The sequence below is a fragment of the Pogoniulus pusillus genome, chromosome 1 (assembly GCF_015220805.1).
Source record: "Pogoniulus pusillus isolate bPogPus1 chromosome 1, bPogPus1.pri, whole genome shotgun sequence".
In the NCBI taxonomy this organism is placed as follows: domain Eukaryota; kingdom Metazoa; phylum Chordata; class Aves; order Piciformes; family Lybiidae; genus Pogoniulus; species Pogoniulus pusillus.
The window spans coordinates 1,793,717-2,072,692 of NC_087264.1; the positions used below are offsets into that span (position 1 = coordinate 1,793,717).

Consider the following 278,976-nt stretch of genomic DNA (forward strand, 5'->3'; position numbering starts at 1 on the left):
TGCAAGGGAGTAAAGTGCTGTGAAGTGAGCAGTGACCAAACCCTCCCAGCCCCAGGGTGAGGGTGGAGGTGCTGGGGGACACTGGCCCCATCCAGGTTGCAGTAGTCAAGGGAGTCTTGGCTGTTTCTCTTCAAACTTAAACCAGCTCTTAGGGGTAGGCCAAAAGAATGGTAGGACTGAGGCTGTCTTCATCTGCCAGCCTGCATGCTGTTAGGATGGAGTTAAGGGTCTTTGGTTTACAACAAAGAAACTACTGACAACAGATGTTCAACCCCAAGGCCAGAAAAGGGATGGGGGGCGCTGGCAGACAGGATGCTCAGCTGCTAGCCCTGGGGTTGAGCTCACAAAGGTACACAGGCACCAGTACCAAAACTGCTCTTCCACCCCCTCCTTGCTGGAGAGATGAGGCAGCAGGAGCTGGTCTGGAGAGGAACAGAGCAAAGCCACCACCAGACACTCCCCTGGGGGGGCTGGGTAAGCCAGCCCTGGGGCTGGGACTTCAGACACAAAAGGGGACACTGCTCCATGGCAGGGATGTGGCTTCTGTGTTGCCTCCTACGGCTTCACCACGCTGCCGCTACAAGCTGTCACCACAGGGCAAAGGAGCAGACACACTCCCTGGGGGAGGCCACATAAAAACATGAGTTCAGCCCGCGGAGGGGTACAGTGTCCCAGCCCCGGGAAATGTGAACCACACGGGGGAAGCCTCACTGAGCAAAGGCATCTCTAAGTGCTCCACAGCAGGGGGATGCGGAGCAGCACTTGTCAGACCACCCCTCTGCTGGCACCGCAGCGCAGCACACGCCCTTCTGCAAGCCTGCCAGCCAGCCCTGCTGTCAGCCCTCCTGCAGCCGAGGGAAATCAGCTCCTTGGCATTCAGCAAACCAGGAGGAAAAAAATAAACCCACCAGAAACAGAAACTAGAGGATGGGGTTCAGGGAGTCACAGCAGCTGGGGTTGGAATGGACCTTCAGACCATCATCCAGCTCCAACCCCCCTGCCACGGGGAGGGACACCTTCCGCTAGAGCAGGCTGCACAAGCCCTCATCCAACCTGGCCTTGAGCACCTCCAGGGCAGGAGGCTGAAAACAGGTGTAGTGTAGACAGGGTGGGACTAGGTTAAAAGTAGCCTGAAATGAGGTTTCTGCTAATGCTCAGAAGTGGCAAGGTGGTGTGGGAACCGATGGACATTATTGCGGCAACGCGATCCTGTTACAGCACTGGAGGTGCGCCTGGCTAAGAGGACGTTCCAGTGTTTCTTTGGTGTGTGTGTGTGAGACAACCCAGAGCCCAAGAGCCTGTGTGCTTTGGGCAGCACAACAGGGAACCTGGAGACTACCTACCAGCGGAAGCAGCATGGCACAAGCCAGTTTCCCCACAGCAAAACCGGGTCAAGATTCACAACCAAACCCTAAACCAAGAGCGAATCTGCTGCGTGACTTCCCGTCCGCGCCGACTCTTTGTATTAAAAAGATGGCAACAGAGATTAGAAAACACGTTAAAAACGCAGAATTCTCAGGTCCTGGGGTGAAAAACAAAAGTAGAAATAGGCATTTTTGCATTATGCAGGACAAGGTTTAAAACACACACAAAAGAAGAAACCCTGTTAAGGAGTTAAGAAAACGTGGGCTGCATTTGCGCCAGCGTCCGGGCCGCGCGCTCGGCAGCCTTCCCTCTGCGCTCGTCCGGATCCAAACACTCCAAAAGCTCTTTCCTTCTTCAGGAAGCAGAGCTGGAGGCTGCTGGAGGCTGCTGGAGGCTGCTGGAGGCTGCTGGAGGCTGCTGGAGGCTGCTGGGTCCTTGCTCTCTGCAGCCAGAAGCAGGGCACCGAGTGCCAGGGCGGGATCCTCCGGGAGAAGGGAGCTAGCTAATGTACAAACCGGCACTGCCGCAGTCACCTCGGGCAAAGGAGAAGGGTTCTCTGGTTCACAAAACACAAGTCTGACCTTTGCTTTGTTCCAGGCACTACTCACTGAATATGTGAAGGTTTACTACAGCGTTGTCGGGGAGGGACTCCTTGCAGAGGTGCTGCGAGCCTTCTCCCGCGCCGCTCAGCGGTGTCCGGTGTATGCCTTCAGCCAGGAGGTGACGGAGGCAGCGGCAGAGGAGATCATTCCGCCGGCGCTGCTGCTGCTGGCGATGGGCTGGGACGCCTGCGTGCTCTGGCTCTGCAGCATCTCCGCCTGCTGGGAGGGGATGTCGCAGAACCTGGGGCTCGGCAGGTTCTCCCAGTCCGTGCCCAGGTCTGTCTCTTCGTCGCTGACGTGCTCGTCTCCGCTCTCGTCTGTCTCCCCAGCAGCACTGGGATCCACGAACTCCATGGAGTCCTCAAGGTCAGCACTGATCTCAAAAGGCCCAGACCTGTAAATCACAGAACGGTTTTGGCTGGACAGGACCTTCAAGATCACCTAGCTCCAACCCTTCTGCCACAGGCAGGAACACCTTCGACCAGACCGAGTTGCTTGAGGCCTCATCCAACTCAGCCCTGAACAACCTCCGGGGAGGGGGCACAGTCTCAAGTTGTGCCAGGGTAGGTCTAGGCTGGATGTTAGGAGGAAGTTCTTCACAGAGAGATTGGCATTGGAATGGGCTGCCCAGGGAGGTGGTGGAGGCACCGTCCCTGGGGGTGTTGAAGCCAAGGCTGGCTGGGGCACTTAGTACCATGGTCTGGTTGATTGGCCAGGGCTGGGTGCTAGGTTGGACTGGATGAGCTTGGAGCTCTCTTCCAACCTGGCTGATTCTGTGATTCTATGGAATAGGTTGCCCGGGGAAGTTGTGGCTGCCTCCTGCCTGGGGATGTTGAAGGCCAGGCTGGATGAGGCCTTGAGCAGCTGAGTCTAGCTGAGACTTGTCCCTGCCCATGTGGGGAGGTTGGAGAAGATGATCTTTTTGATTGAAGCCTTGAGCAACCTGTTTTAGTGGGAGGTGTCCCATGGCAGGGGGTTGGAACTGGATGGTCCTGGAGGTCCCTTCTAACCTAAGCCATCCTATGAACATCCAGAGGGCAGAGAACGTGGACCCAAAGCTGTCAGCCCACCAGCGACAACTGCCCCTGTGCTGGTATGAGCCCTGAGCATGCTGCAGCACCCTGCTCCCTCATGCCGACAGCAGCGGAGTTCAGAGCCCTCCCTGGTTATCAGCCGGCAGGGAGCAGCTCGCTGGGAGCACTGCGCCGTGAGAGGGCGAGGCGAGAGCAGGCAGCCAGGGAAGCCACCGCTGCCCTCCGGCCCGGCAGCAGCAGCGCCAGAGCGGTCCTGCTCTGCCCGCGGGACCAGCACACACACAGCAAGCCTGCGACAACAGCTGCCAGCCCGGGGGAACCGCAGCTGGATGTGCAGCAGCTTTTGCTTTCAAAGGCGAGCCCTAACCAGGTCCGGACATCTGCAGCTCTGCCAGCCAAGGGAAGGTGAAGGCTGCAGAGCTGGGCTGGCACAGCTCACCGGTGGAGACATCCCATGGCAGCATTCCACCCTGACCATCGTCTCAAGGCTCTTCAGTACTGTGAGGCTGGTCACACACACACACCCTGGGGCAGGGTGCCCAGTGAGGCTGGTCACACACACACACCCTGGGGCAGGGTGCCCAGTGAGGCTGGTCACACACACACACACACACACCCAGGGGCAGGGTGCCCAGTGAGGCTGGTCACACACACACACACATACAGCCCCTGGGGCAGGGCGCCCAGTGAGGCTGGTCACACACATATACACCCCCAGGGGCAGGGTGCCCAGTGAGGCTGGTCACACACACATACAGCCCCAGGGGCAGGGTGCCCAGTGAGGCTGGTCACACACACATACAGCCCCAGGGGCAGGGTGCCCAGTGAGGCTGGTCACACACACACACACAGGGGCAGGGTGCCCAGTGAGGCTGGTCACACACACACACCCAGGGGCAGAGTGCCCAGTGAGGCTGGTCACACACACACACAGAGCCCCTGGGGCAGGGTGCCCAGTGAGGCTGGTCACACACACACACAGAGCCCCTGGGGCAGGGTGCCCTGTGAGGCTGGTCACACACACACACACACACACAGCCCCTGGGGCAGGGTGCCCAGTGAGGCTGGTCACACACACACACACCCAGGGGCAGGGTGCCCAGTGAGGCTGTGGAGCCTGTGCTGCAGGCAGATGGCTGCATCCACTGGTCCCCAGTAACAAGTCCTAGTTGGCTTTGCTCAGAGTGGGGTGAAGGGATGGACCTCCAGAGGTCCTGGCTGAACATCAGGGCCGGCTGTGACACAGCAAGGGTGATGCTTTCCAACCACCAAGAGGGGAGGGTTAGAGCAGGGAATGAACAAAGAATTTCTTCATGCTGAGGGTGGTGAAAGCGTGGCCCAGGCTGCCCAGAGAGGTGGCAGCTGCCGCATGCCTGGAAACATTCCAGGTCAGGCTGGATGAGGCTCCGAGCAGCCTGCTCTAGCTGCAGAGGTCCCGCTGCAAAGGGGTTGGGCTCCATGACCTCTAAACGTCCCTTCCGACCTAAGGCGTTTTGCAGGCGCCTGACAGGCAGCTGCGCCTGTTCCCCGCGGCCACCGCCAGGCGGCAGCAGCGCTCGCAGCCGCCCCCGGGCAGGGGCAGGCAGCTGCAGGGCGCCGAGAGCCGCGGCCAGAGCCGGCGCCAGGGCAGAGCCCCGCAGCCAGCACGGAGGGACCTCGAGGGACCACCCAACCCCCTGCCAAAGCAGGGTCACTCACAGCAGGGTGCCCAGAGTCACAGCGTCCAGGTGCGTCTGGAATCTCCCCAGAGCAGGACTTGTAGAATCAGCCAGGATGGAAGAGACCCCCGAGATCATCTGGTCCGACCCAGCACCCAGCCCTGGCCAGCCCAAAATCCAGCCCAAAAGCCTGGCTGGGGCACTCAGTGCATGGTCTGGCTGATTGGCCACAGCTGGGTGCTAGGCTGGGCTGGATGAGCTTGGAGCTCTCTTCCAGCCTGGCTGATTCTGTGAATCACCCAGACCATGGCACTAAGTGCCCCAGCCAGGCTTGGCTTCAACACCTCCAGCCACAGAGACTCCACCACCTCCCTGGGCAGCCCATTCCAATGCCAATCACTCTCTCTGCCAGGAACTTCCTAACAACATCCAGCCTAGACCTGCCCTGGCACAGCTTGAGGCTGTGTCCCCTTCTCCTCTTGCTGCTTGCCTGGCAGCAGAGCCCAACCCCACCTGGCTACAGCCTCCCTGCAGGCAGCTGCAGACAGCAATGAGCTCTGCCCTGAGCCTCCTCTGCTGCAGGCTGCACACCCCCAGCTCCCTCAGCCTCTCCTCACAGGGCTGTGCTCCAGGCCCCTCCTCAGCCTTGCTGCCCTTCTCTCAACACATCCCAGCACCTCAGCATCTCTCTTGAATTGAGGAGCCCAGAACTGGACACAGTTTTGGGTTCCTCACATCATCCAACCCCCTGCTAAAGCAGGGTCCCTCACAGCAGGTTGCCCAGGATTTACGATGTCCAGGTGGGTCTGGAATCTCTCCAGAGGAGGAGACTACAACTTCTCCAGGCAAAGCCCCTGCTCAAGGTTTCCAGCACACTTACAGCAGAGAAGTTTTCCCTCCTGTTCAGATGGAACCTCCTAGGTTCCAGTTTGTGCCCACTGCCCCTTGGCCTGTCCCTGGGCACCACTGAAAAGCAATGTCACTGCCAAAGTTCATTCCATAGCACAAAGTCACTCAGTGAACAGGAACAAAACCTGAACAGTGGTCAAGAGAGCTTCTTCAGCCCTCGAGGGAGAAGCAGCCTGGAGCAGTGATTTAGCATGGAAAACTGTAATCCAGACAATTAATGCTTGGCACAACGACCTCAATCTGGCAATAGCAGCTGACAGAGGAGACTGGGGCAGCTCTGGGTATCTAAAGGAAAAGAAAGATTGGTAGTTGCTGCAAAGTCCAGACAGCTGAGACATCAAAGGCTCCTCTTTCCTAATCCACAAAGGAATGGGAGCGTTGCCTTCTGGCAAAGCATTCTGCTTAACAAGGCAACGTAAGAAGAGAGTCATCAGGTTTAAGGCCAGAAGGGACCATGAGATCATCTCACTGACCTCCTCCATAACAAAGGCCATTACATTCCACCTGCTCACCCTGTCCTGGGCCCAGTAACTTCTGCCTGATGAAAACATCCATTACAGCCTTGACAGGGTGAGGTGAGGGAAGAGAGAACCCCCACCCTCCTTCTCAGGGGTAATTAGGTAAATTCAACTCAGGTCAGCCCAGCTCAGGCTCTCCTTCCACTGGTGTCTGTAAGGCCAGTCAGTAGCCTGTGTTTTGTCTCTAGCAAGCTGCTGGAACGGAGTCACCTCTCAGGCTCACCTCTAGTGACAATTTCACAGAGAATCCCAGCATGGTGTGGGTTGGAAGGTGCCTCTAGAGATCAGCCACTCTAGGGTCAGCCACAGCAGCTTGCCCAGGATCAGTGTCCAGGCAGGATTGCAATCTAGAGAGGCAGACTCCACAACCTCTCGGGCAACCTTACAGCAAGGAAACCTGGATTCAGCTTTGTGCCTGTTCCCTCCTGTCCTATCCCTGGGCACCACTGGAAAGAGTCTGGCCCCATATCCTCTTACCCTCTACGATACTGATTGGCATTGAGAAGATCCCCTCTCAGTCTCCTCTTCCGCAAGCTAAACAGCAGAAGAGCTGCCCCTTCCTCCTCACAGAGATGCTCCAGGCCCCTCAGCATCTTTGCAGCCTCTACTGGAAGGAGTCCAGTAGTTCCCTGTCTCTCTTGAGTTGTGCATCCTAGAACCAGACCCAGAACTCCAGATGTGGCCTCACTAGGGCCACTAAAGGGGTAGGAGAACCTCCCAAACTAAACTGTGCCTGTCACTGGAACGTGTGAAGGAATCTGGGGGTACTGGAGGACAGTGAGCTGAAGCTGAGGCAGCAGTGCCCAGGTGGGCAGCAGAGCCAATGGCATCCTGGGCTGTCTCAGGAGCAGTGTGGGCAGCACTCTTCTGCCCCTGTGCTCAGCACTGCTCAGGCCACACCTGGAGTGCTGTGTCCAGTTCTGGGCTCTTCCATTCAAGAGAGATGTTGAGGTGCTGGAAGGTGTTGAGAGAAGGGCAGCAAGGCTGGGGAGGGGCCTGGAGCAGAGCCCTGTGAGGAGAGGCTGAGGGAGCTGGGGGTGTGCAGCCTGCAGCAGAGGAGGCTCAGGGCAGAGCTCATTGCTGTCTACAACTACCTGCAGGGAGGCTGTAGCCAGGTGGGGTTGGGCTCTGCTGCCAGGCAAGCAGCAGCAGAACAAGGGGACACAGCCTCAATTTTTGCCAGGGGAGGTCTAGGCTGGATGTGAGGAGGAAGTTCCTAGCAGAGAGAGTGATTGGCATTGGAATGGGCTGCCCAGGGAGGTGGTGGAGTCTGTGTGGCTGGAGGTGTTGAAGCCAAGCCTGGCTGGGGCACTTAGTGCCATGGTCTGGTTGCTTGGCCAGGGCTGGGTGCTAGGTTGGACTGGATGAGCTTGGAGCTCTCTTCTGCTGCCTCATCTTCAGCTACTCTCTACCAGCACCCCCAGCTCCCTTTCTCTCTGGCTTCCAGGGAAGGGACATCCACAACTCCTCTGGGCAACCTATTCCAGAGTCTCAAAACCCTTGTACTGTATTACTTCCTAAGATCAGGTCTAAACCTACTCTCCCTCAGCTTAAAACCATATGTGCTGCTGTTTGCTGGAGGGAAGGTGTTCCTGCTTCTGAGTGTAGGAGAAACATGCCCATCACCAGCTACAAAGCCCCTGGCTGAGCATACAGACATCTCTGGAGTCCCATTTCCTACTCAGGGCAACCTTTCTCTATTCTCTTAGGTTTTGTTCTTTTAACTACTTCGATTTCTGATGTGCTGAGGACTTATCTGTAGGCACAGCAAAAGAGAAGAACTTCTCCCATAAGTAGCAAGAAAACTGCACAGCTTCAAAAAGGGATTCAGTCAGTGAGAGGTGAGTTGAGATGCTGCTTTTCTTACCTGCCCAAGTTCTCAGTGTCTGGGCTGACCAGGTACATAAGGTTCCTGAGGGTATGCAGTGGGTGCAACAGGTCTAAATTCACATGCTGCCACAGGGAAGGGAAGGAAACAAAGCCAAGATCAGTCACTGGAGGAAACTGGTATCTTAAAAGCTACTTCATGAACCCAAACATGCATCCCCCCTACCTGAGAGAAGCAAAGATGAAGGATATTAGCATTCAGCTTCTTCACTGCCCGTGTGAACCTGTGTCTGCTGAGGTTCTCTCCACAGAACTCACTGTGGAAACATCAAACACAAACAGATGTAGTGAGGGAAAAAGCAAAATGCTGTGAAAATAAACCAGCATTCCCTGCCCTGGCTTCCTAACCCATCCCAGAGTCAATACCTTGTGCAGCAAACACTTGTGTGAACTCCACAGCCAGTTTTAGAGGGCTCAGAAGATTAATTTTTCACCCAGCAAGACTGTGAGCATTTCATCAGTGAGCAATGCTGGAGAGAAGTCTGTCCTCTGCTACAAGTGGGGCTGTGCAGGCTGGAGCAGAGGAGGCTCCCAGGGGACCTTCCTGTGGCCTTCCAGGATCTGAAGGGGGCTACAAAACAGCTGGGGAGGGACTTTTGAGGCTGTGAGGGAGTGCCAGGAGTGGGGGGAATGGAGCAAAGCTGGAGGTGGGGAGATTCAGAGATGTGAGGAGGAAGTTGTTGAGCATGAGAGTGGTGAGAGGCTGGACTGGGTTGCCCAGGGAGGGGGTTGAGGCCCCATGGCTGGAGGTGTTTGAGGCCAGGCTGGCTGAGGCTGTGTGCAGCCTGCTCTAGGGTAGGGTGTCCCTGGGCATGGCAGGGGGGTTGGAACTGGCTGCTCCTTGTGCTCCCTTCCAGCCCTGACTGATTTTGTGATTCCCTGCTTGCCTTGGCCTCGCTGGTTTTAACAGGACTGATGATATAAACTGCACGACACTCCAAGATTCTCTGTCCAAACTGCTTCAGCTCTCATTTTAAACCTTGCATCACTTTCTGCTCCCAAGTTATCCCTTCTCAGAAGGCTGAGCACCACAAATAACGGCATAAAAAAACCCTGCAGAGTCTCTACACAACTTCTGTGCCCTCCCTTTGGCAAACACTGTTTTAACCACATTGAATCATAGACTCAGCCAGGTTGGAAGAGACCTCCAAGCTCATCCAATCCAACCTAGCACCCAGCCCTGGCCAACCAACCAGACCATGGCACTAAGTGCCTCATCCAGGCTTGGCTTCAACACCTCCAGGTACAGAGACTCCACCACCTCCCTGGGCAGCCCATTCCAATGCCAATCACTCTCTCTGCCAACAACTTCCTCCTCACATCCAGCCTAGACCTCCCCTGATACAACTTTTGAGGCTGTGTCCCCTTAGTTCTGTTGCTGCTTGCCTGGCAGCAGAGCCCAACCCCACCTGGCTACAGCCTCCCTGCAGGCAGCAATGAGCTCTGCCCTGAGCCTCCTCTGCTGCAGGCTGCACACCCCCAGCTCCCTCAGCCTCTCCTCACAGGGCTCTGCTCCAGGCCCCTCCCCAGCCTTGCTGCCCTTCTCCAAACACCTTCCAGCACCTCAACATCTCTCTTGAATTGAGGAGCCCAGAACTGGACCCAGCACTCAAGGTGTGTCCTGAGCAGTGCTGAGCACAGGGGCAGAAGAACCTCCCTTGTCCTGCTGCCCACACTGCTCCTGAGCCAGCCCAGGATGCCATTGGCTCTGCTGCCCACCTGGGCACTGCTGCCTCAGCTTCAGCTCCTCTCTCCCAGCACCCCCAGCTCCCTCTCTGCCTGCCTGCTCTCAGCCACTCTGTCCCCAGCCTGTAGTGCTGCTTGGGGCTGTTGTGGCCAAAGTGCAGACCCCTGCACTTCATCTCAGCAGCATGCTTGCATTCCCTGGAATACTGCTCAGGTCTACAGCTCCAGCTCCCTCAGTACTTCTGTACAGATCCCATCTGTTCCATGTAGACATTAAAACCCATTCCCCCCCCATCACAAGAGGGGTTTTACACAGCACACTCCCAGATGTCTGGCAGCCAGGTATGTTCCCCAGTTGTCTTTTATCCCAAGGAGAATTACACTGCTGGCATGCCAAATTATAAAAGGCCTTGTTCTCCAGCACTTAACATAGTGGAGTTATTCAAGATGACTAAGACCTGCCAAATTGGGCTGGGATTTTGTGAAGCACAGCAGAGTCTCATAAACTCAAAGTGCTTTTCAATGAACTGTCATATTTAATTTCCAATTTGAGGGTGTTGAATGTGCCAATTAACAAAGCTCTTGCACTCGACTCTGCTGGTTGGGCTACACTCTCAGGAGGGAAAAAAAAAGAGGAGGGAGAGACTGTTAACTGTGGTCTAAAATCCTTCCATCCCTCCACAAGTTAACAGCCCAAAGCTTCCCAAGCCATCAGCCACCACCATAAAAGCCCTTCCAACTCATGACTTTGCCCTGCAAACCAAACTGCACTAAAACCAGTCAAAACTGGTCACTGATTCAGCCCCTCAGAGGCTCGCATCCACTTGCCTGTTGCAGAGCTTCTTGGGAAGGTTGACATCAAGTATGAGAGACAAAGTGTTAACAAGCTGAGTTGCATAGCACAAGGCAGCACTGATGGTATAAGCAGGGTTGTTATGTTCTGTGTCTGAAAGAAATGGAAACATCCTATGAGAGTCTTCCTTCAGATGAAGCCTCAGTGGGAGTGATAATGTGCTCCTCAAGTCTGCTCTGGAAAATGGCATTTGGAAGTACTGAGAACAGCCTGAATCCAGCAATCATTTACAGTGAGACCTGTCAGAAGCTGGTAGAAAATAGTAATTCTTGGAATTCCTCTTAAAATGGCACCGTGTGAACCATGTCAAAACTGTGACTAATTAACTTGATCTCCCTGCTACCACCAGGCTGTGTCCCAGGGAGCATTCCCTGCAAAGGAGGATTTAATTGGACTAATCTCCATACTGCTACTTATTTCTGACTGCAGTTTGTCTGGGTGACAACCAATGGACTGGACTACTGCTCCCCAGTAGTCCAGTCCCCTTCTGCTGGCATGCAAGCTCTATGGCTTCCAGAGTATTCCAGGTGCCTACCCACATACTGCTCCTTACCTGGTCCTTGTGTAGTCTTCTTCTCTTCCACCCAGTTGTAATATGCTGAGTAGTCTCCATTATTAGGAAGGGTTATCCAAGGACCTGTGATACTGATGCTGGTGTCCCCATTATGATCATCACACACCCATCTCCCAGAGAGGTAAGTGGTTCTCCTGGCTTCTGCAAGCTTGCTCACAGTGCTAGAGGTCATGGCATTGTCACTCTCAGAAGACACATCTGCAGGATCTCTGGAGCAGCCAAAGAGGAACAGAGTGGTTTCAGAGAAGCTTTAAAACCACAGTCAGAGGTGCACTTGGAAGGCACACAGCCAGATTCCAGAGAGAGAAAAATGCCCATAGAAACACTCCTGGCAGAACTCCTTACTCCCAAAACTTCTTCCCTTTGTTCTGGGGCTTGTGATTACCTCTCTCCAGAAAATGCACCATGGGGCACATAGCTCAGATGTCTTGGGCTGGAGGAGGTTAGCACCTCCAGACTCCTCTCTCTGGGACTTCTGCTTTTCAGTCATATGCTGTGCCTTTGAGAAACACCTCCTCCTTCCCAAGGAAGCTAAGGCAGCCAGAGTGGCTAGCTTAGACTTCCATGACTCACTGCTGGGGAAGGTGTGGGAGCAGAGGGCTGCTGTGAGTGACCCTGCCTCAGCAGGCGTTTGGACTAATTCATTCAAGTTTGGGGAGGGCTTTTTGGGCTGTCAGGGAGTGCCAGCACTAGAGGCAATAGAGCAAAGCTGGAGATGGGGAGGTTCAGATTGGATGCAAGAAGGAAGTTGTTGAGCATGAGAGTGGTGAGAGGCTGGAATGGGTTGCCCAGGGAGGTGGTTGAGGTCCCATGGCTGGAGGTGTTTAAGGGCAGGCTGATCTGGGGTAGGGTGTCCCTGGGCATGGCAGGGGGGTTGGAACTGGCTGCCTCTTGTGGTCTCTTCCAGCCCTGACTAATTATATGAATCATAGAAGCAGGCAGGTTGGAAGAGACCTCCAAGCTCAGCCAGCCCAACCTAGCACCCAGCCCTGGCCAACCAACCAGACCATGGCACTAAGTGCCCCAGCCAGGCTTGGCTTCAACACCTCCAGCCACACAGACTCCACCACCTCCCTGGGCAGCCCATTCCAATGCCAATCACTCTCTCTGCGAACAACTTCCTCCTAACATCCAGCTTAGACCTCCCCTGGCACAAGTTGAGACTGTATCCCCAGAGAAGCCTCCCAACCCCCACCCCCGTGGTTCTGTGTTTACAGTTGAGCACAAGGAGTCCAAAAGGACAAGCCCTCTGTACCATGAACATCTCCACTGCTGCAGACACCCAAGGGCAAACCTGACAGGGTTCCTGAGCAACCTGATCTCCCTGGGGATACCCCAGAGAGGGGGTGGACGAGATGACTTTTGTGGGGCCCTTCCAAAGTGCCACACCCCACAATCCTATGATGCTACCTTGTGCTTGTCTTCACTTCTTCAATGGGAAATATGACTGAGGTGAGCTCCAGGATGTGCATCCGCCGCAGGCTGGCCAGGTGCTCATATTGGCCTCTCAGCTCAGAGGCTTTCTTCTCCACCAAGTCCCCCAGCTTGCGGTTGTGCCTCTGGATCTTCTCCTTCTTCTCCTGGTGCCGCTGAGCCCGGCGGTAGTGCTTCTGGTTCTCCTCTTTGACCCTCAGGAGCCCTTCGGCGTCTGTGGAAACAGCAGCAGCTGTTAGCCCTGGGAGACGGAGCGGGGAGCTGCTCAGAGTGAGCATCAGAACAGCACTGACAATGTTTCCAAGAGCCACAAGTAATAATGACAAAATCATCATTGGGAATTACTATAATTTAAAATATAATAAGTATTACATAAGAAAATATTATAGATAATAAAAATATTATATTTTATATAAATACTAAATATTACAGAACCATAGAATCAAGCAGGCTGGAAGAGAGCTCCAAGCTCAGCCAGTCCAACCTAGCACCCAGCCCTGGCCAAGCAACCAGACCATGGCACTAAGTGCCCCAGCCAGGCTTGGCTGCAACACCTCCAGCCACAGAGACTCCACCACCTCCCTGGGCAGCCCATTCCAATGCCAATCACTCTCTCTGACAACAACTTCCTAACAACATCCAGCCTAGACCTCCCCCAGCACAACTTTCAACTCTGTCCTCTTGTTCTGTTGCTGCTTATACATATATTTATAATAGATTTATATAATAATAATATGTTATATTATAATAGCTATAACATAATTATTATTGTAATATTATAATCAATAATAACAATAATGATGATGACAATATGAGTCCAGCATCAGTAAGTTTGCAGATGACACCAAGCTAGGAGCAGCTGTGGAGCTGTTGGAGGACAGCAGAGCCCTGCAGAGGGACCTGGCCAGGCTGCATGGGTGGGCAGAGGCCAAGGGGATGAGACTGAACAAGGCCAAGGGCAGGGTTCTGCACTTGGGCCATAACAACCCCAAGCAGCACTACAGGCTGGGGCCAGAGTGGCTGAGAGCAGGAAGGCAGAGAAGGAGCTGGGGGTGCTGGGAGAGAGGAGCTGAAGCTGAGGCAGCAGTGCCCAGGTGGGCAGCAGAGCCAATGGCATCCTGGGCTGGCTCAGGAGTAGTGTGGGCAGCAGGACAAGGGAGGTTCTTGTGCCCCTGTGCTCAGCACTGCTCAGGCCACACCTTGAGTGCTGCACTTGAGTGCAATTCTGAGTTCCTGAATTCAAGAGAGATGTTGAGGTGCTGGAAGGTGTTTGGAGAAGGGCAGCAAGGCTGGGGAGGGGCCTGGAGCACAGCCCTGTGAGGAGAGGCTGAGGGAGCTGGGGGTGTGCAGCCTGCAGCAGAGGAGGCTCAGGGCAGAGCTCATTGCTGTCTACAGCTGCCTGCAGGGAGGCTGTAGCCAGGTGGGGTTGGGCTCTGCTGACAGCCAAGCAGCAACAGAACAAGGGGACACAGCCTCAAAGCTGTGCCAGGGCAGGTCTAGGCTGGATGTGAGGAGGAAGTTCCTGGCAGAGAGAATGATTGGCATTGGAATAGGCTGCCCAGGGAGGTGGTGGAGTCTCTGTGGCTGGAGGTGTTGAAGCCAAGCCTGGCTGGGGCACTTAGTGCCATGGTCTGGTTGCTTGGCCAGGGCTGGGTGCTAGGTTGGGCTGGATGAGCTTGGAGCTCTCTTCCAACCTGCTTGATTGTAAGATTTATAGAGAACAGGACCTACAGCAGCTTGAAACACAACCCCTGCTAAACCTTTAGCCTTTTCATCTGCTCAGTGGTAGCCCTTTCTTAATCTTCCCTGAAGGACCTCCAAAGAGACTGCAATTGGCATTAATATTCCCCTGTCCCTTCCTCAGCTACTTTTGGGCTTGGAGCAGAAAAGCCAAGACTTCACAGTTTTAATTAAACTGTGATGAGGTAATCCCTATGACAGAAATAGCTCTGACTGCACAGGTTTGCATGGGGTTGGCCAGAAAGGCATGCATTGCTTGCAGCCAAAAATCAAGTGCAGATAGCATCTCCACTCAGCGCTTCTGGCACCACTGGTGCTATTAACAGAAGCTGTTTGGGCTTTGCACTCATGGATGTGCTCTTCAAGCACTCGGATCACAACAGTGCAGACTTCTTGTCACCACAGGGGACACTGACTATCTGCCTTCCCAGTCACAAAGTGAGATGAGATTGTGTGCTGCATCTGCCTGAGTTTTACTTTACGCGTCAGGCGTGCTGGGGCTTGGAAAAGATCTTTCCAGAGCATCTGCTGAGTCTCCTACAAAGTAATTGACTGCAGTAATGCTTCCACAAACAGATGCTCTACAGCCAGTGAGTTAACCACCTCTATCTTTCACATTCTGCCCCTGTGCTCAGCACTGCTCAGGCCACACCTGGAGTGCTGTGTCCAGCTCTGGGCTCCTCCATTGCAGAGAGATGTTGAGGTGCTGGAAGGTGTCCGGAGAAGGGCAGCAAGGCTGGGGAGAGGCCTGGAACACAAACCCTATGAGGAGGGGCTGAGGGAGCTGGGGGTGTGCAGCCTGCAGCAGAGGAGTTTCAGGGCAGAGCTCATTGCTGTCTGCAGCTCCCTGCAGGGAGGCTGTAGCCAGGTGGGGTTGGGCTCTGCTGCCAGGCAAGCAGCACCAGAAGAAGGGGACACAGCCTCAAGCTGTGCCAGAGGCAGTGATTTTATGAGACCTGCTGTCATAGTTGATCTGAAGTTTTATTTCTTTGCCTGACAGAAAGGCTGCAGATAGATCATAGAATCAGTCAGGGTTGGAAGGGACCACAAGGATCAGCCAGTTCCAGCTCCCCTGCCATGCCCAGGGACACCCTACCCTAGAGCAGGATATGTATATATAGATATATTCTTATATAAGACTGGATGAGGCACTTAGTGCCATGGTCTGGTTGACTGGCCAGGGCTGGGTGCTAGGTTGGGCTGGATGAGCTTGGAGGTCTCTTCCAACCTGGTTGATTCTATGATAAAAATACCTTCCTGATTCAATCAATATGCTCCTGAAGAGGCTTCCTATTTCTCCTTTGCATGTAGGTTGTAAAGAGTACTGCATATTCTCTCCTGAAAATGACCCTGCAAATCCCTCACGTGTAAAAACTGTGATGGCTTTCAAAACTCATGCCAGGGAATGGTAGCAACTCACCAGGCTGTGCCATATTTGAAGTGGCACTACAGGAGAGCTGGAGAGGGACTCTGTAGAAAGGCATATAGTGACAGCATAAGGGCAATGGTTTCAAACTGGAGCAAGCTGCCTGATCTAGGGTAGGGTCTCCCTGCCCATGGCAGAGGGGTTGGAACTAAATGATCCTTGTGGCCCCTTCCAATCCTTACTGATTCTGTGATTCTAAACTCGATTTAGTTGAATGATTAGGAAGAAATTCTTCCCTGTGAGGCACTGGAACAGTTTGCCCAGAGAACATATGGAGGCTCCAAGCCTGGAAGCATTCAAAGCCAGGTTGGGTGGGGCCTTGAGCAACCTGGTTGAGTAGGAAGTGTTCCTACCCATGGCAGGGGTTTGCAACTAGCAGATCTTAAAGATCCCTTCCAACCCATTCTATGACTCTGTATTTCAGTGACAATTGCTCAAACAGCATTTTAGGGTTTCTGGACAGGTGTGGGTTAAAATTCATCAGTGACATAAAACTCTTAACAGCTGCAGAGCTGTTTGCTCCTCTTTATCAAGAGGAAGTGATCAGAAACACTACACTGAATAAAGCTCTCTCTAGGGACAAAGCCAGAGTCACAGGCTGCTAAGCATTTACTCTGAAAGCTGTTGCAAAATGATCTCCATCCAGCTGAATAATGTCTCTTGTTTGCTAATTAAAACCCCAGCAGAAGGAGGCTGAGACCCACTCACGGATTTGCCTTCAAGTGGATTTAAGAAGTGATGGTTTGGCAATTCACCACTTATACAAACTTAACAGTCACATCCAAGAAGCAGCAATTGATTTTTCACTCTGAGGCAGGGAGGTTTCCACATCACAGAAGCACAAAGCATTACTCACATCTTGTCATTTCATCATTTTCTTTGCAAATGGTTTGCTTCAGCTGCTCGATCCTCATCTTGCAGGACATGATTTTCCATCTCTGGAAAAAAAAAGAGCATTCAGGCAACTCCAGGGCACAAACTGCTTCAAAACCCACACTGGTGATTAACAACAAAGCCAGCAGCTTCAGTGCAAAAGTAGAAGGATGTTCTTAACTGGATCAGGCCAGCAAATAAATATTTCATGCACCTTTTTGTGCACAGAAGGATGCCACAAACAAACCCAGTGCTTACTGTGAAGTCAATCAAAAGGAGTTATTGAACAACTCTCCAGGAGGAAATGAAAAGTAGATGGTTTGGAGCACTCTGCTTGCAGAGCCGATTTCAGTTCTGCTTAGCAGGGGCTTTTTGGAAACGCAATACAATGCCCTCCAGGTAAACTGTAACCTTAAACTCTGAGATCTAGGAATTCAGAGAGTGTGAAAACTGGGGGACACTTGGAACAACTCACCAGCTGATCAGTTATCTCCTTCCCCTCCATAGCCTTCAAAACACTAGAGGGAAAGAAGACAGGATTGAAAGTTTTATGACCATCCAGGCCAGGTTTGTCTCCAGCCACAGGCTGCTAGAGAGACTGATTTGAGATTTCCTGGGAGTTTTTGGGATTTGTTATCATTAAATAAATACAACTTACTGGTTCTGGAACTCTCTCTGTTTGTTTTTAAGATGCATCAGCCTTTCTTTCTTCTCTGAAAACCTGCAAGAGATGACATGGTTTTAATTGGCATAGCGCACAACACGATGCCATAAAGTTGTCAGCAATGAGAAAAGCATTTGAAGCCTGTGGGAGCCTCTAAACCTCAACTATCTGTCTTCTTCTTGAGAAAGAGGGGCTACATGGATAAAATCCTTGTAGAATTCCAGAGCATGAGTCTTGCAGGAATTGCAACAGAGCCTCTAAGCTGAGGGAACTCAGCTTGTGGCACCGGCAAACTCGTAAGCACATTGCTGGCTTTTTGTAGAACCAGAGAATCAGCCAGGTTGGAAGAGAGCTCCCAGCTCAGCCAGCCCAACCTAGCACCCAGCCCTGGCCAAGCAACCAGACCATGGCACTAAGTGCCCCAGCCAGGCTTGGCTGCAACACCTCCAGCCACAGAGACTCCACCACCTCCCTGAGCAGCCCATTCCAATGCCAATCACTCTCTCTGACAACAGCTTCCTAAGAACATCCAGCCTAGACCTCCCCTGGCACACCTCCAGACTGTGTCCCTTTCTTCTCTTGCTGCTTGCCTGGCAGCAGAGCCCAACCTCACCTCCAGCACCTCCACATCTCTCTTGAATGGAGGAGCCCAGAACTGGACACAGCACTCAAGGTGTGGCCTGAGCAGTGCTAAGCACAGGGACAGAAGAACCTCCCTTGTCCTGCTGCCCACACTGCTCCTGAGCCAGCCCAGGATGCCATTGGCTCTGCTGCCCACCTGGGCACTGCTGCCTCATCTTCAGCTACTATCTACCAGTACCCTCAGATCCTAGTTCAAATCCCCCTGCCATGCCCAGGGACACCCTACCCTAGAGCAGGCTGCACACAGCCTCAGCCAGCCTGGCCTCAAACACCTCCAGCCATGGGGCCTCAACCACCTCCCTGGGCAACCCACTCCAGCCTCTCACCACTCTCCTGCTCAACAACTTCCTCCTCACCTCCAGTCTCAATCTCCCCACCTCCAGCTTTGCTCCATTCCCCCCACTCCTGGCACTCCTTCACACCCTCAAAAGTCCCTCCCCAGCTTTTTTGGAGGTCCCTTCAGATGCTGGAAGGCCACAATAGGGTCACCTGGGAGCCTCCTCTGCTCCAGCCTGCACAGCCCCAACTCTTTCAGTCTGTACTCACAGCAGAGCTGCTGCAGCCTCTGAGCATCCTCCTGGCCCTGCTCTGGACACACTCCAGCATCTCCACATTCCTCTTGTCCTAGGAGCTCCAGAACTAGATGCAGTAATTGATTGATTTCCCTCTCGATGAAGATGAATTTACAGTTTCATCTTAAGAGAGGTCTCCCATTTGATGCAAACCCCACCAAGTCCTCTGTTTCAGGGCCATCTAAGCTTTATTTAGAAAGAATTCTGCAGTAAGCCTGTAGGATGGCATCTTCTGCCTCCCTCTGCTCAGCTCTGTGGGTTTGATTTCAAGTAGAACTTCAAAATGCTTCACTTCTTTCGTCACAGTGCAGAAATCAGAAAGCTCAGTGACTAACCTGGGGTTCAGAAAGTGAGTAATCACCCTTCCAGATGAGATTAGCATTGAAACAACACCAAAACTACTCGTTGCCACCTTTGTAGTCCTCTATAAATACCTGCCTTCCCACCCAAAACAAACCCAAAGCAGCCGTGGGTGCTTGGCAGGACAAGCCAGGCGTGAGGCAGAGGAATGTGGTACAACTGGAGCCTGCCTGCTCAGCCCAGCCTGTTCATTGTTTCTGTGTCTCCTCACCCCAGCAGGCAGCATGGAAATGACCAAAGTGCACTGCACCAGGCTGCTGTTTACCAAGGCAGTGTGCACCTACTGCACCCCTGACCTTTGGCTGCAGCCAAAAATAGCCCTGCCCAGAGACACCCCACTCGGCTGGCGCAGCGGGACGCAGACGTGGCACTTGGGCAAGCCCTGTTTGCAGAGCTGGATTAATGGGCACAGGGTCTGACTAAACACAATTACCCAAATGATGTCCATCCCATCAGCAAAAAAAAACAAACAGCTGAATGATCTGTCAAGCATCTGGGGCTAAATTAAGTTTCCCACTGGGGAGGGATGAGAGACATATTGGTGAAAGGCTGCAAGAGCTACAGCTCCCCAGGCGCTTCAGCAGCCATGGCAAACTGCTCCTGCAAGCTCCCTGGGCAGGTTTCTGCCAAGCAAACACTTCCATTTCTTTATATAGCTCTGAGTTTAATTGCATTGCATCATCTAACTCTTTTTTTCCCCTATATGTATATACATATGTCACAGAAGCAACCAGGTTGGAAGAGACCTCCAAGCTCATCATAGAATCAACCAGGTTGGAAGAGACCACCAAGATCATCCAGTCCAACCTATCACACAGCCCTAGCCAGTCAACCAGACCATGGCACTAAGTGCCTCATCCAGTCTTTTCTTGAAGACCCCCAGGGATGGTGGGGGTCTTTATATAGCTCTGAGTTTAATTGCATTGCATCATCTAACTCTTTTTTTCCCCTATATATATATATATATATATATATATATATATATATATATATATACATATGTCACAGAAGCAACCAGGTTGGAAGAGACCTCCAAGCTCATCATAGAATCAACCAGGTTGGAAGAGACCTCCAAGATCATCCAGTCCAACCTAGCACCCAGCCCCATCCAGTCAACCAGACCATGGCACTAAGTGCCCCAGCCAGATACATACCTATATATACATATCCTGCTCTAGGGTAGGGTGTCCCTGCCCATGGCAGGGGGGTTGGAACTAGATGATGCTTGTGGTCTCTTCCAACCCTGACTGATTCTATGATTTATCTGCAGCCTTTCTATCAGGCAAAGAAATAAAGCTTCAGATCAACTATGACAGCAACCCTCAGAAAATGCAAACTGGCTGCCAATGGCTCCATGGCCAAGCTCAGGTCAGTGACAAGCAGAGTCCCTCAGGGATCAGTCCTGGGACCAGTCTTGTTCAACATCTTTGTGGGTGCCATGGACAGAGGCACTGAGTGCAGCCTCAGCAGGTTTGCTGCCCACACCAAGCTGTGTGGTGCAGCAGCCAGGCTGGAGGGCAGGGATCCATCCAGAGGCACTGCACAGGCTGCAGAGGTGGGCACAAGCCAAGATCAGGAGGGTCAACAACACCAAGTACAAGGTCCTGCAGCTGGGCCAAGGTAATCTCAAGCACCAATGCAGGCTGGGCAGTGAGTGGCTGCAGAGAAGCCCTGAGGAGAGGGACTTGAGGGTACTGGTGGAGGAGAAGCTCAGCAGGAGCCAGCAGTGTGCACTTGCAGCCCAGAAAGCCAAGCAGAGCCTGGGCTGCAGCAGCAGCAGTGTGGGCAGCAGGGCCAGGGAGGGGATTCTCCCCTCTGCTCTGCTCTGCTGAGACCCCAGCTGGAGTACTATGACAGGCTGGAGTATACTCCTAGGAGCAAGAAATGCTCCAAGATGAAACCAGCACCAAGATGGCAGTTCAGCCTTTGAATGCACAACACATTAGTGATGAAAAGAAGAATGCCAGGGATTACTTTAGTGGAGGACTTCCGGACAACTCATCCTTAATTGTAGCCACACTTCAATGAGTAAGATGAACAGCTCCTCAGGCTCTCCCCCTCAGATATACAGGGTGTGATTTCTTCCCCCCCACCCCAGACATATGAACAACTTCCATGTTACTGTAGCTTTTATTTCAAACCAGCACAACAGCCTGGTGGGGAGAACACTGAGATAATTCTCCCTGCTACAACCTGAAATCATCTCTCTTCCTACCAGGGGAGCTCACAGAAAACTCTAAAGAGGAACCAGCACAGGACACAAGGCATAATGCTGTCTTTCCTTCTCACAAAGAGAGACCAACAATCCTTCCCCCAGTCTGCACAACTTCCAAGAGACAAACGGGAGGCCTGAGTGACCCCAGGCATTCCCACGTTCTGCACTTCTCACGCCACACCTAGGAGTGAGTCACGCAGAGAAGCCCTTGGCATGACCCAGGCAGCCTCATCCAGCATGAACCCTGGCAGCCTCATCCAGCCCCAGCCATAAGGCTGGGCTAAAATTAACCCAGGTACTACTAGAAGGCATAAACCAAACCAATAAATAAGGAGAGCAGTAAACAGGGCTTGAAACCCAGCCCCTGTCCCTGCGTGACTGTGCCACGGTGTGCGGTCAGCGCTGATCCACCCCCTCTACGCTGGCACTGCAAGAAACTGAAACACTGGGACAGGCTGCCAGGGAGGGGGAGCAAGCCTCATCCCTGGAAGTGTTTATGGCCAGGCTAGATGGGGCTCTGAGCAACTGGATCTAATGTGAGGTGTCCCTGCCCTTGGCAGAAGGGTTGGAACTAGATGATTTTTGAGGCCACAGAACCATAGAATCAAGCAGGCTGGGAGAGAGCTCCAAGCTCAGCCAGCCCAACCTAGCACCCAGCCCTGGCCAACCAACCAGACCATGGCACTAAGTGCCCCAGCCAGGCTTGGCTGCAACACCTCCAGCCACAGAGACTCCACCACCTCCCTGGGCAGCCCATTCCAATGCCAATCACTCTCTCTGACAACAACTTCCTAACAACATCCAGCCTAGACCTCCCCCAACACAACTTGAGACTGTGTCCCCTTGTTCTATTGCTGGTTGCCTGGGAGAAGAGGCCACCCCCCACCTGGCTACAGCCTCCCTTCAGGTAGTTGTAGACAGCAGACTGAATGCCAATGGATGTCATGCTCATGTGTTTCAGCAAAGTGGCTTAGGTTGCTCTTCTGGTAGCCATCACCAGATCACTGTTGATGGAAGGATGTTTCCTTAGAGCAGTAGGCACAAACTTCACAGGGAGAATGATTTGCCATTGGAATGGGCTGCCCAGGGAGGTGGTGGAGTCTGTGTGCCTGGAGGTGTTGAAGCCAAGCCTGGCTGGGGCACTTAGTGCCATGGTCTGGTTGACTGGCCAGGGCTGGGTGCTAGGTTGGGCTGGCTGAGCTTGGAGCTCTCTTCCAACCTGCTTGATTCTATGATACTGCTTGAATCTTTCTAGGCAACAGTGGAGTTTAAATGGGAAGGTCCAACAGCCTGCCAAGGTGACCAATGGTAGGGGCCACTACTTCCCTTGGCAGATGACTCCAATGTCTCACTGTTCTCATGGTGAAAAGTATCTTCTGGATGCCATTTGGAATCTCACCAGGAGGAAGTTGCACCCACTACCCTTCGTCTCTTCAATGTGCCTCCTTGTACAAAGGGATCCTCCATCGTCCTTCTAGCCACCCTTAATGTACTAGGACACAGTGATAAGTTCTCCTCTGAGCCTTCTCTTCTCAAGGCTGAGCAAAGCCAGTTCTCTCAGCCTCTCCTCCTATGGCAGGTGGCTGAAATTCCATCCCTGAAGGTATTCAGAAGATGAAGAGAAGTGGTTGAGGGACGTTTTTTAGCACCAGATTCGGCAGTAAGATAATGGTTGGACTTGACGACCTAAAAAGGTCTTTTCCAGTATGATTCCAAGAGCCTGTGAAACTTGTTAAGCCTCGGTTAATAGAGAATGACAGTTGCTCCACTGCAACAAAGGCTGCAGCTGAATGCCTGTAATTAAGCCTGATCTTCGGCTGAAATCCTAAGGCTATGAAAGGGGCAAGAGAAAAAACAGCTTTCCTTAAAAAACACCCCAAAGAACCTCTATTTTCCCCCATGAAAGCTGCAGATGAGTCTGAGCAGCCTCCCACAGAGAAGATTCCTGTCTATTGTAGAAAGACTAAACACAGTTTGTGGTTCCATGACACAGCTTTTCATGTCAAACAAAAACAGAAGAAGAGGAAGAGAACTCACCCAGAAACAGGCTAAGGTCTCAATTGTGCTGGTTTCATAGAACTAAGCAGGTTGGAAGAGAGCTCCAAGCTCAGCCAGCCCAACCTAGCACCCAGCCCTGGCCAAGCAACCAGACCATGGCACTAAGTGCCCCAGCCAGGCTTGGCTGCAACACCTCCAGCCACAGAGACTCCACCACCTCCCTGGGCAGCCCATTCCAATGCCAATCACTCTCTCTGCCAACAACTTCTTAACAACATCCAGCTTAGACCTGCCCTGGCACAGCTTCAGACTCTGTCCCCTTCTTCTGTTGCTGCTTGCCTGGCAGCAGAGACTAATAATTGATGATGATTAGGGCTATCACATTGGGTGCTTCTGTGCTCCACAACCTCCCTGGGCAACCTGTGCCAGCGTCTCTTCACCCTCAACCAGTGCCAAAGCAGAGAGAAATTGGAACTAGCTAATATTTACCATAGAATGGCTTAGGTTGGAAGGGACCTCAGAGCTCAGCCAGTTCCAACCCCACACCACAGGCAGGGACACCTTCCACTAGAACAGGTCACTCAAGGCCTCATCCAACTTGGCTTTGAACATCTCCAGGGAGGTTGTGGAGCACAGAAGCACCCAACGTGATCAAAGATCACGTTGGGTGCTTCTGTGCTCCACAACCTCCCTGGGCAACCTGTGCCAGTGTCTCAGCACCCTCAACCTGTGCCAGTGTCTCACCACCCTCACTGCAAAGAACCCTTCCCTAACATCCCATTTCAATCTCCCCTCTGCCACTCCAAACCCATTCCTCCTCATCCTGTCATTACAAGACCTTGTCCATAGTCCCTCCCCAGCCCTCCTGCAGGTCCCTTCCAGCCCAAACCAGTCAACGACCCAGAGAACACCACGTAACAAAAGGACATGTAACACACTGAGTGTGCAGTGCTTACACCATGGACTGTCCAGAGCTCCTGCCAACCACAGCTACACTTAAGTGAAAGATGGGATGTTGTATTTAATATTATTAATGATCACAGAACCATAGAATCAGTCAGGGCTGGAAGGGACCACAAGGAGCAGCCAGTTCCAACCCCCCTGCCATGCCCAGGGACACCCTACCCTAGAGCAGGCTGCACACAGCCTCAGCCAGCCTGGCCTCAAACACCTCCAGCCATGGGGCCTCAACCACCTCCCTGGGCAACCCAGTCCAGCCTCTCATCACCTTCCTGCTGAAGAGCTTCTTACTAACATCCAGTCTGAATCTATCCATTTCCAGCTTTGTTCCATTCCTTCCAGCCCTACCCCTACCTGACAGCCCAGCAAGTCCCTCCCCAGCTCTCTGGAAGGCCCCTTTAAAATACTGAGAGGCCACAACGGTCACCACTAACATCCCAGGCTCACAGATGTCAGGGGTGGGAAGGGACCCAAGGAGATCATCCACTCCAACCCCTCTGCCACAGCAGGACAATCCAATCTAGCTCAGGGCACACAGAACACATCCAGACAGGCCTGGAAAGGCTCCACAGAAGGAGACTCCACAACCTCTCTGGGCAGCCTGTGCCAGGGCTCTGGGACCCTTCCAGTCAAGAAGTTCCCCTTGTGTTGAGCTGGAACCTCCTGTGCTGCAGCTTACACCCATTGCTGCTTGTCCTATCCCAGGGAGCAGTGAGCAGAGCCTGTCCCCCACTCCTGACCCCCAGCCCCCTTATGAACATTGATCAAATCCCCTCTCAGTCTTCTCTCCTCCAGACTCTCAGCCCCAGGGCCCTCAGCCTCTCCTCACCAGGCAGTGCTCCTGTCCCCTCAGCACCCTCGCAGCCCCCCGCTGGAGCCCCTCTTAGCCATCACCACCAACCGGTACGGGACAGAGCTGCGCAAGGAGCGGCCCCGCGGTGGGGCCAGCAGCGACGGCACCGTCCCGGACAGGGCACCGCCGAGCCGCACGCCCGGGGGCAGCGGCGGGAGAGCGGAGGAGAGCGAACCGCACAGCACCGGCACCGCCGCCACCACCACCACCGCCGCACACCGCCGGTACCGGCACCGCCACCGCCACCACCGCCGGCATCGCCACCACCACCACCGCCGCACACCGCCGGTACCGGCACCGCCACCGCCACCACCGGCATCGCCACCACCACCGGTACCGGCATCGCCACCACCACCACCGCCGCACACCGCCGGCACCGGCATCGCCACCACCACCACCGCCGCACACCGCCGGTACCGGCATCGCCACCACCACCACCGCCGCACACCGCCGCCGGCACCGCACACCGGGGCCGCCGCCGCCGCCCCCCCCAGCACTCCCGGCCCATGAGCAGCGGGGGAGGGGCTGCCCAGCGCCCGCGGGCCGGGGCGGCTGTCCCAGCGACTACAGCAGGGGACGCAGAGCGTGTCCCGCTCCCACCCCCCGGGCCGCCGGTACCTCTCGGCATCGCGGCCGTCGAAGAAAACGAAGTCGCCGCTCTGCACGCACTTGGCGCAGGTAAGGCGGCGGCGGGTGGTGTTACAGAGCGGGCAGCGCTCCACCGCCACGTATAACCCCTCGGCGTCCTCCTCGGCGCCCCGCAGAGCCGCTCCGGGCCCGGGCCCGGCCCCGCCGCCAGCGCCGCCCTGCCCGCCGGGCTGCGGCCGCCTGCCGCTGGGAGACGCCATGATGGGCCCCGCGCCGCCGGTCACGTGGGGCTGCTTCCGGCCGGGGGCATTGTGGGAAGCGGCGGCGCGTGCGGGGCGCGGGAACGGGCACAGGGCACAGCGCACAGGGGACAGGGCACAGCGCACAGGGGACAGGGCACAGCGCACAGGAGACAGGGCACAGGGCACAGCGCCCGCCCGGCCGCCAGGGCTGCGGCCTCCACCCCCGCTCTGCCCGCAGAACTGACCGCGATGGAAGGGACTTCTCGCATCGTCGAGCCCAGCCTGGCCCCCAGCCCTTCTGATTAGCGACCCCATGGCACCCAGTGCCTCATGCAGCCTGTTCAACGCCTCCGGGCACAGAGACTCCACCACCTCCCTGGGCAGCCCATTCCAATGCCAATCACTCTCTCTGACAACAACTTCCTAACAACATCCAGCCTAGACCTGCCCTGGCACAGCTCCAGACTCTGTCCCCTTCTCCTCTTGCTGCTTGCCTGGCAGCAGAGCCCAACCCCACCTGGCTGCAGCCTCCCTGCAGGCAGCTGCAGGCAGCAATGAGCTCTGCCCTGAGCCTCCTCTGCTGCAGGCTGCACACCCCCAGCTCCCTCAGCCTCTCCTCACAGGGCTCTGCTCCAGGCCCCTCCCCAGCCTTGCTGCCCTTCTCCAAACACCTTCCAGCATCTCAGCAGCTCTCTGGAATCCAGGAGCCCAGAACTGGACACAGCACTGCAGATGTGTCCTGAGCAGCGCTGAGCACAGGGGCAGGATGACTTCCCTGGCTCCTCCACAGGGTGGATGTTTCAGGCACACCCATCGCAGCTTTAAACCTAAACACATCTCATCTCCTTTCTCCTCGCCTGCAGCACCTGCTGAGAGAAGAGGAGCAATCCCTTCCCGGCCCCCAGGGGGAAGGGCAATGTGTGGGTGGTAGTACAGAGATGCACAGACCACATCGGGTTGGAGCACGCTCCCGAATGTCATCTTGTCCAACCCAACCCTCCGTGCAGTCAGCAGGGACACCTCCAGTGGGATCAGGCTGCCCAGGGCAAGATGAACTCTGGTCCTGAAGGTCTCTGGGGATGGAGCCTCCAGCACAGCTCTGGGTAAGCTGTTGCAGTGTTTTACTCTGCCTCTCGTTAAGAGCTTCCTCCTTGTGTCTATCCTAACTCTGCCCTGCTCCAGTTTAAAACCACTGCCTCCCTCCTATCACTACACTTCCAAACAGTCCTTCCCCAGCCTTCCTGTAGGTGCCCTTCAGATGCTGCACTGCAGCTGTAACAGCCTCACTTCTTTCATCCTGTCTTTGTAGGGTGCTCTAGGCTCCTGGTCGTCTTTGTGGCTCTCCTCTGGGCTCATTCCAGCAGGTCTGTGTCTTCATATTGGAGTCCCAGAGCTGTACGTAGTACTCCAGGTGAGATCTCACCAGAGCAGAGTGGCAGAATCACCTCACTTGACCTGCTGACCACCCTCCTTTTGATGGAGACCATGAGGCAATTTGCCTTCTGGGCTGCACACTCCTAGGCCCTGCAGGCACACAGGTCCTGACTCCTAGCAGGCAGGTCAGCCAGCCCAGCATCACACAGCATGGCAAGGAAATGGTGTCCTTTTCTCTCTAAGAGCTGCAGTGTAGGCAGCATTCAGTGCTGCTGGGCCACTGTGCTCACTCAGTCCTGCAGAGAGCAGTGTGGTTGTGTTCTGCTTCCTGGGGTGTTGGGTTCCCATGGTCCTCATGCCCAAACACTGCTGGTCTGTAACCTTTGAGACTACCCTGACCAGTAGCAGAGCAGTGATGGGGCTACCACTGCTGCAGTCCCAAGGGAACCATCCACCCCAGCACCAGTAAAACTGGCTACATGGACTATACATATCAGTGCCAGTCCCTGCATTTACAGTGGAAGAGAAACACATTGATACACATCCTTCAGAGTGACAGACCACTAGGTTTCCTCACCCCAGTGTCAAGGTCAGAGCCAGAATCAGGAGTCAGATGGAATCATCCAGTGTGTAGAAGCAGAGAGCCAGTCCTCTGTGTCAGAATACAGTGGGAAACACCAAGCAATTAGAAGAGGCAATCCACACAAGCTAAAGTATCTTAAAGCAATATCCCCCTTCTGAAATAAAAGCACCATCCAAAATGTCCCAATTTAAAGAGAGGTTCCCTACCTAACTAGCCTATATTGTTTCCCCTTCCTAGTGTGCTCAAGTGCTACAGCACTAGCTTGAGCAGAACTATGCAGAGCCAAGGCTGTTCACAGAATCAACCAGGTTGGAAGAGACCTCCAAGCTCAGCCAGTCCAACCTAGCACCCAGCCCTGGCCAACCAACCAGACCATGGCACTAAGTGCCCCAGCCAGGCTTGGCTTCAACACCTCCAGCCACAGAGACTCCACCACCTCCCTGGGCAGCCCATTCCAATGCCAATCACTCTCTGACAACTTCCTCCTCACATCCAGCCTGAACCTGCCCTGGCACAACTTGAGACTGTGTCCCCTTCTTCTGTTGCTGCTTGCCTGGCAGCAGAGCCCAACCCCACCTGGCTACAGCCTCCCTGCAGGCAGCTGCAGACAGCAATGAGCTCTGCCCTGAGCCTCCTCTGCTGCAGGCTGCACACCCCCAGCTCCCTCAGCCTCTCCTCACAGGGCTGTGCTCCAGGCCCCTCCCCAGCCTTGCTGCCCTTCTCCAAACACCTTCCAGCACCTCAACAGCTCTCCTGAATTCAGGAGCCCAGAACTGGACACAGCACTCAAGGGGTGTCCTGAGCAATGCTGAGCACGGGGCAGAAGAACCTCCCTTGTCCTGCTGCCCACACTGCTCCTGAGCCAGCCCAGGATGCCATTGGCTCTGCTGCCCACCTGGGCACTGCTGCCTCAGCTTCAGCTCCTCTCTCCCAGCACCCCCACGTCCCTCTCTGCCTGGCTGCTCTCAGCCACTCTGGCCCCAGCCCCAAGTGCTGCTTGGGGTTGTTGTGGCCAAAGTGCAGAACCCTGCCCTTGGCCTTGCTTAATCTCCTCCCCTTGGCCTCTGCCCACCCATCCAGCCTGGCCAGGTCCCTCTGCAGGGCTCTGCTACCCTCCAACAGCTCCACAGCTGCTCCTAGCTTGTTGCCATCTGCAAACTTGTTGCCTACGACAAGAGTAACCATGGGAAACGTGAATTTAATCAGCAGTTCAGGGGAAAGGCAGAGCCCATTTCTTATCTGTAAGACTTTATCCATACCTTTAAAGAAAACATTAACTTCGCTATCAAATTTTTGTGGTAAGCTCTTGATCAAAAGGCAGTTTCTTGAAGGGAGCTCATCTTAAACTCTTTCCCCCACCAGCATCTCAACTAAAACGTTGGTTTTCACTTAAAAATGATGACTGTAGCTAAAACTTATCAGCTGTTGCAGCTACAGTGCAAGTACAAGTCCAGCCCATAGCAGTGGAAAGTCTCCAGCACTACAAACAGAAAAGTAAGCCTCTGTTTAGAATAGATCTGAGTGTGGAAATCCATGATTTGACTGCAACAAAGAAACTGATAAGAGAGTTAAGAGCAGTTTATCGTGAGGAAGTGCCTGAGGTGTTGCAGACTTTCCCCAGAGGGGCAGAACCACAGCTATAAAAAGACTGGCGAGGCACACCGCAGGCAAGTTGTAAATCACATCTTCTCCAACTCAAAAGTAAACTTGGGGCAGCAAAATGAAGCCCGTTGGACTAGGGCACCCTGCTCTATGTGTGGTCATCGACCGCGTTTCCAAGGACGCAGGCAGCTTTTGGCCTGGGTTAGTTACTCTTAAGTCATCTAACAGCAACCTCTAGTGGCACATGGAGCTTCCTGACAGGTCTGTCCAATCTTCAGCAGCAAAGAAGGGGAGGAGAATCACAGAATCAACCAGGTTGGAGGAGACCTCCAAGATCATCCAGTCCAACCTAGCACCCAGCCCTATCCAATCAAATCAACAGCAGCGAAGTCCTGTTCTGGGGAAGGGAAAAAAAACAAGACCCACAAACCAAATAACCCCACACAACCAACAGCCACCATGCAGAGAATCACAGGAGGTACCAGCACAAGAAAGGGTCATCTTTGCACTGCTCTCAGGCACTTCACCACTCCGAGCAGGGCTCCTTGCAAAGGAAGCTTTGAGTTCACTGAGATAAAATACAAGAGTCTCATTGTTTCAGCTGCAAAATGACCACGTTTGACATAGTGCCATTGGCTGAGCTCTGCTAAAATAACCCAAATAACTCCTGACTAACCAAAACTTTCTGTTTTCAAGGCCATTTTAAAGGCAGCTCCTAACCAACAGTTCTTTGGTCCAAATAACAAACTTGCATCACCTGAGGGAACTTCATGGATCAAAGCTGGAGATGGAGAGGTTCAGACTGAATGCAAGGAGGAAGTTGTTGAGCATGAGAGTGGTGAGAGGCTGGACTGGGTTGCCCAGGGAGGTGGTTGAGGCCCTATGGCTGAAGGTGTTTGAGGCCAGACTGGCTGAGGCTGTGTGCAGCCTGCTCTAGGGTAGGGTGTCCCTGGGCATGGCAGGGGGGTTGGAACTGGCTGCTCCTTGTGGTCCCTTCCAGCCCTGACTGATTCTATGATTCTAACTTCAGTAATCATAAAATGGTTTAGTTTGGAAGGGACCTCAAAGCTCAGCCAGTTCCAACCCCACACCACAGGCAGGGACACCTTCCACTAGAACAGGTCACTCAAGGCCTCATCCAACCTGGCCTTCAACACCTCCAGGGAGGTTGTGGAGCACAGAAGCACCCAACGTGATCAAAGATCACGTTGGGTGCTTCTGTGCTCCACAGCCTCCCTGGGCAACCTGTGCCAGTGTCTCACCACCCTCACTGCAAAGAATCCTTTCCTAACATCCAGTTTCAATCTCCCCTCTGCCAGTTCAAACCCATTCCTCCTCATCCTGTCATTACAAAACCTTGTCCATAGTCCCTCCCCAGCCCTCCTCTAGGTCCTCCTTCAGATGCAGTAATACCACCAGGTATCATTTTGCTCAAATCTAATGTGTGCCACAGCAGATTACCTAATTTGCTTCTCTACCCCCAGACTTTCTAGGCGTGCTCCAGCACTGCCAGGAACCTCTCATGTCTCCTCTGTAAAGACAGGACTAACACACTACACACAAGTTTATCCCACCAGTAGGATCAGAGTGATTTGACAGATGTCTTGTGCAATCTGCCTTCCATACTCCAACTGACATCAACTCATGCTGGATTTTATAAGCTATAGAATCAAGCAGGTTGGAAGAGACCTCGAAGCTCATCCAGTCCAACCTAGCACCCAGCCCTGGCCAACCAACCAGACCATGGCACTAAGTGCCTCATCCAGGCTTGGCTTCAACACCTCCAGGCACAGAGACTCCACCACCTCCCTGGGCAGCCCATTCCAGTGCCAATCACTCTCTCTGACAACAACTCCCTCCTAACATCAAGCCTAGACCTCCCCTGACACAGCTTGAGGCTGTGTCCCCTTCTTCTCTTGCTGCTTGCCTGGCAGCAGAGCCCAACCCCACCTGGCGACAGCCTCCCTGCAGGCAGCTGCAGACAGCAATGAGCTCTGCCCTGAGCCTCCTCTGCTGCAGGCTGCACACCCCCAGCTCCCTCAGCCTCTCCTCACAGGGCTCTGCTCCAGGCCCCTCCCCAGCCTTGCTGCCTTTCTCTGGACACCTTCCAGCACCTCAACATCTCTCTTGAATTCAGGAGCCCAGAACTGGGCACAGCACTCAAAGTGTGGCCTGAGCAGTGCTGAGCACAGGGGCAGAAGAACCTCCCTTGTCCTGCTGCCCACACTGCTCCTGAGCCAGCCCAGGATGCCATTGGCTCTGCTGCCCACCTGGGCACTGCTGCCTCACCTTCAGCTCCTCTCTCCCAGCACCCCCAGCTCCCTCTCTGCCTGCCTGCTCTCAGCCACTCTGGCCCCAGCCCCAAGTGCGGCTTGGGGTTGTTGTGGCCAAAGTGCAGAACCCTGCCCTTGGCCTTGTTCAGTCTCATCCCATTGGCCTCTGCCCACCCATCCAGCCTGGCCAGGTTCCTCTGCAGGGCTCTGCTACCCTCCAACAGCTCCACAGCTGCTCCTAGCTTGGTGTCATCTGCAAATTTACTGATGCTGGACTCAATCCCCTGCTCCAGATCATCAATAAAGATATTGATCAGGACCGTGCCAAGCACTGATCCCTGGGGCACGCCACTGGTGCCAGCTGCCAACTGGATGTGGCACCATTCACCATCACTCTCTGTCTATAGTGTAGACAAAAAACCCCTTTTGAATTCAGGCATGAAAGCAGAACATGCAGGAGCTCAGCTTCAGTACACTGGAAGCTGAGGCATTTGAGGAAGCTAGTTTGAGGTGCAGTGTTGATTCACCTGTTCAGCAGGAGAGAGAACACAGGGTTTTCTGTTATAGAACACTTTTAAGTGCCACCTTAATATTCCTTCCACTAAAAGAACATTCACTTGGCAAATCTCTCAGCTTGACAGCAGTTGTCAGAACTCAAGTGGAATACAGACAGCTAATCTGAAAGCAAAAACAACCAAACCCTTTTAATAAACTATATTGCAGTTTGCCCTAACCCTGGCACTCAGAGCATTTAGAGCTGCTTAATAACCCACAGCTATACAACTGGGTGCAGGAATTCCCTCACTTCTGTTCCAAACACAGCAGTACAAACCCAGGGGTTACTGTTAATTGCTTTATGGACCATCTTAGGATGATTTCTTGAAGCCTTTTAGAATGGGGTAGATGTTCTCAAATGCTTCATAGATTTCAGAACGCTCCTTTGCTCCTGAAAAGACATTTAGGAAAGAAGAGCTTAAGAATCCAGCTGGAAATAACTGAATGCAGCTCAAGGCTACTAAGATTACAAACCATGGAGAAATGCAGGTGTTTAAAAGCAACCTAGTGGTTTAAGGCAGAATTTTTATCATACTTGTGCCACCTTAAAGAACAGTTTCTAGCTTGCTTTGAGACTGGAGTAGTTGTGTTTAATCCATGGAACCGAAACAACAGCAGTTGATTGCTCTTGACAGGTGCAACACACTGACACTGGAAAGAAAAGAAGTCAACCAAGACCCAAACTGCACAGAGTTACCTACTTAACAGTAACAGCCCTGCCTGTTGATAAGGTAAGTGGAAAGACTAACACTTGAAGGGCATTTCTTGCAGTTCTGGAAGTTGATCCACACCGAGACATCTCCTACTCCAGTTCTGAGAAGCACTGTTGGTTTAAAGCTTTGTTAGCTCACCTGTGATTTCAAACACAGCCTCTTCCCAGGGATCAGTGCTGGGCCCAGACCTGGTCAATATCTCTACTGATGATCTGGACCAGGGAATTGAGTCCAGCATCAGTAAATTTACAGATGACACCAAGCCAGGAGCAGCTGTGGAGCTGTTGGAGGGTAGCAGAGCTCTGCAAAGGGACCTGGCCAGGCTGGATGGGTGGGCAGAGGCCAAGGGGATGAGACTGAACAAGGCCAAGGGCAGGGTTCTGCACTTTGGCCACAACAACCCCAAGCAGCACTGCAGGCTGGGGCCAGAGTGGCTGAGAGCAGGCAGGCAGAGAGGGAGCTGGGGGTGGTGGGAGAGAGGAGCTGAAGCTGAGGCAGCAGTGCCCAGGTGGGCAGCAGAGCCAATGGCATCCTGGGCTGGCTCAGGAGCAGTGTAGGCAGCAGGACAAGGGAGGTTCCAGCTGGAACAAATGGTGGGGAGAGCTTCTTGTGTCTACTTACACATCAAAACCTGCTGGTAGCACTTCCAGGCACAGGGACTCAGAGCTGGCCAAGCAGCAGGACCCCATTACCGCTCTTTTGCCCACCAAATTCACTCCACTCTCCCAAAGCCCCACAACTCTATCCCCTGGCTAACCCCAGAAATAGCAACTACTTAACTGAAAGGTGAAGATTCCCTCCTCAATTTGAACCTGGCCACCTGTGTCAGCAGGGAGCACATAGACTTTGCAGGGTATCAGGGAGTGCCAGGAGTGGGGGGAATGGAGCAAAGCTGGAGATGGGGAGAGTGAGGCTGGAGGTGAGGAGGAAGTTCCTGAGCATGAGAGTGGTGAGAGGCTGGACTGGGTTGCCCAGGGAGGTGGTTGAGCCTCCATCCCTGGAGGTGTTTGAGGCCAGGCTGGCTGAGGCTGTGTGCAGCCTGCTCTAGGGTAGGGTGCCCCTGGGCATGGCAGGGGGGCTGGAACTGGCTGCTCCTCGTGGTCCCTTCCAACTCCCACTGATTCTTTGATCCTATGACTTTCACATACCTCAAAGCTGTGGTGTGAGTGCCTGTACAACACTCAGCTCTCAGGGAACAGATACCATTTACCTTTCAGTACTTCTGGGTAAAAGTGTTTTCAAGAGCTTTAGAAACAAATGTGTCAGGAGTCTGCACTCCAGGAATCCAACTTCTGTTTGGCACAGGCCTGCTGAGCACACTTAGCAAGGCTTTTGCCTTATGAGTGCTCCACCAAGAAGTCTGGAACAAGTTCTCAGATCTCCACCCTTTCCTCTAATAATCTCTACTAAATGTAGTCTGTGAAGTGTTTTAAGAAGTTTGCTTCCTGTCCAAGCAATTTTAAATTGCTTATTGTGATGTTTCCATGTAAGTGCCTGAGTAGTTACTAACATGTCAGCATCCTGCTGGGATTGGAACACAGAATCAGAGAATCAGTCAGGGTTGGAAGGGACCACAAGGAGCAGCCAGTTCCAAGCCCTCCGCCATGGGCACAGACACCCTACCCTAGATCAGGCTGGCCACAGCCTCATCCAGCCTGGCCTCAAACACCTCCCTGGGCAACCCATTCCAGCCTCTCACCACTGTTATGCTCAACAACTTCCTCCTCACCTCCAGCCTCAGTCTCCCCACCTCCAGCTTTATTCCATTCCCCCAGTCCTGTTACTCCCTCACAGCCTCAAAAGTCCCTCCCCAGCTTTTTTGTAGCCCACTTCAGATCCTGGAAGGCCACAAGAAGGTCCCCTGGGAGCCTCCACTTGTTCAGACTGAACAATCCCAATTCTTTCAGTCTGTGCTCACAGCAGAGCTACTGCAGCCTCTGAGCATCCTCCTGGCCCTTCTCTGGACACTCTCCATCATCTCCACATAGTTCTTCTAATGGAGGCTCCAGAACTGTTCAATATCTTTATTGATGATCTGGATCAGGGGATTGAGTCCAGCATCAGTAAATTTGCAGATGGCAGCAAGCTAGGAGCAGCTGTGGAGCTGTTGGAAGGTAGGAGAGCCCTGCAGAGGGAGCTGGCCAGGCTGGATGGGTGGGCAGAGGCCAGTGTGATGAGATTGAACAGGACTGGTACATTGACACACAACATTAAGCTTTGCATAAAAAAAGAAGAGACACTCAAGCTCAACAACATGGAAATCTGAGACATTATGTGAAGCAGTTTGAGACTTTAGTGTAACAATACTGATATTGTTATCTGCAAGAGACAGATAAGCAGCAGTAGGCATTAAAGAGATTGCTGAATGGCTTCACTGTGGCAAGATATTAGTTTAGTTCATGTTAAATGCTTTATCAGCAGCTGTGGTAGCACTCAGTTACAGATGTACAGAGGAGAGCACTTACCAGTCAGTACAACTTTCCCAGACACAAAGATAAGCAGCACTATCCTTGGTTTCACCATCCTATAAATAAGGCCAGGAAACAGTTCGGGCTCATAGCTGTTCCAAAACAAGAATCATAGAATCAGCCAGGTTGGAAGAGAGCTCCAAGCTCATACAGTCCAACCTAGCACCCAGCCCTGGCCAACCAGCCAGACCATGGCACTAAGTGCCCCAGCCAGGCTTGGCTGCAACACCTCCAGCCACAGAGACTCCACCACCTCCCTGGGCAGCCCATTCCAATGCCAGTCACTCTCTCTGACAACAACTTCCTCCTAGCATCCAGCCTAGACCTTCCCCAGCACAACTCCAGACTTTGCCCCCTTCTTCTGTTGCTGCATGCCTGGGAGAGACACCTGCCTGTACTCCACTCCAGTTACTGCTAGTATAAACCTCTCTCTCTTTACTGTAACATGTCTGCAGCCACTTCATGCCTGCTGAAGCAGTGAGCATGTCTTTTCCCAAGCAGAAGGCACACACATGCTAGTCAGTACCCAGTTAATGATGACTCTTGCCAGGCTTGTGCAGCCTCAGAACTTGAGTCTGCAGCTTACACAGACACTGCTCCAAGTCACATGTGATTGTGACTGACTTTTACTTACCTGCTGAACTGCTGATGAGTGAGAACCAAGCCTTCCAGACGGATAGGGAACCTCACATCACAGCTTCCAACCATATTCTGGATCTTGAAGTCCAGGAACTTGGCAGGGAACCCAAGCTTCTGCACCACACGTGCATACTTCCTGGCTGCCAGCCGTGACTGCTCTTCACTAAGAGAAGAGAAAAGGCAGCTTTGATTACTGCTTTCTTCTGCTCTCAAGCTGGGAGTCTCTTAAGAGCCACCACCATGCTGATGCATCCTCCAGAAAGAGATGTGCCACTGCTTAAAATACCATCTATCCCCAGAACCACTGCAGTGAGCTGAAAGGGGAAAAGCCCTTCTGTCATTTTGCTTTCCTCTGGTCTGTTTGAGCACACTGGAGCGTGTGGCATCTCCTCTCAAGAAGCTTCTTTCTGAGTTCCTTACAGCAGCTTCTCAGGGCTGGTGCAAGACCACAGGATATTAGGGGTTGGAAGGGACACGAGGAGATTGAGTCCAACCCTCCTGCCAGAGCAGTGCCACACAATCTAGCACAGCTCACAGAGGAACACATCCAGACAGGCCTTGAAAGCCTCCATGGAAAGAGACTCCACAACCTCTCTGAGGAGCCTGTTCCAGTGCTCTGGGACCCTCACAGGAAAGAAGTTCCCCCTTGTGTTGCAGCTTCCATCCATTGCTCCTTGTCCCATCACAGGGAGCAGTGAGCAGAGCCTGTCCCCCCACCCACTGATTAAATCCCCTCTCAGTCTTCTTTCTCTTCCCCAGCCTAAGCAGCCCCAAGTCCCTCAGCCTCTCCTCAGAAGGCAGCCCTCCAACCCTGCTGGACCCTCTCCAGCAGATCCTTGTCTCTCCTTAACTGGGGAGCCCCAAACTGAAGGCAGTGTTCAAGAGGAGGTCTCAGCAGGGCAGAGTAGAAGCGGGCTACAGACACCAGTACAATCTGGAGCAGTAGGAGGGGCTGGAGGTCAAAGTCATAGGTGAACACATCCTCCTTGAGAGCTTAGGGACATAAACCCCAAGCTGCTGTACTCAAGGAAGAGAACTTCCAAGTACAGAAATAGCCTTGGCTTTTCTCTAGAGGTAGAGATAGTGACTCATGAACACAGACACTAAAGAGTGACTTGACAGGCACCAGTTATGTCCTAATTCACTTGCAAGTCAGTGAGACGTGCCAATAATCCCTTCCTTGGTGGGCACTGTAGCAGCTTTTCTGCTCATGCTCCCTTGCAATGAGAGCAGTCCTTTGCTAAGCAGCTTGGGCAAGGTTTTCTGGAGTTGTTCATCACAAGATGGGAGAAAGCTGCAAGCCCCAGGCTTTAGAAAAGGAGGACAGGCTATCAAAGTTGGGGCTCTTCAGCCTGGAGAAGAGAAGGCTTTGAGGAGACCTTGTGGTGGCCTTCCAGTATCTGAAGGGGGGCTACAGGAAGGCTGGAGAGAGACTATTGACAAGGTCTGATAATGACAGGGTGAGGAGGAATGGGTTTGAACTGGCAGAGGGGAGACTGAAACTGGATATTAGAATCATAGAATCAACCAGGTTGGAAGAGACCTCCAAGATCATCCAGTCCAACCTAGCACCCAGCCCTATCCAACAGCTTCTCAGACCTCTGCAGGGATTCATAGGAAGCACAATCCTGACACTCAGAACAAACATCTGGGTGTTTACCAGCACAGGAGCTTGAGACTAAGTGTTCAAGGCTACACTGGATGAGGCTTTGAGCAAGCTGGGCTAGTGAAAGGTGTCCCTGCCCATTACAGGGAGGTTGGACCTGGAAGATCTTTAAGGTCCTTTCCAACTCAAGCCATTCTCTGATTCTACAGTGAGGGTGGTGAGACACTGGCACAGGTTGAGGGTGGTGAGACACTGGCACAGGTTGCCCAGGGAGATTGTGGAGCACAGAATCACCCAATGTGATCTTTGATCACATTGGGTGATTCTGTGCTCCACAACCTCCCTGGAGGTGTTGAAGGCCAGGTTGAGGCCTTGAGTGATCTGTTCTAGTGGGAGGTGTCCCTGCCTATGTCAGGTGGTTGGAACTGGCTGAACTTTGAGGTCCCTCCCAACCTAACCCATTCTGAGAGTCTATAAAATAAGCAAACCAAACTTACCTTTTTGCTCCTGTGCAGACCATTTTTCCTGAGCTGAAGATGAGGGCTGTTGTTCGTGGCTCCCTGATTCTCATGATCACAGCTGCAAATCTCTGGCAAGTTCAAAAGGAAGACCTCAGCTGAGGCATTTAGCTGGTGCCATATTGCTGTGGATTCTTTCCAGACTTGTCACTTTAAGCTCCATGTGGCATGCATTTCCTTGGTAAAATTATTTACCACCCTGAGATTAATTTCCTCTCCCCTAGGACTAGGTGGACTTAAGAATCATAGAATCAACCAGCTTGGAAGAGACCTCCAAGATCATCCAGGCCAACCTATCCCCCAGCCCTATCCAGTCAACCAGACCATGGCACTAAGTGCCTCAGCCAGGCTTTTCTTGAACACCTCCAGGCATGGTGACTCCACCACCTCCCTGGGCAGCCCATTCCAATGCCAATCACTCTCTCTGTAAGAACTTCCTCCTAACATCCAGAATATTCAGCCACAGCACCACTGCCTTGTCCCTTGCTCTTCCAGAAAGCCCATTATTCCCAGCAAGGTTCCACCTCTAGACCACATTCTAGAGGTATCATGGAATGCAATTTTTCCTTCACTACTTCTTTCCTTCAGTCAACAGTTTCAGGGTAGATATTTCTTCCTCTCAGTGAGGGCTGCTTGAGCCTTTTCACCTGGAGGTAGCTAGCCACAGGTGAGGGAATTAATCTCCTTTAAGTGGCTTAGTAACATCTCATTGCTGGGGCTTTATTTAAAGAAAAAAACCCTCCCCCTGGTCCCCTTTATTGCTTTTAAACAATCCTAAAGAGAGAGTGATTGGCATTGGAATGGGCTGCCCAGGGAGGTGGTGGAGTCTCTGTGGCTGGAGGTGTTGAAGCCAAGCCTGGCTGGGGCACTTAGTGCCATGGTCTGGTTGCTTGGGCATGGCTGGGTGCTAGGTTGGGCTGGCTGAGCTTGGAGCTCTCTTCCAACCTTGTTGATTCTATGATTGGCCAGGGCTGGGTGCTAGGTTGGACTGAATGAGCTTTGAGGTCTCTTCCAACCTGCCTGATTCTATGATTGGCCAGGGCTGGGTGCTAGGTTGGACTGAATGAGCTTGGAGGTCTCTTCCAACCTGCCTGATTCTATGATTGGCCAGGGCTGGGTGCTAGGTTGGACTGAATGAGTTTGGAGGTCTCTTCCAACCTGGTTGATTCTGTCATTTTTAGGACTTGCCCTTGCAGATCAAGACAGTGCTATTAGAATAAGTACAAAGCTCATAAGGAAACTGTATGGGCACCAAGAAAGGGCAGTGAGGGTAAAGCTTTGAGTCCTTAAGATTTACCTTGGGGTTGTACTCTGCATTCCTGGCATGCAGAGCTATGCTCTTCAGATCTAGCTTACAAGCCAGGTTTACAGTTGACACTATGTTCCTGCGGGATGAGAGAGGAATGCTCTTATTGCACAAGCAAGCCACAGCAGAGCCAACCCCCAATGGCATTAGCTTCATAGGAAGTCACACCCCAATTAGTAATTGCCATCAGCTGATTTCCTGCCTGCCTCTTTCCCACTGTAGCAATGAGCTACTTTTGGCAAAACCTAAGTAATTCAGTGACAGAATTTACAGTTTCTGAGGTCTAACAAGGTATAAAATGATTAGTCCCTGAATACCAACTTTGCCTGTCTTCCAATGACTGCATCACTGGAGGCTTTCACAGCTTGAAACTGAGCCTTTGCTGAGCACTTAGAGTTACTCCAGCACTCTTAAGCTAGGTAAGGGGATGTTATTTTGGCCAGCTATCAAATATTCCATAGTTGCCCTAACCTAGACAGGATCTATTGATGAGGCCAGAATTTCTCACACATGAAAGTGCCCCTTTCCTGCTCTCAGAAAAGCAGACTGACATCTTCAGCAGCCTGGATTCATCCCTCTTGCTGGAAGAAATCCTCCTAGGTGCTAGGTTGGGCTGGATGATCTTGGAGGTCTCTTCCAACCTGGTTGATTCTGTGATTCTATGATTTTTTTCAAGTATTTTTGCATTTTCATCGGGGGCTGCTGGAGGAGAAGCTCAGCAGGAGCCAGCAGTGTGCACTTGCAGCCCAGAAAGCCAAGCAGAGCCTGGGCTGCAGCAGCAGAAGTGTGGCCAGGGCCAGGGAGGGGATTCTCCCCCTCTGCTCTGCTGAGACCCCACCTGGAGTCCTGCATCCAGTTCTGGAGCTCTCATTACAAGAAGGATGCTGGAGAGTGTCCAGAGCAGGGCCAGGAGGATGCTGAGAGGCTGCAGCAGCTCTGCTGTGAGCACAGACTGAAAGAGTTGGGGCTGTGCAGGCTGGAGCAGAGGAGGCTCCCAGGGGACCTTCTTGTGGCCTTACAGGATCTGAAGGAGGCCTCCAAAGAAGCTGGGGAGGGACTTTTGAGGCTGTGAGGGAGTGGCAGGAGTGGGGGGAATGGAGCAAACCTGGAGGTGGGGAGAGTGAGGCTGGAGGTGAGGAGGAAGTTCCTGAGCATGAGAGTGGTGAGAGGCTGGACTGGGTTGCCCAGGGAGGTGGTTGAGGCCCCATGGCTGGAGGTGTTTGAGGCCAGGCTGGCTGAGGCTGTGTGCAGCCTGCTCTAGGGTAGGGTGTCCCTGGGCATGGCAGGGGGGCTGGAACTGGCTGCTCCTTTTGGTCCCTTCCAGCCCTGACTGATTCTGAGTCATCTTGCCGTCTGAAGTGACTAACAGTGCATTCTGTACGTAACTTCTACCATGCACTTGCCCCTCCCAGAGGCTCTTTCTCCCAGGAGAGACTCTTCCCCCTTACCAAGCCAGAGACATTTTGGATACTCACACAGCACATTTATCAAGTCTGTTCTCCCCTGGTTTACTAAGCTGCATATCCTTCTGTGCCACTTCCATATCTGTGTTGCACTGATGAGCACAGTACTCAATTGCCCTCTAATATTGGCAGTTCATTTGCTCCATTACCACCTTACGGAGGAATGACTGCCCTCAGCCCCTCCCCCCCCCTCCTATTTCCCAGTGGGCTTCTTGAAGACCAAACCTTGCTTGCTGCATTCTCTGTGGGAAACGTCAGAGCAGTGCCTTGCAGTTTCAGCAAAGCCATGACTCTTTTTATGCTGCATTGAATCATAGAATCAGCCAGGCTGGAAGAGACCTCCAAGCTCATCCAGTCCAACCTCGCTGACAACTTCCTCCTAACACCCAGCCTAGACCTCCCCTGGCACAGCTTGAGGCTGTGTCCCCTTGTTCTGTTGCTGCTTGCCTGGCAGCAGAGCCCAACCCCACCTGGCTACAGCCTCCCTGCAGGCAGCTGCAGACAGCAATGAGCTCTGCCCTGAGCCTCCTCTGCTGCAGGCTGCACACCCCCAGCTCCCTCAGCCTCTCCTCACAGGGGCTGTGCTCCAGGCCCCTCCCCAGCCTTGCCCTTCTCTGGACACCTTCCAGCACCTCAACATCTCTCTTGAACTGAGGAGCCCAGAACTGGACACAGCACTCCAGGGGTGGCCTGAGCAGTGCTGAGCACAGGGGCAGAAGAACCTCCCTTGTCCTGCTGCCCACACTGCTCCTGAGCCAGCCCAGAATGCCATTGGCTCTGCTGCCCACCTGGGCACTGCTGCCTCCTCTTCAGCTCCTCTCTCCCACCACCCCCAGCTCCCTCTCTCCCTGGCTGCTCTCAGCCACTCAGTCCCCAGCCTATAGTGCTGCTTGGGGTTATTGTGGCCAAAGTGCAGAACCCTGCACTTGGCCTTGTTAAATCTCATCCCATTGGCCTCTGCCCACCCATCCAGCCTGGCCAGGTCCCTCTGCAGGGCTCTGCTACCCTCCAACAGCTCCACAGCTGCTCCTAGCTTGGTGTCATCTGCAAACTTACTGATGCTGGACTCAATCCCCTGGTCCAGATCATCAATAAAGATATTGAACAGGACTGTGCCCAGCACTGATCCCTGGGGCACGCCACTGGTGCCAGCTGCCAACTGGATGTGGCACCATTCACCAGCACTCTCTGGGCTCTGCCATCCAGCCAGTTCTTGAGCCAGCACAACTTACTGCAGCTGAGGAACTATGCCAGTGCTTTCTGAGGCAGATGTCACCGGGGTCATGGGGGTCAGAGGACGGCATGCGTCGGGTGCTTCAGGAGGTGGTTGAGCTGCACCTGGGTCATACAAGCTGTTCTCATCCACATAGCCTCTGCCATCCTCATTTCTTGACATTGACCCATCAAGCTCTTTTTGGTTTTCATGACCATCTTCAGACTGAGTTTGTTCTTTATCTTGGGTAACATCTGGAAGAAAGCTGAGGTCCACAGAGGAAAAGTCCACAGGAAGCTCTTTGGACTGATTAAACTGAGAACTGAACAGTGCATCTTCGGTTGATTGGATTGGAAGGTCTACATCATAAAGGTTCATGGGCAGAAAGAGATGAGGAGGACTTGCTGAGAGGTCATCCTTCAATACAGAAGAAGGATCATTAAGGAAACTGCATTAAAACATTTAGTCTTGAGTCATAGAATCAGTCAGGGCTGGAAGGGACCACAAGGAGCAGCCAGTTCCAACCCCCCTGCCATGCCCAGGGACACCCTACCCTAGAGCAGGCTGCACACAGCCTCAGCCAGCCTGGCCTCAAACACCTCCAGCCATGGGGCCTCAACCACCTCCCTGGGCAACCCCTGCCAGCCTCTCACCACTCTCCTGCTCAGCAACTTCCTCCTCACCTCCAGCCTCACTCTCCCCACCTCCAGGTTTGCTCCATTCCCCCCACTCCTGACACTCCCTCACAGCCTCAAAAGTCCCTCCCCAGCTGTTTTGTAGCCCCCTTCAGACGCTGGAAGGCCACAAGAAGGTCCCCTGGGAGCCTCCTCTGCTCCAGCCTGCACAGCCCCAACTCTTTCAGTCTGTGCTCACAGCAGAGCTGCTGCAGCCTCTGAGCATCCTCCTGGCCCTGCTCTGGACACTCTCCAGCATCTCCACAGCCCTCTTGTCCCAGAGGCTCCAGAGCTGGATGCAGGACTCCAGATGGGCTCTCAGCAGAGCACAGCAGAGGGGGAGAATCCCCTCCCTGGCCCTGCTGGCCACACTTCTGCTGCTGCAGCCCAGGCTCTGCTTGGCTTTTTGGGCTGCAAGTGCACACTGCTGGCTCCTGCTGAGCTTCTCCTCCACCAGCACCCCCAAGTGCCTCTCCTCAGGGCTGCTCTCCAGCCACTCACTGCCCAGCCTGGAGTTGTGCTTGGCATTGCCCTGACCCAGCTGCAGGACCCTGCACTTGGTTCCCCAGTTCATCTTCCATTTAATGAAGAAGTTTCAATCATTGCAGCAAGTAAAACATGTCCCTTGCTTGCCTACCAGCATGTAAATATCCAGGCCACTTCTATAGGGGAGAGCTGCATTTTCCCACCACACTTCAAAGGCAGTCTAGAAAGCTCCTGTAATACCTCAAACAGGTAAGCACTTCACTCAGCAGTGACTGGAGGTACAGTGTGGGCACTTTGCCCTTCAAAGCCGTTGTCATTCACATAAACAATGCAATTACTCCTCAGTTTTTAAAGGAAGGCAGCTGGCACTTTTTGGCTGGCTGTAACCCCCATGTGGTACAGCACTATTTCATAGCACCATAGAACCAACCAGGTTGGAAGAGGCCTCCAAGCTCATCCAGTCCAACCTAGCACCCAGCCCTGGCCCATCAACCAGACCATGGCACTAAGTGCCCCAGCCAGGCTTGGCTGCAACACCTCCAGCCACAGAGACTCCACCACCTCCCTGGGCAGCCCATTCCAATGCCAATCACTCTCTCTGACAACAACTTCCTAACAACATCCAGCCTGGACCTGCCCTGCCACAACTCCAGACTCTGTCCCCTTCTTCTGGTGCTGCTTGCCTGGCAGCAGAGCCCAACCCCACCTGGCTACAGCCTCCCTGCAGGCAGCTGCAGACAGCAATGAGCTCTGCCCTGAGCCTCCTCTGCTGCAGGCTGCACACCCCCAGCTCCCTCAGCCTCTCCTCACAGGGCTGTGCTCCAGGCCCCTCCCCAGCCTTGCTGCCCTTCTCCAAACACCTTCCAGCACCTCAACATCTCTCTTGAACTGAGGAGCCCAGAACTGGACACAGCACTCAAGGGGTGGCCTGAGCAGTGCTGAGCACAGTGGCAGAAGAACCTCCCTTGACCTCCTGGCCACACTGCTCCTGATGCAGGCCTAGGATGGTGTCAGTGTGGTGTTGGGTTTGTGCAACAGCGGGCAGCAGCTCACAGAACCACGACCACATTCTCCTTTCAGCTGCTGGAAGTGACTAGACAGAGCATGCCAGCAGACGCAGCATCCTTTCCCGGCTGAAGCATGCTCCATACCTGCCAGCAAGGTTCTTACATAGTAGTGTCCTTCTTTATCTGCTATTGGTTACTAAAAGCTATTAAAAAGGCATCATAATATTGATGAGGCAGGAGCTTAAGGGAGGATTTATTCCCTTCTCAATTAGGGCATCAGCCTTCTAGTTAGTGGGGAGCTTGTTCAGGGGCAGCACCCAGAGGAGGGGGCAGCACCCAGAGGAGGGGGCAGCACCCAGAGGAGGGGGCAGCACCCAGAGGAGGGGGCAGCACCCAGAGGAGGGGGCAGCACCCAGAGGAGGGGGCAGCACGGACTAGAAGATGCATACAAGAGGTGTGTGTTCATTCAGGCATGAGATTCAAAAGAGTGTGAGAAGTCCAAGCACAGATCAGAGCAGTGCACAAGACTGAGGCCCTTGAGCTGGCAGGAAGTGCCTAAGCTCCATCGGGAGCAGGGTTTCCAGATCAGTGCTTTTCAGCCTTGAGCTGGTGCTGCTCTGTGTTCTGTGCTAGTCAGCTCACTTAGCAAAGCAGCCATGCACACAGGGAGATCTCCACTTCTACTCTGCAGTATATTTGGCTGTAGACATTAGGAAAACTCTAAGTGACAAATCCTCCCAGTGAACTTTACCATCTCATACAGCTGGGATTGACTCTAGCTCTGAAAGCATCACAAACATCTAAACCTGTTTCTACAACAGACTTCTAGATGCAGAGTCCAACGAGATGGGACTGGAGGTGAGGAGGAAGTTCCTGAGCATGAGAGTGGTGAGAGGCTGGACTGGGTTGCCCAGGGAGGTGGTTGAGGCCCCATGGCTGGAGGTGTTTGAGGCCAGGCTGGCTGAGGCTGTGTGCAGCCTGCTCTAGGGTAGGGTGTCCCTGGGCATGGCAGGGGGGTTGGAAGTGGCTGCTCCTTGTGGTCCCTTCCAACCCTGCCTGATTCTATGATTGTAGATCAGTTGAGGCTGCTCCCCTTAACCCTCAGCTCTTTGGAAAACAGGATTCAAGAGCACTATCTGAGAATTAAGAGGTCACTTACAAATGTATTAACAGTTAAAACAATATTTCATAGGGCAGCTAAAGTGCATCTACTCCAAGTCTTGTTTTCCATTAGCAAGAGAAGGAAGGCAGAGTCTCTGCAACACCTCCAGTGGACTACAGCTTAGTGATCCAGGAGCCAATTAGGAAAGCTTTGTATGAATCATGATGTGACCTAAGTGATACAGAAAAGAACCACAGAATTGTTTAGGCTGGAAAAGACCTTCAGTATCACCAAGCCCAGCCATTAATCTGGCACTACCAGGCCTGGTGCTAAACCATGACTCCCAGCACCACACCTACACATCTTTTACTTTGCTCCATAGGAGGAGACTGCATCACTTCCTCAAACAGCCTCCTCAACAAGTCCTTCTATGGAGAAATTTTTCCTGATATCCAAATTAAACCTCCTTTGGCACAACTTGTGACCATTTCATCTCATCCTGTCACAACCTGGGAGAAGAGAGGAGTGCCTACTTGGCTCTAACCTCTTTTTGGGTGGCAGTAGACAGCAATAAGGTCTCCCCTCAGCCTCCTTTTCTCCAGGCTAAACAGCCCCAGTTCTCCAGGCCACTCCTCCCATGAGACTGGTGTTTTAAGACCCTTCATGAGCTCTGTTATCCTTCTCAACTCAATGTATTGGGTTGCCCAGGGAGGTGGTTGAGGCCCCATGGCTGGAGGTGGTTAAGACCAGGCTGGATGAGGCTGCGGCCACGCTCACCTAGGGTAGGGTGTCCCTGGGCATGGCAGAGGGTTGGACCTGGCTGATACTTGTGGTGCCTGCCAACCTTGACTCATCTATGATTCTATGCCTTTCTTGCAGTGAGGGGCTCAAGACTGAACCCCGTACCCAAGGTGTGGCCTCACCAGTTCCAAGTACAGGGAGGCTGTCACCTCATCACTGCAAGCCTGTGCATCAGATATTATGCTAGCAAAGGGCAGCAGAGATTATGAGAGCATCCTCAGTTTGCAGCATAGCTTAAAGAACAAAGCTAAGGGGAAAATGGGTGGCATATGAGTCTGGAAATATTAAACTGCTGTAAATTAACAACAAAGACCACAAAGTAAAAAGCATAGTGCAGGTATGAACAGAACCCAAATCTTCCATTCTGATCAGATTTCAATACAACTGGTCTGGGAAAAAGCCCTCACAGGGTTAAGCACTGAGGAAGATTGGCTTCTTGTTAGCCAGATGCTCAGAGGCTGTGAAAGGGGGCACAAGACCATGTTTGTGTTGGGCCAGCTGCCAAGGGTTATTGCTGCAGACTCTAGGTTAATTAACTTCACTGAAGGCCCCCATCAACTGCATAGCTTTGGACATCTCCCAGCAGCAGTAGGAAAGAGATTTCACACATAGATCCTATCTGAGGTCACTAAGCTTGGGGCAGCATGAGGAGAGACAGCCATTTTCACTTCAGCTGCAGGAATCCCTGCAAGCCAGGTACACCTAAATCACCTCCAGCTGCTTCAAGCACACTTGAAAGTCATTTATTTTTTACTTCTGCAACAACATTTGGCACATCTGCTGCTGTCAGGCATCCCACACAGTGAATCTGACACCCCAAAACCTTGGCAGCATTTGTGGTCATAGAATCGACCAGGTTGGAAGAGAGCTCCAAGCTCAGCCAGCCCAACCTAGCACCCAGCCCTGGCCAAGCAACCAGACCATGGCACTAAGTGCCCCAGCCAGGCTTGGCTGCAACACCTCCAGGCACAGTGACTCCACCACCTCCCTGGGCAGCCCATTCCAGTGCCAATCACTCTCTCTGACAACAACTTCCTAACAACATCCAGCTTGGACCTGCCCTGGCACAGCTTGAGACTGTGTCCCCTTCCTCTGTTGCTGGGCACTTAGCAGCAGAGCCTAACTGCACCTGGCTACAGCCTCCCTTCAGACAGCAATGAGCTCTGCCCTGAGCCTGCTCTGCTGCAGCCTCTCCCCCCACAGGGCTGTGCTCCAGGCCCCTCACCACCTTCATCACCCTTCTCTGGGCACGTTCCAGTGCCTCAACGTCTCTCCTGAATTGATGAGCCCAGAACTGGAAGCCTGCTTATACTCAGCACACACTTTATAGGGCAGATCTGAAAAGCAGTTTCAGATCAACAAGATGCATCTGTGGAAGCTGTATTCCTTGGGTGAAGTCCATGCTGTGGGCTCCCACCTTCTCCTGGTCCATCACTCTGCTGCCTCTACAACCACCTCAGACCAGGAGGGCTGTTTCAGAAAAAAGGAATCTTTCCAAACGTTTACCAACCCACCTGAAGAGATCCAAGCCTCTTTCCCCCTCGGTGCCAACACTCCCCAGTAGCCAGGCTGATCCCTGCCAACAGCAGGAGTTTAAATGCAATATCATCCCTTTAGCAGCAGGAAGACCTCCTTCAGCACAGAGCCCCTCCAGGGCTCCTCCAGACAGCTCCAGACCATTATCACAGAATCATTTGGAGCAGATGTCCAAATGATTCTGGTCCAACCACCAACCTAAGACTTCTATGACCATTAAACTGTGTCCAGAAGCATCATGTCCACTTGTTGCCTTTACGCCTCCAGGGACAGTGAGTCTACACTTCCCTGTGCAACCTGTTCCAATGCCCAACCACTCTTTCTGTATTGACATTTTTCCTGATGACCAACCTAAACCTCCCCAGCACATCTTGAGGACCTTTCATCTCATCCTGTCACTTGCTCCCTGGGAGAAGAGACAAACCCCTGTCTGGCTCCAGCCTTCTTTCAAGGAGTTGTGGAGGTCTCCTTTCATTCTCCTTTTCTCCAGGCTAAACCCCAGTACCCTCAGCTGCTCCTCACCAGCCCTGTCCTCCAGACCCTTCACCAGACTTACTCTAGCCCCTCGACATCTTTGTTGTAGTGAGAGTCCCAAAGCTGCACGTGGTTAACATAAGGCTGGACTGGAGGTAGCATCCTGGTGGGCAGGGGCAGAGAGCAGATTTGCATGGTGGCACCATGCCCTCGGCAGCCCAAGACAGACTGGTCGGGGCAGATAGAAGCTTCGCGGCGTGACAGAGCGCCCCAGTAGTCTAAGCCAGGCTGGGACGGAGACAGAGAAGCTTCTCAAAGCAAGACACCCACGAACAAACGAGGTTCGAATCGGTTTGAGCCAGGGAGACACTACACTTGTAAGCCGGGCTGGGAGCATTGCGTGCAGCCGCGTTGGTGGTATAGTGGTGAGCATAGCTGCCTTCCAAGCAGTTGACCCGGGTTCGATTCCCGGCCAACGCAGGACCTTCCTTTTCTTTTTCTCCCCAGCCCCGCACTTACCTGCCCGTCGCAGTGCTCCAGGTACCCCTCCAGCGGCGATCCGCCCTCCATGGGCGCCGCCAGCCGCCCCCGTCACCCCCGAACAACCTTCCCGTCCACCCCAGCTCGGGCTTCAGCGCCGCGGAGCAGCGGCCGCGGCAGCTGCGGCTGGTTTTGTGAGCACCCCAATCAAAGAGCCTTTGAGGCTTTCACCTGTCTCTCGGCGGGTTTGGCTGCGGGCGCGGTCGGAGGAGCAGGGCTGGAGACATCGGAGTCTCCTCCTGTGCTTCCCGGGAATTTTCAACCAACCTGCTTCTGAGCCCCTCCGAGCCTGCTCCCTTCTGCGGGGCTTGAAGGTGAACGAGTTGGAGCTGCGACCCAGAGTTCGCAGAGATAATGCTTTGCCTCTTGCTGCTGCTTTTTAGCCAGCAAGAGTAAAGAGCCCTGAATTGCTCCCACCTGCCTCATCGGCGGCAACGAGGCACATCTGCCGCTCTCAGAGAGGCCCCAGGCCGAAAGGATAAACCTCCGACTCCAGCTGTTGCAATGAAATGGTCCAGTTTGGGCTGAGCCAGCATTGCTAAGGCTGCTTAGGGGGAGGCAGCCATTACTGTCTTCCCCTTGCAGACATCTCCCCTGCTTGTGTTTCTGGTTCTGCCCTCTCTGAGTGATGATTTAGGGCTGTTCTCTTCCCAAAAGACTCACGTGGAGAGTCCGGGTCTGAGGCAGTGTGTTCCTAGGAGTGACTTAGAATCATAGAACCAAGCAGGTTGGAAGAGAGCTCCAAGCTCATCCAGTCCAACCTAGCACCCAGCCCTGCCCAACCAACCAGACCATGGCACTAAGTGCCCCAGCCAGGCTTGGCTTCAACACCTCCAGGGATGGTGACTCCACCACCTCCCTGGGCAGCCCATTCCAATGCCAATCACTCTCTCTGACAACAACTTCCTAACAACATCCAGCCTAGACCTCCCCTGGCACAACTCCAGACTGTGTCCCCTTGGTCTGGTGTGTGTCCCCTTCTTCCGTTGCTGCTTGCCTGGCAGCAGAGCCCAACCCCACCTGGCTACAGCCTCCCTGCAGGCAGCTGCAGACAGCAATGAGCTCTGCCCTGAGCCTCCTCTGCTGCAGGCTGCACACCCCCAGCTCCCTCAGCCTCTCCTCACAGGGCTCTGCTCCAGGCCCCTCCCCAGCCTTGCTGCCCTTCTCCAAACACTTTCCAGCACCTCAACATCTCTCTGGAATTGAGGAGCCCAGAACTGGACACAGCACTCAAGGGGTGGCCTGAGCAGTGCTGAGCACAGGGGCAGAAGAACCTCCCTTGTCCTGCTGCCCACACTGCTCCTGATACAGACTCTTTGTGTTGTGCCTCACCAATTGATATTGTAGGAGTCTCATATAGCTCAGCCTGGTTGCTTCTTGATTTGTTCTTTCTCTCCTGTCCTGTCTCTGCGTAGTGATGCATGGATAGATGGTCTCTTCTGCCAGACAAGCAGCAAGAGAACAAGGGGACACAGTCTGAAGCTGTGCCAGGGGATGTCTAGGCTGGATGTTAGGAGGAAGTTGTTGGCAGAGAGAGTGATTGGCATTGGAATGGGATGCCCAGGGAGATGGTGAGGTTGCCATCCCTGGAGGTGTTCAAGCCTGGCTGGGGCACTTAGTGCCATGGTCTGTTTGATTGGCCAGGGCTGGGTGCTAGTTTGGGCTGGATGAGCTTGGAGCTCTCTTCCAACCTGCTTGATTCTGTGATTCTATTCTATGAAAGCAGAAAGATCATCAGAAGAGTCAGGAATCACACTGTGAGGGTGATTCAAGCTCTCAGGGTTGCTTTGGCGAAGGGGAAGGTCTTCTGGATGCTGCCAAAGTGAAGTGAGGCACTGCTGTGCCGTGGGAGAGCTCTGTGCTCAGAGCCTCCTCCTCAAGGCTGAGCATCCCCTGTGGTGTCTCACTGGGTGGCTGCACAGTGATGGGGAGCCCTGATGAGTGGAGACCCAGACATTGGGAGACTACTAAGTGGCCATCCAGCAAGCAGAAGGCACTGAATCTCTGGGCTTCCCCTTATGAATTTCCCAGTTTCTGTGTCTCCTCTTCTTGGTCATCAGAGGCATCATCCTCTGTCTGCTGCCAGGGTGTACTCTTCCTTCCTTCTTCTGTAGAAGACTGACCCCTGTCACCAGTGTAAGTTAAAATGCATCCCTGGGAGCTCATGAGTCTTGCCTGCTTTCTTTCTGATCATCCAGGTCCAAACCCATCAGAAATGGTATCTATTTTCCCCCTCCCTTCTTCAAAAAGTGTACTTGTGTCTCAAGCTGTCTTCTTTTTGTTGCTTTGTGGTTATTTTTTTTTCATTGCCTCTGGAAAGCAGCAACTGCCCAGAGCCAGGCTGAGGTGATTCATGAGCAGGACTGCTCAGAGCGGGGAAGGAGCCACTACACACGTCCTGAGTTGTGGGAGCCACTTATGGCATGATGAATCATCTGGAGCACACAGTTACTGTAATGATGAATTGTCATGAGTCTTAATTAGCAAACTGCTTAATTTTGCTTCGAAAGTTGATGATTAGTGTGACAATAAGTGCTTTGTGCATTCTTTGTGAGAGCCATTCAGTATCACTCTTCCTTGAACGACTAATTGGAGAGGACTGCTCTGCAGAGCTTCTGCTGGTCTTCCTCTTTCTGTCTCTTGAGCATTTCTGTAGCAGGTATTCCTGCAGGAGCTGGATGTGGTAGTGTGGTTATGGGACAGGACTGACTACAGGAGACTCCCAAAAACCTGGAAGGGACCTGGAAGCAAGCCAGTAAGGAAACTCTACTTGTTTTATTCATTAGTGCTCTCAACAACTGCTTCTATTCTAGCATGCTGCTGCCTTTCTGCTTGCTTTGGAGTAGTTCATCTGGTTTGGTTCCCTCCCTCCCTCCCTCCCTCCCTCCCTCCCTCCCTCCCTCCCTCCCTCCCTCCCTCCCTCCCTCCCTCCCTCCCTCCCTCCCTCCCTCCCTCCCTCCCTCCCTCTCCCTTCCTTTCCCTTCCCTCTCCCTTCCTTTCCCTTCCCTCTCCCTTCCTTTCCCTTCCCTCTCCCTTCCCTTCCCTTCCCTTCCCTTCCCTTCCCTTCCCTTCCCTTCCCTTCCCTTCCCTTCCCTTCCCTTCCCTTCCCTTCCCTTCCCTTCCCTTCCCTTCCCTTCCCTTCCCTTCCCTTCCCTTCCCTTCCCTTCCCTTCCCTTCCCTTCCCTTCCCTTCCCTTCCCTTCCCTTCCCTTCCCTTCCCTTCCCTTCCCTTCCCTTCCCTTCCCTTCCCTTCCCTTCCCTTCCCTTCCCTTCCCTTCCCTTCCCTTCCCTTCCCTTCCCTTCCCTTCCCTTCCCTTCCCTTCCCTTCCCTTCCTTCCCTCCCTCCTTCCCTTCCCTCCCTCCCTCCCTCCTTCCTTCTTTCTGTCTTTCTGTCTTTCTGTCTTTCTTCCTCCCTCCCTTCCTCCCTCCCTTCCTCCCTCCCTCCCTTTCTCTCTCTCTTTCTCTCTTTCTCTCTCTCTCATTGCTGTCTGCAGCTCCCTGAAGGGAGGCTGTAGCCAGGTGGGGTTGGGCTCTGCTGCCAGGCAGCCAGCAGCAGAAGAAGGGGACACAGTCTCAAGCTGTGGCAGGGGAGGTCTAGGCTGGATGCTAGGAGGAAGTTGCTGTCAGAGAGAGTGATTGGCATTGGAATGGGCTGCCCAGGGCGCACAGCTCGGCAATTAGTCAGTTCCCATTATTTCTTCCCCCAATTAACAGGAAGCAAATCAGCATTCCTGACTCAGCCAGGACTTCAGGAGAAGCTAGACTCCACCACTTGGTGGAATCTCTGTGCCTGGAGGTGTTGAAGCCAAGCCTGGCTGGGGCACCTAGTGTCATGGTCTGGTTGATTGGGCAGGGCTGGGTGCTAGGTTGGACTGGATGATCTCGGAGGTCTCTTCCAACCTGGTTGATTCTCTGATTCTATGAATGAGCTAGAGTCTTCTGGAGCCCCATTTGGGCCAGCAACACATATGGAACGAGATGGCTAATCTCTTATGGTACAGTGCCAGCCACAGAGCTCTCTGGTTACCTTCACTGCTGCCCTCAGGAGAGCCAGCACCAGCCCTGACATCTTGTCAAGATATGGTACCACTTTTAAAACCACCTATCAGAGCTGGTATAACAGGTCACACAGTTCATACTTGCTCTCTGAGCGACTTTGGTTATGAGTGCAGAGAATATGGAATCACAGAATCACAGACATCCAGCGTGGCAAAGCCCCTCAGGATCACCAAGTCCCACCTAGAAGCCTGCTCTACAAGATTCACCTTAAACCATAGCCTTTAGCACCACAGCCACCCTTAAACACAGCCAGGGTGGGGGACTCCACCATCTCCCTGGGCAGCTCATTCCAGTCCCTGACCACTTCTTCCTAATGCCCAATGTAAACCTCCCCAGCTGCAGCTTGAGGCCATTCCCCCTTGTTCTGTCTCCAATGAGCTGTGAGCAGAGCCCAGCAGCAGCCTCTCCACTGTGTCCCTTCAGGTAGCTGCAGACAGCAGTGAGCTCTGCCCTCAGCCTCCTCTGTTTCAAATTAACCAAATGCAGCTCCCTCAGTCACTCCTCATAAGATTTATTCTCCAGGACCCTTTCCCAGCTTCATTGCCCTCTCCTGGACCTGCTCCAGCACCTCCACATCTCTCTTGTATTGAGGTGCACAAAACTGAACACAGGATCACACAGGATCACAGGCTCACAGGATGTTAGGGCTTGGAAGGGACCCAAGGAGATCATCCAGTCCAATCCCCTGCCAGAGCAGGGCAATCCTATCTAACACAGAGCACACAGGAACACATCCAGACAGGCCTGGAAAGGCTCCAGAGAAGGAGACTCCAGAAGCTCTCTGGGCAGCCTGTGCAGTGCTCTGGGACCCTTACAGTAAGGAAGTTCCCCCTTGTGCTGAGGCAGAACCTTTTTGCTTCCCTTGGGCACTCACACACAATACTTCAGATGCGACCTCACTGAAGCTGAGTACAAATGGGCAACAACTTCCCTACTCCTGCTGGCCACAGCAGTTTTAATACAGGCCAGGAGGACAAGTAAACCCTGTGCACACAGACTGAGCCAAGGAGGGGTGCTTGATCCTCGGGGAGCTTGGTTTTGTCTGAGTGATCAGCGAGATGCAGCGAGTGACACCGGAATGAGTCTGCAGGGCGCACAGCTTGGCGATTAGTCAGTTCCCATTACTTCTTCCCCCAATTAACAGCAAGCAAATCAGCATTCCTGACTCAGCCAGGACTTCAGGAGAAGCTAGACTGCCCCAAAATGCTGCCAGACATCAGCAGAAGCTCTGATCCCCCTGCTTTGACCTTTTAGTATGTAATTAGCTGTTAACACAGTGTTTCTACCACTCAAGCCCCTTCGCTCATGGTCTGCCAATAAACACCATTAGCTTAGCTGTGAGGAAGGAATCCTTGCCCAGCTCTGCCACTGTGTGCTCCTGCACTTCATCTCCTTTCCATGGTTGTCCCAGCCAAGCAGGAATCCAGCCTGAGATCCTTTTTGGTGTAGACTCATTTCTCACCTTGGCTCTTCCTCACTCCTCCTTGCTGCCTTTGCCATTTCTGCTGTTAATAAGTTTTCCCCTGAACAGATCATGGCATTTTAGGCTATGAAATCATAGAATGTCAGGGGCTGGAAGGAACCTGGGAAGCTCATCTGATCCAGGCCCCCTTCCAGAGCAGGATCACCCAGAGCAGATCACACTGGAATGCATCCAGATGGTTCTTGAATATCTCCAGAGATGGAGACTCCACAACCTCCCTGGGCAGCCTGTGCCAGTGCCCATCCCTCATAGGGAAACAAATCTTCCTCAGGTTCACCTGGAATTTACTGTGCCTCAACTTCCACCCATTGCCCCTCGCCCTGTCACTGGGCATCACTGAGAAGGGGCTGGCATCATGCTGTCTGTACCTTAGCTTTTGTGGCCAGAGTATAGAATTGGAATGCAAGCTAAGTTTCCCCATATAGAGTCAGAGACTCAACCACGCTGGAAGAGAGCTCCAAGCTCATCCAGCCCAGCCTAGCACCCAGCTCTGGCCAACCAACCAGACCATAGCACTAAGTGCCCCAGCCAGGCTTGGCTTCAACACCTCCAGCCACACAGACTCCACCACCTCCCTGGGCAGCCCATTCCAATGCCAATCACTCTCTCTGACAACAACTTCCTAACAACATCCAGCCTAGACCTCCCCTGGCACAACTTGAGAATTTGTCCCCTTGTTCTGATGCTGCTTGCCTGGCAGCAGAGCCCAACCCCACCTGGCTACAGCCTCCCTGCAGGCAGCTGCAGACAGCAATGAGCTCTGCCCTGAGCCTCCTCTGCTGCAGGCTGCACACCCCCTGCTCCCTCAGCCTCTCCTCACAGGGCTCTGCTCCAGGCCCCTCCCCAGCCTTGCTGCCCTTCTCCAAACACCTTCCAGCACCTCAGCATCTCTCTTGAACGGAGGAGCCCAGAACTGGACACAGCACTCAAGGTGTGGCCTGAGCAGTGCTGAGCACAGGGGCAGAAGAACCTCCCTTGTCCTGCTGCCCACACTGCTCCTGAGCCAGCCCAGGATGCCATTGGCTCTGCTGCCCACCTGGGCACTGCTGCCTCACCTTCAGCTCCTCTCTCCCAGCACCCCCAGCTCCCTCTCTGCCTGCCTGCTCTCAGCCACTCTGCACTCTTACAGTATGTATTGCTGTGTTTCTGTGGTCTGCAGGCTGTGGAAGAAGCTGACTTGTCACAGTGCCCTTCCTTATGAAGGTGTCTTTTTTTTTTTTACTCTGCTCTTTTTTCCCTTTCTTTCTTCTTTTATTTTTCAGTTCACTTACCTGCAACTTGTCAGAAATAATTAGATGCTGTGATCCCTTTGGCCTCCTTTCAATGGGCAGTTACCCAGCTCATAAACACAGCAGTAGTTTCACTGAGCTCTATTTCCACACTGACCGTTTGACAGGTCTCAATTAGAGTTCATAGAATCACAGAATCAGTCAGGGTTGGAAGGGACCACAAGGAGCAGCCAGTTCCAGCCCCCCTGCCATGCCCAGGGACACCCTACCCTAGAGCAGGCTGCACACAGCCTCAGCCAGCCTGGCCTGAAACACCTCCAGCCATGGGGCCTCAACCACCTCCCTGGGCAACCCACTCCAGCCTCTCACCACTCTCATGCTCAACAACTTCCTCCTCACCTCCAGCCTCACTCTCCCCACCTCCAGCTTTGCTCCATTCCCCCCACTCCTGGCACTCCCTCACAGCCTCAAAAGTCTCTCCCCAGCTTTTTTGGAGCCCACTTCAGATCCTGGAAGGCCACAAGAAGGTCCCCTGGGAGCATCCTCTGCTCCAGCCTGAACTCTTTCAGGCTGTCTGAGCTGCTAAGGTACACTCAGTGATGATGTGAGGAAAATGCAGACAAGCATCAGCTTGAGAGGGTCCTCAACTGATTTTAAATCCCAAATCTTGCTCCTCAGATGCAGTAGCTTTTACCTGTTAACATTAAAAGTGCATTTATCCCCAGATATTTTCACAGTCACCTTTTCTCCCAAATTGGCACGAGCAGTGCTGCTGCCTGGAATAAATGAAGTGTGTGAGGACAGCCAACTGAAAGGCACTGAGCACTGCAGCTCAGACCTCTCACATCTCACTTGGCTCTCACCTGATTTGTTAATGGGTATGTTTTCCCCTTCAGGATACTAATGTTTTTCTCTGTGGTGTTTTATAAAGGACTCTGTAAATCTCCTTTTATCCCTCTGGGTAAAATCAGTTGAATTGGCTTCTTTGCTGGTGCATTTTTGTTCTCACTGGAGAATCTGAGCTGGTTCTTAACCCCTTCTGTCCTCCAGGCTTTAGGAAGGGCATGATGCTTTATGAGTCTACCCACAACGTGGGCAGATGGTAGGTTCACTGGGGTGAGGGTTGTGACTACCTAAAAGGATTGGCTGAACAGATGAAGAAAAGAGCATTTGCTCATTTGAACTGTGAGGACCTAAACCAGCAAAAGGGACATAGAGTGAGTTTGTGACACCTCTGGGGCTGCAGTGACCCTTACATTCTTTGCAGGATGGTTCCTCAAACAAAGGGCTTGCAGCATTTCCAGGTCTCAGCCACCTCTGAGATGCAGGTGTGTGTCACCACCAGTGGTGGCAAACAGGGGAGCAGAGAACAAAGATGCCTTCTGGTGTGACACTCATTAGAGCAGGCAGGTGCCCACATGCCTTGTGCAGCCACAGACAAAGTGCTTTAATAGCAGTGGCATCAACAGCTGGGCTTGTTCTCTGCTCTCTGATTTACCCAGGCAGGCTCCCAGCCTGCCTGCTGCACGGCTCCTCAGGGGTCTGTCCCAGCCTGACACACACACTTCCCGCGATGCCTCGCAGAGCTCATCAGTGTCCTTCCCTGGCTGTGGGAGGGAGACTTGCTGAGCCAGCCTTGCAGGCTGCCTCACTGCTCAGGTACCCTCTCCTCATGCTGAAAGGCTCCTTGGAGCAGAAGGTCTGTCTGACTTCCTCTTTCATTGTTTCCCTTTATGCCTCACTGCACATTTGTCTCTTTGCTGCCCATCCTGCTCTGGTTTGGGTGGGTAACAGGTCTGTGCTGAGGAGGGGCACTGCCTTGGTTTGCAAGTGTGGGGTTTATTGCAATGAAAAACATCTTCATTACATAGCTATTGATCAAGAGGAGTATTCATTCTGAAGCTGAATGGAGAACAGCATAAATAAGAACTGGGCACTATGGATGATGAATGAGGTAAGAGAGCCCTGCAGAGGGACCTGGCCAGGCTGGATGGGTGGGCAGAGGCCAATGGGATGAGACTGAACAAGGCCAAGGGCAGGGTTCTGCACTTTGGCCACAACAACCCCAAGCAGCACTTGGGGCTGGGGCCAGAGTGTCTGAGAGCAGCCAGGCAGAGAGGGAGCTGGGGGTGGTGGGAGAGAGGAGCTGAAGAGGAGGCAGCAGTGCCCAGGTGGGCAGCAGAGCCAATGGCATCCTGGGCTGGCTCAGGAGCAGTGTGGGCAGCAGGACAAGGGAGGTTCTTCTGCCCCTGTGCTCAGCACTGCTCAGGACACACCTTGAGTGCTGTGTCCAGTTAAGGGCTCCTGAATTGAAGAGAGATGCTGAGGTGCTGGAAGGTGTTTGGAGAAGGGCAGCAAGGCTGGGGAGGGGCCTGGAGCAGAGCCCTGTGAGGAGAGGCTGAGGGAGCTGAGGGGGTGCAGCCTGCAGCAGAGGAGGCTCAGGGCAGAGCTCATTGCTGTCTGCAGCTGCCTGCAGGGAGGCTGTAGCCAGGTGGGGTTGGGCTCTGCTGCCAGGCAAGCAGCAACAGAAGAAGGGGACACAGTCTCAAGCTGTGCCAGGGGAGGTCTAGGCTGGATGTTGTTAGAAAGTTGTTGTCAGAGAGAGTGATTGGCATTGGAATGGGCTGCCCAGGGAGGTGGTGGAGTCTCTGTGCCTGGAGGTGTTGAAGCCAAGCCTGGCTGGGGCACTTAGTGCCATGGTCTGGTTGCTTGGCCAGGGCTGGGTGCTAGGTTGGACTGGATGAGCTTGGAGCTCTCTTCCAACCTGGTTGATTCTATGATTCTCAGAACAGTGACTGGAAAATGAGCAGGCATTATTCAGACTGGTGGTGAGCCCTGATCCTGAAAGGATTTAGGTGCTTGTTTTCTTCTGTTGGCATATATGGCACATAGGACAGTTGGAAGGACCCCATTGTGGGCTGACAGTCTTAAGTTGTGCTAGGGTTGGGGGTATAGGCTGGATATTAGGAGGAAATTGTTGTCAGAGAGAGTGATTGGCATTGGAATGGGCTGCCCAGGGAGGTGGTGGAGTTGCCATCCCCAGAGGTGTTCAAGCCAAGCCTGGCTGGGGCACTTAGTGCCATGGTCTGGTTGATTGGATAGATCCGGACTGGATGAGCTTGGAGATCTCTTCCAACCTGCTTGATTCTATGATTCTATGACATGGAGCACTTAAGGCATCAAATGGCAATTGCTGCTGCCATGTAGGCTGTTATAAACCACAGCATTTTGGGAGCAGGCATGTGTGACTTAGGTGTCTGGTACAGAGAGAAGGGAAAGGTTTTCCTACTGGGATTTCCTATGGGATTTCCATTTTACTTTGCAAACATGCAAGCTGAGAGCAGCTAGTCCCAGGCCTCTGCTAGGAGGAGAGAAGTGAAGAGCCTGAAGGGAAACTGTCACAAGTCATGATCTAAGTCTGATCACCCTGGAAACGTCAGTCACTGTGATGGGCACTGAGTTGTCTGGGTGTATTTAATTGTGCTGCTCGTAGCTGCTCCTCCTTTGAACGTGGCAGAATTGAACAGCACAGCCTTAAACCCCATTTTGGGCTTTTCACTGCTCTAAGAGTCAAATCCAGAAATGGAAGGTGATTTTTTTTTTTTTTTACTGATTCTTCTCCCCCCTGGCCCTCACAGTGAGCTCTGAAACAGCTGCTGACAATTTATGGGCTGGATTGTCAGCAGTACAAAATGTGACTGTGCTCATCTCTGCTTAATTAAAAAGTTATAAATGATCATAGAATCATTCAATCAAGCAGGCTGGAAGAGACCTCCATGCTCAGCCAGCCCAACCTAGCACCCAGCCCTGGCCAAGCAACCAGACCATGGCACTAAGTGCCCCAGCCAGGCTTGGCCTCAACACCTCCAGCCACAGAGACTCCACCACCTCCCTGGGCAGCCCATTCCAATGCCAATCACTCTCTCTGACAGGAACTTCCTAACAACATTCAGCCTAGACCTGCCCTGGCACAGCTTGAGACTGTGTCCCCTTGTTCTGTTGCTGCTTGCCTGGCAGCAGAGCCCAACCCCACCTGGCTGCAGCCTCCCTGCAGGGAGCTGCAGACAGCAATGAGCTCTGCCCTGAGCTTTTACTCTTCTTGCATGATCTTCCAGCATCATTTCTGCTGACAGATGCTGCTTAGGACAGATGTATTTTTACTCCCTTCCAGTTGGCCTGGCTCAAATGTCTTTTTCCATATCGTTCAAGTTTCCACAGTGGAGTTACTCCTATTTTACTACTCTGAGAACAAAACTGTAGCCATTTCTGTGACCTTCTTTGGCAGCAGTTGAAACTGTGTGTGTGTGAGCTATTAACTTCCACTTCCCCCAGCTGCAGGAACTCATGCTTGTAAATAGTAGAAACGCTTTAACGCAGAGAGAAAGTCCAGCACTTGGTCATCTGGTTGGGTTTGTTGTTCCCCCTAGCTGGAATCAGTGAGGCATTGCAACTTGCAGGGTGTTTGTTCCTGCCCTTGATAAGGATCTTTCACATTCTTATATGAAATGCCAAATTAGCAATCATCAGCTCCTGTGACTTACAGCCCTGTTAAGTGCGGAGCTCGCTGCTCTCTCGAGCCCTCCCTGAACTCACACATCTGAAAGCTTTTTATTTCCCTGTGATCTAAGAAAGCAAAGTTCCTGGCAAAAATAATGACTAAGGGCTCCTGCAGCATTTTAAAAGCTTTTCTTTCTTTCCCCATGAGTGGCTGCCTAATGTGACTGGGATTTTAGTGGCTGTTTGCATTATTTCCTCCCTGCAGTTGGGGATATTCAGCGTCATTAGCCTGGCTGTCTGATCTGCACAGCAGTAGCTCTCTAGCAGCGCTTTTGCCACTGGGTTTCTCAGTCCACATCATCTACTTTGCTGCCTTATGTACTAGGCAATGGCACACAACGTATGGTTAGGCTAAACATGAGGCAGCAGTGTGCCCAGTGGGCAGCAGAGCCAATGGCATCCTGGGCTGGCTCAGGAGCAGTGTGGGCAGCAGGACAAGGGAGGTTCTTGTGCCCCTGTGCTCAGCACTGCTCAGGCCACACCTGGAGTGCTGTGTCCAGTTCTGGGCTCCTCAATTCCAGAGAGATGTTGAGGTGCTGGAAGGTGTTTGGAGAAGGGCAGCAAGGCTGGGGAGGGGCCTGGAGCACAGCCCTGTGAGGAGAGGCTGAGGGAGCTGGGGGGGTGCAGCCTGCAGCAGAGGAGGCTCAGGGCAGAGCTCATTGCTGTCTGCAGCTGCCTGCAGGGAGGCTGTAGCCAGGTGGGGTTGGGCTCTGCTGCCAGGCAAGCAGCACCAGAACAAGGGGACAGAGTCTGGAGCTGTGCCAGGGCAGGTCTAGGCTGGATGTTGTTAGGAAGTAGTTGTCAGAGAGAGTGATTGGCATTGGAATGGGCTGCCCAGGGAGGTGGTGGAGTCTGTGTGGCTGGAGGTGTTGAAGCCAAGCCTGGCTGGGGCACTTAGTGCCATGGTCTGGTTGACTGGATAGGGCTGGGTGCTAGGTTGGACTGGCTGAGCTTGGAGCTCTCTTCCAACCTGGATGACTCTATGATTAAAAAGCTTTTCCAGGCCCTTACAGCATGCCCTATGCTGTGGTGCTGCGGGGAGTGTATAAGCATGTGAAGAAGCAGGGGTTTCTGAGCTGGTAGTTAGTGGTATGTTCTTGGTCGAGGTTCCATCAGAGCAAGCAGTGACCAGACAGCAGGGCAATTGCCCCTGAGTACTGCAAAGTGGAAGAAAAAGATCTCTATGTGTAGCAGCTGGATGTGCACTCAGATCTTCCTATTCCTGCTCAGTTTCTGGCAGGAGGGGCAGCCTTGTCCCTCCTATGCCCTCTCCTGCCTCTTGGCCCCAGCTTTTCTCTCCCTGCTGGCAGGACCCTCCCCTTCCCTGTCTGTGGGGTGCCAAATCTGTTCCTGCTCCTGGGAAATGGTGATCTGGTTGTGATGCCAGCTGGACAAGTCTGCTGTGGACAAAAGCAATCAAACATCCAGCTCTGGAGTCCTCAGCACAGGAGAGACATGGGCCCATTGGAATGAGTCCAGAGGAGGCCACAGAAGTAATCCAAAGGCAGGAATGTTTCTGCTATGAGGACAGGCTGGGAGAGTTGGGGTTGTTCAGCCTGGAGAAGAAAAGGCTGTGGCAAGACCTTCTTGTGGCCTTTCAGTACTTAAAGGGGCCAAGAGCAAAGGTAGGAAGAGACATTTTTAGCAATGCCTGTTGTGACAGGACAAGGGCTGATGGTTTTGAACTAAAAGAGGGGAGATTCAGACTAGAGAGAAGGAGGACATTTTTGATGCTGAAGCTTGTGACACACTGGTTCAGGTTGCCCAGAGAGCTGATAGATGTCCCCTTCCTGGAACCATTCCAGATCAGGTTGTTTTGGGGCTCTGAGCAACCTGATCTAGTGGAAGATAACCCTGCTCATGGTAGAGGGGTTGGACTAGATGGCTGTTAAAGGTCCCTTCCATGCTGTGACTGTGATTCTCTGAAAACCTGCTGCTGCTGAGCCCTGCCACCATTACTGCAGCTACCTCAAACGGTTAACACAAGCGAGATTCAGCTTTAACTTTGCACCTTGCAAGCACAAGATGCAGCTGCTGCCTTTGGCTGGCTCATGTACTCCACTCAGCAGCAGTCCTGCAAGAGCAGTGTAACTGCCTGGGACGCTCTGAGCCAGGGGAGCTTTGAGATGGAGCAGCCAAATGCTGCCTCATCACCTGGCAGCTGGTTGCATGTTCAAAGCAGCCACCTCCTGCACGTCTCTGTGTACAGTGCCACCAGTGTGGCCTTGCCACCAAGCCCTCTTGACTTTGCATGCAGGGGCACAGCTTCCCCCAGCATCTTCCTTGTGCTTTTGCCTTTGTTTGCTCTGGATGGTTTGGATGGAAATGCTGTGGTAGCCTGCAGCTGGGTGACACCCATGGCTGGTAACGATGAGCTCTTAGCACAGCTTGATGCAAATCCTTCTTGGATACCAAATGCTGTGGAGTGTTTGATTTCTCAAAGACACTTTGGGACAAATAAACTGCTCTGAGTGATGGGGCCTGGAATTTACAGCAGAGGTCTGTAGAAATGATGAGGGGGTGTGGGCAAAGCCTCGGCGTGATGGGCAGCTGCCTCACTTCGCTGGGAGTTCTCATAAGCATTTTCTTGTGAACAGGAGTTTGCTTTTCCCCACTGATGTTTGGGGCTGTGGGAAACTGAGAACTGATGTCAGTCCCCCAGCAATGAAGCTGGATGGGTGCCCTTGGTGGCTTCTTGCACTGCTTCATTGTCCCCAAATAACCATATGACAGAGCATCAGTTCTCATCCCTGCGGGTACCCACAGATCCGTGGTCAGCTTGTGCATGAGATCAGCAGAGAATCGTAGAATAGACCAGATTGGCAGAGAGCTCCAAGCTCAGCCAGCCCAACCTAGCACCCAGCCCTGGCCAAGCAACCAGACCATGGCACTAAGTGCCCCAGCCAGGCTTGGCTTTGAACACCTCCAGGGAGGGCAACTCCACCACCTCCCTGGGCAGCCCATTCCAATGCCAATCACTCTCTCTGCCAGCAACTTCCTAACAACATCCAGCCTAGACCTGCCCTGACACAGCTTGAGGCTGTGTCCCCTTGTTCTATTGCTGCTTGCCTGGCAGCAGAGCCCAACCCCACCTGGCTACAGCCTCCCTGCAGGGAGCTGCAGACAGCAATGAGCTCTGCCCTGAGCCCCACTTCTCTGGGAGTGGAGTCTGGATGGGTGGGGGTATTCTTATGGACCTCTGCACGGGGAGAGGTTCCCACAGCTGGGTGGGGGTTTGGGTGGGTCTCCCTGCCCGTGTGGGGAACCCGGGTGGGAATATCCATGTGTGCTGCCAGTCTGGGTGGGTGATTCCTGCCCATGGGCGAGGGCTCAGTGGGGCAATCCCTGGGGATCTCTGCATAGAAGAGGTCCGAGCGAGCGACCCCTGGGGACACACCCACGCGGGTGGCTGATCCCTGCCCATGCACTGAAGGCTGTCGGAGATGCTCCCTGGGGACACTCGCGTCGGGGCGATCCGGGTGGGTGATCTCTTCTCCCGGGGGTATGGCAGCGCGGGGGGCACCCCACGCCCGGGTGGGCTTTGGCAGAGGTGACCCCCATGAAGGCTGCCCCGCGGGGGTGCGCCGAGGCTCCCCGGCGGGCAGGGGACGGCGCAGCGCCGCCGCCGCCGTGCCTTTAACGGGCGGGGGGGCGGCAGACGCGGCGGACGTGCGGTGCCGCCTCCTCCGCTCCCCCTCCCTTCCTGCCCGCCAGCGCCGCGCAGGCACCGGCTCGCCGCCGCTCCGGCCCCGCCAGCCCCGCTCCGCACGCCCCGGCCCCGGCGCGGCCCGCAGCGGCACACGGTAAGTCCCGTCCCGGGCAGCTCCCGGCCTCTGCGGCTCCGAGGGCCGGGGCCTGACCGCGGCCTGCCCGGCCAGGGGCGCGGGCCTAGGCCTCAGCGTGGCCGAGCCGCCGGCGGACGGCACCGGCAGGTGGGCGGCGGAGCGGGCCCCGGGGCTGCGGCCCGGCGGGCGGGTTCCGGCGGCACGGCCCCTGCCGCTCTCCCCGGGCTGGGCCGCGGTGGGGAGCCGAGGGCGGAGGTTCCGCCGCGGGGAGGGGAGAAGCCGCTCCTGGCTGGGGCGGCTGCGGCCGGGGGCAGCGCGGAAGCGGGCTGGGGGGAGGGAGGGAGAGCCACTCCGCAGTGCATCTCCCGGGAAGCCTCCTGAAGCCGAGTTAACCGGGAGCCCCCCGGTAGCGGTTTTCTCTGGGTCTGCGTCGTTCCCTGCCCCGGCTGGAAGCGCAGAGCCGCGAAGGGGGTGGTGCTGAGCTCAGTTTCCCCCCCGGCTGGGATGTGCGGAGGCTCCCGCGGCTCTGGGCCCCTGGCCGGGGCTGGGCGTGCACCCAGTGCTGCAGCGCCCGGCTGGCCTGCGAACTTGAGCGAGGCGCTGCGCTCCGCCGGCGCGCACAGCCCGGCCCGGTCTGCGTTCCCGTGGCGATGTGAGCTGCCCTCCGTAAGCCGTGCCCTGCTTTTTCCCACGCCTGTCCCGGGTGCTCGGGTTTGCGTTGGTGTTGCCTGTGCCCTTTCCTACAGCACCGGTGTGCGGGCTGCATGCCGTGGTGTGAACCCCGGAGGTGCTCATAGCCATCTCCTCAGCCCTTCCTCCTCTGCGCGGGGCTTAGTGCCTTGCTGGAAGCCTTCCTGCGCTGTGAAGGTTATTGAGGAGGGGGAAACAGGAGGTGAAGAAGGAAAGGTGGTGAAGCTACCCGTTTTGTACTGTTTCCAGCTGATGAAATATTTTAGTTCAGTAGGTGTTTTTTTGGGACTCGGTGCCATGCTCTGGTTGATTGGCTAGGGCTGGGTGCTAGGCTGGACTGGATGATCCTGAAGGTCTCTTCCAACCTGGTTGATTCTGTGATTCTGCTCATAGCATCTTTTGTGCACTGAGCAGTGCCACATGTTACTTTCTAGTGGTGCACGCACGCTTGTCTGCTTTAGGACTGTCGGTTTATAACCTTTTCTTTTTCCCCAGAGACTCTGCTGTGTGTTTTGAGTTCACTGTTAGGAAAGGAGATGTGGAAGAGTAGCTGAGCTGATTCTCTGCTGTAGTTCTGTTTAAATGTCTCCTTCTCTTCCCCTTTGCTGCTTCCATTGCAGCCTCTGTCCAACAGCACATGGTATTTAGGAGACATAACTGACAACTTCTATTTAACATCTCTTTATGTATGACAAGGCAGAAATCCCTCGCTGGAAAGTCCGAATTGATTGCTGCAGAAGTTAAAAGGGGATTCAATTCCCACGTTCCAACTCCTTTCAGCTATTTTTCTTGCCTGTTCTCTCGGTGGATTGCTGAGATCCTCCTGTTTGCTTTGGGCTGGAAGCTTTCTCTGCCTCATGGACCTCTTCCCTATAACTGCACTGTAATTTCTGTCTGTGAGCAGGCTATGCAACTCGCTTTACCACATATTTTTTCTCTTGCCTCATATGCTGATGCTGCTTTCTGCATACTGTGATTAAAATAACTTTTGTGTGTAACTGCAGCAGGGAAAGGTTGGGGTTTGGAGAGATAGAAGCACTAATTCTCTCTTAGGGTTATTACCAAATACCTCTTTTTGGTTAGCTTTATTCTTTTTAATTGCCTCTCCTTATCTAGCCTACCTCAAGAAGATGCATTCTGTGCTCTCAGAAGTAGACTCATAGAATCACCAAGGCTGTAGCCAGGTGGGGGTTGGTCTCTTCTCCCAGAGAACCAGCACCAGACCGAGGGGACACAGTCTCAAGTTGTGCTGGGGGAAGTATAGGAGGAAGTTCTTCACAGGGAGAGTGACTGGCATTGGAATGGGCTGCCCAGGGAGGTGGTGGAGTCACCATCCCTGGAGGTCTTCAAGAGAAGACTGGCTGGGGCACTTAGTGCCATGGTCTAGTTGACTGGGTGCTGGGTTGGACTGGCTGATCTTGGAGGTCTCTTCCAACCTGGTTGATTCTATGAACCAGGTTGGGAGAGACCTCCAAGATCATCCAGCCCAACCTAGAATCGTAGAAGCAGCAGTAGGATGCTCAGAACACAATTAGCTGTTATGCCTCACTGTTATAAGCCCTCTATTAGCTACAATTTAGCCTGTTAGCTACTTGGCTTCTGAAATCCTCGAAGGAAAGAGAAAGGCTCGAGCAAGCCTATCTGCAACTCTGGTCTTACTTGGTTAGCCATGTAACAGCTTTCCTTTGCATCATTGCTCTTGGCTGCTGGAGAGGAGGTGGTTATGGCTCAAAAGTGTCTAATCATTGCCTGACTCTCAGTACTGTCAAAACAGGGTTGTGAAACCCCTTCAGAAACTAACTTCTGTGAGTTTCAGAGGCGGTGAGTACAGATTAAATACATCTTTGGCCAAGACCCTGCAGCATAAGAACACGGAGCGGGGGGAAGAGGACATGGTTTATTTTAGGCATCAAACTTCGTTGCTCCTAATCCCTTCCCCCCGCTGCTGCCAAGACAGCCACCTCTCGCCATTCACTCTGTGAGAGCTTCAGCTGCCAAGTTTAGTTCCTTGGTCATACCCTAATTGCGTGCCTGTGTAAATAGCGTGAATGCTCCTGTGCTGGCCGGCAGGGATGGGGAGGAAGCAGCAGACGAGAGCAGTTCTTCGTTCCCTCTGTCTGCTCCAAAAGCTGCGGCAGGAAGCAGGCCGGTAAGGACTCGAGAGGGGAGGAGAGTCCCTGCTCGAGTTCAGTTTCCCCATTCATAGCATATGTCTGTGCTGTGGGTTCCTTTCAGGACATAACTGCTTTGGAGGAGACACTCTACCCGTTTATTGTGTGCCCCCATCTCCATGGCAGAGTTGTTGGAGAGGCCTCTCTACGTCTCGGAGCAATCCCTGTATTTCCATCCTCGTGGTGTCATTTATATCATAGAATCATATCATATCATAGACTCAAGCAGGTTGGAAGAGACCTCCAAGATCATCCAGTCCAACCTATCACCCAGCCCTGTCCAGTCAACCAGACCATGGCACTAAGTGCCTCATCCACTCTTCTCTTGAACACCTCCAGGGACGGTGCCTCCACCACCTCCCTGGGCAGCCCATTCCAGTGCCACTCACTCTCTCTGCCAACATCTTCCTAACAACATCCAGCCTAGACCTCCCCTGCCACACCTTGAAACTATGCCCCCTTGTTCTGTTGCTGCTTGCCTGGGAGAAGAGACCAACCCCACCTGGCTACAATGTCCCTTCAGGTAGTTGTAGACAGCAATGAGGTCACCCCTGAGCCTCCTCTTCTCAGGCTTTGCCATCTGGTTTATATGGTTGTTTTCCCTCCCTGATGTAATTAGAGGGGGCAGTTGGCTCCCTGCTTGTTTTGAGAGGTTGAACAAGTCAAAGTCTTTAAGTCTCCTCCTGTTAGTCTCTTATCAATATTCCTTGTCAGTGAAAACCTTTCACCTTTACCCTGCAAAGCCCTTTAAATGCAGAGGGAATTGTGTGCTCCTGTCTTTAGCTCTTCCTGCTCTGTGTTAGCAGAGCAGCAGCATTGGGTGCTTTTTTTTCCCCTCTTCTAAACGAATATTTTGGGGGGGGGAGGGGGGGCTTACATGCTGCATCGTTGAAACTCTCAAACTTTTTGCCATTCCTTGGGTGATTGTTTGAGGGCCAAGGAGACAGGGAGTTGCTGGGCTAAATCATTCCCAGACAAATCACTTCTCGTTAATGACTGTGCATAAAGCGTGGAGATGATAGATTGGAGAGTTACCAGCTCATGCCTCTTAGGAGTCTGTTTCTCCTCATGGTTATACAAGATGTCCAAGCAAATAAAACACATGATGCCTTCTCAGTTTCTTGTTTCTAAAGTATTTATTTGTGTTTTCAGAAATGTAAAAGCTGCTTCCTGTTCGCATGCCTGACCTGCAGCTGCTTCGCAAGGAGCCAGGGTACTTCTGAGCTTGGAAAACTTCCTATTCCTTGCCAGAATGGAACCTTTAATGTCATTTCTTATGGTGTGGATTTCTTGGCACTTTTGCCAGGCTGGTGCCCGTGTTTGGGAACACTTCTGTGCCCAGTGGTGCTGGGCACTGCCCAAAGGACTCAGATTCCTGATATCTTTGTCCTCATAACACTTTATTTCCAGTGGGTTTGAAGTGGGAGTGGCAGTCCTTGCAGAGCCCTGTGAAGAGAGGCTGAGGGAGCTGGGGGTGTGCAGCCTGCAAGAGAGAAGGCTCAGGGCAGAGCTCATTGCTGTCTGCAGCTGCCTGCAGGGAGGCTGTAGCCAGGTGGGGTTGGGCTCTGCTGCCAGGCAAGCAGCAACAGAAGAAGGGGACACACACCAGACCAAGGGGACACAGTCTCAAGTTGTGCCAGGGGAGGTCTAGGCTGGATGTTGTTAGGAAGTTGTTGTCAGAGAGAGTGATTGGCATTGGAATGGGCTGCCCAGGGAGGTGGTGGAGTGGCTGTGGCTGGAGGTGTTGAAGCCAAGCCTGGCTGAGGCACTTAGTGCCATGGTCTGGTTGCTAGGTTGGACTGGCTGAGCCTGGAGCTCTCTTCCAGCCTGGTTGATTCTATGATAAGCAGTGTATATTGATCTGAACTCTGCTGCTGCTGCTTCTTCCAGTTGAAGAATTGGTCTCTAGCAGATGGGAAGGAGAAACAAAAGTGGATCCAGGTGCTGCTCTGAGCAGGGAGGCAGTGTGCCAGCATCTGTAATTTCTGATCTTCCTCTGCAGAGACCTTTTTTCCTCTCCCAAGTGACAATGCAAGTAGCACCAGGGCCAGGTTCCCTGCATTTGAACCTGTCCCCTCCCGGTCACTGCTGTGTCTGTATGCAGGAGTGCTACACTCTAATTAGATTACATTAGAATGAATAAGTGAGCGTTTATAAATGGGCTTATGGGGGCACTGCTGGGTCAGTTCAGTCCCTAAATATAGGTACTGGGCAGGGTGCAGGCTTGGTGCAGTGTCTATCCTTACCACAGAATTAAACTGAGCTCTCCTGGGAGCACATAAATTCTGCTGCCTTGCCATCTTGTCAGCTTGGATGCTCCTGTGTGTTGGTAAGAGAAATGCCAAAACCCACTGGAACCCTGAGTTTCTTTAATGGAAGCTTGAGGAGTTGCAGGGGGAAAACATGGCTATGGAAGCTGTAGTCTGAGGTGCTAAAGCATGCAAATCTCATGATACTTTTTAATGCTTCCCATTTAAATAATGGTGGTTTTTTATTATTATTTTTAAGGTGATTTATTATTATTTTATCTTAGAAACTCTCAAGAGCTTCCTCTGACTCTTGACAAGCCAAGCCTGGCTGGGGCACTTAGTGCCATGGTCTGATTGACTGGATAGGGCTGGGTGCTAGGTTGGGCTGGATGAGCTTGGAGGTCTCTTCCAACCTGGTTGATTCTGTGACACAGAGGTAAAAGGATGTTGTCTCTTCCATATGATACAAAGAAATAGGAGCTTCAAGCCTTGGGTTTTGCTGTGCAGTGTGCAGGGAGAGGGACAGGAAGTGTGAAGTTTGTGGGTTAATCGGAAGTGAGATGTTAACTTTTGTGCCACTCTGTTTGCCTTTGGCAGTGTTCTTTGGGCTGTGTGGCTCTCCTGCTTACCACAATTCACAGCTCTGAGTTCCTGGTAGAGTAGGTGATGATGTTTCTTCCCCTTTTCTTCCCAAGAAGCCTTGTTCAGAGGAATGCCATTATTTTATGTTCTTTTTTTTTTTCTGTTTCAAATGAAAGCTCAGCTTTGCTTGTAGCTCCCTAAGGCTGCATCATAACTTGGAGAAAGTTTCTGTAAATTAGTAGTGTGGGCAAGGTACTCATTTCTTGCACTAATAATCCCTGTTAGCATCATAGAATCAACCAGGCTGGAAGAGACCTCCGAGATTATCCAGGCCAACCTAGCCCCTAGCCCTGGCCAATCAACCAGACCATGGCACTAAGTGCCTCAGCCAGGCTTGGCTTCAACACCTCCTGGCACAGAGACTCCACCACCTCCCTGGGCAGCCCATTCCAATGCCAATCACTCTCTCTGACAACAACTTCCTAACAACATCCAGCTTAGACCTCCCCTGGCACAGCTTGAGACTGTGTCCCCTTCTTCTGTTGCTGCTTGCCTGGCAGCAGAGCCCAACCCCACCTGGCTACAGCCTCCCTGCAGGCAGCTGCAGACAGCAATGAGCTCTGCCCTGAGCCTCCTCTGCTTCAGGCTGCACACCCCCAGCTCCCTCAGCCTCTCCTCACAGGGCTGTGTTCCAGGCCCCTCCCCAGCCTTGCTGCCCTTCTCTGGACACCTTCCAGCACCTCAACATCTCTCTTGAATTGAGGAGCCCAGAACTGGACACAGCACTCAAGGGGTGTCCTGAGCAGTGCTGAGCACAGGGGCAGAAGAACCTCCCTTGTCCTGCTGCCCACACTGCTCCTGAGCCAGCCCAGGATGCCATTGGCTCTGCTGCCCACCTGGGCACACTGCTGCCTCAGCTTCAGCCTACTATTACAAATAACCCTGTCCTCTGCTACTGTTAACAGCTCCCTGCTGCTGTCACTGTTAGGTATGCAGCATTTTTAGAGTGGTTGAGTATGAGAAGCAGCATTTCTTGCAGGTTTTTGCTCTTCCTCGTTGGATATCCTCCCTCCTGGCAGATCCTTCACTGCCCTGGCTGCATCTGCTCAGAGCCAGGCAATCCTGCAGATCACTGCTCCACTTGAGGACATCTGTTAACATTGCTAACAGCTCCTCTGCTGCACGAAGCACCTTTAAACCTTTTTGTGCCAGATAGTTGAGGAAATAGAGCAAAGCTCCTGGTTTCCTTCAAGCTGTAGTTGAGTGACTAACTGAGCATCATGGAGAGCATTTTCCATCTCTGAGGAGGAGGTGTGTTGATGTTGTCCATTTTTTGACTGCATATATAGCTAACCTCCTCAGCCTGCCTCCCTGGTGTCCAGCTCATGGAGCATGTGGTGAATGTCCCAGTGAAAATAAAGCTTGAGCTCAGAGTTATGTGGGTGTTGAAGGCTGCTAAATCCTGGTATATTTATGCCTGTGATTCATGGTGCTTCCAAAAACAATCCAGCTCTCATCCTCCAGAGGGGAAGTACCTCAGTCCAGTGTTGTTATCATTCCACTCTTGCCAGAACCTTAACTTCTTTGTGTTCCTTATTCTTTTTGGTCCCAAATCCCACCCTGCAAGGTTTTTTTTTTGTGTGTGGCTTGTCTCTTCTTTATGCTCTGCTGCATGTACTGAGCATGGTAAGCAGTCTATGTTATTTCAGGGATGTGCTAAACTTTAGCACATCTCTTTCCTGTCTGTGATGTGAAAAAAGTGTCTCTTGTCTGCCTGCAACTGCAGAGGAAGAAAGAGACAGAAGTGTGGTCCTCTGCCCTGCAAGGGGGTAAACTGCCTGAGCCTCAGCTTAGCTACTCCCTGTTCCTGTCCTGCCTGTAGTAGGTTGGAGGGGAAATCTTCCAGGGGAAAAAGCAAGTGGACTTGTAATCTGTTTGCAGGTGTGTAGCTGTCAAGGAAGATGATGACTAAGCTATTGCACAAGGTGCAGCCCTTCGGGGAGTGCACCAGGGTTGGATCAGATTGTGAGTGACTGATAAGAGAGCCTATAATATCAGCTGCTAAGTTTATTGTTACTGCTTTAATCTAATCACTGCCTGTGACTGCACTTTTATTTTCCTCAGCCTGTTTGCTGTGGGATTTTAGGCCCATACTGAGTGAGTACAAAGAAAGTCTGATGTAATGGAGGATTTGAGTGCTTCCATCTGGTGGGAGGAGTACTTAAAGCCAATGACTTCTGTTCAGCTCTCAAGTGCACCACGTTGGCTACCTGTTCTGGTGCAGAGATCCTTTGGAAGGTGCTTATTCTCCCATTTCACAGAAGGGAAGACTGAGGCTAAGCCCCTGCAGCTGTAGATGCTGAGAGGTCACCAGCACACCAGCTGGGGATGCCATTCTCTTGATCCCATCCATGACCTGGTCACCAGGGCCTGTTGCTCTGACTTTGCTGTGCTGGGGGTGAAAGGGAGGCCAGTCTTCTCAGGCAACTGAGGCTGTTCTTCCATGAGTCCTCTTCCTTTTGGGGTCTCTGATGTGATATAGGTAGTTTAAACCTGCTTCTAGTAGATGTGTTTCTTCCTGCCCTCTGAACTGGTCTGGAAGGCTGCTGTATGTGTGTGCCTTGCTCATAAAGTCATTGCTTATCTTGTGTGTGGACATTCCACTTGGACTTTCTTAGAATCCTAGAATCAGCCAGGTTGGAAGAGACCTTCAAGCTCATCCAGTCCATCCTGTCCCCCAGCCCTGTCCAGTCAACTAGACCATGGCACTAAGTGCCTCATCCAGGCTTTGCTTGTGGGCAGTGCCCCTTTTTTAACGTTAGCCATGTGTGGACCTAAAACCAGGCACATGAAACTCCTTGCAACACTTTTTTGCCCTTCTCCATTTCAGTAATACCTGGGGCAGCACCATGGCTACAGCAGGTAGTACCTGCTGGATCTTTCTCAGGACATTGTGAGATGAAGGAAGTGGTCTGAGTTCAGTGATGCAGTGCTGGGAATGTCCCTTTTCCCTGGGGCTAGCAGGAACTCTTCTGTGTCCTTTAACTTGCTGTCCTCTGTGGACACATCCTTCTCTTGGACCAGGCAGTGCCTGCATGTCTCAGTGGGGTGTGGTGCTGGGAAGCTGACAGAAAATGGGGTTTATGGGTGAACACTGTATCCCATGTCACAGCTTCTGACCTTTGCTTGTGTAAACACCTGTGGCAGCATGTGTGGCTTCAGCTGTGATGGACTGATAAAGAGCTAGAATGCTTTCTCTCTTTAAGCTACCTTGTCTTGCCTTCACAGCAGTGGTGGTGGAGATCCATCAAAGCTTCCCTTCTGAGTTCAAGCTGACTGAGGAGGAGCTCTCTGTGTTAATGTTTGGTGAGAAGGTGTTCTTGATAAGGCTGCCCTAGCATGGCCAGCAAGAGGAATTGTCCAGCAGAAAGGCAGAGGTAGCATCTGAAGACCTTGGTAACCACTGAGCTGCAGGGAGGGTTTATGGATCACAGGATGTTTGGGGTTGGGAGGGATCCAAGGTGATCATTCAGTTCAACCCCCCTACCAGGCCAGCACCATACAGCCTAGCTCAGGTCACACAGGAACACATCCAGACAGGCCTGGAAAGGCTCCAGAGAAGCAGACTCCACAGCCTCTCTGGGCAGCCTGTGCCAGGGCTCTGGGACTCTTATAGGAGAGAAGTTCCCCCTTGTGTTGAGCTGGAACCTGCTGTGCTGCAGCTTACACCCATTGCTGCTTGTCCTATCCCAGGCAGCAGTGAGCAGAGCCTGTCCCCCTCTCCTGACCCCCAGCCCCCAGATATTGATAAACATTGATCAAATCTCCTCTAAGTCTTCTCCAGACTAAGCAGCCCCAGGTCCCTCAGCCTCTCCTCATCAGGCAGTGCTCCAGTCCCCTCATCATCCTTGTAGTCCTCCACTGGACCCTCCAGCAGCTCCCTGTCCCTCTCTACCTGGGAGGTTGTGCTAGGATTTTATTGGGTTTTCTGGTCTTCCCCATGACAGCTTAATGGGGGATCTGAGAGTTCTCTCTTGTTACCTTCACCTAAGGTCACTTCCACGTCTGCAGCCTCTGCTGCACTGCTGTTGGGATTGGGTTGCATTCTAAATTTAGTAAACCCCTTTGCAGCTTAGTGTGTACTTATGTCAGAACAGATACTGTTCTGTTTTGAAGTAGCTTTTAATGAGTTAAAGCATAGTTCAAGCTGCACAGCAAGTCCAGTCTTTCTCTGCACAGGTGGCAGTGCACCACACCAGTTGACAAGCACAGGTATACTTCACCTGTCTGTTCTTCAACACATGGATCCATCAAGGTGCAGATTGGGTTATGGAGGCACAATTACACCTTGTGTAACTTGGTCTGTAGTCTGAGGCATGTGAAAAGTGCTAGTGAAGGGCTCAGGTTTCAGAAGTTTTAAAGGCTTGAGAAAATTCTTGCTCAAATGTTTCCATTGCAAGCCTGCCTCTTTGGCCCTTCCCCCAGTCTCACAGTTTCTGCCTCTTTTACCCTGTCATTTGTGTGCCAAAAGAAGATTTTTTGGGCTTCTGGTATACCTATTTCTAAGCAGATTTCTTAATCCCCATTACAGACTCCTGGTGTAGTAGCTCAAGCTGGAACTGGATTGAGGGCAAGTTTAGATCTGTGTGGTCACAGTGAAGTGTTTGTTCACTCCTCACATGCCAGAAGAGGAGCAGATTGTGGGACAGCAAAGAAAGGAAGTGAGAACCCAGACAATGAGACATGAGAGAAATGACCTCAATTACTCTTCATTTCTCTTGCTGAGTGTTTTTAGGCCTTTTTAACAGCTTGCCATGTTCTGAAGTCCTGTGCTGATGAGTGTGCTGGGTGGGTGTGCTTTCATGTGCTGTGGGGCCATTTTGGGGGAGAACTTTGAGATTTGGGGTTATTTGACTTGGAATTATGAAAACCATGGAATGTGTATTTGAAGTCCCTCTAGGAAACTCTTAAAGGCTTAGTCTTTATGCTCACCAGTGAAGAAAATCAGGACTTCAAACACATCTCTAAGTGTTCCTATGTATTGTCACCCAACATTATGCTCTATCTGCCAGGGGAGGTCTAGGCTGGATGTGAGGAGGAAGTTGTTGTCAGAGAGAGTGATTGGCATTGGAATGGGCTGCCCAGGGAGGTGGTGGAGTCTCTGTGCCTGGAGGTGTTCAAGAAGAGACTGGCTGGGGCACTTAGTGCCATAGTCTAGTTGACTGGCTAGGACTGGGTGCTAGGTTAGACTGGATGATGTTGAAGGTCACTTCCAACCTGCTTGATTCTATGATTCTAAAAGCCTGGATAAGGCACTTAGTGCCATGGTCTGGTTGACTGGATAGGGCTGGGTATTAGGTTGGACTGGATGATCTTGGAAGTCTCTTCCAACCTGATTGATTCTATGATTTGGGGTTATGCAGTGGACTGGATTGTGGAACTTGATCAGTATGGTTGAGGAGTGTTGCAGTGTCTACTAAGCTGCTGCTTGGAGAAACTACTGCAAGCCTCAGCACTGCTCACCTGGGGAATCAACAGCCACATCAGGAAGGTGCTCTAAGAGAGCTCCTTTACCACGTGGCCCATATATAATGCAAATGTATTAAGCAAGTCTGTGAAGGAGCTGGGAATTTTTCTCTGATGCTGGAGGGGAGCTTAGTCTCCTGGTTCTAAAGACAAGATGCCAGTATTGCCTTGGAGTCTGCTGAAATACTGCACTGGTTGCTGAGTGCATATGACCTTGAGCTGCCTGCTTGGATCAGAGAGAGTGATTGGCATTGGAATGGGCTGCCCAGGGAGGTGGTGGAGTCTCTGTCCCTGGAGGTGTTGAAGCCAAGCCTGGATGAGACACTTAGTGCCATGTTCTGGTTGTTTGGCCAGGGCTGGGTGCTAGGTTGGACTGGCTGAGCTTGGAGCTCTCTTCCAGCCTGGTTGATTCTTTGTGTGAGTAGGTCGAGGATGCTGTTAAGTGCTGTGCAGAGAGGGTGACAAGGTGAAGAGAAACCTCCTGTTGAGGCATGTGTGGTGTCATATCTAGGAACATGTATCTACAGTGTGCAAGTTGAAAGGATGGTGTTTTTGTTGGGCAGTAAGCACTGATTGCAGAGGTGTTTTGGGTAGGTGAAGTGAGCTTTTAGTGCTGCTAATAAATGAGCTTCATGTAGTATTTTGCTGAAGAGGGACTTTGAACACTTGCTGTCTCACTGGGGAAATGACCACAGTTGAATATCAGTTCCTCAAACTTCATGTTGTACTTTTAAACTGAGCTAGAAGCTGTGGCTCATAATGCAGCTTACACTTGGAAATGCACTGGGGTGACTTGTGCAGTGCAGCAGGAATTGCTTTGAAGGCCTCTTTTGTTTTTTGAATCATTTTTGGACTTTTATTTGTAAAAGTACCAGCATCATGGTGCTTTATAGCATAAGGGATCTGGCTAGGTTGTGGAAGTGCTGGCATGAGGGCTGCAGCATCTCTGCTGTGGGGTTGGCACCTGGGTTGGCATAGTCCCAAGCACAAATCCAGGCTGGGTGGGGAATGGCTGAGAGCAGCCCTGAGGAACAGGCCCTGGGGGTCTGGGCTGAGGAAAAGCTTAACAGGAGCCTACAGGCTGAGTGCAGCCCAGACACAACCTTGTGCTGGGCTGCAGCAAGAGCATTGTGGGCACAGGGCAAGGGAGGGGATTCTGCCCCTTGGCTCTGCTCTCCTCAGACCCCACCTGCAGTCCTGGGGGCAGTTCTGGAGCCCTCAGCACAAGCAGGACATGGAAGTGTTGGAGCCAGTCCAGAGGAGGCCACCAAGATGCTGGGAGGGCTGCAGCAGCTCTGCTGTGAGGACAGGCTCAGAGAGTTGGGGCTCTGCAGCCTGGAGAAGAGAAGGCTTCCAGGAGACCTTGGAGTGGCCTTCCAGGATCTGAAGGGGGCTACAGGAAGGATGGGGAAGGACTATTGACAAGGTCTGGTAATGACAGGATGAGGAGGAATGGGTTTGAAGAGGCAGAGGGGAGATTTAGGCTAGCTGTTGGGAAGTTGTTTGCAGTGAGACACTGGCACAGGTTGCCCAGGGAGGTTGTGGATCACAGGATCGCCGAGCTTTGATCACATTGGGTGCTTCTGTGCTCCACAACCTCCCTGGAGGTGTTCAAAGCCAGGTTGGATGAGGCCTTGAGCCACCTGTTCTAGTGGGAGGTGTCCCTGCCTATGGCAGGGGGTTGGAACTGGATGATCTTGGAGGTCCCTTCCACCCTAAAGCATTCTACTAGCGGATGAGGGGTAGCTGCCTCCTGTGTCAGTGCAGAGGTGTTCCCTGCAGTCCTAGGGCTCTGCTTCACCTCTAGCTAAGTTACAGAGGGGATGAGTAGGACTCTGCTGTATGGCCAAGTGAAGTAAAACACTACACCTGTGCCCTAGATTGAAGCTGCACTTTCACCATTCCAGCATGGAGCACCTCATTGGGCTGCTGTGATTGAAAGCTCCTTTTTTCACCTTGCAGTCAAAATGTGGCCTATTATTGCCCACTTCTTCTTGTGCCAGCATTGTCCTTTGACTTGAACCCCACCCTGCCAGGTTGGGTATGGCCCCTGTTAGCTTGGGAGCAGCTGAGGGAGGCAAGGGGAGCAAGTAATTCCCGGCTGTTTGGATTTTCCAGTGTTTCTGTGTAGGCTGAAAAGGAGGCAGGTTCCTGCCTGGGGAGGCTCAAGCTGCTCTGATTTCCTGAGTTCTAGTTTAGTAGTTGTGCATGGCACTGGTTTCTGTTCATCATGCCCCAGTCAGCTTACAGAAACTTTGACTTCTCTAAGCTGAGTCTGCATTCCTCCTGTTGTCTAGTCTAGGCTGAAGTGGCTCTTCTAGAAATCTTCATGTTGGATACTTCTGAACTCCTGGCATGTATGAAAACTTATTACCCTTCTGTAAACTTCAACTGATGGATTTTTTTCCATCTCCCCTATATGTATGTGGTGAGAAGGGAGAGAAATCCTGCCTGTTGATTTCATCTCCCTTTTCCAGCTGTAGAATTAAGACTTAGCCTGATAATGGGGGCACAGCAATCGTGTTTCAAATGCTGCTTTCTGATGCTCTCATTTAGCTGGGTCTGTGCCACACTTAGAGTAATTTTATGCAGTAATCACCACTTTCCTTCTCTGTAGAGAAAACTGAAATCTCTCAACTACTTAGAATCATAGAATCAACCAGGTTGGAAGAGACCTCCAAGCTCAGCCAGTCCAACCTAGCACCCAGCCCCATCCTGTCAACCAGACCATGGCACCAAGTGCCTCATCCAGGCTTTTCTTGAACACCTCCAGGGATGATTCCTCCACCACCTCCCTGGGCAGCCCATTCCAATGCCACTCACTCTCTCTGCCAACAACTTCCTCCTAACATCCAGCCTAGACCTCCCCTGGCACAACTTGAGACTGTGTCCCCCTGTTCTAGTGCTGGTTGCCTGGCAGAAGAGGCCAAGCCCCATGCACAATATGGGCGGTAAATACTATCTTAAATGTTCAGGTAGTTAGAAGAAACCACATGAAAGCATCTAGATCTGAGATGATTCACAGTCACTTTCAAGAGTTTTGATTTCCCTTCAAATTAACCACCCCCCCTTTAACTTGCAGCTTATTTCCAGTGCAGGTCAATTGCATTCTCCTCTAGGAATTCCAGCAGATGAGAGCATCTGTCTGCTGTCGACTTCTCCTTTTGTCCACCGCTGTTTAACAATGGGATCATTGAGTCACTGAGAGGTTAACGAAGCACTTGGCTGTTTTTCCCTGCCAGTGGTCCTGTCTCTTTGTGTTAGTTGTGTGGAACAGCACAGTGAACAGAAATAATGGGAGAATCTTGGTGATGGAATGACCAGGGTTGTCATTTTGCAATTCCAGAGTAAAGACCTGCTTCAGCTTCAGGCTGCCACTTGTGTGCAGGGTGGCTGATTGCAGAGCCCTCAGCAAGAAGGCTAAATGTTAGTTTTTCTGCATTCAAGTGTTGGAGCCAGAGGGACTGCAGTTAGATCAGGGTGGTTACAGTTGGTTCAGCAGGAGCTTCCCAGTCAATCTTTAGAAGATATTTGGTTACAATGAGTCTTCTGGGGTTTGGCATTGGAAAAAGGGTGAATTGTAGCCCTTAATTATGAAGAGCAGGAACAATTGTGGCTGGACAGACAGGCAGTGGTCCAGCTCCTCTCTTACTGAGTGAGCAATGCTTTTGTGCTGTGCCATCCCACTGCACAAATAACTCTCATGGGCTGTTCCTGGATTGATTGGTTTTGATCTCTCTTAGGAAGGGGTCTGGAAGCTCTAAGTTTTGGGTTTGCCATAGCAGTCCTTCAAGCTTCTGCCCTGTTGCTATGTTACTGTGGCTGCCCCGAAGAGCTCCCCATGGATGCAGCTGGCAGGAGAAGCATGGATTTAAGAACCAGCTATGAAATCCATTTGTACTGGGACATCAGTGGCTTGGCCTGGGTGGGTGCCAAGTATCTGCAAGGAAAGATGTGAAGGTGTAGTGTTCTGTCAGCATATGCAGGTGATGGAGAGGAATTAAGCTTGGGGAGCTGCAGGATGGGGTTGTGCTTTGTGGCAAGTGGGCGAGCTGTGACTTAGTGGGTGTCACCTGGAGTGGAGAGAGACTTCTCTTCCTCTTTCTCACCAGCCTTTGGGTGAGGGCATCCCTTGCTCTAGCAGACTTGGGTGGCCATGAGACTTGTAGGAGCACTTGCTGGTGGCAGCGCTCCAAGAAACACTCTCACCTTTTCCCTCCAGAGCACATCTCCAGGCTGAGTTTCTCCTGCAGTTCAAGTCAAAGTGCACCTGTTATCACTGAGACATTGCTGTTTGCCCCAGCTGTGCCTCCTTCCCAGGCCTCTTAGGCAAAGACCCTGTCAGCCCTTGTGTGCTGGGCTGCCAGCAGAGCTCCTGCTGGGGAAGGGAGAATGCAGCACTCCTCTTCTGGACACAACTGCACTTCTCTTGTTTTCCCTTCCTGGGAGCTGCTGAGCCTCTGTGGCTGCTGGCACACGTACAGCAGTGCCTTCTCCTGTTGGGAATGTTAAAAATACCCACCACAATTTTCCCTTTCCACATACCAAAAGATATTAATGTGCTGCTGCTTTGGTTAGTCATTTCCTCTTTCTTTGTTCCTTTTGCAACAGAGTAAAGGACTCTGGGCCTGTGCTCCCCTAAAATCTTGTCTGGTTCAAGAGTCTGAAGCTAAATAGGTTCTTCTGGGTTAACACCTGTCTTTGGCAGAAGATTTCTGTTCTCATTCATTACATACACGTTTAAAATCAAGTCACTTCTGTGGTGTTCATGCTGAGAATCTCTTTGCTGCCTGGTTAATGTCTTTGCCTTACAAAAATATTAGTGTGAACCAGATTGAGACTTCTGCTGTGCATTTAATCTCTTCTTGCAGGAAAACTTGAGTGATATGTTGGTGTGGGAAAATGCCTAAATGGCCATGCTTATTTTGACATTTGAGGTAGTGTCATGACTGAGGGGAATGGAGCAAAGCTGGAGGTGGGGAGATTGAGCCTGGAGGTGAGGAGGAAGTTGTTGAGCTCATGGAATGAGGCTGGAATGGGTTGCCCAGGGAGGTGGTTGAGGCCAGACTGGATGAGGCTATGGCTAACCTTATCTAGGGTAGGGTGTCCTTGCCCATGGCAGGGTGGATGGAACTGGCTGATCCTTGTGGTCCCTTCCAACCCTGACTGATTCTATGATTATTTTCTTCCTCTTGTGCCATCACCTCTGTGCCCATGTGAGTTATTGCAAGACCTCATTCAGTGTGGGTGGAAAGTTGGTGGAAGCAGCAGTGGGACTCTTAGAAGTTGTTACTTGACTCATTTGTAGGGTGGTTTTGGCAGTCTCTGCGCTGTTGGGGTGTGGAGGTACAAAGGTTAGCAAGTTCAGATACATGTCCCTGCTTAAACACTGCTCTAAGTGACTTGCTAACACTTCAAGGCTGAATGAGTTTTGCATCTGCATGGCTGCTGCTTTGGCAAGAAATGTGGAGGCAAGCATTACCAGTTGGCAGGCTGGAGATCCACAGGAGGGGTAGGTTGAAAACCTTTTTGTGTGCCTGGAGAAATTCAAGTGAGTAGAGTAAGATGCCTGACCCTGGGGGAGGTCTAGGCTGGATGTTGTTAGGAAGTTGTTGTCAGAGAGAGTGATTGGCACTGGAATGGGCTGCCCAGGGAGGTGGTGGAGTCTGTGTGGCTGGAGGTGTTGAAGCCAAGCCTGGCTGGGGCACTTAGTGCCATGGTCTGGTTGACTGGGCAGGGCTGGGTGCTAGGTTGGCCTGGATGAGCTTGGAGCTCTCTTCCAACTTTGTTGATTCTATGATTGTGTGACTAATAAATGAGCTGAGATGGGCAGGGATGCTGTCACCAGTGTGTTTCATGGCATCTTGCAGAAGGTGAATGACCACGGGTGGGAGGTGGAGGAGGGATGGGGAGAGAGATACTGTCAGAGTAGCTGTGTTTGTGTTCTGCTGTGATTTCTGCCCTCTCTTCAGTAGACTGTGCTTGCTTTGCATGGACAAAACATCTGTCAGAGCTTGGACTGGATGACCTTGGAGGTCTCTTCCAACCTGGTTGATTGTGTGAACATGCTTATGGACAAAGTTGAGTAGAAGTTAGGAGAATCAAGCAATAAACTAAGACAGACCTCTCTGTGGGTGTGTGCCAAGCTCAGAAATCCCTCCCCTGACCAAAATGCCATCCTTCTTAGCAATCTCTTGTGGTTTTCCTGTTGCTCTGCCACTGAGGACATCTGCTTTGCTCCACTATCGAAGCGGAGGACAGCTTGTGGCAGATGATGCACTTGGGTCTTTCCCTTGCCTATATGCAGCTCCTCTATGTAACAACCTGTGGCTCTCTGTGTGTGTTGTGTTAATGAGCATCAGGCTCCCGGTGCTCAGATGCCATTCATGCTTTCACAGCGATTTGCTAGGGCAGAAAAAAATAGCAAGCTGCATTGAAGGCTTTCCCTTTTGTTCCACTCTCCTCTTATTTTACACTTGCTATAAAAAAATAAGCAAGAATGCATAATACAGGAGTGTATATTTAGGTTGTTATATTTATCATACACACTGAGAAAAGACTCTCAAAATCAGGCAGGGTTGGAAGGGACCACAAGGATCAGCCACTTCCAGCCCCCCTGCCATGCCCAGGGACACCCTACCCTAGAGCAGGCTGCACACAGCCTCAGCCAGCCTGGCCTCAAACACCTCCAGCCATGGGGCCTCAACCACCTCCCTGGGCAACCCAGTCCAGCCTCTCACCACTCTCATGCTCAGGAACTTCCTCCTCACCTCCAGCCTCACTCTCCCCACCTCCAGCTTTGCTCCATTCCCTCCAGTCCTGGCACTCCCTCACAGCCTCAAAAGTCCCTCCCCAGCTTTTTTGTAGCCCCCTTCAGCTCCTGGAAGGCCACAAGAAGGTCCCCTGGGAGCCTCCTCTGCTCCAGCCTGCACATCCCCAATTCTTTCAGTCTGTGCTCACAGCAGAGCTGCTGCAGCCTCTGAGCATCCTCCTGGCCCTGCTCTGGACACTCTCCAGCATCTCCACAGCCCTCTTGTCCCAGGGGCTCCAGAACTGGATGCAGGACTCCAGGTGGTGTCTCAGCAGAGCAGAGCAGAGGGGGAGAATCCCCTCCCTGGCCCTGGTGCCCACACTTCTCCTGCTGCAGCCCAGGCTCTGCTTGGCCCTCCAGACTGCAAGTGCAGAAAGGTTTCATTCCAGCTGTTATTTCTTTGCAGATTCTTGTATGGGAGGAATTTGAGTGCTGAGAAGCTGCAGGTTATACCTGTTGTCCTCTATTCTTTCATGCTTGCCGAGACTGAATTGGATTTACAGACATGAAAAGGCTGTAACAGCCCCAAATCGAGTCTCAAGAGGTTGCTGGTTGGGTGGTTTGTGGTTTTGTTCCTCCTTCCTCCCTCCCCCCAACTTGGCACTCGAGGCTGTGTCTCATTTGTGACCAGAGGGGATTCAAGTGTGTAATTGCTGTGGGTGCTGAGGAGCCTGTTTTCATCAAGCTAAAAGTAGTAGAGCATGGCAAGAGTAGGTGCAGAAGTCTCAGAATAAATTTTCTTGTGTTAGTGCAGCCTATTCCTGTGTCACAAAAGGATTATGCTGTGGTGGAGCAAGGTAGCTTAGCACCCTCACAGCTGAGACACTTCACCTGACCTTGTGTTGGCAGGGCCAGCTTTGGGAATGACACTGCATGTGGTTATGTCAGCAGGGGCCAAGGTGGGTGGCAGGATGATGCTTTGTGACCCCAGGTGAAGGATTTGCAGAGTTGTACTGGTACTGAGAAAGCCTCATGCCCTAGCAAAGGCTGCTGTGCTAGCTGACAGCCATGGCAAAACCCTAAGCAAGGAGCTGTTGAGACAGGACAAGCAGTGGTGCCTTTAGTCTGAAGCTTCCTTTCTTAGTTTAGAGAGAGGGGGAGGTTTTTATATGCTGAGAGGGGTGAGACAATGGCCCAAGTTGCCCAGAGAGGCAATAGATTCCTGGAAACATTCCAGGTGAGGTGGTTTGGGGCTCTGAGCAACCTGTTGTAGTTGAAGATGTCCCTGCTAACTGCAGGTGGGTTTGACTACATGACATTTAAAGGTCCCTTTCAACCCAAACCATTCTATGATGATTCTGAGACCCAGCTGGGCTGTGCAGTACTCAGCATCAGGGCCAGTGCCTGGCTTCAGAGGGCAGCAGCTGAGCTGTGAGCCTTTCTGTGCATCTGAGGTGAAGATTACACTGTGAATATGTATTTATGCAGTAGACCACAACAGATGTTGGAAGGCCTTTGCTGAGGTTTCTGCTGCCTTTGAACTTGTGTGAATGGCTTTTGTGGGTGGTGAAGCTGAGCTGCTGTGGACTGTCACATCAACTCTGTCTGCACCTCTGTTAACTTTTGAGACAGCTAATTGGAATAACAAACCAGGTATGGGCTGACTCCTTCCTCCCATCCAGGTACTGGGCACATACAGATTTCAGGTGTGGCTGTGTGTGTTTCATAGAATCAGCCAGGTTGGAAGAGACCTCCAAGCTCAGCCAGTCCAACCTAGCACCCAGCCCCATCCAGTTAACCAGACCATGGCACTAAGTGCCCCAGCCAGGCTTTTCTTGAATACCTCCAGGCACAGAGACTCCCTGGGCAGCCCATTCCAATGCCAATCACTCTCTCTGTGAAGAACTTCCTAACAACATCCAGCCTAGACCTGCCCTGGCACAGCTTCAGGCTGTGTCCCCTTGTTCTGTTGCTGCTTGCCTGGCAGCAGAGCCCAACTCCACCTGGCTACAGCCTCCCTGCAGGGAGTTGTAGACACCAATGAGCTCTGCCCTGAGCCTGCTCTTCTCCAGGCTAAAGAACCCCAGCTTCTACTTGGCAGGCCCAAGGGTCCTGCCTCTTAGATCCATACCTGACTCCTGCTGCTGGGTGGGTTTACATTGCAGGAGCCCCCTTGATGCTCCAAAGCTGTTATGTGTGGAACTGCTGCTCAGACTGGGATCTGAGCTGAGCTTTGGCCATTCATCTGCTAGCTTTGTGTCTCTAGTATGTACCCCATGTTCTAGTACTACCTGCAGAGGCAGAACTAACAAATGAATTGATGTTGAGTTTATTGCAGTGTATTGTTACACCTCTAGCACACCTGTGAAGCCTCTGTCGCAACGCAGCTGGCGAATGTGGTACTAAGAAATAGGAGAGGTTGTCTTTAGTTAGAGCATTCTTTGGGCTGGAAGGGACCTTTCAAGATCATCTGGTTCCACCCTCACTGCTGTGGGCAGGGACACCTGCTACACCAGAGTTCTCAGAGCCCCATCCAACCTGGCTCTGAGCACATGAAGGTTTGGAGCCTCTGTGCCTTCTCTGGGCAACCTGTTCCAGTGCCTCACTACCCTCATTGACAGGAGTTTCTTCCTGATGTCTCCTCTAAATCAAGTTTCTTGCAGTTTGAAGCCATCACCTTTCATCCTGGCACTCTGTGCCTTTGTAAGAAGTCCATTTCCAGCTCTCCTGTAGGCTCCTTTCAGATATTGGAAGGGTGTTAGTACTGCAAGGCTGATTGGTTGCTGGGACACTAAGACTATTAGAGATGGAAACTGAATTCATTTCTAGAGGTACAGCTGCCTTCCTGCCTGTGTTTGCTGGTTTTGACTGGCAACTTCAGAGAAGAAAATAGACTTGATTGCTGCCCAGCTTGCTGGGGCAGTGCATTTCTGAGCATCTGTGCTGACATCTTTCCTCACCTTAACAGAGTTCAACTTTTAGTTTTGGTTTTACTGCTCCTTGAGAAAACAGTGAACTTTTCTTTTGCCTTCCTATTTGGAAGCTTCCCAGTTCCCACGCATAGAAGTGAGTGGTGATTGAGGGGCAAATCTCAGATCTGTTCTGCATCTTCATTGGTGATCTGGAGCAGGGGATTGAGTACAGCATCAGTAAGTTTGCAGATGGCACCAAGCTAGGAGAAGCTGTGGAGCTGTGGGAGGGTAGCAGAGCCCTGCAGAGGGACCTGGCCAGGCTGGATGGGTGGGCAGAGGCCAATGGGATGAGACTGAACAAGGCCAAGTGCAGGGTTCTGCACTTTGGCCACAACAACTCCAAGCAGCTCTACAGGCTGGGGCCAGAGTGGCTGAGAGCAGCCAGGCAGAGAGGGACGTGGGGGTGCTGGGAGAGAGGAGCTGAAGCTGAGGCAGCAGTGCCCAGGTGGGCAGCAGAGCCAATGGCATCCTGGGCTGGCTCAGGAGCAGTGTGGGCAGCAGGACAAGGGAGGTTCTTGTGCCCCTGTGCTCAGCACTGCTCAGGCCACCCCTTGAGTGCTGTGTCCAGTTCTGGGCTGCTCAGTTCAAGAGAGATGTTGAGGTGCTGGAAGGTGTTTGGAGAAGGGCAGCAAGGCTGGGGAGGGGCCTGGAGCAGAGCCCTGTGAGGAGAGGCTGAGGGAGCTGGGGGTGTGCAGCCTGCAGCAGAGGAGGCTCAGGGCAGAGCTCATTGCTGCCTGCAGCTGCCTGCAGGGAGGCTGTAGCCAGGTGGGGTTGGGCTCTGCTGCCAGGCAAGCAGCACCAGAAGAAGGGGACACAGTCTGGAGTTGTGCCAGGGCAGGTCTAGGCTGGATGTTGTTAGGAAGTTGTTGTCAGAGAGAGTGATTGGCATTGGAATGGGCTGCCCAGGGAGGTGGTGGAGTCTGTGTGGCTGGAGGTGTTGAAGCCAAGCCTGGCTGGGGCACTTAGTGCCATGGTCTGGTTGGTTGGCCAGGGCTGGGTGCTAGGTTGGGCTGGCTGAGCTTGGAGCTCTCTTCCAGCCTGGTTGATTCTATGATCCTTGTTTCTCTTGAATGAAGAGAAACTTTAGTTTCCTAAGTTTTTTAATTCCTAACAAATACAGAATCCTGGCATTGTTTATGTTGGAAAGGACCTTGAGGGTCATCTAGTCCAACCATAAACCCAGCACTGGCAATTCCACCATTAAAACATGTCCCTTGGCATTGCATCTACATGTCTTGTAAGTTGCTCCAAGATGGGGGTCACTTACCTGGGCAGCCTGTTCCAGGGCTTGACAACTCCTTCTATGAAGAAAGCTTTCCTAATGTCCAACCTAAACCTCCCCTGGTACAACTTGAGGCCATTTCATCTTGTCCTGTTGTTTGTGAGAAGAGGCTGACACTCATCTGGCTACAGGTTGTGAAGAGCAAGAAGGTTTTTCCCTCAAAGTCCTTTTTCTGCAGGCTGGACAGCCACACTTCTCACAAGACCTGTTCTCTAGAGCTTTCACCAGCTTCTCTTGTCCTTCTCTGGATGTGCTTCAGCACCTCAATGTCCTTCTTGTAGGGAAGGGCCCAAACCTGAACACTCTTTAAAGGGCAGGCTCACCAGTGCTGAGCAGAGGGAGATGATCACTTCCTTAGTCCTGCTGGCCGTGTGATTTCTGGTGTCAGTGTCTCTGTGCTCATGCTTTGCATGCTCTGGGTTCACAGGCTCATAGGATGTTAGGGGTTGGGAGGGACCCAAGGAGATGATGGAGTCCAACCACTCTGCCAGAGCAGGAGCACACAGTCCAGCTCAGGTCACACAGGAACACATCCAGACAGGCCTGGAAAGCCCTCAGTGAAGGAGACTCCACAGCTTCTCTGGGGAGCCTGTGCCAGTGCTCTGTGAGCCTTGGGATGCTGGTTTGAGCAGATCCATGCAGTTTTGGGGTAGCTGGGGATGCTGCTGGGCAGGAAGGCACTGTGATTTTCCCAGCCTGTTCTTCGCGCTGTGCCCTGCATACATCTGAAGTTCCTCGTTCAGCTTTCAGTGATGCTAATTCCAGCTCCAGGCTTTATCCTGCAGCCCAGGTGGTTTCAGGCAGTCAGCCCTGCCCTGCTTTATCTTGTCTGAACCTGCCTGGATGGTGGACGGAGGTGGAGATCTCCTGCATACTGCTGGCACAGGGGAGCTACCCAACTGCCCACCGCTGCTGGCATTCGGACAGTAGCAAGATCATCTGCCAGAGAGTGGTGGAAACATCCTGTAGCCAGGTTGTGCTGCTGTCTTTTGTCAGCTCTTGGCTCTCCAGCCGTATGAAACCCCCCCTGGAAGTCAAGGCTTTTGTTGAAGCAAAGCTACTTTGCTCTGAAGTGTAAGGAGTGTGTCTGTGTTAACTAACGTGAAGCAGCCGGGAGCAGGCAGAGCCCAACAGATGGTACAGACAGCGGCATGTTTGGAATGGAAAATATTTACCTAGAGGGCATTTGGAGCCCTGAGATTGTGCTCTGCAAATGACTTAATTGTATCAGGGTAATCAAGTGAAGAAGTGCAAGATTTATTGAGGAGTCTCATTCTCCTCTTGCTGTTAGCAGTTTGTAGGGGGTGTCAGGCGCTGCTGAGCATCACTCCGACAGGTCTCCTTCCCCAGGAGGAGCAACTTGAATAGGTGAATGGCTCAGCCTGGAATTTTGAGTGTCTGCACACATCATGCTTTCAGGGCAAGTATTTAAATGACAGGAACTTGGAGCTTGAACTGCTTTCTGCTGCCTGCCCATCTTCATTTTGAGAGAGAGGATTTCTGTAAACAGAACATGGAAAATAGGGATCTGAAAGTAGAGTTGAAAGAGAATGAAAAAGTAGGTTAAATTTTTGCCATCTAGGCTGGAACTGGCTGGGCCATTTAGACCTTCAGCTGTTCCAGATGGTAGGTGCTTGGTATCTGTTTCCAAGTGACCTGTGAGAAGATTGTGTGATCCTACTGGGAGCTGTGCATTCTCCCCTACGTAAGTGGCAGGTGAGATTGGTACATGAGATCTTTGTTTCCTGTCTTAGAAACAGTGTTCAGGTGTAGTCAGCTCTTCACTGCTGTTCTCTGGGCAGTATGGGTTTTGGGAATGACTACCACTTGAGTGGGATGACCAAGGAGGATGCTGAGTTATTGTCAGGACCTCCTTCACCCTGTTATTGCTCACCTGCTGAAGTTAGCAAGGTGTTAACCAACTCGGAGCCAGTTTGATGGACTGAAATCCCTGCCTGCTTGACAGCTCTGCTTTCACTCTTAGCCTCCAACTGTTACAGCACAGAAGCTCTGCTGTCTTTGGTGTCTCATCCTTGGGTGTGAAGGCCAAGTCTTGTTTTCTCAGTGAGATATAGGGCTGCTTAAAAAACTTAAACCAAATCAACCTAACTTCTAACTGCAATTTTTCTTCTCCTGTAGCAGTGCTCATGTTAAATGAGCAGCCTGGAGGTGATCAGAAGACTGGAGCATCTCACCTATGGGGATGGGTTGTGAAAGCTGGGGCAGTTCAGCCTGGAGAACAGAAGGTTCTGGGGAGAACTTAGAGTAGCCTTTTGAGTACCTGAAGAAGGCTTACCATAAATATGGGGCAGGACTTCTTACAAGGGCTTGCAGTGATAGGACGAGGAGGAATGGATTGAAGCTGGAAGAAGGGAGATGTGGAATGGAGGTCAGGAAGAAATTCTTTACAGCAAGGTGGTGAGACTGTGGAACAGGTTGCCCAGGATGGTTGTGGGTGCCCACTCCCTAGAAGTGTTCAAGTCCAGGTTGGATGAGGCCCTGAGCAACTTGGTCTAGTGTAAGGTGTCCTTGCCCGTGGCAGGTGGGTTGGAACTAGAGGATCTTCACAGCATTTCCAGCCTAAACCATCCCATGAATCCCTGCAACCCTCCTTTCTACAGTTGAGCTCTGCAGTGCTATAGTTAATATTCATGAACAGAGTCACAGAGAGCTGGTGGCTTGCACTGTGTGGGTGAGGAATACTTGTGGGGTGGCCAAACATCTCGTTTAATTTGACAGTTTACCTGTGGCCCATCTGGATTTAGTTGCTGCCTTAAGGTGCTAGGCATCCCCTCTTGAAAGAGCTCTAGGAGAGGGTGAGCTTGGGAATGAAGCTGTCTGCAAAAGGATCCCCTTTGCAGCTGACTGATAGTGTGTTGCCAATGATGTGTGGATAAAGAGGGGGGAAAATCTATTTCAGGAATTTACTGAACCCAGATTCTCCTCTGAGACTTCTTCCTGTGTTCCTGGTGACTGCTGGATAGGAGGCTTTGCTTTCAGCCTGCTTGCCAGCTTGAGAAAATCCCAGGGCAAATACCCCAGTTAAAGAAGCTGTTGCCTTAGCTAAACTGTGTATGGTATGTCTTAAACTGCTTAGTATTAAACAAAAAGGCACCAAGGTAGTTTTATTTCCCTCTCTTTAATGCCAGTTTTTCAAAGAGGCAGAAATCCCTGGAGGTTATGTGCATCTCAGGACTCAAGAATTTCCAGAAGCTGTGCTTCTAACGTGCTGGGGCTGAGCTGTGAGTGACTCATTAGCCAGATGGAGCTGTAATTTAGTTCTGTTTTCTCCAGTAAGTTAATCCCCTGCACCTAAACTGAATGAATATCCTGTGAAATGAGGTTAAACGTCTCACGTTGTGCTGAGGGAGGTCTAGGCTGGATGTTGGGAAGAAGTTCTTCATAGAGAGAGTGATTGGCACTGGAATGGGCTGCCCAGGGAGGTGGTGGAGTCTGTGTGGCTGGAGGTGTTGAAGCCAAGCCTGGCTGGGGCACTTAATGCCATGGTCTGGTTGGTTGGGCAGGGCTGGGTGCTGGGTTGGGCTGGCTGAGCTTGGAGGTCTCCTCCAACCTGGTTGATTAAATGCCTTGTTAGGGTGGAATGATCACAGAATCAATGATTGATAGGAGTTAGAAGGGAGGTTCTTCTGCCCCTGTGCTCAGCACTGCTCAGGACACACCTTGAGTGCTGTGTCCAGTTCTGGGCTCCTCCACTGCAGAGAGATGTTGAGATGCTGGAAGGTGTTTGGAGAAGGGCAGCAAGGCTGGGGAGAGGCCTGGAGCAGAGCCCTGTGAGGAGAGGCTGAGGGAGCTGGGGGTGTGCAGCCTGCAGCAGAGGAGGCTCAGGGCAGAGCTCATTGCTGCCTGCAGCTGCCTGCAGGGAGGCTGTAGCCAGGTGGGGTTGGGCTCTGCTGCCATGCAAGCAGCAACAGAAGAAGGGGACACAGCCTCAAGTTATGCCGGGGGAAGTATGGGCTGGATGTTGTTAGGAAGTTGTTGTCAGAGAGAGTGATTGGCATTGGAATGGGCTGCCCAGGGAGGTGGTGGAGTGGCTGTGGCTGGAGGTGTTGAAGCCAAGCCTGGCTGGGGCACTTAGTGCCATGGTCTGGTTGACTGGATAGGGCTGGGTGCTAAGTTGGACTGTCTAATCTTGGAGGTCCCTTCCAACCTGGCTGATTCTATGTTTCTATGTGAGGTTGAAGTGCAGAAAGCAAAGGGTGTGTTACCAAACCCAGGGCAGCCTTCACTGGCTGAGACAGTCAGGTGCAAGCAGCCACACTGCTCTGGAGTTCAGAAACAGGGATTTTTTCTTTCCTGTGGCACAGGCGCTGGGGAAGGGAACAAAAGTGCAATTCTTTTGTTAAAGGCAGGGTGGGAACAGTAAGGGAGTCTGTGTGCGGGCTGGGACAGATGTGGCTTGTTGCCCTTTCTCAGAGTGACTGAAGGGATGCTGTGAGCTCTTGAATTGATGGAGCACTGCTGCAAGTGGGGAGCCTGGCACGGGCGCTGGGCTCTGAGGAATGGGATGGATAAAGAGCAGGATAAATATCAGACAGGGAGGAAAGGGGAGTATTTAACCAGATACCTTGTTTTAAGTGTCCTGGAGTAGCCCGAGGGTAGCAATACAACAAGGGGGCACAGGCTCAAGTTGTGCCAGGAAAGGTCTAGGCTGGATGTTAGGAGGAAGTTCTTCACAAAGAGAGTGATTGGCACTGGAATGGGCTGCCCCGGGAGGTGGTGGAGTCTGTGTCCCTGGAGGTGTTGAAGCCAAGCCTGGTTGAGGCACTTAGTGCCATGGTCTGGTTGGTTGGGCAGGGCTGGGTGCTAGGTTGGGCTGGCTGAGCTTGGAGCTCTCTTCCAGCCTGGCTGATTCTGTGATTCTATTTGCTCTGTCAGACACAACCTTCACAAACACAGGAGGTTTGAGTCCCTGTTTAGATGTTAAAAACCCCAGCCAGCAGAATTGCTTGGCATTGGACTGTGCTTATCACTGGCTTGCTCTCTCCTGCCACGTTTCAGCTGGAGCTAATCTGGCTGTCAGTACTGTACCTGTAGATGCTGTGCTAGGAGCAAAGCTGGAGGTGGGGAGGTTCAGGCTGGATGTGAGGAGGGAGTTGTTGAGCATCAGAGTGATGACAACCTGGACTGGGTTGCCCAGGGAGGTGGTTGAGGCCCCATGGCTGGAGGTGTTTGAGGCCAGGCTGGCTGAGGCTGTGTGCAGCCTGCTCTAGGGTAGGGTGTCCCTGGGCATGGCAGGGGGGTTGGAACTGACTGCTCCTTGTGGTCCCTTCCAATTGTGCCTGATTCTCTGATTCTAAGTGTAGCTGTAGTTGCTGTGCCTGCTGTTGGCAGTAGCAAGGGGGTGTGTATGTGTGATTTCTGCTGGGTGTGCCTTGCCTAGGGAGTGCAGCTTTGAGTGGGCAGAGCTGGTGTACCCGCCCTGGAAAGTTGTCCTAGGGAGAGCTGTGAGTGATAAGTCTCCTTGGCAGCACTTCTCTGGGCAAGAGGTAGCAGTTCTGTCAGAGGAGCTTATGCTTCCATAGCTAACAGCAATGGGAGGAATGGTCAAAGTAAATCCCGAGGAGCAAGTAAGCTGGAATGTGGTAGCATTTTAAAGTTAATGTAGTGTTTCTTTTTCCTGGTTTAATAAAAGGACCTTCTTTATATGACAGGAGTTTGGTTTTTTTCCATATAGGTGACTTCTGCCCTTCAATGTAACCCAGAAGTGTAAGTGGGAATGAAGTAACTTCTGTAGTAACTGCAGATTGTCAGAGGGCAACTGGAAACCACATAGAATCAACCAGGTTGGAAGAGACCTCCAAGCTCAGCCAGCCCAACCTAGCACCCAGCCCTAGCCAGTTAACCAGACCATGGCACTAAGTGCCTCACCCAGGCTTGGCTTCAACACCTCCAGCCACACAGACTCCACCACCTCCCTGGGCAGCCCATTCCAATGCCAATCACTCTCTCTGACAACAATTTCCTAACAACATCCAGCCTAGACCTGCCCTGGCACAGCTTGAGACTGTGTCCCCATGTTCTATTGCTGGTTGTCTGGCAGCAGAGCCCAACCCCACCTAGCTACAGCTTCCCTGCAGGCAGCTGCAGACAGCAATGAGCTCTGCCCTGAGCCTCCTCTGCTGCAGGCTGCACACCCCCAGCTCCCTCAGCCTCTCCTCACAGGGCTGTGTTCCAGGCCCCTCCCCAGCCTTGCTGCCCTTCTCCAAACACCTTCCAGCACCTCAACATCTCTTTGCAATTCAGGAGCCCAGAACTGGACACAGCACTCAAAGTGTGGCCTGAGCAGTGCTGAGCACAGGGGCAGAAGAACCTCCCTTGTCCTGCTGCCCACACTGCTCCTGAGACAGCCCAGGATGCCATTGGCTCTGCTGCCCACCTGGGCACTGCTGCCTCATCTTCAGCTACTATGTACCAGCACTTCCAGGTCCCTTTCCTCCTGGCTGCTTTCCAGCCACTCTGTCCCCAGCCTGTAGTGCTGCTTGGGGTTGTTGCCAGTTTACCCCATGGCAAGGATGTCACTTAGTAAAGATGTCTTGGCAAGGGGTGGCTGATGAAGGATGTCATCTTGTCATTCTGCATATGGTGTCCTTAGAGAAGTGATTTTTTGACTGCTCTTGTGCATGCTGGGCTGGGCAGTTTGTGCATTGCCATAAGAGCAGAGCTTGTGTTTGCTGTTCCTGGGGGAGCTTAATGAACTGGAGTTACATCCTGAGGCTTTTACTGGTGTGGGGCTTGGGGTTCTTCCTTTTGTTTTTTAATGGATTTCTATTTTACCAGCCCTGCTGCCATGTGAAATTCCCCACTGGACTTGAGGTGGCAGTGTCCACTTGGCTCGCACTCTGCTGTGCTCTGATAAGTGAGTGAGCAGTGATTGAGTGATGATCGTCACAAGGTTGCCCTCTGGGTCCAGGACAGGATGCAGCTGATCCTGTTGCACAAGGGAAGGAAGTGCAGGGAGAAGGGAGAGCAGGGTGATGGATGGATGCTTGGCACAGCTGGCATTGCTTGGTCATCTCTGAGAGCAGACCTCAGCTAGTCCAGTGCATATTTCTCACTCAGACTAGCTGCTGTAATTATGTATTTATGGCTCCTCTTGGAGCAGCTGAAGCTTTTAAACGAGTCTAGCCTCTCTGCTCTTAAAGCAACAATCATTTTCTTCTTCTGCTTAGCCCTGCCTTAATGACCATAATGACTCCTTACTCTTAATGTCTCGAACCTTTGCAACCTTTGTTCTGTGGAGCGTGTGAGTTGAGCTGAGCACCTGATGCCAGGTGCTGGGAAATGTGTAAGGGCAGCTGCAGGGTATGGTTGTCGTGGCTTGGCTGGAGCAGTTGGGTAAAGTTAGAATCACAGAATCAGGCAGAGTTGGAAGGGACCATAAGGATCAGCCAGTTCCAACCCCTCTGCCACGGGCAGGGAAAAAGTTGTGGCCAGCTGTGTGCTTGCATAGCAGTGATCTTTGATGGTTGGGTATTGTAACTGGTGCAGCACTGTGTTGTAGTGGTTGACTTAATTGTGTGAAGTCTGCTTAATTACATATTTACTTGGGGGATTAGCCTCTCCTGTAAGCTTTCAGTACTGACTTTGGCTAAGGCAAACTTTCATGATCTGCTTCCTCTAAGAGATGACTAATATTAGATCCTTAGTGCAGGGAGCTGGTTTTATCAGCAGCTGTAACTAACTTTGAAAGCTCCTGCTTAGTTTCAGGCATCTCTGCTTTTTACCTCCCACCCACAAACTTTATGGCCAATGGGATGAGATTGAAGAAGGCCAAGTGCAGGGTTCTGCACTTTGGCCACAACAACCCCAAGCAGCACTACAGGCTGGGGCCAGAGTGGCTGGAAAGCAGCCAGGCAGAAAGGGAGCTGGGGGTGCTGGGAGAGAGGAGCTGAAGCTGAGGCAGCAGTGCCCAGGTGGGCAGCAGAGCCAATGGCATCCTGGGCTGTCTCAGGAGCAGTGTGGGCAGCAGGACAAGGGAGGTTCTTCTGCCCCTGTGCTCAGCACTGCTCAGGCCACTCCTTGAGTGCTGTGTCCAGTTCTGGGCTCCTGAATTGCAGAGAGCTGTTGAGGTGCTGGAAGGTGTTTGGAGAAGGGCAGCAAGGCTGGGGAGGGGCCTGGAGCAGAGCCCTGTGAGGAGAGGCTGAGGGAGCTGGGGGTGTGCAGCCTGCAGCAGAGGAGGCTCAGGGCAGAGCTCATTGCTGCCTGCAGCTGCCTGCAGGGAGGCTGTAGCCAGGTGGGGTTGGGCTCTGCTGCCAGGCAAGCAGCAACAGAACAAGGGGACACAGCCTGAAGCTGTGCCAGGGCAGGTCTAGGCTGGATGTTGTTAGGAAGTTCTTCACAGAGAGAGTGATTGGCATTGGAATGGGCTGCCCAGGGAGGTGGTGGAGTCTGTGTGGCTGGAGGTGTTGAAGCCAAGCCTGGCTGGGGCACTTAGTGCTATGGTCTGGTTGCTTGGCCAGGGCTGGCTGAGCTTGGAGCTCTCTTCCAGCCTGCTTAATTCTGTGATGATTCCACTCTCCTCAGCCCTTCTGAAACTTTCTGTGCTGGTTGTCATTTCAAGCCCAAGCCTATTTGGTGAGCTGAGTGCACACAGAAAACAAATACAAACTTGGAGAAGACTTAATATTAAGACAACTGGTGACTAATTAGTGTGTTGCAAGTGTTAGTCTTTTATTTGGATATCTTAATGGCCAAATTAGAGTTCCCACTCTGTACTTCCTGTGCTGCTCAAGCCACTGTGCAAATAGACAATCACACTAACTCCTTTCAGTGCAGAAATCGTTACTGCTAACAGCTCTGTCCTTTTGAACCAGAGCCAGGCTGCTCTTGCCCATCTGGGAGAATGGCAGGGCAGTTTACAACAGAGCTTCCAGCACAGCCTGGGGCTGAGGTAAAACAACCTTAATGTAGTACTAGCAGGTGTTTAAAGAGTAATTCCATCTGCCCAGAAGCAAGGGCTGCCTGGCCTGGCCTCTCCCTGCACCATGCAGCCTGCACATAGGGCTTTATTCCTTGTGCCCTCAGCAGGCACTCCTGTTTTCTTTTCCCAGGTCTAGGCTGGATGTTGTTAGGAAGTTGGTGTCAGAGTGATTGGCATTGGAATGGGCTGCCCAGGGAGGTGGTGGAGTCACCATCCTGGAGGTGTTCAAGAAAAGACTGGATGAGGCACCTGGTGCCATGGTCTGGTTGCTTGGGCAGGGCTGGGTGCTAGGTTGGACTGGCTGAGCTTGGAGCTCTCTTCCAGCCTGGTTGATTCTATGAGAAAAATGTAGGGCTCTCACCCTTCTTCCCCTCATTCAATTTCTGAAGCTGTCATAATTCTGGGAATAAAAGGAAGTGGAAATTCAGCTTAATTCATTATAGGTTATTTATGAACACCCCCCCCCCCCCCCCCCCAGTAATGTTGCTTTGCATGTACTGGTCCTTAATGCATAGCCCCTGAAAGTACTGTCCCATGTATTTCTGAAATAAAAAGCTTTCACTTGATGGAATTTCCCTTGGGAGGGAAAATGATGATGATGAAAGGTTAGGAAAGAGAAGAGTTTTCTTTCAGGATCATCAGTCCTGTCCCTTCCTATGCAGGCAAACAACTTTGAGGCACTTGGTTGAGTAATGCCTTGAGTGATTTAGTTTAGTAATGTTATTAAAAGCTTGTGGCAGAGAAACTGCCTGAAAGTCCCATAGTAACCAGCCTGCCCCAGTTGAACAAAGTTCAGCTTCCCAGCAGGTTTGGGCTCCCCAGTTGAAGAGGGACAGGGATCTGCTGGAGAGGATCCAGCAGAGGGCTACAAGGATGATGAGGGGGCTGGAGGGCACTGCCTGGTGAGGAGAAGCTGAGGGATCTGAGGCTGCTTAGTCTGGAGAAGAGAAGACTCAGAGGGGATTTAATCAATGTTCATAACTCACTGAGGGCTGGGGGTCAGGAGGGGGGGACAGGCTCTGCTCACTGCTGCCTGGGATAGGACAAGCAGCAATGGATGTAAGCTGCAGCACAGCAGGTTCCAGCTCAATACAAGGGGGAACTTCTTTCCTGTAAGGGTCCCAGAGCCCTGGCACAGGCTGCCCAGAGAGGTTGTAGAGTCTCCTTCTGTGGAGCCTTTCCAGGCCTGTCTGGATGTGTTCCTGTGTGCCCTGAGCCCTGGCACAGGTTGCCCAGAGAGGCTGTGGGGTCTCCTCCTGTGAAGCCTTTCCAGGCCTGTCTGGATGTGTTCCTCTGTGCCCTGAGCTGGGTTATATGGCCCTGCTCTGGCAGGGGAGTTGGGCTGGATGATCTCCTCGAGTCCCTTCCAGCCCTGTGAGCCTGTGATTTAGGGTTCCTCTAAAACAATGGCAAAGCTTCTTCTCTGCTTGGTGACAGGAATAATATCAAGGGAAAAGCTGTTCCAAACCTGATTCTTTTTTTGTTTTCTTTTCTTTTCCCCTTGTAGGTTTTTTAAAGCTCAGCTGAGAGAAGCACAATGGAGTTCTATGAGTCTACCTACTTCATCGTCCTGATTCCTTCTGTGGTGATCACAGTCATCTTCCTCTTCTTCTGGCTCTTCATGAAAGAGACTCTGTATGATGACGTCCTTGCCAAACAGAAACGGGACCTAAAGTTTCCGCCTACCAAGGCTGATAAAAAGAAAACAGAGAAGAAGAAGAAGAAGAAAGAAGCTCAGAATGGGAACATCCACGAGTCTGACTCTGAGAGCACCCCTCGGGACTTTAAGCTCTCTGATGCCCTGAGCACCGACGAGGAGCCTGTCACTCCTGCTCCCTCGAGCGGCACAGAAGCAGCCAGCGGCGTTAGAGAGAGGAAGAAGAAGGAGAAGAAGCATAAGGCTGTTCAGGATGATCATGTAACTAAGGATTCAGAAGGCTCCAAGTCTTCAGGCAAGAAAGTAGAACCAGTCCCTGTTACAAAACAGCCCACTCCACCATCTGAATCAGCACCATCTAAGAAGAAGCCTGGGCAGAAGAAGCAGAAAAATGGAATGGGTATCTGACGTTGTGTATGCTTCTTGCACAGAACGCCACAGCCGTGTTCTGCTTCCTGCAAGGCCACAGAGTCTCTCTCACAACTGTTCTGCCTGGGCTCTGGAGCCAAGCTCCCCTTCTAACCTTTTCCTTTTTATGAGCTAATGCTTTTTCCCCCGCCCTGTTTTTGGTCTCGCAGCAATGCTCTGGTTTTCCTCCTCCCATCCCTGCATTCTTCTGCTAAAGATTGTTGAGGGCAACAGAGTAGCTCACATCTCTGCTTGGCTCTGTGGTTTGGCTACTCTGCTCTCAACCTGTCAGGGTTTTCATTACCTTAAAGAAGTCACTAGATGTTTGCTGTCTGCATTCTGATGTCAGGTTACAAAAATGTGAGTCCTAGAAGTGCTTGCTCTGATAAGAAAAGGGCATCTAGAATCAGAGAGTCAGTCAGGGTTGGAAGGGACCACAAGGATCAGCCACTTCCAGCCCCCCTGCCATGCCCAGGGACACCCTACCCTAGAGCAGGCTGCACACAGCCTCAGCCAGCCTGGCCTCAAACACCTCCAGCCATGGGGCCTCAACCACCTCCCTGGGCAACCCACTCCAGCCTCTCACCACTCTCCTGCTCAACAACTTCCTCCTCACCTCCAGCCTCACTCTCCCCACCTCCAGCTTTGCTCCATTCCCCCCACTCCTGGCACTCCCTCACAGCCTCAAAAGTCCCTCCCCAGCTTTCTTGTAGCCCTCTTCAGATCCTGGAAGGCCACAAGAAGGTCACCTGGGAGCCTCCTCTGCTCCAGCCTGCACAGCCCCAACTCTTTCAGTCTGTGCTCACAGCAGAGCTGCTGCAGCCTCTGAGCATCCTCCTGGCCCTGCTCTGGACACTCTCCAGCATCTCCACAGCCCTCTTGTCCCAGGGGCTCCAGAGCTGGATGCAGGACTCCAGGTGGGGTCTCAGCAGAGCACAGCAGAGGGGGAGAATCCCCTCCCTGGCCCTGCTGGCCACACTTCTGCTGCTGCAGCCCAAGCTCTGCTTGGCTCTCTGGGCTGCAAGTGCACACTGCTGGCTCCTGCTGAGCTTCTCCTCCAGCAGCATCCCCAGGTCCCTCTCCTCAGGGCTGTTCTCCAGCCACTCACTGCCCAGCCTGGAGTTGTGCTTGGGGATTACCTTGACCCAGCTGCAGGACTAATTGACCCTCCTGAGCTTGGCTTGTGCTCTGCACCTGTCCAGGTGCCTCTGGATGGATCCCTGCCCTCCAGCCTGGCTGCTGCACCACACAGCTTGGTGTGGGCAGCAAACCTGCTGAGAAACCTCATAGCAGACTGTGCAGAATAAAGCTCTGTTGAAGCACAGGCTTCATGTACAAAGGGGTGTTTGGTGGCTGATTCATGGAAGGAAGCACTTAGAGCTGCTTCCTACCTGCTACACCTCTCTAATGGAATGGAACTGATGCTGTTGGACAGGGCTGGGTGCTAGTTTGGATTGGATGATCTTGGTGGTCTCTTCCAAGCTGGTTGATGCTATGATTCTAAAGGGAAGCCCATCCAGCTTTTGTAGCTGAAACATCCATCTAGAAGAGACTGAGAACTGTAGTCCAGTTGTGACTGTTCTGGCTACACCCTCAGCAGCTGCTGACATGTCTCAGTGTGGTTGTCTGCTTAGGAATAGAAACTTTAAAGGAATACCAATGCTCAGTTTCAGAAATTCAGTGAGAACAGAGGTATTGGCAGATCACCCTTTGGAGCTGCAGCCAGAACAGGTTTGCTGGAGGGAGCGAGGAAAGTGCATGACATTGCTGCTTGGTCTGGTGGATTTCTCTTCTTCTCTGAAAAAAGGGAGACAAAAGACCCACTCACTACCAACCCCTCAAAAAATGTGTCAAATCTTGTTTGGGGCTGTTCCCCAAAAATCTCTGTGGCATGGTTCAATGTGGTCTGTATCACTGCTCTGAGGGCAGCCACAGCTAACTCTTATCATCGATTGCAGGAGCTAACACTCTGCCCCTGTGCTGTGTGTGTCAGCTCTTGACAAGGATCTTACCTAGTGCAGGCTGTCCAAAACAGTAATAAAAAGTCTCACTAGAAACACAGTTAAAAAAGAAGAGCTCCCTAATGTGAAACACTTATTTTCTGCTTCTCACAGTCCCAGTAGCTGTTGGGGGTGTGTGTGTGTGTGTGTGGAACTCAAAGTGGTTTCGTGGAGTGGGGACTGAAATAGTTGCTGCCAACGAGAAACTCCTGTGGGTACCATGTGCTGTCTGCTCTGTCCCAGGGAAACCTGGATTGGAGTTGTTCAACTGTTACTTGCATTGCCATATGTTCTGCTTGCAAATAAGAGTTCTGTCTGTCAAAACACTGGGTGCTGTGGCTCTTGATTCTGCTAAACCTTCCTATTGCTTTGGGGTTTCACCTGACGTGGGAGGTGTAGGTGTTGCTGAGTGTGTGTATGGGTAGCTTACATGCTCTGGTTTAAAATACTTGGGTTTCTCTGTTCTGTGAGTGGACTTCAGTTATTGCAGGCTTACTGCTTCAAAAGTGATGGTGAGAATGTACAGAAGAGCATATTGTCTTAATTGTCTGTTACAGATGATCAAGATAGTAAGCCTGATTCTGTTGTATCTCCTGCCAAAAAGCAAGTCCCAGTGGTGCTCCACCAGGAGATAAAGCAAGAAAATGTATCAGGAAAGAAGAAAGTCTCTGCAAAGAGGCAGAAGGTTGATAATGGTGAGAAAACAGACTGTTAATAACCTGACTGTTCAGCCTTTTTGCCCTCTGTAGTTTCTCTTCCTTTACAAAAGAAGCATGTGGAAAAATATCTTCTAATTGGAGAAGTGAAAAATTCCAGGTAGGAAAGGTTGTTAGCCTGAGATACTGTTGAGTTTCAGGAGCACCTGGTACCACTCAACATGGATGGGATGATACTGTGAATGTTTCTGAGCTCTTGGCTCCAAACAATCACTCTTGAGGAGTAATGTGCTGACTCGGAGTAAGCTGAGCAAGGCTTACTGTTCTCACAACTGTTCTGCCTGATCTCTGGAGCCAAGCTCCCCTTCTAACCTTTTCCTTTTTATGAGCTAATGATTTCCCCCCCCCAGCCCTGTTTTTCTTCTGGCAGCAATGCTCTGGTTTTCCTCCTCCCATCCCTGCATTCCTCTGCTAAAGATTGCTGAGGGCAACAGAGTAGCTCACATATAGAATCATAGAATCAAACAGGTTGGAGGAGACCTCCAAGCTCAGCCAGTCCAACCTAGCACCCAGCCCTGGCCAATCAACCAGACCATGGCACTAAGTGCCCCAGCCAGGCTTGGCTTCAACACCTCCAGCCACAGCAACTCCACCACCTCCCTGGGCAGCCCATTCCAATGCCAATCACTCTCTCTGACAACAACTCCCTCCTAACATCCAGCCTGGACCTCCCCTGGCACAGCTTGAGACTGTTCTGTTGCTGGGTGCCTGGCAGCAGAGCCCAACCCCACCTGGCTACAGCCTCCCTGCAGGCAGCTGCAGACAGCAATGAGCTCTGCCCTGAGCCTCCTCTGCTGCAGGCTGCACACCCCCAGCTCCCTCAGCCTCTCCTCACAGGGCTCTGCTCCAGGCCCCTCCCCAGCTTTCTTGGCCTTCTCTGGTCACGTTCCAGCACCTCAACATCTCTCTTGAATTGAGGGGCCCAGAACTGGACTGCTTTGCTCTCAACCTGTCAGAACTTTCACTGCCTTAAAGAAGTCATTAGATGTTTGCTGTGTGCGTTCTGATGTCAGGTTACAAAAATGTGGAGTCCTAGAAGTGCTTGCTCTGATAAGAAAAGGGCATCTAGAGAAACCTCATAGCAGACTGTGCAAAAGAAATCACTGTAAAGCACAGGCTTAATGTACAGAGGGGTGTTTGGTGGCTGATACGTGGAAAGAAGCACTTAGAGCTGCTTCCCACCTGCTGCACCTCTCATGGAATGGAACTGCTGCTATTGCAGGTCCTGTCTGGAACTGCTGCAGTCATCTACCCCAAGCAAGGCTGCAGTTTTCTCAGCTGGTAGCTTTGACCACGTTCCTCTCTTGTTGTCCTTTTGTTAGTTGGCTGTTGCTCCAACACAAACTGCTCCTCTCTGCTGTCAAGGCATTTACTGTTCATCATCCCCCATGCTCTGCCAAGATGCTGTTTCTTGGCTCAGTGTGCTTCTACTTTGCCTATTCATTGATTTTAACAATAAGTGCCATTGTGTCTCTGGGCAGAGCATGACTCTAAAGCCACCTTGTTAGCCTCTCAGAACTACTGCAGTAGCCATCAAGAAGTTGTTGGCTGGTGGATTGCTCCTGGATGGCTGGTGGATTGCTCCTGGAGTAGCCAGTGTTGGTCTCTGTTTCCTTTGTACTTTGGTCAGGTCATCAGGGTCCAAATGAGTTTGTGGGCCCTGGTCAGACTGGGATTTGAGTCCAAGTTGTGCAGGGATTCTGTGGGTTACAAAGGTTGGAGGAAACATACTGATGGGGCACCTAGGATGTCTTCTATGGGTGTTCCCCAAGGATCAGTGCTGGGCCCTGTCCTGTTCAATATCTTTATTGATAACCTGGACCAGGGGATTGAGTCCAGCATCAGTGAGTTTGCAGATGACAGCAAGCTAGGAGCAGCTGTGGAGCTGTTGGAGGGTAGGAGAGCCCTGCAGAGGGACCTGGCCAGGCTGGATGGGTGGGCAGAGGCCAAGGGGATGAGATGGAACAAGGCCAAGTGCAGGGTTCTACACTTTGGCCACAGCAACCCCAAGCAGTGCTACAGGCTGGGGACAGAGTGGCTGAGAGCAGCCAGGAGGAAAGGGACCAGGGGATGCTGGTAGATAGTAGCTGAAGCTGAGGCAGCAGTGTGCCCAGGTGGGCAGCAGAGGCAATGGCATCCTGGGCTGGCTCAGGAGCAGTGTGGGCAGCAGGACAAGGGAGGTTCTTCTGCCCCTGTGCTCAGCACTGCTCAGGCCAGCTCTTGAGTGCTGTGTCCAGTTCTGGGCCTCTCCATTCAAGAGAGATGTTGAGGTGCTGGAAGGTGTTTGGAGAAGGGCAGCAAGGCTGAGGAGGGTCCTGGAGCAGAGCCCTGTGAGGAGAGGCTGAGGGAGCTGGGGGTGTGCAGCCTGCAGCAGAGGAGGCTCAGGGCAGAGCTCATTGCTGCCTGCAGTTGCCTGCAGGGAGGCTGTAGCCAGGTGGGGTTGGGCTCTGCTGCCAGGCAAGCAGCAGCAGAAGAATGGGACACAGCCTCAAGCTGTGCCAGGGCAGGTCTAGGCTGGATGTTGTTAGGAAGTTGTTGCAAGAGAGAGTGATTGGCATTGGAATGGGCTGCCCAGGGAGGTGGTGGAGTCTCTGTGGCTGGAGGTGTTGAAGCCAAGGCTGGCTGGGGCACTTAGTGCCATGGTCTGGTTGCTTGGCCAGGGCTGGGTGCTAGGTTGGGCTGGATGAGTTTGGAGCTCTCTTCCAACCTGCTTGATTCTGTGATATGATTCTTGTGCTTTTCCTGATGGCTTCATTGCCCTTCTTGAGGGGCCATTTTATGGGCCACAGACTTTTCTATGTGTGTCAGGACCAGCTCAGCCAGCATTAAAACTGAGCTGGCAGTAATACACTGGAGTAGCTCATCTGAATGAAAACTGTGGTTTTTAAGGCAAGCTTTTCAAAATGACAGAGCACAGATCAGCTGCAGTGGATATCCAGATGAGTCCAGGCAGTACTGAGGAGATTTCAGATGTTACTGGCACTCTGCAGTGTCTCACTGGTATTAAACAGATTCTGAGAGAAGGGGAATAAAATGAGTGTGGGAAAAGGTGAGAGTGGTACCTGGATTAGGTGGGGAATATTTCTGCTAGTGAAGAGCCCTCATGAGCTTGCAGTGTACCTGCAGCTGTTTGCTGGCTGCCTACGTGGAAAGACTCTAGCAGGTGGCATAAAAGCTCCATCTGTCCTGTTCTGCTCTGTAACAGCAGCTACCATACAAAACCATTTCATAACTGTGTCCCTGGCAGCCAGCAGTGTGTATTTGTCTTGTACTGATGCCTGAAACCTTGCATCCCACTCAATTTCTCCTCTACATGGTCTACTGCATGACACCTGTGTTCCTTAGCCCCTCAGTCTGGGCTGGCAGGGTCAGTGAGCTGTTCTGCTGTGGCACAATATCTTGCATACTTCAGGCAGTGTGGGCCAGCAGCTCAGGAGCTGGGCAATGAGCAAATCCAGCTCTGCTGGTCATGTCTGCTGTGCCTGGTCTGTTGTAACTCTCCCTTCCTTTGTTTTTTTGTCTTGGTGGCACAGACTGAAGAGTTCTTTGGGGAGAGGCTGTTGCTTACCACAGAATCAGAGTTGGAAAGGACCATAAGGATCATCTACTTCCAACCTCCCTGCCATGCCCAGGGACACCCTACCCTAGAGCAGGCTGCCCACAGCCTCAGCCAGCCTGGCCTGAAACACCTCCAGCCATGGGGCCTCAACCACCTCCCTGGGCAACCCAGTCCAGCCTCTCACCACTCTCCTGCTCAACAACTTCCTCCTCACCTCCAGCCTCACTCTCCCCACCTCCAGCTTTGCTCCATGCCCCCCACTCCTGGCACTCCCTCACAGCCTCAAAAGTCCCTCCCCAGCTTTTTTGTAGCCCCCTTCAGATGTTGGAAGGCCACAAGAAGGTCCCCTGGGAGCCTCCTCTGCTCCAGCCTGCACAGCCCCAACTCTTTCAGGGTGTGCTCACAGCAGAGCTGCTGCAGCCTCTGAGCATCCTCCTGGCCCTGCTCTGGACACTCTCCAGCATCTCCACATCCCTCTTGTCCCAGGGGCTCCAGAGCTGGATGCAGGACTCCAGGTGGGGTCTCAGCAGAGCAGAGTAGAGGGTCAGAAAGCAGCTGATACAGTGCTGTGTGAATGGAGACCCAAAGCCAGTCAGTACCTCTGGGCACCTCTCTGAACATTTATGGTACCTCAAGCCTGCTCTGACAGCTGAAAAGTCTTCATTACATGCAGTTGAGTCTGCATGTGAAATAAGCTTGATGGTTTTGGTTTGCCCCTCCTGCATGTTCTCCCTAAATTGCTTGGTTCACAGAATGGTGGAGTGTGGAAGGGACCACTGAAGATTGAATCCAGCCCCCCCAGATGGTGTAATCTGGGTTAAAATGCTGGCAGTAAGGCACTAGCTTTTGAGAGAATAGAGACAAAAGAGTTTACTGCACACCAAGGGTAAGTGATGGCATAGGGCAACCACAAGGCAGCCAGTCTCATTGCTGCTACCTGCAGCTTGCTTGTTAAAGTGAAATGAAAGTCAAAATGCAAAGGAAGTTCTTTGCTACTTGGTAAAATGCTAAAAGACAGCTTTGGAAATAGGTATTTAATTGAAGCTATTAAATGGTTGTGCATTAGAGACCTTTGTTTAATGAGCTAGCTTGAAGAGCTTTAATGAGTTAAGTGGTGAAGGATAACAGAAATGGAGTGTAACTTCTGGAGCTGTGCAGGCTGGAGCAGAGGAGGCTCCCAGGGGACCTTCTTGTGGCCTTCCAGCATCTGAAGGGGGCCTACAGAAAAGCTGGGGAGGGACTTTTTAGGCTGTCAGGGAGTGCCAGGACTGGTGGGAATGGAGCAAAGCTGGAGGTGGGGAGATGGAGCCTGGACATGAGGAGGAAGTTCCTGGGCATGAGAGTGGTGAGAGGCTGGACTGGGTTGCCCAGGGAGGTGGTTGAGGCCCCATGGCTGGAGGTGTTTGAGGCCAGGCTGGCTGAGGCTGTGTGCAGCCTGCTCTAGGGTAGGGTGTCCCTGGGCATGGCAGGGAGGTTGGCACTGGCTGCTCCTTGTGCTCCCTTCCAACCCTGCCTGATTCTGTGATTCTACTATTGAGACTGGAGATGCCTGAATCCAACTCTAATGTGCTACACACCTTTTCTAAAGCTGTATGAATTCTTGCAGAGCTTTAACCCATCCTGTGGACTTTTGATTGCAGTTTTGGTGGATGAACCTCTTATTCAAGCAACTACTTACATTCCTTTAATGGATAATTCTGACCCTGGCCCTTTGGAAAAGCGAGATGTGGTTGAAGTGGCAAAACAAAACGCAAATGAGGGGATCCAGAAGAGCAGCAGCAAGAAACTGAAGAATGAAACTGATAAAGGTAAGGAATGGATAATGTAGTCTGTCCCTGGCAGAGCCTGCATGCAAACCTCATGAGGGAAAACATGCAGGAAGCATGCTGTGCACTTGGGGAGGAGGAATCCTCTCCTCTTTGCTAGGAAGAAGTGACTGGAGGAAGACGTTTGTGGCTGCAGGACACTGTTCTCAGCTGTGCTCATTTCTCCCCTATCTTTGGCACTGTTGAGAGGGTTTTGTGCCATCTGAATCCTTTTAATGCTGACTGTAGGCTTTTGTGTCCTCACAGTGAGCAAAGGGGTGATGGCAGACCACACAGAAGCATGCGAGCATCACTAACAGTGATGGACTCGAGCTTTCAGCATGGGCTGCTGGAGTCTGCTTGAGGCTGAGAGTGCAGGTCTGGGGCTGTTAGTGGAGCTAGCTTGGATTAATCAAGCAGTGTGTTATCTCTTGAGTGCAGCACAGTCACTTGAAGCAAATTGCTGACAGAGATTGAGTCTGGCAGTTTCTAGCAAGACTCTGTGTTCTCCTTTCAATGCAGCTGAACTGAGTTGGGACAGGGGAGCTTCTTCATAGCCTCCCCTGGTGACTTGGAGTCATTTGTGAGCATTGTGCCCCACCCTCAAACTTTAGGTCACTGAACAGCTCCAAGCATGAGCTGTCATGAGCTAAGACCCTCAAATTGGTGGGTGGGCAGACAGAAGAAGCCAAATGATTCCTTGCTTGGGATTGTGCAGAAGGTTGGCTCTCCAACGCTGTCTGCCTGGTCACTCACCCCACCCGAGGTCACTCTCGTGGTGAGACCCCACCTGGAGTGCTGCATTCAGCTCTGGAGCCCCTGGGACAAGAGGGCTGTGGAGATGCTGGAGAGTGTCCAGAGCAGGGCCAGGAGGATGCTGAGAGGCTGCAGCAGCTCTGCTGTGAGCACAGCCTGAAAGAGTTGGGGCTGTGCAGGCTGGAGCAGAGGAGGCTCCCAGGTGACCTTCTTGTGGCCTTCCAGGATCTGAAGAGGGCTACAAGAAAGCTGGGGAGGGATATTTTAGGCTTTGAGGGAGTGGCAGGAGTGGGGGGAATGGAGCAAAGCTGGAGGTGGGGAGAGTGAGGCTGGAGGTGAGGAGGAAGTTCCTGAGCAGGAGAGTGGTGAGAGGCTGGAGTGGGTTGCCCAGGGAGGTGGTTGAGGCCCCATGGCTGGAGGGGTTTGAGGCCAGGCTGGCTGAGGCTGTGTGCAGTGTGCAGCCTGCTCTAGGGTAGGGTGTCCCTGGGCATGGCAGGGGGCTTGGAACTGGCTGCTCCTTGTGGTCCCTTCTATCCCTGACCAATGCTATGATTTACTGCACTCCTTGGAGCTCAGCTTTCTGCACTTGCCTTCCAGAATGCTCACTTGCAAGCTTCCTGGCAGCATTGTAGTGTCTGTACTGGAGTCTCACTTCCCTGTGGCTTCTCTCCTGTTTCTGGCTCGATGGCTGCACGTTACTGCCCTGCAGCTTCAAAGCTTCTCACATGCACACATCCCTCTTCATTTCCTTTGCAAGCTGTGACCTTCTGCGTGAGCTCCTAATTCTCCTGTGTCAGCTGGGATTTGCCCTCCCAATATAGAAACCTTCCCCTATTCTAATTGTAAGCTTCTTGGATGCAAGGACAAGGTCCTTCTGTCTTCAGGGAGCACAAGCCAGGCTGTGACTCCTGGCTGGCTGGTCTCAGGACATTTCCTGGTAACAGCAGCAGTGCTGATATCAGTGTAGCTGTTCTGTGATCTGAAGCCTCTGGCCAAGGCTAGGTTGAATTTAGGACTGGCTTAGAGGGCACTGGAATTTTTCAGCACTTCCCCCCCAGACTCCTTGCACTCTGTTCTGTGGTGACTTGTATTCCTGCTCAGTCCTTTCTCCTCTTCATTTAGCACCCCACTCTTCAGTTCTTGCCTCTGGAAATGCTGGGGTTTGTGCAGCTGGGTTTCAGTGGCATGTCTGTCTCCAAAGCTCATGGAGAAGGCTCTAGCTTTCTTCTCACAGGAGCAACTTTCTGACCCAAGCATCACTGCAGAGCTTTTCTTTCTGTGATTCATGTTGGTGGTTTGTGTGTGTTTGTTTTTTCTCTTTCAATCCTTTCACAAACTTCTTAGCACTAGTGAATATTTGAGAGGGATACTTGGGTGCCTTAGTCTTACCCTTCCACACAAGCTGTGTGTCTGCAGCCTTTATTTCTTAATGAATGCTGTGGTTTGATCTTGTTAGTGCATAATTCCATCCAATTGCTTCCCTGACTGGGTCTCTTTAAACATTTAGAAACTTAGGCAGGGTTGGAAGGGAGCACAAGGAGCAGCCAGTTCCAACCCCCTGCCATGCCCAGGGACACCCTACCCTAGAGCAGGCTGCACACAGCCTCAGCCAGCCTGGCCTGAAACACCTCCAGCCATGGGGCCTCAACCACCTCCCTGGGCAACCCATTCCAGCCTCTCACCACTCTCATGCTCAGGAACTTCCTCCTCACCTCTAGTCTCACTCTCCCCACCTCCAGTTTTGCTTCATTCCCCCCACTCCTGTCACTCCCTGGCAGCCTCAAGAGTCCCTCCCCAGCTTTTTTGTAGCCCCCTTCAGCTCCTGGAAGGCCACAAGAAGGTCTCCTGGGAGCCTCCTCTGCTCCAGCCTGCACAGCCCCAACTCTTTCAGTCTGTGCTCACAGCAGAGCTGCTGCAGCCCTCTGAGCATCCTACTCTGGACACTCTCCAGCATCTCCACATCCCTCTTGTCCCAGGGGCTCCAGAGCTGGATGCAGGACTCCAGGTTGAGAGCTGCTTGGAGAGATGTTTTTGCTGAGTGCTCCTGACCTCCTGCTCTTTGGCAGTTGAGACTGCAGTGGATGCTATGCATAACGATAACCTGTCACAGGCTGTTTGGAGGCCAAGTGAATAATTCTGTATGCAGTCCAAAATAAATCCCCCTTCCCCTTTGTGTTGCAGAGAATGCTGAAGTCAAGTTTAAAGACTTTGTAATGAGCTTGAAGAATATGATCTTCACTGAGGATGAGGCTCGCTGCGTCGTGGAGGTGTTGAAGGAGAAATCCAGTGCGATTCATGACGTCTTGCAGAAGGTGAATGGCCACGGGTGGGAGGTGGAGAGGACCAGCAACAGAACAAGGGGACACAGTCTGGAGTTGTGTCAGGGGAGGTCTAGGCTGGATGTTGTTAGGAAGTTGTTGGCAGAGAGAGTGATTGGCATTGGAATGGGCTGCCCAGGGAGGTGGTGGAGTCTGTGTGGCTGGAGGTGTTGAAGCCAAGCCTGGCTGGGGCACTTAGTGCCATGGTCTGGTTGGTTGGGCAGGGCTGGGTGCTAGGTTGGGCTGGCTGAGCTTGGAGCTCTCTTCCAACCTGCTTGATTCTATGACTAACAAATAAGCAGAGATGGGCAGAGATGCTGTGAATGACCATGGGTGGGAGGTGGAGGAGAGATGGGGAGAGAGATAGTCAGAGTAGCTGTGTTTGTGTTCTGCTGTGATTTCTGCCCTCTCTTCAGAAGACTTTTCCAGCTGGTCTGTCCTTGGTTTGCATGGACAAAACAGTTGTCAGATGTCTGTGTGCTGCCATCTGCCATCCCATGGGCAGGACAGACAGGCTGGTGGCTTTTGGCCCTTCATAAAGAGCAGACATAACTGGGGATAAGAAGGTATATGGCATAGGGCAGCTGCTGTGTCTGTTGGCAGGGAGAAGGCTGGCTGCTGGTTTTCAGGAGCTGTCTTTCACAAATGGGTGGAAAGGTTAAACTGTAGTGAAATTAAGAAAAGTTGTTGTGGCTGTGCACTTGGTCAGCTCTCCTGTCAAGTGCCCAGACCATAGAATCATAGAATCAACCAGGTTGGAAGAGACCTCCAACATTATCCAGCCCAACCTAGCACCCAGCCCTGGCCAACCAACCAGACCATGGCACTAAGTGCCTCAGCCAAGCTCCTCTTGAACACTTGCAGGCATACAGACTCCACCACCTCCCTGGGCAGCCCATTCCAATGCCAATCACTCTCTCTGCCAACAACTTCCTCCTAACATCCAGCCTAGACCTCCCGCAGCACAGCTTGAAACTGTGTCCTCTTTTTCTGTCACTGGGTGCCTGACAGAAGAGCCCAACCCCACCTGCCTACAACCTCCCTTCAGGTAGTTGTAGAGAGCAATGAGGTCACCCCTGAGCCTCCTCTTCTGCAGGCTGCACACCCCCAGATCAGCACTCCATTTTCCCCCTTGTGACAAGCTATGTAGAGAGTTTAAGTTTGGATTGCTTGGAGTGTGGACTGGACCAGGTGATCTTGGAAATCCTTTCCAATCTCAGCTACTGAACTGTTCAGCATCTCTGTGTTCTTTGATTTCTCCTAACGGCTGCTCTTTGTTTCCCTCGGTACCACCAGAGTGGCACTCTGCCAACACAGAAGCACCTTAAGAGCCCATTTATTCTCTTAATTGGTTTCTGTGGTTTGAAAATGCCTTTCTCTCCCTAATGAAACAGGAGCTGCAGGATCCATTAGCAGGAGAATTGGGCAGTGGTGGTGCCCCGAACCCCATGCAGATGGATGATTTGAGGGCAGGGGGTGGGGTGGTTCTTCCTCTCAAGTTTGCTCTGCTGCCTGCTGGTGTTCTCTGCAAGTCCTTCTGGCATGTGTGGTCATTTTTATCCTCTGCTTTTGCTGCAGGCTAGCAAGGCTGAGACGGCTGCAGCTGTACATCAGCTACAAGACAAAGAGAAGATGCTCGCTGCAATGAAGGAGGAGGCAGCTGTGGCGAAGGAGCAGTGCAAGCAACTTACCCAGGTAGATATAAAGAGGTTCAGGCTTAGAGAGTTGTGGGAAGAGGAGCAGGGGCTTGTAGGGCTTGCAGCCAGCAAGTGCTGGTTTACTGAACTGAGTGTAAGATGAAAGGTGGAACTCTTGATACTGGGCAAGATTACCAAGACACTATGTTTGCTTTTATGATGCTGTTAATGCATTTGTGTGCAATCATTTTCCAGTGGGTTTTTGAAAGGCTTCATTTACTGAGGCTTTTAAAGCTTCTCTTTTCAAAAGGTGACTTTAAAAATACTCCCTTGGTGAGTGGAAGATGGATTTGGGGATGCAAAATGTTAAACTCCATTTTTGCATCACACTTTTACCTCAGTATATGTTCTAGGATTCACATGCTTCAGTACCTCCAGGCACAACAATCTCCAGTTTTCTCTCAACAAGAAGGAAGATTCAGCAAGGATAGACTGCCTGCTTAGCCCCTTGTGTGCCAGGGGAAGGGGCTGGAGCACAAACCCTGTGAGGAGAGGCTGAGAGAGCTGGGGGTGTGCAGCCTGCAGCAGAGGAGGCTCAGGGCAGAGCTCATTGCTGTCTGCAGCTGCCTGCAGGGAGGCTGTAGCCAGGTGGGGTTGGGCTCTGCTGCCAGGCAAGCAGCAAGGGAACAAGGGGACACAGTGTGGAGTTGTGTCAGGGCAGGTCTAGGGTGGATGTTGTTAGGAAGTTGTTGTCAGAGAGAGTGATTGGCATTGGAATGGGCTGCCCAGGGAGGTGGTGGAGTGTCTGTGCCTGGAGGTGTTGCAGCCAAGCCTGGCTGGGGCACTTAGTGCCATAGTCTGGTTGGTTGGCCAGGGCTGGGTGCTAGGTTGGACTGGCTGAGCTTGGAGCTCTCTGCCAACCTGCTTGACTCTCTGTTTCAGTACAGCTCCTGCTTCTCTGGAGTCTCAGGGTTGCTGGTGCACCACTGTCAGGACTGCTTTATGCTTTGGAGCTGTATTAGGAAGTTTTCAAGGCAAAGCACTCGTGGCTGAATGAATAAGTGGGCATATACAGAGACTTGTGAGGGGGGACTCTTCTGTTTTGGCTGATTTGGAAGCACACAGGGTTCAGATTTGGAAAGATCATGGTGTTAGTCATCCAGCTTTCTGTGCCCAAAGGTGGGAGCTGAGTGGCCAGAAGGTGTGGGAGCTGGGAGCCTTGGCAGATGAGAAGGGAAGAAAAGGAGTGGGTACTGTGTGAGCTCCTGACAAGGCACAGATAGATGTGTATTTGCCAGTGGGATTGAGAGGTTTGAGATAGTCAATATGTAACTTACCATATGTTTGGGAGGTAGGACAAAAACCTGGCCCAGGAGTGCAGGATGAAAGCTGCTGGAGAAACAGAGAAGGTGCCTGGGTGTGGGGGAAGCTGATGGGGTTGGGGAAAAAGTAATCTGCAAAGTGGTGCTTGCAAAGGCAAGGCACAGGAGCTGGGGAGAACTAGGGGTCAGTGAGGGCTTCTGCCCCCTGGAGTGGGGGAGGGAAAGGGGAAATGGCTGAGAGCAGCCCTGAGGAAAAGGACCTTGGAGTCTGGGTTGGCAAAAAGCTCAACAGGAGCCTGCAGTGTGAGTGCAGCCCAGACACAACCCTGTGCTGGGCTGCAGCCAGAGCAGTGTGGGCAGCAGGGCAAGGGAGGGGATTCTGCCCCTTGGCTCTGCTCTCCTCACACCCCACCTGCAGTCCTGGGGGCAGTTCTGGAGCCCCCAGCACAAGCAGGACATGGAAGTGTTGGAGGCAGGGCAGAGGAGGCCACCAAGATGCTGAGAGGGCTGCAGCAGCTCTGCTCTGAGGACAGGCTGAGAGAGTTGGGGCTGTGCAGCCTGGAGAAGAGAAGGCTTCCAGGAGACCTGGGAGTGGCCTTCCAGGATATGAAGGGGGCTACAGGAAGGCTGAGGAGGGACTATTGACAAGGTCTGGGAATGCCAGGATGAGGAGGAATGGGTTTGAAGTGGCAGAGGGGAGATTGAAAGTGGATATTAGAAAGAAGTTTGCAGTGAGGGTGGTGAGACACTGGCACAGGTTGCCCAGAGGGGTTGTGGAGCACAGAATCACCCAATGTGATCTTTGATCATATTGGGTGATTCTGTGCTCCACAACCTCCCTGGAGACATTCAAGGCCAGGTTGGATGAGTCCTTGAGTGACCTATACTAGTGGGAGATGTCCCTGCTTATGGCAGGGAGGTGGAACTGGCTGAGCTTTGAGCTCTCTTCCAACCTAAACCATTCTCTGATTCTAAATGAGAAATAGAAATGGACATTCCTGAAAGCTGGGAGAAAATGGGTAAGAGCAGAGTTGCTGTGGTGCTGAGGTGTCAGGATAAGAATCATAGAATCAGGCAGGCTGGAAGAGAGCTCCAAGCTCAGCCAGTCCAACCTAGCAACCAGACCATGGCACTAAGTGCCCCAGCCAGGCTTGGCTTCAACACCTCCAGCCACACAGACTCCACCACCTCCCTGGGCAGCCCATTCCAATGCCAATCACTCTCTCTGACAACAACTTCCTAACAACATCCAGCCTAGACCTGCCCTGGCACAACTTGAGGCTGTGTCCCCTTGTTCTGTTGCTGCTTGCCTGGCAGCAGAGCCCAACCCCACCTGGCTACAGCCTCCCTGCAGGGAGCTGCAGACAGCAATGAGCTCTGCCCTGAGCCTCCTCTGCTGCAGGCTGCACACCCCCAGCTCCCTCAGCCTCTCCTCCCAGGGCAGGGGAAGAAGCTCAGCCTGACTGATAAGAAGCTCTTCTAATTAACGTTTTTCTGCACACGATGCTAAAGTCCATGGAGGGATTTGAAGGTGCAGAGAGATCCCTGCAGGAGTGTTGATAAAGAGAACTGTAGAGAGCAAGAGGTGTGTGACCTCAGAGCTATTTGGCAAAACACAAGCTGGGTTGCACTTAATCTTTCCAGCCTCTCTGACATGGCTGTGACAGGGTAGCTGGCTCAGTGTGGACTGTAGATGGGTGGTGGCAGTGCTGCAGTGGTAAAAAGAAGCTGCATCGTGTCCTAGCGTCCTCCTTTTTGTTTCATCTTAGCTGATGCAAATACAGCACAGAGAAAGCTTTGTGGTGTGATTTTTACCTTGTTATTTCTTGATGTGACTTAGTACTGTTGGTGTGAGACAAGTTCCTGAGTGCCTCCATGGGGGAGCTGGGGCTGTTTAGTTTGAATAGGAGGGGAGCAAGGGGACAGCAGCAGCCTTCAGCCAGTTGTTAGGCATTGCCTCCCCTCCCAGAGGAAAAGCAGAGCTCCTTTGGGAATGCCTGGGTCTGTGCCCTTGGTCCATGGTGTGATAAAGCCAGGGAGAGCAGGGCTTGGACTCCTGAGCAGTCAGTGGTCTTCTGCAGGATGTTTGTCCTAAAGCTCCAACTGCGACTGAGGGAGCTGGGGAGGGTTAGTTAGAAGCAGAGGAGGCTGAGGGCAGAGCTCAGTGCTGCCTACAGCTACCTGAAGGGACCCAGTGGAGAGGCTGCTGCTGGGCTCTGCTCACAGCTCATTGGAGACAGAACAAGGGGGAATGGCCTCAGGCTGAGGAGGTTTAGATTGGACATGAGGAAAAAGTTTGTCACAGAGAGAGTGGTCAGGGACTGGAATGAGCTGCCCAGGGAGGTGCTGGAGTCACCCAGCCTGGCTGTGTTTAAGAGTCCTTCGGATGTGGTGCTTAGGGATGTGGTTTAAGGTGAATCTTGTAGAGCAGGGTTCTAGGTGTGACTTGGTGCTGCTGAGGGGCTTTGCCAGCCTGCATGGTGCTGGGATTCTGTCTGAAGGTGTGCTTGGGAACTTGAGCCACTTCATGCAGGGGGAGCAGCTCCTGAAGGTACTAAGTTTGATGTAAAAGAAAGAAGAGCTGTTATTTAAATTAACAGGTGGCAGAAGTTATAATTAACCTGCAGAGAGAGAGAGTATTCAGGCCAAGGATTTAGAGCACTTGCAGGAGCTGTGTAGCTGGAGACACCTGAAGCTCAGGCAGTACAGAGAGCTGGCTCTGCCATGAGAGCTTGCTGAAAGCTCTACTTGATGTCCACAAATGCCAGTGCAGCTGTGTTGCAGAGGAGCAGATGTGTGGATTTCTCAGGTGCCTGGCTTGAATAAACGGTTCAATGGCAAGGTGTATTTGCATTTGAAAGCTCTAGTACTCCTCAGGCCGGCGGGATTCAGGACTTCTCTGCTTGCTGATCAGTACTAATAGCCCATCTCCTCTGTCAAAAGAGCTGGCTTTGTAAGCTGCTACAAAGCAATTGCTTGCTCTGAAATGCTCTGTTGTTTCGCTGAGCTTCTTTACCTGGTTTATTCCATCCTGCTGAACTTGGGATGAAAAGTTAAACTCTGCCTTGTCTGATATCTGATTTATCATGTTAGGGCTTTGTGTAGTTTGGCCAGACTCGATAGAAATGAGATTGCAGCTCTTGTGAGACAACAGAAGATCAGTATTTACACTGACAAAACTCTTCTTATCAGATATCAAATTGTGCCGAGGTCTGACCAGGTCTAACCGTAACAGAATCATAGAATCAGTCAGGGCTGGAAGGGACCACAAGGATCAGCCAGTTCCAACCTCTCTGCCGTGCCCAGGGACACCCTACCCTAGAGCAGGCTGCACACAACCTCAGCCAGCCTGGCCTCAAACACCTCCAGCCATGGGGCCTCAACCACCTCTCTGGGCAACCCATTCCAGCCTCTCACCACTCTCATGCTCAGGAACTTCCTCCTCACCTCCAGTCTCAATCTCTCCAGCTTTGCTCCATTCCCCCCACTCCTGGCACTCCCTCACAGCCTCAAAAGTCCCTCCCCAGCTTTTTTGTAGCCCCCTTCAGATGCTGGAAGGCCACAAGAAGGTCCCCTGGGAGCCTCCTCTGCTCCAGCCTGCACAGCCCCAACTCTTTCAGGCTGTGCTCACAGCAGAGCTGCTGCAGCCTCTGAGCATCCTCCTGGCCCTGCTCTGGACACTCTCCAGCATCTCCACATCCCTCTTGTCCCAGGGGCTCCAGAACTGGATGCAGGACTCCAGGTGGGGTCTCAGCAGAGCACAGCAGAGGGGGAGAATCCCCTCCGTGTCCCTGCTGGCCACACTTCTGCTGCTGCAGCCCAGGCTCTGCTTGGCTTTCTGGGCTGCAGGTGTACTATGAAATGTCTCTGAGTAAAGATTGATGTAGACATGAATTTGCTACAGACTTGCTATGTTTTTAATCACCTTTAAAACACTGACTTGTAGACTTCAGAAAGGAGCAGCTGATGACTTTTTTTTTCCCCTTTGCCCAGGAGCTGGTTGCAGAAAAGGAGAGGAACAGTTTGCTTACAGCAAAAATGCGCGAGCGCATCAACACGCTGGAAAAGGAGCATGGCACTTTCCAGAGCAAGATCCATGTGAGCTACCAGGAATCCCAGCAGATGAAGATAAAGGTAAATTCCTCACCAAACATGCTGGATTGATCTTTGTGCAGAAGCAGATCAGTGCTGAGAATTTGTTGCTTTTGCCAGGGTGCAGCATTTGTTTGCTCACATGGGAACTAGCCTCATAGAATCAGCCAGGTTGGAAGAGAGCTCCAAGCTCATCCAGTCCAACCTAGCACCCAGACCATGGCACTAAGTGCCCCAGACAGGCTTGGCTTCAACACCTCCAGCCACAGAGACTCCACCACCTCCCTGGGCAGCCCATTCCAATGCCAATCACTCTCTCTGACAACAACTTCCTAACAACATCCAGCCTAGACCTCCCCTGCCACAGCTCCAGACTGTGTCCCCTTCTTCTGTTGCTACTTGCCTGGCAGCAGAGCACAACCCCACCTGGCTACAGCCTCCCTTCAGGTAGTTGGCCAGGATGCATTGGCTCTCCTGGGCACACTGCTGGCTCGTCTTTAGCCTACTATCCACCAGTACCCCACAGTCCCTTTCTGCCTGGCTGCTCTCCAGCAACTCTGGACCCAGCCTGTAGTACTGCTTGGGGTTGGGGGTTGTTGTGGCCAAAGTGCAGAACCCTGCACTTGGCCTTGTTCAGTCTCATCCCATTGGCCTTTGCCCACCCATCCAGTCTGGCCAGGTCCCTCTGCAGGGCTCTCCTACCCTCCAACAGCTCCACAGCTGCTCCTAGATTGGTGTCATCTGCAAACTTACTGATGCTGGACTCAATCCCCTGCTCCACATCATCAGTAAAGGTATTGACCAGGACTGTGCCCAGCACTGATCCCTGGGGCACACCACTGGTGCCAGCTGCCAGCTGGATGTGGCACCATTCACCAGCACTCTCTGGGCTCTGCCATCCAGCCAGTTCTTGACCCAGCACAGAGTGAATCTGTCCAAGCCAGGAGCTGCCAGCTTGGCTAGGAGCTTCTTGTGGCAGTTGGTGTCAAAGGCTTTGCTGCAGTCTGGGTAGACTACAGCCACAGTCACTTACTACTGTGAGCCTTGAATGTAGTGCCTTGTAGCTGGTGCAGTAACCATGTATATGAGGATGGGAAACTGTGGTAGTTTGCTGACATGAAAGGCAGGGTGCTGTCACAGGTGACTTCTGTAGTCTGTAACTGGCCACTCTTAGCTAGACAGCCTGTGTCTGATCTGGTTACCTTTATTTTGGGATATTCTGCCCAAGTTTGATTCTCTTCAAGAGTAAAGTGTAATTAAAAGCCAGTACCATTTAGACTGATGATCATTTCCTAGCAGATAAATCTAGTTTTAAAAATCATTGTGAAGTGACAACGTAGCAGAACACACAAGAAAGGTCATTGCCTGGGAGAGGGCTTTGCTCAAAGTCTTGGGAGAGCCTTCACTTGCAGGGTTCTGCACCTTGGTCACAACAACCCCAAGCAGCACTACAGGCTGGGGCCAGAGTGGCTGAGAGCAGCCAGGCAGAGAGGGAGCTGGGGGTGCTGGGAGAGAGGAGCTGAAGCTGAGGCAGCAGTGCCCAGGTGGGCAGCAGAGCCAATGGCATCCTGGGCTGGCTCAGGAGCAGTGTGGGCAGCAGGACAAGGGAGGTTCTTGTGCCCCTGTGCTCAGCACTGCTCAGGCCACCCCTTGAGTGCTGTGTCCAGTTCTGGGGCCCTCCATTCAAGAGAGCTGTTGAGGTGCTGGAAGGTGTTTGGAGAAGGGCAGCAAGGCTGGGGAGGGGCCTGGAGCAGAGCCCTGTGAGGAGAGGCTGAGGGAGCTGGGGGTGTGCAGCCTGCAGCAGAGGAGGCTCAGGGCAGAGCTCATTGCTGTCTGCAGCTGCCTGCAGGGAGGCTGTAGCCAGGTGGGGTTGGGCTCTGCTGCCAGGCAAGCAGCAGCAGAAGAAGGGGACAGAGTCTGGAGTTGTGCCAGGGCAGGTCTAGGGTGGATGTTGTTAGGAAGTTCCTGTCAGAGAGAGTGATTGGCATTGGAATGGGCTGCCCAGGGAGGTGGTGGAGTCTGTGTGCCTGGAGGTGTTGAAGCCAAGCCTGGCTGGGGCACTTAGTGCCATGGTCTGGTTGATTGGCCAGGGCTGGGTGCTAGGTTGGACTGGCTGAGCTTGAAGCTCTCTTCCAACCTGGTTGATTCTATGATAGAGTGATATAAAAGCAAAGTGGTGCTTCTGTGTTAACACGGAGGTCAGATGTGCACAGCTCAATCCAAGTGAGAGTGTCAGGAAGGATGTAAAACTGCTCCTCTCCCAAAAATCCATTTGGTTTTGTTGTTTAAAACTCTTCTGATTATTTTACCTGCTGTTGTTGGGGGAGTGGTTTAGTTTTTCTTACTGCTTCTTAGTTTAATTTCTTTTGGAATTGATTATTCTTCTCTATCAGTTCCAGCAGCTTCGTGAGCAGATGGAGGCAGAAATAAGCCACCTGAAGCAGGAAAATGGTATCCTGAGAGATGCTGTCAGTACTTCTACCAATCAAATGGAGAGCAAGTATGTTAGCAGCTCCTTCCAGCTGTGTGTGTTTAAGCCTTCCCTCAAGAGTTGTTCTGGCTTCTGTTCCTTTTGTTTCCATTTCTTTGGCTGTCTCTGGGTCTGTGGTTAAACTAAGAACAGTGATAGGAGGCAGTCCTCTGTGTTTGCATCAAGCCAAGATTTTCCAAACAGGTAACTGTGGCTCATGGAATGAAGCAGGAGCTTTTGGGGAGTGGCTGTGACTGATGGTGCAGAATTCATGATCTGTATTGATTTGGCTATCCAGGTGATGGTTGTTAATAACCATGATAACAGTTTGTTAGCATGAAAACTTGCCAGGAAACTTATTCACTGATTCAGAAATGCACAGGTTGGAATTTTATACATGCAGGGCACAGACAGAACCTCAGCACTTAGTTCTGAAAGTGGCAAATGCAAATATTATACTGGAAGAGGCTTTAAAGTCTTCACTCACAAAGTATTAATCAGGCAGTACCCAAAGCATGTGGAGCTGTGTCCTGTTGGCTGCTGAGGCTTGGCTGCTGTCTCACACCACATCCTGCTCTCCAAGCTGGTGACACAGGGGTTTGAGGGGTGCAGCACTGGATGGATACAGAACTGGCTTGATGGCTGCACCCAGAGAGTGGCTGCCAATGGCTCCATGGCCAAGTACAGGCAGTGACAAGCAGAGTCCCTCAGGGGTCAGTCCTGGCACCAGTCTTGTTCAACATCTTTGTGGCTGCCATGGACAGAGGCACTGAGTGCAGCCTCAGCAAGTTTGCTGCCCACACCAAGCTGTGTGGTGCAGCAGCCAGGCTGGAGGGCAGGGATCCAGCCAGAGGCACTGCACAGGCTGCAGAGGTGGGCACAAGCCAAGCTCAGGAGGGTCAACAAGAGCAAGGGCAAGGTCCTGCAGCTGGGTGCAGGCAATGCCAAGCAGAAATGCAGGCTGGGCAGTGAGTGGCTGGAGAGCAGCCCTGAGGAGAGGGACTTGGGGGTGCTGCTGGAGGAGAAGCTCAAGAGGAGCCAGCAGTGTGCACTTGCAGCCCAGAAAGCCAAGCAGAGCCTGGGCTGCAGCAGCAGCAGTGTGGCCAGCAGGGCCAGGGAGGGGATTCTGCCCCTCTGCTGTGCTCTGCTGAGACCCCACCTGGAGTCCTGCATCCAGCTCTGGAGCCCCTGGGACAAGAGGGCTGTGGAGATGCTGGAGAGTGTCCAGAGCAGGGCCAGGAGGATGCTGAGAGGCTGCAGCAGCTCTGCATTTAGAGCCTGTTCCTGCTAAGCTCTCCAGGCAAATTTGGGATGCAAAAAGAGGTGGCAGCAGCCTTGTGGTACCTGCTTATCCCTTTTATCATTATCCAGCCCTAGATCAATGGGATATTGAACATAGATTAACCAATCAGAATGGCACCTCACCAGGCTTCTGCGTATTAGGTGAGGTCTGGGCTTTTGCTCTCCTCCCACACTTGCTTCCCTCAGCATAGGGGGTGGGGGGCAGGGCTAGAGGCAGGGGACAGAGTGGCTGAGAGCAGCCAGGAAGGAAGGGACCTGGGGGTACTGATAGATAGTAGCTGAAGCTGAGGCAGCAGTGTGCCCAGGTGGGCAGCAGAGGCAATGGCATCCTGGGCTGGCTCAGGAGCAGTGTGGGCAGCAGGACAAGGGAGGTTCTTCTGCCCCTGTGCTCAGCACTGCTCAGGCCACACCTTGAATGCTGCACTTGAGTGCAGTTCTGGGCCCCTCAATTCAAGAGAGATATTGAGGTGCTGGAAGGTGTTTGGAGAAGGGCAGCAAGGCTGAGGAGGGGCCTGGAGCAGAGCCCTGTGAGGAGAGGCTGAGGGAGCTGGGGGTGTGCAGCCTGCAGCAGAGGAGGCTCAGGGCAGAGCTCATTGCTGTCTGCAGCTGCCTGCAGGGAGGCTGTAGCCAGGTGGGGTTGGGCTCTGCTGCCAGGCAGGCAGCAACAGAATGAGGGGACAGAGTCTGGAGTTGTGCCAGGGGAGGTCTGGGCTGGATGTTGTTAGGAAGTTGTTGTCAGAGAGAGTGATTGGCATTGGAATGGGCTGCCCAGGGAGGTGGTGGAGTCTCTGTGGCTGGAGGTGTTGAAGCCAAGCCTGGCTGGGGCACTGAGTGCCATGGTCTGGTTGGTTGGCCAGGGCTGGGTGCTAGGTTGGGCTGGCTGAGCTTGGAGCTCTCCTCCAGCCTGCTTGGTTCTGTGTCTGGGCATGCTTTTGCCCATGTTTGCCCCATCATGCCTACCACCACAGGGGGTGCTGAGACTTCAGCAGGAAAATGCACAACTGCTCTACCACATTGGTGTTTCTGTCAGGGTCTGGCTCCTGTCCCCATGTGCTTTAGGAGAGGTGCTGGTGCTGAGCTCTTGGGAGAACAGCCACTCTAAACTTGTCATCAGCCTTGTGTAAGCACAACATGGCAGTACTTGCAGCTAATGATGCTGCTGTGGCAGCACTTGGGTTTGTTTGCTGGTGTTACAGATGTTTGGAGTAACAAATGCATCTGGAGGTTTTGTCTTCTGTCAGTTATGACCAAGGCTGCCCCTAAGCTGGATGGGAGGATTGTATGTGTCATGGTGAAGGGGTGAAAGCTGAGTGCCCTGGTAAGGTGTGTAGTCAGTTGAATTGCTGCCAGTGAGCTTCTGCCCATAAAAGCAACCCCACCACTTCAGATGCTGTGATGGTCTGGGTGTTACCTGCCCTCCCCACACACTTAAAATCACCCAGACTGGACTCAGTGGCTGGAAGTTGAGGAGTGAAGCTTTGTATTTACAGCTTAGCACAAGATACTATCAGGTAGTTACAGTAGCTACAGACAGCAATAGACAAGGTAAAAAGCTAATACAGACACACAGCAGCCCTTCCAGAAACCAGAGTCCCCAGGAGGGGCTCCCCACCACCCTAACACCTCCTTTCCACCCCTCTACCTCATCCCAGACTTTGCCTTGCATTCAAGGTGAGCTTGGAGAATCTTCCAGGGGGTTAGGAAGCAGAGGGATTAGTCACACAGACAGCAGGTTAGAGAGAGAAGGGAGGCAGCCAAAGCCAGAGAGCAACTCTGTTATCTATGCTTGTGTTCTTGTTTTTATCCACCTCAGCAAGCCTGTGAGTGCAGCAGGCATCACCACTGTTTCCTTTTCACAGCCTAGCATCTGATTCTCCTCACTAAAATACCCCAGCTAGGCTCAAACTAGCACACATGATGCTCTCAGGTGTTGTCACTGTTGGAGACTAGGATGTCAAAACCACCATCAGGGCTGAGAAAGGGCTTCTGTGTCATCATTCTTGCCTGTGCTGTTCTGGCAGAGATGCTGTTTCTATGTGGCTCTTTGTGTTGTCAGCTTCTCCACTGCCAAGCACAGCTCAGCATGTGTATTTTCTGCTCCCTGTGTGTGTCCTTCCAGGACAGGTTGATTGCTCAGAGAAGGGTACTGATGTCCTGCTTGTAGAAATGAGGCACAGTTGTCCATCATTCAGGCAGACTTAAGAACAAAATGCTTTTCATTTGCTTAGACACAAAGGGGAGGCTCTTAAATTCCTCCCAAGTGCATCTTCTCTCCCTAAGAGAGCATCAAATGCCTTAGTAAATGAACAGATAACTCAGGAGCAAGAGGCAGTGTACAGTCCAAAGAGATGCATGAGGTTACTCTAGGAGGGGAATAGCCTCGAGTAAGTCTGAGCTCAAGAATCCTTTACAGGAAAAGAAAATGAATGTGAATTTCAACCTTATGCTGAGCTCCTTCAGTTTATTTAAGCTTGCCCTAACTCTGCCCATCAGTTTGCCAGCATTTTAAAGGAGATGATGCTTATGGCTTATTGCTGAACTTCTGTTACTGACTCAGGGGGTTGTAGCTCTTGTGCTGATGGTTGAGAGCACCAGACCCACCCTCATGCCTTTCCTAGGATGAAGCTGCGTGAACCTCCCTCTCCAGTACAGCCCTGGAGCTGCAAGTGTAGGACTTGGTGTTGATGTTTGAGCAGTTGTTTTTAAGGCCTGTGCTGCTACTTTGTTTTTTGTTGCTTTAAAGAAGCAAAGCCCAAACCTGCAACCCTTTGTTTTCAGGCAGTCAGCAGAGCTGAACAAACTGCGCCAGGATTACGCTCGACTGATGAACGAGCTGGGAGAGAAAAGCAGTAAGCTGCAGCAAGAGGAGCTCCAGAAGAAGAATGCAGAGCAGGCAGTTGCTCAGTTAAAGGTGAGATGGGTTTTTCTCTGCTTCTTGAGCCAAGTTCTGAGCTATGTGGGATGTGTGGGAATTGCTTAAGCTGTTTCCCTGGCCACTCAATCTCGGTCTTCTTTATATTGGCAAGAGTCAATTTTCAGCTGGGCTGAGCCAGCCTATGGCTTGCTTTGATTTTGCTGTACAGTACTTTGGGTTTAGAGTGATTACAAATCTCCCTGTAAAACCAAGCATAACCTTCCAGGTAAATATCCTTAAAAAGCCTAACTAATGATGCTCACAGGCTCACAGGATGTTAGGGGTTGGAAGGGACTCAAGGAGATCGAGTCCAACCCCCCTGCCAGAGCAGGAGCACACAATCTAGCACAGATCACAGAGCAACACATCCAGACAGGCCTTGAAAGGCTCCAGGGAAGGAGACTCCACATCCTCTCTGGGCAGCCTGTGCCAGGGCTCTGGGACCCTTACAGGAAAGAAGTTCCCCCTTGTGTTGAGCTGGAACCTGCTGTGCTGCAGCTCCCATCCATTGCTCCTTGTCCTATCCCAGGGAGCAATGAGCAGAGCCTGTCCCCCCCGTCCTTGTCCCCCCGCTTCTGACCCCCAGCCCCCAGGTGTTTATTAAATCTCCTCTCAGTCTTCTTTTCTTCAGACTAAGCAGTCCCAGGTCCCTCAGCCTCTCCTCACCAGGCAGTGCTCCAGTCCCCTCATCATCCTCGTAGCCCTCCTCTGGACCCCTCTCCAGCAGATCTTTGTCCCTCTTATGTTGGACTTTGCTTTCTGTAAGGATACAGTTCCATCAAGGTTTAATATTTTGGAGCTGTTCATCCAGATGGCATTGTCCTTGTGTGAATGCTGTTTGAAACTACAAACTTGTGCTTGAATCTATGTTTAAAATTTTAAACAAATAGGCTTTTTAAAGAATTAAAATGCAAGTGAACTGGCTGGGTGCATCTCTCTTGTTGCAAGGAAATCTTTTTGTACATCATAGAACCAACCAGGTTGGAAGAGAGCTCCAAGCTCATTCAGTCCAACCTAGCACCCAGTCCTGGCCAAGCAACCAGACCATGGCACTAAGTGCCCCAGCCAGGCTTGGCTTCAACACCTCCAGCCACACAGACTCCACCTCCTCCCTGGGCAGCCCATTCCAATGCCAATCACTCTCTCTGACAACAACTTCCTAACAACATCCAGCCTAGACCTGCCCTGCCACAGCTTGAGACTGTATCCCCTTGTTCTATTGCTGCTTGCCTGGCAGCAGAGCCCAACCCCACCTGGCTACAGCCTCCCTGCAGGCAGCTGCAGGCAGCAATGAGCTCTGCCCTGAGCCTCCTCTGCTGCAGGCTGCACACCCCCAGCTCCCTCAGCCTCTCCTCACAGGGCTGTGCTCCAGGCCCCTCCCCAGCCTTGCTGCCCTTCTCCAAACACCTTCCAGCACCTCAACAGCTCTCTTCAGTTCAGGAGCCCAGAACTGCACTCAAGTGCAGCACTCAAGGGGTGGCCTGAGCAGTGCTGAGTACAGGGACAGAAGAACCTTCCTTGTCCTGCTGCCCACACTACTCCTGAGCCAGCCCAGGATGCCATTGGCTCTGCTGCTCCTCTTCTGCAGGCTGCACACCCCCAGCTCCCTCAGCCTCTCCTGACCTCCCTTGTCCTGCTGCCCAGAATGTTATATACATGCACACAGACACAGAGATGTTGCCATAGTATCTGCAATAAGGTCTGTTAGCAGGAGTTCCTCCTGCCCCTAGCCTTTGCAGGTAGAAAGTTGCCATCTGGACTTCAGACCTGTTTTAATGTCTAGATGCAGATTTCTCTGATTTGTGGCTGGTCTGGGTCTAGAATGAATTCTGAACTTGTAGGGCAGAGGTGCTACACTTCCATATTACAGAAACCATCCTGTTAGGGGTCTGGAATGAGATCCTGCTCACAGTCTGTCTTTCAAATGAATAGGCTCAACTGCTCTAGGAGGAGGATTAGAAGGCACTCTGCTTCTCTGATGTGCCCTAATGGAAACAAGAAGTCCTTTTTCTTCACTGCCATATGCTTTGGGAGTAGCACTGTAGAGATGCACTCTCCATGGTTCAAAAGCAAATGAAAAGTCAGGCTTCTTTTCATCATCTCTTTCTTCAATCTCTAGGTGCAGCAACAGGAAGCAGAGAGAAGGTGGGAAGAAATCCAGGCTTATCTCAGGAAAAGAACAGCAGAGCATGAAGCAGCACAGCAAGGCATGTATCCCAAAATTCCCATGTGTGCTCCCTGCTGTGATTTGCCAGATGCCAGAGGGCATTATTAAGTGAATGGCTTAAATACAACTCAGATGAAGTCAGTATTGCTTCAGCACCCTGGGGTAATGGTATGTTGTGGCACCAGTTAGGCTGAAAGCTGACCCTTGGTTTGTCAGAGTGATGCTTCTAACCAGCCTCCCTGTTTACAGGGGAAACTGTTTCCCTCCAAGTTAACTATTTACTTCTGACATTTCTGCTACAGATGCACAGAACAAGCTTGTGGCCAAAGACAATGAAATCCAGAGCTTGCACAGTAAACTTACTGATACAATGGTATCAAAACAGCAGCTGGAGCAGAGGATGTTGCAGTTAATGGAGGCTGAGCAAAAGAGAGCTTCTGCAGAGGACTCCATGCAAATGCAGGTGCAGGTACTGTTGCTTAAGTATCTTAAGAGTTTGGTGTTTTTCCTCCCACTTGCTGTCTCTGGACAGGCAGTCATGGCTTGGAAATGCTGAACCAAGAGTGACAGAGCTCTGCTGGTCTCTCATCTGGCAGCTCATCAACTGAGCCCTTGGTGTGTGGTGCTGTGAGGAGGTCTGAGGCCATCTCAGACCTGGGCATGTCAAGCAAATGTGCTAACCCAGGTTACTTCCCAAGCTGTGACATGGCATTATGGTCTGGGCAGCACCTTGGAAGAGCAGCCTTGTGCCTGTTGATGTTTGTGTGAGCTCTTCTGCAGTGATCTCTCTTCTCTTAGTGTCAAGTGGTGAGGGGCAGTGTTGACACTTGGTGCCATGGGCTGGTTGACTGGACAGGGCTGGGTGCTAGGTTGGGCTGGATGATCTTTGAGGTCTCTTCCAACCTGCTTGATTCTATGACATAGCTCTTGAGGGCTTCAGGGCAACCAAATGGTTTGAAGTGGGGCTGGGAGTATTTTCCTCTGGATACAAAACAGGTTCTTAGGCTTCCACTCAAAGAAGAGACTTTGTTGTGGCCTTCCAATATCTGAAGGGGGCCTACAAGAGGGCTAGTGAAGGATTTTTAAGGGTGTTCAGTAGTGATGGGACTAGGGGGAATGGATCTAAGCTAGAGGAGGGTTAGATTTAGATTAGATTAGTAGGCTGAAACTGAGGCAGCAGTGTGCCCAGGTGGGCAGCAGAGCCAATGGCATCGTGGGCTGGCTCAGGAGCAGTGTGGGCAGCAGGACAAGGGAGGTTCTTGTGCCCCGGTGCTCAGCACTGCTCAGGCCACCCCTTGAGTGCTGTGTCCAATTCTGGGCTCCTGAATTGAAGAGAGATGTTGAGGTGCTGGAAGGTGTCCAGGGCAGGGCAGCAAGGCTGTGGGGGGTCCTGGAGCAGAGCCCTGTGAGGAGAGGCTGAGGGAGCTGGGGGTGTGCAGCCTGCAGCAGAGGAGGCTCAGGGCAGAGCTCATTGCTGCCTGCAGCTGCCTGCAGGGAGGCTGTAGCCAGGTGGGGTTGGGCTCTGCTGCCAGGCAAGCAGCAACAGAAGAAGGGGACAGAGTCTGAAGCTGTGCCAGGGCAGGTCTAGGCTGGATGTTGTTAGGAAGTTGTTGTCAGAGAGAGTGATTGGCATTGGAATGGGCTGCCCAGGGATGTGGTGGAGTCTGTGTGGCTGGAGGTGTTGAAGCCAAGCCTGGCTGGGGCACTTAGTGCCATGGTCTGGTTGGTTGGTTGGGCAGGGCTGGGTGCTAGGTTGGGTTGGCTGAGCTTGGAGCTCTCTTCCAACCTGCTGGATTCCATGATTCTCTGATTCACCATAAGGGTGGTGAGACTCTGGAACAGGTTGCCTCGGGAAGTGGTGGAAGCCTCATCCCTGGAGGTGTTTAAGGCCAGGCTGGATGTGGCTCTGAGCAGCCTGATCTAGTGGAAGATGTCCCTGCCATGGGAACTAGATCTTCCTTGAGGTCCCTTCCAACCCTGAGAATTCTGTGATCCTGTGATCAATCTGAGTGGAGAGAAAAATAGCCTTTGCCAAGTGTCTGACATGTAAGTGCTGAACTGTTCTTACTAACTTAATCATGGCTAAGAGCTAATCCTACCAAAAGTTGACTAGCTGCAGATCTCAGCCTGCTTTTCTTTCTTTGCTCTCTCTTACAAGGAGCTGATAGAGCAGAATGATGCTTTGAATGCTCAGCTTCAGAAGTTTCATTCACAAATGGCAGCCCAGGTACAGCATGTTCTCAGCCTTCTGTTTGTAGTCACAGATTTTGAACTTCTGTTACAAGTCAGGGAATGGTTTTTTGTTCCTCCCCCTCTTGTTCTGCTTTTCCATTTGTAGCTGGATATGAGATGCAATGCTAAAAGCAAAGGCCTTGTGAGCATCCTCTCTTCTGATGTTTCTCAAACTGATTTAAAACTGAAGCTTCTGTTCTTTTGGGGGAGGGAATAGCTCACTTATTTCCTCCTGTGGTGGCATTCATTTATGACCAGTGGGTGGGACACCTTTTGGGCTGTTTGTTTTCTGCAGCTTTGCATGTGTATGATGCTGCCTTGTGATTCTTTGGTCTCTTTGCAGTCCTCCTGTGGGCCACCTAATCCCTTTTGCATCAGGTTGAGAAACAGTCATAGGAGAGCTCCCATCTAAAGCTGTTTGGTCATTCCCATGGTGATTTCTGTGCAGAAGGAAAAAACGATTCAGCACCAAAAAAGAACCACCCTGAACCTGCATGGTGCCTTTCTCAGTTCTTCTAATCCCTGATTTTAGTTTAACTGCTCTCTTGGAGAAATTATCTCTGTTGTAAACACTATAAAACCTCAGAGCCACTGAAGGTGCTTCCATGTGGAGCTAGGTCACAGAAATCATCTCAGAACGACCCTCACTTCTGTTGAGAAGGAGTAGAAATCATTCTGATGTGGTTGAGTGCTGTGTTCTCTCGACTGTGGGTGTGCTTTGGTGTGTTCTATTGGACATCAGACTGAAAATGTCTCATCTGGCTTTGCTTGAAAGGCTTTAACCCATTGGGTGAGGAGAGTAGTGAAGGAAGAGGCTCTCTGGATGTATACAGCATGCTTGTGACCGACTCCTCTCTCATCCTGGGCCTTTAGCAGGACTTGGAAGATAAATTCCTAGGGAAGTTTTAGCTCTGGGTTGCAGAAGGGGATGTGTGCTTGCATCCCAGGGGCTGTGGAAATGCAGGGCTGCTTTTTCCCTGTGAACAGAGGCTGTGAAAAGAGCACTCTGGGGAAGTGAGGTTCCTCTGGATGCTACTCCTCTGGGCGTGGGGACTGAAGGAAGAGTGATTGGGTCGTTAAGGAGCTCCTCGGGGGCTGGAAGTTCTGTTTGATACTGTTCTCTATCTTACTCAGATAAGGTAGTGTAGGAATTGCTGAAGGGTGAGGTTCAGGACTTTGGGGAAGGGTAAGGCTAAGAAGAAGCATCTCTGCAGCACAAATGAACATCAAGTTCTGCTACAGACATTGCCAAACTGGGTTTGAAACAGGCTGCTGAGGTCCCTTGATGGCTTGATAACAAGTTTGATGGGCCTCTCCTGCTCTCTTGTGGGTGACCACATAGCAGTAGGCTTTGTCCAGGAGTGAAAATGCCACCTGCTGATATTACACTGCTGCTTCTGTTCCTAACACAAATCCTGGTGCACTGTGCAAGGTTTTCATCTTTAACATTTGAGTCAAGCACTTAATCCCTGGGAGACAAACGCTGGTGATCCCTGTGGCTTGTTTGAATCTGTCTCAGAGGAGATAAAGTGGTTCATTTTCCCCCTTTCTGTTGCCTTATGCCCAGGGGAGGGAACAGTAGTGTGTGCTGGTGTTCCCTCTATGTTCCTTAGTCAGGAAATAGTTGGAAGTGCCCTGTGCCAGTTTAAAATAACAAGACAAACCTTACAGATGCTAGTCCTGCCTCACTGGTTCTTTGGCTTGCTTTAGTTTTGGCTGGGTTTAATTTAGTTATGTGTTTGTTTTCCTTCTGCAGACCTCAGCTTCAGTCCTGGCAGAAGAGCTACACAAAGTGTGAGTAGTCATTTCCTCTGTGAGGTGGTACAGGTGCTTCATGTGTGCCACTTCTCCTCCATGCCTGTACGGGAGGGACTGGTGAAGGAAGTGTTGCTCTTTGTAACTCCTCACCATGAGCTGGGAAACTGTTCCCTTCCATGTCTGGCCTCAGGTTTGGAGTCTGACCATGTCTCTCTGTGTTACACAAAAGCAGTGTCTCCTCTCTTGTTTCCCACTGCCTGTGGGCAGGGATCAGTGTGGTGTGCAGGAATGTGTGTGACCATGAGAACTCTTACTGGCTGGGCTTGGTGGCTGTGCCAGGAGATTGCTCTTTGGGGGATGGGGGTAGCTGTTGTGTTTCAGAGCTAAGAGAATGTCTCCTGAATTTTTGGCAAGCAAAGAGCATTTTAAAGGAATGGAAAAGCTTTTGGACTCCAAGTGTGCTGTCAGAGGATTTAGAGGAGGAGCTGGCCTTAAGGGCCAGCATCTATTTTGTGTTTGGCCTGATGCTTCATGTTCCACTTCCACCCAAGAAAGACCTTTTAGTGCTGTTAATGTCATCACTCCTTGTTTGTGCAGGATTGCAGAAAAGGACAAGCAGATAAAGCAGATGGAGGACTCACTAGGCAGTGAACATGCCAACTTAACCAGCAAGGAGGAGGAGCTCAAGGTACCATGAAAGCATGTGTAAATGCCAGCTGACACAGAGGGAGGCTTGCTGGCTGTGTGTACCAAGTGAAGCCTGCAAGGCTGCTGCTGCCTTTGGCTCTGGGAGCAGCTCTTTCAGCTATGAATCTGCTGGGTTGGGCCTTCTAGGCAAGGCCAGTGCTTGAGGCTGGAAAGCTGTCAGAGAATGCCAGCGTGGTAGGGTTTGCAGGGGACCTCTGACCATCATCTAGTCCAGCCCTCCTGCTAAAGTAGAGTTGCCCAGAACAGCTTGCCCAGGATCACATCCAGACACGTTTGGAATCCCTCTCAAGAAAGACCCCATAACCTCTTTGGGCAGCCTGTTGTGGTGCTCTGGCACCCTTTAAGGAAAGAAGTGTTTCTTCCTGTTCAGACAGCCCTTCCTGTGCTCCAGTTTGTGCCCACTGTTCCTTGTCCTGTCACTGGGCATGACTGAAAAGCATCATGCCCTATACTCTTGACCCCAGCTCTTTAGGTCTCTGTAAGCAAGCTCCTAGGAAGCTTGAGGCTTTTACTTTCTATTGCCCAAGTCATGGAATCATAGAATCAAGCAGGCTGGAAGAGAGCTCCAAGCTCAGCCAGCCCAACCTAGCACCCAGCCCTGGCCAAGCAACCAGACCATGCACTAAGTGCCCCAGCCAGGCTTGGCTTCAACACCTCCAGCCACAGAGACTCCACCACCTCCCTGGGCAGTCCATTCCAATGCCAGTCACTCTCTCTGACAACAACTTCCTAACAACATCCAGCCTAGACCTGCCCTGGCACAGCTTGAGACTCTGTCCCCTTGTTCTCTTGCTGCTTGCCTGGCAGCAGAGCCCAACCCCACCTGGCTACAGCCTCCCTGCAGGCAGCTGCAGGCAGCAATGAGCTCTGCCCTGAGCCTCCTCTGCTGCAGGCTGCACACCCCCAGCTCCCTCAGGCTCTCCTCACAGGGCTCTGCTCCAGGCCCCTCCCCAGCCTTGCTGCCCTTCTCCAAACACCTTCCAGCACCTCAACATCTCTCCTGAATTCAGGAGCCCAGAACTGGACACAGCACTCCAGGTGTGGCCTGAGCAGTGCTGAGCACAGGGGCAGAAGAACCTCCCTTGTCCTGCTGCCCACACTGCTCCTGAGCCAGCCCAGGATGCCATTGGCTCTGCTGCCCACCTGGGCACTGCTGCCTCAGCTTCAGCTCCTCTCTCCCACCACCCCCAGCTCCCTCTCTGCCTGCCTGCTCTCAGCCACTCTGGCCCCAGCCTGTAGTGCTGCTTTGGGTTGTTGTGGCCAAAGTGCAGAACCCTGCCCGTGGCCTTGTTCAGTCTCATCCCATTGGCCTCTGCCCACCCCTCCAGCCTGGCCAGGTCCCTCTGCAGGACTCTGCTACCCTCCAACAGCTCCACAGCTGCTCCTAGCTTGGTGTCATCTGCAAACTTACTGATGCAGGACTCAATCCCCTGCTCCAGATCATCAAAAACTAACCTGAAATACTTGGCACTGAAGAGTGAACTTACCTGACAGGCTGTCTCTGTGGAAAGTGCACATGTGTTTCTTCTCTCCTCTCTTCAGGTCTTACAAAACATGAACCTGTCCCTGAAGTCAGAAGTACAGAAGCTCCAGGCTCTGACAAATGAGCAGGTGAGGAAAAAAACCGAAGTGAAGGTTTAATTTTACTCTCTTCCTGCTGCCTATTTTGTCACAAGTGCAGATCTGTTGGCTTTAAGCAAGCTGTGGTTAAGCACCTTAAAGGTGTGAAGCTACTGAACTGGGCTAATACCTGATTCCCTGGAGGTCTTATAGCTGGTGGGAGTCCTACTTCTTGCCCTTCCTTCACCAGCAGAACGTTTCTTACTTGGTTATCTGAGTTACTGAATCCATTTGCTTGGTTGGTGTAGGTGTGGAGGCACACAGGGCACTTCACAGGAGTGAGCACAGCTCTGCTCGAATGTGCAGTGTTGGCAGGTGGCCTCCCTGGGGCCTTTCAGGTCTGCAAAAAGGCTGGGGAGGGATTTCTGAGGCTCTCAGGGAGTGCCAGGACTGGGGGGAATGGAGCAAAGCTGGAGATGAGTAGGTTCAGACTGGAGGTGAGGAGGAAGTTGCTGAGCATGAGAGTGGTGAGAGGCTGGAATGGGTTGCCCAGGGAGGTGGTTGAGGCCCCATGGCTGGAGGTGTTTGAGGCCAGGCTGGCTGAGGCTGTGTGCAGCCTGCTCTAGGGTAGGGTGTCCCTGGGCATGGCAGGGGGGTTGGCACTGGCTGCTCCTTGTGGTCCCTTCCAACCCTGACTGCTGTTATGATTTCCATAGAAGAATCCCCCTAAATAGCCTGGAAAGGCAGACACCAGCCCCTGCCTCACCAGACAGCTGTTCAGAACCAAACCAAATCTGCCACTCTCTTACTGCTGTGTGGCCACTTCATGATGGAGGTGGAAATGAAGTGTTTAATTAGAGATAATCCTGGTTGGCAAATGAATCTCTTGGAGAGCTTCTTCCTTTTGTAATTGCATGCTGGCCTGATATGTATTGGTGGTGTTAAAGTACATGAAGACAGGCTTACCCTTTTCAGTCCTGCTGGCAAGTCATGTGCTGAGAGGCCCTAATGACTTGTTTTAGCTTTTTAATATTGTGGAATGAAAGGTTGATTGAGTCATGTGATGCATCCTAAGTCTGTGTTAATCCTCTTTATATCTAGGCTGCTGCTGCACATGAGCTGGAAAGGATGCAGAAAAGGTAAATAGCTCTGGGATTTGATAAACAGTGTTGGTCAGGCTTTTGTGTTCCTTTGAATCTGTGCTTTTTGTTAGACCTGGCTGAGAAAACATAGTGAACTCTTCTGTCCTGTCTCAGTATTCACATCAAAGATGACAAAATAAGAAGCCTTGAAGATCAGCTGCGGGAAGAACTTGCTCAGATTGCAAACACAAAAGAAGAATTCAAGGTAAGAGGCACAAGAGCTTATTCTTGAGCTTACTTACAGCAAGTTTGCTGGACTGTGGGTGTTGTGGAGCAGTTCAGACAGTTGGCTGTGGGTACAGAATTGATTCTTGGGGGTTTAGGGTGAATTAAAGTGTTTAAAAGGCAAGAGCTGTGTGGAGCATCAGAGCAGCAGCAGCACTGTGCAGCAGAAGGAGGGTTGGGGTACCATAGAATCATAGAATCAACCAGGTTGGAAGAGACCTCCAAGATCATCCAGTCCAACCTATCACTCAGCCTTAACCAATCAACTAGACCATGGCACTAAGTGCCTCATCCAGTCTTTTCTTGAAGACCCCCAGGAGTGAAGTAAGGTGTCTGCAGTTGTTTTGCTGGACTGTGGGTGTTGTGGAGCAGTTCAGACAGTTGGATGTGGGTACAGAATTGATTCTTGGGGGTTTAGGATAAATTACAGTGTTTAAAAGGCAAGAGCTATGTGGAGCATCAGGGCAGCAGCAGCACTGTGCAGCAGAGGGAGGGATGGGGTAGCATGAGTGAAGTAAGGTGTCTGCAGTTGTGAGGTCTGGGCAATCTGGAAGAGAAGGTTGTTCAGTAAAATCTACTGCAGTTTCCCTTCATTCCCCATTCTGGTATGGCTCTGGAGGCCTTGCTGTGAGCCTCTGTTGTTGGGGTTATCACGTCAGCAGGTCTTACTTTTCTTCAGTTCAGGTAGGTATAAAAATGCTTAGATGCTTTTTCCTCTGCTGTTGCTCATAAGGCCACAGCTAAATTGCTGAAGCATTTAGCTCAGGCAACTGGAACTTAGTTCTACATAGTGTGTGCAGAGAGCAACTTCATTCCTGCTTGGCCTCTGACACCTTAGGCTTTATCTTCTGAGCCCTAGCTGTTAGACATAGACTCCTTCCTGAGAAAGGCCATGACTCCATCTCTTCACTCTTTGAGCCTGACTTAGCTACTGCTGCTCTTGTGATGTTGCTGGTGGAAGGTCACTCACATTGAATCTCCTAATGTGAAGTTGCTAGTGAGGAGCAGAGCACAGGAGTAGTAGAGGCAGTGTGCTTTTGTAGGGGAAGCCATGACTCCTGAGTCTCCTGGAGCTCTTGGAAGATGGTAGCAAGCAGGTAGTAAATGCCATTGAAGTATTCAAGTGGCACTTTCAAGGCTCTGTGGTTTCTCTGAGTTACCAGATAATAGAGGGAATAACTCTTCTTAATGGATAGGAAACACATTACAGAATCATAGAATCAAGCAGGTTGGAAGAGAGCTCCAAGCTCAGCCAGTCCAACCTAGCACCCAGCCCTGGCCAAGCAACCAGACCATGGCACTAAGTGCCCCAGCCAGGCTTGGCTTCAACACCTCCAACCACACAGACTCCACCACCTCCCTGGGCAGCCCGTTCCAATGCCAATCACTCTCTCTGACAACAACTTCCTAACAACATCCAGCCTAGACCTGCCCTGGCACAGCTTCAGACTGTGTCCCCTTGTTCTGTTGCTGCTTGCCTGGCAGCAGAGCCCAACCCCACCTGGCTACAGCCTCCCTGCAGGCAGCTGCAGGCAGCAATGAGCTCTGCCCTGAGCCGCCTCTGCTGCAGGCTGCACACCCCCAGCTCCCTCAGCCTCTCCTCACAGGGCTGTGCTCCAGGCCCCTCCCCAGCTTCGTCACCCTTCTCTCAACACCTTCTAGCCCCTTGACAGCTCTCTTGAATTCAGGAGCCCAGAACTGCACTCAAGTGCAGCACTCAAGGTGTGGCCTGAGCAGTACTGAGCACAGGAGCAGAAGAACCTTCCTTGTGCTGCTGCCCACACTGCTCCTGAGCCAGCCCAGGATGCCATTGGCTCTGCTGCCCACCTGGGCACACTACTGGCTCAGCTTCAGCTACTCTCTCCCAGCACCCTTAGGTCCCAGAGCATCCTCAGAGCTCCTGACAGCCTTCAGAAGGAGCAGAAGACAAAAAGCAGAGAGCAAGCAGCAGGCAGGAGCCACATCCTGGCACCACTCACATTATGTAGAGATTCAGTTGAGTTTGCAATAAAGGTATCAACTGACTTGTCAGTGGAGTGTGTGCTGGGTAATGGCTGTGTGAACAGTGTGGAAAGGGGAGTGGGAAGAGGTGGCAGGCCTGAGTCAGTGGGCAAGTCTCAAATTAATGACACTCTCAGGCTTTCAGCATGGTGGAATATTTTACAGTGGCAGCCAAAGTGGTGAAGGTGAATAGGAGGAGGAATAATCTGATTTTTCCTTTCATGAGATGGTTTCTGTAGTAACTTACCCAGGGAAAACACCTGGGAGGTGGTGTGGATGCTCATGTGCCAGTATCAACTCAGTGCTAAGTAGTGGCAGAACTCATGTGGCGGTAACTCTGGCAGCTCTTGGGAAGTGAGTAGAGATTGTCATGATGATTATGATACAGTGGAAATCCATAGTGTGCTCTCAGCATGAGTATTATGTGCCCTTCTAGTATCTTCCTGCTGTCTTTGATCCCAAACACAAGCCAGACCAACTCTGCTAAATGCTTCCACCTGTGGAAGTGCTGCTTTTATCCTGGACACATGAAAAGAGAGAAAAGCCAGGCTGAAAATAGAGCAGTTAAAAAAGTTCATTTAATCCTCACCATTGCTGCTCCTCCCTGCTTGTGCAGTCCCTGCAAGGCTTTGGGTCTGAAGCACACATCCTGTGTCCTGTGTTTTGCTGTTGTGAAGCACTAAGCAAGGCTTTAAAAATACTTTGTAAAGCAAAAAGCAGTGATAAAGAGGATCTTAAAATACATAGGAGGAGTTGCAGAGTGGCCAGCAGGACAAGGGAGGTTCTTCTGCCCCTGTGCTCAGCACTGCTCAGGCCACCCCTTGAGTGCTGTGTCCAGTTCTGGGCTCCTGAATTCAGGAGAGGTGCTGAGGTGCTGGAAGGTGTTTGGAGCAGGGCAGCAAGGCTGGGGAGGGGCCTGGAGCACAGCCCTGTGAGGAGAGGCTGAGGGAGCAGATGACACAAAGCTGGGGGCAGATGTGACTGAGTTGGAAGGCAGAAGGGCTCTGCAGCGGGACCTTGACCGCCTGGACAGATGGGCAGAGTCCAAGGGGATGGGGTTCAATAGCTCCAAGTGCAGGGTGCTGCACTTTGGCTACAACAACCCCATGGAGAGATACAGGCTAGGGTCAGAGTGGCTGGAGAGCAGCCAGACAGAGAGGGATCTGGGGGTACTGATTGATACCTGCCTGAACATGAGCCAGCAGTGTGCCCAGGTGGCCAAGAGAGCCAGTGGCATCCTGGCCTGCATCAGGAATGGTGTGGCCAGCAGGAGCAGGGAGGTCATTCTGCCCCTGTACTCTGCACTGGTTAGACCACACCTTGAGTGCTGTGTTCAGTTCTGGGCCCCCCAGTTTAGGAGGGACATTGAGATGCTTGAGTGTGTCCAGAGAAGGGCAACGAGGCTGGGGAGAGGCCTTGAGCACAGCCCTACGAGGAGAGGCTGAGGGAGCTGGGATTGGTTAGCCTGGAGAAGAGGAGGCTCAGGGGTGACCTTATTGTTGTCTACAACTACCTGAGGGGTGGTTGTGGCCAGGGGGAGGTTGCTCTCTTCTCTCAGGTGGCCAGCACCAGAACGAGAGGACACAGCCTCAAGGCTGTGCAAGGGGAAATTTAGACTCGAGGTGAGGAGAAAGTTCTTCCCTGAGAGAGTCATTGGACACTGGAATGGGCTGCCCGGGGAGGTGGTGGAGTCGCCGTCCCTGGGGCACTTTAAGGCAAGGTTGGACGTGGCACTTGGTGCCATGGTCTAGCCTTGAGCTGTGTGGTAAAGGGTTGGACTTGATGATCTGTGAGGTCTCTTCCAACCCTGATGATACTGTGATACTGTGATACTATGAAGTTGTTGTCAGAGAGAGTGATTGGCATTGGAATGGGCTGCCCAGGGAGGTGGTGGAGTCTGTGTGGCTGGAGGTGTTGCAGCCAAGCCTGGCTGGGGCACTTAGTGCCATGGTCTGGTTGCTTGGCCAGGGCTGGGTTCTAGGTTGGGCTGGCTGAGCTTGGAGCTCTCTTCCAACCTGCTTGATTCTATGCTTCTGTGGCAGCAGCTGAGTTTCTCATGAGATCTTAAGGCCAAAAGTGGGAATACAGAAAAGCTAGAAAGAGGAGACAGGGCTCTGTAGCTTCCAGAGAGCCTGCTGCAGTGACTTCTGTACCATTTAATTACCTCTCTGCCATTATGAAAATGCTGCAGTTGGAGCTTGCAGTTCTAAACTGATTAAAAGCTTGACTTTCCTTCCAGGTTCTCAAGGATCAAAACACAGCTCTGCAGGCTGAGGTTCAGAAGCTGCAGGCTCTCCTGTCTGAGCAGGTACAGCCAGTGCTCACTGGCATTCTACTACACATCTTCTGTCCTTTCCCATTTCTTTAAGCTGGCCCTAGGCTCCTTCCATGGAGCATTCAAGGAAGGCAGTTGTGACTAGGTCTAGTCCAAAGGGTCTGAATAAAATGTAATGTCTTTTTGGTTTTGTTTTCTCTGAGGAATGCTTGCTTAATGCAAGCCAGAACTTAGTTCTGCAACCTCACTCACTTTTATTGGTCTTTTTCTGCCATAAAAACTCACATGGCCAACCAGCCCTTACTGGGCCATGGAGAGACCAGAGCAAGGTCTCTATCCATACATTGAGACTGCATGGGGCACTTAGTGCCATGGGATAGGGCTGGGTGCTAGGTTGGGCTGGCTGAGCTTGGAGGTCTCTTCCAACCTGCTTGATTTTATGATTCCACTCCATCACTGGCTCCAACACACACCTCCAGCCACAGAGACTCCACCACCTCCCTGGGCAGCACATTCCAATGCCAATCACTCTCTCTGACAACAACTTCCTAACAACATCCAGCCTAGACCTCCCCTGGCACAGCTTGAGACTCTGTCCCCCTGTGTTGCTGCTTACCTGGCAGCAGAGCCCAACCCCACCTGGCTACAGCCTCCCTGCAGGCAGCTGCAGGCAGCAATGAGCTCTGCCCTGAGCCTCCTCTGCTGCAGGCTGCACCCCCCCAGCTCCCTCAGCCTCTCCTCACAGGGCTCTGCTCCAGGCCCCTCCCCAGCCTTGCTGCCCTTCTCCAAACACCTTCCAGCACCTCAGCATCTCTGGTAGAGCTCCTGTGAACACCACTGGCTTTGTACCATCATGGAACGAGAAAAGTTTCCTAACACACCAGACAAAGCCTTGCAAGACAGGAAACTTAATTCATTTTCTGTGCTGATGTCTGCTAGTGAGCAGCTTCTCCTCTGGTGAGGAGCCAGATTTGCAGCCTGATTCCCCTGGATCTGGCTGATCTGATGTCCTGTCTGAGATAGGCTGGGTGATTGTTTTATTGGTTTTTTTCTTGGCGGCTGATTCATGTTTCTCATGTGGTGTCTTGCAGTGTTGTGTTGATGAATCAGAAAGGTTTGCTTAGTGAGTACCAGGCTGGGCTTGTGGCTTCAGTACATGTCCAAAAGAGGCTGATGTCTCAGGTACTGAGCTGGCTGCTGTGCAGGTTGTGCCAGGGGAGGTCTAGGCTGGATGTTAGGAGGAAGTTGTTGTCAGAGAGAGTGATTGGCATTGGAAAGGGCTGCCCAGGGAGGTGGTGGAGTTGCTGTCCCTGGAGGTGTTCAATCATAGAATCATTCAGGGTTGGAAGGCAGCACAAGCAGCAGCCAGTTCCAACCCCCCTGCCATGCCCAGGGACACCCTACCCTAGAGCAGGCTGCACACAGCCTCAGCCAGCCTGGCCTCAAACACCTCCAGCCATGGGGCCTCAACCACCTCCCTGGGCAACCCAGTCCAGCCTCTCACCACTCTCATGCTCAACAACTTCCTCCTCACCTCCAGCCTCACTCTCCCCACCTCCAGCTTTGTTCCATTCCCCCAGTCCTGGCACTCCCTCACAGCCTCAAAAGTCCCTCCCCAGCTTTTTTGTAGCCCCCTTCAGATCCTGGAAGGCCACAAGAAGGTCACCTGGGAGCCTCCTCTGCTCCAGTCTGCACAGCCCCAACTCTTTCAGTCTGTGCTCACAGCAGAGCTGCTGCATCCTCTGAGCATCCTCCTGGCCCTGCTCTGGACACACTTCAAGCATCTCCACATCCTTTTTGAAGGTGTTCAGGCCAAGCCTGGCTGGGGCACTTAGTGCCATGGTCTGGTTGCTTGGCCAGGGCTGGGTGCTAGGTTGGCCTGGCTGAGCTTGGAGCTCTCTTCCAGCCTGGTTGATTCAATCATTCCCTGCTGCACAGTGCTTGGCATGCTTCATTCATTAGGATCCTGTGTCCCACAGCACCTTGTCACCAGAGCTTTTCTAATCCATTGCTGTGTCAAGGCATTTGGGCTGGATCTGTAACTCCTCTGAAACACCTTTTCAGCATGAATATTAGAGACACACCCTGTGAGGGCATTCTCCCCCTTCTTTATAGTCCCTTCTGGAGTAGTGTGGCAGCTAATCTTCTGGTTAAGTTGATGCTCTCTGCTTCTTTCTGGGTTTAGAATCCCAAACCATTATTGATCCAGTTAATCATCACCCTGAGGCTTTTGTTTGTTTTTGTTTTTTTAACAGGCAAACAAAGACTTGTTAGAGCAGATGGAGAGAAGGTAAGGAAGGTTTTTTGTTTCTGACTTAGAGGCTAAGTGAAGATCTGGTTTTTGTTCTTTCCAAGGCTGCTGTGGGTGGCTAAACTGCCTTGAAAGCCTAACTCTTTTTTCCCTTATACTCTTGACTCTTTTTTTTCAGCATGAGAGAAAGAGATGATAAAATCAAGACAGTTGAAGAGCTGCTTGAGGCAGGACTCATACAAGTGGCTAATAAAGAGGAGGAACTGAAGGTAAAATCTCTCATGCTATCTTTTTACAGTGGAGTAGAGATTAAGTGCTCTCCTGTGAAGTGCTTGTTTGGGGGCTCATAGTGCAGTCTGAGATCATTCCCTTTCAACAGGTAAAAGCATCTTGTAGAGACAAGGTTAAAATCTTTCTGCTGAGCAGGAGCATTGATGGTACACAGTGAGAGCTTCCCTCTGCTCAGGCCATGCTGGATTTTGCTGGCATGTGCACCTCCTGCTGCCTTTTGAATAGATACACCTGCAGAGCTGTGTGCTTGGCCTGATCTGCAGCACATCATAGAGCCAGTCAGAGATGGAAGGGACCACAAGGAGCAGCCAGTTCCAACCCCCCTGCCATGCCCAGGGACACCCTACCCTAGAGCAGGCTGCACACAGCCTCAGCCAGCCTGGCCTCAAACACCTCCAGCCATGGGGCCTCAACCACCTCCCTGGGAACCCCTGCCAGCCTCTCACCACTCTCCTGCTCAACAACTTCCTCCTCACCTTCAGTGTGAATCTCCCCACCTCCAGCTTGGTTCCATTCCCCTGGTCCTATCACTCCCTGATAGCCTAGTTCTTTATCCATCTCTGGTCCCCCCATCAATCCTGTGTGCCACCAGCTTGGAGACCAGGATGTAGTGCAGGACAGTGTCAAAAGGCTTGCTCAGGTCCAAATTCTCTCTGAATATGCTGTAATGAATAATTACAGAGGGCAGCCAGGAAGAAAGGGACCTGGGAGTGCTGATGGACAGTAGGTTGAAGCTGAGGCAGCAGTGTGCCCAGGTGGGCAGCAGAGCCAATGGCATCCTGGGCTGGCTCAGGAGCAGTGTGGGCAGCAGGACAAGGGAGGTTCTTGTGCCCCTGTGCTCAGCACTGCTCAGGCCACACCTTGAGTGCTGTGTCCAGTTCTGGGCTCCTCAGTTCAAGAGAGATGTTGAGGTGCTGGAAGGTGTTTGGAGAAGGGCAGCAAGGCTGGGGAGGGTCCTGGAGCACAGCCCTGTGAGGAGAGGCTGAGGGAGCTGGGGGTGTGCAGCCTGCAGCAGAGGAGGCTCAGGGCAGAGCTCATTGCTGTCTGCAGCTGCCTGCAGGGAGGCTGTAGCCAGGTGGGGTTGGGCTCTGCTGCCAGGCAAGCAGCACCAGAAGAAGGGGACACAGTCTGGAGTTGTGCCAGGGCAGGTCTAGGCTGGATGTTGTTAGGAAGTTGTTGTCAGAGAGAGTGATTGGCATTGGAATGGGCTGCCCAGGGAGGTGGTGGAGTCTGTGTGGCTGGAGGTGTTCTTGCCAAGCCTGGCTGGGGCACTTAGTGCCATGGTCTGGTTGGTTGGCCAGGGCTGGGTGCTAGGTTGGGCTGGCTGAGCTTGGAGCTCTCTTCTAACCTGCTTGATTCTATGGTTCTGTGACTACTTTGGTGGCTCCAGCTGCTGAAGAGAGGGTCTTTTCCAGGCTTTTCCAAGCCCTTCACTTGTTCTGAAGGGGATTACTCTCCCCTCAAGCTGAGCACCTCCCCCCAGCAGCTGAGTCTTTCACTGTCTCTGTGTCTGCTTTCCAAGGCCCTGCGGACGGAAAATTCATCCTTGAGAAAAGAACTTCAAAGCCTGCAAATTCAGCAGTCAGAGCAGGTAGGACTTTTCATCTCCAACTTTTATTACACCTAAACTGAATCTCAAAGAATCTTGCTGTGGTTGCAAAAGGCAAGGGAAAAAGGCAAAGATGTCTTTGAAGCCTGTTGGGGAAGTGTCCTCTTCTTCTGGTGTTGGTCTTGGAAGCTGACACTTCTGTCAAATGCTTCTTTGCCCAAGTGTCAGAAGTGTGGCAGATGTGAAGGTTCCAATCCAGCAGCAGTTCTGGGTTGCTTTGAGTTTGCCATGCACTGAAGAATTCCCACGGGGTTGGCTTTTGGGTGTGGTTGGGTTTTTTTGACCCAGAAGCCTGGGGCAGCAAGCACAGCTGTTTGGCAGCTCATGCTGCACCAGCTTCATTACACACAGCTGAGCTTTCTAGTGGTGATTGTGCAGCTCTCAGCCCCCTTCTCTGTATGTCTCTGCTCAGTGGCACTGTCAGTTTGGGCATTTCTCAAGTGCACTGGGTACCAGTGGGAAGTGCCTTGCCTTGACCTCCAGCTCTGCCTTTGCAGCTCAGGAGGGCACTTCATAGAACAGTTTGAGTTGGAAGGGGCCTTGAAGATCATTGAGTTCTGGCACCCCTCAATCCAACACCTGCTGCTAGACCAGGTTACTCAAGGCCCCTTTCAGCCTGGCTTTGAACACTTTCAGGCTTGGAGGCTCCACAGCTCCTCTGGGCAACCTGTTCCATTGCCTCACCACCCTCATGGGGAAGAAATTCTTCCTAATGTGTAATCTGAGTGGAACTTCTCCCAGTTTGAAGGCTTTCCCCTTTGTCCTCTCACTCTGTCCTTGGTAAAAAGTCCATCTCCAGCTTTCCTGTAGGCCCCCTTCAAATACTGGGAGGCTGCTCTGAAGTCTCCCTGAAGCCTTCTCCAAGTTGAGCAGCCCCAACTTTCTCAGCTTCTCTTCATGGGAGAGTTGCTCCCAGCCCTCTGATCTCCTTCATGACCCTTTCAGGTCCTGCTCTATAGTTTTGTGTCCTTGTGCTGGGGGTACCAGAGCTGGACCCAGCACTGCAGGTGGAGGTCTCACCAGAGCAGAGAGGTGGAACCCTACCCTTAACTTGCTGCCTATGGATGCAGCCTAGGATACAGGTGGCTTTTTGGGTTGCAGACATCTGCTGCCTCGCTCATGTTGGGCTTCTCTTCAGTCACCACCCACTTAGTTTCCACAAAATAGTTTTTGGAGCAGAACAAGCACAGTACCTGTGGAGAGCTGCATGGTACTGTCAGTCTGAGAAGGTTCAAATGCTGATCCTGATCCCAGGCCTTCCTCTGCTGGTAAAGATGATGCAGGTTTACTTTTGTTTGCCTGGAACTTGCAGCTTGCTTTGTGTTGCTGATTTGCTGGGAACTGGAGACCCACAGCTGATTTTCCCAGGAACAGCCCAATAGATAATCCTTAGGCTGTTGCACCATTTGACCAGTCCCAAAGTGGTCAAGCTCTTCACTCCTCAGCCCTCAACATCTGCAGATCATTGTTCTGCTCTTCTGTTTTTCTCACTTGAAGCTTTGTTTTGGACAGGTTTCATTCCAGTCACTGGTGGAAGAACTCCAGAAAGTGTAAGTAGCTGTGCAAGTTTAATTTCTGGTTGTTACTTCTGTCTATTTCTACACTCTGCAAGTGTTTTGCTGCCCAGAAATGATTTGCTTTTAACTGGTTGGAGTGTGTGTGTGGCAGAAAAGCATTATCACTTTGGAAACACATTGCTTCAGATCACTACCTTCTGAAAACCCAATTGCTTTTCAGCTAAGCAATTAACTTCAGAAGCCCAGCTTTGACCAGACAACCAATTGCTCTCAATTGTCAGTTGTTTTTCTGTACTGGGCACTAAAAGGAATGAGCTTTGTTCACTCTGTGTGTGTGCATTTGAAGTTGATGCTTTGATGGAAAGTCCAGTGAAGGCTGGATTTAAGTGTGTGTTATTTTGGGGATTGTTGGGGTAGAAGTTGGCATTGGAATGGGCTGCCCAGGGAGGTGGTGGAGTTCCTGTCCCTGGAGGTGTTCAAGCAAAGCCTGGATGAGGCACTTAGTGCCATGGTTTGATTGACCAGGTCTGGATGCTAGGTTGGACTGGATGAACTTGGAGGTCTCTTCCAGCCTGGTTGATTCTGTGCTAAGTGCCCATGTGGATGGTTTAGTTAATTAGAAGGTGTTGGGTGCTAGGTTGGACTCTATCTCAAAGGTCTTTTTCCAACCTGGTTAATTCTGTGATATCTTCATTTGACTTTTAAGACAGTAATAGCATCTATTTAGCAAGTGAACTACAGCTTGTTCTGTGTCATTCCATCTTACCTCTCCTATATTTCTACTGCTTGGTCCCTCTGTGGGTGCCAGAGGCTTGTGATGTGCTGGAAGCACAGCTTGTGTGCACTGCTTGGGCAGTGCATTTGTTCATAGAATCAGTCAGGGTTACAGAGTCACAGGATGTTAGGGGTTGGAAGGGACCTGGAAAGATCAATTAGTCCAACCCTGCCACCAGATCAGGATTGCCTGTACTAGATCACAGGAACACATCCAGGCAGGTCTTGAACATCTCCAGGGAGAGTTGCAGCAGATTAATTGGCTTTTGTTTTAAAATCAAAATTCTCTGGGAGGTAAAAAAAAAAACCAACAAACCAAAGAATGCAGCATGAAGCAATACAAAATGTGCAGTATTAGTTTGAATTCTTGTAGCAGGAAACTGTTGCATGTGGGTTTGTGTTGCTGTCAGTGCTTATTGTTATACTTCTTCAGGTGATGGCAGAAAGAGTAAGGATGGAGAGTTGTAAATGAGGATGTAAAGATGTGAGGTTGGAAAGGAGCACAAGGATCATCTAGTTCCAACTCCCCTGCCATGGGCAGGGACACCTCACACTAGAATCATGGAATCAAGCAGGTTGGAAGAGAGCTCCAAGCTCATCCAGTCCAACCTAGCACCCAGCCCTGGCCAGTCAACCAGACCATGGCACTAAGTGCCTCATCCAGGCTTGTCTTGAACATCTCCAGGGATGGTGACTCCACCACCTCCCTGGGCAGCCCATTCCAATGCCAATCATAGGACTCTTAGAATCAGCCAGGTTGGAAGGGACCTTCAAGATCATCCAGTCTAACCTGTCACTCTCTCTGCCAACAACTTCCTCCTAACATCCAGCCTAGACCTCCCCTGCCACAACTTGAGACTCTGTCCCCTTGTTCTCTTGCTGCTTGCCTGGAAGAAGAGTCCAACTCCACCTGGCTACAGCCTCCCTTCAGGGAGTTGTGGACAGCAATGAGATCACACTAGGTTAGGCTGTCCAGGGCCTCATCCACCCTGGCCTTAAACACCTCCAGGGATGGTGCTTCCACCACCTCCCTGAGCAACCCATTCCAGAGTCTCACCAGCCTCATGGTGAGGAACTTCTTCCTAACATCCAGTCTCAATCTACCCATTTCCAGCTTGGTTTCATTCCCCCCAGTCCTATCACTACCTGACAGCCTAAACCTCTGATCTCTTTAAGGATCCACGAGAAGGATGGGAAAATTAAATCAGTGGAAGAACTCCTACAGGCTGAAATCCTTAAAATGGCAAGCAAGGAGAAGACTGTTCAGGTATCCATCTCTGCAATACTCACCTTCTCTTCTGTGTCTATGCTGCTGACTGCCATTTACTTGTTACTGCATGGCATTCTGTAGTGATGAATTTGTAAGCATCCATTCTTGTGGTGTTTTTGTGTTTCCATTGTCCAATCCTGTCTTGTTTTGTCATTGAAAAGGCTTTGACACAGGAAATAGAGGCTCTGAAAGAAGAAGTAGGAAATTCCCAGCTTGAGATGGAAAAACAGGTAAAATACCTTAGTGCCAGAAGTGTGAAACAGCCTTGCCTTGGATGCACTGCTCACTTGTCTCTGTTCTGGTGTCTTATCTTTCACTGGGGAATGTCATTGGCTAAGGGAATTTTTAATAGGAGAGCTCCACTATTCTTAGATACAAAGCCAGAAATCTGTACTGTCACTACAGCTCTTTTCCTTGAAACCACATTCCTCTTGGATGCCTGAGATTTCTGGGGCTGTTAGTATGAATTTCAGCCAAGAATTGCTGTCAAGTAAAAGCATCGTAGCATTACCTCTGCCTGGGCGTCCTGCATGCTGCCCTGCAGCAAATTTGGAACCTTGGGACAGCTTTTTATGCTGGCAGCTTGAAAATCTCAAGTGCTGGAGGTGCTTCTCTTTTTGTTGCCCTTCCTCTGTTGCTAGAACTTCCTGCAAGCCCAAAGAGTATCTGCTTTCTAAGTAAACTGAAGGCTCTTTTCTGTCTGGTGAGCCAATAAAGCTCATCTTGGCAGAGTGAGTTTTCCTCTAGCTCTCAGGAATGCAGCACTGGAGGAGTATTGGCTTTTTTTGGGGCATGCTAGCAGCCAAAACAACAGGAATGCTCCTTAGGGAGCCTCTTCTGCAGGCAGCTTAATCCATCCTGCTGCCAGGAAGCTTGCTTGCTTCTTTGTGTGGGGGGTGTGGGTCGGTTTGGGTGTGTGGTGCTGCTTGTTTGCTTGGTGTGGGTGTTTGTTCTGGTCTGCACTTTATTCTCCTGGTCCTTCAAGCTACATTCCAGCATGTCACCCCCTTTTTCTTCTGTCTTCACTGTAAATGTTTGGTCCTTTTTAGGCAAAGCTTCATGGAATGTGTTGCTGTCTTGGGCTTCTCCTCCATAGCAAATGACCAGGAACTGGGTTATTTCTGTGTGTCTTGCCCTAGAACTGACACAGAACTTAGAACAAAATACAGTTCAGAGTTGTCAGCTCTGAAAAGCTACATGCAAGGAATGCTTGCTCCAGAGGTGCTGTGTTCTGCATCTTTTGGGCTTCTGCAAGCAGAGCAGAGGGTTTTGAGAATGTCTGAAGTTCCTACAGTGCTGTGGTAGAGCACTAAAGGAGCTTGTTCAGGCAGCCTGTATCTGCACAGATAACCAGACAGGCTTCTGCACAAACTTCAAAGGAAATGTTCCCTCTAACTCTTGTTTCTCCAGTCCATAAATTCTCATTTTGAGGCTGCATAACAGAGAACTTAGGTTGCAGAGAATATCTGCATTGGGCAGAGGCCAATGGGATGAGATTGAACAAGGCCAAGTGCAGGGTTCTACACTTTGGCCACAACAACCCCAAGCAGCACTACAGGCTGGGGCCAGAGTGGCTGAGAGCAGGCAGGCAGAGAGGGAGCTGGGGGTGGTGGGAGAGAGGAGCTGAAGAGGAGGCAGCAGTGCCCAGGTGGGCAGCAGAGCCAATGGCATCCTGGGCTGGCTCAGGAGCAGTGTGGGCAGCAGGACAAGGGAGCTTCTTGTGCCCCTGTGCTCAGCACTGCTCAGGCCACACCTTGAGTGCTGAGTCCAGTTCTGGGCTCCTTCATTGCAGAGCTGTTGAGGTGCTGGAAGGTGTTTGGAGAAGGGCAGCAAGGCTGGGGAGGGGCCTGGAGCAGAGCCCTGTGAGGAGAGGCTGAGGGAGCTGGGGGTGTGCAGCCTGCAGCAGAGGAGGCTCAGGGCAGAGCTCATTGCTGTCTGCAGCTGCCTGCAGGGAGGCTGTAGCCAGGTGGGGTTGGGCTCTGCTGCCAGGCAAGCAGCACCAGAAGAAGGGGACACAGTCTCAAGCTGTGGCTGGGAAGGTCTAGGCTGGATGTTGTTAGGAAGTTGTTGTCAGAGAGAGTGACTGGCACTGGAATGGGCTGCCCAGGGAGGTGGTGCAGTCACCATCCCTAGAGGTGTTGAAGCCAAGCCTGGCTGGGGCACTTAGTGCCATGGTCTGGTTGGTTGGCCAGGGCTGGGTGCTAGGTTGGGCTGGCTGAGCTTGGAGCTCTCTTCCCACCTGCTTGGTTCTATGATCTAAAAAGCATTTGCTTGCAGACAGGTCCATGTAACCAGGAGCAATCTCTAATGCTAGCTGCAATTATTGCCAGTGAGGTGGTTGTTCTTTCTTTGCCTCTCCTGGTGGCAGTGTGCTCCAGTGGACCTGCTTGTGTTCCCATTTGCACTGCTGCCTCCTCTGGGAGTCACAGTTTCCATTTGCAGAAGGTAAAGAGTGGAGGCACTTGGCTTCCCTGAGTTTATTTTCCCACCCAACCCAGGTGTCTGCTTGTTCACACAGACTGTAACAGCTAAAGCCTCTCTGAATCAGGGCTGGTGGCTTTCCCCCCTGTTTCTCTCTGGAAGAGCTTGTAGCATTTGTCTCTTCTCTGTGCACTGAACTCAAGTAGTGGTTTGTTTTTTTAGGTGTCAATTACATCACAAGTCAAAGAACTTCAGACTCTGTAAGTACATTTCTTAGCATGTCTCATCTGCCCTCTCTACCTCTTGCTTCCCTGCTCCAGTCTGGCTTGAAGTGTTCTTGCCTGGTGTCTGCTTTGTGCATGAAGTCATCCAGGCTGTTAACACTGGTCTTAGCAGTTGTGTGTCCTTGCTAGTAACACCTGCTTCTGTCTGAAATAGAAAACAAGATGAAGTGCTCCATGGCTTTATGAATCTTACTTCAACTACAAGGGGTTAAATTCAAGTCAGGATAGAAGGACATAGGCACTGTGGCAAACGATTTGGGAAGGAGAAGCTTCTTTGCTTTGAGAGGGTGCCAGAGCCATGGAGCAGGCTGCCCAGAGAGGTTGTGATCTCCAGGGAGATCCTAGACCTGCCTGCACATGATCCTGGGCAACCTGTTCTCAGTGACCCTCTTTTATCAGGGAACTTGGACTAGGTTGATCTCCTGGGGTCCCTTCCACTGTTCTGGAATTGTGTACTAGCTGTGCAGTGGAGAACTGAGCCACCCTTGTGTCCCCACGCAGGGAGGGGAAGGGAGGTATTTTTGGATGAGGAGAGCTTGTGAGTGAGATCCCTGCAATGTGTGTCAGCTCAGGATCTGTCTGCTCTCACTTAATGAGCAGACAAATTGATCAAGGGCATCTCTTGCTAACCTAGGCTGAAGAGGAAGTGTGGGCACAAACTGCAGTGGGTGCAGACTGTGCCTGTGCTCAGAGAGGCTGCTTGCGTCCTGTGCTGCCAAGCGTGGGGTGCCTCTTTCTCAGGTAAATAAGAGTAGGGGTTTAAGCTGTGTGTTCAATGCTGCAGGCTGAAGGGGAAGGAGAAGCAGGTGAAAACCATGGAGGCCTTACTGGAAGAGAAGGAGAAGGAAATTGTTAAGAATGGAGAATGGCTGCAGGTAAGCTCCGTTGGTACTGCGGAGGGAGAGAAGTTCCGCTGCGGTAGTTCTGGCTGTGGACAAGGTACATTTACTGTTCTGAGCTTGCTTTCTTTTCCTCCAAAGGGTCAGAAGGATACAATTGCACAGCTAACCAGTAAAGTTCAGGAGTTAGAACAACAGAACCTCCAACAGCTCCAGCAGGTATGGCCTGCAGGGTGGATGTGGCTTGGGAGTGCTGTTCAGTTGAACTGGAAGATGCTGTTTTAATCCTCTGCCGTTCACGAAGGGTTTGCATTGGCACAACACAGGAGAGCTGTTTTAAATGATACTTGACTAAACTGGTAGTCTGCAGTGCAGAGGGCCCACTGGTTAAGCTCTGTCAATCCCAAACAGGTTTTACATGGATAACAAGTTGTGAAAGCTTTTCTTTAGCCTGGATGATAACTGTGCTAAATGACTTGCTTTGTTGGTCTGAAACCTTTGAAGCTCACAGACAGAGTCAGAGCTGTGTGGTAGGAACCTCCTTGCCAGGCTGAGGAGGTGTCTCTGTAAGGCTGTGGTCCTAGAGGAGCTCTTGCTGCTGATCTTGAAGTGGCCAGGCCTTGCTGTGATTCCTTCCTGCCTTGGCCTGATGCAGAGATTACAACTGGTTGGAATATTTGAGTTTTGATTTCCTGCACTGGACTTGAGAACTGGCAGGTGGACATCCTTGGAGCCAGGTGTGACTTCATGGGAGAATTTTTCCAGTAAGGCATTATTGTAGCCCAGTCTGGATTTTTGTTGATGATAAAGGTGAGAAACTGAGTTGCACTCTTGGGGTGGGTGTCTAGGCAAGGGAAGGGTGGAATGGAGACAGATTGGCTGGTGTAAAGTTTGGGCTGCTTGGTGTAGGATATGCTTCTGTAATCCTTTGTGTGTTTAGATATTCTTTGGGGCAGCAGTGCAAAAACTGTTGGCATTTCTTACTCTTGCAAGCTGTGTGGTGCCCTTGGTTGTGCAAAGAGTTGATGCTAGTTTGAAAGCTTTGCTGTGCCATCAAACCAAGACTGGAAATCGCTTCTTTTTCCAGGTACCTGCTGCATCCCAAGTGCAGAACCTGGAGAGCCTGTGAGTATGCTTGATAGCACTTCCTCAAGCACTTGCTGATAATGTGTGTTCAGGGTTGGCATTTGTCTTAAACTGGATGGTATGAGCTGTGTTCAGGAGTTTAATGGAATGGGCTTTGCTGAAATAGTGCTGATGGACATACCCCAGCCAGCCTGTCTGCTGCTCTGTGCATTCCTGACTTGGACTGCTCATGCAGGGACAGTAAGTGATGGCCCAGAGCTCCACTAGCCAATGAAATTGCTGCTGCTTGTGTCTGGTGATAATTTCTCCTCCTGTTTAGCATGTTTTTAAGAGTGTGGGTTTAAGTGCCTGTGGCTGAGTCTGTACAAGCAAAGAACAAGTACAGGTTGCCATTTTCAGTCTGGGATGCAGTAGATGGGCTGGGTGCTAGGTTGGACTGGATGATCTTCAAGGTCTCTTCCAACCTGGTTGATTCTATGATTCTATGTTATATGGAGAAACACTGCCAGATTTCCCTGTCTTGGCTCTGCTTTGTCTGTCTGTTGGAACTCAGAGGTTGTGTTTGACTCTTCCAAAAAGGGCTCTGTTTTCAGTACAGCTCTTCTAATGTGCTGCCCTCCCAGCAGAGCTCCTGTATAACTGGCATTTGGTACCTAAGGCACCTTTAGGAGTGTGTCTCTGGCACCTTCAGAGCCAGATGCTTACAAGATTTGCTCAGGTGATCAGTTGCTTCTCTTCCACTTGGGCTCTGAGTGCTGTGGAGGTCAGCTGTGACTAAATGTCAGTGTCTGACCTGTGGAATGACTAGCCTGCATCAGGCTGTTCTTAAGCAGGTAAGTGTTTGCATACATGTTGTTGCAGCTGGCATGTATTTTTGTTAGCTTCCTTGGTTTGGAGCCATAGTGTAGTAGTTTTCCTCTGTGTGTGCTTTCCTTTTGGCTGATTGCTTCTATAATGCACAAAACTTGTCCTCTGCTGCTGAAAACTGTCCCAGCTACACTGTCTCTTAGCATATGGCATGATGGGATGAGATTGAACAAGGCCAAGTGCAGGGTTCTGCACTTTGGCCACAGCAACCCCAAGCAGCACTTGGGGCTGGGGCCAGAGTGGCTGGGAGCAGGCAGGCAGAGAGGGAGCTGGGGGTGCTGGTAGATAGTAGGCTGAAGCTGAGGCAGCAGTGCCCAGGTGGGCAGCAGAGCCAATGGCATCCTGGGCTGGCTCAGGAGCAGTGTGGGCAGCAGGACAAGGGAGGTTCTTGTGCCCCTGTGCTCAGCACTGCTCAGGCCACCCCTGGAGTGCTGTGTCCAGTTCTGGGCTCCTGAATTGCAGAGAGCTGTTGAGGTGCTGGAAGGTGTTTGTAGAAGGGCAGCAAGGGTGGGGAGGGGCCTGGAGCAGAGCCCTGTGAGGAGAGGCTGAGGGAGCTGGGGGTGTGCAGCCTGCAGCAGAGGAGGCTCAGGGCAGAGCTCATTGCTGCCTGCAGGGAGGCTGTAGCCAGGTGGGGTTGGGCTCTGCTGCCAGGCAAGCAGCACCAGAAGAAGGGGACAGAGTCTGGAGTTGTGGCAGGGCAGGTCTAGGCTGGATGTTGTTAGGAAGTTGTCGTCAGAGAGAGTGATTGGCATTGGAATGGGCTGCCCAGGGAGGTGGTGGAGTCTCTGTGGCTGGAGGTGTTGAAGCCAAGCCTGGCTGGGGCACTTAGTGCCATGGTCTGGTTGCCTGGCCAGGGCTGGGTGCTAGGTTGGACTGGCTGAGCTTGGAGCTCTCTTCCAACCTGCTTGATTCTATGAAATTCTAACCCTTTCCCCACCCTTTACTTTCTAAATCATCTGTGCAGATTGAAAGAGGAAGAAGAGCAAATGAAGAAGCTGAAAGCTGTAGTGGAGGAAAAAGAGAGAGAGATTGCAAGCCAAATCAAACAGCTGCAGGTAAAGTTCAGCTGGAAGTGCCTTGTGCTGTAAGCAGTGTGTCTGTTCTGAGCGTGTACTGAAACGTGTAGGTGGACATCTCTTGTCTTTTGTCTTTCAACAGGATGTACAAAAGGAAAATGAATCTCTAAAAGTTCAAGTTCAAGAATTGAAGCAGGAGAATTCCCAACAGGTACAGCTTCCAATTGCAGTGTTGCAGGCTGAAGTCAAGGGGGGGATGCTTATAGTTTGTATGAATGGCATGGAAATTAGGAGTGGTATTGGCTCTGCAAATCCCAGGCCAGCTTCAGGTTTGGATCCCACCAATCCAGCTCTTCTGGCTGTTGCTTAGCTGGTCTTGCTTCCCTTTGTCATGTGAATTTGTAACCTTGGGCTCTTCCTCAAGCCTGCTGTGTTCTTGTCTGGCTTTCCACCCCTGCCTTTACATGCTGCAGCAGCACCAGTGTTATTCTGGCCAAAGCAGGCTGGACAGGACTCCCTTGAAGGCTGAGAGTGCAGCTGCTTAGTGTTGCAGCAGTGGCTGGTTACCAAGGCAGGCCATGTCCTCTGCACCAGTCTTTGCTGCTGATCTGCTCCTAATGAGTTTCTGATCTGTTTGTAGGCATCTTTGGCTGTCCAAAGTGAGGAGCTTCTGCAAGTGTGAGTACTGCCAGGAGTCAAATGCAATATAGATAAGTGCTGAATTCTGCTTGCTGCTCAGGAAATGTAAAAGCTGAAATAAAAGCACCTGTACATTGTCAGCATGTGACAAGGGTCCAGTGTTTGGGGAGAAAAAGGGAAATCTTTACTATCTAATAAAACTGGAGATGATGCTCAGGTGCAGTCTTCTGCAGGCAGTGCTTGCAGTGTGTTGTGCCCATGACATAAGCTGCGGTCGATTCATTTTATGTGCATGCCAGCTCAGATGTGTGTGTGAGGAGTTTAAATGTTGATGCTTCAAGCAAAAGTGACAAGCTTTTTTCCCTTGGAACTTCAGTTTAGTAGAGGATTTGCTCATATTATAAAGTTGCCTGGTGGAAATTTCTTCCCAGGGTAAAAAAACATCTCAGGAGGGGTAGAAGTGTGCTGTGATGTTGAGCCGAAGCCCACTACAGAACCACGTGGAAGCCAATGCCATGCCAGCTTACATTGTGCTGCACAGATTGCCACTGTTGTGCATTTTTGGCTGGCTGAATGATTTTTCTTTGAGGTTAAATGACTTCATAAATGGTGGATCAGGTATTTGAGAAGGAAATATCCAGCAGGCAGTGCCTGTTTGGTGTTGTAACAGCGTGGGCTGGCAGAGACGTGTACTTGTCTAATGTGTTGACTTTCTGTGGCCTTGATGAACGTGTGCAGATGCCTGTTGTAGGCAGACAGCTTTACAGTGGGCTTGGGTCTGGCAGCCTGCAGCTCACAGAGAAATAGGAGGCAAATGGTACTGCCAAGTCAGTGAGAGCAGTGTTTCAGAGAGTGTTGCTGGAAGGATCAGTGCTGGGCCCAGTCCTGTTCAATATCTTTATTGATGATCTGGGCGAGGGGATTGAGTCCAGCATCAGTAAGTTTGCAGATGACACCAAGCTAGGAGCAGCTGTGGAGCTGTTGGAGGGTAGGAGAGCCATGCAGAGGGACCTGGCCAGGCTGGATGGGTGGGCAGAGGCCAATGGGATGAGATTGAACAAGTCCAAGTTGCAGGGTTCTGCACTTTGGCCGCAACAGCCCCAAGCAACACTACAGGCTGGGGCCAGAGTGGCTGAGAGCAGCCAGGCAGAGAGGGAGCTGGGGGTGCTGGGAGAGAGGAGCTGAAGCTGAGGCAGCAGTGCCCAGGTGGGCAGCAGAGCCAATGGCATCCTGGGCTGGCTCAGGAGCAGTGTGGGCAGCAGGACAAGGGAGGTTCTTGTGCCCCTGTGCTCAGCACTGCTCAGGCCACCCCTTGAGTGCTGTGTCCAGTTCTGGGCCCCTCAATTCAAGAGAGCTGTTGAGGTGCTGGAAGGTGTTTGGAGCAGGGCAGTAATGCTGGTGAGGGGCCTGGAGCAGAGCCCTGTGAGGAGAGGCTGAGGGAGCTGGGGGTGTGCAGCCTGCAGCAGAGGAGGCTCAGGGCAGAGCTCATTGCTGTCTGCAGCTGCCTGCAGGGAGGCTGTAGCCAGGTGGGGTTGGGCTCTGCTGCCAGGAAAGCAGCAAGAGAAGAAGGGGACAGAGTCTGGAGTTGTGCCAGGGGAGGTCTAGGCTGGATGTTGTTAGGAAGTTGTTGTCAGAGAGAGTGATTGGCATTGGAATGGGCTGCCCAGGGAGGTGGTGGAGTCTGTGTGGCTGGAGGTGTTGAAGCCAAGCCTGGCTGGGGCACTTAGTGCCATGGTCTGGTTGGTTGGGCAGGGCTGGGTGCTAGGTTGGGCTGGCTGAGCTTGGAGGTCTCTTCCAACCTGGCTGATTCTAGGATTCTAAGGAGATGTCAGTGTATGCAGTTTAATTAGAAGGGTTAGGTGATAGGTTGGACTTGATGTATCATCTCAGAGGTCTTTTCCAACCTGGTTGATTCTGTGATACGATGTCAGTGCTTCAGTGGATTTTCTGTCGTGGCTCCTGACTTGCTTATGATTCTTTCTGCCCCTTCAGGGTTGCAGGGAAGGAGAAGGAAATTGCCAATCTCCAAAGCGAGCTCGCCTCTCAGAGAAGTGCTTTTGAGCAACAGAGGAAAAAGAACAACGTAAGGAAATCCTCCCCCCACCTCCTTAAAAAAGAACCCCACAAACACAACAAGCAAAACCCCTAACAAACAACCCCCCCCCAAAAAATACCCTCACACAACCAACAAACAAAGCCCAAAGAACAGCCAGCCCTGTGTGCACAGACTCCTCAGTGCCTAGAGCATTCTGCTGGGAACATGTTTCTGACAGTTGCCTGCCATGTTGGCCTCTTCCCTGCTCTTGGGGGTGACTCAAGGTAGCTTCACTGCTCCAAGTCTTGTCACCTCGGTGACAAATTGCTCATTTGATGAGAGGGAGGAGACTTGCTGGCTGCAGCAAGTTCTGACTTGAATTCAAGCCCTGACAGCCCTGCTCAGATACATGTCCTTTGCCAAGAGAAGAAGAGGGCATGTGGGAGAATGAAGGGAGCTGCTCTGAATTATGGCCCTTGGAAGAGCACATGAAATGTTACCTCCAGATCTGACTCTTCCTGTTCCTAAAAGTGACTAATCCTGATCTGAAGGAGGTGGAGTGAAGCCTTCCTTTACAGGAGATGCTGATGGTGCAGATAGGTTGGACTGGATGATCTTGGAGGTCTCTTCCAACCTGGTTGATTCTATGAAAGTAAGGATTGTATCTTTGCATCACAGGTCTGTGAAGTTACCTCCTTGCAATATTTAACTTGTGAAGGGCAAGGGAATGGCATCATCTAAGTGATGATGAAGAGAAGTGTTAAAATACAGGGGGTTTAGCTCACTTGTCTCCTCTTGGTAGCCTGTAAAATCCAATGAATACCATGCAATAAGCTTTATCACTTTAACATAAAGATGATGCACAAGTAAAATACTGAGTGTGTGAGCTGTTGGGCAAATAATGTTGCTTAAGCACTGAAATGAAGTAAAAGAAGGAAGTGGTTGGGTAATCTTGGAAGACAAATGAGCTGGGAAGGTAGAACGTGCATGCCTGCTTCCTGGGGAGTTGTAAGGTCTAAGTACCCTTCCTAGTGCAGGCAGCAATCTGGCTGCTGCTAAAGGCAGACCATGCCTGTAGGTCCCAGCTTTCCACACTGCAATTTTGATACAGTTTTATTGTGGTGTTATGTCCTGTGAAGCAGCCCTTAGGGTAGCAGGCAAGTAGCAGTGGTACAGTAGAAGCCAGTGTGGGTCTGTGCTAGGATCCTGCTGTCACTTTGTGTGGTGCATTCACAAAGCAGCCTGTCAGAAACAGCTCTTACCTGATTGCTCTGGGGCTTGAAAACAGCGAATACATCCAAATCCTAAGAACCATAATCTGCTCCCACCATCCTCCTAGACAAGAGCTGTGAGGCTCTTTTCAGAAGAGCTCTCAGCCTCCTAAGTGAGCCTGCACGTTGACATCTTGTGGAGTGTGTGTTTGACCTCGCCAAGAAAGGCGCAGCAGCGCAGTGGTGTTTCCATGCGATTCCCAAAGCCTCCCAGCAGGGCTGGTGAGCAGCAGATCAGTGTTCTCTCAGTGCAGTGGAGAGAGCTGCTTGGCTAAACGCTGCAAACCAAGGCCCTGAACTTTGTGTTTCTAAACCCAGCCATGGCTTAATAGGTTTGGGCTGAGCCCCAAGGATTTGCGCAGCTCGATCTGGTTGCGACATCAGCGGCATAAAGGCTCACACCTCCATCTGCACTCGGGTCCATGCTGGGGTCTGCAATGCCACATGCCTAACACTCTGTTCTGTGATCTGTGGTTTGGTGTCTGTGTTCCTCACTACTTTTGGAAACTTCCCTCTTTTCTTCTTACAAGTGCAGTCAAAGTGTGGGGTTGCTGTAGCGATCTGCTCTGCAGTAACGCTTGGGTCAGGCTAGGAGATGGGGGCAGGTTGAACAGAAATTGGCACTTCCCCTCCCCCTACCCCCCTTTTGAATTCAAACTCTTTGAACATCAGACTTGTTTTTTGCCCAGTGTATCTCATCTCAACCCAGCAAAATCATCTTGCACTAACCAGCATTTAAATGCAAATGGTGAGGCTGAATGCAGATATGTCTCTGAAGTAGAAGCAGAACAAGTTTTGAGTATTGGCTGAACTGAAATCATTCTTTCTAAAAATGATTAGGACCTTCGGGAGAAAAACTGGGAAGCAATGGAAGCATTGGCATCAACTGAAAAATTGCTGCAGGACAGAGTGAACAAGACTGCCAAGGTTGTAATGTTAACTGCTAGAAACGATGCGTTGAGCTAGAAAGAGATCTGCAGCTGGTTTCTGAAATGAAACGGAGGAGCTGAACTTTAACTGCAGTTTAAATGTGGCCATTCATATTCTCTCACCTCTACTCCTTCCTCTGGGCTTTAGGTTTCTTTTGTTATGATGATTTTTATCCTTGCTTTGTGGGCATGCTGGCTTTTTTTGTTTGTTTCTGTTTGCATAATTGTTGTTGTGGACCTTTTGTTCCTTGTGGGGAGCTGTGGAGTGGAAACTGCTGGTGGGCAACCTGCTTTTATCTACTGGGCTTTGATGTGCTTTGAAAGTTCAGTTCAATAATGGAGGTGGTCAAAAAAAGCCTGGATGAGGCACTTAGTGCCATGGTCTGGTTGGTTGGATAGACCTGGGTGACAGGTTGGACTGGCTGAGCTTGGAGGTCTTTGCCAACCTGGTTGATTCTATTGGACTCAGGAAGACCTAGAATTAGATCATTTGTCATGGAGGTCTCTTCCAACCTGGTTAATTCTGTTTGACTCATGAAGACCTGGAATTAGATCATTGATCTTGGAGGTCTCTTCCAACCTGGCTCATTCTATTGGACTCACAAAGACCTGGAATTAGATCATTGATCTTGGAGGTCTTTTCCAACCTAGTTAATTCTATGATTCCATTGGACTCAGGAAGACCTAGAATTAAATCATTGATCATGGAGGTCTATTCCAACCTGGCTGATTCTATTGGACTCATGAAGACCTAGAATTAGATCATTGATCATGGAGATCTCTTCCAACCTGCCTGATTCCATTGGACTCACAAAGACCTAGAATTAGATCATTGATCTTGGAGGTCTCTTCCAACCTGCCTGATTCCATTGGACTCATGAAGACCTAGAATTAGATCATTGATCGTGGAGGTCTCTTCCAACCTGGTTAATGCTGTTTGACTCATGAAGACCTAGAATTAAATCATTGATCATGGAGGTCTCTTCCAACCTGGTTAATTCTGTTTGATTCATGAAGACCTAGAATTAGATCATTGATCTTCGAGGTCTCTTCCAACCTGGTTAATTCTGTTTGACTCATGAAGACCTAGAATTAGATCATTGATCATGGAGGTCTCTTCCAACCTGGTTAATTCTGTTTGACTCATGAAGACCTGGAATTAGATCATTGATCTTGGAGGTCTCTTCCAACCTGGCTCATTCTATTGGACTCACAAAGACCTGGAATTAGATCATTGATCTTGGAGGTCTTTTCCAACCTAGTTAATTCTATGATTCCATTGGACTCAGGAAGACCTAGAATTAAATCATTGATCATGGAGGTCTCTTCCAACCTGCCTGATTCCATTGGACTCACAAAGACCTGGAATTAGATCATTGATCTTGGAGGTCTCTTGCAACCTAGTTGATTCTATTGGACTCATGAAGACCTAGAATTAGATCATTGATCTTAGAGGTATCTTCCAACCTGGTTGATTCTATTGGACTCATGAAGACCTGGAATTAGATCATTGATCTTGGAGGTCTCTTTCAACCTGGTTGATTCTATGACTATTGAAAAACCTGGGAACCTCTCAGGAAAACTGTGTCAACCACAGCTGTGAAGTTCCTTCTTGAAAGCACACAAAGCTTGACAGGTCCTCTCAGAACTACTGTTCAAAGTAATGCAGGCTGTGAGTAGTTCTGAGAAGAGCTTGGATGTCCTCTGAGCCTCATTTGGTGTTAATTGTCACTATGCAGTTGGAAAAGAAAAAAATGACCAAAAAAATGATGACAAAAAACCCAACAAAATCCAACAAACAAAACCAAACTCCAAGCAAAACCAACCAACCCAAAAAAACCAACCCAAGCAAACCCCCACACCCTGCAAAACCGTGAATGAAACCACCAAAAAACCCCCAAACCCTGACCAAAAAGCATCAGAAGTCTTTAAAAACAAGAAATGAGGTAGCTGGAAGCAGAGGTGCTCCTGGTGGGATTGTGTGGCTGTGTTTTAGAGGTGTCTCTGCTTTGCCTGGAAGAGCAGAGGTGGTCCTGGTGGGTTTGTGTCTGTGTTCTAGAGGTGTCTCTGCTCTTTGCTCAGCCCCACGTTCAGAGCTGTTGTGTACCTGCTTTTGCTGTGTGCCTAACACTTGCCTGCTTTCTCTTGCAGTCTGAAGACTTCACCAAACAGCCCTTTTGCCCCTTCTTCGTGGCTCCTAAATTGCTGCAAACTAACACACATAGCACAGCTTCACCCCCTAGTGTCTCCTGTCCATTTCTGTCCCTGAATCTCAACCTATTAATGCCACTGATTTCTTGCAGCAGGGCTCAGTAACACTCATGTCAAAGGAGAGGAGGAGGGAAAAACCACCACCAAAATCACTGAAGGACTTTTGCTGCCTTCTGTGCAGAGTTTCAGGCTTTCTGCATTTAAACCTCTATGGAAGCTTGGCCATCAGATGGCTTAATTAAACCAATCTGCCACAAGCACTGCAAGCAAATGTCCTGTGGCTGCTCTGCTTTTCATGTTAAGGAAGTGGAAGGATAGATCTGTGATGCCCTTGGCTCTGGGTGCTTGTATTTACAGGGCAATGCCAGAGAAAACCTGGGGACTGTCACACAGCTCCACTCATTGTTTCCCATTGCATCTGAGCTTGGGGCCAGGAGGGTGTAAGGATCTCCCTTTTGAATACTTGGGAATTGAGAAGGTCCAACCTTGCTTTCTTGGCCTGGTTCAAATGTGCATGGACACAAATGCTCCTGTGCCATTTTGGAAGTGGTGACATTCATTTCCCCTGCTGGTTTTGTTATTTTGAAGTAGGGATTAAAACAATTCCCTGATCCAACATCTTGCTGTTGAGATTGCTCAGCCTGAGGGGCAGACTTCTGGTGGTCTGTGGGTGCAGTTACTCAGGATGCTGGAGTTTGGGCTGTGAACAAGTGAGTGGTGTAACTTCTGCCCAGACAGGCTGGACTGGAAGAGCACTTATAAGCTGGAGCAGAAATGTGAAGGCTGCATTCTGAAGCCACTCAGTGTTGCTTTCTTAAGTGGTTTACTGGCAGTTTGGGAGACTGTAGTCCCCTCTATTTTCTGGGCTGAGTCACTGTAGGCATAGAAGGGGCTGCTGCCAAGTCCATGTTGGCCAGTTTCATCTGAGCTCTTCTGTTTTCTTTAGGAGAAGCAGCAGCATTTGGAAGCTGCTGAGGTGGAGACTCGGGAACTTCTCCAGAAGCTGTTCCCTAAAGTTTCTCTTCCTTCCAACATGGTAAGAGAAGGATCTCTTCTTGCTCTGTGGGTAGGGGCTGGGAGCTCTGGTCCTGCTGTGCTGGGCAATCTGGAGAGTTTCTCCACAGGCCTTCAGCCCTAAGGGGTTTGCATTGGAGTGTACAGAGTGGCTGAGAGCAGGCAGGCAGAGAAGGAGCTGGGGGTGCTGGGAGAGAGGAGCTGAAGCTGAGGCAGCAGTGCCCAGGTGGGCAGCACAGCCAATGGCATCCTGGGCTGGCTCAGGAGCAGTGTGGGCAGCAGGACAAGGGAGCTTCTTGTGCCCCTGTGCTCAGCACTGCTCAGGCCACCCCTGGAGTGCTGTGTCCAGTTCTGGGCTCCTCCATTCAAGAGAGCTGTTGAGGTGCTGGAAGGTGTTTGGAGAAGGGCAGCAAGGCTGGGGAGGGTCCTGGAGCAGAGCCCTGTGAGGAGAGGCTGAGGGAGCTGGGGGTGTGCAGGCTGCAGCAGAGGAGGCTCAGGGCAGAGCTCATTGCTGTCTGCAGCTGCCTGCAGGGAGGCTGTAGCCAGGTGGGGTTAGGCTCTGCTGCCAGGCAAGCAGCAACAGAACAAGGGGACACAATCTCAAGCTGTGCCAGGGCAGGTCTAGGCTGGATGTTGTTAGGAAGTTGTTGTCAGAGAGTGATTGGCATTGGAATGGGCTGCCCAGGGAGGTGGTGGAGTCTCTGTGGCTGGAGGTGTTGAAGCCAAGCCTGGCTGGGGCACTTAGTGCCATGGTCTGGTTGGTTGGGCAGGGCTGGGTGCTAGGTTGGGCTGGCTGAGCTTGGAGCTCTCTTCCAACCTGCTTGATTCTGTGATTCTTATCCTGACACCTCAGCACCACAGAACTCTGCTCTTACCCATTTTCTCCCAGCTTTCAGGAATATCCATTTTGATTTCTCATTTAGAATCACAGAAGGGTTTAGGTTGGAAGGGACCTCCAAGCTCAGCCAGTCCAACCTAGCACCCAGCCCTATCCAGTCAACCAGACCCTGGCACTAAGTGCCTCAGTCTGAAAATGTGCTGCAGTTCATCTCCTGCTGAACTAGAAAGGGTCTCTAGAAAGGCTATTTCTGTCAAGTTGCAAAACACTTTTCTGGGTGAGCTCCCTATAGATAAACATAGCAAATCTCTGCTTTAGAGGCTCAGGGGTCTGGGGAGTGGTTTCCTTCAGTCTGCAAATACATCTTGCAGAACTCCAACCCTTTCAGGGTGACCTCTATCACCCAGCTGTGCTTCTGCCCTTCCCAGCCCCTGTGTACTGTGTGTCATAAACTTGTGCTCCTGGATTGCTGCCTGTCAGCTCAGCTGGGCTCTGTGTGATGCTAGCTGAAAACTGCTGTCAGGCTGTGTTAGGAGACCTGAAGCACTGCTCTGTGAAACTGCAGCTGGGAGGAGAAATGTCCTGAAGAGAGACTTCCTGAGGTGATTTCATTCTCAGCTTTAACTGAATCCATTTCCTGACAGAGCCACAGTGAATGGATATGTGGGTTTGAAAAGATGGCTGCAGAGTACCTGAAGGAGGCTTCAGGATCTGAAGATGTCAAGGTAGGCATGGCAGGGGACAGCTTGTGTGTGGCATGGGGTGTTTTGTGTTAGCCATCTTGCAGCTGGCCTTCTGGATTGTCAAGTTCTGATGGGCAAAGAGCTGACAGGAAAATCGGTTGGCAGCTATTTGCATCTCTTAAATCAGGACTCTGACTGCACCTTCCAGCAGCATCTTGTGGAGTAGGGAAATCATTCCTGAAATTCAACATCCCAATTCCCTTTGCCATGGAATCATAGAAAGGGGCAGATGTAGGTTGGATGCTAGGCACAAAGTCTTCCCCAGGAGGGTGCTGGAACACCAAAACAGGCTGCCCAGGCAGGTGGTTGAGGCCCCATTCCTGGTGATAGTCAAGGAGAGGCTTGGCAGGGCCCTGGGCAACCTGGTCTAGATCAGGATGTCCCTGCTTGCTGCAGAGAGGATTGGACTAGGTGACCTTCAGAGGTCTCTTCCAACCCAGACTGTTCTTTTTGTGGTCAGAAAAGACCTTTTAAGATCAAACCCAGCCACTAACCTGTCATTGTCAGGGCACTACTAAACCATGTGCACTGCATCTACATAGCTTTTAACCCCTTCCAGGGATGGGGACTCTGTCACTGCCCTGGACAGCCTCTTCCAGACTTCCTCAACCCTTTCAAGGGAGAGATTGTTCCTAATGTCCAACCTAAACCTCTCCTGACCCGACTTGAGGCCATTTCCTTTGGTTCTGTTGTTCAATACAACCTGGTTGATTCTATGATTCTATGAAAAAGAGACCAGCCCCTGCCTGCCCTCATTGCTCTGCAGAGAGCCCCTGCCTGCCTTCATCATCCTTTTCCCCAGGATGAAACCACTCCAGAAATAATCTTTCCAGTAGCTGTTTGTTTTCTTCAGGTGTCTGAGTGCAGGAGCAGGTTTGTGACTGGGTGCTGAGAACTGCAGCTGTGCCTTGCACTTGCTGTTGTCACATGAAACTGGGAGACAGAGCTGCCAATGTGCCTGATACCAGCTTGTTGAAGTAACAGACCAGGATGAGATTGAAGAAGGCCAAGTGCAGGGTTCTGCACTTTGGCCACGACAACCCCAAGCAGCACTACAGGCTGGGGCCAGAGTAGCTGAGAGCAGCCAGGCAGAGAGGGACCTGGAGGTACTGATAGATAGTAGCTGAAGAGGAGGCAGCAGTGTGCCCAGGTGGGCAGCAGAGCCAATGGCATCCTGGGCTGGCTCAGGAGCAGTGTGGGCAGCAGGACAAGGGAGGTTCTTGTGCCCCTGTGCTCAGCACTGCTCAGGCCACACCTGGAGTGCTGTGTCCAGTTCTGGGCTCCTCAATTCAAGAGAGATGTTGAGGTGCTGGAAGGTGTTTGGAGCAGGGCAGCAAGGCTGGGGAGGGGCCTGGAGCACAGCCCTGTGAGGAGAGGCTGAGGGAGCTGGGGGTGTGCAGCCTGCAGCAGAGGAGGCTCAGGGCAGAGCTCATTGCTGTCTGCAGCTCCCTGCAGAGAGGCTGTAGCCAGGTGGGGTTGGGCTCTGCTGCCAGGCAAGCAGCAACAGAAGAATGGGACACAGCCTCAAGCTGTGCCAGGGGAGGTCTAGACTGGATGTTGTTAGGAAGTTGTTGTCAGAGAGAGTGATTGGCATTGGAATGGGCTGCCCAGGGAGGTGGTGGAGTCTGTGTGGCTGGAGGTGTTGCAGCCAAGCCTGGCTGGGGCACTTAGTGCCATGGTCTGGTTGCTTGGGCAGGGCTGGGTGCTAGGTTGGGCTGGCTGAGCTTGGAGCTCTCTTCCAACCTGGCTGACTCTATGATTCCATGACCTCAAATCCATCAGCTGAGATGTGACTCCTCTGCTCTCTGCTCTCCTTTCCAGGCTATGGAGCAGAAGGTGAAGGAGGCAGAGGAAATGCACATCCTGCTGCAGCTGGAGTGTGAGAAGTACAAAGCAGTTCTGGCGGAGACGGTAAGCAGGAGGCCTCCTCCCTGTGCCCTGTGATGTTGCAAGCTGCCCTTTTTTTTCTGCTGCAAGCTTTCAAACCCTGCTGTCTTCTTAGGAAGGGATCTTACAAAGGCTACAGAGGAGTGTGGAGGAGGAAGAAAGCAAATGGAAGATCAAAGTTGAAGAATCACAGAAGGAACTCAAACAGGTATTTCTGAGGAGCCACTTCTTGCTTGAAGCTGCAGTGAAGGTAGTTGCAGAGCAGCCTTGACTGCCTGGTTTGCTGTGTGCATGACCAGGGGGTGGAAAAGGTGAAGCCTGCAACTGGTATACCTCTTTCTAACAACAGTGTTCTTGGTGCTCTGCTACTCAGCTTTATGCTGAGTGACCTTTATTTTACTGAGGAACATATTTCCCTTTAGAAAACCCAAAAGAAAGGGAGGAGTTGTTGGTGTCCTTAGATCTTTGTTGCTATTCTTCTTCTCATCTTTAAAAGGATCAAGAGCAAGTGAAGAGCACGGGAATAATATTTAACCATTCTTGGCCTCCCTCAGAGGAAGGGCCACAAAGATGCTCAGAGGGCTGCAGCAGCTCTGCTATGAGGACAGGCTAAGAGAGTTGGGGATCATCAGCCTGGAGAAGAGAAGGCTTCAAGGAGACCTTATTGTGGTCTTCTAGTATCTGAAGGGGACCTACAGGAAGGCTGGGGAGGGACTATGGATAAGGTCATGTAATGACACAACAAGGGGTAATGGGTTTGAAGTGGCAGAGGGGAGATTTAGACTACATGTTAGGAAGAAGCTCTTTGCAGTGAGGGCACAGGTTGAGGATGGTGAGACACTGGCACAGGTTGCCCCACAACCTCCCTGGAGGTGTTCAAGGCCAGGTTGGATGAGTCCTTGAGTGACCTGTACTAGTGGGAGGTGTCCCTGCCTATGGCAGGGGGTTGGAACTGAATGATCCTTGATGTCTCTTCCAACCCAAACCATTCTGTGATTGAGAAGTCTGTGTCAGTCTTGTACAGGTGATGCAGGAGGTAGCCAAATAGTAGGTACAGAGCCTCAGGAATGCTGGTGGGATAGGAAGTGTGTTTTGTGAAGTCAAAGATACAGGAATGTGTGTGATAGAATCAAACAGGTTGGAAGAGAGCTCCAAGCTCAGCCAGCCCAACCTAGCACCCAGCCCTATCCAGTCAACCAGACCATGGCACTAAGTGCCCCAGCCAGGCTTGGCTTCAACACCTCCAGCCACAGAGACTCCACCACCTCCCTGGGCAGCCCATTCCAATGCCAATCACTCTCTCTGACAACAACTTCCTAACAACATCCAGCCTGGACCTCCCCTGCCACAACTCCAGACTCTGTCCCCTTGTTCTGTTGCTGCTTGCCTGGCAGCAGAGACCAACCCCACCTGGCTACAGCCTCCCTGCAGGCAGCTGCAGACAGCAATGAGCTCTGCCCTGAGCCTCCTCTGCTGCAGGCTGCACACCCCCAGCTCCCTCAGCCTCTCCTCACAGGGCTGTGCTCCAGGCCCCTCCCCAGCCTTGCTGCCCTTCTCTCAACACCTTCCAGCACCTCAGCATCTCTCTGCAATGGAGGAGCCCAGAAGTGGACACAGCACTCAAGGGGTGTCCTGAGCAGTGCTGAGCACAGGGGCAGAAGAACCTCCCTTGTCCTGCTGCCCACACTGCTCCTGAGCCAGCCCAGGATGCCATTGGCTCTGCTGCCCACCTGGGCACTGCTGCCTCAGCTTCAGCTCCTCTCTCCCAGCACCCCCAGCTCCCTCTCTGCCTGCCTGCTCTCAGCCACTCTGGCCCCAGCCTGTAGTGCTGTCCTTTTTAGCTGCCCAGGACTATATCTTTTTCTGATCCTGGCAACTCAGACTGTATTTCTATTAAGCATCTGGGTTGGTTTTGTTTTTCACAGTCCCTTTATGCACAGCTATAGACCCTTTGTGGTAGGATTTAAATATCATATCACAGTTTTTGGAAGCTGTTAAAATAGTGCTTAATCCATTCTGGTTGAATAATTACACTTAAAATGGCCTGCAAAGCTTTCCACTTTGGGAAGGCTCAGTTGATACCAAAAGTGGTAAGAAAAAAAAGCTTTTTCTGTTCCTTTCTTAATCTAGAATTAAAGTAGGTCAAATTGCCTTTTTTTTTCCTTGAAAGAAATTATTTCTCAAGTAATTCTGCTTAGCAAAGTTTGAGTGCCAGAGAATGAGTTTGGAGGAAACAGAGATGTGATTCTATAAATATCTTGAGAGGTCTATAAAAGGCTGTCAGACCTTGAGCTGTAGATGTGCCTCCATAGAATCAGAGAATCAAGCAGGTTGGAAGAGAGCTCCAAGCTCAGCCAGCCCAACCTAGCACCCAGCCCTGCCCAAGCAACCAGACCATGGCACTAAGTGCCCCAGCCAGGCTTGGCTGCAACACCTCCAGGGACAGCAACTCCACCACCTCCCTGGGCAGCCCATTCCAATGCCAATCACTCTCTCTGACAACAACTTCCTAACAACATCCAGCCTAGACCTGCACTGGCACAGCTTGAGACTGTGTCCCCTTGTTCTGTTGCTGCTTGCCTGGCAGCAGAGCCCAACCCCACCTGGCTACAGCCTCCCTGCAGGTAGCTGCAGACAGCAATGAGCTCTGCCCTGAGCCTCCTCTGCTGCAGGCTGCACACCCCCAGCTCCCTCAGCCTCTCCTCACAGGGCTGTGCTCCAGGCCCCTCCCCAGCCTTGCTGCCCTTCTCCAAACACCTTCCAGCACCTCAACATCCTTCTTGACTTGAGTAGCCCAGAACTGGACACAGCACTCCAGGGGTGGCCTGAGCAGTGCTGAGCACAGGGGCAGAAGAACCTCCCTTGTCCTGCTGCCCACACTGCTCCTGAGCCAGCCCAGGATGCCATTGGCTCTGCTGCCCACCTGGGCACTGCTGCCTCCTCTTCAGCTCCTCTCTCCCAGTACCCTCAGCTCCTTCTCTGCCTGCCTGTTCTCAGCCACTCTGGCCCCAGCCCCAAGTGCTGCTTGGGGTTGTTGTGGCCAAAGTGCAGAACCCTGCATGTGGCCTTGTTCAGTCTCATCCCATTGGCCTCTGCCCACCCATGCAGCCTGGCCAGGTCCCTCTGCAGGACTCTGCTACCCTCCAACAGCTCCACAGCTGCTCCTAGCTTGGTGTCATCTGCAAACTTACTGATGCAGGACTCAATCCCCTGCTCCAGATCATGAATAGACATATTGACCAGGACTGTGCCCAGCACTGCTCCCTGGGCCACACCACTGGTGCCAGCTGCCAGCTGGATGTGGCACCATTCACCACCACTCTCTGGGCCTGGCCTTTATCTGCTGTGGTTATGCAGTCTCTCCTAAGGCTAAACATTCTGGGTTTGGCCTACCTATCATGCATGGATGGAGGTAGTTCTTCCTTTTCTACGTTGCTTCTCCCTTTGTCATGCTAGCAGACAACTGGCCTAGTCATACAACTGTGGAATTGTTTTGGTTGAAGAGACCTCCAAGATGGAGTCCAACCATTGACCTAACATCAACATGGCCATTAAACCATGTCTCAAAGTGCCATGTTCACATGTTTCTTGTGACCAAGTGCAGTGTCCTGCATCTGGGTGGGGGCAATGCCAAGCACAACTCCAGGCTGGGCAGTGAGTGTCTGGAGAGCAGCCCTGAGGAGAGGGACTTGGGGGTGCTGCTGGAGGAGAAGCTCAAGAGGAGCCAGCAGTGTGCACTTGCAGCCCAGAAAGCCAAGCAGAGCCTGGGCTGCAGCAGCAGAAGTGTGGCCAGCAGGGCCAGGGAGGGGATTCTCCTCCTCTGCTGTGCTCTGCTGAGACCCCACCTGGAGTCCTGCATCCAGCTCTGGAGCTCAAGAGGGCTGTGGAGGTGCTGGAGAGTGTCCAGAGCAGGGCCAGGAGGATGCTGAGAGGCTGCAGCAGCTCTGCTGTGAGCACAGCCTGAAAGAGTTGGGGCTGTGCAGGCTGGAGCAGAGGAGGCTCCCAGGTGACCTTCTTGTGGCCTTCCAGGATCTGAAGGGGGGCTACAAAAAAGCTGTGGAGGGACTTTTGAGGCTGTGAGGGAGTGCCAGGACTGGGGGGAATGGAGCAAAGCTGGAGGTGGGGAGAGTGAGAGTGGAGGTGAGGAGGAAGTTCCTGAGCAGGAGAGTGGTGAGAGGCTGGACTGGGTTGCCCAGGGAGGTGGTTGAGGCCCCATGGCTGGAGGTGTTTGAGGCCAGGCTGGCTGAGGCTGTGTGCAACCTGCTCTAGGGTAGGGTGTCCCTGGGCATGGCAGGGGAGTTGGAGCTGGCTGCTCCTTGTGCTCCCTTCCAACCCTGACTGATTCTATGATTCTTAAACATCTCCAGAGAGCTGTGACTCCACTCCCCCCCTGGGCAGCCTGTCCCAATCCCTGGCCACCTCCTGAAAGGAGATTGTCATGTAGTTGTAGCAAGCAGTGAGCTCTCCTCTTAGCCTTCTCTTCTCCAGGCTAAGCAACCCTGTGTCTCATAGCTGCTCCTCAGAAGTTTTACTGTCTGGACCCTTCACCAGTTTCTATTCCAAGTCCTTCAGGAGCATAGGTTCTAAACATGTCAGAGACCTTCTTATGCTGAGAAGCTAAGAAAGATGTTCTAATGGAGGCTCAGTATGCTGAGTTACTTGAGCTAGAGTCTGTCTTCACTCCTTCACACTTCAGAATCACAGCAGCAGGTTGATGTGTAGGTGGAAAGTGTGGCTGGGACCAGTCCATCTAAATGATGCCTTTTGTCTTGCTAACTCCAGATGCGTTCTTCAGTTGTTTCTTTGGAGCATGAGCTAGAGAGAGTAAAGGAAGAAATCAAAGAAGTTGAAACTGTATGTGCAGATATTTGTTCTTCTTCTGGTTTTGTCTTTGAAGCTTTCTGTTGTTTAAACATCATTTAAGCTTATGCTCTGTCTGAACTTCCAAGGACTTCTTCCCTCCATGTGCTGCACTTCCAACTGGATCTTTGGGCCAGTGTTTTTAAGCAGCAGAGAAGCTGGATACTGGAAGTTGTCCTGTGTGTTGCTTCTCTGCCCTTCCTAATGGGGGAGTCTCTTGTGAGACTGAGCAATTTGTTGCTCCTTTACAGGCTGGAGCTAAATTGTTTTAACCTGTTTGATGTGTAACAGTTTAAGTCTGTGCTGTGCAATCACTGGGTTTTAACTGTGGGAGAGCTGATTAGAAATTGATAGCTAATTACAAATCAATGAATGGTACTGCAAGAAAGGATCTGTTTTAACTCTGCTTCTTTGTTTCTAGCTGAAAAGGGAGAGGGAACACTTGGAAAGTGAACTAGAGAAAGCAGAAATAGAACGATCTACCTACGTGTCAGAAGTCAGAGAGGTAAACATCCTTGACTGAAGTGCTCTTTTGGTGGCTAGTTGGCTGGCAAACTAATCTGAATGCTTTAGCCCCTGTGGCTGAGGAGTTGGTGTGCTTGTTAACTTTAGGGTAGAGCACCACACTACTAACTGAGCAGAAGAAAAGCGGGCATCCTAAGGAGACAAATCCTAAAACTCTAAACTTCATTTCAGCTCAAAGATCTCTTGACTGAATTGCAGAAAAAACTTGATGATTCATATTCTGAAGCAGTCAGACAGAATGAAGAGTTAAATTTGGTAAGAAGCTTGTTCTCTGCTGGGCACAAACCAGGCTCCCAGCGCCCTTATCGAGCGGAGACTGACTTCAAATCCTCTCTGTTCTGCTAACCTCTTCGGCTTGATATTTTTGTCCATTGCAATCATTTATGTAGTCTGACTTTTACAATTTGTCTCTTTCTCTGCTCCTAACAATAGCATGCCTGGTTCTGAAGACTTTCTCAAAGTCTGTAAGGCTTTCCTTCCTGGAGCTTCTTGAGAATCAGTGTTGTACAGCATAAACATGCACAGCAGCAAATAGCTGTCCTGAGAGCTACAAAAGTCAGGCTCTCCATGCTTTCACTTGGAGATTAGTCTCTCCTTGTTGCTTTTAACAGAGCTTTTGAGGATGCAGTTGTGAGACCTGTGCTCTGACTGTGCAGAGCCTTTTCCATCCTCCTCTGCATGTACTGGAATTGGCCAAAGCCAATGTGAGATGAGTTCAGAGTATCCAGCCGTGCGGCAGCTGAGTAGCTGTGCTGGCTTGCTGCATGCACTGTCACAGAGCATTTGGCTAGAAATGCTCTGCAGCCACTAATGCTCCCATGCAAGGTTTTCTCAAGAAGGAGTTGGATGAACCAAGGCCAGAGCTACAGACCCAAAGATGCATGATTTTCCCACTTGGAGCCCTTTCACCCCTTGCTTGTTGCAGTGACGTGTTTGAGGCTGCAGGAGCAGTCAGATCCTTCCTCTCTATTTCAACAGTGCTTTTGAGCCCAAATCAGGGCAGGTTGTATTTGTCCTCACATCTGTCACTGCAGACTGAGCAGGGTCCTCACCAGGGTGCTGCCACTCATGGAACTGGCTTAAAACAGTGGATTTTCAAAACCAACCACAGTAACAATCTGCTTAATCTAAGAGTTAGGGGACAGAGTCTCAAGCTGTGCCAGGGCAGGTCTAGGCTGGATGTTGTTAGAAAGTTGTTGGCAGAGAGAGTGATTGGCATTGGAATGGGCTGCCCAGGGAGGTGGTGGAGTCTGTGTGGCTGGAGGTGTTGAAGCCAAGCCTGGCTGGGGCACTTAGTGCCATGGTCTGGTTGCTTGGCCAGGGCTGGGTGCTAGGTTGGGCTGGCTGAGCTTGGAGCTCTCTTCCAACCTGCTTGATTCTATGATTCTAAGTAACTTGATTCTATGCCTGGCAACTCCAGTGCAGCATTGATTGTCATCCTGCCTCAGCAACCAGAGCCTCTTGGTTTGAATACGAGGGAAATGGAAATGGAATCCATATTCTAGAGTAAATCAGGAAGCAGAAACCTCTTGAAGATGAGGCAACAACCTGTTGTTTCTGTAACAACAGAAGCTTCTGAAGCTGAGCTTCCCTGCAAGAGCAGCTCGCCTGTGGTCTGGTGATGCTGTGTACCATGGTAGGAATGTGAGGAGATGGTAAACAACTACCTTCATGCAGATGGCTCAGGAACCATGTCCAGTGTCTGCCAGGGTGGTTTTGCAGGAGGCTGAGGAACACAGCTGATGGGTTTTGAAAATGTTCCCCATTCATGTATAAGATTAGCAAGGAGAGAAGCTGAAACTTCAGAGGAGCTCAGCAGTGCTTCCTCAATGTAGAAAACTATCAGCAGTCCAGGTGCTCCAAAGGGGGAAAACCTTCCCAGGGTGAGACAAATATAATGGGTAGGTTTGGAATCAAGTGAGGATTGAGGGCTCTGAGTAGCCTATTGTTTATCTCTTTAATCCCCTGCTGGCTCCCAGGAAGATTGACAGGAGGAGTAGTGAATGTTAACACAGTGCACTTGAGAGGCACAAATCCAGCAGAACTGGCACTCGAGCTTCTTGTTAGCACTCCTGTGTGAGGCTCTAGCCTGGAGTGCCCTGCCTGCTTCTGCATCTGGTGTTGGAGAGCAGTCCAAATCTTCCTGAAAACAGTGTTTATATCCTGGGGAAAGCTGCACTGTAAGGGCAGCCTGTACAAAGTATTCGTTCAAGGGCAGGGTTCTGCACTTTGGCCACAACAACCCCAGGCAGTGCTGCAGGCTGGGGCCAGAGTGGCTGAGAGCAGCCAGGCAGAGAGGGAGCTGGGTGTGGTGGGAGAGAGGAGCTGAAGCGGAGGCAGCAGTGCCCAGGTGGGCAGCAGAGCCAATGGCATCCTGGGCTGGCTCAGGAGCAGTGTGGGCAGCAGGACAAGGGAGGTTCTTCTGCCCCTGTGCTCAGCACTGCTCAGGCCACACCTTGAGTGCTGCACTTGAGTGCAATTCTGAGTTCCTGAATTCAAGAGAGCTGTTGAGGTGCTGGAAGGTGTTTGGAGAAGGGCAGCAAGGCTGGGGAGGGGCCTGGAGCAGAGCCCTGTGAGGAGAGGCTGAGGGAGCTGAGGGTGTGCCCCCAATGGCATCCTGGGCTGGCTCAGGGCAGAGCTCATTGCTGCCTGCAGGGAGGCTGTAGCCAGGTGGGGTTGGGCTCTGCTGCCAGGCAAGCAGCACCAGAAGAAGGGGACAGAGTCTGGAGTTGTGGCAGGGGAGGTCTAGGCTGGATGTTGTTAGGAAGTTCCTGGCAGAGAGAGTGATTGGCATTGGAATGGGCTGCCCAGGGAGGTGGTGGAGTCTGTGTGGCTGGAGGTGTTGCAGCCAAGCCTGGCTGGGGCACTTAGTGCCATGGTCTGGTTGGTTGGGCAGGGCTGGGTGCTAGGTTGGACTGGATGATGTTGGAGCTCTCTTCCAACCTGCCTGATTCTCTGATCCCTCTTGACTGAAATAGTTTTCTTTTTGATTGCATTTAAAGGCAGTTGACCATTTAACCCACCCCTGTCAGTGATTCATGCCCTGGTGTGCCATTAACAGACTGGTTAAGTCCACATGCTTGTAGTAAGTGATGCTCTCTTAAGGTGACAAGTAGGAGTAGTTTATTCAGCAGTAGGGTGACTGAATTAGGAGGATGACAGTCTGCTTTTTTGTGTATCTGTTGTGAATTAAGTTGAAGTAAGCTGAAATGAAGTTGAAGAGTTAGGATCATAGAATGTTCCAGGCCAGAAGGGACCTCTAGAGATCATCTAGTCCAGCCCCTCGCTGCTGTCAGCAGGGACATCCCCACTAGACAGGGTCACCCAGGGCCCTGTCAAGCCTCACCTTGAATGTCTCCAGAAAGAAAGAAAGATGGATTCAGACTCCTTAGCCAAGCCTGTGGTGACAGGACAAGAATCAATGGCTTTAAACTAAAAGAGGGAGATTTAAACTAGTTGCAAGAAAGACATTTTTTACACTGAGGATGATGAAACCCTGACCTCAGTTGCCTAGAGAGGTGGAAGATGCCCCATGCCTGGGTTCATTCCAGCTCAGATTGGATGGGGCTCTAAGCCTGCTCTAGGTGAAGGTTTCCCTGCTGTGAGTGCAGGGAAGTTGGACTGTGTGACCTTTAAAGGTCCCTTCCAAACCAACCCATTCAATCACTCACTGTTCCTACTGGCAGTACAGTTCCAAAGTTGACCCCACTTGTAATGAAGCTGATGCCAGCTGTGTCTTTTCTTCTGTAGTTTCCATTCTTTCCATTCATGTTTACAGATGGAGTCTGTCTTCCTTGGCTGTCTTTGTAAACCTCATCATGTGTGTTGACTAATCCAGTGTGTGCAGTAGCTGCCAGTGATCTCACTGCCTCTGCAGTCAGTGTGCCCTGGGTTCATCCGTGGGACAGACAGCTGAAGTGCCTCTGGGTGTGTGAGGGGAAACTGATTGCCTTTGGTACTGTTTTGCAGCTGAAAACACAGCTAAATGAAACACTATCCAAACTCAAAGTTGATCAGAACGAGAGACAGAAGGTGGCTGGTGACTTGCCTAAGGTAAGCAGAGAGCCTTACCAGCTGCAGGTTTAAATGGCATCAAACCCTGAAGGTCTGTTGGGCAGTGCTGGGGAATGTGATTGGAGCAGCATGAGGGAACTGCCTGCCTGCCTGGGGAGCTTTACTTTTAGTACTGGCTCCCCACACGCCTGGAACTGGCCAGCCTGCTCTAGGATGGAATCAGCCAGGTTGGAAGAGATCTCCAAGGTCATCCAGTCCAACCTATCCCTGTCAATATGGACAGGTTGTCCCTGCCTATGCCAGGGGGGTTGGAACTAGGTGATCCTTGTGATCCCTCCTTCTCCCCTCCCTCCTTCTCCCCTCCCTCCTTCTCCCCTCCCTCCTTCTCCCCTCCCTCCTTCTCCCCTCCCTCCTTCTCCCCTCCCTCCTTCTCCCCTCCCTCCTTCTCCCCTCCCTCCTTCTCCCCTCCCTCCTTCTCCCCTCCCTCCTTCTCCCCTCCCTCCTTCTCCCCTCCCTCCTTCTCCCCTCCCTCCTTCTCCCCTCCCTCCTTCTCCCCTCCCTCCTTCTCCCCTCCCTCCTTCTCCCCTCCCTCCTTCTCCCCTCCCTCCTTCTCCCCTCCCTCCTTCTCCCCTCCCTCCTTCTCCCCTCCCTCCTTCTCCCCTCCCTCCTTCTCCCCTCCCTCCTTCTCCCCTCCCTCCTTCTCCCCTCCCTCCTTCTCCCCTCCCTCCTTCTCCCCTCCCTCCTTCTCCCCTCCCTCCTTCTCCCCTCCCTCCTTCTCCCCTCCCTCCTTCTCCCCTCCCTCCTTCTCCCCTCCCTCCTTCTCCCCTCCCTCCTTCTCCCCTCCCTCCTTCTCCCCTCCCTGGGTGTAAGAGGTCATGCAAGTTACCTGCAGCCTGTAGCCAGAATGAAAATGCAGCTAACAGCTCTGTTGAATGAGTTACCCTTCTTGAAGGAGTCTCTTGTTTGTGGTAATTCTATGCCCCTAGCAAACAAGTGGTGATTTGGGGCCAACAAATGACTCTTTATGTACAGAAGGGAAGCATAACAAAAGCCCATCCCACAGCCCTGCACCCCCACCCTGCCCTTTCAAGCCCAAGCTCAAATGGCAGTTACAAGTGGTTGCAGATCTCCTATAACCCAACAGACTGCAAAGCTCTCTGCGAGCATGATGAGACAAGCAGTTGGGTTCCCTCTGCTCTTCCTCAGTGACTGCTGCTGCAAGATGGATTGGAGTGGGAAATGTTTAAGTGTGAGAGGTCTCAGTGCTGTCTGTCCCCCCAGAAACGGCCCTCTCACAGGAGAATTGATAAATGGAGACAAGAATAGCTTGCAGAGTGGCTGAGCTCTGGCTCCAGACTGTGCAGAGCCTTTTCCTTCTCCAGTAAATGCATAGTGAGGACAGGGAGCTGCACTCTTGCAGGACTGCAGAGCCTTTGGCACTGTCCAGCACCACATCCTGCTCTCCAAGCTGGTGGCACAGGGGTTTGAGGGGTGCAGCACTGGATGGATACAGAACTGGCTTGATGGCTGCACCCAGAGAGTGGCTGCCAATGGCTCCATGGCCAAGTGCAGGCAGTGACAAGCAGAGTCCCTCAGGGGTCAGTCCTGGCACCAGTCTTGTTCAACATCTTTGTGGCTGCCATGGACAGAGGCACTGAGTGCAGCCTCAGCAAGTTTGCTGCCCACACCAAGCTGTGTGGTGCAGCAGCCAGGCTGGAGGGCAGGGATCCATCCAGAGGCACTGCACAGGCTGCAGAGGTGGGCACAAGCCAAGCTCAGGAGGGTCAACAAGAGCAAGGGCAAGGTCCTGCAGCTGGGTGGAGTCAATACCAAGCACAAATGCAGGCTGGGCAGTGAGTGGCTGGAGAGCAGCCCTGAGGAGAGGGACTTGGGGGTGCTGCTGGAGGAGAAGCTCAGCAGGAGCCAGCAGTGTGCACTTGCAGCCCAGAAAGCCAAGCAGAGCCTGGGCTGCAGCAGCAGAAGTGTGGCCAGCAGGGCCAGGGAGGGGATTCTCCCCCTCTGCTGTGCTCTGCTGAGACCCCACCTTGAGTCCTGCATCCAGTTCTGGAGCCCCTGGGACAAGAGGGCTGTGGAGATGCTTGAAGTGTGTCCAGAGCAGGGCCAGGAGGATGCTGAGAGGCTGCAGCAGCTCTGCTGTGAGCACAGACTGAAAGAATTGGGGCTGTGCAGGCTGGAGCAGAGGAGGCTCCCAGGTGACCTTCTTGTGGCCTTCCAGGATCTGAAGGGGGCTACAAAAAAGCTGGGGAGGGACTTTTGAGGCTGTGAGGGAGTGCCAGGACTGGGGGGAATGGAGCAAAGCTGGAGGTGGGGAGAGTGAGGCTGGAGGTGAGGAGGAAGTTGCTGAGCAGGAGAGTGGTGAGAGGCTGGACTGGGTTGCCCAGAGAGGTGGTTGAGGCCCCATGGCTGGAGGTGTTTGAGGCCAGGCTGGCTGAGGCTGTGTGCAGCCTGCTCTAGGGTAGGGTGTCCCTGGGCATGGCAGGGGGGTTGGAAGTGGCTGCTCCTTGTGGTCCCTCCCAACCCTGACTGACTCAGTGATTCTATGACTGGAGTGGGAGAGCTGTTGGTAGGACAAGTCTTGCTTCTGGGCCGGGGACAGATAACCACAAGACCACTGGCAGGAGGTGAGGAGCTGAAGGAGACCTGCTGTAATAAGGAGTCCCAAACCTTTTGCTCATGGTGGGTATGTTGGGTGTTGCCATGTGAGGTGTGCTGTGCTGGTGTCCATGAGCTGTTCTCTCTAAGTGCAGAGCTGTGATCAGGCTTTTGGAGCCCTGCCTGCGTCGCTGCTCTGGCACAATACAAAGTGGTGCTGCACACCTTTTACCCCCTGGCTTGACAGGAGACTGCCTCAGCTTCCCTGCAGAATGGCTCTCCAGTGCAGTGCAGCAGGCTGAGGTGTAGCATGCTGGCTGGAAGGAGACATGTCCATCTGGGCACCTGTGCTGGCCCCTGAGCAAAGCTGGCACAAAACACAGTTCCTCCCCAGCGCTCCTCTGCTGTGTCTCTGCTGCGCTTCGAGGGGTGGGGGACTCACTTCTCAGCCGCTGCTAACGCTCCTGCCTTCCCTTTGTCCTCTCCTTACAGGCCCAGGAGTCTTTGGCATCTCTGGAGAGAGAAATTGGCAAAGTCGTTGGAGATGCCAACGTCATTGAGAACAGCGATGTTTGCACGGAGCCGGTGAGTGCCTGCCCCCAGCCGGCCCGGGGCAGGGCGTGCCTGGGGCGGGCTGCAGCCTCGGAAGGAGCTCCAGCAGAGGGCCAGGACGGGAGCTGCTTCCTGCAGCCTCTGTGGCCATCAGGTGGTTGAGGCCCCATGGCTGGAGGTGTTTGAGGCCAGGCTGGCTGAGGCTGTGTGCAGCCTGCTCTAGGGTAGGGTGTCCCTGGGCATGGCAGGGGGGTTGGGGCTGGCTGCTCCTTGTGCTCCCTTCCAGCCCTGACTGATTCTGTGATGTGTCCAGCAGTGAAGTCTGGCCAGGCTGAGCTTCAGTAAGCAGCAGGCTGGAGCACTGCCTCGTGCTGTGGGTGGGTGCTGGCACTGCAGTCACAGGATCTGGAGCTGGGTGGGCTCAGTAGAAATCATAGAACCAACCAGGTTGGAAGAGACCTCCAAGCTCATCCAGTCCAACCTAGCACCCAGCCCCATCCAATCAACCAGACCATGGCACTAAGTGCCTCAGCCAGGCTTTGCTTGAAGACCCCCAGGGACGGTGCCTCCACCACCTCCCTGGGCAGCCCATTCCAATGCCAATCACTCTCTCTGTGAAGAACTTCTTCCTAACATCCAGCCTAGACCTACCCTGGCACAACTTGAGACTGTGTCCCCTTGTTCTATTGCTGGTTGCCTGGGAGAAGAGGCCACCCCCACCTGGCTACAATGCCCCTTCAGGTAGTTGTAGACAGTAATAAGATCAGCCCTGAGCCTCCTCTTCTCCAGGCTAAACAGGCCCAGCTCCCTCAGCCTCTCCTCATAGGATTTGTGCTCCAGGCCCCTCACCAGCTGTGTTGCCCTTCTCTGGACATGTTCCAGCACCTCAACATCTTTCTTGAATTGAGGGGCCCAGAACTGGACACAGCACTCAAGGTGTGGCCTGAGCAGTGCTGAGTACAGGGGCAGAATAACCTCCCTTGTCCTACTGGCCACACTGTTCCTGATGCAGGCCAGGATGCCATTGGCTCTCTTGGCCACCTGGGCACACTGCTGCCTCATCTTCAGCTTACTGTCTGTCAGTACCCCCAGGTCCCTTTCCTCCTGGCTGCTCTCAGCCACTCAGTCCCCAGCCTATAGTGCTGCTTGGGGTTGTTGTGGCCAAAGTGCAGAACCCTGCCCTTGGCCATGTTCAATCTCACAGTAAGGTGACCTGTTCTCATGCCTGCTGAGCTGCTGGTGGGGTGGGTGTTGAAGGGTTGGCCCTGAAAAGACACCACCTGTGCAAGCTGTGGCTTTGGGCTTCTCTGTCTCTCACAGCTTTCACACCAGCCTCCAAACAGCTTGGGAGCAGCTTTCCAGCAGGCAGTTGGGTAGGGGAAGGCTAAAGTAGATGCCTTCCCAGCACATTTTACACAGCTAAATGGTGTCAGTGAAACTCCTTACCCAGTTTCTTCTGCTGGGTGGAGTAGGAAGGAATGCTGCCACTGGAGAGGGAGAGGAGCATTTGCTGATAGGACAAACAGTTTGTGCCTGCTCCTTTTAGCTGCTTCATCAGCTGCCAGAGGAAGCCAGGAGTCCTCTGAGGAGCAGTGTAGAGAAGCCTTTGCCTTTGTAGTTGTTAGCAGCAATGAAGTGGCCTCTCCAGAGTCATCAGTCGTGAGTGCAGATGGGCCCTGACCTGCTGGGCTCACCAGGTCCAAGCCAGCCATGCAGCTGGGCCAGCCCTTGGAGCTGGTTTCCTGGGATGGCTGCTAGGTCTGCTGAGCCCTGCCCTGTGTTGCTGGCAGAGGGACCAGCCTGTCGGGGTGACCACTGGGTGCTCTCTATCCCTGCCTGCAGAAAGCTGGAGAAGGAAAGTCCTCCTCAATCCAGTGCCAAGCTGTGCCTGTGTGGTTTATCCAAGCAGTGCATCACAGATTGCACTGGATTGAAAGGGACCCTCAAAGGTCACCTTAGAATCATAGAATCAAGCAGGTTGGAAGAGACCTCCAAGATCATCCAGTCCAACCTAGCACCCAGCCCTAACCAATCAACCAGACCATGGCACTAAGTGCCTCATCCAGTCTTTTCTTGAAGACCCCCAGGGACGGTGCCTCCACCACCTCCCTGGGCAGCCCATTCCAATTCCTCCTAATATCCAGCCTATACCTACCCTGGCACAACTTGAGACTGTGTCCCCTTGTTCTATTGCTGGTTGCCTGGGAGAAGAGGCCACCCCCCACCTGGCTACAATGTCCCTTCAGGTAGTTGTAGACAGTAATAAGATCACCCCTGAGCCTCCTCCAGGCTAAACAGGCCCAGCTCCCTCAACCTCTCCTCATAGGATTTGTGCTCCAGGCCCCTCAGCAGCTTTGTTGCCCTTCTCTGGACATGTTCCAGCACCTCAACATCTTTCTTGAATTGAGGAGCCCAGAACTGGACACAGTACTCAAGGTGTGGCCTGACCAGTGCTGAGTACAGGGGAAGAATAACCTCCCTTGTCCTACTTGTTCAGTCCCCCTGCAGTCAGCAGGGACACTTCTAACCTGATCAGGCTGCCCAGGGCCACATCAAGTCTGATCTTGAATGTCTCCAGGCATGGGGACCAAACCACATCCTTGGGCAACCTGTTCCATTGTTTTAGCACTCTGATTGCAGAGAACTTCCTCCTGATGTCTAAGACCAGCAATGGCCTCAGCTGTGCCACTTTGGAGCTGCTGATAGTGGTGAGCCCTCCTGAGCTGGGTGTCATTAACTGTAACCTGTGGTGGCCCAGGCATGGTGATTTGATTTAATTGCTTTAGCCTTAGCACCTCTGCCTCATGCCTTGCTCCTCTGCAGCTGTGTGGTCATGTTACAGAACCCTAACCAGGTTTCCTCCAGAGTATTCACAGCTCTATTCTGAGGAGGAGTGTGGAAAAACAGTCCCTAATAAACCTGTAATTAAGCCTTCATTAGTAAAAAAATACACTAATTGTCCAAAGAGTGCTTTTGACAGGTAGCCATGGGCAGAGGCTGAAATTAGAATGCTCTTTATCTTCTTCCCCAAGTCCCATTTGCTGCCTGCCTTTTCCCTCACTCTTAGGGGGAGGAAAAAAAAAAGAGAAGCTGTCTCCCCAGAAGCCTAAAACCCTAAAATAGCTCTCAGCTTAAAAAAGAAACTCTTGCAGCCACTTCCACCTAGCAACAGTGCTTTTTTTTTCCCCTCTCCTTATTTTTTTTTACCCAAGGACCTGAAAACACATGCTCAAAAACGAGCTTATTTGTTCCTTCTGGGTACTGGAAGCAGCCCACAAAGCTGCCAAATGATGCTTGCACAAACCCTCAGCCACACTCTGTGTGTTTTCTTGAGCCTCTCTTTCTATTTATAAATAGGCTGTTTGGTTTTTTATGATCAGCTCCCTCGGCACTTCTGGACTAGATGATGGCTGAAGGGTGCCTTTTATATACTTTAAGGAAGTCATTTATATTCAGCAGCTTGCTTTAAGCAGTAAACTTATTTTCAGGCTTGTGTGAGAATCATAGAATCATAGAATCAAGCAGGTTGGAAGAGACCTCCAAGCTACAAAAAAGCTGAGGAGGGACTTTTAGGCTGTGAGGAAGTGCCAGGCCTGGGGGGAATGGAGCAAAGCTGGAGGTGGGAAGAGTGAGGCTGGAGGTGAGGAGGAAGTTGTTGAGCAGGAGAGTGGTGAGAGGCTGGAATGGGTTGCCCAGGGAGGTGGTTGAGGCCCCATGGCTGGAGGTGTTTGAGGCCAGGCTGGCTGAGGCTGTGTGCAGCCTGCTCTAGGGTAGGGTGTCCCTGGGCATGGCAGGGGGGTTGGAACTGGCTGCTCCTCGTGGTCCCTTCCAGCCCTGACTGCTTCTGTGACTCTCAGTGGCCCAACCTTGGCCAGCTGCACTGCAGGTCAGAGCTTTGCCGCCTGTGGCTCTGTTCCCTCGCCTGAGCCTGGCACAGTTCCCACAGGGCTCAGGTGGTTGAGTTTGATTTGCTGCTGGCTCTGTGCTGCTGCGAGCCTGGCGCCGTTGCCAGCCGAGTGGGAGCCAGCAGAGTGCCCTCTCTGCACTCCCTCTCACTTCCCCAGAGCTCCAGGGGGAGACTGGCAGCAGCATCATGCATCACTCACTGCCTCGCAGTAAAACTGCTCTCGCTCGGGGCGGCGGTGGTGATGCTGAGTGCTGGTGGACTCCCCGGCTGGGGAAGAAGATTCTTCTGCACTGCTGACACCCAGGGAGAGTTGCTTGTTTTCAGCTGCTAATTTGGAAGGGAAAGCTCTTCTGCAGCTGATCTCCCCATCTGTATAATCAGCTGAGTAAGGAGCAGTAATGTATGTGTCAGAGGTGGAGCTCTTTGTCTCTGGAGCAGCTGATCAATAAGGAACATGAAACAAGGATTGTTTAGCTGTTAGCTCAGTGAGCCCAGCTCTGGGGAGGAGGGCAGGGAAGGAAGAGTCCATTCTGAGTTGTGACACTTCCCTATTAATAGACCATTAGAATCCTTAAACACAACAACAGAGGAAAGCCTTCCTGAGGACACCTTCCCCACAGCCCCTTACCGGGACCGAATCCTCGGTGCTCCAGCAGCTGTGTTGGTACAGCTGCAGGGGTCAGAAGTCATCCTCCTGCTGGGCTCACTGTGTGCTTAGCAGCCTCTCTAGGAACCTCCTGGGGGGTTCATACAATCACAGAAGCAGTCAGGGTTGGAAGGCACCACAAAGAGCAGCCAGTTCCAACCCCCCTGCCATGCCCAGGGACACCCTACCCTAGAGCAGGCTGCACACAGCCTCAGCCAGCCTGGCCTCAAACACCTCCAGCCATGGGGCCTCAACCACCTCCCTGGGCAACCCATTCCAGCCTCTCACCACTCTCCTGCTCAACAACTTCCTCCTCACCTCCAGCCTCACTCTCCCCACCTCCAGCTTTGCTCCATTCCCCCACTCCTGGCACTCCCTCACAGCCTCAAAAGTCCCTCCCCAGCTTTTTTGGAGCCCCCTTCAGATCCTGAAAGGCCACAAGGTCACCTCCAGCCTGCACAGCCTCAGCTCTGTCAGTAGGTGGCCCAGTGGCCCTACCAAGCTGTGGGATAGTTACTTCTGAGGCTGGATCAGTTGTGGGTCCAGGCACAATTCCTGGAACCAGCAAGTGAGTGGAGTGCAGGGCAGGGAGGGTGGGAGCTGGAGGTCAGTGATGCTCTCACCAGCATTTGGTGCACTCAGGTAATTTCCTGGAACAGGAAACATCTTCTTGACTTTGAACCATGTTCTCTTTCCAGTGTGGCCATAACCCTCTGCCTTACAGGAATTGTTCCCATCTGCAGCAGGAGCTGTAATTTTGTACAGAGGCTCTTTCTAGGCTTGCTTGGTAATTAGATTCTAAATGAGTTTTTAATGATTTTTCCTCCCTCCCCCCTCTCTTCTTCCAGGAATTGACTGATAAAAGACTAAATGTGGCAGTGACTCTTAACCAGGATGTAGGTCACCTCAAGAAGCTGCTCGTGTCTGTAAGCCAAATGCTGTCAAAGGGAAGAGAACACTACCAGCTAGTAGGTAGGTCTGCTTGGTAGCCATCTGGTTGAGCTGGTGGGTGGCTGTCAGGAAGGATTCTGGCCTCTGAGGGTGGGACCCTTTTGCAGTCTTGGAGCAGTTAAAAGGGGCCTGTCAGAAAGAGGAGCACAATCTTCTAGCAGGATCTGCTGTGACAGGGCAAGGAGTGATGGTTTTAAAGTGGAAGAGAGAAGACTCAGACTAGGTGGAAGGCAGAAGGGTTTTTTACACTGAGGATGGTAAAGCAGTGGCTGAGGTTGCCTGGAGGGGTGATAGATGCCAGAGCCATTCCAGGTCAGGTTGGGTTCTCAGCCACCTGCTGTAATTGCAGATGTCCCTGCTGACTGCAGGTGGGTTAGTCTAGATGACCTCTAAAGGTCTGTTCCAACCCAAGTGGTTCTGTGACCCTTTTCAGATTGAACAAGCTGCTTGTCAAAATCAGAGCCCTGCTGTGTGGAATTGAGCAAACCCTTGGAGTAGGCACAGGATTTGTTCCTCACTGGATCCATGCTTGAGTTAGCTGGAACTGGTCTCACACACCCAGGTTTCTCTCAAGGCATGTGGCTCTTTATCCCTCCCTGCCACTGCCTGCTGCTTCACACAGCAGTTTCCCCAGAGTTCTGCTCTCCCTGTGCCTCGTTTCCTTTGTCCCAGCCACATGAGCAAAAATCTCTGCTCTCATACTCTGATGGCTTTGGGCTGGAGGATGTGCAGTTACCCTCTGGGCTTTCACCAGCTGAACAGCCATGGCTGCCTCTAAAGCACTGCTCTGGTGGGAACTCTTCATCCAATTATACACACAAGAACAAGGCTTTTCTTTTAATAGCCAGCTGGGAAACCCTGAGCCTTTGTGGTTGGCTGCATCGTGCTGGTAGGCTCCTTAAATAAGCCAAAGTTAGGTAAAGGTTGATTAAAACTGGAGACACTGAACTTTCCCAGGAAGCTGGGGCAGCTTGGGAGTCTCTGCTGGATGTGAGCTGGTCAGCCTGGTCTGAAGGGAGGGTGCTTTGGGAGGCAGCAAAGCCTTGGCACTGAGCAGGCTGCTGCAAGAAGTGTCAGAAGGCCCTTGCATCTCTCTGCTGAGGATGGGGCCCTGCTTTTTTTTGTCAGTTGAGGTACTTGGGTTTTGCCCCTGCCTCCAGCAGGGGCAGCAGAGCTGGTCTTCAGGGCTGGTAACAGGGTGCTTAGAGTGGAGTGAGCAGGGCTTGTAGCACTGTCTTGGTGCACATGGGAGAGAGCTTCTGCTGGCACCTTGGCCTCTGCTCTGGGAGACTCTTTCCAGCTCAGCCTCCACCAATGTGATGTGTTCCCCTAGGCTGCACTGTGGGACACCTGCAGGGAGGCTGTAGCCAGGTGGGGTTTGGCTCTGCTGCCAGGCAGCCAGCACCAGAAGAAGGGGACACAACCTGGAGTTGTGCCAGGGCAGGTCTAGGCTGGGTGTTGTTAGGAAGTTGTTGTCAGAGAGAGTGATTGGCATTGGAATGGGCTGCCCAGGGAGGTGGTGGAGTCTGTGTGGCTGGAGGTGTTGAAGCCAAGCCTGGCTGGGGCACTTAGTGCCATGGTCTGGTTGCTTGGCCAGGGCTGGGTGCTAGGTTGTGCTGGCTGAGCTTGGAGCTCTCTTCCAACCTGGTTGATTCTATGGGTGACAACTGCCACAGGTCACAGCCAGGCACCAAGCACCAGACTCCAGCATGGGGTCAAGCAAAAGCACTGCTGGTTGTTATTTGAAGGAAAGGAAAAGCTTGGTCACCCAGACCAACCTATCACCCAACCCTATCCAGGTCTAGACTGGATGTTAGGAGGAAGTTGTTGGCAGAGAGAGTGATTGGCATTGGAATGGGCTGCCCAGGGAGGTGGTGGAGTCTCTGTGCCTGGAGGAGTTGAAGCCAAGCCTGGATGGGACACTTAGTGCCATGGTCTGGTTGCTTGGCCAGGGCTGGGTGCTAGGTTGGGCTGGTTGAACTTGGAGCTCCCTTCCAACCTGGTTGATTCTATGGGGCACTTAGTGCCATGGTCTGGTTGATTGGGCAGGGCTGGGTGCTAGGTTGGGCTGGGTGGGCTTGGAGGTCTCTTCCAGCCTGGTTGATTCTCTGATGAAGTGGCTGGGCTGAGCTGCCTGAACACTGCTTGGCTGACGGTGGTTTTTGTGTTTCCCTTGCAGAGTGAAGTCACAGGGGGATGGTTCATTTGAGGATGGCAGAAGGCATTGTATTATATTTTGCCAAATTAAAGCCTTATTTATGTCTCCACCCTTTCTACTTCGTCAGAAACACTGAACAGAGTTTTGTCTTTTCTAATCCTTGTTAGACTACTGATTTAAAGAAGGAAAAAAAAACCAACCCCAACCAAACCCAACTCTGTAGACACCTCCAGAGTTTAGTTTTGTAATAAACCCAAACCTATTTGGATAATTAGACCTTTACATTCCTGCAGAGACAGTAAACTCCTAATCTTTGGTTTTGCTCAGTAAAACTTGTTCAGAAACCTCCAACGTGGTTCAGGTTCTTCACCAATGGGCTATAACATTTTAATACTGATGTTGTACACTGTTCTACTTCATGACATCTTTGGCATTAGCTGCCTCTGACTTCAACCTCAAGTAAACACTCCTTTTGTTTTCTTTTCTTTTGTTTTTGGTTGCTAATGTAATCAGTTTTTGTAATGGTGTCAGCAAATAAAGGGATGCTGTTATTCAAGGGCTTTCTGCTCTCTTCTTTTAACTGAGCGTGGATGACTCAGGTGAGATTCCCACATCTGCCTCCTCAAAGCAGCATCAGGCTGAGCTTTGTGTGCTTGGACTTAAGGGGCAGTGGGTGGGAGTTGAGGAACTGGATGATCCCTGTGGGCCTTTCTAACTTTCATGGTCTGGTTGACTGGATAGGGTTGGGTGCTAGGTTGGACTGGATGATCTTGGAGGTCTCTTCCAACCTGCTTGATTCTATGAAAAAACCCTGACTGATTCTGTGATTCTGTACTCAACATCTTTGTGGGTGCCATGGACAGAGGCACTGAGTGCAGCCTCAGCAAGTTTGCTGCCCACACCAAGCTGTGTGGTGCAGCAGCCAGGCTGGAGGGCAGGATCCATCCAGAGTCACCTGGACAGGCTGCAGAGGTGGGCACAAGCCGAGCTCAGGAGGTTCAACAAGAGCAAGTGCAAGGTCCTGCAGCTGGGTGGAGGCAATGCCAAGCACCAATGCAGGCTGGGCAGTGAGTGGCTGGAGAGCAGCCCTGAGGAGAGGGACTTGGGGGTGGTGCTGGAGGAGAAGCTCAGCAGGAGCCAGCAGTGTGCACTTGCAGCCCAGAAAGCCAAGCAGAGCCTGGGCTGCAGCAGCAGCAGTGTGGCCAGCAGGGCCAGGGAGGGGATTCTCCTCCTCTGCTGTGCTCTGCTGAGACCCCACCTGGAGTCCTGCATCCAGTTCTGGAGCCCCTGGGACAAGAGGGCTGTGGAGATACTGGAGAGTGTCCAGAGCAGGGCCAGGAGGATGCCGAGAGGCTGCAGCAGCTCTGCTGTGAGCACAGACTGAAAGAGTTGGGGCTGTGCAGGCTGGAGCAGAGGAGGCTCCCAGGGGACCTTCTTGTGACCTTCCAGGATCTGAAAGGGCCTCTAAAAAAGCTGGGGAGGGACTTTTGAGGGTGTGAGGGAGTGCCAGGAGTGGGGGGAATGGAGCAAAGCTGGAGGTGGGGAGGAAGTTGTTGAGCAGGAGAGTGGTGAGAGGCTGGCAGGGGCTGCCCAGGGAGGTGGTGGAGTCTCTGTGGCTGGAGGTGTTGAAGCCAAGCCTGGCTGGGGCACTTAGTGCCATGGTCTGGTTGCTTGGCCAGGGCTGGGTGCTAGGTTGGGCTGGATGATCTTGGAGGTCTCTTCCAGCCTGCTTGGTTCTCTGATTGTCAACTTCAATTCTGGTAGTTTGGGCTGTGGTTGTTGTGTTCTGATTGCAGTCCTGCCCATCTGGAGAGTCCTCATGATTACCCCAGCTGGAAAGCAACTCTTCTTTGCTGATCTCTTAGTAAAATACATGGTCCTGGAGGCAGCTGCTGGCTGTGGGAAAGGAGACCTGGACTTACACTATCCAATTTGCTTCCTGGTGTGCAGCTGAGTGGAAGCTCAACCTTCCCCTAAGGTAATCTCCTTTGGTCCCTCCATGCCTGGAGGGCTTTGCTGTGTGGTTTTTCCCTCCTCTCCAATGGACAGTGGACAGCAGGAGTCTCCACAGGGGCTGTTCACTGTTCTCCTTGGACTCACAAGGTAACAATTCTGCAGCAGTTGGCTGGGGCAGTGTCAGGCATGGGCTTCAGAAGGCTTTCCTGCTCCTGGCTACTTCACCCTCCCCCCCGTGAAGACATTTATTTGCACAGCTGATTTTCTTACATACACTTCCAGTTCCATTCACACAGCAATCTGCAGACAGTCCCCAGCTCACAGCCTTTCCTACCAGGCATGCTAATTACACTGGTTAATTACACCAGACCTACACCCCCACTCCTCCCATTCACACTTCCATTTATCTTCCCTACCATCTACACGGCACACATTGCTCCATCCATGCTGAGCTGAGCTGTGCCCTTCCCATGGGATTCTCCCAGCATGTGTCTGTACCCAGGCTAGGGCTGCTCAGAGCCTTCCTGTGTGTCGTGCCATGCTCGCTGCTGGTGGGAGAGCAGGCAGAGAGGGGCAGCTGTCAGTTCCCTCCATCGTGAGCCTCTTTCCCTGCGCTCGGGTGGGGCAGTTGCTTTGAAAGCTGCTGGGAAGACTGGTGGTAGGTGAGAGAGGGGTCACAGCTACCAGGGGGAGCAGTGTTGACTGACCTGTGTCTGTTCCCTCTGTGGTGCCCTGGAGGCAGAGCAGGTTGAGAGCAGCTTGCTGTCCTCTCCAACAGCTCAGCTGGAGCTTGGCACAGGTGATGCCCCACTGGGAACTGGGCTCTCCAGGTGAAATGATGCCCCTCTTTGCTCACAAAGATGGCTTTGCAAATGCTGTTCAAGAAACAAATGCAGCTGGAAGGGACAGCAGTGCCTGAAGAGCCTTTGGAGGAGCAAAGGCAGGATGAACATGGAGTGGAAAGCTGGCCATGTCTCTAGGCTCTGCATTTTCTGTTAACCCCCTGCAGGGAGGCTGTAGCCAGGTGGGGTTGGGCTCTGCTGCCAGGCAAGCAGCAACAGAAGAAGGGGACACAGTCTGGAGCTGTGCCAGGGCAGGTCTAGGCTGGATGTTGTTAGGAAGTTGTTGTCAGAGAGAGTGATTGGCATTGGAATGGGCTGCCCAGGGAGGTGGTGGAGTCTGTGTGGCTGGAGGTGTTGAAGCCAAGCCTGGCTGGGGCACTTAGTGCCATGGTCTGGTTGGTTGGGCAGGGCTGGGTGCTAGGTTGGGCTGGCTGAGCTTGGAGATCTCTTCCAACCTTGTTGTTTCTATGATTCTAAGTTGCTGAGCAGGGGTGAAGTGCTGCAGTGTTTGGTTTTAAAGGAGAGATACCTGCAGTGCCATTCCCTTTCTCTCTTGGCAGGAATCCTTCCAGGAGAGGGTGAGACCTTTTGTTTTGGAAGTGCAGGGGTTTATTTTGCTTTAGGAAATCCTACAATCAGTCAGGGCTGGAAGGGACCACAAGGAGCAGCCAGTTCCAACCCCCCTGCCATGCCCAGGGACACCCTACCCTAGAGCAGGCTGCACACAGCCTCAGCCAGCCTGGCCTCAAACACCTCCAGCCATGGGGCCTCAACCACCTCCCTGGGCAGCCCAGTCCAGCCTCTCACCACTCTTCTGCTCAACAACTTCCTCCTTACCTCCAGCCTCACTCTCCCCACCTCCAGCTTTGCTCCATTCCCCCCAGCCCTGGCACAGAGAAGCTAAAAGGTAGCTGTGGGAAGACCCCCTCAGAAACTCAGTTGAGCAAACTCTAATGCTCTCAGTGAAGGGAGGTGTTAGGGAGGTGCTCTAGGAGCAGGGGGAAGGGGGATGGAAGCTGTTCCATCTCTCTGTCCTCTCCAGCCCTTCCACTGCAGCTGCTGGCAGCTGTCTCTCAGATTTGGGAGGCTTTAGCTCCCTGCTTTGGTCACTCAGAACTCCCTCCTGCTCTGAGCATCTGCTGAGGTCGGTGGTGGAGGCCACAAAAGCAGCGGCGTGGGTGGGGAGCTGATCCATCAGCGCCAAGGTCGAGCCCCTGCTCCTGCACAGGGCTCCAGCCCTTGGTCCCAGCCGGAGCCGGGGCAGGCTGGGGCTCAGGCGCGCTAGAGGGAGGCAGTAGCCGAAGGATACGAGATGCTGTGTGCGGGAGGAGCCCAGGCAGGGCCGCTCGGCTGCCCCCATGGCTTCTGCTCTCTCTCGGCCGTGCGGCCGGGGGTGATGTGTGCTGCGGGGAGCTACGCGTGGGATGCTGCGGAGCGCTACGCGTGGGATGCTGCGGGGAGCTACGCGTGGGATGCTGCGGGGAGCTACGCGTGGGACGCTGCGGGGAGCTACGCGTGGGACGCTGCGGGGAGCTACGCGTGGGATGCTGCGGGGAGCTACGCGTGGGATGCTGCGGAGCGCTACGAGTGGGATGCTGCGGGGAGCTACGCGTGGGATGCTGCGGGGAGCTACGCGTGGGACGCTGCGGGGAGCTACGCGTGGGACGCTGCGGGGAGCTACGCGTGGGATGCTGCGGGGAGCTACGCGTGGGATGCTGCGGGGAGCTACGCGTGGGATGCTGCGGAGCGCTCCGCGGCGCTGCCTGCCCAGCCGCTTCTCTGCCCGCCTGCCCTGCAGCAGCCCCTGCGCAGCGCTCACAGGAGCCGCCGGCAGGGCTCTGAGCCGCCTGCCTGTCCTCGCTGGGGTCCTGCCGCCTCTTCTTGGTCCCCAGGCACAAAGCTGCCCCCTTTGCCAGCTGCGCCCAGCGGAGGTCGCTGGCCTGGCAGCGAGCGGCTGCTGGGTTCGCTCGGGCGCTGCCTCGCCCCGCTCTGCGTTGGTGGCACTCAGGACAGAGACCTCATGCAGCTTTAATTCAGCCCTGGGGGACTCGGGGGGTTTGGCTTAACCCCCCCGTGCGGTGAGGCAGCTGTGGCTGCTCCCCGGGGCTGCTGCTGATGCGGGGCTGCTGTGCCAGCGCCGGCACCGCAGTGCCCCTTGCTCGCCCTGAGCCCTTGGGGCTTCTCCTGCAGCTCTCACAGTGCTGCTGGCAGCCAGCTCTGGATTCTCTTGAGTCGTTGGATGGTCACTGAGGGTCTTGCTAGGCTGAGTCTGGCAGGGCTCTGCCCTTTGCTGGTTATGCCAGAGGGTTCTGATGGAGATCGTTGATGTGCTCAGAGCCCACAGCTGTGCCCAGGGGTGCACCCAAAGCAGTGTGGAGGGAGGGGATTCTGCCACTCTGCTCTGTTGGGACCCCATCTGCAATCACAGAATCAGTCAGGGATGGAAGGGACCACAAGGAGCAGCCAGTGCCACCTCCCCTGCCATGCCCAGGGACACCCTACCCTAGAGCAGGCTGCACACAGCCTCAGCCAGCCTGGCCTCAAACACCTCCAGCCATGGGGCCTCAACCACCTCCCTGGGCAACCCAGTCCAGCCTCTCACCACTCTCCTGCTCAGGAACTTCCTCCTCACCTCCAGCCTCACTCTCCCCACCTCCACCTTTGCTCCATTCCCCCCACTCCTGGCACTCCCTCACAGCCTCAAAAGTCCCTCCCCAGCTTTTTTGTAGCCCACTTCAGATGCTGGAAGGCCACAAGAAGGTCCCCTGGGAGTCTCCTCTGCTCCAGCCTGCACAGCCCCAACTCTTTCAGTCTGTGCTCACAGCAGAGCTGCTGCAGCCTCTCAGCATCCTCCTGGCCCTGCTCTGGACACTCTCCAGCATCTCCACATCCCTCTTGTCCCAGGGGCTCCAGAACTGTTGCTGAAGATGTTTTTGTGCTGTAAATTTCCCTCCCCCTTTTTCTCTTTGCAGTGCTCTGCATTCTTGCACCATGTGGCCCAGGGCCAGGCATTTACCTTTGCTCTGCAGGAGAGGTAAGGTTCATACCCCAGCACTTGGGCAGCTCTCTGCACCCTGTTGACCCCTGAACTTCAGCCTCTCCTTTAGATGCTGGGCAAACAGCTTTAGGTTATAATAAATTTCATCCTGTTAACATCTAGAAATTTAGGGTTAGTATCCAGCTTGGATGTGCTGAGGGGTCCTGTGGGCTTTTGCTCCTCAGACTGGCCCCTAGCAATGCTTTGGGGTTGCCAAATTCCCTCTCAGAATAGGAAGAGGTTGCTCAGAAAGGTGGTGGATGCCCCACCTGTGGAACATTCCAGATCAGTTAGATGGGGTTCTGAACAACCTGAGCTAGTTGTTGAACATGTTCATGCTGACTGCAGGGGATTGCTCTGGGTGATGCTGGAAGTTCCCTTCCAACCCAAACCATCCCTGGAGTCTAGAAAATACAGCCTTGTGTCCTGTGTCACTCTGGGACCAAAAGCCTTGAGATGGATGGAGGCTCAGGGAGGGTCAGGAGCCTTACCCTGGTGCTGTGCTCACAGTTTGTATTCAACTCCCATCATCATCTCACCAAGGCTGGATAGGAAAGGATAGAATGGGATAGGAAAGGATAGAATGGGATAGGAAAGGATAGAATGGGATAGGAAAGGATAGAATGGGATAGGAAAGGATAGAATGGGATATAATGGGATAGGATAGAAAAGAATAGAATGGGATAGGATGGGATGGAATAGAATGGGATAAGATAGGATAGAATGGGATAGGATAGAAAAGAATAGAATGGGATAGAATAGAATAGGATAGAATGAATAGCCCAAGACCACTTCACAGAATCACAGAACCTTAGGGGCTGGAGAGGACCTCCAAAGCTCATCCAGTCCAACCCCCCCCTGCCAGAGCAGGATCACCTAAACCAGATCACTCTGGAATGCATCCAGGTGGATTTCCTGCCCTGGGCAGCCTGTTCCAGGGTTCACTCACCCTGGCAGGGGAAAAAATTCCTCCTCATGTTTATGTGGAGCTTCCTTTGCCTGGGAGCTTCCCTCCAGTCCTGTCACTTCCTCCCATTGCCCCCAGTCCTGTCACTTCCACCCCTTGCCCCCAGTCCTGTCACTCCCACCCAGTGCCCCTTGTCCTGTCCCTGGGCACCACTGAGCATGGCTGTGAAGATCTCCCTCCAATCAGTATGATTCTGTGAGTCTGTTCTTGGTGGCTTGGGGCTGCAAGATGAGACAAGCATCAGCCTGGCTGACCTGTATCAGACTGGAAGTGAGTCTGGGGGAGGTGTGAGCTGCCCCTTGCCCCCTTCCTATGGTGGGAGCAAGCAGCTGACCTCCTGGCTGATCTGTGATGTTTCCTTCTGCCTTTTCCAGATCACAAGGACAGAGCTTTTCCTCACCAACAGTCAACCCATAGCAGGTTGAGACTCATCAGCAGGTGAAGGGAGGTTCTCCTCTGCCTCTGTCCTGGTGAGACCTCATCTTGAACACTGCCTTCAGTTTTGGGCTCCCCAGTTGAAGGAGGTGTTCAAGAAAAGCCTGGATGAGGCATTTAATGCCATGGTCTGGTTGCTTGGCCAGGGCTGGGTGCTAGGTTGGACTGGCTGAGCTTGGAGCTCTCTTCCAACCTGCTTGATTCTATGATTCTAAGAGGGACAAGGATCTGCTGGAGAGAGTCCAGCAGAGGCTATAAGGATGATGAGGGGACAGGAGGGCTGCCTGGTGAGGAGAGGCTGAGGGATCTGAGGCTGCTTAGTCTGGAGAAGAGAAGACTCAGAGGGGATTTAAACAATGTTTATAAGGATCTGAGGGCTGGGGGTCAGGAGGGGGGGACAGGCTCTGCTCACTGCTGCCTGGGATAGGACAAGCAGCAATGGATGGAAGCTGCAGCACAGGAGGTTCCAGCTCAACACAAGGGGGAACTTCTTTCCTGTAAGGGTCCCAGAGCCCTGGCACAGGCTGCCCAGAGAGGCTGTGGAGTCTCCTTCTCTGGAGCCTTTCCAGGCCTGTCTGGATGTGTTCCTCTGTGCTCTGAGCTTTGGCATTCAGCCTTTACATATTTATAACCAGCAATGAGTTCACCCTCAGCCCCCTCCTCCCTCCAGAGCCTGCATTCAGAGCCAGCCACCTTTCAGTGGGACATCAGTGGTGCCTGGGGCCATCCTCAAAGATCTGATTCCCTGCTTAAGCAAATTAGCTTAAACCTAATCCAACCCCATCAAGAACAACCTGAGCTGCACCAGGCCCTGGGATAGAGTTCTTTACAGCCACTAAATGTTTCAGGAGCAGAGGGAGGGTGTGGGTATCAGCAGTGCCAGGCCCTGCTGGCCATTGTTAATTCCCTGGTTGCAGCTGTCAATTGGCTGAGGAAGCACAACAGCCACAGTCAGAAGTGCTGCTGCTTCCCTGCGTGGTGGAGATGCTTCGCTGCATCCTCAAGGCTGAATGGGGACAGCAGCAGCCTTCAGCCAGTTGTTAGGCATTGCCTCCCCTCCCAGAGGAAAAGCAGAGCTCCTTTGGGAATGCCTGGGTCTGTGCCCTTGGTCCCTGGTGTGATAAAGCCAGGGAGAGCAGGGCTTGGACTCCTGAGCAGTCAGTGGTCTTCTGCAGGATGTTTGTCCTAAAGCTCCAACTGCGACTGAGGGAGCTGGGGAGGGTTAGTTAGAAGCAGAGGAGGCTGAGGGCAGAGCTCAGTGCTGCCTACAGCTACCTGAAGGGACCCAGTGGAGAGGCTGCTGCTGGGCTCTGCTCACAGCTCATTGGAGACAGAACAAGGGGGAATGGCCTCAGGCTGAGGCTGGGGAGGTTTAGATTGGACATGAGGAAAAAGTTTGTCACAGAGAGAGTGGTCAGGGACTGGAATGAGCTGCCCAGGGAGGTGCTGGAGTCACCCAGCCTGGCTGTGTTTAAGAGTCCTTAGGATGTGGTGGCCAGCAGGACAAGGGAGGTTCTTGTGCCCCTCTGCTCAGCACTGCTCAGGCCACCCCTTGAGTGCTGTGTCCAGTTCTGGGCTCCTGCATTCAAGAGAGATGTTGAGGTGCTGGAAGGTGTTTGGAGAAGGGCAGCAAGGCTGGGGAAGGGCCTGGAGAACAGCACTAAGTGCCCCAGCCAGGCTTTTCTTTACCTCCAGGCACAGAGACTCCACCACCTCCCTGGGCAGCCCATTCCAATGCCAATCACTCTCTCTGACAACAACTTCCTAACAACATCCAGCCTCCCTTGTGGATAGGGCCAATCTCTTTTCAGTGGTCCACAGGAATAGGACAAGGATCAATGGCTACAAACTGGAACAGGAGCTGGGGGTGTGCAGCCTGCAGAAGAGGAGGCTCAGGGCAGAGCTCATTGCTGTCTGCAGCTGCCTGCAGGGAGGCTGTAGCCAGGTGGGGTTGAGCTCTGCTGCCAGGCAGCCAGCAACAGAAGAAGGGGACACAGTTTCAAGCTGTGCCAGGGGAGGTCTAGGCTGGATGTTGTTAGGAAGTTGTCGTCAGAGAGAGTGATTGGCATTGGAATGGGCTGCCCAGGGAGGTGGTGGAGTCTCTGTGCCTGGAGGTGTTGAAGCCAAGCCTGGCTGGGGCACTTAGTGCCATGGTCTGGTTGCTTGGCAGGGCTGGGTGCTAGGTTGGGCTGGCTGAGCTTGGAGCTCTCTTCCAACCTGCCTGATTCTCTGATCCTATGTGGTGCCAAGGGCTATGTTTTAAGGTGACTCTTGTAGAGTAGGGTTCTAGGTTGGGCTTGGTGATCCTGAGGAGCTTTGCCAAGGTGGATGTTTGACTCTGATTGTGTTGGGCTGCAGTGGTTGGGTGCTAGTGCTGGATTAAGGAGCATCCTGTTGGCTGCAGCCTCACCAGTGCTGAGCGCGGGGATCAATCACTGCCCTGCTCCTTCTGGCCACGTTATTGCTGATCCAGGCCAGGATGCTGCTTGCCTTCTGGAACACCTGGGTGCACACTGGCTCGTGTTCAGCCTACTGTCAACCAACACCCTCAGATCCCTTTCTGCCTGGCAACTTTCCAGCCCCTCAAGCCTGCAGCACCCACGGGGGTTTTGTGACCTGAGCGCAGGACCCTTGCCAACCTCACTTAGCATCCTACAGGCTGATCTTTTCCTCCCTAAACCCACATTTTGCCATTGTCTCAGCTCTCCTGGTCCCATGGCCAGCAATGGGCTGCTGTAGCATTCCCCCTCTGCCTTTTTTCCCCCCTTCTTTTTGTTTTCATCTCAGTGTGCAGGCTACCCCCAGCTCTGCCAGCTGCTGTTTCATCTTCTCTGCCGTGTTTGCCGGGGACAAAAGCCAGCTGGGGAAGGTGGTGCTGGTGGAGGGGTGGGGGTGTGTGTGTCTCTCATTAACAAGCCACATGTGCACCCCAGCAGTGAGATATTGATGTATTTTTAATAACTATTCCCCTTTAAAGGGCCCCACATATGTGTTCTCTGCTAAGCTGCTCATTACAAGAGCACAGGGCGGCTGGAGAGGGGTCTGGCAGCCTCCACCCTGCTAAGCTGCCTTTTGGAGTCATCACTGCTGCCTTAGATCTTCTGCTTCCTGAAGGGGAGAGGTGAGCAGAGCAGTGGAGCCTTGCTGTGCTGATTGTTGTCACCCTTGAAGTTTAGGGGATGGAGGTGCACCTCCTCAGTTAAGGGAAATGGGGAGCAATAACCTGATAATAGCAAACCCTTTTGTTAGTCTCTCTGGGAAGGGGAGGCTGCTCCTGTGCTGCCACTGCTGCCACTGGGCTGGCTCAGGAGCAGTGTGGCTGGGAGGATGAGGGAGGTTACCCTGTCCCTGTGCTCAGCACTGCTCAAGACACCCCTGGAGTGCTGTGTCCAGTTCTGGGCCCCTCAATTCAAGAGAGATGTTGAGGTGCTGGAAGGTGTTTGGAGAAGGGCAGCAAGGGTGGGGAGGGGCCTGGAGCAGAGCCCTGTGAGGAGAGGCTGAGGGAGCTGGGGGGGTGCAGCCTGCAGCAGAGGAGGCTCAGGGCAGAGCTCATTGCTGCCTGCAGCTGCCTGCAGGGAGGCTGTAGCCAGGTGGGGTTGGGCTCTGCTGCCAGGCAAGCAGCAACAGAAGAAGGGGACAGAGTCTGAAGCTGTGCCAGGGGAGGTCTAGGCTGGATATTGTTAGGAAGTTGTTGTCAGAGAGAGTGATTGGCATTGGAATGGGCTGCCCAGGGAGGTGGTGGAGTCTGTGTGGCTGGAGGTGTTGAATCCAAGCCTGGCTGGGGCACTTAGTGCCATGGTCTGGTTGGTTGGGCAGGGCTGGGTGCTAGGTTGGACTGGCTGAGCTTGGAGGTCTCCTGAGCCAGCCCAGGATGCCATTGGCTCTGCTGCCCACCTGGGCACTGCTGCCTCAGCTTCAGCTCCTCTCTCCCACCACCCCCAGCTCCCTTTCTGCCTGGCTGCTCTCAGCAACTCTGTCCCCAGCCTGTAGAGCTGCTCGGAGTTGTTGTGGCCAAACAGCAGCCTTGTTGCTGACTGCAGAGAATGAGGTCTCCTGCATGGTAGGCAGACATTTAAAACAGGTTGCTCCTTGACAGAAGACAACATTCCCAACTCCATACCCTATGTTTCTCCTTGCCAAGGTGGCTCTTGATGGGTCCCATGTGACAGTCAATAAACACACAGCACCACAACTGTCCAGTGTCTTTCCCTGGATGCAGCACAACACTTCATGAAGGACATCTTCATTAATCCTCTGACATATTTGCACCTAGCACAGAGCACTGATAGGGCTGGGGGTGTGTGTCCTGCTAGCTCGGGAGGGTTTGGATGATTCACATCTCTTCCTACCTGGCTTCAAGTTGCTTGGTTACCAGACGTGGGAGCAGTCGGTGCAGGCAGCCTTGGCTCTGCAGGAGGCTTCTGTCTGTGCAGTTAGGGCTACTCTAGGTCTGTCTATAGGATAAATCTTCTGAGGAGCAGCTGAGAGAACAGAGATTGTTTAGACTGGAGGAAACAAGGCTGAGGGAGAGACGTTCTTACTCTCTACAACTCCCTGAGAAGAGTTTGGAGCAGGTTGGAGATTGTTCTCTTTCAGGACAAGTGACAAGAGGAGAGGAAATGGTTTCAAGTTGTGCCAAGGGAGGTTTAAGTTGGGTATTGGGGAAAAAAAGTAGTTCATGGAAAGGGTTGTCAAGCCCTGAAACAGCCTGCCCAGGGCTGTGCTGGTGTCCCCACTGCTGGAGAGAGTTCAGAGACAGGACGTGGTGCTCAGGGACTGTGCTGGCCAGGGAGTGCTTGGTCAGTGGTGGGACTCAGTGGTGGGAAAGGTCTCTTCCAATCAGTATCACAGAATCAGTCAGGGCTGGAAGGGACCACAAGGAGCAGCCAGTTCCAACCCCCCCTGCCATACCCAGGGACACCCTACCCTAGAGCAGGCTGCACACAGCCTCAGCCAGCCTGGCCTCAAACACCTCCAGCCATGGGGCCTCAACCACCTCCCTGGGCAACCCATTCCAGCCTCTCACCACTCTCCTGCTCAACAACTTCCTCCTCACCTCCAGCCTCACTCTCCCCACCTCCAGCTTTGCTCCATTCCCCCCACTCATCACAGGATGGCACTTTGGCCACAACAACCCCAAGCACTGCTACAGGCTGGGGCCAGAGTGGCTGGAAAGCAGCCAGGAGGAAAGGGAACTGGGGGTACTGGTAGATAGTAGGTGGAAGCTGAGGCAGCACCAAGTGCCACGTCCAGTCCTGCCTTGAACAGCTCCAGGGACGGCGACTCCACCACCTCCCCGGGCAGCCCATTCCAGTGTCCAATGACTCTCTCAGGGAAGAACTTTCTCCTCACCTCCAGCCTAAATCTCCCCTGGCACAGCCTGAGGCTGTGTCCTCTTGTTCTGGTGCTGGCCACCTGAGAGAAGAGAGCAACCTCCTCCTGGCCACAACCACCCCTCAGGTAGTTGCAGACAGCAATAAGGTCTCCCCTGAGCCTCCTCTTCTCCAGGCTAACCAATCCCAGCTCCCTCAGCCTCTCCTCGTAGGGCTGTGCTCAAGGCCTCTCCCCAGCCTCGTTGCCCTTCTCTGGACACGCTCAAGCATCTCAATGTCCCTGCTAAACTGGGGGGCCCAGAACTGAACACAGCACTCAAGGTGTGGTCTAACCAGTGCAGAGTACAGGGGCAGAATGACCTCCCTGCTCCTGCTGGCCACACCATTCCTGATGCAGGCCAGGATGCCACTGGCTCTCTTGGCCACCTGGGCACACTGCTGGCTCATGTTCAGGTGGGTATCAATCAGTACCCCCAGATCCCTCTCTGTCTGGCTGCTCTCCAGCCACTCTGACCCCAGCCTGTATCTCTGCATGGGGTTGTTGTGGCCAAAGTGCAGCACCCTGCACTTGGAGCTATTGAAGCCATCTCCTTGGACTCTGCCCATCTGTCCAGGTGGTCAAGGTCCTGCTGCAGAGCCCTTCTGCCCTCCAACCCAGCCACATCTGCCCCCAGCTTGGTGTCATCTGCAAACTTGCTGATGACTGACTCGATGAAGTGTTGGCAGAGAGAGTGATTGGCATTGGAATGGGCTGCCCAGGGAGGTGGTGGAGTCTGTGTGGCTGGAGGTGTTGAAGCCAAGCCTGGCTGGGGCACTTAGTGCCATGGTCTGGTTGCTTGGCCAGGGCTGGGTGCTAGGTTGGGCTGCATGAGCTTGGAGCTCTCTTCCAACCTGCTTGGTTCTATGATTCTATGGCCTCAGCCACACGTGGGTCCCAGGTCCTTTGCTAGCACCATGAGCTTACTGCCTGCTCCCTGGAGCCCACCTAACGCTGGTGTCCTGAGGCAAGCAGCTCCCCTGGCTGAACAGAAGCCCTTGCAGAGAACCACCATTACACCCTGCACAAGCACTGGTGCTGTGTTTGCAGCCCCACATGTAAACAGAGCCTGCAGGATTTGTGCCAGAAATTCCTGACATGTTTCAGCAGCTCCTGGGAACTGACTTCATCTCTTCTACAAACCCTTCCCCAGCCCCTGTCAGCAGAAGCCCAGCCAATGGCTCATGCAGCAGCTGCTGATGCCACAGCTAATTTTAGACCCAGATCTGACAGCTCTAAGTAAATGAGCAGACCTTGCCCAAAGGCTTCACCTTCCCAGTCCTCTGACAGCAGGGTTTGGTTTTGGGTGAGGGGGTGCTGCTCTTTTCCCTTGGTATGAGCTGGGAGCACTTCTCCTGTGAGCACAGACTGAAAGAGTTGGGGCTGTGCAGGCTGGAGCAGAGGAGGCTCCCAGGTGACCTTCTTGTGGCCTGCCAGGATCTGAAGGGGACCTACTTAGTGCCATGGTCTGGTTGATTGGCCAGGGCTGGGTGCTAGGTTGGACTGCAGGAGCTTGGAGCTCTCTTCCAACCTGCTTGATTCTATGATACAAAAAAGCTGGGGAGGGACTTCTGAGGCTGTGAGGGAGTGCCAGGAGTGGGGGAATGGAGCAAAGCTGGAGGTGGGGAGAGTGAGGCTGGAGGTGAGGAGGAAGTTGTTGAGCAGGAGAGTGGTGAGAGGCTGGACTGGGTTGCCCAAGGAGGTGGCTGAGGCCCCATGGCTGGAGGTGTTTGAGGCCAGGCTGGCTGAGGCTGTGTGCAGCCTGCTCTAGGGTAGGGTGTCCCTGGGCATGGCAGGGAGTTGGAACTGGCTGCTCCCTGTGGTCCCTTCCAGCCCTGCCTGGTTCTAAGATTCTATTCTGTGTTCCAGGGGTTTGAAGCAGGTTGCCATTAGCAGGATCCAAGAAATCAGGTTTAGCATATTTGAGGCATAGGAAGTTCCCTGTGACCCTGAGGGAGGATTTTCTCCCTGCGAGGGTGACAGAGCCCTGGCACAGGCTGCCCAGGGAGGCTGTGGACTCTTCCTCTCTGGAGGTATTCAAGAACCACCTGGATGCATTCCTGTGTGATCTGCTCCAGGTGATGCTGCTCTGGCAGCTGTTTGTAGCTATTGGAGAGACCTCCAAAGGTTTGTGTAGGGGAAGAGGTGCAATGAGATGGAGGATCCCACACCTAGTTTGATGGTGCTTGGCTCTGGGAGAAGTTGAACCTGGTCCTTCATGTCTTTAGGGCAACCACTTGCCAAGGGCAGAAAAGTCCTAGAGGTTGGAGGAGGGCAGCTGGTGGTGGTTTCAGGGGGTACAATAGTCCAGTTTGGACTCAGGCAAGTGACATGAGGTGGGCCTCTGACTTTCCATGCATAGCAACAACGAGGAGAAGCTTTTCCTTTCCTTCAAATAACAACCAGCAGTGCTTTTGCTTGGCCCCATGCTGGAGTCTGGTGCTTGGTGCCTGGCTGTGACCTGTGGCAGTTGTCACCCATAGAATCAACCAGGTTGGTAGAGAGCTCCAAGCTCAGCCAGCACAACCTAGCACCCAGCCCTGGCCAAGCAACCAGACCATGGCACTAAGTGCCCCAGCCAGGCTTGGCTTCAACACCTCCAGCCACACAGACTCCACCACCTCCCTGGGCAGCCCATTCCAATGCCAATCACTCTCTCTGACAACAACTTCCTAACAACATCCAGCCTAGACCTCCCCTGGTACAACTCCAGACTGTGTCCCCTTCTTCTGTTGCAGCTTGCCTGGCCACAGTGACCTGCAGAGCACATCTGTCTGCCCATCCATGCACCTCAAGTTCTTTCTCCAGCCACGGTACCTGGGTCCTTTCTGCTCTGTTGTGCTGGGAAAGGTCAGCAGTGATATGAATCCCTAGATTATTTTTCCCCCTCTCCCCTCCCTTTATAAAGTGTGGCTTGAGCTAAAAGCCTGATTGTGGCAAATAGAAGGCTTCTTGTGTGGCACCTTTGAATGGGGGCTGGGGGGGGGGGCTGTTATCCCATCCCCATGGCAACGAGCATTTGAATTCAGAGCCGTCTACTCCCAACAATTTGCCCTCACATGGTTCAGAGGAAACACTTTGCACCCCTTGTAGTCTGGTCAATAGGCCTGATTGTTCTCTTCTCCCAAACTTCAGCATGAGCAGGAGCTCTGCCACCGGTAATTAACTGAGCTTTGCACTGCTCTGCCCCATGCCTGACCGGCACAGCCCCAGGCACCAGCTCACAGCTCCTTCTGCTCTTTGGGGAGGTGGAGGAGAGAAGTGGGTGAGGGACTTGGGATGGACAGGCTGAAAAATCCAGGCCCTGGCTGTATGTGCTAAGGGATGGATGGTTTGTAGGAGGAAGGTGATGTGGAGGTGCTGGAAGGTGTTTGGAGAAGGGCAGCAAGGCTGGGGAGGGGCCTGGAGCAGAGCCCTGTGAGGAGAGGCTGAGGGAGCTGGGGGTGTGCAGCCTGCAGCAGAGGAGGCTCAGGGCAGAGCTCATTGCTGCCTGCAGCTGCCTGCAGAGAGGCTGTAGCCAGGTGGGGTTGGGCTCTGCTGCCAGGCAAGCAGCACCAGAAGAAGGGGACAGAGTCTGAAGCTGTGCCAGGGGAGGTCTAGGCTGGATGTTGTTAGGAAGTTCCTGCCAGAGAGAGTGACTGGCATTGGAATGGGCTGCCCAGGGAGGTGGTGGAGTCTGTGTGAAGCCAAGCCTGGCTGGGGCACTTAGAATCATGGAATCAACCAGGTTGGAAGAGAGCTCCAATCTCATCCAGCCCAACCTAGCACCCAGCCCTGGCCAAGCAACCAGACCATGGCACTAAGTGCCCAACCTCACCTGGCTACAGCCTCCCTGCAGGCAGCTGCAGACAGCAATGAGCTCTGCCCTGAGCCTCCTCTGCTGCAGGCTGCACACCCCCAGCTCCCTCAGCCTCTCCTCACAGGGCTCTGCTCCAGGCCCCTCCCCAGCCTTGCTGCCCTTCTCCAAACACCTTCCAGCACCTCAACATCTCTCTTGAAGTGATGAGCCCAGAACTGGACACAGCACTCCAGGGGTGGCCTGAGCAGTGCTGAGCACAGGGGCACAAGAACCTCCCTTGTCCTGCTGCCCACACTGCTCCTGAGCCAGCCCAGGATGCCATTGGCTCTGCTGCCCACCTGGGCACTGCTGCCTCATCTCCAGCTCCTCTCTCTCAGCACCCCCAGCTCCCTCTCTGCCTGCCTGCTCTCAGCCACTCTGGCCCCAGCCTGTAGTGCTGCTTGGGGTTGTTGTGGCCAAAGTGCAGAACCCTGCACTTGGCCTTCTTCAGTCTCATCCCATTGGCCTCTGCCCACCCATCCAGCCTGGCCAGGTCCCTCTGCAGTGCTCTGCTACCCTCCAACAGCTCCACAGCTGCTCCTATCTTGGTGTCATCTGCAGACTTACTGCTGCTGGACTCAATCCCTTGCTCCAGATCATCACTAAAGATATTGAACAGGACTGTGCCCAGCACTGACCCCTGGGGCACACCACTAGTGACAGCTGCCAGCTGGATGTGGCACCATTCACCACCACTGTCTGGGCTCTGCCATCCAGCCAGTTCTTGACCCAGCACAGAGTGAATCTGTCCTCTTGGCAGTGTGGGCAGCAGCAGGCAGCTGGGGTGGTGGTGGCCTTTTGCCCTGCACTAATGTGGTTTGCTTTGTGCAGGAGCAGGTGGCCACCTCCTCGTTTGCAGTTTCTGTGCCTGCCACATGCCCTTTCAGAAGGGTGTTAAAGTGGATGGGGCCTTGCTGGCAGGAATGTGAAAACAAAAAGGCTTGGAAGAGCTTTGTGGGGGCTGCAAAGTGTGCTTTGGGTGGCTGAGGCATTTCCTTTGCTGCTCAAGCATGGCAAGTGATGTTGGGGAGAAGCCTGGGTCAGTGATAGTGCTGTCCACCAACTGACAGGATCCTATCTCCACCCTTGGCAGGGTGATGCAGATTATCTCACAGTGATACAAGTGTTTTGAGGATCCATTTCTTCTGCCTTTGCAAATAACCACCTTGCTCCTCCACACCTTTATGGGCAGGCAAGGACAGCCTTATCCCATGCCAGTGGTCCTTTTTGGGGCATCCCCTTGGATTAAGAACTATCCTCTGATTCCTTTTGTGGTCCTGCTCTGCACCCTCTCCAACACATCCATGTCCTGGTGCTGGCACAGTGCTAGAGGTGAGGTCTCTTGAGAGCAGAGTAGAGGAGCAAGTATATATACATACACTGAAGCACAGCTCACAGGATGCTAGGGGGTGGAAGGGACCCAAGGAGATCATCCAGTCCAACCCCCCTGCCAGAGCAGGACAATCCTATCTAACACAGAGCACAGAGGAACACATCCAGACAGGCCTGGAAAGGCTCCAGAGAAGCAGACTCCACAGCCTCTCTGGGCAGCCTGTGCCAGGGCTCTGGGACCCTTACAGGAAAGAAGTTCCCCCTTGTGCTGAGCTTGAACCTCCTGTGCTGCAGCTTCCATCCATTGCTGCTTGTCCTATCCCAGGCAGCAGTGAGCAGAGCCTGTTCCCCCCTCCTGGCAGCCTTCAGATACTTATAAACATTGATCAAATCCCCTCTCGGTTTTCTCTTCTCCAGACTAAGCAGCCCCAGGTCCCTCAGCCTCTCCTCATCAGCCATGCCCTCCAGTCCCCTCATCATCCTTTTAGCCCTCCACTGGACCCTCTCCAGCAGGTCCCTGACCCTCTTAAGCTGGGGAGACCAAAACTGAAGGCAGTATTCAAGATGAGGTCTCAGCAGGGCAGAGTAGAGGGGGAGCAGAACCTCCCTTGCTCTGCTGGACACACTCCTGCTAATACACCCCAGGATCCCATTGGCCTCTTGGCCACAAGGGCACATTGCTGTGCCATGGATGTTCTCCACCAGCACCCCCAGGTCCCTCTCCACAGGGCTGCTCTCCAGCAGTCACCTCCCAGCCTGTACTGATGCAGTTTATTATCCCTCCCCAGGTGCAGGACTCTGCACTTGTCCTTGTTGATCCCCATCTGGTCCCTCTGTGCCCAGCTCTGTCTGCCCAGGGCTCTGTGGATGGCAGCACAGCCTGCAGCTGTCTCAGCCAAGCCTCCCAGCTTGGTGTCAGCAGCAAACCTGCTGAGCAGACTCTGTCTGTGCCCTCATCGATGGCATTGATGAAGCTGTTGAACAGGACTGGCCCCAGCACTGATCCCTGGGGGACACCCTAGGGATGAGCCATGGGGATGTCCCAGTCCCTAACCCAGTTTTCTGTAGGGTTTACCTCTGGATCTTGCCTCCAACACAGCCCCTGAAAGCTGGGAAAGGCAAAGTGCTGCTCATTGATGAGTTGCTTGGGAGGCAGGGGCAACCCATAAGCAGTCCATGTTCCTCTCCAGTTTGGTGTCACCCATAGATCATAGAATCAACCAGGTTGGAAGAGACCTCCAAGCTCATCCAGTCCAACCTATCCCCCAGCCCTGGCCAAGTAACCAGACCATGGCACCAAGTGCCTCATCCAGTCTTTTCTTGATGTGATTTCTGGTTATTTGCAGACACCAGAGCAGAAAGACCTGGGCACTGGATGTGATTGAATTTGTTTCAGGGGCTGGAGGCTGTTAGCTTTGCCCTGTATCAGCCAGAGGCAGCTGCACATTGGAGCTGACCCCCTTGTGCCATTTGGAAGCCATCCCAGAGCTCAGAGGCAAGCACACATGGAACTTCATCCAGTGTCATCAGGGCTGCAGGCACAAAAACCATGGGGGATGGAGAGCTGCTGGTTCCTTTTGGCCAGGCAGGTTGGGACTTTGCACATCAGCTCCCTGAGAAGGGGTGGTCCTGGGATGTACATACTGGTACTTGAAGAGGGGCCCTGGATGTAGCACATGCTCCTAGTCTGCTGGAGATGCACCCCCATATCTCTATCTCTGGCATCCATCTCCACAGGATGGAGAGCACCCAGGCAAGTCAGCTCCTCCTCTTCCTCTGAGTGGGCTCTGCAGAGCAGATTTTGCTCCATTGTCCATGTTGCAGGAGCAGGTCTTGGGGACAGCACTGCAGATGGACTTAGCAGTCAAGGGGAAAGCTTTTGGCACAGGGTCAGGTGTGCCTCGGCCTGAAGCTGGTGACTGCTGGCTCTGAGAGCCTCAGAGTTTTGGGTGATGTCAGCAGCATCTTCCTTTCTCTCTCAAATCCATCTCTGAAGCATCTCCCTTTCCCTGTCCCCATCTGATGAGCCCCAGCATCTTGCTAATAACCCTCATTAAGCCACTCCAGGGCTGTGTTTGCTGGCCACACCTCTGAGAACTTCTCCCATCTCCTCTCCTTGAGTAAGCATCAGCCTAGCAGCTGTGAGGGATTTCAAAGAACCTCAGAACAGGGGGATTATCACTGCCACAAGTCTCTGCAAGGGCTGAGGTGAACAAGTCCAGGCACCAGGAGAAGGCTGGGAAGAGGCTGTGGGAGTGAGCTTGGGAAGTCTTGGTAAAACCAGACATGGCTAAGGGTTAACATGGCTTAATCTGCAAGCTGGCACTTGAAAACAAGAGAGCAAAGGGGCAGGGACTGTGTTTCCTTTGAGAGTAAGGGTGAGCACTCAGTGCACCTTGACTGTGCAAAACCAGACACTGGTGGTGTGCCCCAGGGACCAGTGCTGGGCACAGTCCTGGTCAGCATCTTTAGTGATGATCTGGAGCAGGGGATTGAGTCCAGCATCAGTGAGTTTGCAGATGACACCAAGCCAGGAGCAGCTGTGGAGCTCTTGGAGGGTAGGAGAGCCCTGCAGAGGGACCTGGCCAGGCTGGATGGGTGGGCAGAGGCCAATGGGATGAGACTGAACAAGGCCAAGGGCAGGGATCTGCACTTTGGCCACAACAACCCCAAGCAGCACTACAGGCTGGGGCCAGAGTGGCTGAGAGCAGGCAGGCAGAGAGGGAGCTGGGGGTGCTGGGAGAGAGGAGCTGAAGCTGAGGCAGCAGTGCCCAGGTGGGCAGCAGAGCCAATGGCATCCTGGGCTGGCTCAGGAGCAGTGTGGGCAGCAGGACAAGGGAGGTTCTTCTGCCCCTGTGCTCAGCACTGCTCAGGCCACCCCTGGAGTGCTGTGTCCAGTTCTGGGCCCCTCAATTCAGCAGAGCTGTTGAGGTGCTGGAAGGTGTTTGGAGAAGGGCAGCAAGGGTGGGGAGGGGCCTGGAGCAGAGCCCTGTGAGGAGAGGCTGAGGGAGCTGGGGGTGTGCAGCCTGCAGCAGAGGAGGCTGAGGGCAGAGCTCATTGCTGTCTGCAGCTGCCTGCAGGGAGGCTGTAGCCAGGTGGGGTTGGGCTCTGCTGCCAGGCAAGCAGCAACAGAAGGGGACAGAGTCTGAAGCTGTGGCAGGGGAGGTCTAGGCTGGATGTTGTTAGGAAGTTGTTGTCAGAGAGAGTGATTGGCATTGGAATGGGCTGCCCAGGGAGGTGGTGGAGTCTGTGTGGCTGGAGGTGTTGAAGCCAAGCCTGGCTGGGGCACTTAGTGCCATGGTCTGGTTGGTTGGGCAGGGCTGGGTGCTAGGTTGGACTGGCTGAGCTTGGAGCTCTCTTCCAACCTGCTTGGTTCTATGGTTCTCTGATAACTCAATTATAAGCAAGCCTCCCTTTTCCCCTTCAACTGTTGATCTGTGTCAGTGTGAGGGATCTTTGGAGGGGAGAGGATAGAAATGGATACCCCTGGGAAGAGCTACAGCCTAGTGACCTGAAGGGCAGGCAGCTGAGGTGTGTGAAGCACCTCACTGCTGACACCCTGGGAAGGGGTTAACTGGGGTCACCAGCCTGCTGTGTTTTCTTTTGCCCTCGAAGCTGATAAGGATAAGGAAGTTGGTATTTGTGTCCCTGCAGCAGCCTCATTGAGAAGGAGAATAGCAGTGGAAAAACACCACCTTTGCAGAGGTGCCTCTCTCTCCTGAAGCTACAGGGTGACCACTTGGGCTTCTCCTGCCATGCAAGGGTTGTGCATTGCTCATCTGTTTTATTGGAACATGGCATCCCCCTGGTGAACAGGCTCACCAGATGGCCTGGGAATGCTCTTCTCTAAGCAACTGGTGGTGAGAAGAATCTAACTGGGAGCCAAATGGTCAGTGCTGGCTGTTAGCAGGAAGCTGGGCTGGGTGCTAGGCTGGACTGGATGATCTTGGAAGTCTTTTCCAACCTGGTTGATTCTATGATAAGCTGTTGTCAGAGAGAGTGATTGGCTTTGGAATGGGCTGCCCAGGGAGGTGGTGTTGCCTCTCTGCCTGGAGGAGCTGAAGCCAAGCCTGGCTGGGGCACTTAGTGCCATGGTCTGGTTGGTTGGGCAGGGCTGGGTGCTAGGTTGGGCTGGATGAGCCTGGAGCTCTCTTCCAAGCTGATTGATTCTATGAGCCCAGGTGGTGCTATAATTGCATGGTCTAACATTTGCAGCTGTGTGGGAATGGGAGGTGAGTGCTCCTGCTGCTGCCAGCAGCCACAGGGGCTTTTAGCACCCTCTGGCATCTCTTTCAACTTGACAACCTCGTTAGTATCTGCACAGGGCAGACAAAGGAAGGTTTCCATGTGGTCAAAGCCCAGTATTGATTAGGCTTGGGAAGGGACTGATGGATGCAGTGCTGGTTTTCCCTGGCCTGGGGCTGCTCAGCTGGAGGCTGTCCTGAGTGCCTGAGAACTTTGCCCATCATTACCAGTCATATGCCCTCAAACTGTAAGGGGCCACTGTATTGTCCCAATGCAGGGCCAAGCTGGGGATTAATCAGGATGTTTGGAACAACCTGAGCTGCTTGTGCTGATACAAGACCCTGAGTTTTCTTGCCTAATCTCCTCCAGGCAACTTGGATCTCCCACAGATCCCTGTGCCTAGAGAGGTCAGAATGAGTTTGCATGAATAAGTAGGCAGCTCTGCTCCAGCCGAAGGAGGCTGTGTTAAGGCCTGGGTGGTCATTAGAGCTTGCTTACTGCCTCTTCTTTGAACCCTGTAAATCATAGAATCATAGAATCAACCAGGTGGGAAGAGAGCTCCAAGCTCAGCCAGCCCAACCTAGCACCCAGCCCTGGCCAACCAACCAGACCATGGCACTAAGTGCCCCAGCCAGGCTTGGCTGCAACACCTCCAGCCACACAGACTCCACCACCTCCCTGGGCAGCCCATTCCAATGCCAATCACTCTCTCTGACAACAACTTCCTAACAACATCCAGCCTAGACCTGCCCTGGCACAGCTTGAGACTCTGTCCCCTTGTTCTGTTGCTGCTTGCCTGGCAGCAGAGCCCAACCCCACCTGGCTACAGCCTCCCTGCAGGTGCTTAAGGCCAGGCTGGATGAGGCTCTAGACAGCCTGATCTAGCGTGAGGTGTCCCTGCCCATGGCAGGGGGCTGGAACTAGATGCTCCTTGTGGTCCTTTCCAACCCTGACTGATTCTATGATTCTCATACTGTTATATTTAGTCTCAACTGTGCAAAGACACAATTTCATTTTTCTCTGACTTTCCAAAAGGTTGACTTGTAGTGAATTTACTTTACTGGAGGAGGGATCTGCTCTAACCCAGAACATCATCAGAGAGAAGAGGCTGGCCCCTTCCTTGCTCCTTTCAGGTAGTTGTAAGGAAAGTGATAAGGCTTCCTCTCAGCCTGCTTTTCTCTAGACTGAAAGTTGACTGGAATGAGTTTGTCCTCATTGATCCCAGCATGAGGGTGGCTTTGCTTGAGTGACAAGCTTGAGTGCTGTGCCCAGTTCTGGGCTCCTCAGTTCAAGAGAGATGCTGAGGTGCTGGAAGGTGTTTGGAGAAGGGCAGCAAGGCTGGGGAGGGGCCTGGAGCAGAGCCCTGTGAGGAGAGGCTGAGGGAGCTGGGGGGGTGCAGCCTGCAGCAGAGGAGGCTCAGGGCAGAGCTCATTGCTGCCTGCAGCTGCCTGCAGGGAGGCTGCAGCCAGGTGGGGTTGGGCTCTGCTGCCAGGCAAGCAGCAACAGAACAAGGGGACACAGCCTCAAGCTGTGCCAGGGCAGGTCTGGGCTGGATGTTGTTAGGAAGTTGTTGTCAGAGAGAGTGATTGGCATTGGAATGGGCTGCCCAGGGAGGTGGTGGAGTCTCTGTGGCTGGAGGTGTTGAAGCCAAGCCTGGCTGGGGCACTTAGTGCCATGGTCTGGTTGCTTGGCCAGGGCTGGGTGCTAGGTTGGACTGGCTGAGCTTGGAGCTCTCTTCCAACCTGCTTGATTCTATTCTATGACTCTATGTGTCCCCTTCTTCTGTTGCTGCTTGCCTGGCAGCAGAGCCCAACCCCACCTGGCTACAGCCTCCCTGCAGGCAGCTGCAGGCAGCAATGAGCTCTGCCCTGAGCCTCCTCTGCTGCAGGCTGCACACCCCCAGCTCCCTCAGCCTCTCCTCACAGGGCTGTGCTCCAGGCCCCTCCCCAGCCTTGCTGTCCTTCTCCAAACACCTTCCAGCACCTCAACATCTCTCTTGAAGTGATGAGCCCAGAACTGGACACAGCACTCCAGGTGTGTCCTGAGCAGTGCTGAGCACAGGACCTGCTGCTGCCCATTACCCTTGTTCTTAGTGCTGTCAAGAGCTTGTAAGCCTCTAATTAGAAGCAGGGAAGGAGATAGATGAGTGGCAGCTGGGAGACTGGAAAGCATGAGGTGCTGCAGCTTCCAGCAGTGGACAACATGTTCAACAAGAGACCTGCAGAGGCAGTGCTAATCTGGATCCTGTAACTGTGAGTTTGGAAGAAGCTTTTTCCATCTGCCTGCAAAGAGGAAGAGCCAGAGCTGGCGCAGCAAGTCTGGAGCAGGACTACTACGAAGCTCTGTGAGGCTGGCATTAGCTCTCACACAACAATTTCCATCTTCCCTCACTGCAAGGAACCTCCTGGAGGAGGCACAGGCATCACAACACGTCCCTGGCTGCTTCCCTCTCCTGTGCTTGCCCAGCCCAGCAGCCCCAGGGGAGGATGCATTTCCATTACCGCTTCCAAGCCTTGCTGCTGGTTATTGCTTACTGCTGCATCAGCCACCAGAGCTCCCATGAAAACAGAGACTGGGACACAACTTGCAAATCAGGCTTTAATTAGGAGCTGGCACCTGCTTTCTGACCAAGACACACAATGAAGTCGTCCCCACGTTGCTATGGCAGTCCAGACCCATAGCTTTGGGTGCTCTCAGGACCCTTTGAAGACAAATTTACTCAGCGCTATAAACTTGTATGCCAAAGTGATTAACACTTTAATGCTAATATCAGGCTGGACCAGTTACACACATTTTATTCATTAGGAGGCATCGTTTTTCAGCTGTGTCTTATCAGTATGCAAATGAGCCTCTGACTCGGGCCTGGGCTGCTCCCCAAAGTGCTGCCAGAGTCGATTCAAGCCATGCCATTTACATCCCAATGTGACACTCGAGGCTCTGCAGGGCTAGATAAGGCAGCCAGATGGGAGCTGGGCTGCCTCCTGTCACTCTCTGCCTCTTTCCAGCTCCCCCCATCCTTGCTGGGGCAAGCCTCTGAAACAGAGGTGCGTTCCTGGGTGACCTGAGCTCGACTGCCTGGTCCTGCTCTGGCAGGGGGCTTGGACTCAATGAGCTCTTTGGGTCCCTTCCAGCTCCTGACACCCTGAGAGCCCAAACCCACCTCAAATCTGGTGCTCCCACAGGCATGGGCCATCCCAGTTCCTGCTACCACACTGCTGCTGGAGCCGTTGAAATCATAGAATCAGCCAGGTTGGAAGAGAGCTCCAAGCTCAGCCAGCCCAACCTAGCACCCAGCCCTGGCCAAGCAACCAGACCATGGCACTAAGTGCCCCAGCCAGGCTTGGCTTCAACACCTCCAGCCACAGAGACTCCACCACCTCCCTGGGCAGCCCATTCCAATGCCAATCACTCTCTCTGACAGGAACTTCCTAACAACATCCAGCCTAGACCTGCCCTGGCACAACTTGAGACTGTGTCCCCTTCTTCTGTTGCTGCTTGCCTGGCAGAAGGAGAAGTCACTTGCTCCCTGGGATAGGACAAGCAGCAATGGGTGCAAGCTGCAGCACAGCAGGTTCCAGCTCAGCACAAGGGGGAACTTCTTTCCTGTAAGGGTCCCAGAGCCCTGGCACAGGCTGCCCAGAGAGGTTGTGGAGTCTCCTTCTCTGGAGCCTTTCCAGGCCTGTCTGGATGTGTTCCTGTGTGCCCTGAGCTAGATTGTGTGGTCCTGTTCTGGCAGGGGCTTGGACTGGATCTCCTTGGGTCCCTCCCAACCATCCTGTGAGCCTGCGATGCGCTGCCACCACCTCACTTCCCAAGAGCCTATCCTCCTGCTCCGGGGGGCTGCAGTGGTGTCTATGGTGCCAGCACCTAGCCAAAAAGCTTTGTATGCCTCCATTCTTTGTCCAGAAGCTCTTGAGCAGCTCCCTGTGCGCTGGGACGTGCAGCCTGCCTGCGGGAAGCTGCGGCTGGGGTAAACAGGATGCTCCCTGCGGGCAGCACTGACATCCCCCAGCCAGCAGGGAAGAGGCAGAGTCCTGCAGCAGAGTGGTTGCCACTCACAGATAGCAAGAGGTGGACAGAGCCCCAGGCTGCTCTCTTCCTGTGGTGTCAGCAAAGTGTGAGGTGTTGTTTGGGGTTGGTTTTTTTCTTTTCCCATTTCTCTTTGTTATTCCAGGTTGGTTTTGCTGATTCAGTCAAACCTCTGAGTGTGCCACACCACTTCACTGGGGCTGTCAGCCTGGATGTGTGCTGTGTGCAGGTCTGCTCCTGCATGGGCCCCAGCTCAGGGGGAGTTTGAATGGGATCAGGCCAGGGAGGTCAAAGGGAACACCAAAGATTTCTCCAGTCTTGTTCAACACCTTTGTGGGTGCCATGGACAGAGGCACTGAGTGCAGCCTCAGCAAGTTTGCTGCCCACACCAAGCTGTGTGGTGCAGCAGCCAGGCTGCAGGGCAGGGATCCATCCAGAGGCACCTGGGCAGGCTGCAGAGGTGGGCACAAGCCAAGCTCAGGAGGGTCAAAAAGAGCAAGGGCAAGGTCCTGCAGCTGGGTGGAGGCAATGCCAAGCAGAAATGCAGGCTGGGCAGTGAGTGGCTGGAGAGCAGCCCTGAGGAGAGGGACTTGGGGGTGCTGGTGGAGGGAGAAGCTCAAGAGGAGCCAGCAGTGTGCACTTGCAGCCCAGAAAGCCAAGCAGAGCCTGGGCTGCAGCAGCAGAAGTGTGGCCAGCAGGGCCAGGGAGGGGATTCTCCCCCTCTGCTGTGCTCTGCTGAGACCCCACCTGGAGTCCTGCATCCAGCTCTGGAGCCTCTGGGACAAGAGGGCTGTGGAGATGCTGGAGAGTGTCCAGAGCAGGGCCAGGAGGATGCTGAGAGGCTGCAGCAGCTCTGCTGTGAGCACAGCCTGAAAGAGTTGGGGCTGTGCAGGCTGGAGCAGAGGAGGCTCCCAGGGGACCTTCTTGTGGCCTCCCAGCATCTGAAGGGGGCTGAGGACCCCAAACAGAGCATCCCTCTGAGCACTCTCTCACCTGGCCCAACACCAGCTCTCAGGGGTGATCCAGACTGGTGGTGCCACTCTTGGTCTCTGTAGAGCTGCAGGCAATAAGCCAAAGGGGGCAGGTCAGGTCCCCAGCCAGATCTCCCGCCGAGTGCTGCAGTGTCTTCACTGCACCATGCTTCCCAGGGGCCTGGGAGCAGTGTAATTAAGCTGTAAGGCAATCAGGTGAATGTGCTTATTAGGAGATGATCACACTCCCAGGATGGCAGCAGCTGTAGGCCTGCCCAGGGAACCCAAATCCCCCGGAGGGGAAGGAGATTAGCAGATGATAAACAGTCCAGGCAGCGTTTACTGAGGCAGGAGGGGATGGAGAGAGGAGCTGGGAGGCTGGAGGGCAGAAGGAAGTGGTGTTTGCCATCTCATGTAGCCAGGTGTGTGATGCACTCCAAACAACATCTCTTGGAGCAGCTCAGTCAAGCCTGGGCTCAGCCAAGGACTTTTATTTTTCTAAACCAAAAGAGCAGGAACATTCCAGAGTTAATGGCAGGATTTCAGCAATCAGAGAAGCATAGGAGGGCTGGCTGGAGGCTGGGCCAGAGAGTGGTGGTGAATGGTGCCACATCCAGTTGGCAACTGGCACCAGTGGTGTGCCCCAGGGATCAGTGCTGGGCACAGTCCTGGTCAATGTCTTTATTGGTGATCTGGAGCAGGAGATCAAGTCCAGCATCAGTAAGTTTGCAGATGACACCAAGCTAGGAGCAGCTGTGGAGCTGTTGGAGGGTAGCAGAGCCCTGCAGAGGGACCTGGCCAGGCTGGATGGGTGAGCAGAGGCCAATGGGAGGAGACTGAACAAGGCCAAGTGCAGGGTTCTGCACTTTGGCCACAACAACCCCAAGCAGCACTTGGGGCTGGGGCCAGAGTGTCTGAGAGCAGCCAGGCAGAGAGGGAGCTGGGGGTGGTGGGAGAGAGGAGCTGAAGCTGAGGCAGCAGTGTCCAGGTGGGCAGCAGAGCCAATGGCATCCTGGGCTGGCTCAGGAGCAGTGTGGGCAGCAGGACAAGGGAGGTTCTTGTGCCCCTGTGCTCAGCACTGCTCAGGCCACACCTGGAGTGCTGTGTCCAGTTCTGGGCTCCTCCATTGCAGAGAGCTGTTGAGGTGCTGGAAGGTGTTTGGAGAAGGGCAGCAAGGCTGGGGAGGGGCCTGGAGCAGAGCCCTGTGAGGAGAGGCTGAGGGAGCTGGGGGGTGCAGCCTGCAGCAGAGGAGGCTCAGGGCAGAGCTCATTGCTGTCTGCAGCTGCCTGCAGGGAGGCTGTAGCCAGGTGGGGTTGGGCTCTGCTGCCAGGCAAGCAGCAACAGAAGAAGGGGACAGAGTCTGAAGCTGTGGCAGGGCAGGTCTAGGGTGGATGTTGTTAGGAAGTTGTTGTCAGAGAGAGTGATTGGCATTGGAATGGGCTGCCCAGGGAGGTGGTGGAGTCTGTGTGGCTGGAGGTGTTGAAGCCAAGCCTGGCTGGGGCACTTAGTGCCATGGTCTGGTTGGTTGGGCAGGGCTGGGTGCTAGGTTGGGCTGGCTGAGCTTGGAGCTCTCTTCCAACCTGCTGGATTCTATGATTCTAAGGCAGTCTCTCATATCCTAGGATCTTGAATATGTTATGGGGTGATGACATTCATGTGAAATCAGATCCAATTCAGATGGACCCAGACCCAGACACTGCTCCTTTCCCACTGCAAAGGCAGAGGCTGATGGCAATGGTGGCTCCTTCTCTGGAGCCTTTCCAGACCTGTGTGGATGTGTTCCTGTGTGATCTGTGTTAGATAGGATTGTCCTGCTCTGGCAGGGGGTCGGACTGGATGGTCTCCTTGGGCCCCTTCCAACCCCTAGCATCCTGTGAGCCTGTGATGGCTGTGAGGAAAACAATGTGTAAGCCCCTTAATGAAAAGCTTCAATTGGAGGAGCTCTGGAGGGAGAGGAGCTGCTCTCTGGGGCTTAGCTGCTTGATGCTTCGTGCCAGAGTGCAGTGAGTGATTGGCAAGCACAGAGCAGCTGGCACAGGCCACTCTCCGTAGCTCTGCACTCCCTTTCAGAGGTCTTTTGTACCTCTGAGTTTAGCAACCATCTCCTTGCATGCAACAACACAAAGGAGTCTGTCTGCAGGTGTTCCAGAAGGAACAGCATTGCTCAAGAGCAAATATTTGTGGAACAGAGCAAAAGCAGCTCCACAATGGAGCTGTAACTCACTCAGCTCCTCTTTACAGCAGCACAGGAACTGTTTAAGTTGGAAAAGACCTCTCAGATCGTTGAGGCCAATCATTAACTCCACACTGCCAAATCACCAGTGGAAAGTGTCCCTCAGCACCACATCTCCATGGCTTTTACACCTCCCCAGGGATGGTGGCAATAGGCTCCTAAGGAGCAATTGCTGTGTGTGTGTGGTTGCAGAAGCAGATGCCTTGGCTTTAGCTGAAGGGAAAATATTTGTGAGTGGATCTCTGCACATCCTCATAGGCCTTACAGAAAGTGCTTGTGGTCTCAGTTCCCTGCCATGTGGCTGTGGAAATCAAGCAGAGTCTCTTCTTTCTGTCTGCCAAAGCCATAGTGGGATGTTAGGAGGGAGTTCTGCACAGAGAGAGTGATTGGCATTGGAATGGGCTGCCCAGGGAGGTGGTGGAGTCTCTGTGCCATGGTCTGGTTGCTTGGCCAGGGGTGGGTGCTAGGTTGGGCTGGCTGAGCTTGGAGCTCTCTTCCAACCAAATTGCTTCTATGATTCTCCCAGAGCCTGGGAGAAGTTGTCAATGTCCTTGTGGAGCAAGGACCCTGAAACACCAGTGGTCAGAGGCAGCACATTTAAACTACAGGAGAGTGACCACCTGTGATAGCCAAAAGAGCAGGAACATTCCAGAATTAATGGCAGGATTTCAGCAATCAGAGAAGCATAGAAGGGTTGGCTGGAGGCTGGGCCAGTGGTGTGCCCCAGGGATCAGTGCTGGGCACAGTCCTGTTCAACATCTTTAGTGATGATCTGGAGCAGGAGATAGAGTCCAGCATCAGTGAGTTTGCAGATGACACCAAGCTAGGAGCAGCTGTGGAGCTGTTGGAGGGTAGCAGAGCCCTGCAGAGAGACCTGGCCAGGCTGGATGGGTGGGCAGAGGCCAATGGGATGAGACTGAACAAGGCCAAGGGCAGAGTTCTGCACTTTGGCCACAGCAACCCCAAGCAGCACTTGGGGCTGGGGCCAGAGTGGCTGAGAGCAGGCAGGCAGAGAGGGAGCTGGGGGTGGTGGGAGAGAGGAGCTGAAGCTGAGGTAGCAGTGCCCAGGTGGGCAGCAGAGCCAATGGCATCCTGGGCTGGCTCAGCAGCAGTGTGGGCAGCAGGACAAGGGAGGTTCTTGTGCCCCTGTGCTCAGCACTGCTCAGGCCACCCCTTGAGTGCTGTGTCCAGTTCTGGGCCCCTCAATTCAGGAGAGATGTTGAGATGCTGGAAGGTGTTTGGAGAAGGGCAGCAAGGCTGGGGAGGGGCCTGGAGCACAGCCCTGTGAGGAGAGGCTGAGGGAGCTGGGGGTGTGCAGCCTGCAGCAGAGGAGGCTCAGGGCAGAGCTCATTGCTGTCTGCAGCTCCTTGAAGGGAGGCTGTAGCCAGGTGGGGTTGGGCTCTGCTGCCAGGCAGCCAGGGACAAAAGAAGGGGACAGTGTCTGAAGCTGTGGCAGGGCAGGTCTAGGCTGGATGTCAGGAGGAAGTCTGCCTTGGTTTAGACTTGCTAATTTGGGATGCCTTTTTAATCTCAGAGTGCTTTCTTCTGTCTGCCCAGCTGGGATCATGGTTGCAAAGGCCAGAGGACAGAAGTGTCCCAAACTTGTGCATGGATTCCTGCTTGACAGGTCCTGCTTCCCTCCTTGGTCACCCCAAGGTGCAGTCCTCCATTGTGGCATAAAGGTTCCCTGAACTGCCTGTCATGTGCTGGTGAGCTGTGGTGGTGTCCTTGATGGAGAAGGATGGGGCTTGATGCTGGGGAGGGAGCCTGGGTGCTGCACCCATGCAGCTCCTGCAGGTTTGCCCTCCTGGAGCCATTGCTTTACCTCTCTTGTTTCTCCAGTGCTTTGCAGCTTCCCAGTGCAGCTCCCCTTCAGCTGATAAGTGTTTCTAACCTCTTTCCCTTGATTAGTGTCCCACCCCACCTGGTTTAGAAGCTGTTATGAGGGTCAAATATGTGTGTCCAGTAAGGTCCTGGAGCAGATCCTCCTGGAGGCAGTATGGGGACAGCAGAATAATGAAGAGGGGACTGGGTACAGTCAGCATGGCCTCACTTAGGGCAAGTCCTGCCTGACAAACCTGGTGGCCTTCTATGAACAGGTCACAGCACTCATAGATGAGGGGTGAGCAACTGATGGCATTGACCTGGAGCTGAACAGGGCCTTTGGCACTGTCCTGCACCACAGCCTGGTCCCCAAGCTGGTGACACAGGTGTTTGAGGGGTGCAGCATTGGATGGATCCAGAACTGGCTTGATGGCTGCACCCAGAGAGTGGCTGCCAATGGCTCCATGGCCAAGAGCAGGCAGTGACAAGCAGAGTCCCTCAGGGGTCAGTCCTGGCACCAGTCTTGTTCAACATCTTTGTGGGTGCCATGGACAGAGGCACTGAGTGCAGCCTCAGCAAGTTTGCTGCCCACACCAAGCTGTGTGGTGCAGCAGCCAGGCTGGAGGGAAGGGATCCATCCAGAGGGACCTGGGCAGGCTGTGTGGTGCAGCAGGCAGGCTGGAGGGAAGGGATCCATCCAGAGGGTCCTGGACAAGCTGTGTGGTGCAGCAGCCAGACTTGAGAGAAGGGATCCATCCAGAAGGACCTGGGCAGGCTGTGTGGTGCAGCAACCAGGCTGGAGGGCAGGGATCCATCCAGAGGGTCCTGGGCAGGCTGTGTGGTGCAGCAGGCAGGCTGACAGACCTTAAAGGTCTTTTCTGGCTGAAATGATTCTGTGATTCTCTAAGAAGAAAGGTTCTGATCCCAGTGCCCACTGATGGAGCTTTGAATTCACTTGATACCAGGCTGGTAAGTGGAAGAATCCAGCAGCTCCAAGTCCAATTCTGCTCTCCTTTACCCCTCTGCAAGGCTTAAATCGAGCCAAGAGCAGACCTGCAGACACAGAGCCTTTCCCCCCAGGGGCAGGATTTGGCAGGCTGTTAATAGAGCATCCCAAGCCTGCCGGGGAGGGGGGGAGTGAGCAGTGCTAGAGCCACACTGAATAGACTCCAGCTGCAGGCACAATTACTTTCCCCACCTTTTGAGGCACTTGTGTTGTCACCTTGATGTCTTAGTCAACGCTGACAAACAAAATTCCTTCTCTCCAAGTCCTGAGGGAGGCTTACACCGGAGGGGTAGTTGGCTCCACTGGAGAAAGGCACTTTGATGGCACATTTCTGGGGCTATAAACCCAGTCTGAAATAATGAGACTTGTGAAAGGATATGACCTCAACGATAAAATGCACTTATTAAAGTTGGATGATAAATCAGAGCAGGGCAGGCTTGCCTCTTCCTAAGGAACTGCACACAGCTGGGCAAGAAGTGGAGGCATGGCAGATTGATGCCTGGTGTGTGCCTTTCCCCCAGCTGGGGTGGGGGTGTGAAGAATTAGCACAGGTCAAATTGCTCACAAACCTCTGTCAAGGGATGTATATATTTATATCCATGTGTCTGGCCTGAATGTCAGGCTGGAGAAAAGAAAAGCTGAGCCCTGTGGCCCTGCTGCATCCCAAGGTAGGTGATTTCACTGCTTCTATAGAATCACAGAGCTCCATGGCAGCTGGCACCAGTGGTGTGCCCCAGGGAGCAGTGCTGGGCACAGTCCTGGTCAATATCTTTAGTGATGATCTGGAGCAGGGGATTGAGTCCAGCATCAGTGAGTTTGCAGATGACACCAAGCTAGGAGCAGCTGTGGAGCTGTTGGAGGGTAGCAGAGCCCTGCAGGGGGACCTGGCCAGGCTGGATGGGTGGGCAGAGGCCAATGGGAGGAGACTGAACAAGGCCAAGTGCAGGGTTCTGCACTTTGGCCACAACAACCCCAAGCAGCACTACAGGCTGGGGCCAGAGTGGCTGAGAGCAGGCAGGCAGAGAGGGAGCTGGGGGTGCTGGGAGAGAGGAGCTGAAGCTGAGGCAGCAGTGCCCAGGTGGGCAGCAGAGCCAATGGCATCCAATCCCTGGAGATGTTCAAGGTGGGATGAGGTCTTAAGAGACCTGTTCTAGTGGGAGGTGACCCTGCCTATGGTGGGGCTTGGAACTGGATGAGCTTTGAGGTCCCTTCAGACCTAAACCATTCTATGATTTGTGTGTATGGATGGACTGTGTCCAGTTGTGGGCTCCTGAATTGCAGAGAGCTGTTGAGGTGCTGGAAGGTGTTTGGAGAAGGGCAGCAAGGCTGGGGAGGGGCCTGGAGCAGAGCCCTGTGAGGAGAGGCTGAGGGAGCTGGGGGTGTGCAGCCTGCAGCAGAGGAGGCTCAGGGCAGAGCTCATTGCTGCCTGCAGCTGCCTGCAGGGAGGCTGTAGCCAGGTGGGGTTGGGTTCTGCTGCCAGGCAAGCAGCACCAGAACAAGGGGACACAGTCTGGAGCTGTGCCAGGGCAGGTCTAGGCTGGATGTTGTTAGGAAGTTGTTGTCAGAGAGAGTGATTGGCATTGGAATGGGCTGCCCAGGGAGGTGGTGGAGTCTGTGTGCCTGGAGGTGCTGAAGCCAAGCCTGGCTGGGGCACTTAGTGCCAGGGTCTTGTTGCTTGGCCAGGGCTGGGTGCTAGGTTGGGCTGGCTGAGCTTGGAGCTCTCTTCCAACCTGCTTGGTTCTGTGACTCTGATTTTATGGTGCTGATTCTGTTCTATGACTGAGGAAGTTCATCTCAAATCCCAGTTCTCAGTGCAACAAAATGTCACTGAAATGACCTCAGTCCCTGCAAGGGCTGAGGCTGAGTTCCCCCCCCTGCATGCAGGGCTTGTGCCAGGGGCAGGAGATGTAGCTTCTCCCTTCAGTTCTGTGTGGCACTAAGGCTCCTCACTTCCCAGCTTCCAGGTGATCCCAGCTTGGGCCATGCCATAGCACAGGGCAGAGGCTGCTATTTGCCTGTAGCAGGAGACTCAGCAGGCACTAATTGGACAAATGAGGCTCCAGGGCTTTACCAAGTAAGCAGATGAATATGCAGTTGTGTGTGGGGGGGGCAGAAAAGGCAAACAAGGCTCAGAGCCACCCTGAAGGGCAGCTGGAATGGTGCTTTGCTCCTGCAAGCCAAGGGGCATGTGCTGCCTTTCCTCAGCTGTGGCAACACCAGGGACCATTCAGGCCAGTGGGGTCCATCCTCCCCCCCTTAAACCACCTCCCACTGCTGCTTTCTCACAGGCATTTCTGATGAGCAGATTTGTTTGGCTCGAGGGATGCACAAACCAGACTGCATGGCAGGTATTTGGAGGCCTTTCCCAGGGCTTGGCAGCCTTCCCAGCTCCTGATATCCACAGGGACAGGCCACCAGCAGTTCTCAGTGCTGGGCACTGCACTGGGGGAAAGATTTTCCAGGTCTTCACCTGCTCTCTCTGAGAGAGGAGGAAGGAGGAAAAGAATAGGGAAGCAAACATCTTTATAAGGAAAAAGGAAGGGCTTGTGTTTGGTTTTTTTTGCATTGTATTTGCTCTCAAATGTTCCCTTTAAAAGAAGGTCCTAAGCTGCACCAAGCTCCAGCAGGTCCTTCAGAAGCCTCTCCTTGCAGCTGTGGGACAGCAGCCCAGCAGTGTGGGACAGCAGCCCAGCAGTGTGGGACAGCAGCCCAGCAGCGTGGGACAGCAGCCCAGCAGTGCTCGTCCTTGTCTCTAGTGAGCCCAGCCACAGCTCACCAGTAAGCCAGATCCTGGCCTGTGAAGACAGAGATGAAAGCCCCAATCTATTGTGCTATTGCAGCCTGGGGAGGCTGCAGGTCTACAGCCTGACCCAGGGGCTCATGGCATGGAGGTTGGGATCAGAGGATCATCAGTCCAGCATCAGTAAGTTTGCAGATGACACCAAGCTAGGAGCAGCTGTGGAGCTGTTGGAGGGTAGCAGAGCCCTGCAGAGGAACCTGGCCAGGCTGGATGGGTGGGCAGAGGCCAATGGGATGAGACTGAGCAAGGCCAAGTGCAGGGTTCTGCACTTTGGCCACAACAACCCCAAGCAGCACTACAGGCTGGGGCCAGAGTGGCTGAGAGCAGGCAGGCAGAGAGGGAGCTGGGGGTGCTGGGAGAGAGGAGCTGAAGTTGAGGCAGCAGTGCCCAGGTGGGCAGCAGAGCCAATGGCATCCTGGGCTGGCTCAGGAGCAGTGTGGGCAGCAGGACAAGGGAGGTTCTTCTGCCCCTGTGCTCAGCACTGCTCAGGCCACCCCTTGAGTGCTGTGTCCAGTTCTGGGCTTCTCCACTGCAGGGAGATGTTGAGGTGCTGGAAGGTGTTTGGAGAAGGGCAGCAAGGCTGGGGAGGGGCCTGGAGCAGAGCCCTGTGAGGAGAGGCTGAGGGAGCTGGGGGTGTGCAGCCTGCAGCAGAGGAGGCTCAGGGCAGAGCTCATTGCTGTCTGCAGCTGCCTGCAGGGAGGCTGTAGCCAGGTGGAGTTGAGCTCTGCTGCCAGGCAAGCAGCAACAGAAGAAGGGGACACAGCCTCAAGCTGTGCCAGGGCAGGTCTAGGCTGGATGTTGTTAGGAAGTTGTTGTCAGAGAGAGTGATTGGCATTGGAATGGGCTGCCCAGGGAGGTGGTGGAGTCTGTGTGGCTGGAGGTGTTGAAGCCAAGCCTGGCTGGGGCACTGAGTGCCATGGTCTGGTTGGTTGGCCAGGGCTGGGTGCTAGGTTGGGCTGGCTGAGCTTGGAGCTCTTTTCCAACCTGCTTGATTCTGCGTTCTGTGATTCTATGATAACATGAATAATAAGCTGTTGTATTTAATCAGTGTGTGAGGCTGAACAGTCCTGGCCCTGCAGTAATTGGACATAACACCATGGATGTCCCCAAGAGAGCAGCCAAGAAATGACTGATGGCATCCAGTAAGTTATTGCAAGCCCTTCTCATATTAAGAAGTGGTGCTGGCTGGAGTTCAGATGATAGATCATTGCCTTTTTCTGTAGTGCATTAGCTCTTGATCTCAGAGGTCAGGCCAGAAAATAACCTTCTGCCTCTAACTGACGTGCAAAGCCATGGCTGTGTAGGAACTAGGGCTGGGATGCTGCACTTGGAGCACCAGTGGTGAGAGGAGGAAAAAATGGAGAGTGGTGGAGCTACAGTAAATTGCTTGGATATTTATAGGCTGTCAGATGTGAAGTACTTATTTAAAGGGGGGGGGGGGGGGGGGGGGGGGGGGGGGGAGGTGGGAGGTGGGGTGAGAAAAAAAGAGCCAGGCCATTCTATGGAGTGTGAATTTCTTGGCCAGCATGAAGAAGTCCACAGCCTGGACTAGTGGAAAGTGATATGGCTTTAACCACCTGGTGAGGTTAGCAGGTTGGGAGAGGTGTTGTCATACAATCATAGAATCAGCCAGGTTGGAAGAGAGCTCCAAGCTCACCCAGCCCAACCCAGCACCCAGCCCTGACCAAGCAACGAGACCATGGCACTAAGTGCCCCAGCCAGGCTTGGCTTCAACACCTCCAGGGATGGTGACTCCACCACCTCCCTGGGCAGCCCATTCCAATGCCAATCACTCTCTCTGACAACAACTTCCTAACAACATCCAGCCCTATCCAATGGCTTTGAAAGTGAACAGGTTGGTTTCATTGTGAGGATACTAAGTGAGGAGGTGAGCTGCAGAGGCTGGAGTTATGCTGGGGTGAGGAAGTGATCATCCACTCCACCTTCTTATAGCTAAAGAGCAGAAGGAGCCAGGTGAGACACTGCTTTTTAATGCTGAGAGGAAATGGCAAGCAAGGGGCTGTGTGGTGGCTTCATAGAATCATAGAATCAAGCAGGTTGGAAGAGACCTCCAAGCTCATCCAGTCCAACCTAGCACCCAGCCCTGGCCAAGCAACCAGACCATGGCACTAAGTGCCCCAGCCAGGATTGGCTTCAACACCTCCAGCCACACAGACTCCACCACCTCCCTGGGCAGCCCATTCCAGTTCCAATCACTCTCTCTGACAACAACTTCCTAACAACATCCAGCCTTGACCTCCCCTGGCACAGCTTGAGGCTGTGTCCCCTTGTTCTGTTGCTGCTTGCCTGGGAGAAGAGGCCAACCCCACCTGGCTACAGCCTCCCTGCAGGTAGTTGTAGACAGCAATGAGGTTCCTCCCAAAATAAGTCACCAGAGTAGCTCAGAAGGTTTGGAAACAAAATCACAGAATCAGAGAGACATGCAGGTTGGAAAAGGTCCTCAGGATCCCCTTCTGCTCTGCTCAGACCCCACCTGGAACATTCCCCAGCCTCCTGATCTGCTCCTCTGGGATGCTTGGACTCGGATGAAGCCCCAATGTTTGACTTTCCATGGTGACTGAGGCTCCCAGCCAGGGGCATGGCAAGCCCAGCTGCCCTCCAGAGCCCCTGATTCCTCAGTGCTGCAGTGCAAAGGTGCATCTGCACCCTGCATCCAGCTCTGGAGCCCCTGGGATAGGAGGGATGTGGAGATGCTGGAGAGTGTCCAGAGCAGGGCCAGGAGGATGCTGAGAGGCTGCAGCAGCTCTGCTGTGAGCACAGCCTGAAAGAGTTGGGGCTGTGCAGGCTGGAGCAGAGGAGGCTCCCAGAGGACCTTCTTGTGGCCTGCCAGGAGCTGAAGGGGGCTCCAAAAAAGCTGGGGAGGGACTTTTGAGGCTGTGAGGGAGTGTCAGGAGTGGGGGGAATGGAGCAAAGCTGGAGGTGGGGAGAGTGAGGCTGGAGGTGAGGAGGAAGTTGTTGAGCATGAGAGTGGTGAGAGGCTGGAGTGGGTTGCCCGGGGAGGTGGTTGAGGCCCCATGGCTGGAGGTGTTTGAGGCCAGGCTGGCTGAGGCTGTGTGCAGCCTGCTCTAGGGTAGGGTGTCCCTGGGCATGGCAGGGGGGTTGGGACTGGCTGCTCCTTGTGGTCCCTCCCAACCCTGACTGGTTCTATGATCACCAAGCCCAACCTAGGACCCTGCTCTATAAGTCACCTTGAACCACATCCCTAAGCACCACATCCAAACCACCTTTAAACACACCCAGGCTGGGTGACTGCACCTCCTCCCTGGGCAGCCTGCTCTAGTGCATGGCCACTCCTTCAGCACAGAAATTCTTCCTAGTATCCAACCTGAAACCTCCCTGCTGCAACTTGGGGCCATTTCCTCTTCACAATTAGCCAGCCCTGTAAAGGAAGCCTTCCAGATCCTCTCTGCCAGCCATGAAGCTCAGGAACTTCATTTTGGCATGACTGAAGGAGCTCTTCCTTCCATCTTCCCAAATAATGGGAGCAGTCAGTAGGACAAAGCCATAATGAAAATGCCTGATGTAGACATAGCTGCAGCCTCCTACAAGTCTCTCTAGTCAGCTGTTTCATTAATCATTGCTGCTTCCAAGGGGCTTATGAATTCCAGCTATTATCTTCTCTGTGTATTGTGGCTGGGAGGAGGACAATGACTGATTGGTTCTGGGCTTTGTTACTACTCCTGAGTACCACAGGAGTTCACAACGTGCCTCTGGCTGAGCTGTGCATGGGCACAGGCTTGCATTGGGTGAGTCCATAAGTGAGGTTGTTGAGGTGAGAGGGGAGAAGACCTTCTCTTCTGGGGGTGGAATCATAGAATCATAGAATCAGCCAGGTTGGAAGAGACCTCCAAGCTCATCCAGTCCAACCTAGCACCCAGCCCTAACCAATCAACCAGACCATGGCACTAAGTGCCCCAGCCAGGCTTTTCTTGAACACCCCCAGGGACAGTGCCTCCACCACCTCCCTGGGCAGCCCATTCCAATGCCAATCACTCTCTCTGGGAAGAACTTCTTCCTAACATCCAGCCTAGACCTACCCTGGCACAACTTGAGACTGTGTCCCCTTGTTCTATTGCTGCTTGCCTGGGAGAAGAGGCCACCCCCACCTGGCTACAATGTCCCTTCAGGTAGTTGTAGACAGTAATAAGATCACCCCTGAGCCTCCTCTTCTCAAGGCTAAACAGGCCCAGCTCCCTCAGCCTCTCCTCATAGGATTTGTGCTCCAGGCCCCTCACCAGCTTTGTTGCCCTTCTCTGGACATGTTCCAGCACCTCAACATCTTTGTGATGCTTTGGGAGTTGCCTGCCCTCCCACTCCTCTGAAATCACCCACAACAGAATCATGGTCTACCATTGAGCTCTGTGGTAAAGGGTTGGACTCAATGATCTATGAAGTCTCTTCCAACCTTGGTGATACTGTGATAGAATCATAGAATCACAGAACCAGTCAGGGTTGGAAGGGACCACAAGGAGCAGCCAGTCCCAACCCCCCTGCCATGCCCAGGGACACCCTGCCCTAGAGCAGGCTGCACACAGCCTCAGCCAGCCTGGCCTCAAACACCTCCAGCCATGGGGCCTCAACCACCTCCCTGGGCAACCCAGCCCAGCCTCTCACCACTCTCCTGCTCATTCTTACCCAGAACATTGCATGATGCTGTTGGTCTTATTCTGCCACCATTCCTGGCCTCAGAACGAGCTGCTGCCCGTTTAAGCCTGACCACAAAGCAAAAAATGGGCTGCAGCAGCAGTGAGCAGAGGCTGGGGCTGGGGGAGGGCACAGCAGGCTGTGCCTTCATCTCTGCAGCTGGGGATGATGCTGTGTGCTGGTGTGTGTGATTAATGAGCCCTGACTCCACGGCGGCTGAGCGGCGCGGGCTGAGTGCTCCCCAGCCTCCTGACCTGCTCCCCTGGGATGCTTGGACTCAGATGAAGCCCCAGGGTATGACTTTCCATGGTGACTGATGCTCCCAGCAAGCCCAGCTGCCCTCCAGAGCCACTGATTCCTCAGTGCTGCAGTGCAAGGGTGCATCTGCACCCTGCATCCAGCTCTGGAGCCCCTGGGACAAGAGGGCTGTGGAGATGCTGGAGTGTGTCCAGAGCAGGGCCAGGAGGATGCTCAGAGGCTGCAGCAGCTCTGCTGTGAGCACAGACTGAAAGAGTTGGGGCTGTGCAGGCTGGAGCAGAGGAGGCTCCCAGGGGACCTTCTTGTGGCCTGCCAGCATCTGAAGGGAACCTCCAAAAAAACTGGGGAGGGACTTTTGAGGCTGTGAGGGAGTGTCAGGAGTGGGGGGAATGGAGCAAAGCTGGAGGTGAGGAGAGTGAGGCTGGAGGTGAGGAGGAAGTTGTTGAGCAGGAGAGTGGTGAGAGGTTGGAGTGGGTTGCCCAGGGAGGTGTTTGAGGCCCCATGGCTGGAGGTGTTTGAGGCCAGGCTGGCTGAGGCTGTGTGCAGCCTGCTCTAGGGTAGGGTGTCCCTGGGCATGGCAGGGGGGTTGGAACTGGCTGCTCCTTGTGCTCCCTGCCCACCCTGACTGCTTCCATGGTTCTATAATCTGGGCTGGATGCTGTGCTCCCAGACCTGATGTGCAGTGATTGTCATCCACGGTGGGCAGCTCAGGTGACAAATTGGCTTACACTGAAGGGAGCCTGCCCCTGACCTCAGTGAGGCAGGACTCTCTTCAGCAACCATCCCACAGCTTGGCTTGATTGATCAGAGCTATATTTAGACAAACATGCCTGAGCAAGTGAGCAGCAGGGAGGCAATCCTCACCATGCTCCTGCTGCAGCCTTGGTCTGTCCCACACTGAATGTTGAAGAAGTTGCAAACTCAGTTCTGTACTTGGGTCAGTGCTGGCACCAGAGCTGTTTAACAGCTTTCTCAGTGCCATTGGACAGAGGTATCCAGTGCAGCCTCAGCACGTTTGCAGATGGCACCAAGCTGTGTGGCACAGCCATAGAATCATAGAATCAAGCAGGTTGGAAGAGAGCTCCAAGCTCAGCCAGCCCAACCTAGCACCCAGCCCTGCCCAACCAACCAGACCATGGCACTTAAGTGCCCCAGCCAGGCTTGGCTTCAACACCTCCAGCCACACAGACTCCACCACCTCCCTGGGCAGCCCATTCCAATGCCAATCACTCTCTCTGACAACAACTTCCTAACAACATCCAGCCTAGACCTCCCCTGGCACAGCTTGAGGCTGTGTCCCCTTCTTCTGTTGCTGCTTGCCTGGCAGCAGAGCCCAACCCCACCTGGCTACAGCCTCCCTGCAGGCAGCTGCAGGCAGCAATGAGCTCTGCCCTGAGCCTCCTCTGCTGCAGGCTGCACACCCCCAGCTCACTCAGCCTCTCCTCACAGGGCTCTGCTCCAGGCCCCTCCCCAGCCTTGCTGCCCTTCTCCAAACACCTTCCAGCACCTCAACATCTCTCTTGAACTGAGGAGCCCAGAAGTGGACACAGCACTCAAGGGGTGTCCTGAGCAGTCCTGAGCACAGGGGCAGAAGAACCTCCCTTGTCCTGCTGCCCACACTGCTCCTGAGCCAGCCCAGGATGCCATTGGCTCTGCTGCCCACCTGGGCACTGCTGCCTCAGCTTCAGCTCCTCTCTCCTAGCACCCCCAGCTCCCTCTCTGCCTGGCTGCTCTCAGCCACTCTGTCCCCAGCCTGTAGCACTGCTTGGTGATGTCTGTGATTTTCTGATCTTCAGAGATCCCTTACACCATTCTCTGAGCTGAATTTCTATGCAAGCCTCCAGCCAGGCTTTTGTGCATGCCCTTGGGTCATATTGGCCACACGACCTGGTGCCTGCAGTTGTCCAGCTGGGCAATTTATGGAACTCACTCACAAAGCAGACAGTGTGAGCTGGATGACCTAATGTACAATGTGAGATTCAAAGGGTGTTCATGCACCAATGGCTTACATTTGTCTTCAGGCACTGCTGTCAGCAAAACCTTCCCATATACAGATGAGGGTCCCAGCAAGAGGTCAAATTGATGGGTTTAAACTGGCAGAGGGGAGATTGAAAGTGGATGTTAGGAAGAAGTTGTTTGCAGTGAGGGTGGTGAGACACTGGCACAGGTTGAGGGTGGTGAGACACTGGCACAGGTTGCCCAGGGAGGTTGTGGAGCACAGAAGCACCCAATGTGATCTTTGATCACATTGGGTGCTTCTGTGCTCCACAACCTCCCTGGAGACATTCAAGGCCAGGCTGGATGAGTCCTTGAGTGACCTCTTCTAGTGGGAGATGTCCCCTCCTATGGTGAGAGGTTGGAACTGGCTGAGCTTTGAGGTCCCCTCCAAACTATGAATGGGTCCAGAGAAGGTCCACAAGAATGAGTAGAGAGATGGAGCTGCTCTGCTGTTAGGAGAGCTGAAAGAGTTGGGGCTGTTCAGTCGGGAGAAGATAAGGCTCTGAAGTGACCTTATTGTGACCTATCAGTATCTTAAGGGACCTACAAGATGTCTGGGGAGGGACTTTTTAGGCTGTCAGGTAGTGATAGGACTGGGGGGAATGGAGCAAAGCTGGAGGTGGGGAGACTCAGACTGGATGTCAGGAAGAAGAAGTTCCTGGAGGTGTTGAAGCCAAGCCTGGCTGGGGCACTTAGTGCCATGGGCTGGTTGCTTGGCCAGGGCTGGGTGCTAGGTTGGGCTGGATGAGCTTGGAGCTCTCTTCCAGCCTGGTTGATTCTATGATCCTAAAAGCCTGGATGAAGCACTTAGTGCCATGGTCTGGTTGATTGGATAGGGCTGGGTGCTAGGATGGACTGGATGAGCTTGGAAGTCTCTTCCAACCTGGTTGATTCTATGATTGGCCCAGGGCTGGGTGCTAGGTTGGACTGGATGGGCTTGGAGGTCTCTTCCAACCTGCTTGATTCTATGTGATTCTATGAAGTTATTCACCATGAGGATGGTGAGAGCCTGGAATGGGTTGCCCTGGGAGGTGCTGGAAGCCTCATCCCTAGAAGTGTTTCAGGCCAGGCTGGATGAGGATCTGGCCAGCCTGATCCAGTGTGAGGTGTCCCTGCCCATGGCAGGGGGGTTGGAACTAGATCATAGAATCATAATATCAGTCAGGGTTGGGAGTGACCTCAAAGCTCAGCCAGTTCCAACCCCCTGCCACGGGCAGGGACACCTCCCACTAGAACAGGTCACTCAATGCCTCATCCAACCTGCCCTTGAACACCTCCAGGGATGAAGCAGCCACAACCTCCATCCATAGATGCTCCTTGTGGTCCCATCCAACCCTGTCTGATTCTATGATGCTGTGCTTATCCTCTGAGCTTCCCATATGGCCCATCCAGCTGAGCCCTTTACAGATCATCAGTAGGGATGGCAGTGACTTGAAGGCAGCCTGAACACCATTAAGGAGCTGAGTATTGGAGTGTGCTTGCTGCAAACAAAAGTTTATTTGCTCTCTCTAGCTAAGTGCTGTCAGTGGGCTAATTTGGGAGCACTGTTGATTACCCATTGTAATGAGGCCTATTACATAATTAAAAGAGTTTTCTCCTAACTGCATTTTCCTGCTAATTAACATTTTATGCCATCTACAATGGACACTTTGGGCTGCATCAAAGGCATTATTATGCAATTTTTAATTCCAGTAGCAGTCTATGAATTATTAATCAATATCAAATCTGTTGATTAAAGGGTAATTTGTAAGTAAGCCAGTCACAGCTAGGAACAGGCTGAGCCCATAAGTATTCCCCTGAAACACTGTCCAAAATAATATGGACTGAGCAAAAGTTGGAAGATTGGGAGTGCTGAAGCAGTGCTGCAGGCTGGGAGCAGAGTGGCTGAGAGCAGGCAGGCAGAGAGGGAGCTGGGGGTGCTGGGAGAGAGGAGCTGAAGCTGAGGCAGCAGTGCCCAGGTGGGCAGCAGAGCCAATGGCATCCTGGGCTGGCTCAGGAGCAGTGTGGGCAGCAGGACAAGGGAGGTTCTTCTGCCCCTGTGCTCAGCACTGCTCAGGACACCCCTGCAGTGCTGTGTCCAGTTCTGAGCTTCTGAATTGCAGAGAGCTGTTGAGGTGCTGGAAGGTGTTTGGAGAAGGGCAGCAAGGCTGGGGAGGGTCCTGGAGCAGAGCCCTGTGAGGAGAGGCTGAGGGAGCTGGGGGTGTGCAGCCTGCAGCAGAGGAGGCTCAGGGCAGAGCTCATTGCTGTCTGCAGCTGCCTGCAGGGAGGCTGTAGCCAGGTGGGGTTGGGCTCTGCTGCCAGGCAGCCAGCAACAGAAGAAGGGGACACAGCCTCAAGTTGTGGCAAGGCAGGTCTAGGCTGGATGTTGTTAGGAAGTTGTTGTCAGAGAGAGTGATTGGCATTGGAATGGGCTGCCCAGGGAGGTGGTGGAGTGGCTGTGCCTGGAGGTGTTTACAAGGACACTGGATGAGGCACTGAGTGCCATGGTTTAGTTAATGAGAAGGGCTGGGTGCTAGGGTGGACTGATCTCAGAGGTCTTTTCCAACCTAGTTAATTCTGTGACTGTGGTCTCTGGGCAGCTTTTCCCAGTGCTTTGACACCCCCAAAGGAAAGATGTTTTCCTTGTGTTTATGTGGAACCTGCTGTGCTCCAGCTTGTGTCCACTGTCCCTCCTGCTATCACTCAACACCAATTAAATGAACTTGGCTCCATCCTCTGCACACTCATCCTTTAGATATTGATAAGCAGGAATGAGAAGCCCTTCAGTCTCCCCCAGGCTAAAAAGCCCAGGTCTCTCAGCTTTCCCTCCTAAGGGAGAGCATAGAATCATAGAATCAAACAGGTTGGAAGAGAGCTCCAAGCTCACCCAGCCCTGCCCAACCAACCAGACCATGGCACTAAGTGCCCCAGCCAGGCTTGGCTTCAACACCTCCAGCCACACAGACTCCACCACCTCCCTGGGCAGCCCATTCCAATGCCAATCACTCTCTCTGACAGGAACTTCCTAACAACATCCAGCCTAGACCTGCCCTGCCACAGCTTCAGACTCTGTCCCTTTCTTCTGTTGCTGGGTGCCTGGCAGCAGAGCCCAACCCCACCTGGCTACAGCCTCCCTGCAGGCAGCAATCAGCTCTGCCCTGAGCCTCCTCTGCTGCAGGCTGCACCCCCCCAGCTCCCTCAGCCTCTCCTCACAGGGCTGTGCTCCAGGCCCCTCCCCAGCCTTGCTGCCCTTCTCCAAACACCTTCCAGCACCTCAACATCAGCATCTTAGTGGCTGTACACTCTTCAGTAGTTTCTTGTCCTTCTAGAACTGGGGAGCTCAGAACTGGACATGATATGCTAGATGAAGCCTCACCAGGGCAGAGTAGAGGGGGAGGATAATCTCCCTCGACCTGCTGTTCACACTCTTTATGCATCTCAGGATGCCATTAGCCTTCTTGGCCAGAAGGACCTTCTTCTGGAAGGAAAACAGCAAGGAACTGACCAAGCAGATGCCTCACTTGTAATCACTGTCCCCAGCTGACTTGCCTAAGCCAAAGTCTAGTTGATAAGAAGGAGTTTGTGCCAGGCCAGCTGAAGCAAGTCAGCTCCTGCAAAGCCAATGTCACATCTAGACTTGCACCCTGAAGCATTTTGCTGCTGCTGCCTCACCTTTGAATTATTCAGGCACCTTTGGGTGGAATCTTGAGTCAGTCCTTCTCTTCAGACTCAGCCAAATCCAGGGCTTTAATAGGTTGAGTTCCAGCTGGGTCCAGCTCAGACCTTTTGGGCAGGAATGATGGATTTGCCATGTCACATCCTCTGCCCAGCCCAGCAAATCTTCATTTCTCACTACAAATAATTAAGGGTGCTAATAATACCCTGCAGTCAGCTGCTAAGCAGTACTAATGGCTGCTGATCTCCCTCAAAGGGCTGCCATGAATCCTTGGCATCCCAACGACCTTTACTTGTTCTCTCTGCTCCTGCTTGTAACTCTCCTTTCAATATTGTCCAACACCCCTGGCCCAGGTTTATCCAGGCTGTGGAACAGAAGGATGCTCTGTGATTAGATTTGTCCTAACAGACACCAGGCTAGATTGGCCCAATGTAATTTATAGCCTCTCCAATCTGTGGTCACAGATTTCTGCCTCCTTCAGTGTCAGCTCATTTCTGTTCATTTCATCTCTGGAATCTAATGGAATGAAATTATAAAAGGCTCTAACTCCTCAGCATTTAATCAGCTTAGGATGAGAGAATTGCATCAGCAGCCCTCAGGTGTGGTTTGTCCTGCAAAGGAAACCTCTCCTCAGCAGACAATCTCATTATTTTGACTACTTAGGATTGCACAAATCTCTCAAGAGCCACCAAGAACACAGAGGACTTGAGCCAGGCTCTGCCCTGTATTTGTTGTAGATGGAGACATAAGAAAACATGAGGAAAAAAACAGCTTTATTTTGAGGGTGTTGGAATCATAGAATCATAGAATCAGCCAGGTTGGAAGAGAGCTCCAAGCTCAGCCAGCCCAACCTAGCACCCAGCCCTGGCCAAGCAACCAGACCATGGCACTAAGTGCCCCAGCCAGGCTTGGCTTCAACACCTCCAGGCACACAGACTCCACCACCTCCCTGGGCAGCCCATTCCAGTGCCAATCACTCTCTCTGCCAGGAACTTCCTAACAACATCCAGCCTAGACCTGCCCTGGCACAACTCCAGGCTGTGTCCCCTTCTTCTGTTGCTGCTTGCCTGGCAGCAGAGCCCAACCCCACCTGGCTACAGCCTCCACGCAGGCAGCTGCAGACAGCAATGAGCTCTGCCCTGAGCCTCCTCTGCTGCAGCCTGCACACCCCCAGCTCCCTCAGCCTCTCCTCACAGGGCTCTGCTCCAGGCCCCTCCCCAGCATTGCTGCCCTTCTCTCAACACCTTCCAGCACCTCAACATCTCTCCTGAATGGAGGAGCCCAGAACTGGACACAGCACTGCAGGTGTGGCCTGAGCAGTGCTGAGCACAGGGGCACAAGAACCTCCCTTGTCCTGCTGCCCACACTGCTCCTGAGCCAGCCCAGGCTGCCATTGGCTCTGCTGCCCACCTGGGCACTGCTGCCTCCTCTGCAGCTCCTCTCTCCCAGCACCCCCAGCTCCCTCTCTGCCTGGCTGCTCTCAGCCACTCTGGCCCCAGCCCCAAGTGCTGCTTGGGGTTGTTGTGGCCAAAGTGTAAGATCCTTTTTTTGAGTTGTGGAGTCTCCTTCTATGTAGACTTTCAAAACCCACCTGGACATTGTGACCCTGGGCAAGCTTATCCAGGTGAACTTGATTTAGCATGGGGGATTGGACTAGATGATCTCCAGAGATCTCCTGTAGCTGCTACCATTCTGTGATTCTGTGAAGAGCAGGAAGGTTCTGCTTTGCCATTGTCCTGGAGCCTTTGCTACGATCCAAAGTCCTAGCTAAGATAGCATACAGGAGTAGGTAGAGACTTGGCAGAACCATCTCCATCCCTCTTCAGGGCACTTTGCATGTTCATCAGGAGAACTGAGCAGTCCTGTGTTCAGCAGAGGGCTTAGCAGATACTAATTTAGAGATCCTTTTTTCTTGCCAAAGAGAGGTTGATGCCTTCTTCTCCTTTCTTCTAGAGAACCTCCTCCTGGGCCATATCTCACCCACACCCCTGGGGCTCTCACTCTGGCAGGATCAAGCCACTGCTGGACAACTTCTTATGCACTGCACAGGTCACAGAGTCATAGAATCAAGCAGTACTGTGTCCTGTTCTGGGCCACTCTTGAGGTGCTGGAAGGTGTTTGGAGAAGGGCAGCAAGGCTGGGGAGGGGCCTGGAGCAGAGCCCTGTGAGGAGAGGCTGAGGGAGCTGGGGGTGTGCAGCCTGCAGCAGAGGAGGCTCAGGGCAGAGCTCATTGCTGTCTGCAGCTGCCTGCAGGGAGGCTGTAGCCAGGTGGGGTTGGGCTCTGCTGCCAGGCAAGCAGCAACAGAAGAAGGGGACACAGTCTGGAGTTGTGCCAGGGGAGGTCTAGGCTGGATGTTGTTAGGAAGTTGTTGTCAGAGAGAGTGATTGGCATTGGAATGGGCTGCCCAGGGAGGTGGTGGAGTCTGTGTGGCTGGAGGTGTTGAAGCCAAGCCTGGCTGGGGCACTTAGTGCCATGGTCTGGTTGCTTGGCCAGGGCTGGGTGCTAGGTTGGGCTGGTTGAGCTTGGAGCTCTCTTCCAACCTGCTTGGTTCTATGATTCTACGAACCAGGGTGGAAGAGACCTCCAAGATGGGCAGTGCATTCCAGTGCCAATTCACTCTCTCTGTCAAGAACTTCCTCCTAACACCAAGCCTATAGATGTTGAAGTCAGGGTTGTGCAGAGCTGTTCTGCTTTCCCACCTCATGGATCCACACTGCTCCAATCCCATGGGATGGTGATTCTGCCTCTCTGTTATTTTAAGAGAGAACAACTATCTTGTTTTCCAGCCCAAGCTGCCTCAGCCAAGCTCAGTCCCTCTAACCACAGCCTCAGCCAAGCTCAGTCCCTCTAACCACAGCCTGGGCATTTATTTTTGTCCTCCAGACCTTCTGAGGCATTTCTTGGGCTTGTTTGTCTGGATCCTGCTGGCAGGGATGGAACATGACAAAAATAGAGAGGAGTCCTGGGCTTGGGTTCATTCCTTTGAGGAACTGGCAGTGAAAGCTGACATAAGGCTCAGGATACCCAGGCAGGGTCTCATTGTCAGAGTAGGATACTTGATACGCTGTGAAGCTGCCTGTGGGGCCTGGGTGATTGAATGCAGCTTGTTAGGGAGGCTTCCAGCTTCCTCTTGAGCCTGACTTCAGAATGTGGATTGTTAAACTGGAAACATAGGATGGAGAATGATGGAACCAGTCAGGGTTGGAAGGGACCAAAAGAAGCAGCCAGTTCCAACCCCCCTGCCATGCCCAGGCACACCCTACCCTAGAGCAGGCTGCTGCAGCCCTCTCAGCATCTTGGTGGCCACCTCTGCCCTGCCTCCAACACTTCCATGTGCTGCTTGTGCTGGGGGCTCCAGAACTGCCCCCAGGATTGCAGGTGGGGTGTGAGGAGAGCAGAGCCAAGGGGCAGAATCCCCTCCCTTGCCCTGTGCCCACACTGCTCTTGCTGCAGCCAGCACAGGGTTGTGTCTGGGCTGCACTCACACTGCAGGCTCCTGTTGAGCTTTGCATCACCCCAGACTCCCAGGAACTGTTCCTCAGGGCTGCTCTCAGACATTCCCCACCCATACATTTCCCCACCACCTTTGGTAGTGTCAGTGTTGAGAGAAAGCAGCAGCCTGCCAGAGCCCAGCGCTTGCTTCAGAGGCTCTGCCCCGCATCAGGGCGTGTCTGTGCCACGCCTGCAGCCAGGTGCAGAGCATCTTCCTGCTCCTGTTGTGCTCTCCTCCGGGAGCCAGCTGAGCAGCGCTGGTGGTGCTCGTCTCTGCTCATCCCAGGCTGTGCTGTTTGTCCCTGCTCATCCCAGGCTGTGCTGTTTGTATCTGCTCATCCCAGGCTGTGCTGTTTGTCCCTGCTCATCCCAGGCTGTGCTGTTTGTCTCTGCTCATCCCAGGCTGTGCTGTTTGTGCCTGCTCATCCCAGGCTGTGCTGTGTGTCCCTGCTCATCCCAGGCTGTGCTGTTTGTGCCTGCTCATCCCAGGCTGTGCTGTTTGTCTTTGCTCATCCCAGGCTGTGCTGTTTTGTCCCTGCTCATCCCAGGCTGTGCTGTTTGTCCCTGCTCATCCCAGGCTGTGCTGTTTGTCCCTGCTCATCCCAGGCTGTGCTGTTTGTGCCTGCTCATCCCAGGCTATGCTGTTTGTCCCTGCTCATCCCAGGCTGTGCTGTTTTGTCCCTGCTCATCCCAGGCTGTGCTGTTTGTCCCTGCTCATCCCAGGCTGTGCTGTTTGTGCCTGCTCATCCCAGGCTGTGCTGTTTGTGCCTGCTCATCCCAGGCTGTGCTGTTTGTCTCTGCTCATCCCAGGCTGTGCTGTTTGTGCCTGCTCATCCCAGGCTGTGCTGTTTGTTCCTGCTCATCCCAGGCTGTGCTGTTTGTCCCTGCTCATCCCAGGCTGTGCTGTTTGTCTCTGCTCATCCCAGGCTGTGCTGTTTTGTCCCTGCTCATCCCAGGCTGTGCTGTGTGTCTCTGCTCATCCCAGGCTGTGCTGTTTGTCTCTGCTCATCCCAGGCTGTGCTGTTTTGTCCCTGCTCATCCCAGGCTGTGCTGTGTGTCCCTGCTCATCCCAGGCTGTGCTGTTTGTCTCTGCTCATCCCAGGCTGTGCTGTTTTGTCCCTGCTCATCCCAGGCTGTGCTGTGTGTCCCTGCTCATCCCAGGCTGTGCTGTTTTGTCTCTGCTCATCCCAGGCTGTGCTGTTTTGTCCCTGCTCATCCCAGGCTGTGCTGTGTGTCCCTGCTCGTCCCAGGCTGTGCTGTTTGTGCCTGCTCATCCCAGGCTGTGCTGTTTGTCTCTGCTCATCCCAGGCTGTGCTGTTTGTGCCTGCTCATCCCAGGCTGTGCTGTTTGTCTCTGCTCATCCCAGGCTGTGCTGTTTTGTCCCTGCTCATCCCAGGCTGTGCTGTTTGTGCCTGCTCATCCCAGGCTGTGCTGTTTTGTGCCTGCTCATCCCAGGCTGTGCTGCTTGTGCCTGCTCATCCCAGGCTGTGCTGTGTGTCCCTGCTCATCCCAGGCTGTGCTGTTTGTGCCTGCTCATCCCAGGCTGTGCTGTTTTGTCTCTGCTCATCCCAGGCTGTGCTGTTTGTGCCTGCTCATCCCAGGCTGTGCTGTTTTGTCTCTGCTCATCCCAGGCTGTGCTGTTTTGTCTCTGCTCATCCCGGGCTGTGCTGTTTTGTCTCTGCTCATCCCAGGCTGTGCTGTTTGTGCCTGCTCATCCCAGGCTGTGCTGTTTGTGCCTGCTCATCCCAGGCTGTGCTGTTTGTCCCTGCTCATCCCAGGCTGTGCTGTTTGTGCCTGCTCATCCCAGGCTGTGCTGTTTGTCCCTGCTCATCCCAGGCTGTGCTGTTTGTGCCTGCTCATCCCAGGCTGTGCTGTTTGTCCCTGCTCATCCCAGGCTGTGCTGTTTGTGCCTGCTCATCCCAGGCTGTGCTGTGTGTCTCTGCTCATCCCAGGCTGTGCTGTTTGTGCCTGCTCATCCCAGGCTGTGCTGTTTTGTCTCTGCTCATCCCAGGCTGTGCTGTTTGTCCCTGCTCATCCCAGGCTGTGCTGTTTGTCTCTGCTCATCCCAGGCTGTGCTGTTTGTGCCTGCTCATCCCAGGCTGTGCTGTTTGTCTCTGCTCATCCCAGGCTGTGCTGTTTGTCTCTGCTCATCCCAGGCTGTGCTGCTTGTGCCTGCTCATCCCAGGCTGTGCTGTTTGTCTCTGCTCATCCCAGGCTGTGCTGTTTGTGCCTGCTCATCCCAGGCTGTGCTGTTTGTCCCTGCTCATCCCAGGCTGTGCTGTTTTGTCTCTGTTCATCCCAGGCTGTGCTGTTTGTCCCTGCTCATCCCAGGCTGTGCTGTGTGGCTGTGCCGAGGTGAGCGAAGTGCCCTTTGCACGCCACGGGGAGCTCGGCGCTGGCTCCTGCAGGAGCTCACCCCCATGGCCAGCAGCACCCCTGGGGATGCGCTGCTAACGCACAGCTGAGCTCTGCTCTCCTTGCAACAGCCGATGGAGCTTGGTGCTGGTTTGTTCAGCTGCTCGGGAGCCTGGCCACGGGGTGCTTCAAAGGTCGAGCTGGTTACCCTGAATGCCCACGGGAAGAGAGCACTCGGAGGGGAGGGCAGGGCAGGGCGGGAGGGAGGACATGAGCCACAGCATCTCCAGCTCCCTGGGGCTTCCGAATTGATGATGGCTCAGGCTTGGGGCTGCGCTGCAGCTGCAAATCAGCCCCAAGCTGACAAGAGGTTTGCCCGAGGGCAGGTCATTATCTGCCTGCCTGGGCAGGGTGGTTGCTATGATGGGAACCATCACCGGGTGCTGCTGCGCTGGCTGAGTTCAGCGTGCACGGTAAATGAGGAAGCCTGTGACATCCTCTGGCTGTGCAAATGGCTGCAAGCCTTCTCCCCAGGAGCTGCTCCATCTAGAGCTGGGTGGTAAGGGAACGTTTGCCACTCCCCTGGGCAGATCTGCAGCTTTCCTGAATGTTTGTCTGGGATCTTTAGCATTTGTGCAGTTTTGCATTAGCAGTGAGAGCCACAATAGCTCTCCAGCTTGGCTGAGGGCTGCTTGCTGAGTGCTGCACCCAGCTCTGGAGCCCCTGGGACAAGAGGGATGTGGAGATGCTGGAGGGTGTCCAGAGCAGGGCCAGGAGGATGCTGAGAGGCTGCAGCAGCTCTGCTGTGAGCACAGACTGAAAGAGTTGGGGCTGTGCAGGCTGGAGCAGAGGAGGCTCCCAGGAGACCTTCTTGTGGCCTTCCAGCATCCAAAAAAGCTGGGGAGGGACTTCTGAGGCTGTGAGGGAGTGCCAGGAGTGGGGGCAATGGAGCAAAGCTGGAGGTGGGGAGAGTGAGGCTGGAGGTGAGGAGGAAGTTGTTGAGCATGAGAGTGGTGAGAGGCTGGAGTGGGTTGCCCAGGGAGGTGGTTGAGGCCCCATGGCTGGAGGTGTTTGAGGCCAGGCTGGCTGAGGCTGTGTGCAGCCTGCTCTAGGGTAGGGTGTCCCTGGGCATGGCAGGGGAGTTGGAACTGGCTGCTCCTTGTGGTCCCTTCCAGCCCTGACTGATTCTATGAGATCCCTTTGCCACATCCAATGCCTTACATTGCTCAGAGACACCTTTTCCAGAGGCTTCCCCGCTTCCATTTTCTCCAGTCCCTTCATCTTGGTGCTGTGTTTTCCACCTTTCTGGCTTTCCCAGGGATGTAAATCCATGCAGAGCACCAGCAGACCTCCCCAGGTCTTCTGTGCCCACTTTCCCACATGTAACTGGGTGCTCAGCTCTTCCAGCCCCTTCAGAGAAACGTTTGCAGGAGCTCAGCCACACCTGGATCTTCTCCCACCCATCCCAGAGGCACTCCCCAGTGCTCAACCCACCCTGTAGACTTTGCCTTGCCTTTCTGGTTCTGTTGCCAGCAAACAGGCAAATCATTGCTGCTTCAACTTCTCACAGCAACCTAAGCCAAGGGAGGTGGTTCTGCCCCCCCCTGCTCTGGGGAGACCTCACCTGCTTCTGCTGTGGATGTTGTTCCCTGGATATCTCCTCCTCTCCAACCTCTCTACACAAGTGCCTGCTAAGGTAGTTTACACTACTCATGATCTGCATCCATCTCTGGGAGCCTGCTCTTCCACCAAGCCCATTCCATACTTCTCCCATTTTCCTGCCATCAAATTCCTTTCTGTGCAGAGGCTGAGGGCTTCCTGGAAACATAGAATCAACCAGGATGGAAGAGAGCTCCAAGCTCATTCAGCCCAACCTAGCACCCAGCCCTGCTCAATCAACCACACCATGGCACTAAGTGCCCCAGCCAGGCTTGGCTTCAACACCTCCAGCCACACAGACTCCACCACCTCCCTGGGCAGCCCATTCCAATGCCAATCACTCTCTCTGACAACAACTTCCTAACAACATCCAGCCTAGACCTGCCCTGGCACAACTCCAGACTGTGTCCCCTTGTTCTGTTGCTGCTTGCCTGGCAGCAGAGCCCAACCCCACCTGGCTACAGCCTCCCTGCAGGCAGCTGCAAACAGCAATGAGCTCTGCCCTGAGCCTCCTCTGCTGCAGGCTGCACACCCCCAGCTCCCTCAGCCTCTCCTCACAGGGCTCTGCTCCAGGCCCCTCCCCAGCCTTGCTGCCCTTCTCCAAACACCTTCCAGCACCTCAACATCTCTCTGCAATTCAGGAGCCCAGAACTGAACACAGCACTCAAGGGGTGGCCTGAGCAGTGCTGAGCACAGGGGCAGAAGAACCTCCCTTGTCCTGCTGCCCACACTGCTCCTGAGCCAGCCCAGGATGCCATTGGCTCTGCTGCCCACCTGGGCACTGCTGCCTCAGCTTCAGCTCCTCTCTCCCACCACCCCCAGCTCCCTCTCTGCCTGCCTGCTCTCAGCCACTCTGGCCCCAGCCTGCAGCGCTCCAGCTCCATAGGAGGCAGGCACCAGGAAAGTGCTTCAGGCAGGCTCGGTTTGTTCTCTCTGAACTGGTAAGTGTGGGAAATCAGCTGTAAGCAGCCCAGTTTGGAGGCCCCATTTCTCATAACCCCCTGAAGCCCTTTTTTCCTTCCTCCACTCTAACCCAACACATTTGTTACTAGGCTGGGAGCCAGCAACGACTTTTATTTTGAATGCCACGGGCAGGTTTTTACGACCACAAAGCAAACCTTGAAATAAGATCTGTTTAGATAAGCAGTGGGAATGCTGAGGGGCTCAGAGGATTGAATCCAGAGGTGTGAACAGCTCTGCTTTAAAGAACGCTGGAAAATAATGGCAGCAGGACTGGAGCTGTAACTTCCAGGAGGAAACATGCTGGAGGCAACAGCTAGCAGCTCCTAACAGGGCTGCTTCACATCGCTGGCTCTGCAAAGACAAGCTCTGCAGGACCAAGAAGAGGTACATTATGATCAGCCCTGAAGCAATGAGGCCCCAGAGAGTTCAGCCCCTGAAGATATGCTCCAAACTTGCCTCCCAAGAGCTTGTTTTCCAAGCTATGGTGTAGCAGAACTGGTTGCCTCTTGGCTGCCTCTTATCAAGCAGGGAGAGAAATCTTCCTCTGCACATCCATGTCAAAGTGGCCTTACAGGTTCCAGTGCATTCTCCCCCAAGCATTGCACTGAAGGAATTCTCATGCATCCATACAAAATGCTCAGCCAACTCATGGAATCATATCATAGAATCAAGCAGGTCGGAAGAGAGCTCCAAGCTCATCCAGCCCAACCTAGCACCCAGCCCTGCCCAACCAACCAGACCATGGCACTAAGTGCCCCAGCCAGGCTTGGCTGCAACACCTCCAGGCACAGAGACTCCACCACCTCCCTGGGCAGCCCATTCCAATGCCAATCACTCTCTCTGACAACAACTTCCTAACAACATCCAGTCTAGACCTGGATAGGGTTGGGTGATAGGTTGGTCTGGGTGACCTTTGAGATCACTTCCAACCTGGCTGATTCTGTGATTGATTCTGTAGACAACGATTTGCTGTTGTCCTGTCCTTGTTAGCTGGAAATGTGTAAGACACTCAGGTGATTCATTTTAGATTTGCTCACATGAGCCTTTTTTTTTCTTTCCTTTTTCATCTGGACTGTGAAAAGCAAAGCAAAGAAGTGAGAACACCTTTTGGAGATGCATTAATGAGCAGGGATGTCTGGCTCTGCTCTTAGAGCCTGGCTTTTCAATGAGGCAACAGCAAGTGCTTCAGCCTGCTGCTGCACAAATCAAACAGCCAGCAAAAGCCTCTTTTATTTTAAGGCAGCATGGTCATAGAATCATAGACTCAACGAGGTTGGAAGAGAGCTCCAAGCTCAGCCAGCCCAACCTAGCACCCAGCCCTGGCCAACCAACCAGACCATGGCACTAAGTGCCCCAGCCAGGCTTGGCTTCAACACCTCCAGCCACAGAGACTCCACCACTTCCCTGGGCAGCCCATTCCAATGCCAATCACTCTCTCTGACAACAACTTCCTAACAACATCCAGCCTAGACCTGCCCTGGCACAACTCCAGGCTGTGTCCCCTCCTTCTGTTGCAGCTTGCCTGGCAGCAGAGCCCAACCCCACCTGGCTACAGCCTCCTTGTGTCCAGTTCTGGGCTCCTCCATTGCAGAGAGCTGTTGAGGTGCTGGAAGGTGTTTGGAGACGGGCAGCAAGGCTGGGGAGGGGCCTGGAGCAGAGCCCTGTGAGGAGAGGCTGAGGGAGCTGGGGGGGTGCAGCCTGCAGCAGAGGAGGCTCAGGGCAGAGCTCATTGCTGTCTGCAGCTGCCTGCAGGGAGGCTGTAGCCAGGTGGGGTTGGGCTCTGCTGCCAGGCAAGCAGCAACAGAAGAAGGGGACACAGTCTCAAGCTGTGCCAGGACAGGTCTAGGTTGGATGTTGTTAGGAAGCTGTTGTCAGAGAGAGTGATTGGCATTGGAATGGGCTGCCCAGGGAGGTGGTGGAGTCTGTGTGGCTGGAGGTGTTGAAGCCAAGGCTGGCTGGGGCACTTAGTGCCATGGTCTGGTTGGTTGGCCAGGGCTGGGTGCTAGGTTGGACTGGGTGAGCTTGGAGCTCTCTTCCAACCTGGTTGATTCTGTGATTCTATGTGGACAGCCCATCTCTGCCTATGTAAGCCTACCAGAAGTACATGTCCCTGTTCCAAACTCCTCTATATAGATATCACTCTTAGCTCCAATAACTAGATTGACTTTTATGCCCCACATTGGTGTGAGCCTGGTGTCTCTCCCTCTCCAGCATGGCCTAGAAGTGAGGCCAACTCAACAGTTGACTTCTTTCCTCGAAGTAGTTGAGGAAAAATTTCTTCTTTTCCTCTTGCCTGCAGCAAGGTCTTCAGTGCAGGTTTCAGTCTTGCTCAGTAGGGCTGAACACCACTTTTAGACCTCTAGAACTTTCTGTGGTGCAAACAAGCTTGCAATGAACAGCTCCTATATAGAATCACTGAATCAGGCAGGGTTGGAAGGCAGCACAAGGAGCAGCCAGTTCCAACCCCCTGCCATGCCCAGGGACACCCTACCCTAGAGCAGGCTGCACACAGCCTCAGCCAGCCTGGCCTCAAACACCTCCAGCCATGGGGCCTCAACCACCTCCCTGGGCAACCCACTCCAGCCTCTCACTACTCTCATGCTGAAGAGGTTCCTGGTTCAGCAGGTAGTGCAGGGGATGCAGATGTTGTGCTGCAGATGCTTTTGCCAGAGATGCAGTGAGGGCTGTGGGTTTTACACAGCTGCACCAGGGGAGATCACAGCATCACAGATATGTGTGGGAGGGAGGGAAGGAAATGGTTGATGACAGTCCTGGGGCTACTGCCTTGAGAAGTCGAGTGGATCAGGGATCAAATGCTCCCAGTCCTCAGTAATGCTTGGGATGACTTCTTTTCCAGTCAGCTGGCTGCAAGGACAGTTCAGAGCTCCCTGTGGGGCTCTCCTTGGATAAGTCCTTGTCCTTAAATACTTCTGCCCTGGAGCTGAAGGAAATGATGCATGTTCTTCCCAGGCTTTCACCCACTGAGCTGAGTCAGTCTGATTCAGGCATGGTTCATGTTCAGCCCTGAGCAGGTTATTTAAATCCCTGTGGTAAAAAGCTGGTAAATCAGAAGCAGAGTGGTAGGATGCTTAACCAGTAGCCCATTCAGTCCACACCAGCCTTCTCCATCAGTGAGCTGGAGAGAAAACCCTCTCCTCTTTCACTGGAGGGAGCAGGGCTTGTGGTGACCTCACTGCTGCAGAGCAGCAGCTCTGTGAGCAGATGCAGCATCCCTGCAGCCACTCTGTGGTCTGGTGGTGCTTGGCCAGGATCAGCTGTCTGTGTTTTGGTGGCCCTCAGCTCTCCCCATGCCCATTGTCATCTCTGCAGCTTCCCACTTTCGTGGCTGACTCACGTTGGTTGTGCTGGATTTCCCTGCCTTGCTGAGCAGCTTCCTTCTCTTGCTGTGTCACTGCCTATCAGCAGCAGCAGCAACCTTTGATATTTGTGCTGCTGGTGGCAACATGATTTCTGAAGGTAGATGTAGATCAGATGTAAGAAAGAAGCTCTTCACTGTCAGGGTGGTGAGGAGGCACTGAGCAGGTTGCTAGGGGATGTTGTGGTTGCCCCAGCTCTGGATGTGTTCAAGGCCAGTTGGATGCAGCTTTGACCAACCTGATCCAGTGGCATGTGTGTCTGTGTGTGCATGAAGGGGGCTGAGACTAGAAATCTTTGAGTTCCTTTCCAACGTGCCCAGGTGGGCAGCAGAGCCAATGGCATCCTGGGCTGGCTCAGGAGCAGTGTGGGCAGCAGGACAAGGGAGGTTCTTGTGCCCCTGTGCTCAGCACTGCTCAGGACACCCCTGGAGTGCTGTGTCCAGTTCTGGGCTCCTGAATTGCAGAGAGATGTTGAGGTGCTGGAAGGTGTTTGGAGAAGGGCAGCAAGGCTGGGGAGGGTCCTGGAGCAGAGCCCTGTGAGGAGAGGCTGAGGGAGCTGGGGGTGTGCAGCCTGCAGCAGAGGAGGCTCAGGGCAGAGCTCATTGCTGTCTGCAGCTGCCTGCAGGGAGGCTGTAGCCAGGTGGGGTTGGGCTCTGCTGCCAGGCAAGCAGCAAGAGACAAAGGGGACACAGCCTGGAGTTGTGCCAGGGGAGGTCCAGGCTGGATGTTGTTAGGAAGTTGTTGTCAGAGAGAGTGATTGGCATTGGAATGGGCTGCCCAGGGAGGTGGTGGAGTCTCTGTGGCTGGAGGTGTTGAAGCCAAGGCTGGCTGGGACACTTAGTGCCATGGTCTGGTTGGTTGGGCAGGGCTGGGTGCTAGGTTGGGCTGGCTGAGCTTGGAGGTCTCTTCCAACCTGCTTGATTCTGTGATTCTAGATATTAGGCAGAAACTCTTCTCAGTGAGGGTGATGAGACACTAGAGCACACTGCCTGGGGCAGCTGTGGACATCCTCTTCACGGAGATGCTCAAGGCCAGGTTGGATGTGTCCTTGAGCAACCTGCTCCAGTTAAAGATGTCTGTATCTACTGCAGGGAGTTTGGAAGTAGCTGATCTTTAAGGTCCCTTCCAACCCAAACCATTCTATGATACACTCCTTGTGTGAGCATGAGTGGGCATCTTTTGGAGACCAGAGGCATTTTCCACTGGCTTGAACACACTTGGCCAGGGCTGGGTGCCAGGTGGGGCTGGATGAGCTTGGAGGTCTCTCCCAACCTGGTTGATTCTATGATAAGGGATATGATATGGCCAAGTCCATCTGTCTTGTGGGTCTGGCAGGGCAGGCACAGGAAGCAAGTGGAGCCTCATCACCTCTGCATTCCCAGTTGGTCTCTGAAGGCATCTCAGTGAGCTCCCCATGAGCTCCACTGAAGGCTTTGGAAGTGCTGTGTTTATCCAGAGCAAACATGCCTGCCTTTTATTTTCAGCCTGGGACATCTTATTTTAGCTTTAGGAAAACAGCAACTAAAGGAAGAGCAAATATAACTCCCCAGGAGACAGCAAGCCCACTGTGCCTGCCTCAGCCAGGACCTGTGCCACCAGCACCTACAGAACTCAAACCACTGACGACCTGAGGAGGGGACAAGTCAATGAGTCAACAACTGCCTGTGGCCTGAAAGGAGAGAAAGCTCCAAAGAGGCAGGTCCTCTGCTGGCAGCCAGGACATCTGACACTGCTTCTCCAGTTCTGGGTAAGCAAAGCTGTGGGGTGACTGGGAACACTCATAGAATCACAGAATCAACCAGGCTGGCAGAGAGCTCCAAGCTCAGCCAGCCCAGCCTAGCACCCAGCCCTGGCCAAGCAACCAGACCATGGCACTAAGTGCCCCAGCCAGGCTTGGCTTCAACACCTCCAGCCACACAGACTCCACCACCTCCCTGGGCAGCCCATTCCAATGCCAATCACTCTCTCTGACAACAACTTCCTAACAACATCCAGCCTAGACCTCCCCTGGCACAGCTTCAGACACTGTCCCCTTGTTCTGTTGCTGCTTGCCTGGCAGAAGAGACCAACCCCAGCTGGCTACAGCCTCCCTGCAGGCAGCTGCAGGCAGCAATGAGCTCTGCCCTGAGCCTCCTCTGCTGCAGGCTGCACACCCCCAGCTCCCTCAGCCTCTCCTCACAGGGCTCTGCTCCAGGCCCCTCCCCAGCCTTGCTGCCCTTCTCCAAACACCTTCCAGCACCTCAACAGCTCTCTGCAATTCAGGAGCCCAGAACTGGACACAGCACTCAAGGGGTGGCCTGAGCAGTGCTGAGCACAGGGGCAGAAGAACCTCCCTTGTCCTGCTGCCCACACTGCTCCTGAGCCAGCCCAGGATGCCATTGGCTCTGCTGCCCACCTGGGCACTGCTGCCTCAGCTTCAGCTCCTCTCTCCCAGCTCCCCGAGGGCCCTCTCTGCCTGCCTGCTCTCAGCCACTCTGGCCCCAGCCTGTAGCACTGCTTGGAGTTGCTGTGGCCAAAGTGCAGAGCCACTTCCCTTCCAGCACATCTGCTCCCCATCCTGCTCTTTGGCTGCTTGAGCCAAAGGGTCTCCTGGCTTGATCTCTCTTTCTGAACGTGCCTCCACACACCCCAGTGCTAACCCCAGTCCTAGCACTGCCTGCTGCAGTGTGACCACACACCTCAGTGTAACCCCAGCCATAAAAAAGCTGGGGAGGGACTTTTGAGGCTGTGAGGGAGTGCCAGGAGTGGGGGGAACGGAGCAAAGCTGGAGGTGGGGAGAGTCAGAGTGGATGTGAGGAGGAAGTTCCTGAGCAGGAGAGTGGTGAGAAGCTGGAGTGGGTTGCCCAGGGAGGTGGTTGAGGCCCCATGGCTGGAGGTGTTTGAGGCCAGGCTGGCTGAGGCTGTGTGCAGCCTGCTCTAGGGTAGGGTGTCCCTGGGCATGGCAGGGGGCTTGGCACTGGCTGCTCCTTGTGGTCCCTTCCAACCCTGTGACTGATTCTATGAAAGTAGCACAAAGCAGCAGCAGTAACCAGAGTGCAAGGTGCAGGACACATCCCCTTGGGGTAAGGTGGAAAAGCAGCAGACAGCTGGAGGAAATGGGAATGTCCCAGCACAGTCTTGGGAGGGCCAGCTTCAAAAAGCAGCTTTGCTACGCCATTGCCCAGCTGATGAGCACCCAAGCATTTAACAATATCCCCTCATTAAGGCTGACAGCATCCTGGGGGGGTGGGGGTGCAAAAGCAATGGGGCATCCTCTCATTTGCATCTCCGTGGCTGTTCTTCTGAGCCTCGCAGGTGATGGGCAGGGGGTGAGGTGTTGGAGCAGCCACTTGGCCTCCCCCACGGCTGTCTCTTTTGTCAGGCAGGCTGTGGGTGCTGCTGCAGAAGTTACCTGTGGGTGCTGCCTGGGGGATGGTGGCAGCTTTTGGGGCAGGGGAGATAAAACCCCCACCGTCTAGCAGCTCGTTAGCTCTCCTTGGACAGCATTAGTGGTTAGCAGCATGGTTAGTTTGAGCAGCAAAAGGAGCTTTGGCAGACCCAGGAGAGAGGCTGTTCATCTTCTGGGTGTTTCAGACCCCGGCAAGAGAAGCAGCAAATTGCTTGTTAGGAACAACGGCAGAAATGTTGCTTGTTGTGAAGCAACTTAGAACTAAAGCACTGACCCGAGGGGATGATATTTTCCTCCCCCCTCCCCCCCCTCTGTAAGTTCTGTTAAGGAATGGGGATGTAAAACGTTGTCAAGCATCTCCTAACATCAGTGAGCAGGCAGCAAAGTGCCCAGCAGGAGCCAGGTGTGCATGGATGCTCCCGGGGAGTGTGTTAGTGTGCCAAGGTCTGCTAAAATGCTGCCTGCAGGCTTCAGCAGCTGAGTCATCTCCCTGCTGTGGCAAGGAGGCAGGTTTTGCACTGAGGGAAATGGACCTGGACAGGCAGGAACCCGGTGAAGTTCAGCAAGGGCAAGGGGAGCACCTCTGCAGCAGCTCTGCTATCGGGACAGGATAGGAGAGTTGGGGCTCTTCAGCCTGCAGAAGCAAAAGCTTTGAGGAGACCTTATAGTGACCATCCAGTCTCTGAAGGGGGCTACAGGAAGGCTGGTCAGGGACTATCTTTGTGGGTGCCATGGGCAGAGGCACTGAGTGCAGCCTCAGCAAGTTTGCTGCCCACACCAAGCTGTGTGGTGCAGCAGCCAGGCTGGAGGGCAGGATCCATCCAGAGGCACCTGGGCAGGCTGCAGAGATGGGCACAAGCCAAGCTCAGGAGGTTCAACAAGACCAAGTGCAAGTCTCAAGTTGTGCTGGGGAAGGTATAGGCTGGCAGAGAGAGTGATTGGCATTGGAATGGGCTGCCCAGGGAAGTGGTGGAGTTGCCATCCCCAGAGGTGTTGAAGCCAAGCCTGGCTGGGGCACTTAGTGCCATGGTCTGGTTGATTGGGCAGGGCTGAGTGCTAGGTTGGGCTGGATGAGCTTGGAGCTCTCTTCCAACCTGGTTGATTCTCTTCCCTTCTTGCATTGGGGTCGAGGCAATGCAAAGCACAAATTCAGGCTGGGCAGTGAGTGGCTGGAATTTGTGCTTGGGAATGAGGAGGTTTCCTGAGAAGAGACCTTCCTGCTTGGATTGCTGCTTGGATTCCTGCTTGGGCATGGGGAAGTTTGCTGAAAAGAGACCTTCCTGCTTGGATTGCTGCTTGGATTTCTACTTGGGCATGGGGAAGTTTGCTGAGAAGAGACCTTCCTGCTTGGATTGCTGCTTGGATTCCTGCTTGGGCATGGGGAAGTTTGCTGAAAAGAGACCTTCCTGCTTGGATTGCTGCTTGGATTCCTGCTTGGGCATGGGGAAGTTTGCTGAAAAGAGACCTTCCTGCTTGGATTGCTGCTTGGATTTCTACTTGGGCATGGGGATGTTTGCTGAGAAGAGACCTTCCTGCTTGGATTGCTGCTTGGATTCCTACTTGGGCATGGGGAAGTTTGCTGAGAAGAGACCTTCCTGCTTGGATTGCTGCTTGGATTCCTGCTTGGGCATGGGGAAGTTTGCTGAAAAGAGACCTTCCTGCTTGGATTGCTGCTTGGATTCCTGCTTGGGCATGGGGAAGTTTGCTGAAAAGAGACCTTCCTGCTTGGATTGCTGCTTGGATTTCTACTTGGGCATGGGGATGTTTGCTGAGAAGAGACCTTCCTGCTTGGATTGCTGCTTGGATTCCTACTTGGGCATGGGGAAGTTTGCTGAGAAGAGACCTTCCTGCTTGGATTGCTGCTTGGATTCCTACTTGGGCATGGGGAAGTTTGCTGAGAAGAGACCTTCCTGCTTGGATTGCTGCTTGGATTCCTACTTGGGCATGGGGAAGTTTGCTGAGAAGAGACCTTCCTGCTTGGATTGCTGCTTGGATTTCTACTGGAGTATGGGGATGTTTGCTGAGACCTTCCTGCTTGGATTGCTGCTTGGATTTCTACTTGGGCATGGGGAAGTTTGCTGAGAAGAGACCTTCCTGCTTGGATTCCTGCTTGGATTCCTGCTTGGATTCCTGCTTGGGCATGGGGATGTTTGCTGAGAAGAGACCTTCCTGCTTGGATTGCTGCTTGGGCATGGGGAAGTTGGCTGAGAAGAGACATTCCTGCTTGGATTCCTACTTGGGCTTCTCCTCCTCCTGCTCTTGAGGTCTGCTTTGCTGTCTGGTGTGACTGCTGTACCCTCACTGGGATGAGTATAACTTTATGTACTTCATATTGGTAGCAGTTTTGTTGCTTCATTCAACCTGTGTTCATTTCAGCTCTTGCATCTCCTCACCTTTTCCTCTGCTCCTTCTGCTCTGCTAGGGAGAGGTGATGGAGCAATTGCTAGATTTTAGCTCTAGGTATGGGCTAAATATAGACAGTCTCTCATCTCCAAGCCTTCCTCCAGCACTTGGGTGATGCTCATCCTTATCTCAGCTGCCAAACCAGAGCCCTGACTAAGCAGCTATTGTCTGATAAGGAAAGCACTTTGACCAGTTTCTGAGCCTTTTGGTGTCCAGACTTGCAGCACAGACAGGAGGAGGAATGCCTGGAGGCCACGTCCACATCATTGGAAACCATTTGCAAACTGTCCAAAACAATGCTTGGTCTTTGACTATGCCCCTGCTGTCCTTCCAGCCCTGCTTGGCAACTGAAGCCAAGGGCCAAATGGTGCAGGGAAAGTGTTTTCTGCTGGGGATGCTGCAGGCTTTGCAAGAGTTCATGTGTGGTGTTTCATAGAATCACAGAAGCAGTCAGGGCTGGAAGGGACCACAAGGAGCAGCCAGTTCCAACCCCCCTGCCATGCCCAGGGACACCCTACCCTAGAGCAGGCTGCACACAGCCTCAGCCAGCCTGGCCTCAAACACCTCCAGCCATGGGGCCTCAACCACCTCCCTGGGCAACCCACTCCAGCCTCTCACCACTCTCCTGCTCAACAACTTCCTCCTCACCTCCAGCCTCACTCTCCCCACCTCCAGCTTTGCTCCATTCCCCCCAGTCCTGGCACTCCCTCACAGCCTCAAAAGTCCCTCCCCAGCTTTTTTGTAGCCCCCTTCAGATCCTGGAAGGCCACAAGAAGGTCCCCTGGGAGCCTCCTCTGCTCCAGCCTGCACAGCCCCAACTCTTTCAGGCTGTGCTCACAGCAGAGCTGCTGCAGCCTCTCAGCATCCTCCTGGCCCTGAAATGTGGCACACAGAAATGTGTGCATCCCTGAACAAAGCAAAGTCTGTTACTGGTAGGACTCAAATACCTCAATCCCCTTGAGGAAATGGTCCTTACACCCTATTTATTTTGTGCCTGAGTTACCCTTTCTGTCCCCCTGGAGCAATTTAGGCACCATGCATAATTCCTGACAGCACATGGAATACTGGCTCATTGTTTGCAGGGGGAGGGCAAATTTTATGGCCCTAGCTGTGAGCTGTGGACAAAAGAATTGCAATCTAAAGCTGTCCTCGGGGCTCAGTGTGGGCTTGGAGGGGTGCTTTTTGCTTTTCAGGGGTTATAACCTGCCCCTGGCCCTTTTTTCCTCCTGCTCCAGGTCCTTGAGTCCCTCAGAAAGCAGAATTCCAGGTTGTTTAGATGTTGTGTTGAGTGCATTTTGAAACGTGCAGGTAATGGCTGAAGGATTGATGGAAATTCAGTTCAAGAGAGATGCTGAGGTGCTGGAAGGTGTTTGGAGAAGGGCATCAAGGCTGGTGAGGGGCCTGGAGCAGAGCCCTGTGAGGAGAGGCTGAGGGAGCTGGGGGTGTGCAGCCTGCAGCAGAGGAGGCTCAGGGCAGAGCTCATTGCTGTCTGCAGCTGCCTGCAGGGAGGCTGTAGCCAGGTGGGGTTGGGCTCTGCTGCCAGGCAAGCAGCAAGAGAAGAAGGGGACACAATCTCAAGCTGTGGCAGGGGAGGTCTAGGCTGGATGTTGTTAGGAAGTTGTTGTCAGAGAGAGTGATTGGCATTGGAATGGGCTGCCCAGGGAGGTGGTGGAATCTGTGTGGCTGGAGGTGTTGAAGCCAAGCCTGGCTGGGGCACTTAGTGCCATGGTCTGGTTGGTTGGCCAGGGCTGGGTGCTAGGTTGGGCTGGCTGAGCTTGGAGCTCTCTTCCAACCTGCTTGATTCTATGATTCTATGAAATGGGGAGAAGAAAGAAATCTGGAGTTTGCATTTCTGGAGGATCCTTGCAGGGCAGAGAGGGAGCTGCCCTGTGACATGCACCATGGATTCCCAGGGCTTGCAGACCAGACAGAGAGGGATCTGGGGGTGCTGATTGATACCCACCTGAACATGAGCCAGCAGTGTGCCCAGGTGGCCAAGAGAGCCAGTGGCATCCTGGCCTGCATCAGGAATGGTGTGGCCAGCAGGAGCAGGGAGGTCATTCTGCCCCTGTACTCTGCACTGGTCAGACCACACCTTGAGTGCTGTGTTCAGTTCTGGGCCCCCCAGTTTAGGAGGGACATTGAGATGCTTGAGCGTGTCCAGAGAAGGGCAACGAGGCTGGGGAGAGGCCTTGAGCACAGCCCTACGAGGAGAGGCTGAGGGAGCTGGGATTGGTTAGCCTGGAGAAGAGGAGGCTCAGGGGTGACCTTATTGTTGTCTACAACTACCTGAGGGGAGGTTGTGGCCAGGAGGAGGTTGCTCTCTTCTCTCAGGTGGCCAGCACCAGAACAAGAGGACACAGCCTCAGGCTGTGCCAGGGGAGATTTAGGCTGGAGGTGAGGAGAAAGTTCTTCCCTGAGAGAGTCATTGGACACTGGAATGGGCTGCCTGGGGAGGTGGTGGAGTCGCCGTCCCTGGAGCTGTTCAAGGCAGGACTGGACGTGGCACTTGGTGCCATGGTCTGGCCTTGGGCACTGTGGTAAAGGGTTGGACTTGATGATCTGTGAGGTCTCTTCCAACCCTGGTGATACTATGATACAAACCCTCAGGCAGCAGCCCTTGCTCAGGTTGGTGCATTGCTTCCCAGCTGGTTGAGATGCCTGGGCAGGCTCTCTGACAGCTCTGCAGGACAACTGTGCTGCATCTGGCCTTGCAATCTGAGCCTCCAGCCTGGTGGGCATCGTGAGCAGGCAGCCAAATGCGCTCATCCCACCTAGAAAGAGGGGATGGAGAGGAGAGCTGTTGGAGTATGGGAGGCTAAAACCCCCTTTCTGCTGGGCCCCATTTCCTGCTTTCCCACTCCCAAGCAGAGTGTGGGGAAGGGCACAGCAGTTGTTTCCCGACAGCTCACTTCTGGTAGCTATAGAAACTTCAAACACAGCCACGGCAACACAAACACATCTCTTTGCTGGAGCTTCCTTCCCTTGTGGGCTGTGGCTTTTCCCTGACATGAACCACTCCAACCCTGAAAGACCCCAGGGAGCCTCAGCCTGGGGCCTCAGATGGCTTTTTTTTGGCCGACTGGAAATGCTCTGAGCAGGCTCATTTTGTTAGCTGGGAATGGAGAGAGGTGGAGGCAATGCAGGGAGTATCTGTGCCCAGCAGATCGAGGCAGGCTCTCCTCTGCCTCCACTCTGCCCTGATGAGACCCCTCCTGACTACTGCCTTTGGTTTTGGGCTCCCCAGTTGCAGAGGGACAGGGATCTGCTGGAGAGGGTCCAGTGGAGGGCTACAGGGATGATGAGGGGACAGGAGGGCATGGCTGATGTGGAGAGGCTGAGGGCCCTGGGGCTGCTTAGTCTGGAGAAGACTTAGAGGGGATTTAATCAATGCTTATAAATATCTGAGGGCTGGGGGTCAGGAGGGGGGGACAGGCTCTGCTCACTGCTGCCTGGGATAGGACAAGCAGCAATGGGTGTAAGCTGCAGCACAGGAGGTTCCAGCTCAGCACAAGGGGGAACTTCTTTCCTGTAAGGGTCCCAGAGCCCTGGCACAGGCTGCCCAGAGAGGCTGTGGAGTCTCCTTCTGTGGAGCCTTTTGGGTCCTGTCTGGATGTGTTCCTGTGTGACCTGTGTTAGATAGGATTGTCCTGCTCTGGCAGGTGGTTGGACTCATGAGCTGCCCAGGGAGGTGGTGGAGTTACCCTCCCTGGAGGTGTCCAAGCAAAGCCTGGCTGGGGCACTTAGTGCCATGGTCTGGTTGATTGGCCAGGGCTGGGTGCTAGGTTGGACTGGCTGAGCTTGGAGCTCTCTTCCAACCTGCTTGATTCTATGTCTCTGTGACTCAATGATCTCTTTGGCTCCCTTCCAACCCCTCACATCCTCTGAGGCTGTGAATATTGGAAAGCAGCAGGCATTGAATCAGGGAAGAGATCTGATCCACGACATTGCATGTATGCTAGCAACAACATCAGGTGTGGCTATCAGTTTGTCACCAACTAGATGGATGTATTGGAGCAGAAAGGTTACTGGGAGCACAGGGATGCTGGAGAGCAGTGTGGATGCCAGGAGCAGCTTGTTGGCAGTGTTCTGGTGGCACCCTCCTGCCTCCAGGTCTATGAGGCTGGTCTCTGGCTCAGATCTGTGTGGTTTTATGCCATGCTATGGGCATTTGAATGGCTTTCAGGCTTTGCTGAACACCATGGGGCTGTGTTACCTGCTGGGACGTGGAGTGGTTCCCTCCATCATGCCTGATGGGCTGAGATAACTGCTGGGATGATTAGCAAGGACACAGGTGGAGGAGAGAGGCTATTTTTGTGTGTGCTTTTGGTATCCTGGAGGTTTGGTTGTTGTTGTTTGGTTGTTTCTGAGGTTTTTTCCTCCCCCTTGCTTTTTAGGAGATGCTCATGGTCTGGTAGATTGGCCAGGGCTGGGGGATGGGTTGGACTGGATGATCTTGGAGCTCTCTTCCAATCTGGTTGATTCTATGATTCTAAAAGCCTGGCTGAGGCACTTAGTGCCATGGTCTGGTTGATTGGCCAGGGCTGGGTGCTAGGTTGGCCTGGATGCTCTTGGAGGTCTCTTCCAACCTGCTTGATTCTATGATTGCAGGCAGGATGATGAGTGGCAGAACCTTCTGAGCTACCCATTCCAATGCATATTTGCATGCTTAGATGTACTCTACAGCTCAGAACTGGATGTTAGGGAAGGGCTCTTTGCAGTGAAGGTGCTGAGACACTGGCACAGGTTGAGGGTGCTGAGACACTGGCACAGGTTGCCCAGGGAGGTTGTGGAGCACAGAATCACCCAATGTGATCAAAGATCACATTGGGTGATTCTGTGCTCCACAACCTTCCTGGAGGTGTTCAAGGCCAGGTTGGATGAGTCCTTGAATGACCTCTTCTAGTGGGAGATGTCCCTGCCTATGGCAGGGGGGTTGGAACTGGCTGAGCTTTGAGTTCCTTTCCAGCCTAAACCATTCCATGATTATCCTTGTGCAGGCAGTCTGTGCTAACAGGAAAGACACCAGTTGTCCCCCTTACAAAGGGGGAAGAAACTGTGGCTGCCATTCTACTTCTGCTGGCCTTAGCAAAGCAACCAAACAAACTCAACAGCTCTAAGCTCCTTGCTACTGCCTGGGGACAATACTCAGGGCAAACAAATGGGTACTGCCTAGGGACAATACTCAGGGCAAGCAAATGGGTACTGCCTGGGGACAATACTCAGGGCAAGCAAATGGGTACTGCCTGGGGACAATACTCAGGGCAAGCAAATGGGTACTGCCTGGGGACAATACTCAGGGCAAGGAAATGGGTACTGCCTGGGGACAATACTCAGGGCAAGCAAATGGGTACTGCCTGGGGACAATACTCAGGGCAAGCAAATGGGTACTGCCTGGGGACAATACTCAGGGCAAGCAAATGGGTACTGCCTGGGGACAATACTCAGGGCAAGGAAATGGGTACTGCCTGGGGACAATACTCAGGGCAAGCAAATGGGTACTGCCTGGGGACAATACTCAAGGCAAGCAAATGGGCACTGCCTGGGGACAATACTCAGGGCAAGCAAATGGGTACTGCCTGGGGACAATACTCAGGACAAGCAAATGGGTACTGCCTAGGGACAATATTCAGGGCAAGCAAATGGGTACTGCCTGGGGACAATACTCAGGGCAAGCAAATGGGTACTGCCTAGGGACAATATTCAGGGCAAGCAAATGGGTACTGCCTGGGGACAATACTCAGGGCAAGCAAATGGGTACTGCCTAGGGACAATATTCAGGGCAAGCAAATGGGTACTGCCTGGGGACAATACTCAGGGCAAGCAAATGGGTACTGCCAGAGGAGGAGGGATGCTGGGAGAGGGGATGTGATGTGGGAGGAGGAGAATGCAAGTCTGTAAAGCAGTGAGGGAGGGGTGTGGAGCACAGAGGATGAGAGGACAAGGCAGCAGGAACTGCTGTGTGGGACAGCATCTCCCGTGGTGCCCCTTGTAAGGATCCGGCTGTTTCCGCAGCTGCCTGCCCTGGCAGTTCCCATGGATGCCTCTGCTGCTGCCAGGAAGTTTCTCCTAATAATTTTCCTAATTGATGTCTTTCTGTGCTTCAGATAGAGCTGATTTCCTCCTCTTGCAGCCACAGAGGATGTGGTAGAACAATAGGTACCAGGCCTGCTCTGCCCACCCTCTGTGATGGGGACTTTCATCCTGCTTCTTCAACGCTGATGCTCAGACCTCCCCTGGGAAGGAAGCAGCTTCCAGGAACCCACCAGAGGGAGAAAAGCTGCTCCAAAGGAATCATCTGGAAAAGCAGCTCTGCAAAAATGGTGAGAAGCAGCAAGTCTACCTGGACTGCAGCAAAGCCTCTGAGAGAGTCTGCCACAGCAAGCTCTGGGCACAGCTGGCAGCCTGTGGATGGGACAGATTCACTCTGATAGGGGTCAAGAAGTGGCTGGAGGGCTGAGCCAAGAGAGTGGTGGTGAATGGTGCCACATCGAGCTGGCAGCTGGCACCAGTGGTGTGCCCCAAAGACCAGTGCTGGCTACAGACTTGTTCAGCATCTTTATTGATGATCTGAGTCCAGCATCAGTAAGTTTGCAGATGACACCAAGCTAGGAGCAGCTGTGGAGCTGTTGGAGGGTAGCAGAGCCCTGCAGAGGGACCTGGCCAGGCTGGATGGGTGGGCAGAGGCCAATGGGATGAGACTGAACAAGGCCAAGTGCAGGGTTCTGCACTTTGGCCACAACAACCCCAAGCAGCACTTGGGGCTGGGGCCAGAGTGGCTGAGAGCAGCCAGGCAGAGAGGGAGCTGGGGGTGCTGGGAGAGAGGAGCTGCAGAGGAGGCAGCAGTGCCCAGGTGGGCAGCAGAGCCAATGGCATCCTGGGCTGGCTCAGGAGCAGTGTGGGCAGCAGGACAAGGGAGGTTCTTGTGCCCCTGTGCTCAGCACTGCTCAGGCCACCCCTTGAGTGCTGTGTCCAGTTCTGGGCTCCTCAATTCAAGAGAGATGTGGAGGTGGTGGAAGGTGTTTGGAGAAGGGCAGCAAGGCTGGGGAGGGCCCTGGAGCAGAGCCCTATGAGGAGAGGCTGAGGGAGCTGGGGGTGTGCAGCCTGCAGCAGAGGAGGCTCAGGGCAGAGCTCATTGCTGCCTGCAGCTGCCTGCAGGGAGGCTGTAGCCAGGTGGGGTTGGGCTCTGCTGCCAGGCAGCCAGGGACAGAACAAGGAGACAGCCTGAAGCTGTGCCAGGGGAGGTCTAGGCTGGATGTTGTTAGGAAGTTGTTGTCAGAGAGAGTGATTGGCATTGGAATGGGCTGCCCAGGGAGGTGGTGGAATCTGTGTGGCTGGAGGTGTTGAAGCCAAGCCTGGCTGGGGCACTTAGTGCCATGGTCTGGTTGGTTGGCCAGGGCTGGGTGCTAGGCTGGGCTGGCTGAGCTTGGAGCTCTTTTCTAATCTGCTTGATTCTATGTCTTCAGGTGTCCCTCCCAACTCCTGCCAGTCTGGTTCTGTGAACTGAATAAAGATCAATGGTTTCAGCAGTTCCAGGACAGGTACAGCAGTGATAGAGGTATCACAGAATCACAGCATGTCAGGGGCTGGAAGAGACCTCAGAAGCTCATCCAGTCCAACCCCCCTGCCAGAGCAGCATCTCCTATACCAGGCCACTCAGGAATGTGTCCAGGTCTCCAGAGAGGGAGACTCCACAGCCCCCCTGGGCAGCCTGTTCCAGGGCTCTGTCACCCTCACAGGGGAAAAATTCCTCCTCATGTTTCCACCAAACTTCCTCTGCCTCAGCTTCCACCCAGTGCCCCTTGTCCTGTCACTGGGCATCATCCAGCAGAGCTGGCTCCAGACTCCTTTCCATATTGATAACCAATGCTGAGGTCACCTCCCAGTCTCCTCTTCTCCAAGCTGAAGAGCCCCAACTCCCTCAGGCTCTCCTCATAAGAGAGATCTTCCATTCCCTCACAGGTCTGGGTGCTAGGTTGGACTGGATGAGCTTGGAGGTCTCTTCCCACCTGGTTGATTCTATGGTCTGGTTGACTGGCCAGGGCTGGGTGCTAGGTTGGACTGGATGAGCTTGGAGGGCTCTTCCCACCTGCTTGATTCTATGATTCTATTATCACCTTTGTCTCTAGCTGCAACTCAACTATTATGAAATGAAAAGAATCTCATTGCTGCTTTTCCATCAGCTTCAGAAGGGGAGAAGCAGCTGAGAGTGACCAGCAGGACCCAGGAAAATCACAACCAAGACTTGTATGCTGTGGTGATCTGTTATGAGTGGAAGCCTCTGCAGCCCGGGAAGCCTTTTGCCTGTCAGGGACCTGCTTTGAGGGGATCCAGCCACCGATGGGAAGCTGCTGCTGGTGAAATCTGCAGCTGAACGCATCCAATTATCACTCTGTCTCTGGGTAAAGCAGACAAAACCTGAGCTTGGTTGTTTTTAGAGCAGCAGATGGTGAAAAAGTCTGCAGCCCCCAATTCTTTAATCCTTCCCACGTCGGCCCTTGTTTCCAGACCACGGCTGGTTGCTCTTTCCTGGACTGGCTCCAGCTCGTCTGTGTTATCCTTAAGCTGTGCAGCACCGCAGTGAGTCAAAACATCGTGCACCAGGAGAGCTGCCACCTCCCACAGATGGGCTCCAGGGGGACCCTTGCTCCTGTGCTCTCCCTCCTGAGCAGCATCCCAACCTGGGTCCCATCACAACCTCTTCAACTATTTTTTCCGGGGGCAACATAGACCTCTCCAAAAGATATCTTTGTGGCTGCCATGGACAGGGGCTCTGAGTGCAGCCTCAGCAGGTTTGCTGCCCACACCAAGCTGTGTGGTGCAGCAGCCAGGCTGGAGGGCAGGATCCATCCAGAGGCACCTGGGCAGGCTGCAGAGGTGGGCACAAGCCAAGCTCAGGAGGTTCAACAAGGGCAAGGGCAAGGTCCTGCAGCTGGGTGGAGGCAATGCCAAGCACCAATGCAGGCTGGGCAGTGCCAGGCTGGAGAGCAGCCCTGAGGAGAGGGACTTGGGGGTGCTGCTGGAGGAGAAGCTCAAGAGGAGCCAGCAGTGTGCACTTGCAGCCCAGAAAGCCAAGCAGAGCCTGGGCTGCAGCAGCAGAAGTGCACAACTCTTTTAGTCTGTGCTCACAGCAGAGCTGCTGCAGCCTCTCAGCATCCTCCTGGCCCTGCTCTGGACACTCTCCAGCATCTCCACAGCCCTCCTGGAATAGGGACTCCAGAGCTGGATGCAGCACTCCAGGTGGGGTCTCAGCAGAGCAGAGCAGAGGGGCAGAATCCCCTCCCTGGCCCTGCTGGCCACACTTCTGCTGCTGCAGCCCAGGCTCTGCTTGGCTCTCTGGGCTGCAAGTGCACACTGCTGGCTCCTCTTGAGCTTCTCCTCCAGCAGCACCCCCAAGTCCCTCTCCTCAGGGCTGCTCTCCAGCCACTCACTGCCCAGCCTGCATTTATGCTTGGTATCTCAGCTCTCTTGCTGCTGTTTAGAGCCTTAATTTCTTTTCCTCCCCCTGATGAGCAATAACAGAGAAACATTACCACATGGTATAAAATATTAAACACCTGGAGTAAATATTAAATGCTCTCCAAACACAACCCAGCCAAGATAATGCTCAATGCATTGTTTACATTGCTGCTGATTAATGTTGGAGATTAAAACTAATACTCACAGAATATAAACATCAACATTCTTTTAGCAAGCAATTAAGCCCAAACGATTCGATCAGCACAAACTGTTCTCGTCCCTGCAAAACAAAACACTCTGGAAGCAAAGTGGGGCTGAAAATACCACGGGAGTCAAACTGCAAAGTGCGAAGCCTTTGTGTCCTGAGAGGCCTTTTTAAAGCTTGGCTTACTGAGCTCCCTTTTCTGCTTGGGAAAAGCTCTCTCCTGTGCTCCAGCATCCCTTCACCTCAGTGCCCCTCTCATCTCTTCACTTCAGTGTCCCTCTCATCTCCTTTGCTTCAGCATCTCTCTCATCTCCTTCACTTCAGCGTCCCTCTCATCTCCTTCACTTCAGTGTCCCTCTCATCTCCTTCACTTCAGCGTCCCTCTCATCTCCTTCACTTCAGCATCCCTCTCATCTCCTTCACTTCAGCGTCCCTCTCATCTCCTTCACTTCAGCATCCCTCTCCTCTCCTTCACTTCAGCGTCCCTCTCCTCTCCTTCACTTCAGCGTCCCTCTCATCTCCTTCACTTCAGCGTCCCTCTCATCTCCTTCACTTCAGCGTCCCTCTCATCTCCTTCACTTCAGCATCCCTCTCCTCTCCTTCACTTCAGCATCCCTCTCCTCTCCTTCACTTCAGCGTCCCTCTCCTCTCCTTCACTTCAGCATCCCTCTCCTCTCCTTCACTTCAGCATCCCTCTCCTCTCCTTCACTTCAGTGTCCCTCTCATCTCCTTCACTTCAGTGTCCCTCTCATCTCCTTCACTTCAGCATCCCTCTCCTCTCCTTCACTTCAGCATCCCTCTCCTCTCCTTCACTTCAGTGTCCCTCTCATCTCCTTCACTTCAGTGTCCCTCTCATCTCCTTCACTTCAGCATCCCTCTCATCTCCTTCACTTCAGCATCCCTCTCATCTCCTTCACTTCAGTGTCCCTCTCATCTCCTTCACTTCAGCATCCCTCTCATCTCCTTCACTTCAGTGTCCCTCTCCTCTCCTTCACTTCAGCATCCCTCTCATCTCCTTCACTTCAGTGTCCCTCTCATCTCCTTCACTTCAGTGTCCCTCTCATCTCCTTCACTTCAGCGTCCCTCTCCTCTCCTTCACTTCAGCGTCCCTCTCATCTCCTTCACTTCAGTGTCCCTCTCATCTCCTTCACTTCAGCATCCCTCTCATCTCCTTCACTTCAGCATCCCTCTCATCTCCTTCACTTCAGCATCCCTCTCATCTCCTTCACTTCAGTGTCCCTCTCATCTCCTTCACTTCAGTGTCCCTCTCATCTCCTTCACTTCAGTGTCCCTCTCATCTCCTTCACTTCAGTGTCCCTCTCCTCTCCTTCACTTCTGCATCCCTCTCTTCTCCTTCACTTCAGTGTCCCTCTCCACTCCTTCACTTCAGTGTCCCTCTCCACTCCTTCACTTCAGTGTCCCTCTCCACTCCTTCGCTTCTGTGTCTCTCTCATCTCCTTCACTTGAGCATCCCTGCAGCAGCCTGCAGAAGAGGAGGCTCAGGGCAGAGCTCATTGATGGCCACAACTCCCTGCAGGGAGGCTGTAGCCAGGCTGGGTTGGGCTCTGCTGCCAGGCAAGCAGCAACAGAAGAAGGGGACACAGTCTCAAGCTGTGCCAGGGCAGGTTAAGGCTGGATGTGAGGAGGAAGTTGTTGTCAGAGAGAGTGATTGGCATTGGAATGGGCTGCCCAGGGAGGTGGTGGAGTCTCTGTGCCTGGAGGTGTTGAAGCCAAGCCTGGCTGGGGCACTTAGTGCCATGGTCTGGTTGCTTGGCCAGGGCTGGGTGCTAGGTTGGGCTGGCTGAGCTTGGAGCTCTCTTCCAACCTGGCTGATTCTGTGATTCTACATTAGATCCTCAACAAGCTCTGAGACACCAGGCCAGCATGAATGGAGACCCAAACCAGGAGATCTCTGCAGAGAAACCTCCTCTGCTGTCCTTGTCTGGGATGTCCAATGCTCTGATGCAGCACCACTCAATGCCCTGTCTGAAAACCACGTTTGATGCCTCTGCAGGAAGATCAGGCAAGATGTAAAGCAAAGCAGACAAAATGTGGGTTTGTAGTTGCAATTAGGTGACAGCACAGGTCCTGGCAGATGATTGCAGTGATAAAGCATGCCATATGCTCCATCTCCTATGGATATCTTCCTCAGCTGACATTGTTATGGAGCACTTTGGAGCATATGCCAGCCCCTTATGGTTTCTCTGTCCTTTGTACATGTTGCCAAGCCCTAAACACAATGAACCCCTGACCTTGTGTCTTCAAAGAAGAGTGAGCTTCTCTCAGATACCCAGAGAGTGCTGTCTTCATGGCAAGGAGATTCCCCTGTAGGACCAGAACAAACCTAAAGGTGTTAGAGCAACCTACAAGAAGAGCAGAGATCTTAAAGGCCTGAAAGGTGATTCTCCCCATCTGCTGTGCTCTGCTGAGACCCCACCTGGAGTCTTGACTCCAGTTATGGAGCCCCTGGGACAAGAGGGATGTGGAGATGCTGGAGTGTATCCAGAGCAGGGCCAGGAGGATGCTGAGAGGCTGCAGCAGCTCTGCTGTGAGCACAGCCTGAAAGAGTTGGGGCTGTGCAGGCTGCAGAAGAGGAGGAGGCTCCCAGGTGACCTTCAGTCAGGGTTGGAAGGGACCACAAGGAGCAGCCAGTTCCAACTCCCTGCCATGCCCAGGGACACCCTACCCTAGAGCAGGCTGCACACAGCCTCAGCCAGCCTGGCCTCAAACACCTCCAGCCATGGGGCCTCAACCACCTCCCTGGGCAACCCCTGCCAGCCTCTCACCACTCTCCTGCTCAACAACTTCCTCCTCACCTCCACTCTCACTCTCCCCACCTCCAGCTTTGCTCCATTCCCCCCACTCCTGGCACTCCCTCACAGCCTCAAAAGTCCCTCCCCAGCTTTTTTGGAGGTTCCCTTTAGATCCTGGAAGGCCACAAGAAGGTCCCCTTGGAGCCTCCTCTGCTCCAGCCTGCACAGCCCCAACTCTTTCAGTCTGTGCTCACAGCAGAGCTGCTGCAGCCTCTCAGCATCCTCCTGGCCCTGCTCTGGACACTCTCCAGCATCTCCACAGCCCTCTTGTCCCAGGGGCTCCAGAGCTGGATGCAGTACTCCAGGTGGGGTCTCAGCAGAGCACAGCAGAAGGGGAGAATCCCCTCCCTGGCCCTGCTGGCCACACTTCTGCTGCTGCAGCCCAGGCTCTGCTTGGCTTTCTGGGCTGCAAGTGCACACTGCTGGCTCCTCTTGAGCTTCTCCTCCAGCAGCACCCCCAAGTCCCTCTCCTCAGGGCTGCTCTCCAGCCACGCACTGCACAGCCTGCATTGGTGCTTGGCATTGCCCTAACCCTGCTTCAGGACCTTGCACTTGGTCTTGTTGACCCTCCTGAGCTTGGCTTGTGCCCACCTCTGCAGCCTGTGCAGATCCCCCTGGATGGATCCCTGCCCTCCAGCCTGGCTGCTGCACCACACAGCTTGGTGTGGGCAGCAAACTTGCTGAGGCTGCACTCAGTGCCTCTGTCCATGGCACCCACAAAGATGCTGAACAAGACTGGTGCCAGGACTGATCCCTGAGGGACTCTGCTTGTCACTGCCTGCACTTGGTCATGGAGCCATTGGCAGCCACTGGGTGCAGCCATCAAGCCAGTTCTATCACTACCTGACAGCCTAAAAAGTCCCTCCCCAGCTTTCTTGCAGACCCTGTTAAGGCTGCAATAAGATCACCTGGGAGCCTCCTCCTCTCCAGACTCAACAACCCCAACTCCTTCAGTCTCTCCTCATCTTAAAGGTCTTTTGCAGCCCATGTGATTCTGGGATGCATTGTGTTGATAGGGTTTGTTCTAATCTCTTGTACTGAATGCAAATGCATCTCTGCAAGACTTCTTGGAAGAGCTGTGGCCAGAAAGCTAATTTAGCCTTGCTACTGATCCACATTCCTGCCTTGCTGCAGACATAACACTTATGGGCTTGTCAAAACCTGTGTTTGCAGAGGAAGCCTCCCCACCTGCTTCAGGGAGCAGCTCCTGGGCCCCAATCTTCACCCTGTGAGCAGCAGGAGGTGGCTGCAAGGATAGTGCCTGGACTGGGTTGCCCAAGGAGGTGGTTGAGGCCCCATGGCTGGAGGTGTTTGAGGCCAGGCTGGCTGAGGCTGTGTGCAGCCTGCTCTAGGGTAGGGTGTCCCTGGGCATGGCAGAGGGGCTGGAACTGGCTGCTCCTTGTGCTCCCTTCCAACCCTGCCTGATTCTGTGGTTCTATAACAGCTGCTGTGTGAGAAACGTGGCATGGCAGCCAAAAGGGAAATGAAAGTCTCTTTTTAGCTGCTGAGCAGAAGATGGGAGTTAAAATATGCAAGTCCATGACACAGCCAGAGAAATGTGGGCTTTGTTAAAGTTAACTAGTGAGGGTTGCTCTCCATCCTGCCACCACTGCTGCAGTAAACACTGCAAGCAGCAGCTTATTTCTTGGTTCACCTTGTGCCAGCTTTGATTCTGACATCCTGATTCTTGCTTTGGAGGTGCCACCAGCTGTGAAAACCTGGCCTGGGCATAGAGTCATAGCATCAACCAGGTGGGAAGAGACCTTCAAGAGCATCCAGTCCAACCTAGCACCCAGCCCTGGCCAAGCAACCAAACCATGGCACCAATTGCCCCAGCCAGGCTTGGCTTCAACACCTCCAGCCACAGCAACTCCACCACCTCCCTGGGCAGCCCATTCCAAAGGCAAATCATAGAATCTTAGAATCAGACAGGTTGGAAGAGATCTTCAAGATCACCCAGTCCAACCTAGCACCCAGCCACATTCCCCTCTCTTTTACAGGATGTGAAACAATCCTTTCCCCATGTTTAATACAGGCCTTCCATACAACCATAGAATCAAGCAGGTTGGAAGAGAGCTCCAAGCTCAGCCAGCCCAACCTAGCACTCAGCCCTGGCCAACCAACCAGACCATGGCACTAAGTGCCCCAGCCAGGCTTGGCTTCAACACCTCCAGCCACACAGACTCCACCACCTCCCTGGGCAGCCCATTCCAATGCCAATCACTCTCTCTGCCAACGACCTCCTCCTAGAATCAGAATCATAGACTCACTCAAGTCTCTTCCAACCTGGTTGATTCTGTGATTCTGGACCCCAGATCCTTCCCCACCTGTGGAGATGATGTGCAATGCTGTGTGGGCTGCACTGGTACCAGTAATTCCTGCCTGTGACCATTTCTGAGTGACTCACCAAGTGAGTGTCCTTGGGGAAAAAATACCCCAACAAAATAGTTTTCTTTCCAGATTGAGCAACATTGTTCCTTTTTCTTCAGTTTCTGGTTCCTTATGGCAGGGAAAAGGAAACCAAAATTCAAAGACAGGAGAAACCTGACAGTATCCAGCTCAGTCAGGAACGTGAGGCAGTGTTTTGCTCTTAGATCTGTACTGCAGCTCTCATCTGTATTAGAGAGGTTGACAACTGTGCTTATTTGTCTGCATGATAACTTTAGGGTAGTAAAAGGCTGTTCCCAGATGGTAATGGCTGGCATATGGGAGTGTACACATATATAAGCAAAACACCCATCAGAAACCATCAGCAGGCTGGTCAAAAATCCTTCACTTTCAATGGCATGTGAAATGTCACCTGGAATCATAGAATCAGTCAGGGTTGGAAGGGACCACAAGGAGCAGCCAGTTCCAGCCCCCCTGCCATGCCCAGGGACACCCTACCCTAGAGCAGGCTGCACACAGCCTCAGCCAGCCTGGCCTCAAACACCTCCAGCCATGGGGCCTCAACCACCTCCCTGGGCAACCCAGTCCAGCCTCTCACCACTCTCATGCTCAGGAACTTCCTCCTCACCTCCAGCCTCACTCTCCCCACCTCCAGCTTTGCTCCATTCCCCCCACTCCTGGCACTCCCTCACACCCTCAAAAGTCCCTCCACAGCTTTTTTGGAGGTCCCCTTCAGCTCCTGGCAGGCCACAAGAAGGTCACCTGGGAGCCTCCTCTGCTCCAGCCTGCACAGCCCCAACTCTTTCAGTCTGTGCTCACAGCAGAGCTGCTGCAGCCTCTGAGCATCCTCCTGGCCCTGCTCTGGACACTCTCCAGCATCTCCACAGCCCTCTTGTCCCAGGGACTCCAGAGCTGGATGCAGGACTCCAGGTGGGGTCTCAGCAGAGCACAGTAGAGGGGGAGAATCCCCTCCCTGGCCCTGCTGGCCACACTTCTGCTGCTGCAGCCCAGGCTCTGCTTGGCTTTCTGGGCTGCAAGTGCACACTGCTGGCTCCTCCTGAGCTTCTCCTCCAGCAGCACCCCCAAGTCCCTCTCCTCAGGGCTGCTCTCCAGCCACTCACTGCACAGCCTGCATTTCTGCTTGGCATTGCCTCCATCCAGCTGCAGGACCTTGCCCTTGCTCTTGTTGAACCTCCTGAGCTTGGCTTGTGCCCACCTCTGCAGCCTGCCCAGGTGCCTCTGGATGGATCCCTGCCCTCCAGCCTGGCTGCTGCACCATTCACTATAGAAAAATACTGAGTGAAATGCATTCACTCAACAAAAATCATGGAGAATGTAATTTTCAAATGAACTCTTTAAGAAGTATTGGGTTTTTTTTTAGCACCCAGCCCTGGCCAAGCAACCAGACCATGGCACTAAGTGCCCCAGCCAGGCACAGAGACTCCACCACCTCCCTGGGCAGCCCATTCCAATGCCAATCACTCTCTCTGACAACAACTTCCTAACAACATCCAGCCTAGACCTGCCCTGGCACAACTCCAGACTCTGTCCCCTTGTTCTGTTGCTGCTTGCCTGGCAGCAGAGCCCAACCCCACCTGGCTACAGCCTCCCTGCAGGTAGCTGCAGACAGCAATGAGCTCTGCCCTGAGCCTCCTCTGCTGCAGGCTGCACACCCCCAGCTCCCTCAGCCTCTCCTCACAGGGCTGTGCTCCAGGCCCCTCCCCAGCTTCATTTGTTTGGTGTTCCCTTTCTTTTTCCTCTTTGGCTGCTAGTACATTTAAGATGAAGCACTCAAGTACACTCAGCCCAGGGAAAACCAGGCTGAATGCTGGCAATGTGCTTGAGAAGAGGTGGGATGGGCTCTTTTTTTCCCCCCTCCCCCCAGGCACAGACACAAAGCTGTTGCAGGTGTGACAAATCTTTCCCAGCAGGTTAAAACCTCCTGCTTTGCATTAGTCTGTGACCTGGTGGAAAGCAGTGCTGTGTGCTCTTTTGACTTGCCTTTGGATGGTGTTGCTGCTGTTTGCACCCTGGAGAAGAGGTGAGTGGGGCTGCAAAGCCATGCTGTGTCTTCCCTTTCTTCCCTCTTGCCATCTCTTTCTTCTGTGTCTGGCTGCATATCTAATCATAGGATCAAGCAGGTTGGAAGAGAGCTCCAAGCTCATCCAGCCCAACCTAGCACCCAGCCCTGGCCAGTCAACCAGACTGTGGATGCTCTTGGAGGTCTCTTCCAACCTGCTTGATTGTATGACTTATATTAGAGAGTAGGAAGATGTTTCCTGTGGGGGTGGCATGACACTGGAATGGGTTGCCCAGAGAAGTTGTGGACATCTCACCCCTGCAAAAGGGTTTTAAGCTCAGGCTGGATGAGGCTTTCAGCTACCTGGTCTAGGTCTAGTGAAAGCTGTCTCAGCCCATGGCAGGGTGGTTGGAACTAGATGATCTTTAAGGTTCCTTCCAACTCAAGCCATTCTATATACCTCTATATTAGTATTCCAAATGCATTTACAGCCCATAATTGTTATATGCACTAGTAGCTTTTGCCTAGAGTCACCCAGGCTCACTTTGTTTAAGGAAACAGAATCAGAGAATCCAGCAGGTTGGAAGAGAGCTCCAAGCTCATCCAGCCCAACCTAGCACCCAGCCCTGGCCAAGCAACCAGACCATGGCATTAATGGACTAATACATCCATTTATGTGCTTGAGGTGCCACTGGGCATCTCCCCCTTTGCATGGAAAGGATCTTCCAGAAAGGCAAACTCCATTTTAACTTCTCTCCATTTCATGGACTCAACCAGGTTGGAAGAGAGCTCCAAGCTCATCCAGTCCAACCTAGCACCCAGCCCTACCCAGTCATAGAATCAGTCAGGCTGGCAGAGAGCTCCAAGCTCATCCAGCCCAACCTAGCACCCAGCCCTGACCAACCAACCAGACCATGGCACTAAGTGCCCCAGCCAGGCTTGGCTGCAACACCTCCAGGCACAGAGACTCCACCACCTCCCTGGGCAGCCCATTCCAATGGCAAACGTGCCTGCAGGGGCCACAGCACCCCCCAGTCTGCAGCAGGGTGAGCTGTTTTCCTGAGGGAAGCAGTCTAATCTCCCTGCTAGCTCCTGCTCAGCAGGTATTAGCCTGTGGCTTACATCTAATGCCCCCCAGCCTGCGAGGCAGCCTGGATTACAGCCTGGGAAATGCTGTGTAAGCACCAAGCCTGGCAAAGCTGCAGCTGAAGCTGTCTTTAGCAGCCCTTCAGTGGTGGTTGCCCATGGGATGCTGCTCACAGGTGGTCTCTCAGTGATCAGGTCCTCCAGATTGCAATGGAATCACAGAATCAGGCAGGGTTGGAAGGGAACACTAGCAGCAGCCAGTTCCATCCCCATTGCCATGGGCAGGGACACCTTGCACTAGATCAGGCTGGCCAGAGCCTCATCCAGCCTGGCCTGAAACACCTCCAGGGATGAGGCTGCTACCACATCCCTGAGCAGCCTGTCCCAGCCTCTCACCACCCTCCTGCTGAAGAACTTCTTCCAAACATCCAATTGATGTGAGTTTCACAGGCTCACAGGATGTCAGGGGTTGGAAGGGACTCAGACATCATTGAGTCCAACCCCCCTGCCAGAGCAGGACCACACAATCTAACACAGATCACACAGGAACACATCCAGACAGGCCTGGAAAGGCTCCAGAGAAGGAGACTCCACAACCTCTCTGGGCAGCCTGTGCCAGGGCTCTGGGACCCTTACAGGAAAGAAGTTCCCCCTTGTGTTGAGCTGGAACCTCCTGTGCTGCAGCTTGCACCCATTGCTGCTTGTCCTATCCCAGGGAGCAGTGAGCAGAGCCTGTGCCCTCCTTCTTGTCCTATCACTGAATAGAGGCAGAGGAGAACCTCCCTTGATCTGCTGGACACACTTTTCCTAATACACCCCAGGATCCCATTGGCCTTCTTGGCCACCAGGGCACATTGCTGTGCCATGGATGTTAGCCACCAGGACCATCAGGTCCCTCTCCACAGGGCTGCTCTCCAGCAGTCACCTCCCAACCAGTCTGAATCTATCATTTCCAGCTTTAATAATAGAATCAGTCAGGGTTGGAAGGGGGCACAAGGAGCAGCCAGTTCCAACCCCCTGCCATGCCCAGGGACACCCTACCCTAGAGCAGGCTGCACACAGCCTCAGCCAGCCTGGCCTCAAACACCTCCAGCCATGGGGCCTCAACCACCTCCCTGGGCAACCCACTCCAGCCTCTCACCACTCTCCTGCTCAACAACTTCCTCCTCACCTCCAGCCTCACTCTCCCCACCTCCAGCTTTGCTCCATTCCCCCCACTCCTGCCACTCCCTCACAGCCTCAAAAGTCCCTCCCCAGCTTTTTTGGAGCCCCCTTCAGATGCTGGAAGGCCACAAGAAGGTCCCCTGGGAGCCTCCTCTGCTCCAGCCTGCACAGCCCCAACTCTTTCAGTCTGTGCTCACAGCAGAGCCTCTGTCCATGGCACCCATAAAGATGTTGAACAAGACTGGTCCCAGGGCTGATCCCTGAGGGACTCTGCTTGTCACTGCCTGCACTTGGCCATGGAGCCATTGGCAGCCACTCTCTGGGTGCAGCCATCAAGCCAGTTCTGTATCCATCCAGTGCTGCACCCCTCAACCCCCTGTGGCACCAGCCTGGAGAGCAGGATGTGGTGCAGGACAGTGTCCACCTCCTTTCAAATGCTGTCTGCCTAATGCAGAATTACACAGCTGGCACAAAGTGATATCATCTGCATGACCTTTTATGCCTTCATTTGCTCTGATCCAATGACACTCTCAGCTTTCCCTTCCCCCCACCCCCTCCAAGCTGTGTTAGCTCCATTTCTTTTCTCTGCCTGTTTGGAATCTCATGGTAATTGGGTTGGAACAGAGGCTTTCATCACCAAAAGCAATAACCTGCAGCTGGAGTGGCACCAATTATTTCTCTCTTGCACACAGAATTATTTAATCCCAGGCTAGATTTTGAAGCTAGCAGTATTGGGGGGGTGAAGGGGACCCACAAACCCAGCCACAGAGCCATGGGGCTGCAGCTGATTATTTAGAGAGGCATGGGCAGGGCATCACTTGCTTGCTGAGTAGGATTTTAGGGGCCAAGGAGGTGTGAGGTCTGATAAAAGGTGACCTGCTGCAGGAGCAAGATGATGTCAGGAATTTTCCAAGGTCAAGGTTTAGCCTTTTTCATAGGATAGGATCAACCAGGTTGGAAGAGACCTCCAAGATCATCCAGTCCAATTTGAAGCTGTGTGAGCCTGTTGTGGAAGCTGGAATTGCAGTGGCCATTGACAATGAGAGTGCTGGGGGGGATATTAATCTTACTGCTTTTGAGGTTAAGTTTAATTAACCTCTTAGTATTAGATGCCAGGATGAGTTCTCTCAGGAGGGAGAGAGCACCCAGGGGTTGTTGGTTTCCACACCTCAGAGCAACATGGATTGTTTTCCATCCCAACCTGCCCAGTCAGCCCAGTAACACCTGGGACCTCTGTTTTTCTTCCCTGAGCTGGGACTGAAAGCTGCAAATGCTAAAGTCAGTGGTGAGGGAAGTGATTCTGCACCTGTATTGTTGTGAGCCCCCACCTGAAGTGCTAGATCCATCTCTGGAGTCCTCAGCATAAGAGAGACTTAGACTTTCTGGAGCAGGCCACAAAAATGATGCAAGAGATGGAAGCCCTCTGCTGTGGGGATGGACTGAGAGACTTGGGGTTGTTCAGGCTGAAAAAGGCAGCTCCAGGGGGACCTTCTTGTGGGCTTTTAGTATTTGAAGGGGCCCATAAGAAAGATCATAGAATCAAGCAGGTTGGAAGAGAGCTCCAAGCTCAGCCAGCCCAACCTAGCACCCAGCCCTGCCCAATCAACCAGACCATGGCACTAAGTGCCCCAGCCAGGCTTGGCTTCAACACCTCCAGGCACAGAGACTCCACCACCTCCCTGGGCAGCCCATTCCAATGCCAATCACTCTCTCTGACAACAACTTCCTAACAACATCCAGCCTAGACCTGCCCTGGCACAGCTTGAGACTCTGTCCCCTTCTTCTGTTGCTGCTTGCCTGGCAGCAGAGCCCAACCCCAGCTGGCTACAGCCTCCCTGCAGGCAGCTGCAGACAGCAATGAGGGCAGACCTTTTAGCAGAGCCTGTTGTGATGGGACAAGGGGAGATGGTTTTAATCTGAGGGAGGGGAGGTTCAGACAGAACAGAGGCATTTTTGATGCTGAGGGTCATGAAATGCTGACCCATGTTGCTCAGAAAGGTGGCAGCAGCCCCAGCAGGGCTGAGCTCATTGCTGTCTGCAGCTCCCTGCAGGGAGGCTGTAGCCAGGTAGGGTTGGGCTCTGCTGCCAGGCAAGCAGCAACAGAAGAAGGGCACAGAGTCCAGAGTTTTGCCAGAGGAGGTCTAGGCTGGATGTTGTTAGGAAGTTGTTGTCAGAGAGAGTGATTGGCATTGGAATGGGCTGCCCAGGGAGGTGGTGGAGTCTCTGTGGCTGGAGGTGTTGAAACCAAGCCTGGATGAGGCACTGAGTGCTATGGTCTGGTTGATTGGCCTGAGCTGGGTGCTAGGTTGGACTGGATGATCTTGGAGCTCTCTTCCAACCTGGTTGATTCTATGATTCTATCCCTGGATCCATTCCAGGTCAGGCTGGATGAGGCTTTGAGCAACCTGCTCTGGTTGCAGATGCTGTGCCATGGTCTGGTTGACTGGATAGGGCTGGGGGATGGGTTGGACTGGATGATCTTGGAGGTCTCTGCCAGCCTGGTTGATTCTATGACAAAGAGGTTTGACAAGATGGCTTTGAAGTTCCCTTCCAAACCAGTCCATGGTTCTCTGACTTTATGGCAACGTAGGAAACCCAACCCCTCCTAAGGGGAGGATAATTTGGGAGCGCTGCTGCCTCTGCAGGTTGGCACAGAGGAGTGGAAGCTGCAGGGCAGATGCAGTGAAATATGCTTGGTGCAAGGGCAGTGGAGCTGTGAGCTGTCAGAGGGCATTAGGAGCACACGGAGCCAGGCTGTGCGCAGGGATGGCAGCCTGCGAGCTGCGCGGCGCCTGCCGAGCGAGACCCCTGCTAATCCCTGACCTCCCTGCAGCTCATGCAGGAGATTAAAGGAAGGAGGACAGATGCTCTGCTCCTGCAGGAACACCCTGCTTGGCTGCTCTGCTGCACCTCGGGTTTTGTCTTCCCAGAAGGCTGATTTGGGGGCGGGAAGAGAGAGAAAGCAGCGAGGACTCATCTCTGATTAACCAAGTCAGAGCGCTGGCATCCGCAGGGCTCAGAGCAGCCCTGCCCGGCAGCAGGAGTGCCACCAGGCCAGGTTAAGCCCTGCTTCATCTCTTTCAACGTCTTGCACCACTACTGCCCACCACCAGATGATTCTGGAGAAGGGGTAAGAAAGCCTTGGGAGCAGTCAGACTCTTCCCTTCCTTTGTTTTCTGTCCTCTGCCCTTTTGCCATGCAAAGGGAGCTGTGGTGGCTGTTTTGCTCTGTGCTGCAGGACTCTACTCTGTCTGCTGGAGGGTTTCTTGATTTCATCTCTTTTTGAGTTGATGTTCAGCATCAACTAGCAGAAATCTCTGCATCGGTGGCTGGCAGCTGAGGTTTCAGTGTGACCCATGACACCCTGCCAAAAGGCACTGAGGATGTGCTGGGAATGGCTGTTTCCAAGCCTTTGGTTGTGCCCTGAGTTGTGCTGCTTGCTCCTGGTGACACCTCAGTGTCTAGTAGCACAGCCACAGCCTTGGAAGGTCCAGACAGTGAGGGGAACGAGGCCCCCAGCTGGAAGCACTTTGCAGCATTTCTTCTCCCTAGAATCATGGAAACAACCAGGTGGGGAGAGAGCTCCAAGCTCAGCCAGCCCAACCTAGCACCCAGCCCTGCCCAACCAACCAGACCATGGCACTAAGTGCCCCAGCCAGGCTTGGCTTCAACACCTCCAGCCACAGAGACTCCACCACCTCCCTGGGCAGCCCATTCCAATGCCAATCACTCTCTCTGACAGGAACTTCCTAACAACATCCAGCCTAGACCTCCCCTGCCACAACTCCAGACTCTGTCCCCTTCTTCTGTTGCTGCTTGCCTGGCAGCAGAGCCCAACCCCACCTGGCTACAGCCTCCCTGCAGGCAGCTGCAGGCAGCAATGAGCTCTGCCCTGAGCCTCCTCTGCTGCAGGCTGCACACCCCCAGCTCCCTCAGCCTCTCCTCACAGGGCTCTGCTCCAGGACCCTCCCCAGCCTTGCTGCCCTGCTCCAAACACCTTCCAGCACCTCAACAGCTCTCTGCAATTCAGGAGCCCAGCACTGGACACAGCACTCAAGGTGTGGCCTGAGCAGTGCTGAGCACAGGGGCACAAGAACCTCCCTTGTCCTGCTGCCCACACTGCTCCTGAGCCAGCCCAGGATGCCATTGGCTCTGCTGCCCACCTGGGCACTGCTGCCTCAGCTTCAGCTCCTCTCTCCCACCACCCCCAGCTCCCTCTCTGCCTGCCTGCTCTCAGCCACTCTGGCCCCAGCCCCAAGTGCTGCTTGGGGTTGTTGTGGCCAAAGTGCAGAACCCTGCACTTGGCCCTGTTCAGTCTCATCCCATTGACCTCCGCCCACCCATCCAGCCTGGCCAGGTCCCTCTGCAGGGTTCTGCTACCCTCCAACAGCTCCACAGCTGCTCCTAGCTTGCTGTCATCTGCAAACTTACTGATGCTGGACTCAATCCTCTGCTCCAGATTATGAATAAAAGTATTGACCAGGACTGGGCCCTGGCAGCTGATACTTAGCAGGTTTTAATAATTTTCTGCCTTTTCTCAGCACTGGAGGCAGAGCTGCAGCCCCTGCTTTGTCCCTAGCCAAAGGCCCAGAGGACATGGAACATGGATTTTTCCAAGCTGTTCCCTCCAGCAAAGGCAAATGATGAGCACAGCTCAGGAATGGTCATCTGGGGACAGGCACTGGGGCTCCAACACATGCCTCTGCCTCCATGCATCACTTCAACACCTTCAGAGCCTTAGGGCCTTAGGACTTTGTTGTTTTCACTCACCCCTCCCTCTGCATTTATGGCTCTTAGCATCTAGATCCTGTTGGTCTTTGCAGGGTGCAGGGCTGGTGTCCACCTCAGGGCTGCAGGCACACCTAGAGTGGAGCCAGCACCAGCACAGCCATGCTGCAGAGAGACTGCAGGGAGGCTGTAGCCAGGTGGGGTTGGGCTCTGCTGCCAGGCAAGCAGCAACAGAACAAGGGGACACAGTCTGGAGTTGTGCCAGGGCAGGTCTAGGCTGGATGTTGTTAGGAAGTTCCTGGCAGAGAGAGTGATTGGCATTGGAATGGGCTGCCCAGGGAGGTGGTGGAGTCTCTGTGTCTGGAGGTGTTGGAGCCAAGCCTGGCTGGGGCACTTAGTGCCATGGTCTGGTTGCTTGGTCAGGGCTGGGTGCTAGGTTGGGCTGGCTGAGCTTGGAGCTCTCTTCCAACCTGACTGATTCTATGACTGGATAGTGCTGGGTGCTAGGTTGGACTGGATGATCTTGGAAGTCTCTTCCAACCTGGTTGAGTCCATGAAATGGAGAGAAGTTAAAATGGAGTTTGCCTTTCTGGAGGATCCTTTCCATGCAAAGGGGGAGATGCCCAGTGGCACCTCAAGCACATTAATGGATGTATTTCACAGGGTATTTAAGTGCATTGTAAACACTGCAAAGTCAAGAGCTGCAGGAGAAAACACAACAAGAGATTCCATCTGCTGCTGCAGTCAAACCACTCTGACTCTTAGCCTGTTCCCTTTGCCACCAACCTCAGCATCCCTCCCTCACCTCCATGTGCATCAGAGGCACTAAGCATTCCTGTTTCCAAGAGAAGCTTTGGGAGATCCTCTGTGCTGGTGGCAAACCCTGGGCCATTAACAATTGCTTCATGGTTAGTTGTTCTTTGTTTCCATCAGGACATTACCAGCAATCTAAGCAGATGCTTTCTACCTGTTGGTGGTGCTTTTGTTTTCACTCTTATCCCTTGTGGGCAGAAGAGCACAGTGCGCAATCTCTGTGCTCCAAACAAGATAATGGGATGATACAGTGGGGGCCCCCTGCTCAGCTGGAGATTGCTGGATAATACATGGATAATACATGGCATTCTGCTGGGATAATCACCCCAAATGCAGTGAGTGCTCCCCCCCCCCCCCCCCCCGCCCCGCAGCGTTGGCATCAAATACTCAGGGTAGCCTTTTGTGGGCAAGAGAAGTCAGAGGTGGTATCATCTGCCTGGGGAATGGAGAATGCTTGAAATGAAGAGGGGGTTAAGAAGGAGGAAAAAAAGAGCCAGACGTTGAGATGATTTTATTTTCCTGAGCTTGCAAGGCTGGGAGGCCACAGGATGAAAGGAGATGGAGAGAGTAATTGGAGTTATGAAGTGTGGGCAGCAAGCTGGCTGCTGGGTGAGTTAATGAGCTGTATGAAAATTAGATCCTCAGCCCCAAACCCCTCTGTGAAGATGTTTTCCCTTGTGGTTTTTCCTTGCTGGCTCTCAGGAAAGCTAGGAAACAGGATTCAGGGTGGCATGGGGTTTTGCCATAGGGGGTGCCAGGCTGACCTGCTGTCACTGCATCTCTTTCCTGGAAAGGCAGCAGGCTTTCTAGGCAAGGAAAACACAGCAGCTGCTTCCATAGAGCCTTGGCCATGTGCTGAGAGGAGATTACAGCAGGAGCCTAAGGGTCACTGCTGTCGTTGTAGGCTGAGGAAGGGCTGCAGCAGCAAGGAGAGGGGTTGGAGGGGATAGAAAACAGGGCAAAATGCCAGCATGCAAAGGGTGAGCAAGTGAACTTGGGAGATGAAGTGAATTTGGGAGTTGAAATGGATTTGGGAGATGAAATGGATTTCCTGATAAACCAATGGCTCATGAGTGTGAATTGCCAGGCTGGATGGGTGGGCAGAGGGCAATGGGGTGAGACTGAACAAGGCCAAGTGCAGGGTTCTGCACTTTGGTCACAGCAACCCCAAGCAGCACTTGGGGCTGGGGCCAGAGTGTCTGAGAGCAGGCAGGCAGAGAGGGAGCTGGGGGTGCTGGGAGAGAGGAGCTGAAGCTGAGGCAGCAGTGCCCAGGTGGGCAGCAGAGCCAATGGCATCCTGGGCTGGCTCAGGAGCAGTGTGGGCAGCAGGACAAGGGAGGTTCTTGTGCCCCTGTGCTCAGCACTGCTCAGGCCACCCCTTGAGTGCTGTGTCCAGTTCTGGGCTCCTGAATTGCAGAGAGCTGTTGAGGTGCTGGAAGGTGTTTGGAGCAGGGCAGCAAGGCTGGGGAGGGGCCTGGAGCAGAGCCCTGTGAGGAGAGGCTGAGGGAGCTGGGGGTGTGCAGCCTGCAGCAGAGGAGGCTCAGGGCAGAGCTCATTGCTGCCTGCAGCTGCCTGCAGGGAGGCTGTAGCCAGGTGGGGTTGGGCTCTGCTGCCAGGCAAGCAGCAACAGAAGAAGGGGACAGAGTCTCAAGCTGTGGCAGGGGAGGTCTAGGCTGGATGTTGTTAGGAAGTTGTTGTCAGAGAGAGTGATTGGCATTGGAATGGGCTGCCCAGGGAGGTGGTGGAGTCTGTGTGGCTGGAGGTGTTGAAGCCAAGCCTGGCTGGGGCACTTAGTGCCATGGTCTGGTTGGTTGGGCAGGGCTGGGTGCTAGGTTGGGCTGGCTGAGCTTGGAGCTCTCTTCCAACCTGCTTGGTTCTGTGGTGCTATGAATTAAAAGGTGGAGGGAGAACTTGGGACGTTCTCTGTGTGCAATTTTTATGTGATGCTGAATATGTGACCCTGAAGTGTAATAAGCAAAACAGAGATGAGGAAATATTTAAGCGTCTCGCAAAACACCAGGGGGAAAAATATTTGGGATTGTGCCCCTGAGTTATGGATTTCACCCCCCAAAAAAAGGCTGAGTTTAAATCCCAGCAGGTGCAGCAAAGAGTTGCTGGGAAGGGCAGGGAGGAAGTGGCCTATTTTAGGCAAGGAGATGAAAAATCTCCTCTGTGTTTGGCCAAGGAGGCTGGGAGAAGCTGTGATGCTTGGCTATAAATATAGCAGGAATGTAAACATCAGGGAGGGAAGCAAACTGATTGAACTCCAAGGGAGGTGACAGCAGAAAACCAAATCACTCTGAACTGGGCAAGAACAAACCTGGAGAGCAAATCTCCAGAACTGCATCCAGCCCTGGAGCCCCTGCGACAAGAGGGCTGTGGAGATGCTGGAGAGTGTCCAGAGCAGGGCCAGGAGGATGCAGAGAGGCTGCAGCAGCTCTGCTGTGAGCACAGCCTGAAAGAGTTGGGGCTGTGCAGGCTGGAGCAGAGGAGGCTCCCAAGGGACCACCTTGTGGCCTGCCAGGATCTGAAGGGGACCTCCAAAAAAGCTGGGGAGGGACTTTTGAGGCTGTGAGGGAGTGGCAGGAGTGGGGGGAATGGAGCAAAGCTGGAGGTGGGGAGAGTGAGGCTGGAGGTGAGGAGGAAGTTGTTGAGCAGGAGAGTGGTGAGAGGCTGGAGTGGGTTGCCCAGGGAGGTGGTTGAGGCCCCATGGCTGGAGGTGTTTGAGGCCAGGCTGGCTGAGGCTGTGTGCAGCCTGCTCTAGGGTAGGGTGTCCCTGGGCATGGCAGGGGGGCTGGAAGTGGCTGCTCCTTGTGGTCCCTTCCAACCCTAACTGATTCTATGAAACCCAAGAGGAGATCAGCATGTGGTGTGAGGATTCTGGGATGGTTGGGGCCAACAGGATCATTGAGGGTGAGGGACCTCAGAACTAGTTTTGGGGCAGAGCTTGTTAAATTGATGAAAGGTGTGAGAGGGCCACTTCTGCCCACAGCAAACTGGGAGCTGAGCTGGGGAAATCCCTTTGGGTAGGTATTGCTGTGAGCTGCCTGAGTTGCATCCACAGTATCTGAGTGACCCTGAGCTCATGGTAGTGCTCCTGGTGGCTATTAATAGCACTACCTGATTTTTGGTTTTCTTTCCCATGCTACTCAAAAGAAAAAGAAATCAGAATGTCTGGAAGTACCTTAGCACAGCAGGCTGGACAGGTGTCAGGATGGATCCCCAAGCAAAGTCCCTGCTGCAGGTACAGAGGTGGGGCAGCAACGCAGACCTTGTGCTTGTGTGGGTGCTGCTGAGCAGAGGGATAGCAGAAATGCAGGTCTTAGTCCCCAGGTGTTCAGCACAGGTAATGAGCCCACCCAGACAAGCAGCACCAGAAGAAGGGGACAGAGTCTCAAGTTGTGCCAGGTGAGGTCCAGGCTGGATGTTGTTAGGAAGTTGTTGTCAGAGAGAATGATTGGCATTGGAATGGGCTGCCCAGGGAGCTAGTGGAGACTCTGTGCCTGGAGGTGTTGAAGCCAAGCCTGGCTGGGGCACTTAGTGCCATGGTCTGGTTGGTTGGGCAGGGCTGGGTGCTAGGTTGGCCTGGCTGAGCTTGGAGCTCTCTTCCAACCTGCTTGATTCTATGATTCTCTGTCTGAGCTGGCACTTTTCAGCTGGGCTGAGGAGCTGAGCCATGCCTTGGTGATGCTGGAAGCTCCCTGAGATGTGCATGCAGAAGGTGATAAAGCCAACACAGCCTCAGCTGGTGAGGCTGACACAGAGTGGGGATTTGATGACGTTTGGGCATAGCAGAAGTGTGGCAAGCAGTGCTGTAGGGGTGATGCTGTGCCCTAGGGACAGGGCAGGAGGTGGGATCCTGAAGGGATGGGGCTGAAGGATGCTCATGGAGGAAGATGCTCAGCTCTGCCTGAGAGACAGATGAGAGGGGGAGTGTGTGCACAGCAAAACCACTCTGAGCTGCTGCCTACAGCTGCTGTTATGGGAACCACAATGCTGCCTCAGTGCTTCATAGAAGAGCAGACCAGAAACTAACAGCACTGAATCTCCTCCCCCCTAGTTAGTTGGGACATTCCCTGCAAGCTGAGAGCTTCCAGACAGATGATTTGCAAAGTCCTATGGGTGCTTTATTTGGGTAAGACCACTGAGGGAGGCTCATGGGCTGCCAGCCACACTTGGGAGTTTGGAAAGGGTCATGTGAGAGGCTTCCCTGGGGGCAAGGGTGGTTTTTTCCACAGCAGAAGCAGCCCTAGGAATGATTTCCCTGCTTTGCTCCCCCAGGCAGCTCTGTTGATCAGATGAAGCTTGCAGATCTATTCATTTGCTGGACTGGAATATGCTTGACCTCGTGATGAGGGTGTTTGGATAAAGCAATGGAGAGGCAGGGCTGCTGGGAGACAAAGGTGCTAGCTAAAGCCTGTGTAGGCTCACAGTGACCTAATTACCACGGGAGGGAAATGCTGAGCTTGGAAATGGGCTGAGTTTCAGCTAAAAGCTTCTTCTGGCCCTGTGCTCAGCACTGCTCAGGCCACCCCTGGAGTGCTGTGTCCTGTTCTGAGCTCCTCCATTGCACAAAGATGTTGAGGTGCTGGAAGGTGTTTGGAGAAAGGCAGCAAGGCTGGGGAGGGGCCTGGAGCAGAGCCCTGTGAGGAGAGGCTGAGGGAGCTGGGGGTGTGCAGCCTGCAGCAGAGGAGGCTCAGGGCAGAGCTCATTGCTGTCTGCAGCTGCCTGCAGGGAGGCTGTAGCCAGGTGGGGTTGGGCTCTGCTGCCAGGCAAGCAGCACCAGAAGAAGGGGACACAGCCTCAAGCTGTGGCAGGGGAGGTCTAAGCTGGATGTTGTTAGGAAGTTGTTGTCAGAGAGAGTGATTGGCATTGGAATGGGCTGCCCAGGGAGGTGGTGGAGTCTGTGTGGCTGGAGGTGTTGCAGCCAAGCCTGGCTGGGGCACTTAGTGCCATGGTCTGGTTGCTTGGCCAGGGCTAGGTTGGGCTGGCTGAGCTTGGGGGAGCTTCCCTGTCACCAGGAGAAGTGAAAATGCTCATTCTCATGCCCCAAAAGCAACATCTCATGGGAGATGATGTTTCTGGCAGGGCACAGGATTTGCAAGTCCCTTTCAATTAGAGTGACAATGAGAGGGCTGCTAAAGGCTGTAATCAGCACCAGGGAGGCTGCTGTTTAAGGGTCTATTCCTGGTTCCAGCATCTGAAGTGGGCTACAAAAAAGCTGGGGAAGGACTTTTGAGGCTGTGAGGGAGTGACAGGACTGGGGGGAATGGAGCAAAGCTGGAGGTGGGGAGAGTGAGACTGGAGGTGAGGAGGAAGTTGTTGAGCAGGAGAGTGGTGAGAGGCTGGAGTGGGTTGCCCAGGGAGGTGGTTGAGGCCCCATGGCTGGAGGTGTTTGAGGCCAGGCTGGCTGAGGCTGTGTGCAGCCTGCTCTAGGGTAGGGTGTCCCTGGGCATGGCAGGGGGGTTGGCACTGGCTGCTCCTTGTGGTCCCTTCCAACCCTGACTGCTTCTGTGGTTCTAAGCTGAGGAGGTCTGGGCCTTGAGGTTTAATAGCCAAGGTTATTTTAGGCAGGAATCAAAACACAGTAATGCTTCACCCCAAGGACTTAGACAAGCACAGGGCTCTGAGTCTTGATTTGTTCTCCATCATTGCTGATGATAATGCTGGGGTGCTCCTGGGGACAATTTTGGGAGATTCTGGGAGGAACTTCCCATACAGCCTTGGGTCTGACCCCCAACAGAGCCGGGAGAGGCTCAGAAACCCATGCCAGCCCCAGCAGGATACTGGACAAGAGACCTGAGAAAAACCTCCACCAACACTGAGCTCAGCTTTCAAACACACCACAGCCCTCCAGAGCCTGCTGATGGCTTTTGCCATGTTCCTGAGAAGCCACACGAAGCTTTGTGGTGAGGTACAGATATGCTGGGGCTGGAGGAAAAATGATCTCTGTTTATTGCCAGCATCAATGCTGTGCTCTTACAAGGCACAGCATTATCAGCAAGTTCCTTATCCCTCTCACCCACCTCCCCCTCAGCCTCCTTGTCCTGCTGTAATAAGACAAACAGCAGAAGTCAAAGGCATCGTTAAGGGGAGAGCTCTGAGGATCAAAATTGCCCTTTTATAATGAGAGCCATCTAATTTACATGCTCATTTAGTGCTCCATCCCACATCTGCCAGTGCATGCCAGGCACCTTCTCCTTTACAGAGAATAGACTCAGAGAATCAGCCAGGCTGGGAGAGAGCTCCAAGCTCAGCCAGCCCAACCTAGCACCCAGCCCTGGCCAATCAACCAGACCATGGCACTAAGTGCCCCAGCCAGGCTTGGCTTCAACACCTCCAGCCACACAGACTCCACCACCTCCCTGGGCAGCCCATTCCAATGCCAATCACTCTCTCTGACAACAACTTCCTAACAACATCCAGCCTAGACCTGCCCTGGCACAGCTTGAGGCTGTGTCCCCTTGTTCTGTTGCTGCTTGCCTGGCAGCAGAGCCCAACCCCACCTGGCTACAGCCTCCCTGCAGGCAGCTGCAGGCAGCAATGAGCTCTGCCCTGAGCCTCCTCTGCTGCAGGCTGCACACCCCCAGCTCCCTCAGCCTCTCCTCACAGGGCTCTGCTCCAGGCCCCTCCCCAGCCTTGCTGCCCTTCTCCAAACACCTTCCAGCACCTCAGCATCTCTCTGCAATTCAGGAGCCCAGAACTGGACACAGCACTCAAGCTGTGTCCTGAGCAGTGCTGAGCAGAGGGGCAGAAGAACCTCCCTTGTGCTGCTGCCCACACTGCTCCTGAGCCAGCCCAGGATGCCATTGGCTCTGCTGCCCACCTGGGCACACTGCTAGCTCACGTTGATAACCTCATTTCTTGAGCACCTCCAGCCACAGAGACTCCACCACCTCCCTGGGCAGCCCATTCCAGTGCCAATCACTCTCTCTGACAACAACTTCCTCATAACATCCAGCCTGGACCTGCCCTCCACCCAAGCACAATTTGGGGCTAGGAACCTGCTTGGTTCCTCTGCAGCATCTCTCAAATTCCTCTGATAAAAACTTTAGAGCCTGGCACCATTTCCTCCCCCCCTCCCCACCCTGGGTGAGTCTTTCTTCCATGTTCTCTGTCAGTACATTTTGTTCTCCTTCTCTCCTCGCTGTGCACTGGAGTGGGAGCTTCCTTACAGTGATTCACAGCGTTCTGTTGAGCAGCTTCAAGCAGCAACTGGGGAGTCTGTTCAATAGGCATCCAGCCCAGAATATTTTGTGCACTCTTTTCAATGCAGCACTCTAATTTAAAAGACAGGCTTGGAATAAATGGCAGAGGGCTTGGGGTTTGGGTTGGGTGGGTATCAGAGGATCATAGAATGGTTTAGGTAGGAAGGGACCTCAAGGATTGTCCAGTTCCAGCCTCCTGCCATAGGTAGGGACACTTCCCACTAGAAGAGGTTGCTGAAGGACTCATCCAACCTGGCCTAGAACACCTCTAGGGAGGTTGTGGAGCACAGAAGCACCCAATGTGATCTTTGATCACATTGGGTGCTTCTGTGCTCCACAACCTCCCTGGGCAACCTGTGCCAGTGTCTCACCACCCTTAACCTGTGCCAGTGTCTCACCTCCCTCACTGCAAACAACTTCTTCCTCACATCCAGTTTCCATCTCCTCTCTTCCACTTCAAACCCATTCCTCCTCATTCTGTCATTCCCAGACCTTGTCAATAGTCCCTCCTCAGCCTTCTTGTAGCTCCCTTCAGATCCTGCAAGGCCACTCCAAGGTCTCTTCAAAGCCTTCTCTTCTCCAGCCTGCACAGCCCCAACTCTCTCAGTCTGTCCTCAGAGCAGAGCTGCTGCAGCCCTCTCAGCATCTTGGTGGCCTCCTCTGGACTCGCTCTAACAGTTCCATGTCCTTCTTGGGTTGGGGGCTCCAGAGTTGCCCCCAGAACTGCAGGTTTTGATTTTAATTGGGTTTTTTTCTCCCCTCAATTTCTTTTCCATCACCAAGGGAGGTGGAGAAAGGGATTAAAGTTGCACTCAAGTGTCAAAAGGCAGAACAGTTACATTTCAATGAGTTATGGAATAGATTTTGTTTGGAAGGGACCTTTAAGAACATCAAGTCCAACTTTATAGAATCACAGAATCAAGCAGGTTGGAAGAGAGCTCCAAGCTCAGCCAGCCCAACCTAGCACCCAGCCCTGCCCAACCAACCAGACCATGGCACTAAGTGCCCCAGCCAGGCTTGGCTTCAACACCTCCAGCCACACAGACTCCACCACCTCCCTGGGCAGCCCATTCCAATGCCAATCACTCTCTCTGCCAGGAACTTCCTAGCAATATCCAGCCTAGACCTGCCCTGGCACAACTCCAGACTCTGTCCCCTTCTTCTGTTGCTGCTTGCCTGGCAGCAGAGCCCAACCCCACCTGGCTACAGCCTTCCTGCAGGCAGCTGCAGACAGCAATGAGCTCTGCCCTGAGCCTCCTCTGCTGCAGGCTGCACACCCCCAGCTCCCTCAGCCTCTCCTCACAGGGCTCTGCTCCAGGCCCCTCTCTCCATCTGAACAAGTAACACACAGCACCGTGGGCTGACACAGTCACTTTCAGCTGCTAGATGCTGGCTTATCACCCAGGGAACTTTCTCTCTGGTTAAAACTAATCCCTGCTGGCATGAGCTGTGTTTAGCATCACCCGGGCGCGGTTCGCCTCCTCCAGCAGGCTGCTGCCATATGCCTGGTTGGTTGAGTGGAAAAATGTCTCTTTCCTTCAGATAAATAATGCTCTGTAAATATTTAGAGATGAATGTTCTGCATTGGCAAGCAGCTATGGTTTTGTGTTTTTTCCCTGACAGTAAATATGTGCAAATGAGCTTTGGGCTTTGGCGGTGGTTCCCTCCGAGGCAGGCACTGCATGGGGCCAACTTAATCCCCGTGTAATGGCTTGGGGAGAGGGAGGGGTCTGAGCCAAGGTGGCTTAGCATGGGGACAGCAGAAGGGTAATTTCTGCTGCAGAGCAAGTGAGGTGAAAGCAACTTGTACAGGGTTTCATAGAATCAGCCAGGGTTGGAAGGGAGCACAAGGATCAGCCAGTTCCAACCCCTCTGCCATGCCCAGGGACACCCTACCCTAGAGCAGGCTGCACACATCCAGTTGGCAGCTACCTCCAGTGGTGTGCTGCAGGAAGCAGTGCTGGGCACAGTCCTGTTCAATATCTTCAGTGATGATCTGGAGCAGGGGCTTGAGTCCAGCATCAGTAAGTTTGCAGATGACACCAAGCTAGGAGCAGCTGTGGAGCTGTTGGAGGGTAGCAGAGCCCTG

At 53.1% G+C, this 278,976-nt stretch overlaps 3 protein-coding genes and 1 non-coding gene across 18 annotated transcripts; 2 read left to right on the forward strand and 2 right to left on the reverse strand.

Annotated features, from left to right (window-relative positions):
• Positions 1 to 1,769: 1,769 nt before the first annotated feature.
• ATG14 (autophagy related 14) lies at positions 1,770 to 25,671 on the reverse strand. Its single transcript, XM_064147834.1, has 10 exons — positions 25,442 to 25,671; positions 17,218 to 17,280; positions 17,035 to 17,077; positions 16,543 to 16,624; positions 12,497 to 12,734; positions 11,066 to 11,295; positions 10,488 to 10,605; positions 8,140 to 8,230; positions 7,954 to 8,039; positions 1,770 to 2,361 (listed from the first exon to the last, which is right to left on the reverse strand). Exons 1-10 carry the CDS (start codon positions 25,669 to 25,671, stop codon positions 2,052 to 2,054), a joined length of 1,491 nt encoding a protein of 496 aa, XP_064003904.1. The 3' UTR covers positions 1,770 to 2,051.
• A 6,493-nt stretch (positions 25,672 to 32,164) lies between these two features.
• TBPL2 (TATA-box binding protein like 2) lies at positions 32,165 to 48,945 on the reverse strand. 2 transcript variants are annotated; one of them, XM_064152665.1, is made up of 7 exons: positions 48,566 to 48,945; positions 41,986 to 42,383; positions 39,282 to 39,369; positions 37,964 to 38,055; positions 35,856 to 36,023; positions 35,219 to 35,277; positions 32,165 to 32,431 (listed from the first exon to the last, which is right to left on the reverse strand). In XM_064152665.1, exons 1-7 carry the CDS (start codon positions 48,614 to 48,616, stop codon positions 32,352 to 32,354), a joined length of 936 nt encoding a protein of 311 aa, XP_064008735.1. In that variant the 5' UTR covers positions 48,617 to 48,945; the 3' UTR covers positions 32,165 to 32,351. The 2 variants fall into 2 exon arrangements, with proteins under 2 accessions (XP_064008735.1, XP_064008729.1); XM_064152659.1 differs by having other exon boundaries at positions 35,219 to 35,313; positions 48,566 to 48,944.
• TRNAG-UCC (transfer RNA glycine (anticodon UCC)) lies at positions 48,455 to 48,526 on the forward strand. The gene has a single exon. It is a non-coding gene; the product is annotated as a tRNA-Gly (tRNA).
• A 14,691-nt stretch (positions 48,946 to 63,636) lies between the features above and the next one.
• KTN1 (kinectin 1) lies at positions 63,637 to 182,460 on the forward strand. 14 transcript variants are annotated; one of them, XM_064147949.1, is made up of 44 exons: positions 63,637 to 63,716; positions 96,370 to 96,919; positions 99,485 to 99,622; positions 104,843 to 105,010; positions 107,945 to 108,075; positions 109,660 to 109,776; positions 115,034 to 115,174; positions 117,526 to 117,632; positions 121,683 to 121,815; positions 123,938 to 124,025; positions 124,288 to 124,454; positions 126,144 to 126,212; positions 127,974 to 128,011; positions 128,573 to 128,663; positions 130,226 to 130,294; positions 131,345 to 131,382; positions 131,500 to 131,590; positions 135,851 to 135,919; positions 138,142 to 138,176; positions 138,316 to 138,406; positions 139,951 to 140,019; positions 141,550 to 141,587; positions 143,505 to 143,595; positions 143,760 to 143,828; positions 146,242 to 146,279; positions 147,088 to 147,178; positions 147,284 to 147,361; positions 148,230 to 148,267; positions 150,060 to 150,150; positions 150,254 to 150,322; positions 150,752 to 150,789; positions 152,743 to 152,833; positions 154,897 to 154,983; positions 158,143 to 158,232; positions 159,693 to 159,773; positions 161,613 to 161,702; positions 161,794 to 161,886; positions 166,461 to 166,532; positions 166,960 to 167,043; positions 167,235 to 167,318; positions 171,033 to 171,116; positions 174,183 to 174,275; positions 179,644 to 179,767; positions 181,926 to 182,460. In XM_064147949.1, exons 2-44 carry the CDS (start codon positions 96,400 to 96,402, stop codon positions 181,928 to 181,930), a joined length of 4,089 nt encoding a protein of 1,362 aa, XP_064004019.1. In that variant the 5' UTR covers positions 63,637 to 63,716; positions 96,370 to 96,399; the 3' UTR covers positions 181,931 to 182,460. The 14 variants fall into 14 exon arrangements, with proteins under 14 accessions (XP_064004019.1, XP_064004486.1, XP_064004369.1 ...); XM_064148416.1 differs by having other exon boundaries at positions 96,370 to 96,814; XM_064148299.1 differs by lacking the exon at positions 167,235 to 167,318.
• The last annotated feature ends 96,516 nt before the right edge of the window (positions 182,461 to 278,976 follow it).

Bases quoted from the DNA above. Each gene is read 5' to 3' on its own strand.
- ATG14 (XM_064147834.1), bottom strand. From the start codon at position 25,671: ATGGCGTCTCCCAGCGGCAGGCGGCCGCAGCCCGGCGGGCAGGGCGGC. The intron at 17,078-17,217 runs GTAAGTTGTATT...CTTTCCCTCTAG, and splicing joins CAGAGAGAGTTCCAGAACCA to TGTTTTGAAGGCTATGGAGG. The intron at 10,606-11,065 runs GTAAGGAGCAGT...CATTTCTTTCAG, and splicing joins GAAGACTACACAAGGACCAG to ACACAGAACATAACAACCCT.
- TBPL2 (XM_064152659.1), bottom strand. From the start codon at position 48,616: ATGGAGGGCGGATCGCCGCTGGAGGGGTACCTGGAGCACTGCGACGGG. The intron at 35,314-35,855 runs GTAAGTAAAAGT...GTTTTGGAACAG, and splicing joins ACTCATCAGCAGTTCAGCAG to CTATGAGCCCGAACTGTTTC. The intron at 32,432-35,218 runs GTAAGTGCTCTC...ATGTCTTTTCAG, and splicing joins TGGGAAAGTTGTACTGACTG to GAGCAAAGGAGCGTTCTGAA.
- KTN1 (XM_064147949.1), top strand. From the start codon at position 96,400: ATGGAGTTCTATGAGTCTACCTACTTCATCGTCCTGATTCCTTCTGTG. The intron at 124,455-126,143 runs GTACTGTTGCTT...CTCTCTTACAAG, and splicing joins CCATGCAAATGCAGGTGCAG to GAGCTGATAGAGCAGAATGA. The intron at 141,588-143,504 runs GTAAGTAGCTGT...GATCTCTTTAAG, and splicing joins GTGGAAGAACTCCAGAAAGT to GATCCACGAGAAGGATGGGA.